The following is a 226377-nucleotide window of genomic DNA, read 5'->3' on the forward strand; positions in this document are numbered from 1 at the left end:
ATAGAAAAGTTAGCTGGGTGCAGTGATGTGTGCCTATAGTCCCAGCAACTCGGGAACCTGAGGCAGGAGGACTGCTTGAGGCCAGGAGTTTGAGTTTGCTGTGAGCTATGATGATGCCACTGCACTCTAGCCGGAGTGACAGAGTCTCTGTCTCAAAAATAAATAAATAAAATGTAAAGAAGTACTCTATATGATTAACACAAAAGACTGCCCACATAACGCATTATTTTTATTTTTTTAGAGATGGGGTCTTGCTGTGTTGCCCAGGTTGGACTATAACTCCTGGGCCCAAGTGATCCTCCCACCTGAGTAGCTTACAGGTGCACACCAACATGCCCGGCTCCCATATAACTCAATATTATAGCTAGATCAAGTGCTCAGCCAGAGCAAGAAATGCTTAAGTATTTCACAGGCTGCTTCCCTGCAGCCTATGAAATGAAAAATCCTTTGTGTACCATGCCATGATGATTCATTTTTACAATCAGGGCCCTACAACTAAGAGAGAGGGAAGAACCCTAAGAATGCTGCCTTGGCTTCTAACAATCACTGTGTGACCATGGAAAAAGTCACCCCTTTTCCACTTGGTCTCTATTTCTACCAGTATAAAAATGAGTCCAAAAGTCAAGTGTTTTCTTTTACAAACCTCTGCTTCTTCCCACCCCAACTAGAACAGCTTCACTTTTATCTACAGCACACACTGTGGTTCAGAATTAAGTTTCATCTGAAGTAAGTTTTGATACTAAAAAGAAAGCTTTAAAGATCCTAAAACTAGATGGCTTCTTTTTTCCAGTATTCTAAGATTTTAGTTTTTTTCAGTCTAATGAGCTATACTCTCCAAAGGTGAATTAGCCATTCCAAGATTAGATTACTATTAATATTAGGTTATTAAGTAAGAAATGTCTGATTTCCTTAAGTACTAAGTTTGACAGTTGATATCTCTGACATTTCACTTTGACATTTCTTGTTTTATTTTTATTATGAAGGTACATCCTCATCCTTTCAAATGCATGGTTTGGCTTGTGATTATCTTCCAAATTTTTTTTTAGAGCAATTTTTGTGAAACCATGGATAAATCAAAACTTCATATTATTTTCGAATATGATTTCTCGTGCAACCAATGCAGCACAGACAGCTCAAAATATCAACAAAGTGTTTGGAAAGGATGTGGCTAATGAATGCACAGTACATTGACAGTTTGAGAAATTCTGTTTTGATGATTTCAATCTTGAAAATAAGCCACGTGGGCGACCAGAGACCAAGGTGGATAATGATGAGCTGAAACTTGTCATGGTAGCAAATCTGTCTCAACCTATGTGTGAATTAACAACAAGGTTTGACGTTACTATTCCAACAATATTGGACCATTTCAAACAAATGGACAAGGCAAAGAAGCTGGATAGATGGGTACCACATGAATTAAACGAGCATCAGAGAAGAAAGAAATCATTTCGAAGCTTGCCTGTCTTTGTTGTCACGACATAAAGGCGAACCATTTCTAAACCATATTGTTATGTGATAAAAAATGGATTCTTTTTGACAATAAGTGTTTGGCACAATGACTAGATAAAGATGAAGTGCCAAAACACAGTCCCAAACCAAATATTCATCAAAAGAATCTAATGGTGTCTGTTTGGTGGTCTAGCACTGGTATTATCCACTACAGCTTCACGAAACCTGGTCAATCAATTACAGTGGCTATCTGCTGCAACTAATTGGACGAAATGATGAGGATGTTGTGATTAAGTAGCTGAGGTTGTTCAACAGAGACAAGCCAATACTCTTTTAACACAGTGCTCGACCACATGTCGCACAAACAACGCTGCTCAAACTACAGAAGCTGTATTTGGAAACTCTCTGTCATCCACCGTATTCACCAGACCTTGCACCAACTGACTACCACTTCCTTTCAGGCTTTGGACCACTTCTTGCAAGGAAAAATATTCCATTCTCAACAAGCTGCCGTTAAGATGGCAAAACTATGTTAGTAGTTTAGGCACATACTTGGATTAATTGTACTGCTTCTTGTTTGAGATATAATAATAAACTTTTGATTAGAAGTCATATATTCATATTTAATGACCTAATAGCTAGTAAATTAGAAAAGTGATTTTTTTTAAAGAGATGAGGTCTTGTTATGTTGCCCAGACTGGACATGAACATCTGGGCTCAAGTGATCCTCCTTTCCTAGCCTCCCAAAGTACTGGAATTACAGGTGTGAGCCACCAGGCCCAACTGTAAGAATTCTTAAAGCATTTGAGTCAGGTATGCACAGAAGACCTTCCCTAGGCTGGTTTCAAATAAAAATTTTCCACAGAACCCAAGAATGAGCAGAGATTGGCAAAATGCCCAATATAGAAACACAATGCCAAAGGTGAAACTATCTTAAACATCCAATTTAGGCTGGGCGTGCTGGCTCAAGCCTGTAATCCCAGCACTTTGGGAGGCCATGAGTTCAAGAGCAGCCTGGGCAACATAGCAGGACTCTGTCTCTACAACAAATAGGAAAAATTAGCCAGGCATGGTGGCACGAGCCTATAGTCCCAGCTATTATGGAGGCTGAGGCGAATGGACTGCTTGAGCCCAAAAGTTTGAGGCTGCAGTGAGCTATGAATTCTGCCACTGCACTTCAGCCTGGGTGACACAGCAAGACCCCGTCTCAAAAAAAGAAAAATAAATAAATGTCCAGCTTACAAAAATCTCCAAAATAAAAACACCCTGAAACACATTGATATTTGTTTGCCTTCCCTTCTACCAATTCTCTAACTTGCCCTAATCAGTTTCTGTTTCATTTATATTCAAAGTTTTCTACTCAGGAAGAATTTCAAGGCCCAAGTACTTACTTCCCATACCATTTAAGGAAGTTCAAATCACTGGCTGGAAATACGGCAAACGAATGCTTTCTACTTTCAGAAATTTTACTTCTTTTTTCAGAAAGGCCCTGTCTGTCAGAATTACATCCTCCACAACCCATAAGGTTTTAGAGTATGTTTAAAGATAAGTAAGTCACGCTGTGAACTAGATTCCAATTAATAAGGATTCTCCGAATTTATAGCTCTACAACCAGTGCAAAGAAAGTGAGCTAATATTTAAGGCATCTTGGCCTCCATCCGTTCACAAAACACTCAATGCAGACTAGTGACTTGAACCTTGGTTTCAACGACACAAAAGACCTAAAACACTTCTTAGAAAGGGCAGGATCTTCCAGCTCATTGAAAAAAAAAAGGTTGTTCATAGTCCAGTTGAATACAGACTGAAAATATGCTTGACTTACAGATGGAAATTTATCTAATATGAGGAAAGTTAATTTACATAGATGACCTAAAAATTGTAGCTATTTGTTTAAATTACTCCTATAACTGTAAAACCTAAACAGGTGGGGCAGAGGAGAGGCAGCATTCATTAGAAACCTTGTTGTATCTGTTCCCTCTGATCAAACCTGAACTAGTCCGTCCTTACGTTATAAATTACTATGTTTCTCTTATAACCTCTCTGTTAATTCTTCTCCCATACATCTACCTTAAATTCCCATTTAGTTCCCCTTTCCAGATTGAAGTGTGGCGTTCATCCTAGCAAAAATGTTTTTCACCAGTACTTCACACACGATGTCATCAGAACCCACGTAATTCTCTGTCCATACCTAAGCCTGCCATCCAAAAAACAAACAAAACCACACATACTAGGTTTGCACAGGCATACAAGAGAATACATCCACCGAGATGGGAAACAAATCAAGAAATCTATCCACTTAGTTCAGGTTAACCATAGTTCTTCACTTTCTAATTTAAAGATCACATTAAAACTGGTCAGTTAATAACACTCATGGGAATAATAACGTTAAAGCAAGAAGAAAAAAACAGGAAAGGTGATATATGATCAGCTCACAGGTCCTTTCCTCCACTCCTACTCCCTAACAAAATCCTCCCCAATGCCCCCTTACTTTTTTTATTTTTTTATAGACCGGGTCTTGCTATGTTGCCCAGGCTGGAGTACAGTGGCTATTCACAGATGCAACCATAGCATAGCTTCACTGTAGCCTCAAACTCCTGGGCTCAACTGATCCTCCTGCCTCAGCTTCCTAAGAAGCTGGGACTACAGGCATGTGCCACTATGCCTGGCTAATTTGTCTAGTTTTGTAGAGACCAGGTCTCACTCTTGCTCAGGCTAGTCTTGAACTCCTGGCCTCAAGCCATCCTCCAATCTCAGCCTCCCAAAGTGCTAGGATTACAGGTGTGAGCCACTATACCCAGCTGGGTCAGCTATTATCCATCCAGAATCCCATAGACAACTGCTGAGTTGTTTGAGTTGATTTTCTGATTTGGATGCCTCGAAGACTACCTTTTAAAAAACAATCCAACCCTAAATGAAAGAAAAAAAAAAAAAGACTGCTAATGGAACTGGTAACTCAGGACTTTTTTTTCTTTTAAAAAAAATTAACCGCTGACTGCCAAAGGTCAAAGGCATCTATTTGTTAGATGGAGCACTCCTTCCCTTATAACGCTGCAGTTGAATTCTTCCTTGAACCCTGAGTCTGACCATGGCTATTAGTGGTCAGGTGGTCCTGAGTATGTAATCATAGTCCCCTGTCCCCTAGGGCGACACTGGGCAGGTTCCCATGCCTTTGCACGGGCTGCAGGCTGGCAGATAGTGAAGGTCATCAGTCTTCTGAAGCCTTAGTTGCGTGTTAGGGAATAGAGGGCAAAGATCTTTTTTTCTGAAATCGTGGTCTGCAGAACAGGATCCTATAAAAGTTGCATGAGTTCGTAGCTACTTAGAACATTATCCCAACTGCAAATATCTCAGCGTTTCCATTCACTCTCATTCAATGAAGGGAAATTACTGTCTGTTATTTTGGAAGGTAACATTTATAATGACTAGTTCTCAAGAATAACTGTTTTATTATCATGATTTGTGAAAAGTAACAAGGTAGACAGTTCAAGGAAGGACACAGACAGTGCCCTGTTTTAGGTTCCAAATTTCTTCTTTTTGATGGGTGGTGGGAGCTGAGCGATGATGTCATCCAGGGGTCGTTCTACTGCTACCAGTGTTCTTTCATCCAAAAGATCCAAGAAAAGCAGAGGCTGCAGAGAGATGATAATGATTACACCAGGAGTTAGGCTCCAGGGCTAGTCTGAAATAGAATAACTAGAGCTAAAAGTTTAGCCTAGTTCATCAGAAGCTGAACTACTCACCAAAAAAGAAAAAAAAAAAAAATTTAGCCTAGTTCAAGGCTGAAGTAGTGATCTAAATATCTGACAATCTTTCCTGCCCTAGAACTCAAAATAGCCAGAAAGGTTGGAGGATGCACAGATGCATTCATTCATTCATTTATTTAGAGATCGGGTCTTGGTATACCGCCCAGGGTGGAGTACAGTGGCCATTCACAGGCCTTAGGGTCGATCAGTGCATACTACAGCCTCAAACTTCTGGGCTCTAGTGATCATCTTGCCCCAGCCTCCTGAGTAGCTGGGACTACAAGTGCACCTGGCTCAAGGTTGGGAGCTTTTAACTGAGTTCATTCATAAAAGTGTTCAAGAAGATTTTTCATATGTTTCTTTGGACAGAAAATCTATCATTATCATTCTCTTATTGTCTAAGGAACTGATGTTAATCGAGGACTTTAAGACCTAAATTCTTGACAACTGTCAGGTTACAAACACATTAAGAAGCTAATCATACTTGAATAATTTACAGATTCTTCTTAAAAAAATTCCTGTAGACCCCTGAGAAAATGTTCCAGGACCCAAAAGGAACTTCAATGTGAGAAGCATGACTATGGAGGCATCTCTGAGTTGGCCCAAACAGTAAAATATCATAAGCTCAATGGATATTTGTTTTATATACAATGAAAAGCCTAGCCCAGAAAGAAGAAAGTCATAATAAATTCAATAACTTCTGTTTGCTGGAAATTTATCCTATGGAATATTCTCCAACTGGAAGTCAAATTTAATGGCCAGTTTTCACACTAACACAGGCCCCACTTGAACTTCATCATTTCTCATTTAGCTAAGTATAATGCACCTGCCTCTAACCTAGTGAGGCCTGAACAATGAAATACACACAAGGGACAGATAGCCTCAGAAAGGTCACTTGTCTCCCCCAAACCAGGTTCTCCGTATGTAAAATCAAGGCGCTCTTGTATTCCTATTATGGAGCTCATTACATTTTCATAATATCACAAAGGAACCAACTGTCCAGAATACAACACAACATGTTTTACCTTATATATCTTAGAAATTTTAAACGCATGGGCCGTGCGCCTCCGGACGACATCTGATTCATTCATGGGAGGAAGTGGATTGTAGAGTAAGGTTTTGTCACTTGGAAGGGGCTAAAAAGACAAAGATATGCTGTTGAAATCGTAACATTTATTGGCCTTATATAGACCAAAGGGCTGTGGTGGTTTTTCAGGCCAACACCATCTTCCAACCATCATAGAGTACATATTCACTACCTTCCTGACTTTCCTTACTTCGGGAAGAGAGCTACTGCAGAGGCCAGGAGTACAAGGCAGGAAGAGAGCTCGGTGCTCCAGGCTGGCAAGATCAAAGGGCCCGGCGGGGGCTTCTGGACAGTCTCATCAGTCACACTTTGTTGGAAAGGAAAAAACGGCATGTGCAGGAGCTCAGCCCATGCAGGCTCTGTGCTTTCTAGACTCTCCCCCAAGCAGCTCGCAGGCTGGCTATGTGACTGAAGTTCTCCCCAGGCGAAACCTCAACACAAACCACCCCCGCTGATGTCACTGACACCTTGAGAAGATGGCCTCTAGCTAAACAAATGATACTTTATCTCTGACTTCCTTGGGAAATAGCTCTGCCCAGTATAAAGAAGTGATGGACTTAAAACCAATGCTTGGGAAAACGATCTGGGCTGAGTTACAAAGAGGCAAGCGAGTGGGAGGGGCCCTTCCTGCATCGCTCGTCACGCAGAAGGCACTTGTCAGCCAGCTCTGCTTCCCACACCCAGGGGACGTAGGGCCCATGAGATGATTCCAATGACACATCCCCATGCACACCTCTTTGGAGCCATCTGCCGCTCTCCCCGTGTTCCTTCCACCCCCACCTTCACAGATACACAGTACGGTGTGCTGGTTGTAATCTAGGCCCAAAGTGCACTCCAGGCATGGCCACAATGCTTTTAGGAAAGAAACTGCCTGCCCAGAAAAGACATAAATTCTCGGTGAATCAAAACAGCGGCTAGCAAAGAGGCTGGGATCTAAAACTGAAGAAAACGCTCACATCCCATCTAAATACCAGCCATGAAGAATGGAATTTTCCTAGCTGCACTTCTGTCAAGACATTAAGACCAACTCCTCAAGCCCACAAACAGTGTTTCAGTACCTTCAGCCAAGAAGCATGGCGGTCAAAACATCAGCCTGTACCTCCTTTAATGAAGCCATGTTATTGAGACATTCCAGAGTTCCAAGATGAAAGTGAGTCAGCCAAATCAATGGTGTTCCCTGACAAGGGTCACCTTCTACATACTGAACGAATCCCTTTCCTACTTAAGCTTATGTACTCATTGGCAAAGTAGAGAAACAGTCAAATCAACAAAAAAACAGTACACAAAGGCCAGCCCCTTCCCCAAGATCCTCTTGAGCTTGGGAACACAAATGAGGAAATCTGTAAAACAAAAGCTCCTCTACTCCAAAGAGTACACTAGGAACCTTTACTCTGATTCTCCTTCCTCAATCTCCTTGTACTTGTTGCTTTTAGAACTTAAAGATTCCAAAGTAGAAAAGATTCAGTGAGGTAGCAGGGAAGAACTCACCAAGGACTTGTCAATGATGCAGAACATGTAGGCGTCGTGGAGGAGGATGTGCATTGGTCTCTTGGGATGAAAACTGATGTGTGTGATGGGCGTGTCCCTTTGGAGCCAAAGGTGGTGGAACCCCTGTTTCTGGACAGTCCGGCTCCACTCTGTATACTGCTTGTCCGGGATGCTATACTCAAATACCTGCGAAGGGATATGATGCAGTAAAAGTGCAGGCTGGTACCCAGAAAGAGGAGTAGTCCTCAACAAACCCTGACTGTATCTTATTCACACTTATGCTTTCCCATTATTTTCTTAAAAAATAAAAAAGTTTTAAATGGAAATTACAGAGCAAGAGAAGAGTCACCCTGCAATCCTGACATCCCTCTTCCCTAAGTTTTTTTCTGTTGTTTTTTTTAGAGACACGGTCTCATTATGTCACCCAGGCTAGAGTGCAGTGGCACAGAGTTCACTTTAGCCTCGAACTCCTGGGCTCAGGCAATCCTCTTGTTTCAGCCTCCCGGGTAAGGGGGACTACAGGTACACGCCACCACACTTGGCAGATTTTTCTTATTTTTGTAGAGACAGGGTCTTGCTATGTTGCTCAGGCTGGTCTCAAACTCCTGGGCTCAAGTGATCTTCCCACCTCTGCCTCCCAAAGTGCTGGGATTAGAGGTGTGAATCACCATGCCTGGCCTGCTCATATCTTTTCAGAAATATTTTATACACACAATACATACTATTCTGTATCTTGCATCTTTTCATTTTGTTATATCACAGAGACTGACCCTTATCAGTAAATATAAATAGCTCAATCACACACCTTTTCAAGAACACATAATAATCCATTCCTTTTATGGATGTATCATACTGCTTAATGCGCATTACACTGTTTCCAATCTTTGGCTACTACAAACAAGGCTGCAATGAATCATCTCTGTATAAATGTCTTTCTGTACAACTGAAAGCATACATGGAGGTGAACTCTTAGAATTGAAACTTCTAAATCAAAGACTATGTGGTTTTAAATTTTTAAATGTATCGTGAAAAAGTCCTCCAAAAGGCTTATACCAATTTACACAATGTGTGGGAGTGCTGCTTCCTTACACCCCCACAACACTGTGTATTATCAACTCTCTCATTTTTGCTAGTGAGGTACAAAAATTTCCCACCAGTTTTAATGACAGAAGCACTTGAGGGACCACCTGACAGCAAAAGATGTCAGGTGCACATTATCATTGTGTGTGATGAGGGCAAGGGGATGGCTTCACTAATCTTTCAGTCTTTGGTGAAGGACTTAAATCTATAAAACCGAAATGAGAGATTTCCTTTTTTGTTTTTTTTTTTTTGAGACAGAGTCTCACTTTGTTGCCCGGGCTAGAGTGAGTGCCGTGGCGTCAGCCTAGCTCACAGCAACCTCAGACTCCTGGGCTTAAGCGATCCTACTGCCTCAGCCTCCCGAGTAGCTGGGACTACAGGCATGAGCCACCATGCCCGGCTAATTTTTTTGTATATATATTTTTAGTTGGCCAGATAATTTCTTTCTATTTTTAGTAGAGACGGGGTCTCACTCTTGCTCAGGCTGGTCTCGAACTCCTGACCTCGAGCGATCCACCCGCCTCGGCCTCCCAGAGCTAGGATTACAGGCGTGAGCCACCGCGCCCGGCCAGAGATTTCCTTTTTTGGATAGAGTGTGTATATGTGTGCACGTCAGTGTAAAAACTGCTCATAAAAGTATCTAGCAGTATCTAGCATTTATCTAGCAGTCAACTTAGAAGTGCTTCCTAGATCACTTAATCTTTTCAGTGGCTCAGTGAGGTAGCTGTTATCATCCTCACTTTACAGATGAAGATATATCACTATTGATAACTTCATAATGTGTCCTGATGCCCAGGTATTTTAAAGATCTTCTTCTTACAACCTGGTGTGGAAAAAAGCTGACGAGGCTCTAATTTTGGCTGAGATTAGGTACCTGCTTTCACTAGGGCCTGATTTCCTCATCTGCAAAAGTGAAAGTGAATTATTTGACCTTTTAGTCACTTTCAACTCTCAAAATCTTATTCCACCCCACATCCAGGCTTAACACCTACACCTGAGCCCAGGTCATCTCTCATCTAAAGCACTCAGTAAAAGGAGTATTTCTCTTCTTTTGTTGTTGTTGTATCCTTTCCTGGCCTTGGTATCAGGCTGATACTGGCTTTGTTGTAGAATGAGTTAGGGAGGATGTTATGGAACAGTTTCAGTAGGAGAGGTACCAGTTCTTCTTGGTAGGTCTGGTAGAATTTGTCTGTGAATTGGTCTGGTACTGGATTTTTTTTGTTGTTGGGAGGTTTTTTTTTTTACAGAATCAATCTTGCTACTTGATATTGGTCTGTTCAGGATTTCTATTTCTTCCTGTTTTAAGCTTGGGAGGTCAAAATTTCTCTACCCTCTTGTGCTTCCTTACTCTAGAACTTCAGTGCTTCCCCCTTCAAACTGTGCCCCATCAAACCAATGGATATTGCTGGCCTACAATGAGCCCACGCTATGTATAAAGCTTTGCTTTACACAGGAGAAAACTATCTTTATATCCTCCAACACCTTCAAAGAAAAGTTCCTCCAAAGTTGTTTGTTATCTCAGGTTACAATCTGGCAGCAAGAAATTAGAAAACACCAGAACCTCTCTTACCTGCTGGTCTGAATGAGCGATGACAAGGTTGTTGGTATCAGGGGCAATGGCCAGAGCAGTCACTGGGAAGTTGTAAGCAGGCACTGTGCAGTGAAGCTGGGAACAAATAACACACACAAGAGGCAACTCTATATGATACCTTTCTTGAAAGACTGAATGGTCTAGGTCAGTTGCTTGCAAATAGCATTTCATGGCCGGGCGTGGTGGCTCACGCCTGTAATACTAGCACTCTGGGAGGCCGAGGTGGGAGGATCCCTTGAGCTCAGGAGCTGGAGAGCAGCCTGAGCAGGAGTGAGACCCCGTCTCTACTAAAAATAGAAAAAAATTTAGCCAGGTGTGGTGATATATGGCTGTAGTCCCATGTATTCGCAAGGCTGAGGCAGGAGGACCGGTTGAGCCCAGGAGTTTGAGGTTGCTGTGAGCTAGGCTGACACCACGGCACTGTAGCCCAGGGAACAGAACGAGACTATATCTCAAAAAAAAAAAAAAAAGAAAAGAAAAAACAGTTCTTGGAACTCAAGAGTGGTATGGACATTATCATAAACTTCAAGCCTTTCTTCAAACAATAAACTTTAATTTCATTTTTAAAAAAATGCATATTTGTTTACAATACTGAAAGCATTTGCAGAAAACTCAGAGTAAAGCCTTTTCCTCAGAACAAATCCATCTCTATGAATTGCTCATAAATATGTCATTGAACAGGGAACCTACAGCTCTACACTGGGTTTAAAAGAAATTAAGGCCTAGGCATGGATATTTATGTACAATTGCAAGGCTTATGCACATTACACACAAATACTCTGTATTTTTTCATCTTATTTTTTGAGACACTCTCACCCTGTCGCCCCAGGTAGAGTGCAGTGGTGTCATTGTAGCTCACTGCAACCTCAAACTCCTGGGCTCAAGTGATCCTCTTGGCTCAGCCTCCTGAGTAGCTGGGACTGCAGGCTGCTGATACGATGCCTGGCTAATTTTTCTATTTTTAGTAGAGATGGGGTCTCACTCTTGCGCAGGCTGGTCTAGAACTCCAAGCTAAAGCCATCCTCCCACCACCTCAAGCCTCCCAGAGTGCTAGGATTACAGGCGTGAGCCACTGTGCCCAGCTACAAACTCTTCAAATGCTAGGCAAGGCTCAAAGACAAGAGCTCAGCACATGCTCCTGCCACAGTGTAATAAAGATTAAGTTAAACAGTAACAGGCAAACCCATTAAGTGTTGTGGTTCGGGATTGTTATGTAAAATGTTAACGCTTACTAAAAGTTTTGGGTAGTTCACATCTTATTTTTATGACGAAGACGAGGAGTTGTAAAAGATCATTAGTGACTCAATGTACGAATGACAGTATCATTACTGATTAGTATAAAGTTCTCCCAGTAGTCCTTTTTCAAATGTCTAGTTCTGTTTAATTTAAAAACACCTTAACTTTAGAAGGCGAGCCATGAAAGAAACACTTATTATCTACAACTATTTATCTGTGTATTTTCCTGCCCAAAATATAAAAATAATCTAGATGAGGATTCATCATCCACAAATCCTTAATTTCAAATTTATAGGCACAATGGTTTCACTGTTTTCACAGACTGATTTTAATGTTACAGACTGTATACCTTTTGGGTTACAAAAATGTAAAACAGGATTCTAAAACTGGAAAAATTCTTGGTCTAAAAAGAAAAAAGTCCATGAAATTTCCAGGTCATGCCAATCTGCCCTGAATCGTGTAACTGCAGGGCAACTGCCTCCTGTACAAACTTCTGTGAAAGCTGAAGCTCACCTTTAGCTGTTTGACATTGTAGACACGGACTCCAGCACTGGTACCTGATGCAGCCAGCCAGTTCCCATCCGGACTCACTGCCAAGAGACACATGGCCTCCACTGTCCCTGTGAGGACAGAACAACAGTCAGGTCTCTCAATTCATTCAGTGTCCATAGCCACCCCTGCCCCGCAGATGATGGCGAAAGCCAGTGAGACTCTCAGAGTTTTAAATCACTGACAGGATAATCTGCTGATACTTTTGCAAGTTAGTTTGAGATGGTCACCTGTCTACCTTTTTCACTTAGTTAGCCACCCCTCATGTAAACAGAATCCAGAGATAAAAGTGAAGGTGTCACTTGCTCAGGCCGGAATAAGATGATGCCTACTATGGTAACAGAGAATCAGAGCAGCAGCCACCACTAAAATCTATACTTTTAATTGTTTCAAACTCCTTTCCTACCAATTTTTTTAAAAATTTTATTTTTATAAATTGACTCATCATAATTGTACATATTCATGGGGTACACAGAGATGCTTGAATACATATAATGTATAGTGATTAGATCAGGGTAATTATTAATAGCGCGGCCATCCCTAAATGGTTTTTAATCAAAGCTATGGACAGACAGTAAGTTCAACAGACTTGAAACGTATCTTTGATTTACTAGGTGCCTGTTGTATACTTAGCACTAAGGGAAGATGGGCACATATGAACCATCTTTGTCATCTAGGGACTTTAAATCAGTCTGGCAACATGAAGACTAGCGTGGGATAAAACTTGGACACTGATGCTATGTGCCAAAATACACACTGCATATAACGCCCCCAAACACCAAAAAGGCTGCTAAAGGCTGGGCGGGGATGGGTAGAAAAAGATGGAAAACAGTGTGAGCTAAGTAAAAAGGACTGGAATATACACGTTTAGAGGCTGTGAAGAAACCACCTTGACTTCAAGGGCAAATAAGATGAGAAAGGAGGAAGAAATAAAGTCAAATCCATAATGCAGAGCCGAATTTTAACAAGTACTAACTGCAAGATAAGCAGTCTTAAATAAAAACATTTACAGGTACTCATTAAATATTGTCAGTTTAATTTATCTGACCCCTAACTTGTGGGTTTCTTCTTTATGCTTTTGGAGCAGCTTATGAACAGTGAGAGTTGAAGTTAAAGAGTTGACTTTCCAGGCTGGGCGTGGTGGCTCACGCCTGTCATCCTAGCACTCTGAGAGGCCAAGGCGGGAGGGTCACTTGAGTTCAGGAGTTCGAGACCAGCCTGAGAGAGAGTGAGACCTGGTCTCTACTAAAACCAGAAAAATTAGCCGGGCATGGTGGTGCATGCCTGTAGTCCCAGCTACTCGGGAGGGTGAGGCAGGAGGATCACTTGAGCCCAGGAGTTTGAGGTTGCTGTGAGCTAGGCTGATGCCACAGCACTCTAGCTCTAGCCCAGACAACAGGGTGAGACTTTGTCTCAAAAACAAAACAAAACAAACAAAAAAAAGCATCGACTTTCCAGGCTGACAGAGTCTAAACGACAGGGAAGCAGATAAAATCCAAGATGAGAAAGAAGGCAAGGGCCATGGGAAGTATCCAAAGAACTACCGGCTTAAGCTGGATACTAAGTCTACGTCCTCATCAATAAGCAAGTCAGCCACACACAGTCACATTCGTTCATGTGCACTCATGTTCTCAAAGAACACTGAGAAAGCATCATGAATACTAAATGAACACAGACAACGAAATTAAATGAACACAGGTGATGAAACTGAACATATGTTACAGAACAGGTAGGCCTATGAAAAAAAAATTTTCTAAATGTAAATGAGAAATTGTTATATGTATAAAGATACTTTCACCTTTATATAAACAAACAACCAAGAAAGTAACAAGCCCACAAAATACCTACAAACACATATTGGAAAATATCAAAATATTAATAGCAGCTATTTCTGGGTGGCAGGATTACAGATCATTTTAACTTTCTTCTTGTTCTGCTAACAAAACTCTAAGAAGGATGATGAAACTTCTCTGGTCCCAAATAAGGAATCAAAAACCCAGTGAGAAAAGAGTAGGTGTGAGGAACATTTCAGATCTCATCTAGTGCCTTCATCTGCCAGATATGTCCTCCTACTTCAAATTGCAAACGTGTGAGTGAATGTATTTGCAGAGTGGGAAGAACATGAGGGAACCCCCGACAGTGAGGTTTAAAGGGGAAAAGTCACATCTTAGATACAGACAACTCTCCCTGGAGCCAGTTACCAAATTCCCACCTGACAGAGGCTGGAAAGCATGCAGGTGCTTGAAGCTTCCTTCCAACAGCTGCATGATATGTAGAGACCCTTGATTTGATGCCACAAACAGCTTTGTTGAATCTTCAGAAAACAAGATCTGAAGGGCAGAGCGAAGGAATGCTGGCATTTTGGAAACCTTTGGGTGCAACAACGGTAGAAGCTAGTGAGGATGAGTCCAAAATAATCCCAACCAGGTTCAAACTACATTAATGCTTCCTGTCCCTAAGCAAGCCAAATGCCCCAGGGCACGGAACACTGGCATGCCCACAGTAACCGATATACCCTCTTTTCATCTCTTCAGTGAATACTAAATTCCCTATCATGGAAATGACTAAGATGCATATGAAACCACTGAGCAGAAAAACCTAAACTTTACTGCCTCTAGGGCATCCCCTGCCCACCCCCCCAAATTGATTATGTTAATCAATTCAAAATAGAAATATAAGATTGTTTTGTAACAACTGTCTCTAAATAGCTTTCCACTGAGTAAGGATTCACATCCAGTCATTTCCACTTTACATACACACACAAAATCACACATGTAGGAAGTTTCTTCTGATGTGACCAGACAATGGGCTATCACTCACCCTTTTGAGGCTTATGTTGTCATGTTCATAATTCAACCGACAGAGAAAAAACCGAGAAGCTGTAGAATAGGCTATCCAACTTCCACATGGGGAGATAGAGCTGCAAATAATGTTCTCAGGACCCTGGCAAGATTAGGAATCACGATGAGTGTTCAAGTAAAACTTCACAGGACGAGGCTCACTGTGACACGACTCCTCAAGCTCTTACCACTCTGGACCTATCCACAAACACCTACACATAACCCCCACTCTCATACGCTGTGTTGCTACGATTATTTCAGAGGCAGAGCACCTAAATGGTGTGGGGCTTTGGAAATCCAAGAACGAAGGTCTACTTTATCTTGGCCCTTTTGGTACTTCATAGATAGCCTCATACCAAACTCCAACTTTAGAAACCTGAGCAGGGAGGCACTTAATGCAGGAAAGCTTGGGAGGCTAGGTGATTTGGAGTGCAGTTTTGCTTATGACAACCTTCTTTAAAGAAATAGCAAGTGACAAACATTTGGAGAATATAAAGGAGGAGAAAAGTTCAATGTAACATTTATGTAATTTAAAAAACTCACAAAATGATGATTTCCCAATATATGTATATATATAACTCTCTCTCTCACAGAGGAAGCTATACAGCTAATTAATTACCATTAGGTAATTTCAGGAGAGGAGACTAGAATTAAAGAGGTGGTCAAGTACATAAACTATGAATATTGTTTAAATTCTTTACAGCAAAGACTGTATTCACAAATATTTGTGTAATTAAAATAAATTTTTTAAAGGAAGATAACTGTAAATAATAAATTGTATAGTATTAATGCAAAAAAGTATATACACATACACACATGGTTGGAAATTTTTTCCTGGAAGTTTCCATACAAGAAACTGCTGGCAGCAATTACATCTGGAGAGAACAGAGGAGGGGGTAAAGGGTGTGGAGGAGACTAATTTTTCATTTATACTCTTTTGTACCATTTGAGTTCTAAAAAATATGCATGTTATCTTCATAATAATATCAAAAGAAGAAAAACCAATTTCCTGTATGCATTCATAACAAATCCTAATAAGCTCTGAATGCCCAATTTATAATCACAGGAAACCCAGTTCTGGTGACACAGCCCTTCATTCAAATAGTTTTAGAATTTATACAGTTTATGATGTGAAGTAACCCTGAAAATTCAGAATGGGAAAAATGTTCTGGATTTCAGAGTCTGAACACACAGTTAAACGTCCTTACCTTTGTCTTGAGGTGCAGTAAATGATCTGCATTTTTAGACAGTGGAAGGGTATCCCCGTTCTTGCCTAAAATAAGAAACTTCCCTTAGTTTTTTCTTATCAAAGAAAGATTATTTGCACATTTTTTTCTTCTAAAAAGTCACTTCTTGGTAGAATGGACATCTACCAATGGGAAATCAGAAAAATGGCTTTACTTAGAAAGCTCACAATTTTTGAGGGGGTATATGAAGAGGAAAGCATTGAGTACTTTCTTTGCTTCTGTCCCACGATACATCATGAATTCTCTGAAGCTTTACCCCACAGCCAGGCATGCAAGTGGGTGGAAATAGAGTTTGTAAGGCCTCAGTTTTATTCCACTACAAACAAGAGGATACAAACATTTCCTTAACAGGTCACATAAAATGCCACTAGGCTGTCATTCAGTAAGATCCATGTGACCACCTTTCTCATGTAGGATCATCACTCCCCATCATTAAATCTTATCACTTTTCAACAGCCTGTCTGCATCTCAGCCAAGCTAGGGCAAACTAGGATTCTTCAACCCTCACCTCAACTACGTCCTGCAGGATACCACATAGAATCTTAAACTTTTACAAGATGATCCAGCATCCTGCTAAAGATTCTAACACTCTAAATAACGTGTTTGTTTTATCTAGTGGGTGGGAAAACCATAAGTTACAATGGACACAGAAAAATCTACTTCAGTTTTTCTGTAAGCAGAACTTTAACTGCAATTCTGATTTTGGGCTTCTCTCTCCAGTCTTCTGATTGGGAAAAAACTTTCTCCCACATTACCTGTTGCAACTGTGGATCCCAATCGCCAAAGTTCCAAGTGATGAGTGAACTGGAAGAGGAGAAGCTGCCTTTTCTTGGAACAGGAAATGAGACGTCGCTGTATCCAAGAATGAAAAGTTGAAAATAAGCCAGTGTCACCTATTGCCTCAGTACTAGGTACGCCAGCAACATCTTAGTACATTTTTTCCTGTTGAAATCTATTTCCTTGATAAATATCTCCTAAGTACTACTATATGCCAGGCACAGCGCTAGGATCTAAGAACACAATGGTAAAGAAAAACATAGCCACTGCTCTCAAGAAGCATCTAGTCTAAAGGTTGACACGGAATCAAACATCAATTACACTTCACTATGCCAAGAATTTTAACATGGCAAAACATTATATGTAATGAAAAAAAGCAGAAAAGACATCTAGCTTTGTGGGGGTCAAGACAGAAGCTCAGATGAGGTTCACTAGTAAAGACTAATCAGGCAAAGAAGGCAGAGCAGGATGTTCCAAGGAGAGAAATGGCATGTGAAATAGCTCAAAGGTCAAAGAGCATTTGAGGTAATAAACAAAGTTTTTCAGAATGGCTAGCCTGGGTGGGGTGCTGCAAGTGTGTGAAAGGAAAGAGGAGAGAAGCAGCTGAAAGACCAGGGACAGAGCGAGACAGGTTCTACAAGCCACATGAAGGAACCAGCGTACGCTGCAGTCAACAGGGATCACCAGAGGCTTTGAAGCACGGAGTGATGAAGAAAGCTGCTTTTTTTGTTTGTTCGTTTGTTTGAGACAGGGTCTTGCTCTGTCTCTGTTGCCCTGGGTAGAATGCAGTGGCATCATCATCAAAGTTCACTGCAACCTCAAACTCCTGTAATCCTCCTGGCTCAGCCTCGTGAGTAGCTGGGACTACAGGCATGCACCACCATGCCCAGCCCCAAAGTTGCTTTTTAAACAGATCAATAGAGAATAGGCTACAATGACACAAACGGAAATAAAAGAAGATCATTAAGAAGCTACTGTAAAGCAATTCAGACGAGAAAAGACACTGATCCAACTGGGACAACAAAGCCAGGCACAATGGTGCACACCTGTAGTCCCAGCTACTTGAGAGGTGAGGTGGAGGATGCCTTGAGCCCAGGAGTTGGAGACCAGATTGGGCAATACAGTGAGATCCCATCCCAAAAAGCAACAACAGCCAGGCATGGTGGCTCATGCCTGTAATCCTAGCACTTTGGGAGGCTGAGGTGGGAGAATTGCTTGAGGCCGGAAGTTCAAGACCAGCCTGAGCAACGTAGCACCTCATCTCTACAAATAAAAATAAATAAAAATTTTAAAAAATTAGCTGGGCATGGTGGCATGCACCTGTAATGCCAGCTACTCAGGAGGCTGAGGCAAGAGGATTGCCTGAGTCCAGCAGTCTGTGGGTGCAGTGAGCTATGATGATGCCACTGCACTCTAGCCTGGGCAACAGGGTGAGACCCTGTCTTGGGAGCAAACGAAACAGAAACAACAAAACAAAATAAAGACAATGGCAGTAGAGATAGAAAAATCACCCAATTCCAGAGATAATGAGGGCTATGTCCAACATTATCAAAGCATAGACATTAAATATATACAGTTTTTATATATCAAATATAACTCAATAAAGCTGTTGAAATATATGTATGTGTATAAATATATATGAGATAATGAGGAGGCAGGCTCAGTAAGGTTTATTGGTTGAATGGAATGTGAAGCAGGTGTAGGGGACAAGGTTTGCTAGCTTAGTAAGATGGTACCACTTACTTAGAATGGAACACTGGAACCCTGGATTTTTCTGCTCCCACCCAGAATAACAGAATTCACCCTTAAAAACAAACAAACTTCCCATAAACCACAACTATGTGGAAAAGGGAATGATTTCCCCAGAGAATGAACTTAGGATGCTGCTGCAGATCTCATGCCCCCAGAAATGTCTCTGCAAGAGGCTTGCCTTGGAAACAGAAGGAAGAAGGTGGCTACGGAAAGTCTCACAAATTTTCCCAGGAAGTGTGAGCTGTGTTCAGTCTCGTGGGACAGAGGGATGCGGAATGGGAGATGAGGGGTTGGCAGGGGGGGCGATACTTACATGGGGAAAGGTGATTTTCCGGAGAGCAGCATCATAATTCTTTACTTCTACCTTCTCCATGAGAGGACGAATGACTAGATGGGTATCGGTGCCTAGGGCGTGGGGAAGGGGAGAAGGCACGCAGAATTACAAGTCCTGCGTGAAAATAACCAGGGACGGGCAGAGCAAAGGGGCAGCCTCGCCGGAAGTGGAACCCACCTCCAGATATCAGAGCTGTCGGGCTGTGGGCCACAGTGCGCACGTCGTGAGTGTGATGCTGGAATGGTTTTGTCCGCACCCACTGCTTCTCGTTGCTGTTAGAAGTCACAGGGAGCAGCTGAAAATGGAATATTGTCCCCTCGGCTGTGCCTACCACGAAACTGTCTTCTTGCTGAGGAAATACATCATAAGGGAGGTACATGTGATCAAAACAGGGTCCAGCTGGAAAAATATTCCCTGAGCTTTTCTGTCTGGGCATCTTAGGGGAAAACCTATGCCCAGGATTAGAAAAGAGGTGACAGGGGTCTTTTCCCTCCACAAGCTAACAATTCCATCAGCCGAGCAAGTTCAGATATAGATGACAAGGCGCCCTCTACTGACAAAATTATTAACAATACATAACTCCCACCGTTAAACTTCATATATACAAACTAGACCTCATTAGAATAGCAACCAAAGAAATAAAATACTAGGAATAAACTTAACAAGAAATGTACTAGACCCAACTGAGAAAAAATTTACATCCTCCTAAAGAATAAAAGAAATGACATAACCAAAGGAATCCACACCACGTTCTTTAACAGGAATATTTAACATGATAAAGATGCAAAAGATTCTTTTCCACAGAAATCCACAGAATTTTGCCTGGTAGAAAGCAAATGACTATTGCCCTATGGACACAGAGTTTTGCAACAATTTGTAAACTCATTTCGGCATTCCTGATGGCCTTACATAAGCATGTTCTTTGAATTCTCTTTTGAACTGCCTGAAACATCTTACTGGTTCCCTCATTAATGAATTATAGAAGATCTCTGAGACATTTTCATTTTATGTTTGTATGAGTCAGCTTTTTAACTTTCTTTCCCCTAATCATCATTTAATAGCTCTTTTCACAGATAAGGAAACTGGAATTACATAGATTTAGAAACATGACAAAGACATAAAGCCATCTGCTTCCAAAGCCTGTGCTCTGGGCACACTACAGTGCCCCAACCTTGTGCCAGCTCTCTTGAGGTCACTTGCAGGTACATGATGATGGAGAATAAAGGTAACCATATCTGAAGGACAGCACATAAGGCGGCCCTGACCAGCCTGTCCCTCAACTAAAGATTCTATTTGAAAACCATTAGCCCAAGATGAAAGTTGGAGATACAAAGAAGCTTAGAAACTCACTCTCCCCCACCTCCAACTGTTAGGTTCATTCAATTTACAAAAAATAATAATAATAAAAAAAAACACGGCAGTTTGTTTAAAGTCCCACCCACAGAGAGGGATTTGGAAGACCTCTATAGGTGCGATCATAAAAGAATTGAAAAGAAAACAAAAGGGCTGTCTTAGGACATAGCAGGAAGGAAACAAAGGAAACATCAAACCTGGAAATGGGGTGGGGAGTTTCCCAAATTAACCAAAGAGTAACCATTTCACACAAAGAAAAAAAGTTATCTCAGGACCGACCTCTAAATGAAAGCAAGTATTTCCTACAACTCCCTGCAGGAGTCTGTACTCACCTCCTAGATGAAGGTGAAAGACATCTAAGAAGATCAAAGGACTGGGTATTTGCCACAATTCACTCTCTAGCCCATGAAAATCCATTAAAAATAAATCTAAAAAATAATCAGCTGTTCTGGCAAGAGAGTATAATGGAGAAAAGCCTTGAAATTAGAATCAGTTTCAAAAAAGATGTGAAAATGATCATGACAATAGCACACTCGCTCTGTGCCAGACACACTTAACACTTGACATGCACTATCCATTTAATCCTGCCCCAAACTCTACAAGGTCTGTATTTTTTTTTTTTTTAAAGAAGAGGAAACTGAGGCTTAGAAATAAGTAACTTAAGCAAGCAAGACATGCAGCTAAGTGGTACCACTAGGACTGGAGCCCAAGCCTGCTTAATTCCAGAATCTGTGATAAGCACTTCTGACGGCTGGTATTTGTACAATTGTATTTTTCAATTAAAAAAAAAATAAGTTCCATAATTCATTGATTCTGAGGCAAACATTTTCCCACGTTTTAACATCTCTGAAATCAGGATATCTTACAATGTCTGTCAGTCTGTGCGTGTGTGACAGCTGCAGATAAACAGCCAACATCAACACTTGCAGAATGGTTGTCAAAAGCCTAAAGAGAATGTGGGTAGGAGAGTACAGCAGAGCTTCACACTACCGATGGCATAGAGGCAATGCGTGGGACAACAAGGACCTTGAGGACTGAGTTGAAAAGTGACTCAGAGAGTCCAATTCTGAACGTAACGAAGTTTTAGGAATATCTTCATCAGTGTATTTTGCTTATATTTTCCTTTTTGTATACGCACAAGAGTGGCATGACAAAATTTCAGTCTCAAAGTACTCTTTCAATAAGTAGAATACAAATTCTATGTTTAAAAAAAACATTGTCAGGCTGGGTGCGGTGGCTCACATCTGTAATCCTAGCACTCTGGGAGGCTGAGGTGGGAGAGGACTGCTTGAGGCCAAGAGTTCAAGATGAGCCTGAGCAAGAGCAAGATCCTGTCTCCACAAAAAAAAACAAAAAACAAAAGAAAAGAAAAATTAGCTGGGCATGGTGGTGGGCACCTGTAGTCCCAGCTGCTTGGGAGGCTGAGGCAGAAGACACACTCGAGCCCAGGAGTTTGAGGCTGCAGACAGCTATGATCACACCACTGCATTCTAGCCTGGGGGACAGAGCAAGACTCTGTCGCAAAACCAAACCAAACCAAACCTGTCTGTCAGTTCATATGTTTACAAAATATAAATTTTATATTTAAAAAAGCACAGTGTCATAGTTTAACTGGCAGTGTTTTTTCTTTCCCATGATGACAAAATAATGTCACTTCTTACAATTATTTGTTTCTAAGATTCAATGCAATACAGTAATGTAGGGACATTGTAGGAAAAAAATCAAACAGCATAAAATGGTACATAGTACAAATTAAGCCTGAACTCCCAAATTCCTTCTCTGGAAATTATCATCATTAGCAATTCTATCTTTTCAAAGATATTCTATAAAAAGAAATTATCTGGCCAACTAAAAATATATATAGAAAAAATTAGCTGGGCATGGTGGCACATGCCTGTAGTCCCAGCTACTCGGGAGGCTGAGGCAGTAGGATCACTTGAGCCCAGGAGTTTGAGGGTTGCTGTGAGCTAGGCTGATGCCACGGCACTTACCCTAGCCCGGGCAACAGAGCGAGACTCTGTCTCAAAAAAAAAAAAAAAAAAAGATATTCTATGTATATACCAGCAAAACTGTTTGTATGAATCTGCCCATCCTTTTCTTATACACTATCATGTGCTGTATTAATACACTATAATACTCTTTTACTTTTTCCCCTTAACAATATATCCCAGAAATTGTTCCATAGCAGTAAACATACATCTTCCATGTTCTCTGAAGCAGCTGCATACATAATATTTCAGTAGGTACACTTTATTAACTAATTAACTAAGTCTTATGTATAATTACACCTGCTCTGGATTAAAACTCTTTTAAAGAGGAATTTCTCCCACTCAGTTCAACTTAGATCACTACATGTGACATCTAAATATTTTTACAGGGCTTTAACATACATCAAATTGTTCTCACAGAAAACCTGTGAAATGGGATAGAAATACTTACAGGCAAGAAAAGCAGGCATGAATGAACTCTGCACTAGAAAATTAATGTCCACACTTAGGATGGCACATAATTCTCAAACTATGTAGGTAAAGAATAAAGGATCTAGTTAACAAATCTCAACGTCACTTTCCATGGCTTATGGCTAAAATACCCAAAGGTTTCTGAATTAGAATTCATGCGACCAAAAGGGAAAAGGCATACTTGTTCAACACAAAGCTACCTGAGCCTTTTTCAAATAAGAGAGCGGGAACATTTTCAAAATCACTATACAGTTATCCTCTAATCTCCCAAGATAGATAGGAAGCAGAAGATTCTTCTAGGCTACTTGTGCCTTATTGACAATCAGACTGGATGAACTCTGGGTGAGAAGCATCTGAAGAAAATCCCTCTGCTAACTAGTCTTTTAGAGAATCCTGTATTCTCTAACCAGTTGGTAGATACCATAGAAATGACATGGGTTTCAGATGCATTTTCCTAAACTCATCTTCCTCCAGTATAACGTAACGACGTGACATCTAAATATTTTTACAGGGCATGTCACTAACCCTGCTTTCTCTACTCACCACCCAGCTGTACACTGACCACTGAAAACAGAGACTGTACTCACATCGGCTACAGCAATGGACTGCACATCAGCATTTGCGATGAGGTGGCTCTTCACAAGCGTCCCTGTGGCTGAGTCCCAGAACTGCACTTTCCCAGCAGAGTCCACACTTATGACGGTGCCATCGGACAAGAAGGCAACACCCCACACGATACACTTCCGCTTAGACACACCCATATACTGCCTATCCACAATCATCTTATGAATAGTGCTCCCTGGAAAATAAGAAAAACACACATTTGGATGGTACCCATTTCTCCTTTAGTCTTTTAAACACTGCCTGTGGTGTGCATGATATGGTAAGTTAGCTGACTGAACACAGCCAGCCAGTAAAAAGGTAGTTCTGGTGAACTCAGATCTCCAAAATGGTTACCTGAATAAAAATGGAGGTAGCGCTGGGCACGCCTGTAATCCTAGCACTCTGGGAGGCTGAGGCAGGATTACTTGAGCCCAGGAGTTTGGGGTTCCAGTGAGCTATTATCACACCACTGCACTCTACCCAGGGCAAAAGAGTGAGACTCTGTCTCAAAAAAAAAAAAAAAAGTGGAGGTGGGGTGACAGCAAGAGGGGGAAGTGGGGAGGAGGGACAGAGAGGGAGGGAGGAAGGGAGAGAAGGAGAGAACGAGAATAGACACCCCTTTGGGGGAGGTGAAATGGAAAGAGACATTTGGGACATTCACTTAAAGTTGGCCAACCACACATACACACTACACTCTGCTCTTTCCCAAAACCCCACAGGAAAGGGAGAGAAGACAATAGTGACAAAATTTTGGGAATTGCAAAGCTGACATGAAGTGGTAACTGACTCAGCAGAGCCCTAAAAACTAAGTCCCAAGTCAGCAGTGAAGAAAGCCAAGAAGCCACCTGATTTATACTATGGAATCCTCAAATGACTCAGGAATTGGGGACGCCAGATACTCTAGCAACAAAGGGAAAAGTGGGGCTTCAAAGGAGGGATCAGTTGAAATAAGTTTAAGAAACCGTTAGAACCCTCAAAGGCCCACACCCTAAGAAACTGGGCAGCTCCCCAAAACCCGCCTCCACAGAAGGCTGGGACTTACTCTGAGTAGGGCGACTAGGCACAACTGAGGGTGGGAATGTGATACGAATAAGAGAATTAAGTGCAACTGTCTAACTGAATGCTGAGAACACCAGTTTTCTTTTCCTTAGAATGCTGGCAGCCAGGCTTATACTCACCAAGCAGGGAAATGAAAAAGCTTTTTGGGGGTATATAACTGGCAAAGAGAAAAGATCTAAATGCCCTGGCTTCAGAGGTTCCCCAGATACGCAGTCTAGCCAGATCACTCTTCAGCGACACCCAAGCTCAATAAGCTCCACTGAGGGAGTCGTCAGTGACCACCAGCCACGTGAGGAAAGCCTTTAACAGGCAAGGTGGAGGCCAAGCAGACGGACAGAAACAAATCAATGAGTAACAGGGAGGAAAGAGGCAGGGTGAGGAACGCTTGAAAAATATTAGTTGCCTCAGAAAGAGAAGAAGACTTTGTGTAAAATGAAACAAAAGATAATGCTATAAAAAAGAATATTCAGGAAACAACAACAAAAATAACCTCTGGAAATGTGAGAATGAAAAACTCAACAGAAGGAAAAACTGAAAGGTAAACATGCAAACTCTCCCAGAGGCATAGTAAAAAGCCAAAGAGACAAAATATGAGAGTGAAAAAAGGAAAGAAAATTAGCAGAGCCAACATCCAAGTAATAAAATTCCAGAAAGAGAAAATGGAGAGAAACTTATCTACAAAATAATTATAGGAACTTGCCTTAGAACTGAAGGATGTGAGTTTTAGATGAAAAGAATCTACCAAGTGTTCGGAACAATTGATCCACAAACCAAGAAACACAATGATTAAATTTCAGAACAGTAAGGATAAAGAGAACATCCCAAAAGCTCCCAGAAAAAACCAAAAACCCCAGGTCCTATACAAAGAATTGACTCTCAGAATGACATCGGACGTCCTAACAATACTAGAACCTACAAGACAGTGAAGGCAGAGCTTCAGAATTCTAAGGGAAATTAATTCCCAACCTAGAATTCTTTCTCATGCACTCTTTCTCAGAATTCACCAAAGGAATGAACTAATAAGGGGAATGACAGAAATGAGGGATCCAACAGAGAAGCAAAGGAGATCCCCAGAATGACTGAAAAATCAGAGTTTCAGATCTCACAGGGGTGCAGCAGGCCAGAGTGGCTAAGCTAGATGGGAACTGAACAGAAGGCTCTGGGAGAGACTTATTCAAGAAGATAAAAGTGGCAGAAAGAAAACCAGATGGATTTGAACCCTATTTATACAACCGGAAGAATCTGGGGACAAATCAGTGAGACAGAGAGAGACAGACATAGAGACAGTTTTAAACGGTAAGTCTAGGCCAGGGGGGCGGTGGCTCACACCTGTAATCCTAGCACTCTGGGAGGCCGAGGCAGGAGGATTGCTTGAGGTCAGGAGTTCGAAACCAGCCTGAGCAAGAGCAAGACCCTGTCTCTACTAAAAATAGAAAAATTAGCCAGGCGTCGTGGCGTGTGCCTGTGGTCCCAGTTACTCGGAAGGCTGAGGCAGGAGGATCGCTCGAGCCCAGGAGTTTAAGGTTGCTGTGAGCTAGGCTGACACCACGGCACTCTACTCAGGGCAACAGAGTGAGACTCTGTCTCAAAACAAACAAACAAACCAACAAAAAAACAAAAAACAGTAAGTCTACAGGAAAGAAAACGTAATTTACTATGTGAGTAGTATTTACACAATCTTAACAATAAAAACATTTACTACTAATCTGAACAGTTACAACATAACCATACTGCGAGAATCAGGAGAAAGTGTGAATAAGAAAGTTAAGTGACAGAAGTTAGTAAATAACGGTCTGAAGCTGAAAAATCAGAATGTACAATTATAACCATGCTAGGTACTATACAGGGTTAAATACCAAAAGAATCAGCTAAGACTCACAAAAGGCTGTCTTTGAGGAGTGGGGGAAGGGACAGAGGGACTCCTGCTTTTCTGTAATAAGGCTTAAGGAATTCTTTCTCTTTGATTATGTGCATATATAACAAATAAAATAAAAATGAAATTAAAAAAAGGAGAGACATGTTAGATTCCTCAAACTCCTTACCTTTGTATCTTAGATGGGAGTAAAGACATATCCACCTAACAAGTTGAGATGAACTTCACCAATGAAGGATTTTATTAGCCAATTTTCCAGGCCAAGAACAGAAAAAGTCATGGTTCTCTATTTTTCTGATCTCATATCTCACCAATTATGTTACCAAGATATTATGTTCCTCAGTGAAAGAAGCTCATTTTTATCAAGGACTAGGACATATAAATAGCTATTCTACTGATCATTCAAAGTAAACACAGAACTGGTCGAGCGCATATTTTATTGTGAATTCTTATCATGAGGAAAAATACCACATCCCAGGGAAGAACCAAAATTCCCCTAAAAGCAGCAGTAGTAATCCAAGAAAGAAGTGAAATTCATCGCAGACATCTCAGAAGGTTAATGAGAGATTAGGCCCTACGGGTCACTGAGAGCAGGACAAGGGCTCAAGCTTTTGAAAACCCAGAAATGAGAATCTGACAAACAAGACCCATACCCCAAATAAACTGAGAAAAACAGTCACCTGATTTGACATCAAACACACTAATGTAGTCTATGGAGCCAGCTGCAATGTGGGTACCAGAGGGATGCCAGCTGAGACTCAGGATGCGACCTTGGGAGTTGTACAAGAAAGAAAGTGACATACACATAAATATACAGCAAAGGGTAACTGAGCCATCCTCCCACCAATTATCCACAGGGCCAGTGTTCTATAGTCTGGGCTCTCTCACCTACTGACTCCTGTGGTGCAATGTTTTTTAACAGATGATCAACTCTACCCTGAGATCCACAATGAAGCATTTGATATTTACTTTCATAACATACAAATATTTGAAGGGAATGTAAATAAATACAACCTTTTGAGGATGATCTGGTAGTAATCTAATCAAAGTTAAATGTCCATATATTTTGGCCCAGTAATTGCACTGGGAATTGATCAAAGAAAAATACTTGCATGAATGCCCAAAAATATGTATACACAAATATTCACTGCAGCACTGGTTATAGTAGTAAAATCAAAATTAATAGCAATAGGAATTAGAATAAGTAAATTATGGAACACCATAAAACGGAATGCCATGCAGACTGGCAATGACACAGAAAGGTGTCTGGAATGGATCAGGTAAAGAAACAAGCTGAAACACAAGGCACAGAATTCCTCTGTATTTGTTTACATGACTATACAAAAAAGCCTAGAAGATTAGTTTCAAAATGTTGCCTATGGAGTAGAAAGACATACTTATTTTCTATTTTCATCTCATTGGCTACATGTATGAAAATTTAAAAGTATCATTATCACCTTTGTCATTAAAAAAGAATATGCAAAAGATACTAAAAACAAACAAGAATCCAATTAGCAAGGTATAAATATTATTTGTGGACACAGGGAGCACACAGGACAGTTACTATTCTCTAGAAGTGAGGTCAGCAAACTATGGCCTACAGGCCAAATCAGGCCCACTACCTGTTTTTGTAAATAGTTTCACTGAAGCACAGCCATGTCCATTAGCTTAAGTATTGTCTATGGTTGCTTTTGCACTACAGTGACAGAACTGGCAGACTCTGTGGCCTGCAAAGCCTAAATTAGTTACTATCTGGTGCTTTACAGAAACAGTTTGCCAACCCCTGCTCCGGAGGGTCAGTGCCAATCCAGTTCAGGTGAAGCCCAGGTATGGACAATTGTTTACAAAACTCCCCCACTCAATCTGAACGCACCTGAAGGATTAAGAATCGTAGCTCCTAATGATGAAATTCTAGTTTCAAGACTTTATGTACACTTGTTAAAACTTCACAAAAATAACTGATAACAAATTGACTTCCACAGAACACTACCTTTCCTATTTTGGATTTTTGGTTTTCTGAATTATTACTTAACTAGGCAGTCACAACTATGCTACATAATGGGTAAAGCCTGGGCTAGGGATGGCTTCTAGCACATACCCTATACTCAGATAAAATTAGCATATAGTTAGAAATATTACCTGGACCCATGGGAAAAATCCCATTCCCAGTGGCACAGAAATATAACTTCTTATTAAATACTGCCCCACCAAAAACAACCCTTACTTTTCTGCCGATCAAAATTTCTTTCAAACTGGATTTTGTCTGGGGTGATTTGAAATAGCTTCACAGATCCATCTTCACAGCCAACCTATTAGTGAAAAAGAGGTAGAAAACAGAGAAGGTAAACAGTAAACACTTTATAAAACTAATAGGACTAAACATACACACACACAGACACACACACGCACGTGCACACACAAATACATTTCTCCCCTAAAGCTACCACTTGCCCTGAAAAGCAAAAATAGTTTGTGAGAGGGAAAAAAGTACTGATATCAACAGCCCTCGTCTTCATATCCTACCCAGAAAACAGGCTGATATTAGGAGTACCAATTAGTGGCCCAGTTCCTGCATATGACATGGAATAGAAGCAGGATTTCACAGCATACCTCTCCCGGATATGGCCTAAATAGAAGACCTATTAACCTTATAACCTAATTGGCGACATCTTAAGATTTATACAAATTAGTGCAAATTTAAAAACAATCATAGACACATCACAGAAAATTAAAACTCTGAAAGCACCCATTCTAATGGAAATTGTAGGGGGGAAAAGTACCAGCCTGTGCTCAAAACGTTTTTTGAGAAACACTCTGCTGAAACAGTTTTAATATACTACTGTGCATGATGAATCTACAGAAGAATTTCATATGCCATATTTCTGAAATGAAATTTATCACAGAACACAAAGAATATCAAAACAAAAAACAGTCTCTACAACTTCCAATTCCAAAGAACATAGTTTGGGCAATGCTGAACTGAACTAACCCTTTCATTTCTTATATGAATAAACAAAGCCCAAACTAGCAGCAAAAAGGATGTAAAAGGACAAGGGATTTTTAAATCCTCAGTATCAATTCCAATCTTGTAGTTGAGGTTGCTACATGCCATAACACAACTCTGTTCTCCTATGAACACAGGGAAGGAAATCTCGGTATGAATTACCAATAGTTGATTACTGACCAAAAGTTGAGAACCACTGGGGCTGGCAGTCATGCTCCAAATAGGTCCTCCAAAGGCATCCACGGCATACTTGACATTTAGCGCCTGTAAGTCATACTCGATAATCTCTCCATTGAGCCCAGCACTGAAGAGTCGCTGTCCTGCTGCCCAACACAAAGCTTCTGTAGCCCGAGATTCATGACCTGGGAAAAACTATAGAAACACCACAACTTCTCAACCTACCATGAATTCATCAGCTGCCAGTACTGAGGCGTCACATGAACACAGTGAAAATTACTTCCCCATAAGTAACTAGCGTAGGATTTGGGGCTATCAGAACATCACATCTACTGATACTTCCTTTTTATTCAGGTTCAAATTTTAGTTACATTTATACAGTTTTTTTGTTTTGTTTTGTTTTTTTAAGGCACGGGGTCTTGCTTTGTTGCCCAGGCTGAAGTGCAGTGGCATGACCACAGCTCACTGTAGCCTCGAACTCCTGGGCTCAAGGGATCCTCCCACTTCAGCCTCCCATGTAGCTGGGACTACAGGCATGCGACATCATGCCCGGCTAATTTTTTTCTATATATTTTTAGTCGTCCAGCTGATTTCTTTCTATTTTTTTAGTAGAGACGTGGGTCTCACTCTTGCTCAGGGTCTCGACCTCCTGAGCTCAAACAATCCACTTGCCTCAGCCTCCCAGAGTGCTAGGATTACAGGCGTGAGCCACTGCGCCCGGCCCATGTGCTTAGCTTTATCATAAAATTTATTATACTGGCTTGAAACTGTATACTTATCTTTCTGCCACTGGTCTTTGAGTTCGGTGAAGGTAGGGCCTCTGACATTTGTTTTAATGCCTAGTATTTGTCACTTATTCATTTAGAAACATTGACAGAATGCCTAAATTCTAGATACCAGGCTGCAAGGCACTAAATTCACTCATTTATCCATCTATACACTTATATCACACTGCCTAGGATGTATCAGGCATTCAATAATCGTGAATTGAATTAGATGGTGCACCTGAAGAAAATCAGTAATCAGTGGCGAGGATAGAAGGTGGGGGGAGTGCTGCCTAAGAGCCCTCTGTGTACACGGAAAGGATATTTTACCAAATTTAAAAATCTCTTTTCCTCCCAAATATAGGCACGTAGGCCTACGTTCCCTCAGACAGATGCACTTAGGAATCCATCCTCCTGCCACATCACCAAAAAGTTTCTGATATTAAAATGTGTCATCATTTTTTCTGAAGTGACAATGAAATGGATACTGATAATCCCTACAAGAAATGCCACCTTATCAAAGCTACAAAGGTGTTGAGACTGATAATATGTATAGCAAATGGTCCTGCTAATTTCCCTTCTTGTTGTGACCGAATGATCCAGCAAACCTCAGTTTCCAAATGACTGGCAATGAGATGCCACAATTCCTATGTAGGATCCTTCTAACCAACATTACACAGATCAAAACTCTGAGCTTCTCTCATCAGTCAGACGAGTGATCTCATATATGCTACAGAAGTTTGGCAGTACCAAACAACTCCATAGAGGATGGGGAGTCATTTCATCACTTTGAATACAAAAGACATAGAAGTTGTTGCAGAATTGAACTTAAGAAGAAATTAACATCAGAAACAGCACAACAGGCTCCCAAAAGACTTACTTTTTCCTGAAAGTAGTTTGCTGACAAGTTATAAATTTCCACAGTCCCATCTGTTCGTGAAACAGCCAATCTGTTTGCCTGGTTATTGTAAGCCACACAGCGGATCCCTGATGGAACGTAATTAAAGAAACGTACTCGGTGGACCTTAAATTCTCCCATTCCTAGGGGAAAAGAAGAGTTTTACCGTTAAACGTCAGAAGTATATCACATGCAGTATTCATTTCCTCATTATCACTGCTCTGGATGGAAGGCTCCAACTATTAACGCACTGAAGTCCACTTCTAAATATCTAACTAATGATACACCATACAAAAATCTATCAATTTCCAGAAGCTCAGGAGGGTTTGAACAGCAAGGAGGCTTCAGTAAAAAATCAAAAAGCGTCCTTCTCCGTAGCTCAAGAATTCCAATCGCAGGGGGCCTAGGAATCTGCATTTTAGCAAGCACCTCTTCCCTGCTCTACTGCATGCTAAGTTTGCAAATCACAGACCTAAACTACGGTTGTGACGGTGGGGCTGATGGGGCAGGCAGAACCGAACTCCTCAGAGGAGGAAGCAACAGGGCTTGGTGGCTTACTCTGGCTGCCTGGTCTGCCGTCTGTCACCTACCCTACCGCCCTCCTCCCCACCCGTCAACACATGCTGAGCGAGGGTAGAGACCAGGTCAGGCTCAAACCCCCCCCCCACTCATTCACCTTCAAGGTTAGGAAACTGCGGGCGTTCGGCCTGACCCGGGCCGGCGCGGCCCCACTAAGAGGGCATACTGCAGCGCGCGCGAGGTCTATGCCACCCCTTCCCTCTCCCGGGGTCTAAGGACTCCCCCACCTGGCCTCGGGACAAGGGGAAGGACGAGCTCCGCGGGTCGCCGACTTTGAGCGGTCCGCACACCTTAGGACACCCCTCCCTCACACGCGCTTCCCACGCCCCTTCCCCGATTCACCCGCCGCCCCACACTCACCTCCCCAGACGCCAGCCTCTCTCCGCCCCGGCCACACGTGCGCGCGCGCTCTCATGCTCTGCCCCGGAAGTGCTCCTGGCGCACGGCCGGAAGTGCGCAGGCAGTGCTCGCGGCGGCGGCGACGGCGGCGGGAGGTTCGGTTGTCGCCCGTTGGCCGCGCGGCGCCGCGTTCGGCGGCCGCCATTGCAGGTCAGGCCGCGGGCGGGGGGCACGGGAGGCCGCGGGGAGCGAGGGGCGAGCAGAGGATGGGGGCGAGGGCGCGAGGGAGCGGGAAGCTAGGGAGCTGGGGCCGGGCGGGGCGCGCGGCTCGCGGAGAAGAATGGCGAGCGAGGGGCGGGGAGCGGCGGGGCGGGGGAGGGGCGGCCGGGAAGGGGGAAGGGGGAAGGAGGCGGAGAGGGCGGCGCAGAGGTGGGGGCGAACCCAGTGGGGGCCCCCGGCGTGGGAGGGCTGGGAATTGTGGGGGAAGGGAGCGGTGTGGAGACGGAAGGCGGAGGGAAGGAAGGGAGCGAGCGGGGCGGAGTGGGAGAAGGGCGGAAAGGGTGGCCGAGCTCGGGCGGAGGACGGAGAAGGGGGCGGCGCGGGCCGAAACCTCGAGGTACGTGTGGGAAGGGGCTCTTCCCCGGGTTCGGAGGGAGCCCGGCCCGCCAGGGTTGCGGGAGCCCAGTAGAACTGGAACCAACGAAGTAGCAGGAATAGCAGAAGAGGACTTTGGTGGGGGTGAGGGCGGGACTAACGTGGTTTGTTCCAGAGAACGTTTTAAATCAAGGGGGGAAGGTTTCTGGGAGAGGTAATTTGGAGGGTGATTAGACATGCCAGGTTCTTTTGTGGGTGAAGCCGAGAGTGAGTAGGGTGGGGTCCTGCAGGAGCGAAGTACTTAGGAACCGGGAACAATTTGGAGAATGAGGGTGGTAGGGAAAGGACGTTTAATCTTTGGGAGGAGGGTGAATGGTTTGGAAAGATCACTTCGGTGGGGGGTGTGGAGGAAGGTAGTTTAAAGGATAGTTTCCTTGGGAGATAGGAGGCGGGGTTAAACAGCTTGTAATCTGGAGGGGGTTGGAGAAGAAGGGGGTAAGAGGATGGAGAAGTCCCAGAAAGTGGGCGGAACTAGAAATAGGAAGTGGCTCTAGCTGAAAGGGTGGGAGGGGGCCAAGGGAGAGGGTGGAGAAGATGGGGGCGGGTGGGAGGAGAATTCCTCGTAGAGGGAGACCCCAAGTTGGGCTAGAAAGGAAGTGGGTTTGGGGAAGATAGAGGGCCATAGCAACGAGAGGAGGAAAGGTTTAGATGGGGCTGCAGAGTAGCAGAAGATGGAGAAAACTGCAGTAATTCAGATCGACTGAAGCCATCTTTTCCACCCATTGTCTACAAATACCAGTAATTGATTCCCTCCGACTTGGGAATCCTAAAATGTGATGGGAAGTACCACGTGTATGCATAGCATCTACATACGTTTTTGAACACACTTCACTAATGAAAAGTTTGGAAGCATTCAGTTCACTGACTCCATAAGCCCCTTTTTGGAGGGGAGCAAGGTTCTCATTTAGAAACAGGATTTTAGACTTAGTGACATAAGACTGTCAAGAGACAAGATCCCCTTTGAAACTAAGACCATCCCTTTCAGTCACAAAACCACAACACTGCAAATAAAAATAATTTGTATTCAGTTGCATATAAAATGTTCTGAGTTGTTTATTTGGTGGAAAGGCACACAGAGAAATAGTCATCATATTTAGAGAAATGACCTTCCAGAACTTAATCCCTGAAGCAGTTTGGTGAACCATGACTGTCATGTTTGAATTCTTCTCCCATTATGTAAACTTGATTTTATTCTGATGACTTGCTGCTTTAGTAGGATGTTTTTGTCCACTATAAGCATTAAAATAATAGTGTAGTATTGAGACATTCCGTTGGAGGTATACTAAGAAAATGCCACGTTCCTCTGGGCAATCAATAGCTTGACCCTGAAGTCTTACCATGTGTCAAATACTGTGCTAAAAGCTTTACATTCATTACTTCATTTTAGAACAACCTTTTGAGATAGGTGTTTTTATGCCTAACTTATCTGTAGGAAAACAAACTTACGAGGTTAAACTACCCACTGTCACACATAGCATAGGTGGGAGAATCACACGGTCCAGGTCTGACGTGAGTGCTTCACTGCATCCCTAAACAAAATATAGACCCTGGCACAAAACAAAAGCTCAATAAATGCCAACTGTTGGCCTAGAATCTTGTGGATGTATTTTGTGTCATGTATTTAATTTTTAAAAATAAAAAATAATTCTTAAACTTTAACATGGTTAATTGTTAAGTGATTTCACCCCAATATAAAAAATAATGAATTTTTTACATTAGGGATTGGTCAATTAAAGCCTTGATTTCTTTAAAGAAAAAAGAAAATAACAAAATGCAAGGAAAGGTTTTAATGAAAACAATTTGTGAAACATTGTTTAGCTTTATTGAAGTTTCATTTTTTTGTAGTGAGGTTAAAGCATTGAGTCAAAAGCTCTTTGTTTTGTTACAAGCTATATGTTCTGTTTAACTGGATATGTATCACACTTCCGGCACTTTTTTTTTTTGTTTGAAGACTGTTACCATTATGAGGATCATTGCTCACTCTGTTCTCCATAAGAGATTAGTAATCTTTTAGCAACTTAATTTTTAATAATTCAGAGACCATAGGATAAGATACTTAAATTTTGTTGAAGATTAAAATGAACCTATGACAAAGAATGTCGTGTATTCGAATAGCTTATTTTTTCTTACACCTAAGGAGCAGAGGTTTAGGGTAAAGTGAATCCTGGAGGTGGCTTTGAGTAGATTTCTAAAAGTTTTTAAAAACCTTAGTATCATCAATTGGATATGATACAAAGTAAGCTTATTTGTTTTTAACTGCCTACCACACACGTGATAGCTACCTTGGTGGCATAAAATCTTAATAGATTACTTATGTGCCATATTATAAGAGATAATGTGAGAATGAGGCAGAGCACAGGGAAGTTCTCATACTGAAATGCTCTGTGACTGGGGGCTGTGTAAGAGAACTGCAAGAGGGGCCATATAGTGGAAGGGTTAGGGTTCACATCCCAGCTCTACCACTTAACTAGTTGTGTGACCAGTTACTTAACGTTTAACCTCTAAGCCTGTTTCCTCACCTGTGAAATGCGAGTGAGAAGACCATGCCTACATACATCATAGGGTGGTTGTCAGGATATAGTGAGAGAATGCAGATAAGTATTCAGAAGAGGTTAGCCCTGAGAAATGAAGCTTTTTGTATTGTAAAGTTAAGGCTCCCTGGACTTGTCTTAAGAAATCAAGTGGTGCTTTGATTTGTCAGGTTTTTTGTAATGATTGTAACAGTTATTAACTTCAAAGTAGAGAGAAGCCAAATGACAGTTAAAGTATATCCCCAGTTGGTCCGATTCCAGCCAAAGCTTTTTGGGTTTTGTTATGGTTCCCCTTATGGGTCTGGATTGGTTCTTTGAACACTGGTTCCTTTGCTGCTCTGTGATTTGTTCAGGGGCCTTGAAATCATCTATACCACTGTCTTGAGAAGCAACTGTCTTGACTTAACTTGGGTCCCCCAAACCAATCCCAGGGCTTAAGACTAGGGATGATCTGTGTAAGCCCCTATAAGTAACATTTCTGGAAAATTACAAGCCAAAAAAAGAAAGCCTTTTTTTTTTTTTTTTTTTTTTCTGAAAAATGGGAGTTAAAAATGTATGAAGTACTTAAAAAAAAAAGTTTACAGATTTCAAGTCATTTGATTAATTATATAATGTAAAATTGTTTAGTACATTTACCTGTGTAAAGGCCCAGAAAGATGGAACTTTTCTTCCCCCTTACGAGATTAGGGACAGGGGACATAATAATTTATTGCAGGGGAAAGAAGTTTGGTTTTCTTACCCCTTCCCATCTCTCCAAGGATACATACTAGTTGTGGCCTATGAGACTGGTACCACTCTGAAATATAACGAATTTAACGTTTTTGAAAGCTACATCACAGAAAGTTCTCTCTCGCTTTATAGTTATATTGTCAACCTGGTATTATTGTTCCTAACTAAAGACATGTTAGTCCCAGCCAAATCTGGGATTGAACTTGGCTCTTAAGAGAGTTGCTAGGAGAGCTCTTCCACTGACTTCCTTTTGGTTTCGTGATTTGATGTATAGTGTATTTATCAAACTGCCTTTAAATGTTGCTCTTGATAGAGCTGCAGTTTGTTTCTAAAGCCAATGTTAGAACAAACAACTAGAAATTGCTTTAGCCGTCTTATAGTGTTGTTGGAATGAGTTGAAACTGAAGACTTAGAAATCTTTTTCTTATACAGAGGATTTTCATTGTAATGTTATTATATTTTTTATGACTTGCGTTGTGCTTCTTCCCCACTTCTATGTTTTTCTGCTCTTTCTGCTTACTCTCAAGGGGATGGGGACAGATTGGGCTGCATGTTTTCATATGCTTTCTAGTCAACTCCACATCAGTGGAAATACACATTCCCTGCAGCCTCCATCAGGTGTGTCCTCTGTGAAGCACCCAGGTGTCCCTACCTACCCTGGCCCTAAGAACAGTTGTTTAGAGTAGAAATCTCAAGGAACAAGAAAAGGAATAATAGAATTCAGGTATTATAGGGCATTTTAAAGTGCTAACGTAGAATTTTTTTTATTTTAAGACAGAGTCTTGCTCTGTTGCCCAGGATAGAGTGCAGTGGCATGATCATAGCGCACTGTAACCTTGATCTGGGCTCAAGTGATAGTCCTGCCTTAGCCTCCTCCCAAGTAGCTGTGACTACAGGTGTGCACCACCACACCTGGCTAATTTTTCTTATTTTTTTGTAGAGATAGGTCTTGCTATGTTATCCAGGCTGGTCTTAAACTCCTGGAATCAGCCCATCCTCCCACCTCAGCCTCCCAAAGTGCTGGAATTACAGGCATGAGCCACCATGCCTGGGCTAAAGTAGAATTTTTAAATTCACCAAAGGGATGCCCTTCTTACTTACTAACCGGTAAATACACCCTCATGTACATAAATTACATAAATGTAGCTAGAGCAGACCATCTAGGGGTGGGGAACCTGCGGTCTTAAGGCCACATGGGGTCTTCTAGGTCCTTAAGTGCGGCCTTTTGACTGAATCCAAATTTTACAGAACAAATCCTTTTATTAAAAGGGATGCCGAAGAGAAAGATGAAGCTTTTCTTGCCTCCTCCAGTGCTTAAAAAAGAACAATCTTGAAATCAGAAGGCCGCAGGTTCCCCACCCCACTGGGTTTGAACTTCATTTGTATATAGGTTTGCAGCATCCCAAAAGGTCTAGCACAAGACAAGCTTTTACCAGCCTGACAGGTGTAGAGCAGGATGGCGAGGCTGTAGGCCACAGAATTATTTTCAGGAGCATGCCTAGATGTCTGCCAGTATCAATAGGCGGGCAGGGTTTCCTGCATCCATGTGTAAAGGTGTGTGTGGTCATTGAAGCTAGTGATTGGTGTGCAAGTGTAGCTACTTTGTCCTAGTAACCAAATATCTGTTTTCCTTTGCCCATGACATAGGCTACTGTTCTGAATTCCTGTTCTAGCAGGAGACTGTCCAAGAAAAGAGGAATACACTGGAAATATTTCTGCATCCTTTTTTCCTAATGGTCCACACACATATCCATTTCAAGCATGTGGTCAGAAAGGCTTAAAGATTGATTTTGGTTGTCAGGAAATAGGCTCTATCTCCTTCTCTGTCCTTATCTTCCTAAAACATACTGCATACCTATGTGAACACCTTATTGCCTTTATAAAGCCACCTGTATTTTACTATGACTTATAGTCATCCAGGAAAATAAACTACATCATCAGTCATCATCAAAAGCTTATTTGCAAGAACTACTTCTCAATCTCTGCAGTACTGAGTTGTTTTAGATTCACGGCTAAAATACACCTCCCATTCTTTAAATTACAGTCAAAATTATGGTGTTGAAATACTGATTTGCTTATCCCACCCTGTAAAAAATTAGCTCTTCATCTCAATAGAACTTAGAGTCTTTAAAGCAATTTTGCATATGTTACATTTGGTCTCCACAATAGTTTACTAAGTCATAGTCTTGGTCTCAGCCCCATAGTCATTAAGTGACTTGTGTGTGAAACACACCTTAAGAGTACACACTTATAGGCAGGAACCTGAATTTAGGCCTTCTGATTTTAAATTATCCTTTCTTCTTCAAGAAACCTTAGAAGGATTTTAAAAGTGCTTTTGGTTCTGTTAATGGTAGTGGTGGGGCCTCTCTATCTATTTGAAGATCTTTGCCCTCTGAACTAGTATATTACCCCTTCTCTGGTGGTACCACAACCTTTGCTGCTCCAGAAAGTCTGGCTTATTCCGGGCTACTTGATTTCCTGTTGCCCTTCTACTCTTGCGTGTACTCAGTGCCTGCCTCATGCCTTGATTCCTTTTTATTCACCTTGGCACTTGGTTTTCTTCTTTGGGAAGGCGGAATTGGGTACTGATTGTGAATGTACATAAAGTCAGGTTGCCTATGTCCCTGTCCTGGCTCTACCACATACTAGCTGTGTGTGTACCACATACAAGCAAGTGACTTAATCTGTGCGTACCTCAGTAACCTCATCTGTGAAATGGGGATAAGTACCTTATCATAGAGTTGTCATGACAGAGCAGTGAGATGCCACCAATACCTCACAGTATCCACGCCATAGTAAAAATTCAAAACATGTTAGCTGCTACTTACATTTGAATTTGAAGTCCAGTTAAGTTGACCAGTCAACATGACGTTCCCAAAGTGTGTTTGGTGCTCTAGGAGTAGAGGTTCTGCCATACCATAAGGCTGCTGGCACTGTACTTCTCCCTGGAGATCTAAGACTAACATACCAATAAAGAAACCTGTTTAATATTTTAATCAGGTGTTTGCTAAGCTTGAGCACAATTATACTTTCCATACTATACAGTTGGTAAACACTGGACTAATAACCTTCCACTAAACTCCATGTATACATTGGAAAGACTTAGCCAGAAATTATAGTTTGGTCTGCCATCCCCTAAACTCCCCTGAATCTATGCTTCCCAGGAAGACACAAGTATAAGGGAGCCAGTTGTCTTCAGGCAAAAATGTCCCACTCTAGTCCCTTCTTGTAAAGTACTCCAAACTTGCCACCAGGTGGTGCTGTTGTACCAAACGAAAGTACTTGAAGTGTTGGGGTATCATTGAAGTAAAAGATCATCAGAACTTTTAATGAGAGTCACATCAAAAGTCAGCTTGCCATTTGCTGAAGTTGTCTGAAGGACTTCTGTAGTTCACTTGGCCTTTTTTTAGGTTAAAGGGAGGCCCTTTGAACCAAGAGATAGATACAAGATAACCAAAGTGGTGGACTTGAAGTCATGAACAAAGAAAAAAGTAAAATCTAAAAGAATTCCTTAGTTTTTTAGTCATATGCAGAACAGAAAATGGGATATCCTTGAGAAAGGCAAGTTAAAGAGTATGCTCTCTGCAGTGTGAGTCTTGGGTTCACATCCTCTTTGACTTAGTAGCTATGTGACTTTGGACAATAATGACACCTGTTACTTTTCTATGCTACAGTTGATCTTAAGCAACTAAGATGATCTTAAGAAACCTTAACCATATAACATCTGTAAAAGAAAACTTCCACCATATGGTGGTGTTAGGGGAATAAAGCACTGAGAAAAGTAGTTAGCACCCAGGAAGTGGTAAATATTAGTTGTCATTATGATTATCCTAAATCGTGTTTTTCTTTTTTCTCTACAGCTTATTTTCAGTTGCTTTTTAAAGACAGAAAGCTCATGGTGCAAATTGTTATTTCTAGGTGAGTACATTTTGAGATTTTTTTAATTTAATGTGAAATAATTAGGGGTATAGGTTTGACATTTTCTTGGAAGCATCAGGGTCCTCAGGTGCATCTTGCACAAATCCTTGCATTTTGATCTCTAGTTCAGTGCCTAGCACTGCCCAGTTTTCCAAGAACTTACATTCAACACAAAGTTCCTTTGGGCCTTGAATGGTGGTGTAGGACACTACTCATCCTTCACCCCTCAAAAATATTGTAACCACCAGCCCTTTGCTTGCAGTGCGGGGGCTGGAGGCCTGGCAGAATGGGTGCTGATGGAGCTACAGGGGGAGATCGAGGCTCGCTACAGCACCGGATTAGCTGGAAACCTCCTGGGAGACCTACATTACACCACTGAGGTGAGGGGGCTTTTCTTTCCCTGCCTAATGCCTCAGAAAAGCAAGCTACACCAAGGTGGTGCTCCCAGGACCCAGAGTGAGGACTGCCCTCAGGTTTGTTATTCAAGGTCTAGCTAATCTGCGAAGCTATCTGCTTGTTCTCCCCCACCTCTGCAATAATAGGGAAATTGAGCTTTGAGAAATCTGGAAAGGTCACATTTCTGAAAGTGGAAATTCTCTTACATGGGGCTAGAAAGAGTAAAAAGGACACATGGGTGGGTTGTCCAGTGTGGCTGCTCAGAAAGGTTAGAGCCAGACCAGGGAGTGGAGGTGCCAGCCAGCTTTATAAGGCACGTGAGTGTTACGGCCTTGCCCTGAACCTCAGGCATCTCGTTCTTGTTCTGCCAAAGGGAATCCCTGTGCTGATCGTGGGGCATCATATCCTGTATGGGAAAATCATCCACCTGGAGAAACCTTTTGCAGTTCTTGTCAAACACACTCCTGGGGAGCAGGACTGTGATGAGCTTGGCCGAGAGACTGGCACCCGGTACCTGGTGACAGCACTCATCAAAAACAAGATCCTTTTCAAAACCCGCCCCAAGCCCATTATCACCAACGTCCCCAAGAAAGTATGAAAGAACCCCGGATTTTCCCTAGAGAGCGGCCTACTCCTTGGACTCGTGCTCCACTGCCACCTCGAGGACGGCTCGACGGTTCCCTGGGACCACAGGGGGGTCCTGTTCTGAACACAGGCCACCCACTGGGTGTGAACTCGGATCCCTTTCTCATGGCAGCCGGTTCTCTTGGTGGAAATCTGGCCCCATTTCCAAGGAACCCATCTCCTTTTCCAACGTCATCAGGCTCATTGGCTTCAAATCCAGCACCTTTCCCTGCTGGTGCTCGTGACCCAGGCATGGCTTCTTTTCCAAGGGGGATGAATCCCTCTGGCACAGGTGCAGTTTCTTTCTCAAGGCCAGGTGGCCTTTTGGGCCCAGGCCCAGGCACAGGCCCAGGCCCAGCTCTAAACCCTAGAACGGGGGCTCTTCCAGGTCCAGGGCCTCTGTCTAACCCCAGGTTAGGAGGTCTCCCAGGCCCAGGCCCAGGTCCTATGCCCAATCCACGGGCAGGTGGTCTCCTGGGAGCAGGTCCTGACCCCAGAAGTGGTGGCCCTATGGGCCCTGGATCTGGACCCAACCTGAGAACAGGTGTCCTACTGACCTCTGGGAATGGTCCTCCCAATCCTAGGCCAGTTGGCCTGGGCCCCGGACCAAGTCCCAATATGAGATCAGGCTTTTTAGGTACAAACCCTGCCCCCAGGTCAGGTATGTTTCCAGGCCCAGGCCTTGGGCCCAACCCAAGGGCGGGTGGCCTAGGTCCAGGTCTTGGGCCCAACCCAAGGGCAGGTGGCCTGGGCCCAGGCCCTAATCTGGATGCCAGAGCAGGTGGCCTCTTGGGTACAGGATCTGGTCTTAATTTAAGAATGGCTGGACCTCAAGGCCTAGATCTTGCCCCCATTCTAAGAGCAGCAGGTCTTTTAGGAGCAAATTCAGCTTCTTTCTCACAGGCTTCTGGAAACATGGGCACAAACCCATCTTCCATGGCAAGAGTACCTGGTCCCATGGGCCCAAACTCGGGTCCAGGCTCTCGGGGAATCAGCCTTCCAGGGCCAAATTCCTCTCCCATGTCAAGGGCCCCTGGCCCTATAGGCCCTAATTCAGGTCATTTCTCAAGGCCACCTGGCCCCATGGGGGTAAATGCCAATCCCTTTCCGAGGGGTGTAGGTTCTGGGGGACTGAACCCAACTGCCTTCTCTCAGTCTTCTGGCACGTTGACATCAAACCCAGCTACCTTCCAAAGGTCTGCTAGCCTCCAGGGCTCAAGTCCAGCAGTTTTCCCCAGAGCCTCTGGGCCACTAGGCCCCAACCCAACTAACTTCCCAAGGGCCACTGGCTTGCAGGGTCCAAGTCCAGCTACTTTCCCAAGGTCTACTGGCCCATTAGGCCCTGGTCAAGTTGCTTTCCCTAGGTCAGCTGGTGGGCACCTGGGCTCTTCTCCAGCGGGCCCTGTGGGTATCAACTCGGCTCCTTTTGCACGGCCGACTGGGACCCTGGGTCTCAACCCATCTTCCTTTCCAAGGATGAATGGCCCTGCAGGCAAGAGTTTGGTCCCATTTCCTAGAGTGGGGAGCCTCCCTGGCACAAATCCAGCTGCTTTCCCCAGACCGGGAGGTCCAATGGCTCCAATGTACCCAAATGGAATGTTACCCCCTTAAACACTGTTTTCCCTCCAGGACCACCTTGGTTTCCAGGCACTGTGGTTCTGGGCAGGGGCTGTCTGTTAGATAAAAGGGTAGATACGGAGCTACAGTCTGAACAACATACCTGGGGCTCAAGTTCAAATGAGCCATCTTTTTCCTCGGCTTTTTTCTTGACTGAAGGTGAAATGTTATTTGTGGGACGTGGACTGCGGCAGGTGGGAATAATCCTAGCCTTGAGAGAAAGGATCTCCAGCCTTCCAGAATGAAGCCTGCTGTGCTTTTGTCCCACAGCTTTCTGCCCCTTGTTTCTTACTAGTTTCTTGAATTGTTCTTGTGGACTTTTCCTCAGGGATACATGGGCCTGCAGGTCCCAGTTCATATGTAGTCCCCTGCTCGGCACTGGAGAATCAGCTCACTGCTCTCTAGAAATGTTGCATTGGTGAACGGACCATGCTTCGGTAGCTCTGACCTGGGCAGCTTGGACCTGGTCATCCTCTACTGCCATACCTTTCCCTGGGGGCTACACACAGAGCAGGGAGGTGGACAACCACTTTAAAGACCCACCAGATGCAGTTTCTGCTTGACTGACTGGGCCTGCAGCTCCCTTCTCCTGGGACTCAAGAGACAGGCAGATTTAAGGCTCCTCTACTCATCCAACTCCCTCTCCACTGGTACTCCCAATCAAAGAACCTCAAAATTTAAACTGATGTGGATGGGAATACGGGAATTGGGGTGGGGGTGGGGGATGAAGGGAAGAAATCACTGTGCTTCGTTCAGCCTGACATAAAAGGATGATTGGTGGTTTTTCCTGCATTGTATCTTTTCTTACTGTTTCTTTAATAAACGGGATGAGAGGGCTGCTGATGTCACTCCAATTTGTTACCTGTTCTGTAGGGAAGGAAGCTTACTCCGCTTTTCATTGTTTCAGCTTGGCCACAGTCTTACGTTACCTGCCAGTTCAAATGCTTTTACTCCAGGAGGAAGCAAGCTTTGGTTTTTAGCCTTAGCAAGGGTGCTTTCATCTGCCAGTTATTTCACCAAAGACTCTGCCTGTATAATAAAAGTTAAACCACCATGAGTATGCAGGTATTGGGGTGGGCCTACTGTATCCCCCAGTCCAGAGGCAGCTGTGACAACTTTTTCTACTCTTGAGTCCCATTGACAAGATTGTTTGTACCTTAAGTCCCTCTTTTGGAACTGGAATAAAGAGCTAGCTTTCATTAAGCGCAAAGGAGTTAGGCTCAGATACCAGTGTTATGTGAGAATCTTTATTTTGACAAATAAGTGCAGTATAAAAAATTTGACCTGAAAAGTAAAAAAAAAAAAAAAAAAAAGGCAGGTAAAAATAAATATGTTTACAAATTGTAGAAACAATACAAAAGAGGATTAAAATCCTCAATGAGGAAAAACCAAAATGCGTCCAATTGTATAAAGGCTCTTCCCTTGCAAGAAACGGGGATAAAGCTGAAGACCCAGTTTGGTTTTGCTGCTGAAAAATGTACAAAATAACTTAGAAAAACCAGTCGAGGTCAAACGTTGTGAGCCCACTACCTGTACCTGTCTGCTTTTGATCCGAGAGGAAAGTTGATGACCACAGTACAAGGCAGAGCTGATGGTAGGACAGCCAGGAGTTCTCCATCCAGAGTCCATAATCCTACATTAACGTTCAAGTAAAAGCTGAAGATAAACAAGCCCTTAGTGAAGTCTGAGCTCTGCAGTTGGCTGACAGGATTTCCTCCATTGTAGTGCTCAAAATAGTTTACTTCTTGGCCAGCAGAACTGCCTTTAGCCAATGCCTGTTGTCTCCCAGCCTTTATGGGTTGGGTCTGACATCAGCCATCAGTCTTAAAAGCAACTCCAGGCCTGTGTGATGTGGCAGCTGCTGGCTACACCTGGAAAACCCTCGAGTTCCCGGGAGATGAAGGAAAGCACCAGGGTTTGCCCATCTGTGGCTCAGAGCACACTTTTTGTTGGAAGCACCTGGGTACACTGGAGGCTTGCCCCCTCCACTGCTCTCCACCTTGGTGCTGGTTCTGAGGGGTTAGCTGGTCCCTCTGAAAATGGACGTTTCAAGAGACTGAGCAAGCAATCCTTAAGTCAGAGGCTTAGTCAAGATCCCAGGTTTTAAACTTGAATGCTGAGAAGTCTGTGGGTTGCCAGTCACTAGAAAATGGCTTTTTCCCTCAATCAAACAGCTTCAACAGACATGAAAAAGCAAGAACCTTAGGTTGTAGGAACCAATTCCATCTCCTAGTTTGGTTTCTGGAAAGAAGCTTGCAAACGGAGTGACTGTCTGCAACCTGGGTATAGAATTCCCTGGAGAAGCCACTGAGGAGAATGGATAGTCTCAAAGATAACTAGCTTGAATTTGAGGGTTCAGTCTGGAAGCACTGAAATGCTTTCCATTGGAGATGATTGTCAAGAACAGTAGCCTGAAAGTCATGCATGCTAACCCAGGTGCCAAGGAATCTGTCCAAACAGCTCCAAGACCATAGCCAATTTGATCAGAAGCTCTTAGCAGTTCCCGTATGCGCTGAGAGCAGAGGGTCTTGTAAGAGCCCAGGCTCTGCTCCAGTTGCCACCTTGAAAAACTTACCCATGACAACAAGGGTGGAAGAGGTGACTGCAGTTAGACCAAAAAAAAAAAAAATGTGCCTTTGAAGAAAGTGAAGTGAGGAAGATCTCTTCGCCTCAAATCAGAGCTGAACTTGAGAGGAATTCAGGAGTATACAGGTTAAAATACTTAAGACCTCACTTCCTTTTTAAACATGTTGGGGTTTAATCTTCCTGATGGATGGCTAAAACAGTTTATCTCCCCAGCAGAGATCACAGACAAGCTAAGAATCCATCTAGAAGTCGAGCCATTTCCAGGTGGAACACCCAAGGCCTCCATATAGCCCATGGCCTTTAGCGCCACCTCTTTGTTCTTCCTGGCAAACTTTCCTTTTTAATACATACTTTGAAAAGCAGTTCAATGCTAACTGCCTGCTGGTTTGGTTCATCCCTGGGATGTTGAGATGTGGAGTGGGGTACATCACGTAAAGCACCATTCCTGGACCCTGTTTCCTGATACCCAAAGATCAGGCTTTGGAGCCTTGTATCTCAGGCGCAGTCTTATTGCATTGATGACTGGGGGGTGGGGGGACACTAGCTGGCCCAGACCTCTCAGGAGAGATTCTCTCACCACCTCTGGTTGCATTCATATTGGTTAGAACCTCTTCCCACAGGCTGCCACTGCTCACACACCTGTGAGAAGTTGACACTGAATTGAACTTATTTGGTTTAGCACACTTCTGAGTTCCCTCTGGATCCCAGGAGAAGTAGGATCTTTTCCAGAGGCCACTGCTTATGTGCAGATGCATGCAGACAGGCAGCCTGAAAATGCACAAGCCCCCTCTGCCCTGAGCCTGAGAATTCAGTGTTGCCTCCTCTAAGTAGAGCTGCCCAGGCCATACTACAGTCACCATTCTTTGCGTTTTTAGATTTGTCCTTTGGACCATTAAGAAATTAAAACACAACACTCCCTCCTCCCTCCCACCCCCATCTTTTCTCTTTCTTTCCCCTTCCCTCCCTTACCCATTGCACTTTTCCCGCTCTGCTTGGGGGCTGTGTCACACCTCAGCAAAAGCCAAGCTATACTGCTCTGGCTTCTTCCCACATCTCCGGGCAATGATGGCCAGATACAACATGAGGAGGGCCACCCAGTAGCAGCCGTACAGGATGGCCCCGGAGACCAGGAAGGCTAGCTCCGTCTCGCTGAACAGGTCCTGGCAGTAAGCTGTATAGGCCAGCCCCCCCAGAAGAACTGCCACCCATATGGACACAGGGATGAGGCCAATGAAGTTCACCACAATGGTTTTTCGGCCAGAGGTACCCCAGCCTGACTTGTTGATAGTAGCAATGGCAAAGATCTTGGCTGGCAGGAGGCTGGACATGTAGAGAAGGGAGTAGAGGGACATGAAGATCATCTCTGCATTGCCTCGGAGGAAGCAGGCATAGGTAGCCTTGATAATGCCCACCAGCTGCACCGTCAGCAGGAAGAGGAGGATGTTCCAGATGCGGCCACGGTAGAAGAGCTGTATGACCGTGGCAATGAGGAAGAAGGGGAAGAAACCTGTGACCACTGATTCGTAGGTCATCCAGAGGTGATGCTTATGGAACCAGAGAGAGTTGTAGAGCCACTCCCGGAAGTAAGACTTGCTCCAACGGGTCTGCTGGTTGAGCCACCGGAGGTACTTAGTGGGGGTCTCTGTGAGGCACTTGGAGCGTGCTGTATACTTAGTTCGGTAGCCAAGGCTCAGGACTCGGTTGGTGAGGTGCCGGTCGTCCCCAAAGCTGCACTTGCTGCCGAGGAACTTCTGATGGTACCAGTCCTCCAGGAATTGCTGGAGGAGGCTGTTGCGGTACATGCCCAAGGGCCCACTAATACATTGCACACAGCCAAAGTAGGACTGGCAGGCCCGCTCCACGTTGAAGGCCATCCAGTACCGCACACTGCTCAGGAAGGAGATCCATGAATCATACTTGTTGAGAATCTGCAAGGGAATAGAGATGCTGGGCCTCCTTACCTGAGGATATAAGCCCCAGAGGAGACACACGCCAGAGACCTTGAGGCCTCCCTGCCCTGGGTTCTGTGGCCCATTGCTCAAATTCCTGACCATCACTGTTAGCCCTGCTGGAGCTGGGAAACCTGAGGCTCAGAGGAGCCAACGACACGTACTCACTGTCCCCAGCACCCATTCCACTTCCCTACTGTGTCATCTGCACTGATTTTCCCAGCTGAGTTTCTCTAGCAGTCAAAGCCTTCTTCAGTTTCAAGAGGCAGTTAATAGTGGTGGCAGAGAAAGGGGCTTGAGAAAGATGGAAAACACTACCCCAGCCACGTGTCCTGACCCCCGTACAGTTGTAAAGCTAATAGGGAAGACATGGTACCTTGTCTGCAGTATCCTCTGGAAGGCCTGGCCCTTTATTCTTACCATACTGCCCACAGCTCTTCGGCCCTTCCCCTAAGAGCAAGGGCTTCCCAAGGGTCTAAGTTTGGAGCTACTGTTGTCTTGTATCTCAGGCACAATCCTGTTGCATTGATGACTAGTTGTGGGGGGTGTGAGGTGGGGAAGAACACTAGTTGGCCCAGACCTGTCAGTAGAACTTCTCTCACCACCTCTGGTTGTGTTCAGATGGAAGACCAACCAGAAAGGAAGTACCCTCTAGGATCTATGGCCTTAAAATGCTCTGCCCCTCCCTGCACTATAGGCTCTCTCCATACCTATTGATCCCCCCACCCCTGCATATGCAAAACATAGGAAGGGGTAGGCTGGCAAATGAGGTGAGCCCTTTGATACCAGTGAAAACTGTCCAAGGGGAACCTTCCCCCAAATACTAGGAAGACAAGATACCCATTTCCCAAGCATATTGCTGTTGGATTAGGAAGCAGGAAGAGTCCAGACCCCTACCCCCAAGGCGTCCCTGGTTACTTCTTACTTGGACATCTCCCCCGACTCCCCCTACTTGGGGATCCTCCTCCAGGACTCGAAGCATCTCGATGGTGCAGGCTGGATCCAGCACAGTGTCGGAGTCGCACACCTGCAGAGGGAATGAATGCACCGTCAGCCCATTCTGACCTCAGGCCTGCACTTCTATGCACACCACCCCACACCACTAGGCTGCGCACTGCCTAAGTGACATAAACCCCTCTTACATGACTCACTTCTAGCCACTAGCAGATCTACGCCAAATAGAAGGGGCCAGAAGAAAAACAGGAAAGTAAGGAAAACAAGAGTTCCAGCGCCAGGCTTGACAGCCACTAGGCTCAGAGAGAGAAACCCAGAAGACAGATGCTGGGCCTGGAAACAGAAAAGTGTTTAGCACTGGGCAAGTGTTTAGCCTCTACAGAGCCAGGCTCCACAAAAATGATCTCAGTATTTCTCTGGGGTCCTGGGGCAGGGGGAATAAGTCACTGAAATCAGATGACAGGCACAGTAGGCTAGACCACGGCCAGCAGACATTCCTCAGAAGGCCGAGAAATGGGTGCTGTCAGAAGCCACTGCCTGAGGCTTTCCTGTAGGGTTGTTAACTACAGGGTCCCCATTTCAGCCCCTGGGCTCTTGGACAATCTGCAGCCCCAGCAGTGAGGCTCTGCCTACTCACAGGCACCTCTATGAGAGCACAGCACGGCTGCCAGGCCGCCTGTGTGCCCTCCACACACACTCCCTTGGCCGACTCTCCAAGGCCAGAGCACGGTGTGCCCAGTGCGACTCTGGCCTGGAATCTACCCTGCACGGCACGGATGCGGGCAGCAGCCGCCTCCAGTCGGCCCCAAGGCTCACAGTTGGATTCTAACAGTGATCCCACCATCAGTTGAACCTGGGCTATGAATGCTTACCCTCGCAGCTGACTTTGTCTTTGTTGATGAACCTTGTCTGTTTTCTAAAAAATTACTTGAAGTAGTACAAAGAATCTAGATAACCATGGGGGGGGGGTGCGGTTTACCGATCCCTGATTGAGCTCTGTGGTCACTATTCTCAGAGCAGAGGACATTATCCAGAGATGAACCAAAACCCTGTTCTGCAAAAGCCTAAAGTCCTTTTACTAAAGTTGCTGAGCAAGAGCCCATCAGCCTGCAGGAAGGAGACTACCTCCAACTCTACTCAGTTTTCTTTCTCCATGTTAGAAGACAGGGTAGTCACAGACAAGCGGCAATAGAAGGCTACGGGGAAGTCAGGCACAGCCATCAGCACCAGGCTGGGTCCCTCATGTGTGCTCCCTATCACCCCACCAGACATGTCTTCATGTCCCGGTCCATGCCTGGGAAGGGCCCAGGGAGCCTCCTCAGCTTACAGACCAAGCTTCCCAGTGCTCTGGTCTCACTGCCACTTCCTGTCCCAACCCTCACCCACTCTTCATATGCAGCTTTGCTTCATTCACTCCGGGGAGGCCTTTCTAGCTGAGGAGGGTTGGGGAAGGGGGAGCTCTGTGTGCTGCCTGGGTCCCCCCACTGGCTAGAGCAAGGTCCTCTCCCACACAGGGAAGGCCACACACCCTCAGCAGGGCTGCTGGAAGACGGGCTGAAATCCATCAAGCGTTCGCTGGCTGTAGCCCAGGGCTGACTCAGGCAGGATCCCAAGGGCCATAAAGAGAAAGGCCTGGCTCAGGTGCGTGAGCCTGTTTGCTGCTCTCCCAGCGCACAGAGGAGGTTACACGGAAAGGGAGATGTGTGGCGGAGCCAGGTTGTGGGGGATCCTGTGCTTCAAGGGAGTAGATGACAAAGTCACATGCTCACTTCAAGGCTTAAGCATGTGCCAGGGCTCAAAGGACTTTTTTTCCTAAGCATTTGGGTCCCCAGGAAAGTTTCACAGCGGCCCCACAACCCCAAGTGAACTGCAGAATCAAACAGCCCTCTAGGCTCTCATCCCTCCCTACATGGCTGAGGAGGTCCTTGGCCTAGGAAGACAGAAAAAGGTAAGGTATCAACTCTCACGCAAATACGACTTTCAAAAAAGCCCGCCACCTCCCAAGTCTACGCAAGCTAATGTTCCGTGGGCACACTGTAGAAACTACGTGGCATAACGTTAGCAAGACTGAGTTGGTGCACAGGTGGGCGACCAGAACAGCCACTGTTTTTTCAAGCATTTATCAAGTGATGGGCAAAAGCCTCCCCTGGCAGGTGTGGAGAAGGGCAAAGACAGAGGCCGTGCAGATGCTGTGAAGAATTCTGGACCAGAAATCTGGGGTCCTGGGTCTTAGTTTCTACTGAAATATGTATTGAATTTTGTAATGAAATGTGTGAGCTTTAATCTTCTCACTTCTAAGTTTCATTATTTGAAAACTGAAGCCGTGTTAACCTAATAAAATGCCCAGCGCATGTCTGTGACCACCTTGACCAGAAGCGGGGCAGGGTTGGTTCAGAATCCAGCCCTGCCAGTGTTGCTGCAAAGTGAAGCTGGTAGGTCATTCATGCCTTGTCCCTCCATCTTCCACCTCACGGACATGATTTTGACACTAGGAAGAGTGGGACTTTTTGGCCCATAACTAAAAACATTTTGAGTGCTTTTGAGCCTGATTTCTTTTGCTATTCACCGTGCTTCTTTATGAAGAGGTTCACCCCATGCTGTCCGTGGTGAGGCAGTATTGCACCACCGACAAGAGCGGACTTGCCGCGGGCTGCCTGGGCTCCATCCCGGCTCTGCACCTCACTAGCAGTGGGACATCAGGCAATTACTTAGCCTGTGCTTCGGTTTCCCCTTTCATGAGTGGAAATAACAATAGTACTTACCCCCTAGGAGTATTACAAGGCTTGAAAGAGCTAATGTTTTAAGAGCCTACGTCTGTGCCTGGTGTGAAGCGAATGCTGTGCACCTGTTTGTTATCACTGGGACAGCAGTTAGAGATCTGCCCAGGGTCACAGAGCCACGGAACAGCAGAACCAGGATTCCAACCCAGGACTGCTGTGCAGAGCCATTGTGCCTTCTTGCCTTCAGTGCAGAGGAAGGGTGTGAACACCACAAGGGACCTCAGATTCCTGGAGGACAGCATGCCCGGCTGGCTGGACATGTCCTCATGTACACACATCCTAGGGAGACACCCTTACCTGGATGTAGTCCACCGAATCGCCAAGGGCCTTGAAGGCCGTGTACATGACCTCGCGCTTGCCTCCCCACTTCTGCATGATGCACGAGAAGGTGCTGGCCCGCACCACGTCCCGCACGCGGTCCATGCCCTCCTGCAGGCTGGCCTCCGTCTCACCCTCACCAGCCTCGTGGAAGTTGCTGCGCCACACAAAGAAGCCAGCTTGCTCAGTGCCACCTAGCACCTCATGGAAGATGTCCAGCATGTAGGCGTCCTCCTGGCGGTTGCCGTCCACCACCATGACCACCTTGAGCTCAGGGAAGGCGATGCGCTGGGCGGAGCGCAGGCACTTGCGCAAGTAGTCAGGGTCCTCCTGGTACGCAGCAATGCAGAGCGCCACCGAGCCCCGCCGCGGAGAGGGCAGCTTCAGGGGCTGGCCGGCCCGCCGCATGCGCCTGTGCTCCAGGAAGGCAAACAGGCTCTGGATGAGCAGGTGCAGGCCCAGGATGGCCCCGTATAGGCCGAAGGACAGGTAGTGCTTTTCTGTGTGGATGAACTGGTAGCCTGTCACGTAGGCTGCCAGGATGCCACCCAGCACTGCCAGGGCAAACAGGCTGGTGCCCACCACACGCAGGGCTGTTGTCAGCTGCACCGGCATCTGGCGGGAGAAGGCAGGAGATGTGGGGTCAGGCAGGAGGCAGCATTTCCAGTCAGTGGGAATATGGGCGCTTGCTCTGTCTGGCCTGGAACAGGGGAAACGACCCACTAATAAAAACCATTACCACTTACTGAGCATGACTAAGACGTGTAGACTCAGAAGCCAGACTATTGGAGTTCAAATCCCAGCTCTGCCACTGGCTATCTCTGTGACCCCTTAGTTATTTCATCCGTAAAATGTGGATTGCAGTACTAACCTCACAGCATCTTTGAGGGTTAAATGGGTGACATGTGTAAAGCACTTACAGTAGACAAGCCAAAGCCCAGAGTGAGTTATGTGACACCTGGTGGCAGGTAGATGGCAGAACTGGCATCTGCCTGATGCGAAGCTTCAAAGAGGCAAGCTTCAGGGGGTGCACCTGAGCTGCCGTGGCCAGGGAGGGGAAGTGGAGGGGGAGGGGCAGGGAGGCAGCCGGGGGCCCAAGAGTGTCTCCCTACCCTGTACAGTCCTGCGACGGGATAGTCACCAGGAAAACACAGCTACATTAAGGCCCAAGAAGCAAGTCTGGGAGAAAAAGAAACAGCAGGAAACAAAGGGAAGGGAGAGGTGAAGGCAAAAATCAGTAAGAGAGACTTTGCCTGCGTTCCCTGCTGCCTCACCTTTTTCTCATTTCCGTGGGAGGCAGGAAAGGGGGAAAGGAAGGGGGGGGAGCAGACAGGAGGAAGAGGAGGCCATGAGAGCTGCTGTGCGGACAGCTCTCCTGGAAGCCCAGCCCTTTAGACCACCAGAGGGAACTGCAACCATCACTGCAGCAGCCTGGAGGGGTGGCAGCCTGGGGAACCCCAGTGCGGCATCTGTGTGTTCATCCCCCTGCCTGGCAACTCCTGTTAACGGCGCCAAGTTTCTGTTCGCAACCAAGTCAGGGCTCCTAACATCTGCCCTGTTGGAACTGGCTGTGTTTCAATGAGAAGAGCCCAAGACTTGGCACCAGAGACTTGGTCTTGAGACATGCTCTGCTACTTCCTGGCTGCCTGACCTTGCCCGTGCTCTGAGACTTAGTCTCCCCATCAGTGCAGTGGGGGCCCTAATGGTTTCTTGCTTCATGTCTCAGGTAAATCATTTCCTGAAAATGGAAACACTTCAGCCCTGAAGAGCGACCCGAGTGGCGAGGCCGACTGTGGTTTCCACCAGGGCCGGGTGGGGAGGGGGATGTGGCACCTTGGGGGGGGGCGTTTGAAGAGGCTGACAGGGACTGCTCCCTGCCCTCCATTCTGACCCAGGCCCCCACCTCCTCTCCTTCTCACTTGCCTGATCTGGAGAACCCACTTCCACCCCAGGTCTACACACAGTAACATCTCGCTTCCAAAGCTTGCTCCAACTCCAGGTCTCAGGAAATCGAGCCCCCAACACAAACGCGCCTTCCTGTCAGGGGACACCTCTCACACAGGAGGAGTGAGGAACACGCAGTCACTGCCTAAATCAGCCCGAGACTCAGGCACCGGCAGCCTTCCAGCAGCGTCGGTCCGGAAAGAGCTGTTGGCAGCCTCGCCTCTCCGGGAAGCACGGCCTCCCGGCGCTCTGCCCCGCCATCCCCGGGAGCCTGCCGCGTGCTTCCTCTGCAGGACTCCCAGCCCTCCCTCATCCTCCCCCCACTGCACGCGCCTGCGACCCGGGCGCCCCCAAGCCCGCGCCCACGGCCCCGGAGCGCCCTGTCCCCCTCTTGAGCTTACGCGCCGAGGGGGCCCTGCGGGGCCCCCGCTGCCCGCCCGCCCGCGCTCCGGGAAGGCGCAGGGGTGCGGGAAGGCGCAGGGGTGCGGAGGCCAGCCCAGCCCCTGCCGGGCGCTGGCGCCCCGCCGCGGTGCAGCGCCGGAGGCCGTGCCCACCAGGTCAAAGCGGCTGGGAAGGCACTCGCCGCGCTTCCCGCCCCCACGTGAGCCTCACCTTTTGGCAAAGGCGGCGCCGGCCACACCCACGTGCCGGTTTCCCACGACCCAGCGGGGAAGGAACGGAAAACCCAAGAAATCACTGTCGGAAAAGGCCTTGCTTATCTTTCCGGGGCCCCAGCTACCTTGGCAAAGTGTGCCTGCAGACAAAGGCAGCATCCCCGGTGTCGCCGGTCCCCTCCTTCCCCGGGCGGGACCCCTCCCCCGCAGAAATTAGAGGCGCTACCCCCGTTCCCCAGCCTCTCCGCTAGAGGACCCAAGAAAGTCCCGCATCGGGATACCCCACGTGCAGTCAGGCGCTGGTTGGGGCTCCGGTTGAGGGTCCCGCTCCCCAGACAGGGGCTGTGTCACCCCAAGCTGGCGGAGGTGGGGGGCTGATCCTAAAACGTGGACTGCCTTTCGTCCCCACGCGCTGTGCTCATCCTGGGGAACGCGGCCCAGGCAGGCTAACACGCAGTCGCGATTCAAGGGCACGAGATTGGGGGCGCTCCTCGAGACCGGCCCCCGGACGACGAAAGGAGAAAACCCGCCAAGGACGCACGCCTCTCCGTCCACACACCCCCAACTTCGAGGGGCCGCCCGGTCTGCAGCGTCTCTAGCTGACAGGTGCGCCCCGCCGCGGGGCCCACACGCGGCGGAATGGAAACTTGTGCGCGAGGCGGGGGCCCCTTCTCTAGCGCCCGGCAGCCCTCCGGTCCCTCCGAGCCGGCAAGGGAGGGAGCCCACGCCCGCAGAACAGCCTGCCGTGGCCCGCTGACCCGCAGGAACCGGGGCGCCAAGTATCACGGCGCCCCGACAGGTGCCAACCCCCGGGCGAGCGTGGGAGGGGGGGAGGGGTGCTCCAGCAGCCTCGTGCCCCGCACCGTCCGCCTCCTAATTCATTCACTAACCGGGAGCTGCAGGGGAGGAGGAGGGGAGAGGCCAGAGGGGCAGAGGATGGAGGAAGAAAGGGAGGAGGGGTCCGTGGGGAGGGGGCTGCAGGAACCGCGCCGGGAAGCCCGAAGCTACCGCAGCCCCCAGCCCGCCTCCCAGCGCCGCACGCGCGCCCGCAGGGCGGGGAACGGGTGGGGGTCCCGGGCTCGGCCAGGGGCACCCCGGAGCCCAGCGCGGCCCCCGTGCGGCCCGCCCCTCCGAGGCGGCGGGCCGGGCCCGCGCTCACCGTGCCGCCGGCCGCCCGCGCTCCGGTGCTCAGCAGGCCCGCGGCGGCTCCATGCCCCTCCTCCCGCCTCGGTCGCCGCCGCCGCCGCCGCGCGCTCAGACTGACGAGCGCCGGCCCCGCCGAGCCGCCTTTAAGTACCGGGCGCGTCCCCGCCGGGAGAGGCGCCCTCCTCCGGCCCTGGGACCGGGAAAGTTGGCAAGAGTGGGAGGGCTCCCCGAGGGCGCATCCCCTAACCAGCTCGGGCCGAGGAGCTCCCAGGACCAGCGCTCGGCGGGGACGCCGGGTCCCGCGTGGACGCGGCTCCTCTGGCTCGCAGGCATTCGCATTCTCTGCGCCCTCTTGGAAACTGGGTTCCGCCAATGGGGCCGAAGGCCGAGCTGCTCAGCGCTCGCCCCGGGGCCAGCTGCCCAGGGGAGGTGGTCATTGTGCCCAACCTAGAACCCGAAGCGTGGTTAACTTTAAAGATAACACGCTGGGACTTCCGAAATTCTTACTCTCCGTCCCCGCCCCCACGCCCCGCTTTCTAAGCCTCAAAACCTACTCACCCTGCAAAGCGGGCGAGCCGACAGAAATCTTCTCCGACTTCTGCACGCGAAGGAGCTGTTCGCTGTATGGGGTTCCCTAAAACCAAGACAGCAGAACCTTCCTGCTGGCAAGGAGCAGAAGAGAATAATTGTCAAATATAAAAAGGCTGGTCAAAGAAGGTGTTAACAATTGTGACAGCTTAGCTTTGAATTCCGCAGTGGGGCGCTGATGACTTTAAGGCTGTTTGCAAAAGCTGCAAATGGCTCGCAGGAACCTTGGCGGTTCCGGTGTCTTAAAGCCAAAACGATTCCTCCTCCCCTTTCTTGCACCTTTATTTCTGACATTCGTGACCCCTAGATTCCCAACTGACCTTATCTCCAGTAGATTCCAGGTACCTAAAACATGGTTCTAGACCGCAGTGAGGTGGGGTGGGGTCGTTGAGACAGGGGAGTTGCTATTAGAGGAAGGAAGGTAGAACCAGCTGAAGACACTGACTTTTTACATCTCAAAAAAACTTTAAGAGAAACTCTAATTAAAGGCTGGTAAAAAATGAATTTACATGTCCTCCAAACACACCTGAGATCATTTCCATTACTTCCCAAGTTGCAATCAATCTACACGCACCTGGGTTGCAACCTCTAAGTTGCTCCTCTCAGACGACTTAGGGACTGCCCACCCTCACTCACTCTGGGCCACTGAGCTCACCCCTCAGTCCCAGGCAAGCAAAGACCCCAGCACACCTACTCCACCCACTTTCATCGTGCATTACAAAAATCAAATTATTTCACACTTTTGCTTGAGAAAATCATTCATGCGCTATAGGATTTAAGTGTGTTTTTTTCAAACTAGTATTGAATTCACAATGGGAATGTGTTTTGACCTTGAGACGGCCTGAGGGGCCCTACCAGAGCCCCTCCTTCATAAAAGTACACAGAGATGGAGAGAGAAGGGCTCTGCAGTCAGCCAGCCAGTTCTGCCACTAGTTGTGTGGCAGTAAGCCTCAGTGTCATCATCCCAGAAATGGAGTTGTTAGGAGGATTGCTACGAGGTTTGAAGAGGCTGGCTGAGAGTGAGTGCTCAGTAAATGTTAGCTGCAGTTAATCTCAACCAGAGAGTGGCATCGTTTGCCCATACTATGGATTCTACATGGCCACCCTTCTAGAGCTGCGGTCCCCAGCTCTGCCTCCCCCTCCCCCCACGAAACCGGTCCCTGGTGCCAAAAAGGTTGGGGACTGGTGCAGAGCACTCAGTGACAGGAAGTTCAGAGATCAGAGTCTGAATGTATGAAAAATGCCTTGTCCCTATTGCATCAGGGACTCCCAAAGCCCTGGACCACTTCCTCCACATCCAGAGGTATCACAGAGCCTAGAGTTGCTGGAGACTTGAGGATCTATCTGATCCTACCTCTCCCCCACATTTGCAATCTGCAAAATTTTAGATTAGGGAAAACAACCAGGGGCTGGGCAGGGGCAAAAATGAGTGCATGTGTCTGGTGGGGAGCAAATGGCCCACCTAGAGGACCATGTCCCTGTGGAGGGAGGGCCCATCATGGCCAGGTGCTCTGTTGTTAAGAGAAGCCAGAAATCCAGATTTTTTACAGGAAATCTCCTAATTTTAAGTGTTGGCAATTAAGTCAAATGTTGAAGGGAAAAAAACTCCCTCCGTAGGCCAGGCAAAATGTGTCTGTGAGTCATATCCAGCCAACTGGCTGCTTATAAGTGACCTGTTTAGAAGCTCAAGGAATGGAGCAGCCAGTGTGGAAAGATCCTTTCTGCCCTCAGCACAAGAGCAACATGACTTCTCTGGGCGCCTGTGTATTTCCCTGGGGCCGGTCCAGGATCATCTCATGCTTAGTTTCTAAGGCTCCAGTGTCCCATAGGCTTATTGCTCGTCCTACTCTGCTGCCTCCAGGAAGTTTCCCAGGCGGGGCTGGTTCAGCACAACCTCACTAGTCAATTAGAACCTCTGAAATGAACAGTAAGTCCAGATGCAACATCAGGACAACAATAAGCGCTCTGCCCATGCCAATTGGCTTTGCTCCCTAAATGGCTTCCCCTGGGGAGCAAACTCTTTCTGATCTGCAGGGCCAGAGACCTGGTGTTATCAGGCAGATAAGAGAGTCTTTACCTTTGCGGCAGTCTATGCCAGGGAGGATTTGCCTGTAATTAGCATCCAGTTTGGTGCCCTATTTGCATTCATCCCTTCAGGGGGAGGGAGGTAGGGGAGTCTTTAAGGGGCTGATACAATAAAGCTCCAGTTTATCTCTGCTTACCACTGGGGATTTATTCCATACCCAATCACTTAAAAATGTGAATTCAGATGTTGCTAAATTGGCTTTTACACAAGTTCCAAAGGATAAGCCTTCCTATTTGGCTCCATAGTAGAAGATTCGCACCGCACTTCAACATTCATTTGCAAATGCTGAAGACCTGCCCTGAGCAGAGAATGGTGCTTTGGTGCCCAGAGATCTCAGGCTCTCCCCTGCCATCTAGAAGCTCATCCATTTTGAAGACAAAGTTGAAAAATTAAGTCCCTATACAAGACAGTTTATGATTAAATGTTGATGAGAGAATCCAACTAGAAGAGTTTGAGAATTTCAAGAAAGAGATCTCTGTGAGCTGGAATGGGCTAGGCAGAGTTTCATGGAGAACTCGGGCTTCTAGGTAGAAAGGTGAGAGCACTGTAGGTAGGAGGCATGGCTTAAGTACAAGAGTAGGTATGGAAACAGGTGAGGGGGGTTTAAAGGACAGCCAAGGGAGGCTTGGATGAAACAAGAAATTTACACTGAAGAACTTCCAACAGGGCCTGCTGTACAGAAAGTGCCTGATAAACTCTGGCTGCTGTGAGGAGGATCTGGGGACAGACCGTGGAGGGCCTTGAGAGCCCAAATAAGGAGCCTGGATTGCACCTGGTAGCTGATGGAGAATTACTGAAGATGTCGGAGCAAGGCAGTAATAGGTTACAAGTACTGTTCGGGGATGGGTGAGCTGGTGGCATTTTGGGGTGAGGGCTAGGAATGGGGTACAGGAGATCTGTTAAGAGGCAGGTACAACAGCAAAAGCCAGATGCTACGATGAGAACTGTGGGTGCAGCCTTCAGGGGGCGAAGGTGGGGAGGGCAGGCAGTGTCAGCTGCCTTGAGCATGACAGAAGGGAGGTGGAGGAATCATGGAGAGAAAGGGACTTCTACAGTTTGGAGAGTTGAAGGGGCCTTTCTCAAAGCTTTGGAGGGTTTGAGGTGACCAAAAGTTGACAGTTCCACAAACAAAAGATTTCACCTTTCAACTAATTTTCCAAATCCAAACTCATGAAATGCTCAATTTGCACCAGTAGGAGTCCACCCTTCAATCTCTCTGTCATCACTGGTGCTTGAAGCTGCAGAGCAACCTTCCCAGTGCCCAGGTGCTCCATCAGTCCCACTGTTCCGCTCTGCTGTCCCCTAGTGAGTGGCTTGAGCAGGGAGGGGGCGGGGGAGGAGGGACACCGAGCTCCACGGCTGGCCCCTCACCCTCCGCCCTCACGCTTCAGTGCTCCTCCCTGGCATCCAGCCCTTGACTTCTAGCAAAGCCAAACAGAATGGGGATGGCAGCCAAGCTCCCCAGGCCTCCCAACCCCTCCAGGCTTCATCCCATCCATTTCTCCCAGGCTGGCCACCGTAAAAACCTCTTGAAGCTAATGAAGGTGACTTTAAAATGGCTTCCCAACAGTAGCAGGTTTATTTCCCCCAGCTGACTAAACAGGGCTTTCTCTTCAAGGCAGCTTAAGCTGCAGTACTAGTTAATACATAATTCAAAGTGGAAAGTGTGAGCCTTGACTACAGCAAGGCAGCTACCACCAAACAAAGTTGCCCTTTCATAACTTTCCCCTCTTACTGACAAGCACTCTGCAATCAGTACCATTTCTGGGTGCTATGTTTGAAGAAGCGGGCTCAAGGACTTCTCTGTGCTGCAGTTACAATGGTTAGATTTTTAACTCCAGTCTCTCTCTCCTTTGATGGAAGAATCGTTTTCATTTCAAATTAAGGGGCCTCTGCTCTGCTGGAGGCAAAGCGGTCAGGTTCTTTTATGCTGGCTTGAAGGTCAGGATTTGGAGGGCACGGCAGACTGATAACCGAATATCAAACCAGACCTGGAGATGCTTTTCTTGGGATCCTAAACAGAAAAAGCTCTTCCCAGCCATGTTTCTTTTCTCTCCGTCTCCTCCGAGAACATAGAAAAAAATCCAGAAGGCAATTTTCAACCATAATCGACCTTCTTGGTGGAATATTGTACAGCTACTAAAAATTCTGTTCATGAAGAAAATGGAAGAATATGCAAAAATGCAGTGTTAGAAATAAACAGGATATGGAAATTGTTACATATGAATAACTACATTTGTTGTTTTCTTTAAAATTCTATAAATTATTAATAAAAAGCATGAGAGAAATTTACCCAAATGATCAGGTTTAATAGTATAATATATTAATAGGTTTGATACTATATTAAGATCAGGTGATAGAACAATGGATTTTTTTTTTCCTCTTTACCTTTTTCTCTGTAGTCTCTGCATTTTCTATTAATAAGTATAATAATTTTGTAATAAAAAAGTATTTTAAGGCCAAATGTCACGGTGTGCTCCTGTAGTCCCAGCTACTTGGGAAACTGAGGAAGGAGGATTGCTTGAGCCCAGGAGTTTGAGGCCAGCTTGGGCAACATGGTGAGAACTCTTGTCTCTTGAAAAAGAAAGAAAGAAAAAGTATTTTCAATGGCATGAATGTTGAGTTCATAGAATTTTCTTTTAAGCTGGGGCTGGGTGAGGTGCGGCCTGTATCGTACGTGGGTTCATGTGAAAAAGGTTTGGCAACGTCCATCTACAATGAAAGCAGTAAATAAAGTTGGGAGGGCCAGGATATAGGATTAGTGGTAGCCAAAACACAAGTGATTTGCTTTATTTAAATCCCTCCCACTGTTCCTTTGAGAGAATTTAGCCTGGAAAGGGGGAGTGTGTAGAACGGTGCCAGCTCCTCCGGCACCTTTGAGTGAATTATAAAAGGCACATGGCTTGGCTGGCATAGCCCAGCCGGCTGCAGCCTCCACTGGCTTCCCCAACCACGGTCATGGTGATCCTGGGCAAGGGAGGGAGGTGCATGCTAAATATGGGGTCGAGGAGCCCCCAAAAGGATGCTTTCCTGAAAAAAGTATTTCCAAGGATGATGATTCCCTTCCTGCCCAGGGAACTCCCAGGGAGAGGTTCTCTCCTTTGGGTGTTGTCAACCTACCCCATGGAAGTACCCATGTGCACGTCTACCCAAAACACGCACACAACTCACTGTGACGTACTTATGTGCGACACAATCCCAGTCCACAGCCAAGTTGCCAAATCAGCAGGAGAGGAACAAACCGCTTAAGGTAATGTTGTTCCAAATTAATTTGGCTCCTGTTACAATAACTTAACCACAGTTCTTAAGTGTGCTGGCACTTCTGCTTTATGTCCTCTTTCTTGATTAAAGGCATCATTTGTCACTGTCACAGAGGAGGCCCAAAGCTGGACCCTCCATAAAAGCAGGCAGAGAAGAGCCGAGGGTAGGGGCAGTTCCCATCAGAGCCTTTGTGGGGAGGGACCCCCAAAGTATGTCCTACTTGCAGAACTTTTTATTTTTTGGCTAGGACACTCCAGTGCGCATACATACATACACACACACACCTTTTCTCATCAGATGAGCCAATGCAGCAGCAAAGTAGTGGTTCTCATGTCTGGCTGTTGCACATTAATTAGACTTTGAGAACCTGGGGAGCTTCTTGAAAAACTCTAATACCTGGAACCCAGCCCGGATCAATTTAATCTGGAATCACCAGGGGCGGGCCCCAGGCTTGAATTTAAAAAACAAGACTCCCCAGGCAATTTTATTGCACATCCAGTTGAGAACACACCCTGAGGGTTGTCCTCAGCAAGTGCATTTCTGGCATGGAGAGGCCAGTGGTGGCCAGCCAGTCGGGCAGTGAGCCCCAGAGCTCCCAAGAAGAGTGTCCGTTTCCCTGTAGCACCAGGCCTGCCACAGTGCCGGCACCTGTTTGAACTAACTGACCTTGAAAGCTTAACAATGAAATAATGAGCTAGCAAGCCAGAAGGAACAAAGGAAAAGGAGAAGGATATGGATTTGAACTGGAAATTAGGAAGGAAAGCCAGGGAGAAACACAAGAGAACAGGACCAGATGGGCAAGGTCAGCATCCAGGTGTCTTCATCGTACCTGGAATTGGATTTCAACAAGGTTTTTCGTTGACAAAGGTGCTGCCTGCTTTTTTCCAGGAGAAACGGGAAAACCCCAGCCCGCCCTTGTCAGTGGGAGGACAGGGCTGTCAGCATGATTAGCTGTCATTATCTTACCCACAGCACTTTCGCACTCTGGGGGCTTTCCCTGCGCAGAGGATGGGGCGAGGTGTTCTCTAGAGACTCGGGAGGGGTCTGAGCTGCTCTCTGTGGGGCACAGAGTCTCCATTACTCTCATACAGCCTTGGTCTTGGCAGCAGAGAAATACCCACATAAGTGATGGCGGAGACTTGGTCTTTGAAATTTCCGAACACCGCCACCCCCCAGCCCTTTGAAACATCAGTATCGCCATTCTCTAATCTCAGGCTGGCCTTTCTCTAGGATTAATACAGTCGCCACAGGTTTTGAAGTTTTGAAAGTGGTGTGTGGTCCAATAAAGGCGTGTGTATGGAGGGGGCGGGGAGCTTGCTCTTGCCACTTCCGAAATGCAGAGCGGGCGGCTTTGTTCTCCCCAGCCCAGGTGGCTACCCTTGTGTGTGACGACTGGGGCTGCACCTTAGGAAGGCCCCACCCAGGCGCTGTTCTGAGCTGGCTTCAGCTGTCCAGGCAGACACTGCAGATGAAATCTGATGTCATTGAATAAACCACTTACAGGCCCGGTAGCTTTCCTAGTTCCCCAGGGGAGAAGTGCTCCTGGGGCTCTCTGCAAAATGCCATCTCCTGAAAGCGACATCTCCTGTCCTCGGCCCTTCTGCAGCTCTGTGCTGGAGACAGGGGCTGGCCACCTGGTTGACAGAGGAAATAGGGAAGGAAGGAAGAAGTTTCTCTGCAATCCTGCGCTTACATCTCCCCTCTTTGCTCTGCTTTCTCTTGGCAAGAATTTACCTCTCTGGGCCTTATTTTTCCCTTCTCCAAAAGAGGGCTCTTTTTCTTCTTGCAGGGATGGTACGGGATAGAGCCTTTTTTTTTTTTTTTTTTGAGACAGGGTCTCACTCTGTCACCCAGGCTAGAGTGCTGTGGCGTCATCATCATAGCTCACAGCAACCTCAAACTCCTGGGCCCAGGCGATCCTCCTGCCTCAGCCTCCTGAGTAGCTGGGATTACAGGCATGCACCACCATGCCTGGCTAATTTTTTAATTTCTTGCAGAGATGGGGGTCTCACTATATTGCCCAGGTTGGTCTTGAACTCCTGACCTCAAGGGATCCTCCCACCGTCGCCTCCCACAGTGCTGGGATTACAGGAGTGAGCCACCATGCTCAGCTGGGAACAGAGCTATTAATGTACATATGCTTTGAGCTTCTTGGAAGAAACAACAGTTAAAATAATACAGTTACTCTGAAAATGAAATCTGAGAACTGAAGCCCTGTTTACAGAAAATGAAAGGGTTAAAACAACAGCCACCTTAACAGAGGATATTTCTGGGCTCTGGAGTTCATGGGGAGACTTGTTAAATTTTCTATGTTGCACACTTGCGACATGGCTCTCTGCCTCCTCTGCTCCCAGGAAGGCAGTCTTAGATGTTTCCGACCTTGGCCACCCTATAAAAGAAGAATAAGCCTTTCAATAAGCAATTTACCAAAGCTGCCAAAGTACAGGAGCAGGTAGACTAGGGAACTTTAACTAACCTCATCTCTAGCTTCTGGGCAAACTATAGCATAAGGTCAAACACAATCTGTGAAACAAGTTCTAGTGTCTGAGATTGGGTTGTGGTGGGTTTTTGTTTTGTTTTTCTCCCCGAGAGACAAGGTCTATGCTATGTTGTCCAGGTTGGTCTTGAACTCCTGGGTTCAAGCGATCCTCCTACCTTAGCCTCCCAACTAGCTAGAGCTACAGGCACGCACCTTAAGCCTGGCTTAAGGTTGGGTTTTGATGCACAAGGACACTATTTTTAGAAAATTAGGGGTGAAGTTTAAATTGATGTAGGGAACCCATTTACACAAGGAGGGAACCACTTTCTTTATACTCACTTACACTAGGAACAGATTTTACAGTTTGGAAACACCGTGTCTATGCTGTAGCAGCAGCACAGTGGTTACAAGCACAGCCTTTGGAACCAGTCTGCCTGGTTTGGCCACTTCTTACTGGCCATGTAATCTGGGGCAAGTAATTAGCCCCTTGTGTGCCTCAGTTTTCCCATCTGTAGAACAGGAATAATAGTACCTATGTCACAGGCCCAGGTCAGGGTCAAGTGGATGAATATGTGCGCAGTGCACATAGTACAAGGTACATAAAGATTACATGTGTTATAAGTCATATAACATATGTCACCTGCACACGTGCACACACACGCACACAGCAGCCAGGGCATCGCACCTGAGGGCTGTGCCGCTCTGCACCCTCAGGAGGAGCAGGGACCAGCGCAGGGGAGCAGCAGGCAGCCCTCAGCATGTGTCGCTGGAGCTCAAATGACTTCTTTGTGGGCCCCACATGCTGGGGTTCATGTGTGTGCAGGAGCACCGAGTCTGCACCTCAAACTGGACTCTCCTGGAAAGGCTTTAACTTCTACGCTCATTTGGGGGGCAGAAGCGCCATTGTATTCAACAGATGTTCAGAATAGTCCGTGGAGGGTCTTCCAATGTGGTAAACAGGATCCTGGCTGGGACCCAGGAGACTTGGATCCAAATCCCACCGAAGGGGGATAACAATAGCTCGCCGCCCTGTTCTGCACGGTTGCTGGGAGACTCGGACAAGCTTAAGGATGGAAAATGACTTTCCAGCCTAAAGGAAACACGGAGCAACTCATCTCGCTACTCTGTGTTCCGCAGGGACCGCAGCGTGTCCTCTGGGGGAGGGGCACAAAACTGAAGCCTCCTGACAGCAGGGAGCTACCGAGCCACTGGGAAGAACTCTGGAAGGGACAACAGGGCAAGACCCCTCAAATGACAAGTTTCAGCCACTCCAGGGCTGCCGGTGGGGGTCGCCTCCCTGTTTCCCCTTGCGGGCTTGTGCAGAGGGCGCTGAGCATGGCCTGAGCCCCGCCAGCAGGGAGGAGGCGGCAGCGGGTGTTGTGGGCCCCGAGACGCAAATCCCCAACCCCCAAGCAGCAACTGGGTTCCAAGCAGAGTGGCGCATGGAAGTGAGAGGTGCTGCAGACTGCAGTGAAGCTGCTGCATGTGACTGCAGCGTGTCTGTGGCTGCAGAACTTGCTGGAGGACACAGCCAGGCCCTCAGAGGTCACGGCTGTTGCTGGGGACAGGGGGGTGGCAGAGAAGATCCTCATAGCTGGGGAAGAATGGCTCTCTGTCACAGCCCACCCTGGAACTCAGCTCCTGTTTCTAACTCTCTCCTCCTGCCATAGAAACGCCAGCTGAGATTTGGATGTCTGTGCAAAGACTGCACAAGCCTGTCTGGTTGTGTACGGGTCAGATGAATCATCCCCCAAATTACTCTTATCGGCTGATCCACTTTCAGAGGTTGTCGCCATCCCCCCAATGCGGCAAACGGGTGGTGAGAGTCACAGGCAGGTGGCAGGCAGTGCTTCGATCGGTCACCTCTCAGACAAAGAGACAGCAGGTGGACGGACGGAGGGCAGATCCACACGGTTGCTTTCCCCTTTCTCTTTTGACCGATGAGGAGGAGGAACTGCTGCCGCCAGAGGAGAGGAGCTGTGACAACGCAGGACGGCCGGGGCCAGGCTGGGGGGTGCTGTGGAAAGGGATGGGGCTGCTGCTTCCTTTTACTGAGGAAGAAAACAGTGGCTGGGTTGGTTATACCCATTTCCTGTGTCACAGCATTTATCACCTTGGCCTTAAAGCACTTTCCAAAAACAAGCTGAAGGGGCTTAAGGTAAAAATAGGTCTGCGGATGCGCCACCTTGCTCAGAGTGGCCCCCAAGGTTTGATGGGATCACCCTCTCACCTCATCCCCTCCCCTTCCTCTCGCTGTGCTCGAGCCACACGGCGCCCCCCAAACCTGCCGGACTCGTGCTGGCCTCTGGGCCTTTGCACTTGCTGCCCCCTCTACATGGGGCACTCTCCCCCCAGGAATCTCTGTGGCCGCTCCGTCACCTCCTTCTGCTCCTCACTGGAGTGTCAGCTTCTCCGTGCGGCAGTCTCTGGACGACCGGTCTCGACTTGCAGCTCGCACCTCACACGATCCTCATCCTCCTTCCTGACTTTATTTTCTTTATAGCATTTGTCACCACCTGACATTCCAGTTTATTTGTCTTGTTTATTGTCTGTCTCCTTCCCCCTGGGGCAAGGGTTCTGTCTGTTGTGCTCACTGCTGTGTTGTCAGGGCCCAGTGCAGCAGATGGCACATAGTAGGTGCTCAATAAGCTCCTGTCGTTGTTGTCTGTGACTTGCTTTCCGACCCTGCAGCCACTGGCCCGCTGGCTCTTACACGTGCATGGGTGGGCAGAGCCATAGGAAAGTAAAGGAACGGAGGAGAGCGGGGGGAACAAACGGAGCAGGGGCTGAGGGGGGCTGTTAGGAAGTGTGGAAAAGTACATGTGTGGAGAGACGATAAGGAGCAAAGTGAAAATTAAGAGATTTCTGATTAATAACAGAGGACTTGGAGAAGGGCAAGTTTGTGCCAAGGAGGAAGAAAAACAAAGCAGAGGGGAAACTCTCCAGAACATTCAGGAAGTCAAACCTGAACAGGCAGTCAGAGCTTGGGCAGAAGCCGGGGGGTTGGCTGTAGCCACTGCTTTGGGCCCCTGCATGTCCCCTGCTATGGACAGCAGGCCTGGGAAGAGGAGGAAGAGACCAGGAAGGGAAAGAAAGGAGATCAGGGGGGCTGGGGCCGAGCAAAAGACCGAGTGAGTGTTACAGGTGAGTCTGGGTGACAGGCACTGGGCAGAGGAGCAGTTGAAGGGGAGGGGCCCGGAGAACGGAGAGCGCAGTGGTGGAGAGGGGACAGAGGGAGAGGCAGAAGGGGGCTCTACGGAGAAGAGATGGGCAAGTAAGACATGACTCTTAGGCCCCGTGGCTCATACGTGTAATCCCAGCAGTTTGGTAGGCTGAGGTAGGAGGATCATTTGAGGCCAGGAGTTCAAGACCAGCCTGGGCAACATAGTGAGATTCCATCTCTACCAAAAAAAAAAAAATTAGCTGGGTGAGGAGGTGCTCGCCTGTAGTCCCAGCTGCTCAGGAGGCCTGGGAAACAGAATGAGACCCTATCTCTAATGAAAAAAAAAAAAAATTGTAATTAACTGGCAAATGGTCATGTTGTATATAGATCTTTAGTCACTTGAGTTTTCAGAAATTGCATTTTGGTTTCCCTGGTCTGGTCACCCCAGAGAGCAGAATAAAATCCTGTAATAGAATTCTGTACTGAGCCCTGAAAAGCTGAACCGATCAAGGAGCCCTGGGTGAGCCTTGTCAAGGTGGTGACAACAGGGAAGGCTTATCTGGAGCAGCCAGCCAGTTTCTCCTTTTTGTTATCTCTTTTAGCTGCAATCAAAATGCAGTGGCCGAACATATATATAAATAAAGTGGAGACCACAGTGCTATATCTGAAACTGTTGCACTACCCCTGGCATCGGGCCACCACTGTGCAACATACTTTCCGTCCTGCATTTAGGACTAACCCATTGTCAGGCAATCATCTTTCTAAAAAGGAGCAGAGGACAGAATGCAGGATATAAACTCTCTGAGATGCGTGTGGGTCTTTTCTCCTGATGATCAGGACAAGTCTATGCAAATACTAGCAGAAAGAGTGAAGGAAAATGGCACGGGAGCACAAGCAGGGCTTACTCTTCTTCTCCGGAACATTCTCTTTTGGGAATCAAAGCCTTTCCCACTCCATAGCTTTCCATCTCAACATGAAAGGGCCAGATTCAGACCTGTTGTCCTTTCCAGCCGAGATAATTTTATTCCATTTTGCATGTGGTAATAACTATTTCCTTCCCCTCCCCACTGCCAACCGAGCCACGGCTGACTAGCGCTGTCTGCTCCTCGTTAACACAAGGAAGAATCATCTCACCACCAGAGCACAGGGAGATACACGACATGTAGGTGGCCAACCTCTTCTACGCAGGTTGCAAGACAATTAATCAAATCCCATTGTCACGTTAAGATATACTTGCATCAGGTGGACGTCCTTCCAAGATTGCTACAGGATCTGATCTTCAATGCAATCAGGAGAAAAACAAAAATGCTATGGGACAGTGAAAATTGTGCAGATTAATGAGATTTGTAATCTTTTTTCTTTTAACTGCACACTCTTTGGACTAGATGCAGGATGGCTAAATAGATGCTTTGGGAAGGTCAGCCTGAAGACCAAAGTGACCAGCATCATAAGGCCACCTCCAGGGTCAGCCATCTTGCCAGCCCCAAAGAGGCAGCGGGGCCACCTGCTGGAAGGCCTGGGCACTGCTTTGGCTGCTTGGTCCCTCCCTGCCTCCTCCATGTCCTTTGAGACGCTGTCTAGGGCAGGACCACGATCTTTTTCTCCAGCTTCTGTGGAGGGAACAGGAAGTTTTTTATTATCTCGTCCAGCTCTTCCAGGGCCAGCTGGGCATGGAGCTTGGCGACATCATCGGGCTCCACACACACCACGTGCTTCAGCAGGTGGTAGAGATCCTTGAGGACGTCCCTCAGCACCTGGAGAGAGAGACAGTCATGACCATCTATCTACTGTCCTGCGCCAACATTTGTTGTGTGACTCAACTGCCTTCTCCCGGCTGAATTCTGTGAGGAAACCCACAGGCTTCCTTAAGAAGACAAGGCGTGGCCTTCTCGGGTTGGAGAAGGAGGCAGGGGTGGCTTGAGCACTTGTACTGAGACAGTTTCCCCCTGTGTTTCTCACTCACCCCGACGCCTCAGCACGTGGCCTTCGGGGCTGCTGCTCCCTTTCACTCTCAGGCCCAATTATAGGTCCCAGACCCCTTCCTGCAGTCCCAAAGCACGGCAGTGACCTCAGGACCACAAACAGGCAAGACTGCCCAGATATGGCTGCACCCAGAACAGCCGATCACCAGCACTTCCTTTCTAGCTCCCCACAAAGCCCTCTGCCGCCACCCACAGAACAGGCAGCTCTCTCACGAAGCCCAGGAGGCCACTTCTTCAGCCATCATGCCTCTCCCTGCCCCTACTTTTAAAAGTTTCCACCCATTTCCATTTCCATGCCCTTCCCCCACTCACTGTATATAGTTTTTGCAATTGCAACTCTGCCATGAGGAGCAGGAGGGGACTCCGGAGACAGACTCACACCCGTTCTTCATGACCAGTGCTGATACAGAATAGGGAGGATGCCCCAAGCACCTGCTCCCAGGCTCTCCTACTCCTCCTGGCTTGGGCTAGAACCTCTAGCAAGAAATAGGTTCCAAAGGAGCAGGGAAACAGAGTAAGGGAACATAGGGACTATCTGGTCAAACTAAGGACAGAAGACAACTGGGTCACATGACTTGTCTGTAGTTCCCTGTGAAGTTACTTCTGGTTTAGGAGTTTTTACCTCAAAAACGACTATCTTTGAGGTCAGGTACTATACTAGGTACTTTCCATATAATATCTAATTTTTATGCCAGTCATATAAAGTCACGTAGAGGAAGGTTATTAGACCCATTTTATAGTTGAGGAAACTGAGGACTAAAGGGTTAAGGTTACTCAGCTTAAAAAAAAAATGGTGGAGCCCAGTTTCTAACATCCAGAAACATCCATGTGTTCTTATTTTTTACTTTTACTGGAAAGATAATACAGTACAACAAAGCACGTATGAAAAAGTAAGGCTCTTCCTACTCCAGGCTCCTAGTTTCCCTTCTCAGAGGACATCATTGTTAATTACAAGATATATTCTCGGATTTTACAAGCATATTTGTATAGATGCCTCTTTTCTCTCTCCTTTTTAAAGCACAAAATTATATTCTACACTCTGTTATGTACCATGATTTTTCCCCCACTTTACATATTTTGGAAATCTTTTGTATAATTGGCACATATGGAAATAACTTGTTTTTTTTTATGGCTGCAGAGGACAAATGTAACACAATTTATTTATCCACTCTCCCAAAGAAAGTCATTCGTTTTTTATCTTTTTCTATTGTGAATATTGCTGCAATAAACATTCTGATACCTAAGTCTTTGCAGACTTGTACTAGTATATCTATAGGACAAGTATCTAGAAATAGAATTTCTGGGCCAAAGGGTAATATACATCTAAAATCTTGATAGATATGGCCATAAAAGTGGCAATAATTTACATTTTTTCTAATACTATGAAAATTATTGTTTCCTCACATTCTCATCAGTGTCATGTATTATAAACTTTATCTTTGCTAATCCAGTAAATGAAAAATAGCATTTTTCTGTTTTTAATTTGCACCCTTCTAATAAATACATAAACTATTTGTATTTTTTTCCTGGTATGTATAATTGAAATTTTCCTTGTTGATTTCTAAGAGCTCCTTGAAGATGAAGAAAAAGGTCTACTGTGTATCGATTATAAATATTTTTCCTAGATTGGCATTTTTTTCTTTGTGAAATATTTTTTCCAGTGAAGAAATTGATATTTTTTCATATAATTAAACTGATCAATTTTTTTACTTTATGGTTTCTAAATTTTGTATTTTGCTTAAAAGAAATAGGGCCTACAATCTTAGCCACTATACTATGCAACGTTCCTTCTATTTTTTAATAGTTCTACCTATATGCATCAAGTTGGGTTATTTTACTACATACAGCATCTCTGACAATAATTGGTTCTAGTGGGCTTTAAAAATTTACTAGGCACAGTGGCTCATGCCTGTAATCCTAGCACTCTGAGAGGCCGAGGTAGGAGGATCGCTTGAGCTCAGGAGTTTGAGACCAGCCTGAACAAGAGTGAGTCCCCATCTCTACTAAAAATAGAAAAATTAGCTGGGTATGGTAGAGCGCACCCTGTAGTCCCAGCTACTCGGGAGGCTGAGGCAGGAAGATGGGTTGAGCCCAGGAGTTTGAGGTTGCTGTGAACTAGGCTGATGCCACGGCACTCTTCTCAGGGCAACAGAGTGAGACTCTTTCTCAAAATAAATAAATAAAATGAAATAAAATAAAAATTTACCTCCTACTATTTTGGAACTTCAAGAGTTGGCTGAATATCAACGCCTGACCCAATGTATAATTTTAAAAAGAAGGAAGATCAGAATAAAAGTAATAGAATATAGACATTAATCCATTATTTTATATAAAAGCCATATAATTATTATATATATTTATTATATAGAATATCATATATAATAATCTGTATACTATAGACATAGACTATCTCCCTCAAAATACATTAAAAAATTAGTTGCTCCAGAGGGGGAAACTGGGGAAGGGGAGGGGGGAATTATATACCCTTTTGTGTCTTTTTAATATTGTATCTTATGAGTGTATTACCTGTTAAAAAATAAATAAGCTTACATTTAACTGAATTGACTACTAGGCAAAGGCCATTTAACAGATAAAACACATGTAGAACCTCCCTTAAAAGGCTTACGGTGTGTCAGAAAATAAGAAGATGTGCAGAGACAGACAATACACTTAGGATAATGGTCTCCAGTTCCATCTGAATTATTGCAAAAGGCATTAATTCATCCTTTTTATGGCTAGATAGTACTCCATGATATACATATACCACATTTTGTTAATCCACTCATGAATTGATGGGCACCGGGGTTGATTCCACATCTATGCAATTGTGAATCATGCTGCAATAAACATTCGAGTGCAGCTGTCTTTTTGATAAAATGGCTTTTTTCCTTTGTAAATACCTAGTAGTGGGATTGCTGGATCAAATGTTAGGTCTACTTTTAGACACAGAGGAATGTAAAACTTAGTGGAAATCAAGCAGAGAGGAGGGAGGTGGAGGGGAGGGAGGAGGAGGGGAGGGACAAAAACCTACCTAATGGGTACAAGAACACTATTTGGGTGATCAGCACATTTATAGCCATGACTCAAGCATTACAAAAGGGATACATGAAACCAAAACAATTAATACTTTGAAATTTACAAAACATTAAAAAGAGAGAGAGTGTGTGATGACAGGTCAGAGGAAAGAAAGGTCACATTTGAGGAACAAGAAGTGAGCTGGCGATGGCAGATGGAAGTGATGGGAACTGCAGTGTGGTGGGTATGCAGCAGGGTGCCCAGTCCACTAAGTGTGTAGCATCACACGTCTCGGAGTTGCTGTAAGAATAAAGAAAGAGCCTTCAACAGACTTAAACATAAAGCATGAAACTGTAAGAATTCTAGAAGAGGTTGGAAAAACTCTTATAGACATCGGCCTAGGCAAAGAATTTATGAAGAAGACCCCCAAGGCAATCACAGCAACAACAAAAATAAATAAATGGGACCTGATTAAATTAAAAAACTTCTGCACAGCCGAGGAGACAATCAATAGAGCGAATAGACAACCTACAGAGTGGGAGAAAATATTTGCGTGCTATCCATCTGATAAAGGGCTGATAACCAGCATCTACAAAGAACTCAAGTGAATCAGTAAGATAACATCAAACAACCAACCCCATTAAAAAGTGGGCAAAAGACACAAACAGAAGCTTTTCAAAAGAAGATAGACTAATGGCCAAGAAGCATATGAAAAAATGCTCAGTGTCTCTAATCATCAGGGAAATGCAAATCAAAACCCCAATGATATATCGCCTAACTCCAGTAACAATGGCTTTTATCAAAAAGTCCTAAAACCACAGATACTGGCATGGATCCAGAGAGAAAGGAACACCTATACACTGCTGGTGGGACAGCAAACTAGTACAATCTCTATGGAAAGTAGTATGGAGATATCTCAAAGAACTGAAAGTAGAACTACCATTTGATCCAGCAATCCCACTACTGGGTATTTGCCCAAAGAGAAAAAAGACATTTTATAAAAAAGACACTTGCACTCGAATGTTTATAGCAGCACAATTCACAATCACAAAGATGTGGAAACAACCCAAGTGCCCATGGATACATGAGTGGATTGATAAAATGTGGTATATGTATACCATGGAGTATTAGCCATAAAAAAAATGGTGAACTAATGCCTTTTGTAACAATCTAGATGGAACTGAAGACCATTCTTTTAAGGGAAGTATCACAAGAATGGAAGAACAAAAACCACATGAACTCATTACTAAATTGGAACTAATAGATCAACACTCATGTGCACATGTGGTAGTAAAATTCAATGGAAATCAAGCAGGTGGGAGGGGGAAGGAGGGGATGGGTAAATTCACACCTAACGGGTACAATGCGCGCTATCTGAGTGATGGATACACTTATAACTTTGACTCAATCTGTACAAAAGCAATTCATGTAATCAAAACGTTTGTATCCTTGTAATATTCTGAAATTAAAAAAAAAAAAAAAGAACGAACCTTTCCATCCTTGGATATTCTTGATCAGTACGGTACTCGGGAGTGGGAGGAGGAAGGCAGGGGAAAGGCGACACAGAACAAGCTTCCCAAGTGTGTGCCTTTCCCACAGCTGCCGCCTCTGGCTGCCATGCTCTAGCGGCCATCTTTCTTTCCCTGTCTCGGGGAAGCTCCTTGCCAGCTCAAGCCTTTGCACATGCTGTTCCCTCAGCCTGGGGGAACTATTTTGCTTCGTCTTTAACCCAGGGCTCCTACCCCCTCAGCCTAAAATGCCACTTCCTTAGGGATCCTTTCCCTGACACCCGACCTAGACAAGTCTTCTTGCTCTTCCTGTAGTTCTGTTTGTAGCACCGTCCAATTGTAATTTAAATAGTTACTCTGTAATTTAAAAAATGTTTTCCTCAGGAGATCACAAGAACTATTGACAACGAGGCCACATCTTGCCTTTGTCACTCTGGTGTAGCCCCAGTGCCTCATAAAGTGACTGGCACGAGGCTGATACAGAAAAAAGTTTATGAATGAATAAAGGCCTGCACGCTACTCCTGCCAGTCTCTCACTTGGTAAAAACCAAAAATTCTAAGAATGACTATTGAAGCAATGCCGGACAACCAGAGCTGGCTTAATGGGTATGCGACCTGTGCAGTCACACAAGGTTACAAGCTTAAGAAGGTCCATGTTTGTTTGGTTTAATGATCTGCTATTCCCATCTTAAAATTATTATTATTATTATTTTTTTTTTGAGAAAGAATCTCCTTCTGTCACCCGGGCTGGAGTGCAGTGGCATCGTCATAGCTCACAGCAACCTCAAACTCCCGGGCTCAAGCGATTCTCCTGCCTCAGCCTCCAGAGTAGCTGGGACTATAGGCATGTGCCACCACGCCCAGCTAATTTTAATAGAGACGAGGTCTTGCTCTTGCTCAGGCTGGTCTCGAACTTCTGACATCGAGCGATCCTCCCGCCTCAGCCTTGCAGAGTGCTAGGATTACAGGCGTGAGCCACCTCGCTCAGCCTGAGATGAGATCTTGCTCTTGCTCAGGCTGGCCATCTTAAAATTCTTAATAATTTTATCTTTGAACTTGTGTTTTTTAAACGAAGTCCAGTGGGACAATGGAGCATGGATGTCAGCAGAGGAGATGCTGCGATTTGTGTCCACCATTCTTCAGCAGCACATTTGCACAGAGCATTCACCTTGCCCCGCAGGCACAGAATTCTGGTGGATTCACAATGTGTGGGAAGCTTCAAGCAAGTACAAGGTAAGCATGTCGTTACATTTACCACGGAGCAAATGGAAGCCATGCCAGCTCCGAGAGGCCACACTTTCCATTCAAACCAGAATTTGCTTTCAACATAGCAAAGGCGGCAGTGACTTCCTAGGAAACACAGATGGCCAGGGAACCCTACTGCATCCTTTCTTCCTCATGTTCTTCCCTGTTTTCACCAACCAGCTACACCAAAGATGGTAACAGAGCAGGGCAACCTACAGTTCTTGTTCCTTTCAGTCCTTTCTTACTCATCAGCAAACCAAAGGTAGAGCGTTGGTAGAATGTGCACGTCTCAAGAAGCGATTAAATAAAAACATTGAGCCCGTGTTGCGTGGAGTGTCTACTGCTAAGCAGGAAATACATATGCATGTACGAGCTTCGGAATACATATTGTGTAATTTCAGTGATGCTGCAAATGTTCTTATATTTGCATTTGAAATTGGCATTGCACAATACAAAGATGAACAGGAAAATTCATGCTAATAATTTAATATTTTAATTTTTCTCTAGCAAATAATGAAGACCAGGGTAAGTCAAGAGAGACACTATGAAAGGAAAAATATATATGTTTTAATACCATTAATGGTACTTTTTTTTTTTTAAACAAAGAACCTTGCATTTTGATTTTGCACTGGGCCCCATGTATTATGCAGTCGGCTCTGCAAACAACCCTCAATGCCCCTTGCCCAGAGTCACCACGTTAGTGTCTGAGTCCTGTGAGCAAACCTCACAGAGATGCTGCCCAGTCTCTGCCGGGCAGTTATCTCGTGGGCCTTCTCGGGAGCTTCTGAGACACACAGGAGTCAGGTGGCCTAGGTCAGCCGTCTGGCTCTCTGACACTGTCCCCACTGCCCTTTCAAAACCTGTCTCTGGGTGACGAAGTCCAATCTTTCCTCGAGGCTGGCAGCATGAAAATGAGATGATTCCGGAAAGATGATGACTCCCCGCAGCGGCTGCCTCATGCTTACTCACCCATCCGATAATCGTTATTAAGGCCTGACAGCGTGCCCAGGCAGCGTGCGGGTGATAAAGAAGATGAATAATGCACGAACCCGCCCCTCTGGCTGCGGCCCGGTGGGGACACGGGCACACAGGCACACACACCCTGTGCAGAGTGAGCTCCACGTGCGTGATTCTGCGGAAGGAAGCGAAGGAAGTCATTTCTGCCTTTGGAGGGGGTGGGGGAAGAGGAACATCTCCCTACATGTGAATGGGCCTTCACGCTGACATTTCTTTGTAGCCAAAGGGGGGCTCCAAGGAATGGCATGAGGACACTTTAGCGAGTCCCCTCAGCCCCAAGCCACCTCCCAGAAAGGCAGCTTCTAACCCAAACCAGCATGCTTGCCAGCTTAAAGACAAGTCTCCTAACACTCTCTCCAGTGGGTTACAGCCCCGAGTGTCTCATATATTACAGAAATTCTAGAGTTTTCACTGTTTATTAAGGTCATCTTTTTTTTTTTTTCTACTAGAGGAATCTTTCTCCTTGTCAGAGACACCTTAGAGATTTTTTTGCTCGAGCCTCCCAACAGTCAAAGTAAGGTTAGCTTTTACTTGTTAAAAAGGGAAGCTCTAAAGTATTCTGTTCTTTCTTGGTGTGGGTAGGAATTTTTCCCTGGGCACTGCTGTGTCCTTAAAATAACAATAGTGCTTGTGCAAACACCACTTCATACTTGAGGGGTGCTGAGCCTCTTGTTATCAGTTACCGGATCTCCTTTTCTGGTAACTGAGTGTTAAGCAAAGGCTCCTTCTTAATTAATGGGTCTATCTTAGCAACCCACCCTGGTGTAGCTTCTCCCCAATCCCTGTAACTCTAGGGATCCCACACATCACAGGACTTCCTCTGGACTCCCGGAGGATCAAAGCTTCCTGCCAGCCAGGGATTCTCACCAAATCCCATGGATCAAGGGCTGAATACAAGGAGAGTTCAGAGGTAAAGTTACTCACAGGAGCCGCTGTGGTGGGCAGGATATAGGCAATCCCACGAGGAAACCTCTCATTAAGAGTTCAACACACCTGCCATTCATCCCCCAACTGCATCAAGGCCCAAGGACTGCAGGGAAAGGTGGAGGGGGTACTGGTGTGAGGGGGTGGGTGTGTCTTACCCAGAGGAGAGCTAGCTTAGCTGATTGCAGCAGGGGGCTGAAATAAACACGTTCTCCATCTGAGAAGCTCTTAGGCCATGGATATCTTAAAGTATAATAGTACGCAGATTCCTAGTCTGAAATTCTTTGGAAGAGGTGGGGTTCAGGTTCTTTATCAGAAGAATTTAGAGAGCACATGTGACACACACAGGTACACACACTCTCCTGTTCTCTCCTCCCCCTACCCCCCTCCAGATGCCACATTCCGGAAACACACAAAGCTGATGCTTTGGGGACAAGGGCAGTCTTTAGGGTTAGATGTGGCTGAGAAAGGGCCAGAAGAGGCATGGCAGACTGAAAAGGCAGCAGGACTGCCTTGGGCACACAGGTGCACGTTCAATGGAAAAGCAGGAAGACAGTGTTTGTCTCTTTCAATGAGCTTGGCCTGGAACATCCCAGAAGGGGTTGTTCTTTGAGTTAAGAACAAAAGAAGAAATAAATGACAAATACCTTTCTTCTTTTTAATTCCTAAATTTATTTGTTTGATTTTAAAAGCCATATAACCACAAGCCAGAATATCTGGAAAATAGAGGAAGAAAAAAAAAAGGCTAGTTGGACCACCTCTTCAACATAAGCTCCATTAGTAAAGACATTTAGGAATGAGTACATTCATTTACACTTTAAAAATTATTTTAGTATTTTAAAAGTCATTTACATTTCAAGGTGATTTTACAAATGGAACTTAGGTGAATGCAATTGCTATTTTTCTATTATTATTACATGGAATCAGCAAGACATAACGCAAATGGTCACGAACATGACATTTAGAGAAATAAGGTCTCCAGAAAGATATGATCTAGGAGAGACTTTTCAAGCTATAATTTCTTAATATTTAAGGGGAAAATGGCTTTCTAAATATAAAAGGATAAAAAAGTTAAATGCTAGCATACACTGATTGTACTTAGAAATTCAATCTTCTACAGAACCAATAGATGAGGCAAAAAAATAAAAAGATCAAAAGGAAAGAAAACTGAATTCTATACAATCCTATCAACCCTCAATTGTGGCTCCCTCTGTGGCTCAGAAATAAATAAGTATGAGGCAGAGAGACAAAAACAGGAATAACAGGGAAGTCAGACATGAAAATAAAAGGCAGCGGAAGACCAGGAAGGACATGAACTGGAGTTAGTGGCTGGAGAGTGTCCTGGCAGACAAAAAGATTCTCCAGACTAGGGCCCTGAGGAGGAGAAGACCCCAGAATCCAACTAGTTCTGTGTAAAAATACGTTGGAATAAGCATTAGGTGTGGTATGAACCTGTCAGAAAGCTACAGTCCAACTTCTAAGCACCCTAATTTTGACCACTAAGCGATTCTGTGGCTCAGGTAAGCAGGAACGAACAGATGAGACCAGTTATGGGGCAGAGAGTCAAGGATCATCAACAGAGACCAGCTCAGCAAACATCTTCCTTACTGTGTGTAGGAGAATAGGCTAAGTGCTCTGGGTGAAGAGGGACAGGGGCTCAGGAGCTCAGGAGCTCACAGTGTGGGGGCAGGGCAGACACACAGTCAAACCTAATGGTCTGGAGGCAGGTGAAGTGGGAGAAGTGAGCCCTGGAGTTCCTAAATCCTAGCAAGGGAACTGTGAGCAATCTACTTCACCTCTGGGAACCCTGATCTCATCTGTCAAATGGGGGATTAACATGGCCTCCTTTTAAGGTTGTTGTAAGAATTAATATCTATAGGCCGGTCGCGTTGGCTCAGGCTTGTAATCCTAGCACTCTGGAAGGTTGAGGTGGGAGGATCACTTGAGGTCAGGCGTTCAAGGCAGGTTGAGCAAGAGCGAGACCCCACCTCTACTAAAAAATAGAAAAAATTAGCCGGGCGTGGTAGTGTGCACCTGTAGTCCCAGCTACTTGGGAGGCTGAGGCAGGAGGATCGCTTGAGCCCAGGAGTTTGAGGTTGCTGTGAGCAAGGCTGACGCCATGGCATTCTAGCCTGAGCAACAGAGTGATTCTGTCTCAAAAAAAAAAAAAAAAAAAAAGAATTAATGTCTATAAAAATCTAAGCACAAAGACTTGCAAATGGTGGGTGCTAAGAAAGTAGTGGTATGACAGCCTGCCCCAGGAAGACTGTGAGCTCCGTGAAGGACAGGACTGTGTCCATCTTGTTACTCTTACATCACTGAGGCCCAGAACAGAGCCTGGCACGTAGTGAATCTTTGAGGAATGAATGAACGATAATGGGAGTTAATCCTTATATAGTACTTGTTATGTGCCAGGTATGGTTCTGGCCATTTTATCTACATTATCTCACTTAATCTTCACAACAACACGAGAAAGGTGCTATTATGACCTCCGGTTTGCCCAGGGTCACACAGCTAGTCACAGGTAGAGCCAAGATCCAAGCCCCAGCAGTCTGATTCTGGAGCCGGGGTTCCTTATTTGTCACTACACTCTACCGCCTCTCAGAGCGCTTATGATTTCCACTGCTGTGACGTGGGGGGCATGAGGCACGTATCCTACCTGCCTTACAAATTTGTTGTGGGGATTAAAAGAGATAATGTAAGTGAGGGTATTTTATGATCATCAGCAAAATGATCTATAATTCAAAGCATTGTTGTTATTATTACCACCACACTGAGAAAACCTGGGTTACCATCAAGGGGCTGAGAACAGTCGAGGAAAGGTACAGCTCTGAAAACAAAGGACAGAGAGCAGAGGCGAAAGAGGAGAGGTCAAGCAGATGAACAGACGAAGGGGAATTACTATAGAAGGAGCGGGAGGCGGTGGACAAGAAGGGGGATGGATTTAATGCACTCTGAGTGCAGTCCCGGGGCCGGCGTGGGTCAGATGACGGTGGCATCTGGAACGCTCTGACCGTGTCACTGCGCAGAACACAGGGCATCAGGGAGAATTCTGCTTGGCCGGCAGAAAGAAGCCAGACTCTTAGGTCTGCGAGGCCAGTGGCCTCTCTAAGATAATGGGCAGGAAACAAATAAATTGAGGAAGCAGAATGGAGGCAGACAATCTAGACCTCATTCACGGAGCTCTGGCCTGAAGAAGAATAATGCTTTACCGATAAAACCCAAACTTTCACTTTCATGGGCCTATGAAAAAGAAATTAGGGCCAATTCAGACCAAAAGACCAGGCTTTTGAGACACTTCACTGAAAGCCTTGGGAAGGTCAGCAAAAAAAGGCAGGATTACGAATGTCAGAGATTCCTACCCATGCCTGACGGATAGAGAATCTCAAACATGCTGAAGTTCAGCGCGGCATTATTATTAACCAGAGGTTATTGAGCTTTTCAAAAACCTTTTATTTTCAAAGTATTTTTCTCGGCTAGACCTGGAGATAAATGGCATTTTTACTTTTTCTGGATTGTGTCTGGCTGTTAAACGCGGACAGCATCTCAAGTACAAATTGGAGATGGGGTGGGAAGGGGATGAGGGGGGAATCACGCGTGATTTTTACTGAAGAATAAGGGAAAAAAAATTAACTGGTCGAGTGCCAAAAATGCTACAGGGACAGAGACCGGCTAGGTAGTTTAGGGACAAAGACCAAGACTGTGGCTAGAGGTTAAGCCCTGGGAGGGATGATAGCTCAGGGGCCCTACACAAAAAGTAGACAGTCAGACTTCCCGACACCTAACTGTGTGTGCTCCTTGTCTAGCATATGCTGAGGCATGCCACCCGGCTTCCAGGAGTCGGTCACCAAGCAGCTGTGTGTCAGGGACTGGAGTGCCGCCCGCCGTGGTGGTAGGAGCAGCAGAGGCAGCATCTTTCAGAAAGCCTTTAAATAGCAAACTGAGGACGGCGGCAGCTTTCCCACACCCCCCCCAGCCCTGAAATAGAACAAAGGCATCAGGGAAAATGGCCAGAGTGTGTGCAAAGGCAGCAGGCTGCTGCTTGTGGGAGAAGAGATGGGGAGCGCCGTCCTAACAAGGTGATTATAACCCCAGCTTTCAAACGTACACAATTACCACACAGTCCTGTTTGCTTTCTGCACCTAAAGCCTCCAGCGCGAGACGAGACAGCACCTGCAAATGGCTCACTACTACCATTTCAGCATCTACTACATTTCAGTCGCTGTGCTAAGCCCTTTACACACATCATCTCATTTAATCCTATGAGGCAGGTATTATTAGCTGCAGTTTATGAATTAGGGAAACGGGGTTTAGAGAGGTTTAGAGATTTGCTCAAGGACAAATAGCCTAGAATTCAAACCCGCATCTGTCAGGTCTGACTCCACAAACCTTGCTTTGAAACATGTGCATTATGAGGAAATCCAATATACCGGGGGATACCGTGCAGAGAATTTGATCTTTCTCTTGCACCATCGAAGCTGTTGGCTGGTGAGGGAGGAGGAAGAGCAGCAGACGGGCTAGTGGCTGACTCCAAGATCTGGGTTTCCTTTCGGGTGCCAGTTTGCTCTGGGGACACCCTAAATCACCCCAGGCTTACCCTGGTTACACACCCGCAAGTCTAGCTTGAGTCGGCCATGCCTCTGTGGATCTCTATGGGCAGGGGGAGTGCAGGACACAGTCCTCAGGGCATTTGTTCAGTGGAACTCAATGCTCTGTGCAAGATGTTTCAGAAACATAAGGTAAACCAAAGGGCAGAAAAACCAGAGTCACGGACTCATTGGAGGTCCTGGCAGGGTTTGCATTATGTGCTGATATATACATGGTGTGGACCAGACTGGAAAATGCAACCCCCCACCCATATCAGAAAAGTACAGTGACACTGCCTAGGGTGCATGCCGTTGCCTCTGAGTGATACCATCGTCCTAGTTAGTGAGTCTCCACCCTCGCTGCTCATTAAAATCCACCAGAGAACTTTAAAAATGCCTGGGTCTCATCTTGCACCTAAGAATCAGAATCGTAGAGGTTAGAGCTCAGGCTTTTAAAAAAATTTCTTTTTATGCTGCCCAGGAAACTCTAATGATCTAATCATAATGATGCAATAGTGCAAGGATGGTAGGAAAAACAATCGATTGGAGACTTAGTAAGAGACATGCCATGGTCTCAAAAGCAGAAGTCAATGTCATGGCTTTGCCTATGAAAAAAATCTAAGCATCAACTGCAAGGGCAAAATGATTTAGACATAACCTATTACATTTGGAATTTTCTTCATTATCAAGAATAAGGTTTTTATTTTCCAAAAGGGGGGTAGTCAGAATAATTTTTAATAAAATTAATCTTATATAATCTTTAATAATCTTAATAAATTAAGATTGCATCTTTTCCCCAAAATATTAAAAAAAAATTTCTTAAACATGTGTATGTGAAACATGATTGTGAAGACAGAGACCATTGTAGGCTACTGACATGCATTATATAGGAAAATGAAAAGATAAGATAAATGCAGCTACCTCTTGCTAGGGTAGCTGCCATTATGGTAGAAACCTCTGCTCAGATGGCAGGAATTAAGGGAAATACATGTGCTAAAATTTTGACAGCTAAATATATCTAAATATATATATATATATATATATATATATATACACACACATACACACACACATATATATATACATGTCTATATATATATATAGTGTGGAAGAAGCCAAATTTTGAAATGCAGACTGATTCTGGCTGCATGTCAATATTCATTCTGTCACTCTGCCTCAGGACTCCTTCTCCCAGCTGATTTTGGGACAGCAGGTCTACAACCCAATTGCAACAACAACAAAAAAAAACGTTACGTGTTTCCAAGTAAGGAAGCAAAATTCCCTCCTTAAGAGAACATGTTTAGACAAGTTTGGCTCTTGGGAAACCTCCTACTGGAGGAGTCTGGAAGTCCCAGAAGTCCCAGTTTAAGATCTAAGAAGTCTATGTACTGCAAAGGTAGGCACAAAGAAATTCAAGAGAAGTGTTCCATGCCTCTCATAGATATGATTTCACGCACTCATAAACGAGGCAATGTGCTAGAGTCGGGGAATGTAGAAGTGAATGGAGTGTTCAGGGACTTATGGTTTCTTGGTGACACCAGACATGTGAACAAATCACTACAGCATCTACTGTAATCCTGGGCCAATATGTGAAGTACTGTGGAGCCTGAGGAGGCGAGGACTAATTTTATCTGAGAAATCAGGAAGCTTTTCACAAGAGTGTAACATTTAAGTCAAGTCCTAAGGGATGAATAAAACTCATCAGATGGGCGGATGGGGAAAAGAAGGCATTTGAGGCATAACAAACAGTCTGGAGCAAGATGAGGGAGCAAGAAACAGCATGGCAGCTTATTCTGGGGCTGCCGTGTGGTTCTCAGGGCATAAGAGGCGAAGTGTGGGAGAGAAAGTCATAGAAGGCAGGTGGGGCCAGATTATGAATGGACTCGTCTTTGTCTTATGGACTGCAAGGAACCATTAAAAAAAATATTAATACCAGCTGGGGACTGGACTTCAGCAGATTTGCATTTCAGAAAGGTCTCTCTGGCCGTAGTTTTCTTACCATCCTGAGTAACCGAATACCTGTCAACCCCGGAGAATCAGAGAGCAGAAGGAAGTCCGGTGGCTAAGGAAGCAGAAGGCCTAGGAGTCCAGCTTTGCCCCAGTACCCCTGTAACGGTTCACCTCTTCCTCAAGTACATCTCAGGCCAGCTCTGCTTAGCTCCTTCGGAAGAGCCACGCTGGCGCTGAAGACAGCCTGGGTGTGCACTCAAGTTCCCCACTTGCTGGCTGTGTGACCCGAGCATCCAGCGTAAACTTTCTGCACCTGAATTTTCTTATCCGTAAACAGAGTTAATAAGTTTATTTATCTCACAGTGTTTTTAGGAGGATTCGGTGAGATAAAAATATAAAGAACTTAGCACTTCACTTGGCATACAATAAGCCCTTAATAAATGTTACCTATATTATTATTAAGGGCCAACCTCAGAGAACACGGAATTTATTTGGCTGCAGATTTGCTATGAGCAAACCAACCGTGGGGTGATGAGCAATGGGCTGGAACAGACCCCAGAGCATCAATCCAGACTGTCATCTCACGTCACCCCAAGGAGGACACACTTAGTCAGAACTCCTCCCTTTCAGATGATGGAGCAGAAATAAATGGGTTTTGCAACCCAGAGGCCCATCTGATTATCAGCAAAATGACTCTCTGAGGAAGAAACAATTCCTGAACCAGGCTGCAGGGCAGGAGGAAAAGTCCCAAGACTTTGGGACTCCCCAGCTTGGCAGCCTTGAAGGTGACTGGTCTCCTTCAGTTCTCTGCTCCCTGCTTTTCCCAGTTCAGTGTACATTATGGGAAGTTTCCGGGCGGTGTAGTCTGTGGCTAGACTGTGCTTTTGGCAAGAGATAGGGAGAACATGAGGAAGGGCAGAAAACGAAGCCAGGGTTGTTTCCTGTCTCTGCTCTCTGAAGAGTTCACGCTGGCAGGTCCTGGGAGGTCAGGGTACCTGGGTCCAAGGTTAGCCCAAACACTCTCCTGTCACTGTGTTGCCATTCTCCTCGGTAGACAGCAAATATGCCGTGAGGATGTAGTCTGGCCTATTTTCCTTTGGGTATCATGGTTTCCAGGATCTGAAGCAGCCTTCTGTTAGCCACGATCTGTGCAGGGAATGCCCAGGTGATTGAGTTTCTGAGTCACCCAGGTAAAAGGGACAGAGAAGATGTGAGTATGGCTGCTCTGCTTAAGCCTGGAACATCCATCTCCTCTTGCCCTCCGTCCCCGCGACACTGGCACTCCTGGTTCTCTGGCCTTTGGACTTGGGCCAGGACTTATGCCATTGCCTTCCCTTGTTCTCAGGGCTTCAGGTTTGGACTGGAACTACACCACAGGCTTTCCTGGGCCTCCAGATGACAAATGGCAGATTGTGGGACTTCTCAGCTTCTTAAGTCACACGAGCCAATCCCTCGTAATCAATCTATCTATCCATCCATTCCCTTGGTTGTGTTTCTCTGGAGAACCCTGACTAACATAGTACCACCAGTGGGGTATACAGAAGCCGTGGTATCACCGGAGCTAACAGAAACATAGAGGCGTCACCATAGCTTGACAAAGCCAGAGAGAAAGCAGCCAGAGGACAACACAGTAGCAAAAGCAAACAGCCTTTTATAGCCACCATCTCAGAAGGCACGAGGGACATCGCCTGGGGGCTCCTAGAACCAGGTGGGGAGAAATTTGAAGGGGCTGAAATTGGTGCAGTGGGGGCAGGTAGGGGCAAATAGGGGAAACAAAGAAATGTTGCTTTTTACTATTTTTTTCCGGTTTTACTTATTTTTTTAATTGAAAAATAAAAATTGTATATATAAAAAAAAGGAGATATGAGTACGAGTCCTGGAGCTGCACTGCCAGGGCTCACCTGCTGCTCTGCCACTCCTGAGCTGTCGGACAAGTCACTGATCTTCTTTGTCCTGGTGGGGACGTTAATCATAACTAAATGGATTACTATGAGGATTAAATGAATTAATTCATGTAAAGCGCTCAGGTATAAATGCTATCATATAGTAAATGCTAAATAAAAGTATTTTTTTGTGTGGTTTTAATTTATACTCTATTTTTCAGGAGTGCCGCTATCACATAAACTAAGAGAGAGAGAATATTTTGATTTGTTTGGCATTTTCAAAGAACAGCTTGCCATTTTGGAAAATTAGACTACTCAAGATCACTCATGGTACCCCTGAGTTATCAACATAAGACATCTGAATCAATTTGTATTTTCTGCTATTATATTCATGGTGATTTCATATATGAGAGCAACTGAATCGTTCATTATGTCTTAGAGGTGGCCTAGACGGTTATACACTAAAATACATGTTATTTTATTATAAACTACTATCCTTTTCATTTCTTCTTTATATTACAATTGGGGCATTATACTGATTTAAAAATATGAATACAGGTTAAGAAGCTATAAAGGGAACACTACAGAATATGTTAGAATAATTTGTTACGGTAAAAGTGCACTGGGTCTGACGCGGGGAAAGGAAGCTGATGGACTAGACTGTCTGAATCCTAGTGCCTACTCTGTGCTCCATTTCACCTTAATGAGGATACCTAAGCTACCCGGGAGAATAAGAGAAACCTTGTTCCAGATGAACAAGATGAATGAGTGAATTAAATAAGAGGAAGAAGAGGGAAGATACTGTATTTCATTAGCACTTAGCCAACATAAGTCACCACTAATGACTGGAAATGGGTGCTAATTCTTCCTGGCATTAGCTTTGGAATATTATAACCACAGTCTCTTCATGAGCTTGAGTTTCCTCATTCATAAAATAAGACAGCTGGATCGTTTCCCAAAGTATCTTCCACGGAACGTTATTACTTGGCATGCTTATGATGACAAAAGGGTTCCTGGGTAAGTGAGCTTAGGACATTGCTACAGGACTTCTCAGACTCCTTAACAGGCTAACATGCCCTGAATCTCTAAGAGGGGAATATAGAGTTGTATGCAGCATAAGGAAATTTTTGTGAAATATAAATTAAATAGTCTGTAAGGCCTCTTCTAGTTCTAACATCCTAAAATTCTGTAACTTTGAATGTTTAAATGAGACAATTGTCTTGGCCATTTTAGGTCAGAATAAGAAGGGTAAGGAGAAAATTATCCTCCAGAAAATAAAATATCTTAAGTCTGATGCAGGAGAGAAAGACAAACCAAGTTCTAACGTATGTAGATCTATGTAAATGATTATGCAGGAGAGGCAGAAAGGGAGCAGTTTTAAATGTTAGGGCTTCCAAACTGTCTCTTATGTTATCACTAGAAAAGGTTGAACGTTTATAGTTTAGCAATCCCAGGAAGGTAGTGAGTCCTAATCTTTATCCGCTTTGCTTCTTAAATTCATCACTAATATCATATGGATGTGGCCAAGTTACTGTTGAGGAAATCTATGGGGTTATTCCCTAGTCCTAGGCACAGACCCCAGCCTGACCTCTCACAAATGGCTACCGTGGAGGCTGAACATGATGTTACACAAACCTTCAACCCCACATGTCCCACCTGGCCCTGCCAAGTTGGTTGAGCTGGAGATGGACATGTGATCTTAGCTGGAACATTAAGTCTCTTCCCTGGAGTTTTTGCATTTGGGGCCAGAGAGGGAATCTGAGTATTGGATATAAGATGCAACCCGGGGCCACTGAGAGTGGTCATGTTGCTGCCATAGAAAGAAAGCTAGACTCCAGGACGGGCGAATAAAGTTGAAATGCAAGAGAAGCAGAGATAAGAGATGGAATATTTGTTGGTGATTGTAAGAGTCACTGACCCCTCAGCTCTATCTCTGGTCTTTCCACAATGTGGTTGTTCAGTCCTTCTTTGGATGACATGCTAACATGTTCCCTTTGCCTAAGCTAGTTCAGACCAGGTTTCTGCTGCTTAAAACCAAAAGAGCTCTGACTATAGTCACATGGGCCTTTCATATCTACTTTCTCCACCAGTAAAGAGGGAAGAATGGAGGCCGCGTCCTGAAAGCTGGCGGACTAAACATAAGCGCACACCACTGCTCTCTCCTGAAACCTCATTAAAATGATAGTAAAGGGATAAAAAATGGCATTAAGTTACCAGAACAAAAGAAAAAAAAAATAGAAACAGTAACCAAAGTTTTGACGCTAGAAAGTAGATGGGTGAATCCTAGAGTCATAGTCTTGATTTGCCCAGAACAGTACATTTTACTCCTAATGCTCTGGTATAATTATTAATAGTATCCTCTTTTACTCTTAGAAGTGTCCTGGTCTGGATGCTAAACTGACTTATTAAACCTAAGAAGCCCAGAAGCAAGCCTAATGTGCCACAGAAACTCAGAAAAGTTCAGGAGTTGATGGCGCTGTGCCTCTTAAAATAGGGGAGACAGAAGCCCTAGTTCAAAGTGTGTTTGCCCAGCAATCAGGTGCCCTGAAGCCTCATCTACTCTCTGCATCCCGGTCACTGCCGCCCCCCCAACCACAGCAGAGCTTGGGGTTTTACCCTTTGGAGGGACTGACCAGAGAGACTTTTTTTTTTTTTTTTTTTGAGGCAGAGTCTCACTCTGTCGCCTGGGCTAGAGTGCCGTGGAGTCAGCTTAGCTCACAGCAACCTCAAACTCCTGGGCTCAAGGGATCCTCTTGCCTCAGCCTCCCAAGTAGCTGGGATTACAGGCATGCATCACCACGCCCAGCTATTTTTTTTCTATTTTTAGTAGAGATGGGGTCTTCCTCTTGCTCAGACTGGTCTTGAACTTCTGAGCTCAAGCGATCCTCCCGCCGCAGCCTACCAGAGTGCTAAGATTACAGGCGAGAGCTGCCACCCCCGGCTCAGAGAGACTCTTGATAGGGAGACATCAGGTACAGCTACAGATGAGAGTGCCACATTAAAAACAGGAGGATTAAGTGAAAGTCTACATACTGAATGGTGACACCTCCATCCTCCTTCCACTCATCTTTCAGAAACCTGCAGCCAGGCTTCTCTACATAGGAAACTAGAAGATTCTTTTATGCCAAGGGCCCCCCAAAAGATAATCATAGTATGGAGTCTCCCAACAAAATGACTTGGCCAGTTCGCCACCCTCTTAAAAAGTCCACCTAGTCCATAAATAAGTACTTGTACACGGAGTGTCATCAGCTTTAAAGTGCTCTGTTCTTAAACCTTGCAGTAGGCTTAGAAAGTAACCAGTCCAGACAAGAGTGGGTGGGCGAAGGGTTGCAGGAGACCTGGCTCCAAGAAGATGAAGCTGTTAGTTTACTTGATGTGTCTGAAACTTTTATGAAATTTATAAACTTGCAGCAGAGACTGGGGATGAATGGATGGTAGTACGTTCATAGAAAGGTAGCAAATGTAAACCTGAGACAATTATAAACTTCAGAGAAAACCAAAATTCATCCAAGACAGGAAGTATAACCATGGTATATTACATAGCTGTAGATAATAGTTATAGTCATAATATAGACACTGAATGCTGACAAAATAAAAACTATAATGTAACTAAGGGAAAGTGGGGAAGGGGAATGTATATATTTGTGAGGGCATGTTAATAATATTATTAATAATAACTACCACATATTGAGCTTTTAGAACCTATATATTCTAAATGCTTTACATAGATAACCTCATTTAATTCTTACAACAAGCCTATAAAGTGGTACTTTTATTATTCCCATTTTATAGACAGGAAGTTGAGGCACAGAGAGGTCAACCTATTTGTGTAGCGTCTGACTGCCAGCAAGTTGCAAGGCTGGGTGGGATTCGATCACAGACGTGCTGGCTCTAGAGTCCATGCTCGAAGCCTGAGCTACTGGGTTCGGCTGCCGCAGTCCTCTCATGAAGGCCGGTTCTCCCACTTTAGGAACAGAACCACTGAGGGGGCGACTTTTACACATTGGATCTAGTAGGAAGTTATTAAATGAACTGAAAAATCGAATAAAAGGAAGGACACATCCCATTCATGCTGTCCCTTTACCTCTAACTTGCCGTTTGTGCTGTATCCCACCCTGCTCTGGTCCTAGTCCTCATCTGGCCTGGACTGACAGGCACAAGGTGAACCAGGACACAGGCATTAAGTCTTCTGTATTTGGAAAGGCACCGTGTCATGTACAAACCGTTTCCCTTTTTCAGCCACACTTTGCATTCTCTTGCATAAGGAAGCAGCAGAGTAATCTCCGACTGTAGAAATGTCAGTGAGACCAGCATTCATAATGTCACTAGCACGAGGCTTCTGCCGTCAGAGTCGAATACTGAACTCAAAAGAATAAATTAAAAATCAGTCCTGGGTGGAGGCCTGCCTTTGGCTCAGAAACTGACTCGGACATCAATTAATAATGAATCTCAAACTCCTCCCCTGAAGGTGCTTCCAGGTTTTGCTTATGTTTGAAGATACATCTGAAGTTAAGACTTTTTGTCATCTTGAAGCAATGAATTCTAAAGCCTACTACTGCCCTTTTGTTACGACAGAGGGGTCTGTTTGTCGTTCTAACATATCTTGCTCTCGCTCTGCAAACCTGTGTCTCGCTCTTGCTCTGTAAACCTATCTCATCCTTCCTCAATGAACTTCGTTTCACGTTTGCCATACTTTTGGTGTGTCTGGTCATTCTTCGGCCAAGAGCACACCAGGAATTGAGAACAAACAAACTACAACCCCACAGCTTAAGTCCAGGAGTTAGAGGAGATGGCTCAATGTAATTGTCTAGACAAGGGTCACAAGATTTTCCTTACTGGAGATAAGGTGGACTAAAACCACCAATTATTGTTAAATGACAATAGCCCGCAGCCAAGACATGTGACACACTGGTCACGTAGACCCGAACTCAACCAACCCCTTTCCCTTTAAAAAGCCCTGTTTTTCTGCTTAAAGAAAGGATGATGGTCTTTTGAGACACTTGTCTGCCCCCCTCCTTATTTGCCAGCAAATTAATAAATTTCTTTTTCCTTTGCCTCTAAAAAAAAAAGCCTATTACTGATCTCCCACTAGACAGAGTAGAAAATAGCTTATTCTTTTGTCATCTAAAATTAAGGATTAGAAGGAAGAAAAACTGCTCTGGTAATTATCTTTTAACATTAAAAAGGGAGAGAGTTTCAATATATAAAATGCCGCCATATTTAGTCACTTTAAACCCATATGCAAAGTTTTCAAGTACTTCACAGTTCTTCTAAGAAGTCAACCTTTAATAATGTTTTTTTTTTTTGAGACAGGGTCTTGCTCTGTCACCTGGGCTAGAGTGCACTGGTGTCATCATAGCTGGCTGCAACCTCAGACTCCTTGGCCCCGGGCGATCCTCCTGCCTCAGCCTCCTGAGTGGGGGTTCTGGCTTCTACTAGGCTTCAGGTTATGTAACAAACAGATACGGTCACAGGCCAACATGAGGCTAAGCAGACAAAGTAAGTTTTTCAACAAGAAAGTCATCACAGCATTTCCCTCCAATGTGGATATTGTGTTGACTGCACCAAACTCTGGCTACTTTCAAATGGGAAAGAGGTAAAAACTACCTCATGAGTTAAGGGTGTTGATATTTTCCCTCTCTGATCCCAATTTATCTCCTGATCTTCTGAACCTCTACCTCCTTTTCAAGCTGCCATAACCACAGAGGTCCTTGGCAGGCACATCTACAAGCAACAGAGAATTCGCTGCAACCTGGTATTATCTTTTGGCGCTCTATAGTCTGAGAGATGGTGATTAGTAGGAAAAAAAATACATAAAACTTCATCAACAAAGTGGCATTTTCATTTCAGCTGTTCCTGGGGGCAAAACAGAGCCATAAAGAGAAATCCCAGATTGGAAGCTTTGTGGTTATCTCCGCTTCTCATTAACATGCCCCTGATTATAATCACACCTACGATTACAAGATTTAACACACCTGGTCTCAAGGATGCACCGGGAAGAGGAAATCATACATTCATCCCATCTCATTTCCTTTTCTTTATTCCCTGAGTAAGCACAATTTACAAGTTTAAGTGAGTGCAGACTAGGGGTGGATTGGAGAATAGCGGGCTTTTCATTTACATGGCTTTTTGGAAAATGACAAAAATCTTCCATGGCCACAAATTATTTTAGTACTGGTGACACAGACGAGCAATGTTGCTTTCATTGGCTACACACAGATGTGAGAAATCTGGATACAGTTTCTATTTATTTCTTCTCTGACTTTACTAATGACATTTTCCTCTGCTTTACATACACACTCACTCTCCCTCTCTCTCTCAGTTAGGGTTTGTGCACTCACACAGTTTTGTAGATTTCTTTTAATAGCGTTGTAATTTATATTTTAAATAAATTTTTAGTTTGAAATAATCTTAGATTTACAGAAAAGTTGCAAAGATAGTACAGAGTTCCTGTTTACCCCTCATCTAGTTTCCCTTTTGTTAACAACTTATGTGACAATGATATATTTGCCAAGAGTTTTGCAGATCTTAACAATGGATGAAAAACACTGATCCTTCTTAACTCCCTCTTGTATAAGAGCATCTCAACAAGAGCAATGTGTACCCTGTAGCGATTTAATTATACAAATTATACATGGTTGCTCATCCCCATCAAGGTCCTAGGACCTGGATAATAACCTGAACCTCCAACCCCTCCAGGTGAGTGCTCCCAGTTCCTGAGCAATCCCATCTCTACAGAAGATTTTATGAGTCAGCCAGGTCATTCTTCCCTATTCCCCTTTGCGTCACTATTAGTTGCCTAGCCAATGTCCATTTCCTGCCATCTTCGTTGCTGACTAAAATTCAATTTTGTTCAGAGTAGCAATATAAATTTCCTGTCGGGCTCCCTTGTAGCTAGTAATTATGAATGAAATTATGTGAGACAGTTCTGGCCAATAAAATAAAGTAGAAGTCTTGGGGGAGGGTAGTTGTGAGAAACTTTTCTAGTTCCCCCAAAAAGGATACAAAAACATCTAGGGCTGCTCTTCTCTCGTCTTCTTTCTTACTCATTTAAATCAGTCCCAATGGCCAGAGCTGCAGTAGCTATTTTGTAGTCAAGCTACAAAAAGGCCATGAGGATTATAGAAATACCGGCCTTGTTGACACTGAGCTGCTAAACAAACGCCATCTACCTACATATTTCTTGTGATATAAGAAAAACAGATCCTTATTTGTTTAGGCTGTTGTAGTTGGATTTTTTATAACTTGTAGTTAAACATGTTCCGATAAACTGGTTCAATCCAAACCTTAACCTACACAAGGCAGAGGAGAAGGGAAAGAGATGTAGCTGAGCGTAAAACACTGGAAAGTGGCCATTTCGAAATTCAATGGCCTAGCCACTGAGCTGCAACAACAGCAGGGAGGTGTTCAAAGAGAAAATGTGGCTGTGTCAGGAAGGAAGGGGATAACTAACGAGTCCATGCTTGTACAAAAATGGTGTCAGAAACTTGATATGGTGAAATTCTAACACAAATAAAGCCTGTGTGTATGACAAAACAATCACTCTCATAAAGGCTTCACTGACACTTGGTTAAATACCAATGTGCCAGCCACAGACAAGCATTGTGGATGCCGGAAAGTGAATTATTAATGCAAACTCTCTGCATGAAGTCAACTGGGAATGAGATTCCATTAAAATCAAGAAGAAAATTAATTTAGAGGTCATTCACTCTTAGCACACATATGGATATATACACTTTCTTCCTGTACTGGCCATACACTGGGGAGAAATCCAGCCAAACCTACTTGAAGGAGGAAGAAGGTTTAATTTATGCAGCAACTAAAATCTCATGGATTGAACTCAGCTAGAAAGGAAACATCTTATATGAGACCCTTTATTAATTCAGTATGAAAACTTAAATGAGTCAGGAAGATAAGTCACTAAAGTTCAGGCTACAGAGGCAGGGCTAATGTGTTCCAGCCTGCTCACCTTGGAGCCTGCCCGTATGAGGAAAATGCCAGGATCAGGGCCTCAGTCTATAACCTCGTGCTCTGGCTTTTCTGCAGAAAAACTAGCGTGTAGTTTGTGCAATATGTTAACAGAGGAAATAGAGATTCTTATTGAAGATGCAAACAATACCATTTCCTGCTACAAAATCCCTATTGACTGATTCATTCGCATGAGCACATTTAGGGAAAAGGTTTGAAGCTTTCCCAGGTAAAAAAAACTTATAAACAGACCAAAAAAAAAAATAAAGAGGTAGAGAAGTTGCAAGTGGTGAGAGACTGACTTACCTCAGTAGCTTTCTGGCTGAGTCCCCGAAACAGTAGCACGACCACATGGACGGCAGCTCTGCGTACTTGAACTTCACGGTCTGTTTTAGCCACAGCGATCAGGCAAGCTGTTACCTAGGAAAGTGAGGGAAGAAGAAGTCAGTAAGAATCAGGGTTGCACAATTACCTATAGCCTTTCCAGTGTGTTCCACTTACTACACATTCATCAAGAGCAATGTGGCTTAGAGGGGGGTGGATAGTTTCCTCATCCTCAATAAAGAGGGTGAGATCTAGTGGTAGAGATCTTGATGCAGTCTGGCTTTTCTGGAAAAGGACAGAATCTCGTTTGGAATTCAGGAGGGAGGTTAGGGAGTGGAAAGGAATATGTGTCCTGTACAGAATATCTATTTTTAAAAAGGTAAGGTCAAATGCAAATATTTCCGCAAAAGTGGTAAGAATTGTTACTTGTCCTCCTTTGAGAACACTGAGTGAAGGAAAAAAGATGGTCCAAAACAAAGCTGCTTCTAGAGACTGAGGACCACGGGGACTTAGCAGGAGGCTTCAGAGTTCAAGGCCTGGCATGAAGATGAATGCACCATCAATGAAAGTTTCAGCCCAGGGATACAGAAACACGAAAATATTCAATGTGATCTTCTTCAGCATGTCCAGACGTCCCAGTCCTACAAATCTAGGGTACACCCCATGTGAGTCAGCAGGGGCCAATTTCAGAGACTCCCTGCCTGGGCTTCTTCATTTGTGGAATAGGTCTTTCTGTGCTCAATTACTTTAAAAGACAGTTCTATGACAGAAAATAAAGACTGGAAATGACTTGCAAAACACGGTGCCAGATATATAGCCAATAATTATATGTCATAAAGTGATACAGGCTGGGTGTGGTGATTCACACCTGTAATCCTAGCACTATGGGAGGCCGAGGTGGGAGGATCACTTGAAGTCAGCTGTTCGAGACCAGCCTGAGCGAAAGCGAGACCCCGTCTCTACTAATAATAGAAAAAATCAGCTGGACATAGTGGCATGTGCCTGTAGTCCCAGCTACTCTGGAGGCTGAGGCAGGAGGATTGCTTAAGCCTAGGAGTTTGAGGTTGCTGTGAGCTAGGCTGACACCACTGCACTCTAGCCTAGGTGACAGAGCAAGACTCAGTCTCAAAAAAAAAAAAAAAAAAAAAAAATATATATATATATATATATATATATACAGTTTCTATACCCTATATCAATCACTCTGCCCCTGCTTGGCTCCTGGTAGGCATAAAAATATTCTAAAATCCTTTCATCCCATCTAGATCATGAAAAAAATAAATCAAATCTTAATAAAGAGATACAATTAAAACCAGTAACAACCAGAATACACCTTTCTGAGATACTCATGCAAGATTTAAAAAGAAAATATAAATTTTGGAAGTGTGACCAATGGCAGCAACAATGTAAAGGTATGTCTAAATTACTCAATTGGTCTATCACAAACTTTTGTTATTGGATTTACTATGTGAGTGTATTTCTTGGCCAACAGTGCAGGAATTTCTAACCACGATAAGAAAATAGCCAGATTGTGTGTTTGGAAACATGTATAAATACGTATTATGTTTAAAGAATGGTGAATACAGGCACAAATGAGGAAACAGGCTTGTGCAGAAATATTAACTACGCAGGTTGTATTTTTCACAGCTTTCAAACAGTTGGGCATAGTTCAAAGTGTCTAATTAATCAGTGATGGCAGAGAGATTAGAAGTAGCTTGTTCTTAAATATAATTGCATCTGTGATACACTGGCATTTAATCAAGTTGTGCATCTATTAGACAAACTTGCAGCTTGCAAGTGAAGGGAAATCCCAGAAAAGCTCAATTTTGGGGGACTGTTTTCAAAAAGACTTAGAAAGCTGTGTTCTGCCTTTGACCTGAGACCCCCCTGACCCCAAGGGCCAGCAGTGGCTTCTAAGCCTCTGGCATTAACGGTAAAAGCAATTCAGTCCTAAGAGGAATTCCTTGGGCGACCTCCAGACAGGTAACAATATAATAGCTACCTGCACTTTCAGGCTTAGTATTTATAAGGTAAGAGCTGAAACCTAAGAAACAAGTTAGAGCTAGGTCTGAGTCCTTGACACAGGGAAGTTGAGTTTATGCAGTCTGATAACTCATGTATGGAAGCCAGCCCAGGGCCATGTAACGAGCAGGGGCTCTCCTGTAGGTTTAGTTTTGAGCTCATGCTTCCATGTTTGGCAGACCAAGCCTTCCTGGCCTCGAACTCTGTTGGAGTCTGCCTTTGCCACCTCTGTTTGGCCTTGTTATGTTGTGTGGGCCATGCTTGCACCTCAGCTTATACCAAGGACAGGTGGGCATTAATTCCACCATTGGGATATCCAGGCAGAAGCATCCTGGCTGGAAAAGGGATTTCCTTTCATGGCGAATTCTTGAATCCCTGTGCCACCTTGAAGGTATGACTGAGAGAGGAGCTGGTTGTGACAAGCCCTGCTGAGATCAGCTGGAATAACCTCCTGCTTGCTACAGGCTGTTAGTGACTTATGTGGCAGACGTACCAAGCTCATGGGCAGTTAGCCATCCAGGGCAATCAGGAAGAGTGTTGGTGAACCTTCCTCAACACCTCTGTCCCAGGACCAAACCCTGTGACATGTACAGTGGTTAGTCATGCAACATGCTTTTTGAGCATCAGAATTTTAATACAGTCTTGCCGATACCATCTAGAGATAAGAGCAGCCTTCTTCAGTTCAGGACAAGCTCCCATAGCCGGCTCACAATGCTGCCCTCCTGCAGGCCAGAGGGACAGACCTCTCATCCAACACTAGAAGCAGGGAGGACACATGGCCACTCTCTTCTATCTAACCAGCCTGGAGAAGTCACTCCATGGATGGTCTCTCACCTCCAATCCTAAGGACATACTCAACATTGTGTTCTACCTCTGAAAGGCTTGGTGCATGACAGATAGATGATGTAAGGTCTTTACTAATGTATGAGTTGGTGTAATATTTCCATCTCTGTGTCTAAGTCCTCCCAGAGGGCAGATATCCATTCGGTGTGATCTTCGTGTCATCTGCCCTGAGGGTCAGTGTACCTATTCTGATAAACTCTCCTATAGAAGGCTTTCTCTTCACTGGCTAAATCACGTGAATCACATCCACTTCTGAAATCCATACAGGAGAAACATGATGATTGCTTTGGAAACATTAAAGGTCAGTTTAAGCAATTTAACACTTGATGGGAGCCAACAGAAATAAGGAAAAACATCACTCTCCAAACAGCTGGCACACACCAAGCATAACCAGCACTATGTCAATAAAGATAATACAAATGGCGAGATTACCAAAAACTGACTTTGGAAAATTCCAGGCGAGAAGGTAACTCGGGTTGAGGTACGTATCCAGGAAGCATGACTTCAATTTTCCAACTGTAGCTGTATCCCTTTTCCTAAAGCTTCATTTGTTAAAGTTCAGCCAGTCTGCTAATTGGTTTGAAACTAGACCATCTGTAAACTAAGAAACCTTCCCAGCAAAGGCAGTGCGAACGGTAATTATTATGAGCTGCGCTTACTCGCCGGTAATTATTATGAGCTGGGCTTACTCGCTCAGCCTGCCATGAAAGAAGCCATGGCAGCTACTTTAGCTTCCTTGGGGTTTCCCAGAACATCTACTCATGTCCTCATCTCAGGGGTTTACAAATCCTGAAACTGCACGAGCCCTGTCCCTTAGAAAACTATACTGATCATGACAAACCTGGTAATAAATTCAGATCATTCAGTGGGATCAGAAGCAGTAGCTTGTACCAGGCCTCAAAGCTCAGGTGTGTGGAATTCTGGGCACCACGTTAAAAGGACACTGCTCCGTGGTCTTGTCACCTGAGGTGCAGCTTATCTGCTGTACTGAGGACAGGCCTCTCGCTGTGGTTCACTTAAATCATATTTACTCCTCAAAGAGAATGATAAAGATGAAAGAACCAATCAAGATTTGGTTTTGAGCCACGCAGCTCTTGACAAGAACAAGGAGAAATTGGGGAAAAAATAATAATGCTCTTTACATAGGCTAAATCTTGACATCAACAGAGGGGGAAAACCTGAATTCCCAGTATGAAGACTGGAAGGGCTGAGCCTGCCCTTCGTGTTCCTGCCCCCAGCCGGCACCATCACGGCACAGACGGCGCCCGAATCTGGGCGTCACTTTCTCCAGGTGCCCAGGAGCTGCAGCCAGAGAGGAAGGCCACTGGTCCCCAGATCAGATCATGTTAGAAGGGACTACAGTGGCTACTTTGTTTAATTTTATATCAAAATAGATTACGCTTCTCCTCTGCCTGGCTAACACTCGATCAATGTGCTCTTCCTGATGCCCTTGTCGAGTCTGGGTTCCCGTAGCACCTGGCATTTCCTCTATCACATCACTGGTCCCCTATTTGCTCCTTTGTGTTTCACCTTCTATGGAAATTTCCTTCGGGGAAGAGATTGGGTCCTTTATCTGTGTCTTCTAGCATACCTGGCACATGACAAATGCTCATGAAGGAGAATTCCTTCAGTTTGCAAAGACAAGCGTCCTCAAAGTCAAAGTTCCTACTCCACCTGTACACACTGGCACTAAGCAATTTCGAGACTACGAAAGAGTTCAAGAGCTTTCATGAAACACTGAAAGAACTGTCACAGAAGAAGCCACCGTAATCTTTTAAAAGAAGTTAGATCATTTCATTCCTTTGCTCTGGCCTCCCATCTTACGCGTAGGCAAAGCCAAAGTCTGTACAAGGGCCCACGTGGCCACCACCTTTCTCATGCCAACTCCTATGATTCTTTCTCTTACCCTCTTCTCTCAGGCCACACTGGCCTTGCTGTTCCCTGGCGTATCAAGCCTACACCTGCTTCCGGGTCTCTGTACTTGCAGCTCCCTCCACCTGGAATGCTCTCCCCTGGGTATCTGGATCAGCCACTTGCTTCCTCAGGTCTTTGCTCAAATGTCACTTGCCATCCGAGTCATGTACAATAACATGCACCCTTCTCTAGTCCCAACTGACACAGAGTAAGTATTTAGTAAATATTTGTTGAATTAATTAACAAATGAACGAAGAACTACTGAAGAGCCATGCCAAGTACCCCACTCTTTCCATGTGAGGGGACTGGAGCTGTTGGGCTATAGGAGGACTCAGTGGCTGGAGTACTAAGACTGGCAGGTTCAGACTCGCAGGGCACCCAGGGTGGCTGGTTTGGCACTGATGACAAGGCAAGCGTGGGACGCTGCATAAGAAGGAACATCTAAAAAGCAGAGACAGAAATTATATGGGATGAGAACCCTTGGTGTTTCAAATCAGAGGGACTATATTGCCTACTGAAGTCTCACTGCTGAAAGCAAGCTCTATTGAGACAGAGCTGTGTAGCTTCCTGTGAGTAGCTTTCCTCGTGTGGCATTTCTCTTCAGTTTCAAGGGCACAAAAGCAATCTTATAAATGAACTGAAAACAGTAATTGAGAGATAAGATAGAGGAGTGGTTAAGAGCAGAAATTCTGGAACCAGCTGTCTGCATTCAAAGCCTGGTCCTGCCATCTGCATGACCTTGGCAACTTATTTAATTTAATTTCTGTGCCTCAGTACCCTCTGGGAGGACTAGATCAGTTGATATATCTAAGGCACTCAGAAGAGTATTAACGCTGGGTGCGGAGGCTCATGCCTGTAATCCCTGCACTTTTTGGGAGGCTGAGGTGGGAGAACTGCTTGAGGCCAGTAGTTCAAGACTAGCCCTGGCATTACAGTGAGACCCTGTCTCTATAAAAATAAGAAAAAAATTAGCCGGGCACAGCGCTTCCCTATAGTCCCAGCTACTCAGGAGGCTGAGGCAGCAGGATCCCGTGAGCCCAGGAGTTCAAGGCTGCAGTGAGCTATGATTGTGCCACTGCACTCTAGCCTGGGCAATAGAGCCAGACCCCTGTCTCAGGAAAAATAAAAAAAGAGAAGAGTATTAAGTGCTTGCTGTGCTGTTATGACTATTTTTTAAACGTGTAGGAACTAGCCTTCCCAACCAATCTTACCCTCTTCATTCAATGCTGTATTAATCACTTAGCCAACACTTTGCACCCACTATCTGCCAAGCACTGGGATAGGCACTAGGGAGTATGAAAAGGTGAATCAAGATTGGTTCTGGGCCAGGTGGGGTGGCTCACCCCTGTAATCCTAGCACTCCTGGATGCTGAGGTGGGAGGGTCACTTGAGCTCAGGAGTTTGAGACCAGTCTGAACAAGAGCGAGACCCCGTCTCTACTAAAAATAGAAAAATTAGGCGTGGTGGCTCGAGCCTGTTGTCCCAGCTACTCGGGAGACTTAAGCAGGAGGATCACTTGAGCCTAGGAGTTTGAGGTTGCGGAGAACTATGATGACACCACTGCACTTTACCTGGGGTGATAGAGCGAGATTCTGTCTCAAAAAAAAAAAAAATTGGTTCTGCCCTCGTTGTGCTCATAATTTATTAATGACCATGAACACTGCTGGGATTGACGCTGCTGACACAGCCCAGGTCTCTAGAAGTGGGGCAGGGTCACTGGACAAGAGGTTCACCAGGCGGGTCCCCCATAGCAGCACCTTCTAGTCTCTATTTTTACGGCTGAAACATAAAGGAGGTCCCAGGGTCACAGACGGTGCTTCTCTCTCTGTCGGCACCCATGGGCGGCAAACAGCCTCCTCCCTATTTGCACTTCGTTCCCAAAGGCTAAATTAACAATGCTCGACTCTTGCTGTGAACCCGGAAGTCATAAAGCAACCAGGCCCTTCCTAACGTGGCCACTGCCTGCCTCTCTTGCCTCAGCTCTCGCCACCAACTCATGCCCCACCAGACCCTTCACTCCAGCCGTCGGGATCTTCCTGTATTCCTCAAACGCATCGGGCTGTCCCACAGCCTTTGCACAAGCTGCTCCCTCTGCTACCTTGCTCCCCTCTGACTTCTTGGCCCACCTAATTGCTACTTGTTCTCCAGATTCAGGTCCAAGGGTCTCTTCCTCCAGGACATCTTTGTCAACACCCAAATATGCGCCCCCAGCACCTATCCCAATGGACTGTAATTGTAATTATTAATTTCTGTGTCTTCCACTACATTACCCAGGCCCGGAAGGCAAGGTGTATCTGATAGGGTTTTGTATTCCCAGCCCCTAACAAAGGGCCTGATGTATTGCAGGTGCCAGAAAAATGACACTTTTTGAATGTTACAAAAATTGTTTTAGCTCAATCTTCTTAATCAACCAAACCAAAAAATGTCTCTAATACTTTGGATAGTACATCAGACGCTGCCACCATGCTACAGTGTCCTTAAGAGAGAGAAAATGAAGAGTCTGGGGATTTAAAAAGAAATACAATCTCAGTGTTTGGTTTCAGAGATCATGCTATTTAGGTACCGTTCAGGTTCATTAGTTTTAGAAAATGTATGGGTCCCATCAGTCTGAGCTGATCCACTTGGAGATCTGGGGGAAATTTTTCTGCAGTTCATGGCTATGTTTAAGAAATGTTTTTGTGATGCTGGCATAATTCTGAACATACTAAAAACCACTGAGTTGTATCCTTTAAGTGGGATTATAGGCGTGAGCTATAATAATTGTGTAGTATGTGAATTATATCTTAGTAAAGCCATTAACAAAAATAATCATACTTGGGTTTGGTTCGGATCATGGTCCAGCAGTGTGTTTTAACTCATGGTTTATGGTTCAGTTTGGTTTGAGACATGTGAAGAGACCAAGAAAATAAAGAAAAATAAAATGTGGGAACCATTTTAGTATTTGGCCCAGAGGAGTTATACTGAGGCCAGGCTGGTTGTTCACGCCTATAATCCCTGAACTCTGATAGGCTTGAGGCCAGGAGTTTGGGACCAGCCTGGGCAACATAGCGAGACACCATCTCTACAAAAAATTTAAAAATTAGCTGGTGTGGTGGTACCCGCCTGTAGTCCCAGCTACTCGGGACCCTGAGGTAGGAGGGTCGCTGTAAGGTTACAGTAAGCTGTGATCAGATCACTCCACTCCAGTCTGGGTGACAGAGTGAGACCCTGTCTCTTAAAAAAAAAAAAAGATATATACTGATATATTGATGGTGAAATAAATACAAGGCTACAAGACAAAGGTAAATTTTAAGAGGCTAGAGGAAGATACTCAGAGAGGACAACAGCAAGATGCACGTTTCATTAAATCATAAACTTTGAAGCCAGGAGAAGCTTCCAGCCCACCACCTCGTACGGCTGATACTTTGGCTGCCCATGCATCCTTTTGACTATCATTTACGGAGTACCTACTGTATACAAGGCACTGGGTCTAGAGTGGCGACCAAAATCTTTTCTGGTAAACAGCATCACGCCCTGAACACAGGGCGCCAGGGACCAAAGAGGGCCAATTAGAGTCTCTGCCTTAGAGTTTTCTGTGAACAGAGAGATAAGACTCACACATGGCCCAGAGACCCAGGGTAAAGTTCTGTTTACCCTTCCTCAAGGTTTCTCCAATTCTGTTAATTACGTCAGCATCTTTGTAATACATCATCTTTTATTGCTTAAGGTAGGTCAAAATGACTTCCCATCATTTGCGGCTATGAAATTCTTACTACTATAACTTTCAGAACACAGATGAGACCAATGAAGCCCAGAGAAGTCAAATGACTCCCTTGCCCTGTCTCACGGGGAGGCAGTAGCAGATCTGGAAAAGGAACACAGGTCTCCCGACTCCCAGTCCCAAGCTGTGTCATAGGTCTAAGTGCAAACAAGCTTTAGAGAAAGGAATCAATACATGGTACCTCGTGAACCACGGAGCCCAGCAGGAAGTCCAGCCTCTGACACAGTTCCCCCAGGTTGGCCAAGCTGCTGGCCCTGTGGGCACTATCTGGATCTCTCACTCCCCGCAGGAAGGTGTGGACCAAAGGATCTCGGTACTTTGAGACCATGTCTCCTATAGAAAGAAGGAAGAAATACAAATCTTTTAAAACAAATTTTTAACTTCTTAAAGAGGAAATAATGATACTTCCATGGTACATTGCATGATGTCTTATTCTTTTCAAAGTACTTACATAACCATGCTCTGGAAAAATATCTCATATCATGGAAAATATTCATGATGTATGGTTTGTGAAAAAGTAAGTAGAATCCCAGTTTCACACTAAAAATCTACATATAGAGCTAAAAGATATGAAGAATATATTTCCCTTAATGTTGCTAGCAGTTATCTTCAGAGAGTCAGATTATAGAAAACTTAAAAAAACCTTACATATACATATAAGAAAATGTATATCTCATAAATACATGGCTGGATAAACTTCCACAGACCCAGCTCAACTGTCTAATGATAGCCCATGGTCACACAAATAGCAAGTGTGGCCCCAGGCTAGACCCCAATCATCAGCCCAGTACTTTCCCCACACAATCACACTGCCTGCTTGGATCAGCAAATTGAGTGAAAGATAATCCAAGGCATTTGGGGTCCTTGTCAAAGAAAGAACTATGATTCATTCACTCATTTGGCCAATATTTACTGAAAGGCCTAGTATGTGTTAAGCCCTATTCTAGATGTTTAGGATATGACAGCAGATGAGAGACAGTGATTCCTGCCCCTGTGGAGCTTACGTTCTAGTATAAATTACATAAAATGTTAGAGGGTAATACATGCTATGGAGGGAAAAAACAAAGATGTAAGGGGAATAAGTAATAATAGGAATGGTAGCAGACTTCAATTTTTAATATGGTGGTCAAGGTAGGTGTCATGGAGCTGCTAATAGGTCAGGGAGAAAGAAGACTAAAAGTTGATCATGAGATTGAGTAACAATCTCACTGCTGACCTTGAGAAGAAAGGTTCTGATGGATATGTGGGGGTGAAACATGATAGAAGTGGATCTAAGTCACAATGGGAGAAGAAGAATAGCACACAGAAAGATTGCTTGAGGCGTTCTTCTGGAGTGTGGATCAAAGAAATGAGGTGAAAGCTGGTCAAGGAAGTGGGGTCAAGAGATGGTTTGGTTTTGTTTTTAAAGAGGGGAAAAATAGCCACATGCTAAGACATTCGGAATTGGATTTCTTTTACATATGTATTTCTGTATATGGAAGCAACTTCTCCCTCCATCGGTGTATCAAGAGCTAAAGCTGTTTTTTGGCTTGATCTTGGTTCTGAGGCCCTAGTTTCAGAGCCCACCTGTAGAGCACTCCACCTGTAGCCTTTTTGTGGCCCTAAGGATACAGGATGTCTATATGGTGACAAAATGGTTTCCAAAGAATTTGTTTAGTCACCTATTATTATTATTCTTATTTTGAGGCAGGGTCCAGCTCTGTCACCCAGGCTGGAGTGCAGTGGCTTCATCATAGCTCACTGCGGCCTCCAACTCCTGGGCTCAAGCGATCCTCCCGCCTCAGCCTCCTGAGTAGCTGGGACTACAGGCGTGCACCATCATGCTCCAGTAATTTTTCTATTTTTTGTAGAGACAGGGTCTCACTCTTGCTCAGGCTGGTCTTGAACTCCTGGCCTCAAGCAATCCTCCCACCTTGGCCTCCCAGAATGCTAGGATTACAGGCGTGAGCCACCATGCCTGGCCTAGTCATCTATTATTAATAGCCAAAATGACAGCCTGTACTGAACAGTCACCAACCTGTCCAATCAGGCCCAGTTCAAACAACACTCCCTTTGTGGAACCTTCTTCACCCTCTCAGTCAGCTTCAATCAGTCCTCCCTGAAAGTCCCACAGTACTTTGTACTTAAGTCACTTTGGCTTAAATCACATTTGTCATTAATGCCTTGATTCCTAGATGTTTTAAGCCTATATTCCTCCCACAAGACTATAAATTCCTTGAGGGTAGAACTTAGACTGCTTCATCTTTGATGCCATCAGTTCTTAGCAGTCTTTGCACATATACAGTCCTGTGTTGCATGGCGATGTTTCGGTCAATGGTGGACTGCTTATACAACAGTGGTCCCATAGGATTGTAATCGTGCCCATATAGAAACCTGACATGTGGCACTGCATTGGCACTTGATATTGGCACTGCAGATCAAGTAGGGAAAATAACTGATACTCAGTAATGATGCTGGGACATTTAGCTTTCCATATGAAAAATATATATAAATAAAAATATATATAGCATCTAGGTTTGTGTAAGTACACTCTAGGATGTTCACTCAATGATGAAATTGCCAAATGACACATTTCTCAGAATGTATCCCTGTTGTTAAGCAACACATGACTGTACTAGGTACACAACAAATGGTAATGTTGAATTGAATTCATTAATTTTTTCAGCAAAACATAATTATATGCTAGGTATCACGTTAATTTTGTAGGTATACAAAAATTGATAAAACATCATCTTTATACCCTTTAAGAAGCCCAAAGTTTAGGTGGTGTGCATAAACAAGAGACACACTGACAGTGACAGTGCTGGGTGGTAAATGCTGTCATAGGGTCAGGCAGAGCTTGCTGAGACAGCATCACTTCACTAATCCCAGTTCCTTGGAAGGAAGAGGGGAAGGAAGGTTGGTTTTTTGTTTTTGTTTTCCCCTCAAGGTCAGGAACACAATGTACCTTCCATACAGTACAAGAAAAAGATGAAGGAGTAATTTCTCCAAAATGCCCCTAGTTCCTAATACACTACGTGCAGTCATAAGCCTCACCCTCTGCCCTGTTAATATCAACACATGCTGCCAAGATTGAAGCAGGGGTGACTCAGCCACAGCCCATTTTCAGAGAGGAAAAGAGGGGATTTGTGCATACTCTAACCCACTCTTCACATTCCTGGTTTTTTTTTTTTGAAACAGAGTCTTGCTCTGTTGCCCAGGCTAGAGTGCAGTGGCATCATCATAGCTCACAGCAACCTCAAACTCTTGGGCTCAAGCGATCCTCCTGCCTCAGCCTCCTCAGTAGCTGGGACTACAAGTGTGTACCACTATGCCCAGCTAACTTTTCTATTTTCAGTAGAGATGGGGTCTTGCTCTTGCTCAGGCTGGTCTGGAACTTCCAAGCTCAAGTGATCCTCCCACCTAGACTTCCAAGAGTGCTAAGATTACAGGCATGAGCCCACATTTGTGGTTATTTATCCTAGAGAGGTAATTACACATATGCACAAGGGTATCTGCATAAAGACTTTACTGCAGAACTGTAACAGTGAAAAATGAGAAGAAATAAACTAAACATAATATGGAAGTGGTTAGATAGCCATGGTTTGTCCATATTATGGAACACTATGCAGTCAGTCGTTACAGGGACCAGGACAGAAGTAGATACACTGACATGGAAAGTTCTCCTAAAGACATTGTTAAGTGAAAGAAACTAATAGAACCGTTATATTCCATTTACATACGTAAAAATGCACACGCACTTCTCCCACTATTAACAAACCAAACTTACAGATTTAAATAGGTACATTAAATACACAAATGCAAAGAAAAAAAGATAGAAAGGATATATGCTAACACAGCGGACTTAAACAACTTGTCTGAAGAGTAAACAGAGCTGAGCTCAAACAAATCGTCTGACAATTAACACCTACAATATACTGCATTTAAGATACTTTCAACTAAGAGTAAAACGTACTTTTCTACTTCTGTTGTAGTACGTTCTCTTTCTGGAATTAGGAAGAGGCTTGCTTGCTCTGCAGTGGGAGAGGTGGGTCCCGAGTTAAGAGATCTGTGCTCTGGCTTTGGCCCTGCTGCCCAGGGGCAGTGTGACCTTGGGCAACCCACTCCACTTCTCTGGACCAAGTGGGAGGAGCCAGTTAGGCAAGATGAGTTCTCAGGCCCCTTCCAGTGGGAAGTCTGAGTCGATGAGTCACTTTTGGTTTGGTCATGGGGAAAATCAGACTTAGGAGACTAAGGAAGGAAGAAAAAGCACACATTCAAGAGCCCTGGAGTGGGAGGCTGTTGTGGTAAAAGGAAGAAGGTTCCTTGTCAGGAAAGAAGTTTGGAAATCCAAGGGGTGGGGGGAATTGCAGGTTGAAAAGGGTAAGAGCACACGAGAAACAAGTTCACATTACTAATGTAGGTATTTAAAGTTAAACATAAATGGAAAGAAAAAACATATTACATTAATTTATCAAATATTGATTAACTACGTACTATGTGCCAGGTGCTATGCTAGGCCCTGGGGTGCCAATCATAAAAAAGAAAGACACAGTCCCTGTCCCCACGACATCCACAGCCTGATGGAGAAGAGGAAAAAAACTGACCACACAGTAACAATGGAGTGGGATTTGCCAAAACGAGAGAGGTTTTTACGAGTAACATTTGACCTGGTTCCTATTTAACAACAGCTCCAGTATTATCTTGTTCACTCAGACCCAAAAGCATGCTGTTCTTTTTGATGCCTCCCTCTGTTACCCTTGAATGAGCCAGTTCACTTATTATTATTCAATCCTCATTTACTTCCGTATAGGATTTGAGGTAATTTATAACAAATAATATTGAAACCATGCATCATTAAAATAAAATATTTTAAAAGCTCTATAGTAAGTGAGAGGAGGGACGTAAGAATGGTTATTGCAAATGAATCCAAAATTTAGTTTAGCAATTCCTGGTAGCTAAGGCAAAAAAGGAATCGGAAAACACAGCTTTCGTTATCCAATAAAAGGAGGAATATCAATTCATTAGGAGAGAGAAACTTTAGGTAGAACATGAACAGGTATCTCATTCATTCATCCAGCAAATCTCGAGCGCCCAACAATATTCCAGGGTTCCACTGTTCCCAGTACTGGACACAATCAATACAGCAGGAAGAAGAAAGCAAACTTCCCATCATCATGGAGCCTCCTTCTAGTGGGTGAGAAAGACAATAATCAAGAAATAAAATTTCCAGCAGCAATTAAGGCTATGAAGAAACATAAGGAAGGTGGGGGGTTGAGAGCTGGGGGTGAGGGCTCAGGGAAAAGCTCTCAGGAGAAGACCTCAAGGAACAAGTCATGTGAAGGGAAAAGGGGAAAGAACGAAAAGGGGGAAAAGCAAAGAACAGAATGGACAACAGAAGTTTTATATTCAATATAGAAGTCACTGGGCTGTTTCTTACACTGACCCAGCATATAAGTCAAGAGCGTACCATGACATTAACAAAATCACAACTTAACATTCCATTTATGTAAATTCCTGCCCTAACTGAGGTCCACTACTTATTTCACAGTGAACATCCATTAAACCACATGCTCTACCAACCCACCCCCGACTGTACCCGAGGAGCCAGCAGGAGGGTCAGCATCTCTAGACCCTGCACTGTGCCCAGGCAGCTGGCTGTGGGCCCACTGGCTACTAGACTGGAAGAGCTGGAACACTCACTGCATCCACTCAGCATTTCTCAAAGTGCCCTGCCATCGTCTTCTCTGCAGTCTGGATCTCCAGTAGGCCTCACATACATAGCCTACATTTGTCAACCCTGGTCTTCTTTGGGTATTTATAGCTTTGCCCCCATTTCCTGGGGCTCTGCTAGCCTCTGACTGATCTTCCCTCCCCTTGTTCCTATCGTGCCATGTGACTTAGGTCTCAAGACTGTACTGTATCTCAGTCTTCTCTAGGTGGGAGTCAGCCTGACCAGCTTTCTATGGAGAAAAAAATGAATGCATGTAGTCAAAGGATATAGCTTCCAGGGTTGCAATTTGACTTAGGCATTGAATTTAAAGATCCTGTATAAGGGGTTCTTAATTTGAGCTTTAGGAATCTGTATGTGTCAAATTTTGTTGTGTGCATCTCGTTGGCATTCTCCCATTCTTCTTTGCAAACAGCACTCTAATGCTGTTCAAATACCCACCTTTTGCCACCCTTCCCCATAAGATTCAGGCCATGGTCTTCACTGGTCTAAGTGAATCACGGTGGACACATCCCTTGGATTGGTCTAGGCATGGGCATGTGACCCAGGTCTGGACAATGAGGTGTGAAGGAAAGTCTGCTGGGAGACTTTGAGAAAACGCTTTGCCTTTGGCTATCATAAGGATACATGCGTTAGGGTTCCCTTGAGTTGTTGCAGCCAACTGGAAACCATGAGGGACTACAGGGTAAGGCCTATAAGCTGAGGCTGGCAGAGCAGAAAGATACAAGAATATAAGTCTTGAGTGATATCATTGTGTTGAAGAATTACCAATCCTGGTCTTTTCTGCTATGTGTGATAATGCATTCCTTATTAAGCCACTTGAGTTGGGAATTTCTGTTACCTGCAGCCAAAAGCATTCTAACTGATATAATATGAAAACTAGAATGCTCTTTAAAGTCGTAGAACACTTCTATGTCAGTTCTATGCCTATCAATATGAAACACCAGAAAAGTCAGATTTGCCAAAACAAAAGAATTTAAGACAGTACATATTTTTAAAATGACTGAAAAGTCAGTTTTATAACCGAGGTATAACAAAAGCAAGAATTAAACCCAATACTTTTCTTTCTTCTAATACAATTTTAATTGGGACCATAGTCTGTTGTACAGTATGACTCTTGTATCAGCATATATACATATGACTTTCCCAAAGAGCTAAGTCATCTTTATACAACCTATTTTTAAAAAAGGTGAGTAACTATTTACAGTAGTAGCTTATGTGAAGGGGTTATATGCTGAGTATATTTCCTAACTATTGACTAATCCATTTAATTATGAATTAAAACCCGGGCTCTGGGATGCCTACTACTATTCTTTAGTTTCTGATTAAGCAATAAAACCACAATTATCTCATGCAGGAGGGGTTTTTTTGCTTTTTTTTTTTTTCCCTTTGTATTTTTCTTTATCCAAATGATACGCTCTTATTGCTTCAGTAGAAATTTATTTGAAACACAAGACTCCAAGATCCTAATTCACTTTTTGTCTGGAAGTTGGCATACATTTGCCCCCTGACAAGGGCAAAAATTCATTACTATCCTGTTGTTTCCTTAAAAATATGCATATTATATGGCTTTTACAAAAAATGGTATTAATTGCCAAATTCCCCCACCCCCATTTTCAGAAAGTATTCATCACAGACTACAGTATTTAGACTAAAAGGTACCCACGAAACTGAAGTTGGAGCGTTTACCACCTTTTCCTCAGGCATTTCCAAACAGCTTCAGGGAAACAAACACAGTAAATCCAAGCCCACTTATACACGCTTGTTCAAGTATTCTAGTCAGTGGGGTTTGTCTTAGTCTCACTCTAACGGCTTTTACTCTGTGCAGCAGTAATGACAACACCTGGCTCTTTGCATCTCTGTATTCTTTTCAGGAAATCAGAGATAATCAACCTTATTGACAAGCAAACAGCTGTGTGTTCAAGAAAGCCAGTGAAGGATCTAGATTCGTTAGAACAAACGTGATAAAAAGGAGTTGCTTTAGAGGGTGAAAAATCGAACGCATATGAAAAGAGAGAGCTGAAAAAATTTTAACCTGTCTGTGATTTGCCTGTATTAATTATGGCATTGTGGAAAAAAAGATTCTTTTAACAAATTAGGATTTGGAAGATTTTTCATCAAGTTTTTCAAGGGTACCTTGAAGCCTAGATTTCATTTATGTATATCAGATCCCTTCTTCATCCATAAAGGATCTGAGGTACTTGCAACCAGAGACATTTACGTAGTGGAGGGGTGCTAGCAAATCTGAATAAACACAGTAAACTTTTGGAGTCAGGGGATCTGCTGATTTGAAGGGCTCAACCATACCCCTACCTCACTGAAACCATTCATATAAGTAAAATTGAGAAATATTGAGTGAGAAAAAAATTCCACCTTTGGCCAAATTCTTACACTATCCTTTTAACACTCCATTAATGTATGGGGACCCTCTTCCTTTTGTCCTATCTCCTCAACCCTTTTTTTTTTTTGGAGATGCAGAAGTGAACACAGATAAAACCATCCCTAACCACTCTCTTCTGTCTACCAAGAGGAAGTAACAGGAATATCCTACGCTGTCGGTAAAGGGGCTGCTGGGTAAAAGCAATTATATTTTCCAAAAATTGAAGGATCACTTACAGCCAGCACTGCTCTGTAATCAGAAGTTTACATATATTCTGAGTGATGTTTTAGTCCAATGTTTCTCAAACACAAACATGGGCACTGAAATTGTGCAGTGCAACTTGATTATAATGTGGATCCAGGCGATTCAGAATTATCATTAAAATAAAAACAGAAAAATTTTAAAATGCTTTTAGAGAATTCACAGACCCCTGAAAACGTATCAGAATTTAACCCCTAAACCCCAGTTTTCAGTGAAAACATTTAACGTATATGCACTATGTACAAGGGACTCCATGGGGCGCTGGAGATTTAGAGATGAAGGAGCTGTTTTGTTTTTTTTTTTTAAAGTAAGTTTTGAGAGTCGGAGGGGCAGAAGGAGGACTGAAGAATCTATTTTTCAATGAAGCTGAAAAAAAAGAAGCCATATATAAAAATATTCACATACTAGAAAAGAACAGGTCTATCTGCATAAGCAGAATCTGCCATGAAAACACACCTTTACCTTCCAAAATCACAGAGACTAATTAGGCTTGGGGTTAATCTCATAGACGATTCACAATAGTTGCTACTCTAAAACACAAAGAGGCAGGAGATCTGGATTCTTTGGTGATGTGGCCACTACAGGAACCAAGTCCTGCCTCCACCATCAGCCAAGCATAACTCAGAGCTTTCCCACTGCTCTGAGAATGGCATTGCTCCTACCGGCTCTTCACTTCCTTATTTGTCTGTAAAAGATGATGCTGGGAGGCTGAGGAGGGAGGATCTCTTGAGCCTCAGAGTTTGAGGTCAGCCTGGGCAACACAGCAAGATCCTGTCTCTTAAAAACAAACAAACAAAAAAACCTTCTAAATCTTCATTTCTTCTGTTTTGTTTTTAAATATAAGTATAATTTAAGTCTCTTACCAGAGGCAAGAAAAATATTGCAGATTTAGACTCCTGGAGGTCCTACGTATAGTGAGCCATTTGGTCCACTATCCCATCTCTGGGTACGGTTCTGTCAAACCACATTTGACAAACATTAACCTAGGGATAGTTAAGACTTGTGCCAGAATGTAAGAACATTTGTGCTCCAGCCTTTTAGTTTTGTCCGATCCAAATCTCTTTTGCTCTTTATTTCATTTCCTCTTATGGACCAGTGGAGATAGATATCTGCAAATCTGTGACCCTTAATCTTATCTTTCCGGACTCCAGGATCTCAATTACGGTGTTTGTATCCCCCCTGTAATCTAACTAGTTCGAGTATGTTCTTCCTTTCTCCAGGACTGCACTTTCTGTACTTTCAGTTTGATATTAGATATTTTGAGGGGAACAAAAGGTAAAGGTGTAAAATGGTCAAAGGATACAACATGTATTTTTAACCTTTTAACTGGTTCCATGAATCTCCTGTTTTGTAATCCTCTCCCTTACGTAGCTACTTGACTCTTTGAGTTGTTTCCTAGAAATGATGGACTGGACTCCTGGCCTTAAGTGATCCTCCCGCTTTGGCCTCCCAAAGTGCTGACCTTATAGGCAGGAGCTACCACACCGGCCTGAAATGATGAGTTTTCTGTAAGGCAAAGGAGTTGAGATTCTGAAGGCCCCAGGGCAGATTTCCTGATGCCAGCACTCACCATCTCCCTCCACCTGCCCCAAGGCACGTGGCCGCTCCTTAAAAAGCCTGTGATTTCCCTTAGTCGAAGAGACTGGATTTGAGGCAGCTTCTTCCCGTTCTCCTGACAAGATGTCTGTCTGTCGCAATCCTGGTTGTCTCAATAATTGGATCTGTGTGGCGACATGTTTGACTTCACTACATCAGTTATTGAAGAAAGGGATCCATGGGCTGGGGGGAGGGGTGAGGGATAAGAATCTACCTATTGGTACAATGTACGCTATTCTGGTGATGGGTACAACCAAAAGCCCTGACTTCAGCACTGTACAATTCATCCGTGTAACAAAAAACACTTGTATCCCCTAAATCTATTGAAATTTAAAAAAAAAAAAAAAAAAGGGAGAGAGAGAGAGAGAGATCCAGATGAACTACTTTTCCTGCCATCTTAGCTTCCCATCCATTTGGGAACTAGAGTACACAGATCTCTAGAGGAGACACCCTGGAGGACCACAGGCCCTGGCAGAAATACGCTTGCTGATCCAGGCCATGCAGAAACAGGAGACACGATATAGATCTGACTCTCTTCATCTTCATGTGTCTTTTTTTTTTTTTTCTTTAAAGTCAGGAATAGGAATCTGAGATGTGCCCTTTCTTGCTAACATCAACTCATTTGTCCCGCATTTCAGGGCCTAGAACTCTCTCCCTCACACTACTGAAGGAAATACAGTAGAAGAATTGACTGGTTTCTTGTAACAGCTCACAAATACTGCTTATTGCCACGTGTGGGCCAGAGTCCACAGAGATTACAGTTTCTGTCAAGGTCAGAAGGAAATTAGATTGACACAGCAGATCCTGACAGGCAGGATTTCCTTTCCAAAAGTCGTTTAGAGAATTAAGTAACTTAAAAGCAATTAATTTTTGATGACAACATTAAAAAATTCACAGGTAAATTTTGACCTATTAACAACGGTTACTTTTCCAGCCTTGAATTCTCCCGCAAGCTTGGAGGAATCATCTCTTCTCTAACTTCAGTTTCTCTCCTTCTCCACATAGCCCTTTGTGAACAGGAGGGAGATCTTAGCTAATATAAAATAGGCAGCTCCAGTGGAGCCCAGAAATAAAATGCTGTAGAATAAAACAACGCTGTGTGCGTTTCTAAGCCTCTTTATCTGCAAAGTACTTTTGTGCCTATTATCTTGCTTGAGCCTCACAAGAATTTGAGGTAGGTGAGAAAAATATAATTAACCCTGTATCACACACACAAAGAAAGGAGAATTTGAAAGAGGCCCATCCCAGGTCACCAAGTTTCTGAGAGGCGGGCAAGTTCTCAAAACCAGACTCCTGTTTCCCAGGCAGAGGGCTCTTTCTACAGCCACCAGGACTTTTACTTGGCTCTCCATTAAGAACAGCAGGAACTTCCGCTCTAAAACAAAGGACATAAATGTGGCCAACAGATTGCCCCACATCTCTGACATTTCAAGGTCTTGGCAATTTTCATCTTTCTTTGTTTAACTGTATAAGGCATGCATAGAAGAGAAGCCAGTGACTTAAGTCTTAAAATGGTACATAAACAATAGGGTACAATGGGAATAAGTGCCTTTAGTCTACGGGCAAACAGCAGAATTGTCACTTAATAGTTTTGGTTAAGGGCTGGAATTCTATTCATTCTAGCCTGAAGAGAAGGAAAAATTCCCCTCTTCTTTCCCGTTTTCAAAAGTGGAAAGAACGGAACACTTCCGATTTCCTAACCATAAAAGATGACTGATAAATGGCCTTGTGAAAGTTGCTAAACCCCTATATTGATGCACATATTAGAGCACTGAAGAGTGTTGGAGCCAGAGCCATCTTCTGGTCTTGATGGGGCTTGCCGGGCAGGCAGGTCACAGCAGTCACTGGGCAGGAATGCTGAGTAGTCCCCACACAGATTTGCCCCTACTGGTGTCTACATGTCAGGACCCATTTTCTGCCCTGAGGCTAATTGTTGATCTGCTGCTTTTGTTTTTTCATTCATACTGTTTTCCTCTTTAAGGTAATGTAACCAAGAGGTGACCCTGAACTAGCAATAGGTCAGCAAAGATTTCAGGGGCTCTTAGCCTTCCCTTTCATGGTCACACACAGACCACACAAGCAGCAAAGACTTGGATGCAAATTGTATGTAGATACTTTGATAGGCTTAGATGCGAGCATGGGAAGATCCCCAAGGGATGAATTATTAAACAATAACAAAAAACTTGTTAGTGGGACTATTGTTGGTGCGAGTAACCTACCAAGAATATTTTAAAGAGTGAGACCTTCTTGCCTCCAAATATTTCTTCTATTAGCTAACTGTATGGCCTCAGATTTTATTTAACCATTCGAAATTCATACCTTTGGATTAAATAGCCTCGTTATTAAAAATGCAAAATAATCCCAGGAAAGGCAACACAATAGGAGGCTGTCATCTATCCCTTAGTAAATATTAATATACCTGCTACCTACTGTTTGTAGGCAGGGAAAGTGTGAGAAAGATTTGAAGGTCGGGCAATTTCTGAAATTTGATTACTTTCTAGTGATGGTCAAACTTGGGTAAGGACCTGTAGAGGGAAGTTTTAAATGGCGGGAGAAGTGCGAAAGAGACAAGCGCTACTTTACACTTCAACTTGCAAAAGGATGTTTTCTTTCTTTCCATTTCTTCAGAAAACAGGGTGATATGCAAATAAGAACCACAGATAAAAATACCTTTTAGAGTAAAACAATATACAGGAAATGCTTTGTATCAGTGGATTTTTGGCAACTCAATGAACTAAAGTAATACAGAAACAAAGACAGTTTGAAACAGGAGATGCCAAGACTTCTACAGTTACGTATTAACTAAGGTTACTCATTCCATCTAAATAGCTCATTGGAACTGCAAGGTTGGTTTAATTGGTGAATAAGCTTTCAGTTTATACAGTCACTCTACCAGGAAAACCTGCAATAACTGACTCTACCCTCCTGTGTTACTGATAAAACAGATTAAGTTCTCTGGAAAAGGGTGCTCCAGACAGTAACAGTCTCCAGAAACTTTCTTGAAGGGTGAAATTAACAAAGTCAAGTCTAGAAATGTGATCTCAAGGAAGGAAAAGTTCCAGGTTTGTGGGAAGTTATTTTAAAAGATGAAAGAAGAGAAAATTTAGATATTCTTAATGAAGGAGACTCTCTTTACAATTCTGTAATCATTAAAGTATTAAAACCATTCCAGTGATTTAATTAATTTAATTTGCTACATGAATGTTCAAACTCGTTAAAGCATGCCCAAGAGTTAGCTAGCCTCATAATATTGACAAACATAAATCAGGAAGCCTGGGTCTGAGACTGTAACTTCATGTTTAAATTATTAGCAGATCATCCCTCAAGTGCTGTAAGTCAATTCCTACTACATCAAATCCAACAAGAGGGAAATTAAGTTACATTTGTTTCCTAAAGGGAATACTATATTTCAATTAAACTGTCGGTTTACTCTCTTGCAAGTCCATAAGTCGAAATGAATGCAAAAATCTATTTCAAAACTTGTAAAGAAAAGAGAAAACCAGGTGCTTTACTATCCGGTGTTCTTTCTCATACATACTGAAGTAGAATCCAAATGAATGCTTTAATTTATTCTTAATTGGAATAGAGGAGTGAGATGAGAAGAAAAAAGTATGAAGACACTGAAAATAAAAATAACAGCCAAATAAAATGCTGAAACATCTCAGTATAATTATGTTGTTATCTTTAAAGAAAGGACCCCTTGCCAATGGCATCTTGTATCTCCTGAGCCAGGGATTCTTGCAGCTGGTGATTTTTAGAAAAGAACTGCAATATCTACGCGAATCTATTTAAAGAGATCTAATTATAAAAGGTAAAGATTTCTGCTTTTTAAAGTACGATACAAAGCTTGATTTTTTGGGGGGAAAAAGGACATAAGAATGATTTGGAAAGATGAGTAACTTTTAAAGTAAACAACGAAGGGCTGTCAAAGAAACATATGTACATACTTGGATCTTTGTCCTAGAGTAGGACAGGATGATCACACTTTTTTTTTTTTTTTTGAGACAAAGTCTCACTCTGTTGCCTGGGCTAGAGTGAGTGCCATGGCGTCAGCCTAGCTCACAGCAACCTCAAACTCCTGGGCTTAAGCGATCCTACTGCCTCAGCCTCCCGAGTAGCTGGGACTACAGACATGCGCCACCATGCCCGGCTAATTTTTTGTATATAGATTTTTAGTTGGCCATATAATTTCTTTCTATTTTTAGTAGAGACGGGAATCTCACTCTTGCTCAGGCTGGTCTCGAACTCTTGACCTCGAGCGATCCACCCGCCTTGGCCTCCCAGAGTGCTGGGATTACAGGTGTGAGCCACCGCGCCCGGCCTATGATCACACTTTTTACTGGACAGAAAGGCTACTTACTAAGGTTGGCTTTTGTCTTGGGAAAATGAAAGAATATGATGTACTCACTCAAAAATAACAAGAAAATAACAGCAACCAACATTTATTCACTCCTTACCATGAAAGATACTGGTTCTAAATCTTTACCTATATTATCTTATTTCATTTCATAACCACTCTATCAGGTAGTTACTATAATTATCCCCACTTGGAACAGAGAGGTTATTAACTTGTCCACGCTGTTAAATGTTAAGAATCAAGATCGAAACTTAGGAAGTTATGACAATAGGGTCACAGTGCACACCTCTGAGAGGTAAAATGCACTCTAAGGTTAAGTCCATATGTCAAATTCTTATTTATCTGCCCAATGGCTGCCACTGTAGATGGTCCCACCTCTCTACTTTGGGATCTGGCAAACCCACCACAGCAGTTAATAGAGTGGTAAATATATCTCTTTAATGATACTCACATATTTATAAGTGACTTCATTTATATTATTTCATTTGAGCCTCTCAATAGCTCTATGAAAATAACAGTTGCTGGGTGGATTATAACTCCATCTCCACTAAATGTTAAAAAAAAAATGACAGTCTCTCATTTCTTCCTCTGAATTAATTGCCCGTAATATCTACCTTTTCTCACCATTCTCACAAACAATCCTCTAATCAAAGTGCTCCTCTCTTTGTGCCAAGGAGTACCACAACCACTCCCTAGCTATCTCCCTGGCTCCAGGCTCTCTTTTCTTCAGTATCTTTCATGCCTCTGCCAACCACACCCTACACATCTTCAACACGCTACTTCCCGTAGGAATCTATGGTGATTCCCGAATGCCCATCATGTCAGTCTAGACTGTCTGTGGTACTTCCCAAGGTAGTAGCCAACACAGCCTCTTCAGGGAGACAGGTTAAGTCTCAGTTCTCCTTCCTCATCACATGCATCCCACTTCTGTTCTGTTCTCCCGCTTCCTTTCTTTTCTGGGGACATCTTTTTTCCTTCTTTCTCACATGTAACCCTTCATTTGAGATCCACTATCATCTATTAGCCCAACAACATCCTAATAGGTCTCTCTGCTTCAAGATTTGTCCCATTCTAAGTTATCCTTCATGGAGTGACCAAAGAGATTTTGCTAAATTATGATTAATTCTTCCCTCCTTAAACTCTTTCAATGGTTCCCATTTAAAGTCAACATAGGCCAGACGTGGTGGCTTACGCTGGTAATCCCAGCAATTTGGGAGGCTGAGGCAGGAGGATCACTTGAGGCCAGGAGTTTGAGACCAGCCTGGGCAACATAGTGAGACCCCTGCCTCCAAAAAGATAAAAAAATTAATCTGGGTGCGGTGGCATGCACCTCTAGTCCCAGCTACTTGGAAGGCTAAGGTGAGAGGATCACTCGAGCCCAGGAGTTCAAGGCCAGTCCAGGCAACATAGGCAGCTTCTAAAATGGCACCCATTGATCCCCTTCTCCTGGTATTCATGCCCCGTGTAATTTCCTCCCCTTGAGTGGAAGCTGAATTTAGTGACTCACTTTTAACAAACAGAGTATGACAAAAGTAATAGGAAGTCAATTTTGAAATTAGTTTACAAAGTTACATCTTGCTTGCCCTTCCTTTCTCTCTTGATTGATTGCTCTCATGGAAGGTAGAGGTCATGTTGTGAGCTGCCCCATCGAGAAGCCCAAGTGGCAAGGAATAAAGGGTGGTCACTGGTCAACAGTTAGCAAGGAGCTGAGGCCTTCAGTCAGGCAGCCTGCAAACAACAGAATCCTGCCAACCAAGACAGTGAGAGCTTGAAAATGGCTCTGTCCTTCGCTGATTCTTCCATGCGACCACACCCCAGCCAACACCTTGACTGCAGCCTTGTGAGAGACCCTCGGGCAGAGGAACCCAGCTAAGCCTGTCTGGGTCCCTGATCTGTAAAGACTGCGATATAGATGTTTGTTGTTTTAATCTACTACATTTCGAGGTAATTTGTTCTGCAGCTACAGATAACTAATAGAGAATGAAGTATTAAAGATAAGGAGGGAAAATCAATGAAACAGAAAATTAAAAACAATACAGAAAATTAATTAAACTAAAAGCTGGTTCTTTGAAAAAGAAAGTTAATACACTTGATAAACCCCTAACTAGATCACTCAGGTAAAAAATAAAAGAGAAGACACAAATTACTAATATCAGGAATGAAGGAGGGGATAGACAACACAATAAATCCTATAAACATTAAAATGATAATAAAGGAATATTATGAATAATTTTATGCTAATAAATTCAACAACTTAGATGAAATGGACAAATTCCCTGAAAAACACAGATTAACAAAAATGACTCCAAAAGAAACAGAAAATCTGAATAACCTTATATCTTCTAAAGAAATTGAATTTAAAAAGTTTCACATATAGAGAACTACCCGATGGCTTAACAGGAGAATTCAATACAATTTTAGAAATAAACATTACCAATCCTATATAAACTCTTCCAGAAAATAGGTGACAAGCCACTTTTCAAATTGTTTTATGAAGCCAGCACTACCCTAATACCAAAAGCAAAGATATTATAAGGAAAACATATACCAAAAAAAAACAAAAAACAAAACCCAAAACAAACAAAAAAACTACACACCAATAGCCCTCATACAAAAAGATGCAAAAATTTTTAACAAAGTATTATCAAACAAATCAGCAATATATAAAAATAACAGTACACTAGGACCAAATGGGGTTTAGCTAAGAATGCAAGGTTAGTGTAACATGAGAAAATCAATCAATGTAATTCACCACGTTAACAGAAAAAAGGTTTGAAAAATCATAGGATCATCTAAATAGATGTATCTGATTAATCTCAATACATATTTATGGTTTAAAAAAAGCTCTCTGCAAAATTGGAATAGATAGGAGCCTCCTCAATTTGGTAAGGGATAGCAACAGAAAAATTACAGCTAACATCATATTTAACAGTGAAAGACTAAAGGCTTTGCCCCTAAGATCAGAAACGATGCAAGGATACCCATTCTTACCGCTTCTATTCATCATTATATGGGAGGGCCTAGACAATAAAATAAGGCGAGAGAAAGAAATAAAAACATGCAGATCGGAAAGGAAGGAGTAAAACAGTCTTTACTTGAAGAATAAAGAAGACAAGGTCACTTATATTAAAAAAATCCCAAGTAATCTACAAAAAAGTTTCTAGAATGAGTTTAGCAAAAGTTATAGGATACAAGGCCAATATGGGAAAATCTATATTTTTTAATATACCAGTAATGAACACAATGGTACACTGAAATTTTAAGAAATATCTTCAATCATAGTATCAAAAAAGATGAAATAGAGATAAATTTAATAAAATATGTGCAAGACTACAAAATGAAAGCTATAAAACACTGCTAAGAAAAATTAAAGAAGATTTGTTACAGACTGTTTATGTTCCCCTAAAATTCATATGCTGAGATCCTAACCCTCAATGTGATAGTATTAGGAGGCAGAGCCTTTAGGAAGTAATTAGGTCACGATGTTGGAGCCACCATGAATGGAATTTGTCCCCTCATAAAAGGAACCCCAGAGAGCTCTCTTGTCCTTATTTCACCACATGAGGCTACAACAAGGAGACAGCAGTCTGCGACCCAGAAGAGGGACCTCACCAGAACCCGATCATGCTGGCACCCTGATCTTGGAATTCAGCTGCCAAAACTGTGAAAAATACATTTCTATAGAATGGTGGCTACTAGAGATTGGTAAGGGTGGTGGGATAGGGTAATGAAGAGATGTTGGTGAAGGGGTAATTCTTTTTAATAGAAGGAAGAAGTTCTGATGTTCAGTGGTACAATGGGGCAACTATAGTTGACAATAGTTTATTGTATTTCAGAATAGCTAGAAGTTTTCAAATGCTCCCAACATATTAAGTTACTTAATAGAAAAATATTTGTATTTCTTAAGACTTTCTTTTCCCCCATTGCAATCAGGACAAACGACAAAAGAACACAAAAAGAGGACTTTCTTAGTCTATTCAATTTGAAAGAACATAATTTTCAAGATATTTCTCTCTATTTGACAACAGACATAGCAGATGGCTTAAAAAGCCCTGTGTCACTCATAATTTTAGGAAATAATCTACCAGTATATAAATAATTTAAAATATACGTAGCCTTTGGCCTAGTAATTCTACTTTGATAAATAATAATCCAACAGAAATAAAGAGCTTTAAAATGTGTGTATATATACAAAAGACATATGTATACATTTATATAAAATATATTTTTATTAGCACACATATATGAGAATTTATACTGTAGTGCTGCATATTGCAGGAAAAAAATAGAAAAAAGTGAATGCTCATCCATAGAGGAATGGTTGTATAAATGGTGTAAATTGTGGTATATCCATACTATAAAATATTATGCAGCTGTTTAAAAATTCCTCCCCTCATTTTAATTCCTAGGCCAAGCCAATTGGAACTCACAGTAGCTTACTAGACAAATCCAATTATTCAACTTTTCCTTTGTCTTCTACAACTGGCTGGAAGAAGGTGGTTGTCAGGGCAGAATTTGGGACTGAATTTGCTCCTTTCTGGACAGACGACAGGATTTCTAAAGTCAAATATGGGCTTCATCCTGGAGTTAGATGGGCTGTTAGAGACCTGGGGTCATGGGTCGCTTACTGCTTGGATGAACTCTGAGTGGGGCAGAGTTGCATACTGTATAACTCCAGGGCGTGCCATTCACACAAGGATGCTCCATGGGGTCTGTACAACTGTGAACAAACTGCATAGCTGTATGTTGCAGCCCTGGATTTACCGAACACATCTGAGTGATATTATAAAGCAGAAATAGGCCAGGCGCGGTGGCTCACGCCTGTAATTCTAGCACTTTGGGAGGCTGAGGTGGGAAGATTAGCTTGAGGCCAGGAGTTTGAGACCACCCTGAGCAAGAGCGAGACCCCGTCTCTACAAAAATAGAAAAATTAGCCGGGTGTGGTAGTGTGCGCCTGTAGTCCCAGCTACTCAGGAGGCTGAGGCAGGAGGATCGCTTGAGCGCAGGAGTTTGAGGCTGCAGTGAGCTATGATGATACCACTGCACTCTAGCCTGGGTGACAGAGAGAGATTCTGTCTCAAATAAATAAATAAATAGATAGATAGATAAAATTAAAAAAAAATTTTTTTTAAGTAAAAAAATAAAAAGCAGAAACAGAATGGCCCACATGGCTCTAGAACAGTGTCTCAACAGGGCCCTTATTGACATTTTGAACAACATCATTCTTCATTGTGGGGAGCTGTCATGTGCATTGTAGCATGTTCAGCAGCACCCTGGGCCTGTTCAGACTAGATGCCAGTAATAAGCCCCTCCACCCAGTTGTAACAACCAAAAATGTCTGCAGATATTGCCAAATGTCCCCTGGGGTGCATTTCTGAGGGGTATTTCTCCCCTCACCTCCCATTTGAGAACCACTGGTCTAAAGGAACAAAGAAGAACGAGGTAGTGTTTATCTAGCTTTGCCAAAGAAAAAGAGACAGGTTGAGTCTCCCCTCTGCAAAACACTTGAGATAGAAATGGGTTTTTTTTTTGCATTTTGGAATATTTGCTGAATACTTACCAGTTGAGCATCCCTAATCCTCAAACCCAAAATCTGAGATGCTCCAATGAGCATTTCCTTTGAGTGTTACATGCTGGTGCTCAAAAAGTTTTAGATTTTGGAGCATTTCAAATTTCAGATTTTTGGATCAGGGGTACTCAACCTTTATTGCATACGTGAGAAAGGAGCGTAGTCTACTGCAGATTAGATTAATTCCCTAGGCAATCTTACAAGGAAATATTCCCACAGATTTATGTATTCTCCTTTGCTTTAATTCCATTCGCCAAGTAATATCCCAATTGCCAATTCAATACCTTGGGCACAGTACTATCAGGAAAGTATTATTAACAAGTAAATATGTCGTTTTTAAAGAAGTTTTAAAAAATATAATACATATAACAGTCCAGAGGTTATTGTCAACATTGACATTGGACCATGTGAGGAAACAGATGGAAAAACATTTGGAATGATTGGTAATTTAACAATGTGTTAAGATTAAATTTCTAGAAGTACAAAAAAAAAAAAAACCTGAATCACTCCTTAAATAAAAGAGACTAAACCAAAACCCTTCCACAATATTTTGAACATTGAAAAGTAGAGATAAAAATATATAAAGCTGGGGGCAGTGGTATGCACCTGTAGTTCCAGCTATTTGGAAGGCTGAGGTGGGAGAATTGCCTGAGCCCAGGAGTTCAAGTCCAGCCTGGGCAACATAGCAAGACCTCGTCTCAAAAGATATATGTATATAGATAGATACATACATACATACTTATATAATCATGGTTGGGAAAGCCTTTTTACGTAAGAGAGAAACCATACAGGAAAAGATAGAATTACCTACATCAAAATAAAAAATTATTTCAAAACCAAAATGAAACAGAAAATATGAATAAAACTAAAAGATAAGCAACAAACTGAACAAAGCATTTACAACATAAATGTCGATGGTTCAAGATATTTAAATACATAAAGCTTTTATAAATCAAATAATAAAATCAATACCCCAATGAAAAAATGAATAAAGGACTAGAACAGGTAATTCCACACACATGCACACCCTCCACATACACAAAACGCTTAGATAGTAAATAAATACATAAAAAATATTTAACCTTATCAACTGAGTAAATGGAAATAAAAACAAGATAATATCACTTTATATATCTGCTTAAGATTTACGAGAATGGCAATAGGATATACAGTGCTTACGAGGGTACAGACAAATATTTTCAAACATTTGATGACATAAATTGGCACAACCTTTCTGGAAGTTAGCAATAAATATCTTTAAAAATATGCATATGCTTTTAACAAACAAGGTTTACTTTTAGAAATGTTTCATAGGAAATTATCACAGTTCTGCACAAAGATTAAGTTATTAGACAGAGTGAGACCCTGCCTCAAAAAAAAAAAAAGCGCCATAAAGCTATACTCCTAAAATTAGTGTATATACCTTACCGTATATATGTAATACCTCAATTTTTTAAAATGGAAAGGAAAAAAGCTCCTGTTGATTTTCCACCATTATCTAGTGGCAGGAAGACAGGTAGGTGTGGCTAGGGAACTAGAAGTGATGCCAAGAGGAAGCAGTAGTGTATTGCACCCGGCTCCCACCAAACTCCCACCACTGCAAAGAAGAGATGGGAGTAGGGAGAGGGCAAGGCCTGGGCGGGTGGAACTAGGGGACTTCCTAGAGAAGCCTCACACAGTGGCTGTTCACAAGGATTTCCAGGATTACAACACTAGCAGACTAAGAATACATTGACTATGTTGTAAAAATGGGCTTTCATTTCACCTACAGGATTTCAAGAAGCCGCCTCAAATATGCACCTGGACAAGTAGGTGATGTGAATCAGAAACTAGCAATTAAAGTTAAGGTTGTGTTTACAGGTGGATTTTGAAGAGACGGCTACAGAAAGATGAAAACTTTGAGAATCGACAGAATTTGCCTTGAAATGCCAGAAGACCATTCTGGACATTGGGCTAACTATTAGAGTATGGAAGGAGGAGTAAGTCTTCTCTCCCATGCAACCCAGACCTTCATCCTGCCTCCACTTTCACCCCAAGAAATGAGAGGACTGGCCAGTGGAGACTGTGAAATGTGCGCTTTCAGCATTCATCGTCCCAACGGCAGAGGTCTGCCAGGCGGTGCAGAGAAAATAGGTGCCATATTGTTGTTGTCTATGTAAGGTTGACATTGCTTCTCAGCTATGACAACCCCAGTGGCACACACACATGGAAATCAGACGTTGCACTCGATCTTGTGATCCTTTAAGCTTAACATTCACACCTACTTTGAGAGAACGATTTCTGATAATGGTTGTCTAGTATGCTGGAGACCCAAATTCAAGACTAAGGCAAATTTAGAAGGTTCATCTTTCTTCAAAAGTAGAAAAAAATGGTTTTTAATTTCACCCTCATGAAATTCTCCTTTCACTGATAAAAGGACTTAAGCAGATGGAGATCTATGTTCTATCATCTTTAGCCAGAACAGTCACCCAAAAATTAGGAAAACTGAGGGCTATGTCCACAGAAACAGTACATGGTTATATAGACTATAAATCCTTTGAAATACTGGTGAAGAAAGAATTCAACGTGATCTCTTGATACAAGTGACAAAAAGCTAGTTTATTCTCCAAAATCTTCCCCTAGTGAGTAAAGAGTAAAATTTACAAATCTTGCTATAGCTCACGGACAAATTAGCCAAACTGAAGTTGAGATTGCTTCTTCTTTTTCTGTCTTAGGTAATATGCTAGTGGATATATCTTGGAATTACTAAAAGGCCAAGGACAGGTATCAGTACCTGAGAAATGCTGATCTAACTTAAAGAAGGAAGTAAGTCCAATTCAGTGTACCATTGTTATTAAGCTAAATGTTAACCACTGACAGCTATATTTCATATATCACAATCTGTAGATCACAATCTGATACAGGACATGCATGGTGAGAACACAGCCCCCAAACAGAAGCTAATTCTCAAAATTCAACAGGGCAGCTGGCTGGTTCAAATGGATACTATACGTCACTGGCCCTCACCTGAACGCCTGGTTAACCTTATTTTAAGGCTTCTAGTGATGTTTAGTAGCGTAGTCAATGGTTAAGTCTATGGAACACAAGTTAACGAAACTAATCTCTTAATTCTATGTTATACGGCCAAGGATAAAAATATCTAAAGGCTACTTACTGGCTTACAGAGAAATTCATTAGTTCATCTTAATTTAACCTCTTTCTTTTAGAAGGAACAATTATTTCCTTTGTCCTTGTTCCCTAGTATCCAACCTCCTAGATCCATGTGGGCACTCAATAAATAGCAAATAATAAAGTATTTATTTCAATTTTAATCTTTAAAATTTTTTTAATCTTTCTTTTTCACTTAGGCAAAAATAAAAATTTATTGAGCCTTCATTGTGTGCCAAACACTATTCTAAGTATTACCTTACTTAATCCTTACAATAGCCCTACAAATAGTGCTATTAATATCCTCATTTTATACATGAGGACACTGAGGCACCCAGAGGTTAAGAAACATTCTTATGATCACACAGCCAATAAGAAGCAGTTCAGGATTTGAACTCAGGCAGCGCAAGTCTAGGGCCTATCTCTTAACTACTATTCTTAGTTTATACACCCTAGAGTAACTTCCTTCAAGTTGTTGGTTTAATTCTTAGCGCTACCACTTACTACTTAGACAAACTGCTGAGGCACAGTTTGCTCATCTATAAAGTGGGTATAACAACAGCCTCTTTATAGGATTTGTTGGGAAGATTAGATGAGATATATGTTGACAACCCGGCACACAGTAGACATTCAACGAGAGTCAGGACACTTCCTTCTCTGCTTGACTTTCCTCTGCTTTTTGTGCTTGCTGTGGTGCCAGTATGAAACTTCTCATTCCAGCTCCACTGACAATGGAGGCCCCACATGGCTCCAGGGGAAGGAGACTAAGCAGTGGTAGAAAAAAGGTCACTGTTGCTGCCAGTCTCTTAGTGGGCGTCTGGATATTTGCTAAATTTCTAAACAGGGACTAACTAGTTCATCTCAGCCCCTCAACTTCCCTCATCATGCTCGTATAACAAACCTCCAGGTGCACACACACACTTTGGTTTCAAAGTCACACTGCTCCCCACCCCGTTCCAGATAGATGGAATAGGAAAACTCACCTAACGCCCTGACAATTCGCATCAGGACTTCCCCAACTTTCATTCTGGTCTCTGGCGTGTGCTTGTCTTTGCCACTGTCATATTGAGCCAACAGGTCCGGCAAGATTTTCTCAGGGTACACATCTGAGAGCAGGGCAACCCCTGGGGTTAAAAACAAAAAGAAAGGATTCATTACTGTTTAGGACTGAAAGGTAAATAAACCCAGACATCCTGTGATGGGATGAACACTGAGACATTGAGACCCACTTCTGTAATCTTACCAGCAAGGGCTGCCCTTTATTTGTAGAGACAACACATGGAGTGGAAAGAACATGGCCCTGGGAGTTCGGGCTCCTGGTTTTCTCCAGTCCAGTCTGATATGATCTCTAAGGTCACTCCCAGCACTGACATTCTATGATCTATGGATTATACACTCTTGAAGCAGAGGCTAGATGATTACAAATCATGGCAGGGATTCATTCAACAGCAAGAGAAGACTGTATGGAAGGCCCTCTAGGGACCTTCCAGATTCTGGGACTGTCAATTTGTCCCTGTCAACAGGGACAATACTAGTCAGCAACCAACACAACTGAAGCGCAGCAGTGCCTACTGCCTTTGCAGCAGCTCTCTGTGCCAGCATCATTTCTCTCCGTGAAACTGCCAACGATGAGAGCCATTTCCACAAGGAAACATATTCAGAGCATTCTGGGCATGATCAACACTAGACCTAAGCTTATGGCTGAGTTTCCTGATCAACAGAACTAGGCAAGATCCTGCCCTCAAATCCCCTTCCTAGGACTCGCTGATCCCTGGTCCCGTCCATGCCAGCACCTCCTAAATGTGTAAACTGCAACAGTGTTGTCGTGAAATGAGCCAAATCCTGTATCGAGGAAGCTTTAAATATGACCCAAGACAGAACCATAACAAAGCCCCTGGTCTCAAAACTATATAAATACAAATTTTATTATTCAGGGGTGGGGGAAGGGGTTATATACTTTAAAGAGAACACAACAAAACAAAATAAAGAAGGAAATGGGGGTTCCGGAACATATCCAGGACGAGAATGCTTCTCACCACCTCCATCTCGACTGCTCAGGTCCACATCTCTGGTCTGGACTTTCCCAGTAATTCCCTAACTGATTTCCCTGCTTCTACCCTTTTCCCTTATTGCAGCTGGAACGATCTGGTTTAAATCATAAGTCAGGCCCCTTCATTCTTCTGCCTCACTGTTCTTTAAAATATGTAACCCCTTTTTCGCCCCCTCACTGGTTTCTCTTCTCCCCTGAATATGAGCGGTCCCCATCCCCCGTCTGCCTTTGTTCTCTCCCTCACTCACTGTCTCCAGCAACTCTGTGGCTTCGTTATTCTGCAGGAGACAACGAGCTGCTCCTGGCCCATGTCACTGCCTCCCTGCCCCTCTGCCTGGCTGCTGCTCCTGCCCTGGGTAGGTTTGTTCCCAAACCCCCATAATGTCTCCATTCACAGGTCACATCTGTCACACATAAAAGGGCAGCCTCCCTCCCTGCCACTCTTTATCCCTGTCCCCCTGCTACAATTTTCTTCTTAGCACTTCATATTATGTGACATGCTATGTATGTCCCTATTTATTGTCTGCTTTCCTCCTTGGAATGAACGTGAGCTCTACAAAGTCAAGGATTTCGTTCCGTTCCCTGCTGTATGCCCAATGCCTAGAGGAGAGCCAGCACACGGCAGGTGCTCAATAATTACTCGTTAAATGAATGAATGCCTGAATAAAAGGGGTGAAGATACAGTCTTGATATAAATTTCAGGAATTAAGAAACAGAAGCAGGGGGGGAGTAATATAAATGCTTGAGAAATCTCTAATTATTTTTCATCAGAGTTTACCATTCTCCTGTTTAAACTGATAGCCTTGCAGGCGAAGTCTACATACTGTTTTCTATGTCACAGCTTGTGATTCCATTCTCTTATAAATCATACACACGTTCTCTCCTCAGCCGGCTCCTTCTCCGCCACATCTGGTGAGCTGTGAAGGCAGCGTGCCTGCTGAGGGCTGCACCTGTCCGCCCATCTTCTTTCCTGCCCTCCCCACCCCCACCTTTTCTTTGCTTCCAAAGAGCCTGGCATGTGGCCCTAAGCCACGCCCTCCTGTTTTATACAAGCAGAAGCTCTGCTCTTAAGGGAGTTTTTGTGGCAGAACCTTGTTGGCAAAATGTGACATCATGTTGTAGTTTGATCTAGCATGAAATGATGGAGAAATCCTGGGAAGTTCAAGGTGGAATAGGTGGCTTGACAAAAGGGTAAATGAATTGTCTACTAACGGAGAGAAAGGAAACAGATTCCACATTCTAAAAGAGCCCCAAAAGAAAAGTGAATTGGTAGACGGTAACTGCAATTCTGGCAGGTGTTGTATCACCGATATGTTACAAGGCCTGGTATATATTATAGATCTGCAGCTATCATAACCACTTTTTCATCAGAAGTTCAGAAATCTAATGGATTTGCTTCCTTTTGGGAATGTAGTTGTGACTTTATAATGGAAAACAGGATTTGCTTTATAAATCCCATTTAGCTTTTCTTGTTTCTCCTTTTTTTTTTTTGAGATAGGGTCTCGCTCTGTCACCCAGGCTGGAGTGCAGTGGGTGTGATCACAGCTCACTGTAACCTCGAACTCCCAGGCTCAAGGAATCCTCCCACCTCAGTCCCCCAAGTAGCTGGGACTATAGGCATGTACCACCAAGCCCAGCCAATTTTTTAAATATTTTGAATAGATGCGGTCTTGCTATGTTGCCCAGGCTGGTCTTTAACTCCTGGCCTCAAGTGATCTCCTACCTCATCCTTCCAAAGTGCTGGGATTACAGGTGTGAGCCACCATACCCAGCCTATACCTAGCTTTTCTGAAATCCATCTATTACCTAAGTCCCTGCTACTGTTGTTTGTTCCTATCTTCTCTCATTAATCCTTAGCAGAGGACAGTTATTTAGTTATATCAACATATTTGGCCAAATTAGCTCTTGACTTCCTCTCTGCAGTGGACAGAAGTGTGGATGCACACAGCATCTACTCTTCTGATAACACCACCCTCGTGTTCCTTTGGAGAAATATCTCTTCCCCGCTCTCAGTCTCTGTGGTTTGAGTAGGCTAACTAACCACTTTCTCTCCCTCCAGGTATCAAATTATATCCTAGGCTGGCCAATAGGATATTCCATCCCATCTCCACCACAATGGTTGGGTAAGGAACAGGGAATGAGATTGGATCCTGGAACCCATATTGAAACTACTAGGAAAGATAAGCTTTCTGCGTTCCCCCTGCCCCACGTTGAAGATATTAACCTGGAACTTCCAGTGGCCAACATGTGGAAAACCCCACCCAAGGATGGCACCAACGTAGGAGAGTCAAGCCGAAAGAGAGAGGGGGAAAAAGAAAGAGATCTGACGGCATCCTTTAAGCCCCTGGATCCAGCTGCACTTCTACCCACTAGACTTTCAGGATACATAAACCAATAAATACCCTTTAATGCTTATGCCAGTTTGAATTTTTTTCAACCAAAGGAATCAGATTAAACAATTTTTTTTCAGATTTTTTTTGTTTGGCTTTTCCTATAATGCCAAACTTTAAACTCTACCAGGGAGCTTAAAGTTCTCCCAATCTTCCAGAAAAATGTTGCCAATACAAAGTACAGTTTCCTTGCTTCCCACAGTCCCAGGTATAACAGCAATTGTTTATCTTCCTGCTGGGCTGCTCCACATTCTGCTGCCAAATGCGCCCCCCCCCCCACCGCCGCCGACTGTTTGAGTTTTACCTTCTAGGATACAGTCGCCACCTAAGAGTTCATAAACCCCTGCAGGATAATGGCAGTTCCTTCCACCCACCAAGGAGTGAGGAGAATCATATCTAATGCTTAATACCATGCAAAAACTAAAGGGATGAGATTTTGTGGGGCTGTTTTAGTGTCTTATTTGAAAAGTTTTCTAAACTTCGACACACTGGGGAAACATGGCCATCATCTTCATGTGACCCTTGGCCCCTCACACTGGATAATTCCTCTGTAATGTGAAAATAGGGTAATTTCTGGGCCCGAACAGGCTCCAAGGAAACATGACACATCAATCTGGCAATAAGAACGAAACGATGGTATGAGAGAGAACTCCTCCTGCTCTGATCGTAGGAAGATAACTACGCATCTCAGGATATGATGCAACAGATGAGATATACAGAAAGTAAAAGTGAACCCAAGCTGGCAAGAGTTCACAAAAGCATTCTAACCTGTGTTTGGGGGCAAAGCATAGGATATAGGAAAGTCAACTCAACTGAAAAATTAATATTAAAAGAACTTCATGTAACAAAGCAGAGACAATCAACTTTCTAAAATAACTGGTTTTCTCCCCAAAGACTTTCATTATAAACCCAGAAACATATTTTGATCAAAACAGTGCTGACTCCAAGATGGTCCTCAGCATGCCGCTCAGTGATTTTGCAGACCTGCAGCAGTAAAAGTAGTTCAGGTGTCACCTCCCTTTACACAGTGCTCTTGCATTACAGGAAAGATAGTCCGATTCTAAATGTCTTTGCTGACTGGTTCTATCCTAGGAACCTGCTAAGCCATCCCCACTTCAGAACTAATCCGCCTCATTCTTCCTGGGCAGATAACAACCTCCCAAAATACCTACATCAACCTGGGAAACCACCTACTTGCTCAAACCTCATAGGTATTGAGGTTTAAAACTATAAGAAACACAAAAACCCACATATTGTACAATTCCATTTACACGAAATATCCAGAATAGGCAAATCTATAAAGAGAAAAAGTAGATTTAGTGGTTACCTAGGGCTGTGGGAGTTGGGAGAAATAAATAGGGAGGGACCAATGATGGATATGGAGTTTTTTTCTAGGGTGATAAAAACAACCTAAAATTGATGGTGGTAATAGTTATACACTATGAAAATAGAGTCAAAACCACTGAATTGTTCAATTTAAATGGATGAATTGTATAGTATGTGAATTACATCTCAAAAGTTGTTATAAAAATATATGAAAATATTTACTATCTACCTTTTTAGGTTTTTAGAATAGAAGAAAATGGCAGAAAATAGAGTAATATAGCACATCTTAAATGTGAAGGGAAATCTATGGCCAAGAGGAAAGTATAATATCAGCTTTCTCTTGTATCCAAATTTGTTTTGGTTGTCCCTGCAGGGTGAGAGTACAAGGAAGGGGAAAAATGACTTGTTATTTGTGATTTGAGTGAGGAAAAAAAAATCAAGCATTTCACATTTCATAGAAGGTCTTGCATTTGTACAAACATGTTGTATTACATTTAAAAATCTAAATTCTGTAGTGAGCCAGAAATTCAACTCTAGAAATTTATCCTAGTAGATATGCTAGCACATGCAGAAAATGACTTATGTACAAAATCATGACTGTAGCACTATTTGTCATGGAAAAGACTGGAAACAAAGTACACGTTCATCAACAGAGAATTGATTAAATCATGGTCCTTCATACAATGGAATATAGCGTATCCATTGAAAAAATGAATTTTTAAAGAACTCTTATGGAATGAATTCTAAGATCTATTGTTAAGTGAGAAGCAAGATCCAGAACAGTGTATACAGAATTCAACTATTTGTGTGCAAAGGGGAAATACTCATCAAATATTTCTGAAAGGATACACAAGAAACCAGTGACAGTGGTAGTTTCTGGGGAGGGAAACTGGGTGGCCAGGGACAGATATGAGAGAGACTTTTTATTCTGTATCTTTTAAGTATGTTTTGAACTTTTTTACTTTTAATTTTGTTTTTTTAGTTGACAAATAATAATTGTACATATTCATGGGGTAAACAGTGATGTTTCAATACATATAAATGTACAGTGATCAGATCAGTGTGATTAGCATATCCATCACCTCAAACATTTATCATTTCTTTGTGTTGGGAACCCGTTTTGAATTTTGAACCTTGTAAATGTATTACCTATCAAATATAAACAAATAAAATATAAGTTTTCAAAACATCTGTGATAAAGGCCATGGTCATTTAAAATAGAACAGCCTCTTCTAGAGGTGAAAATGTAAAAAAAAAAATTTGCAACCAAACATGGCAAAATGACCAGTGACGTTTGTATCCTCTTCTTCCTAAAATCCCACTAAAGTGACAGTTAAGGTACCAAAAAGGTATAAACCCACAAGCAAGGAAAAAGAGAATGGAATAGGTTTCAAAGGCTGAAGTCTGGGTAAACAGAAGAAACCTGGAACAAAATAATGTGTTTAATAGAGCTGTTGGATCATTTGGAAAAATTTAGCAATAAGTACATAGAAAACTAAGCAAATGTACAAGAGAGACTGATCACGGCGCTAGGCTCAGCAACAAATAACATCCCGTAGTCAGCAGTCAACGCTGCCCAATGATGTAGCCAAAAATTGTTATGGGAAATGGCAGGAGAAGGAGTTTGAGCGCGTGTGTACCTGTGCATGTGTACTAAATCCACATCTAACATACAGAAAATGAGTACATCATGTCCAAAGTTTTTTAAATCAAGAGAAATCTGTGTAAGCATTTTATTTAGAAATGGGGAAGTAATTATCAGAAGAAACTACATTAAAAAGGCGTGTATGTGCATGTGTATGAGACAGGAAAAAAATGGTAATCTCTGGGGATTGGAACTGGGGGGTAAGAAGTCGGGCAAAGGACAAGCTTTTCGACTCTTTAAAAACTGTGTTCAAATAACTAATAAAAATAAGTTTGTTTAAAAAACTATAACGAAGAAAATATATATTAATCTGTAGTGGAGGCTCTAGTTCCAAAGAACAATGAGTGATGGTTAAGAGAAGCAGTCAGGCACAAAGAAATTTTCTTTCTGATTGAGAAAAGATCATCACCAGTCTGTGATTGTCCTCTCTTGCTAAGTCACAAAGATCAGAAAGGAAGAACTCTGAAGAGAAGGAAATACCACCTTTTAGCGGGATACTTCAGCTGTTACATTTGAGACCTCTTATTATGATGGAAACTAACAATAATTTCAGCTCTAAGAATCCAGGAAGTTACACAAACTGGGGAAGTTGGTTATTAAATCAAGGAAGTGTGGGGAACTCAACTGAATAGCTGGGCTGTCTTTGTAATTAGAATAAATGATAACGTCTAGCATGTCAATTTGATGTTTAGTTTCTCTAAAGTTCCAAAGCTGAGTTAACTATGGACAAGCCCCAACACATTTATAAAGATTCAGAATGAGTAAATGTTACTCAGGCCTGAGGAAAAAACAGGGTTAGACTAATGAGCTGGGATGGCTAACAGCGGAGGATTTGTAAGAACCGCACCTAGTGTTTATGTCTTTAAATCAGGATCCAAATAACATTTGAATACTAAGATAATGCAAACATATTTGTTTAAATTGTTTTCTAATTCCCATTTTGGAGGGGAAAAAAATAAAAATCTGTAAATAATCTATATTTACTGATAGCCATATTTATTGAAAGCTACTTGGGTCATGAAATATTATTAATAAATAAAAACGTGACAGCAAAGACACTGAGTGTTTTCAATATGCCACGCACTGTCCTAAATACTTTACATCAATTCATCCATTAAATGCTCCCGAGAATCCTTTGAAGTAGGTACTTTTAATATTCCTTGAGGGAGAAATTGAAGAACAGAGAAGTGAAAAACATGGCCCAAGATCACAGAGCTGCCACGGGGCAGAGCAGGATGGCAAATCTGCCTGCCCAACCACTCTGCTACACCACAGCCCACCTGCCAGCAGTGCCTAGCAGAAAGTAACTACCAGAACAGTACTAGCTTTGCAAAACCTACCCCTAAAGATAGCAAACCTTACATGTTCAAGGACATAACATCAGCCTCCCTCCATACAACTTCCTTTCTGATGGACCCCGAGGTCGGCATATGGAGAGGCACTGGGCACTCTGCATCCCACAGGAACAGCCAGGCATCCTCCTCTGGGTCTGGCTGGGCTTCACAGGGATTGCTTTGCTCCTAGCTGGTATCTTTATTTAGCGTGTGAAAAAGGTAGGTAGTAATGTTGATGAAATTCAGGAATGATTCTAACTTGAGGTGCTACCTGCCAACATCAGTGATGACAGTAAAGTCATAGAAAAGGAAATGGGGCTGGGCTTTTAGTGGCTCATGCCTGTAATCCTAGCACTCTTGGAGGCCCAGGCAGGAGGACTGCATGAGGCTAGGAGTTCAAGACCAGCCTGAGCAAGAGCGAGATCCCATCTCTTCAAAAAATAGAAAAGGCCGGGCGCAGTGGCTCACGCCTGTAATCCTAGCTCTGGGAGGCCGAGGCGGGTGGATCGCTCGAGGTCAGGAGTTCGAGACCAGCCTGAGCAAGAGTGAGACCCCGTCTCTACTAAAAATAGAAAGAAATTATCTGGCCAACTAAAAATATATATACAAAAAAATTAGCCGGGCATGGTGGCTCATGCCTGTAGTCCCAGCTACTCGGGAGGCTGAGGCAGTAGGATCGCTTAAGCCCAGGAGTTTGAGGTTGCTGTGAGCTAGGCTGATGCCATGGCACTCACTCTAGCCCGGGTAACAAAGTGAGACTCTGTCTCAAAAAAAAAAAAAATAGAAAAAAATTAGCCAGCTGTGGTGGTGTGCACCTGTAGTCCCAGATACTCAGGAGGCTGAGGCGGGAGGATCGCTTGAGCTCAGGAGTTCAAGGCTGCAGTGAGCTATGATGACGCCACTGCACTCTAGCCTGGGCGACAGAATGAGACCCTATCTCAACAACAACAACAAGGAAAACTTGTATTTTAATGAGTTTCAGCTTTTTAACCGGTGACTCTCAAACACTTCCTCTGTACAACATCTTTATGGGTTACTGCAAGCCCCCTAAATTTCTTATTCCACTCCCTTCCCAAACAAATCAAATCAAATCAAATCCAAAACAGCAGTGAAAAGCTTACAGTCAGCCTCATCAGGGCTGCCTCTATCAAATACCTCTGGATGATTCCAGAGGGGAAAGAGGTAGAGAGCAGAGGTCAGGAAAACTGTGCCTCCAGAACACCACGATGATGGAGGTTTCTGTTATATGCACGAAAATAAAAACAAAGCTGCCCTAATACTCACTGCAGGCATAAGGAAGGAAGGAAAAGAAAACAGCAATTAGCGCAGCTTTGAAAGTAATCACTGCCCTAGGATTCAGAGAAACTTATATTTCAGCTAATCTTGAGTGAGAAATAAAGAGGCAAGATGTCATTCATTGAATTCACTTTACAGAGCTTTCAAAGAGTGAAAAACACATCAACATTCTCTTCATGCTATCAAAAGAAACATTTACCAGTAAAAAGAAAAAGGGGGGCTTCCTTGAAACCCTGGGATGGGGAGTCCTAGTAGAAGGAGTAGTACCGCCTGAACTTCAGGCTCATTTTTTTCCGTAAGTTTTCTATTGACATTTCACCTCAAGCCTACACAAAGAGAAGCTGCAGAATCAGCAAAGCTGACTGAGGCGTCAAGTTCTCACTAGTTTAGAAACAGCCAAAGACTCCAGAGGGGAGTTGTCACCTGGCCAAAAGCTCTGGCAAGACAGGCTGATATGGCTGGGCGCAGTGGCTCACACCTGTAATCCTAGCACTCTGGGAGGCCGAGGCGGGAGGATCGCTCGAGGTCAAGAGTTCGAGACCAGCCTGAACAAGAGCAAGACCCCCTTCTCTACTAAAAACAGAAAGAAATTAGCTGTCAACTAAAAATATATAGAAAAAAATTAGCCGGGCATGGTGGTGCATGCCTGTAGTCCCAGCTACTCGGGAGGCTGAGGCAGGAGGATCACTTGAGCCCAGGAGTTTGAGGTTGCTGTGAGCTAGGCTGATGCCATGGCACTCACTCTAGCCCGGACAACAGAGCGAGACTCTGTCTCAAAAAAAAAAAAAAATGACAGGCTGATCTTTCATATCCTCCAGTGTCCTGAGAAAAGTGTGGTGGGTTAGGAGACCTGCCCTGAGCCTGGGGCACCTGGGGCACCAGCCAGTGACAGAGGCAAGGGAGAACTCTTTCTAAATTTTCCTTTTTTGGTTAATTAAGCCTAGAAGATGTCCTGATGAGATGATTAGGCAAGTCTTTGTGATAGGTGCTCCCGGCTAGCACTGGCTTAGAAAAAGTGATCGTTGTGAAATCAGCAACCATGACGTGTGGGACTTAAAACTGTAGCGTCATATGGAAATCAAACAGAACTACTATAAAAAGAACCCCAAAAGGTCCCTTCTCTCCTAAAAAACATACATACACACATAAACACTCTGCCTATAATTTCAGGGGCTTACTAGACCTAGTCAGGGACCCTCTAGGGGTCCACACAAGGGTTAACTTGAATTTAACCCCTCAGGTTAAAATCCTGTGCTAAGCAGTGAATATAGGACACCTATACATAGAGGGGAAAGGAAAGCCTTTAAACAATTTGCTTCCACGATCGAAAGAACTTGATTGGTTTATCCTCTGATGATATAAATCATACGTGGTCACCATAAGAGATTCAAATACAACAGAACAGTAAAAAGAAGAAAGTCAAATAAAAATCACTTATGGGGGATATGGGAGGATAGAGGAGTGAAAACTAAGGAGAGTAGGTTTCTTTTTAGGGTAATGAAAATATTCTAAAATTGATAGTGGTGATGGATGCACAGCTCTGTGAATATACTAAAAACCACTGTATTACATACATTAGAAGAGTAAATTATATGGTATGTGAATTATATCTCAATAAAGTTTTTTTTTTTAAATCACCTGAAATCTGCACCTGTAGTCCCAGCTACTCAGGAGGCTGAGGCAGGAGGATCACTTGAGCCCAGGAGCTCAAGGCTGCAGTGAGCTATAATCCCACCTGTGAACAGCCCCTGGACAACAGAGCAAGATCCTGTCTCACCATAAAAAAAAAATCACCTGAAATCTGAAATCAATACAAACATTTTGATGTACTCTCTTTGATAGACCACACTTTGAATAAATATACACACACCCACTGTTCTTACTGTGGACTACTTTGTTTTATTTTAGCAGTCTTCTTTTTTACGGAGGAATAAGGGAGGCTTATTCTCCCAGTTGGCTTGGCTTTTACACTAGATAACCTGAGGGAGTCTAACGATGACACTTAAAACCTTATGGTAATATTATTACTTGGAATGGCAAGATACATAAAGGCTTTCTTTTAAAATTTACTTCAGTTAAAAAGAGAGGGAAAAGGGGTCAATTTTTAAAAAGCCAAACAGTTATATAAGAGCATACAGAAGTAATCTGCAGCTATGGCATAAATCATAAAGTTTGGAAAACAGCTTTAAAATGAAGGCAACGGAAAGAATTCTTTCATGCATTCATGTATTTACTGGGTGCCTACCATGTGCCAGGTTCTGTTACTAGGTGACACAAATGTAACAGGATAGTGCCCGTCTGGGGAGAGGAGACGAATTAGCCAGTGATTACAAGAGAGTGTGGTTAATACTGCATGTTCTGGCACAATGAAGGCTGAGGGATAGGGGAGTAGAAAGGGTGTGGGATGGGGTGGGGCTACCTGGAGACAGACAAGAAGCTGTGTTGCAAAAAGCACTAAAGTACCTCAACTGAGAGCTGCCCCTGGGACCAAGAGCCATTTGCATAATTATTCAGTGTGGAAAAGATCTCATAGGCTTTCTTAGACAGAACTACTATAGGCATCCACCTCCCATGTATACCCTTTAGGTAATTCCCCAAAGAGAAATAACTGGCCCTAAAGGTACAAACATTTCCAAAGCTACATTCCAAAAATCTTCCAATTAATTTTCTCCCCAAGAGTGCTCAAGAGTACCTGTTTCACTACACTTGGCCAGCACTGGCTATTCCCATTAAAAAAAAAATAAAACAACTTTGTTTTTTGAAATGGCACCCAAAATTGTATTAATAAAATAACAATATGTTATTTTAATCTGTATTTCTCTGCTATTGGAAAAGCTGAATATTTTCTTAAAATTTTATTACTTGTATGAATTCCTCTACCATAAATTGCCTATTTGTGGTTTTTATCCATTTAGCTACCAGATATTTTTCTTGTCAATCTCTATGAGCTCCAACAAGCCATGATTCTTGGGTGTAAAAAAAGAGAAAAAAAAAAAAATCTCTATGAGCTCTTATGCAGTAAAGACATTAACTGTTGTTGGCTTGTCCTTTTAAAACAAACCAAAAAAAGGTTTATTGAGATATAATTCACATACCATAAAATTCACCCTTTTAATGTGTATGATTCAGTGAGTTTTAGTACAGCATATTCACAACACGAAGTTGGGCAACCGTCACCACTAACTAATTCCAGAACATCTTCATCACTCCATAAAGAAAACTTCCAGCCATCAGTAGCACTTTCCCTTTTTTGTTCAAACCCCGTAGCCCTAGGCAACCACAAATCTGTCTCTATAAATTTATGCTTGTCTTTTTTTGCTTTGTTGCCCAGGCTGGAGTACAGTGGCCCAATCATAGCTCACTGCAGCCCTGAATTCCTGGGCCCAAGCAATCCTTCCACTTCAGCCTCCATAGTACCAAGGACTACAGGAGTCCGCCACCACACCTGGCTAATTTTTATTTATTTATCTATCTATCTATCTATCTATCTATCGTAGAGATGGGAGTCTTCAACTCTTGACCTCAAGTGATCCTCCTGCCTCGGCCTCCCAAAATGCTGGTATTATAGGTATGAGCCACTGTGTGCCCAGCCCTGTGTTTGTCCTTTTTGTTGCAAATCTTTCTTCTTCAATTATATTTGCATTTTAATTAAGGTTGTTTTTGACGTAAATGAGCTTTAAAATTTTAGATAAAATCTATTAATCTTTCTTTTCTGACTTCTCCATCCAGAGACTAAATATTGTCTCTCTGTGCTGCATTCTCCATAATTTCTTCCTTTGTACTTTCTGGTCCATTAAGTCTCTCTTCAGCTGTGTCTGCTGCAAAACTCATCCACTGAATTTTTATTTAAAGTTATTTTACCTTTTTTTAGATGTTCCATTTGGTTTTTCAAATCTGTTAGATCATTTTTTGTTGTTTCCTATTCCCTGAAGATACTGTCAAGCTTACCTTATATTTCTTTAAATAGAGTAAGCATGGTTACTTCATAATTTGTATGTGACAATTCCAACATCTAAAGTCTTCTGGGACTTTGTTTTCTTGTGCTTGGTTATTTTGTGACTATGTACTAGGTATTAGCCTTAAATAATATTATAGGGAAAGGACAAAATGGGAAGTTATTGCTTAATGGCTACAGAGTTTCTGTTTGGGGTAAGGAAAAAGTTTTAGAAATAGTGGTAATGGTTGTACAACATCATGGATATAGGCCAAGCATGGTGGTGCACACCTATAATCCCAGCTACTCAGGAGGCTGAGGCAGAAGGACTGCTTGAGCCCAGGAGTTCAAATCCACCATGTGTAACATAGTGAGATCCCCATCTCTTAACAAAAAAACAAAAACAAAAAAACTATGGATATAAATAATGACACTGAATTATGCATTTAAAAATGGCTAAGATGGCATATACACATATATAAAAAACCATAATACAAATATTTTTAATTATTAAAAAATTAAAATTAAAATAGAAAATGATAATGAGGATTCTTTGGAACCTAGGATGAAGGTGCCTTCTTCCATAAGAAATATGCTTTTGTTTCTACAAGACTCCTATAGCCACTACCAGTATAGAAACATTTAAAACTCTAATTCTCTCCTTGAGATTTCCTGAACCCCAATAATGCAAATCTGCAGGAGAGGTGGTTGGTTTAGTGATTACAGCCTCCCAGGGAAAGGTTTTCTTTCTTCATTCCCTCCGGCTCTGCTCAATGCCAAGACAGCTCTACTCCCAGTGCCCTGGGATGAGGTGAAAGTACCTTGGATTAACCTGAAGGTTATTCCTTTGGGGTCTAAGCTTAATTTGGGAGGATTTTCTATGTTAAAGTGTTTTAAATATGTCACTCTGTAAGACAGTTGTTTTCAGCTGAGCTATCTCCTCATTACTATAAGGGGAAGACAGAGATCCATTTTCTTATAGAATACGTACAGTTTGAATTTAAGATTTAATGTTTTAATTCACCTGACAAATATGGTACATGTTCAGGTTTCTGTGTTCTTAGTAGCAGTTAACATCAGATTTTCCATTTACAAATTGTCTTCCTAAACAAGTATTTTCACTCCTGAGTCCTTCCTTTACACTGCTGTTTCACTGACTTCAATTTGAATTGATTTTCACATTTTCATGTACAATTTTTTGACCCAGTGACCCAACTGATCCTCTCAGCAAGCTAATAAGTGTTACATGCAACAGCTTCTAATACATGCTAGTGAAAGATCAAACACCACCGTGCCACTGCAGAATCAGAGTTAAGAGGACAGCAGGGTCGCTCCATGAGCTGTCCTTTCCCTTGTATGTCCCCTGTTATGAACAGCATCTGGATAGACACAACCTGGAGGAAATTTTGCTGTTCATTTAACCATTTGGTTCCTGAATTACAAGACAAGAAAACAATAGATATGTTCAATTTTATCTAATTAGTATTCTCTGACTTAATAATTTTGCAAACTGAATCACTTCACAAACTAAATATAGAAAAGTTGTTATTATGGTCTGGTTTCTAAGCAACTATTTCATTAAGAAAAGCTCCACTTGGGAAAAACATCTGTTTGTCAGCAAGGTTTCTGCTGTCATCATATATTTCATGGTGAAAAAGCCATGGTCACTCTGTGCTGTAGTAATCCCCAGTTGTGAAAAGGTCAACGGGGGGTACTACAACAGAGGGAGCCATCTGTTTCAATCTGTACCTTGTTATCATGAAACACTTCAGTTTCCCTAAACAGCCATATAATTTAAAAAACATGCTCTTCTTATTATAAAAGCAATACATGTTCATGCTAGAAAATGTAAAAAAAATCTAAGAGAAAAGGCACAAAGGAAAATAAAAATCACCTGAGTTTTTTGATGCCTTCATGTTAGATCTCATCTGAAGATGGATTCCACAGCTAAAAAATTACCTGAAGACCACTGGCCTAAAATAACTCCGTATGTTTTTATCATTTTCATTGGCAATTAGGAGGATGTTTTTCATAATGGCTAAGGGGTGTGTGTTGGAAAACCAGGTTCAGAGATTGGTACAGATATCCAAACATTCTCATTGCATTTCATGAAGATAGGCTTAACGAGAGACTGCATTCTCTGCCAGTGGTGAGGTGAGGAAGCATGTGTATGTTGCAGGGCACATGACATTGTATAAAACCTCCTCAGAAGGCAGTAGATGGCCTAAGACAGTGAGTTTTTAAATCCCTTTTTTTTTTTTTAAGCAGCAGAACCTTGTGTTTACATGAAATCTTTAGAGGGGACTTAATGAAAGAGAGAAAAGCAGAGCCATTTGGTTAGAGTGGGCTTACATGGTGCTCAAGACCACTCGCCCGTTTCCTTCCTCACTGATCCCAAGGGTCTGGAGGGCGCAGGCATTCCCACAGGCATTCCTGTCCGCTGGCTCCCCACTGCCACAGTCCTGCTGCTTTGGTGTCTGGAATACTCTTCCTTCCCTGCTTAACTAGGTTAATTCTTCATCATCCACCAGATCTCAGCTAAAGGGTCACTTCCTCCTTCCCCTCTCTGTCAGGTAAAATGTCCCTAACACAGGCTCTGTAGCACCACATACCTTTTCTTCAGAGCACCTGTCAAAGCCACACTTTACATTTGTCTGTGTGGTTATTTGATTACTAATTGTTCTCTTCCAATTGTAATCTCCATGAAAGTGGGACATGACTGTTTTTTTCCACGATAACACCTAACACAGTGTCCTTGAACACAGTAGTGCTCAGTAAATATCTGTGGAGTGAATGAATAAAAAATTTAAACCATTGAGAAAAAAACTCAATAGCCAAAGATAATATTTTACAATTCTCTTTTTGTCCCTATCTAAAGTCATGTTATCAATAATGGAAAACAAAAGTTGGACACACTGGCCAGGCCCAGTGCCTCATGCCTGTAATCCTAGCACTCTGGGAGGCCAAGGCAGGAGGATTGCTTGAGCTCAGGAGTTCAAGACCAGCCTGAGCAAGAGCGAGACCTGGTTTCTACTAAAAATAGAAAAATTAGCTGGGCGTGCTTTAGTCCTAGCTGCTTGGGAGGCTGGGGCAGGAGGATTGCTTGAGCCCAGGAGTTTGAGGTTGCAGTAAGCTATCATGATGCCATTGCACTCTACCTGGGGTGACAGAGCGAGACACTGTCTCAAAAAAAAAAAAAAAAAAGTTGAACACAAACTACAAAAGTACTTCTAAAACAAACAGTCTTCTCTTAAGAAAGAAAACTTCAGCAGTCATGCCCTGGCAGGTGGACAGGAAAGATGACCTAATCAGGTCTTTGGTAGCTCAACGTCTGTGATTCATTCCCTGAGGGTCAGTTCATTCCCAAATTTCAAGCCTCTTCAGGGACAGCAGATATACTTAAAGGTCAGGAAGCAAAACCAACTATAAGAATCTAAAAATGAATTGCCAAAACTGTACAGACACCATTTAAGTGTACTTTCCCACCACTGTCCAAGATCTCAGCGTGACAAGAGAAGGGGAGATTGATGCTCAGTAAGAAATGTTAAACATACGATTCAGCAACAAAAGGAACTCTGTCAGGGTTAATAAAAAATATAATTGGGCTTATTATGTGTGTGAATATCTTTGGTGATCGTCTTAATCACTTCTGGCGAGATTAAGAATTTTAATTTGTATTTGCAATGAAGGGTAATGTAGGCTGCTTGCTCTTTAGTTTGGGAGGGCAAAGCAAAAGCATGGTACCCTGTAACAGAGGTAAAGGTCTGAAAAAGGGGAACAAAATGTATTACAAGTTGTCTCTTTAAAAGCCCCCACCCTTTCTGGGAATTAAAACCTGCTTTCCTTTCTGAGGTCAGTAATCAAAGGGGCAAAAAATGTTCTTTGCTGTTGGTTTTCTGGTATCTTAAACCATAGGAGATGGCTCAACAGAATTGTCCAAGGGTCACAAGATCATCCTCATCAGAGATAAGGTCCACGGAAACCACCAATTACAGTGAAACAACAATATCCCGAAGCCAATACATGTGACACAGGTCACACAGCCCCCAGCCCAACCTCCAGAAAACCCCCTTTTAAAAAGCCCTGTTTTTCTGCCTCAAGACAGGATGGAGGTCTTTTGAGAGGTTAGTCTACTGCCCTCCTCATCTGCCGGCAAATTAATAAACTTCTCTTTTCTTTTCCTCAAACCACTTGTCCTCTTTCTCCATTCTTACTGATTCAGCCTTGGGGACAAGTACTGAACTCTGGGTAACAACCCCCCTCCTCTCGGAAACAATCCCTCCAGCTGAACCCTCAATGTAGCTCCAGTGAACTGGATGGATTCCTTGGAGAGTACGCGATGCTGTGCTTGAAGATAAGTCTAAAGAATAACTTGCTATTTTACTTCAGAGCTCTCTCTATCCTAACCTGTGTTCAGATTCCAACTTTACTAAAGCAAGGGTGGCTCCAGGGCAAAATTTTTTTTTTTTTTTTTTTTGAGACAGAGTCTCACTTTGTTACCCGGGCTAGAGTGAGTGCCGTGGCATCAGCCTAGCTCACAGCAACCTCAAACTCCTGGGCTTAAGTGATCCTACTGCCTCAGCCTCCCGAGTAGCTGGGACTACAGGCATGAGCCACCATGCCCGGCTAATTTTTTTGTATATATATTTTTAGTTGGCCAGATAATTTCTTTCTATTTTTAGTAGAGACGAGGTCTCACTCTTGCTCAGGCTGGTCTCGAACTCCTGATCTCGAGCGATCCACTCGCCTCGGCCTCCCAGAGCTAGGATTACAGGCGTGAGTAGGGCAAAATTTAAATAGCTGTTCTGTAGGGAAGGCACTTAGACCTTTTTAATATCTTGTAAAGTAGACATTTAAGCAACCAACTCTTTACTCCAAGGTATCTCACAGTTGCCTTCTTGCTCACGAATCCTGCCTTTGTGACAGCTAGTCTACCCAAATAGGAGGTGAAGGATTTGAAACGAGCCCTAGAAACCATGAAATTAAGAAGTATTTAATTGCTTCCTGGAAAATGTCAAGATCTGCCAGTTCTGTGGCTTAACTCCACTGTCTGCAAGAGCAGAGGCCATGGAGTTTTGAGAAAGGTGAGAAAATGAAATGGAGAGAGGAGGGAAGTACAGAGTGGTGTAAGGGCCTTGGCCGTGGAGTTGAATCCAGACTCCATCACTTATTGGTTGGCCACGTAACAGCCTCTGAACCTTGGTTTCTGTGTCTGAAAAATGGGAGATGAAGATACTGACTCTTATGGGGTTGGGGTGAAGACTAAATTAAATAAAGTTATATCTGATATATAGGTGGTGCTTAATAAATCATGAGTGAAAATAAGAGCCAAGGAAATATAAGTAATAACCATCCATAAATAAGCATGACACTTTGAAATCTAGCAGGCCCATCACCAAGACATTACTGGTGGGCTGGCAACAACAAAGGCTCCCTAGAGCCCACGCAGAAGAGCCCAGATGCCTTGACCTGGCATTCCAGCAGCTTCCACCTTCCAGCCCAATCACAATCCTCACCTTCATGCCCAGTTTGCTCCGCTAACAACTTGAGCTGCTGACCCTCCTTTATACCTGACCTGCTCTTGAACAGCTTCCTCCCTTTGCTTTTCCTTCAGCCTCAGTCCTCTCACCCAACCTCCAATGTCTAAATCCTACTCATCCATCCTTTCACAGTCCTGAGAGCTCCAAGAAAAACTACATTCTGAATTTTTTAAGTTCACTTTTTTATTTTATGAAGTGTATAATTCAGTTACTTTTAGTGTATTTAAAAGGTTGTACAATGATCACCACTATCTAATTTCCAAACATTTTCATCTCCTTAAAAGGAAACCTCATATCCATTAGCAGTCACTCCCCATTCCTCTGTGTCCCCATCCTCTAGCAACTCTTACTCTATTTACTGTATCTACAAATTTGACTATTCTGGACATTTCTTATAAATGGAATCATACGATATGTAGCCTTTTGTGTCTGGTTGCTTTCACTAATCATGTTTTCAAGGTTCATCCATGCTATAGTATGAATCAGTACTGCATTCCTTTTTATTGCCAAATAACATTCCATTGCGTAGATATAAGAAATTTTATTTATCCGTTCATCAGGTGATAGATATTTAGGTTGTTCTTACTTTTTGGCTATTATGAAAAATGCTTATATATAAGCTTTTGTGTGGACATATGTTTCCACTTCTTTTGGGAATATACCTAGAAGTGGAACTGGTGGTTCACATGATAACTATGATTAACCTTTTGAGTACAGCCAGACTATTTTTCAAAGTAATGGCACAATTTTATGTTTCCACCAGCAATGTATGAGGGTTCTGATTTCTCTACAGCCTCATCATTTGTATTATTAAGTAAGTTATTTTTAAATGTCATTTATTGGCATCAGAAACACAAATCTCAGAATTTAAAAAAAGACAAAAAACAAAAATAAAAACAAAAAACAAAAAAATAAAAGAAATACAAGTCTCAAAAGTTCTATCCAGAAAGCTACATGTTTACCTAACTCACAGTTTCAGGAAATTGCATAAATCCCAGGACTGGTTTCCGAAGCCTCTTTCCAATGCTCCTAAAACGATGCTGATATACTCAGTGCCGAAACATTAATGACCACCAGCAGGAAGAGTGGGCAGTGTGTGAGATAACACATACTCATAGTCCACAGTGAAACACGAGCTTCAAAGATACACACAGAAATTGCTTAAAAATTAACACTTGACACATTGCCAAATGAGCAAAACAAAACAAAAATCAAGGAAGTATGAGATCAGCATATTATTAAGTCATACAAAGGATTGATTTGTAGTGAAACCACTTTCCATAGGCAGGCCTGGTTCTCCTATACCGAAGACTATTAGGAAACTCAGCTCTTATACCTTGGGAACAGGAACAATGTGGGCACTGTAATTCATTGTTCTTCCCTGTGGCAAGAGCATAGTCTTCAGAGGCAGAGAGAATTAAACTCAAATCCTGATACTGTCACTTAGTATCTGTGCCACTTTGTGTCAGTTATCCTCTATGAGCCTCAGTTCCCTCATCTGTAAAATGGGGATAATAATTCCTAACTTGCAGGGTTGCTGTCACTGGCACATAATAGACACTCAATACATGCTAATTTCTATATTACTTACTACCATTTCTCTTACATCCAGGAAAATCTTGGGAAGTGAAAATAACTAACCATGAAGTAGTCAGTTCATCTTTTTCTTACACGTAAAAGTACTAATTTGCTAAATATTCTGATGCAATTTGAATATATCAATCTTTGATTGAGGAAACCACTGGACAGATATTCCAAAAATGAAGCTAGTGTAAAACTCATATGTTTTGTACTGTGAAATGCAATCTCTGACTTGGGACAGGGAAAGGAGGCATCATGTATCACCTGGACTGTAGAAAGATAAGGTATGAGAAACTGGGAATCCCTGAGAAACAGGGTGGTCCCAGCTCCATCACTCTCCAAATTTTTGTGACTGTGGGCAAGTCAATTCCTCATTTATAAAAGAAGGATTATAATACTATCTATTCTTATTATATTTCAGGCTTGTTGACAGAATAAATGATTTCTAGATGATGAAGCATTATTCAATTTTAATAATTATTGATAATCAGAATCATGTCTTTTTATTTTTAAAAACAACAGTAGGGCCAATTTCTAATATTATGTGAAAAGTTCAAGAAAAATAATATAGTATACTAGAGGGAAAAAATAAGATTTAGTGGCCAAGAACAAGGCTCAAATTACTTGCTATGTAATCTTGGAAAAATGACTTAACCTAAGTCTCAGAATCTTTTGCTAGAAAATGGAGATATCTCACATCATACCCAAAAATTGACTCAAAATGGATCACAGACCTAAATGTAAGAGTTAAACCTATAAAACTCTTGGAAGAAAACACAGAAATAAATCTTCATTATCTTGGGATAGGTAATGATTTCTTAGAAATGCCACCAAAAGTGTAAGCAATGAAAGAGAAATTAGACACCATCAAAAGTAAAACCTTTTGTGCTTCAAATGATACCATTATGTAAAAGAAAAGACAATACATAGGATGGCAGAAAATATCTGCAAATCATATATTTGATAAAAGACTTGTCTCCAGAATATATTTAAAAACTGTTATGACTCAATGATAAAAAGAGAAATAATCCAATCAAAATATAGGCAAAAAATCTGAATAGACATTTCTTTAAAGACGATTTACAAATGGACAATAAGCTCATAAAAACATGCTCAACGTTATCAGTCATTAGTGAAATACAAATCAAAATCACGATGTGACACCACTTCACACCCATTAGGATGGCTCTGTGAAAGTTGATCATATGAATCAGGTCATTCTTGCTATACTCAACTAAAATAGATTCAAGAGGCTAGGGGGAAAAAAAGCACTCAGAACACATGACATGACTCCCAAAATATAATTCTCTACAAGCCTGGCTGCTGAAACTGCCTGCGGTAACCTAAAACCAGTTTTATCTAATAGCTACTGAAACAAGCCGCTGTGACTCTAAGACCAGTTTTATGCACCAGCTACCCTCACTCACCAATCAGAGCTTGCCAGCTTCCCAAAACTTTACTAGTGTCAATGAACTTTCTTTCAGAACAATACGGAACATTTCTCCTTTTTGTAACACCTCCAACTTTCTCTTTGTTCTTCAGATATACCAAAGACCACTCCTTCTGGGTGTATGCCCCACATTGCAATTCTTGCTTCCCAAGTAAAACATTTTAAACGTAGACATTTGTCTCTATATTTTATTTGACTTTGACATACTTGGTGTCAGAAGTGGGATTCCAAAGCTGATTCATCTCAGAGAAAAATCACCAGCCATTAGAACTATGGCATGATGTACGCACACTGGGGCCCTCCGAGCCCCCTACTTCTGTGAGTTGCTTTTTTTCCCCCTGGTGAGTCTCTCTTGGACTAAACTCCGACTTTTGGTCATGTTCTGCCTTATTTGGGATTTGTTTAGGGGGGTCTTCCCTGTCCTGAGAGGGATCTTTCTCCCTCTGGTTGGGAGATCTCCTGCTGGGGGAGGACTCTACCTCCTGGCAGATCTCAGCCGGGAGGTGTGGGTGAAGAATTTTTTTTTCCCTTTGGGTTGAGGCATTGGCGAAGAGATTTTTCTCTTTCCCTTCAGCTGGAAAAGGTGGTTTATGGTTCTTCCTGGGTAAGTACGTACTTTATTTTCTGTTAGCACTTGTGTTTATTTGGCTTTTGTATGTTCAACACTTGTGGTTACTTAATTGACTTTTATATATTCAACATTAAGACAAATCACCTAGATAAATTTAAATTTAATTACAAATGGGCTCTCAAAGTTCATAGACATGCTGTCTTAGTGTGGTTTGTGTTGCTATAAAGGTATACCCAAGGCTGGGTAATTTATAAAGAAAAAAGGTTTATTTGGCTCATGATTCTGATATCTGGAAAAGGTCAACACTGGGCATCTGGTGAGGGCCTCAGGCTGCTTCCACTCATGGCGGAAAGCGAAGGGAGCTGGCACGTATGGAGGTCACACAGCCAGAGAGCAAGCAAGAGAGCAAGGGGGGAGGTACCAGGCTTTTTAAAATAACTAGCTCTTGAGGGAACTAATAGAGTGAGAACTCAACCCCTTCCCAGAGAGGGCATTAATCGATTCAAGAGGAATCTGCTTCTGCAGAGGCCCCACCTCCAGCACTGGGGATCGAATTTCAACATGAGATTTGGTGGTGACAAACCAACCATATCCAAACTATAGCACATGCCAAGATATTTTCTGGGACTCCAGCTGGTAACATGTTCAAACATTACAGGGATCATTCAAACAGTCTGTTGTTCTTAAAACTAAACTAAAAGACTGTGGCTATAAAATCACACGCTCCAAATAAGACTCATGTCTCAATTAAAGAAAAAAAAAACTAACATTCAGGACTCAAAGATTGCCTAGCTACACAATACTGTCCCAAAGTTACCTGAGACTCTTTCTTCTCTGGAGCTTTCCCCTCCCCTTCTTACAATTCCTCCTTTTTATCCTTCTCTAAGCTAAACTCTCTTTTTCCAAAACTCCTCAGCTATTCTGCTATACTGACTATTTAAGTAAAAACCACTTAAAAACCAGCAGATATTGAAAAACCTCACTTTGACCTTTATGCTGTTTCTTCAAAGCAAAAAAATTGAATTTCCATATAAAAGATACTCTCTCTTTACTAAAAGGAATGGCAACACTCTTTTATTTATTTGTTTGTTTGTTTATTTTTGAGACAGAGTCTCACTCTGTTGCCTGGGCTAGGGTACAGTGGTGTCATCATAGCTCAGTGCAACCTCAAACTCCTGGGCTCAAGTGATCCTCCTGCCTCAGCTTCCCGAGTAGCCGGGAATACAGGTGTGCGCCACCCCACGCCTAGCTAATTTTTCTATTTTTTGTAGAGATGGGGTCTCACTATGTTGCTCAGGCTGGTTTTGAACTCCTGACTTCAAGTGATCCTCCCACCTTGGCCTCCCAAAGTGCTAGAATTACAAGCATAAGCCACCGCTCCTGGCCAAGAATGATAACATTCTTATTTTCATGGACAAAAAGTCAAGACCAAGAAAATACTGTACGGACCTTATTAAAATAACTCTTATATTTTGGGGCTCTTCAGATATTAAGTCACATTTTTACAGTCATCTATTCTTTTCAAATCCAATATATTGGTAAGTGACTCAAACTGCTTTACCCCAAATTTGGTTCACAGCCTTTATAAGATTGCTTATTAAAAAGATTTTTTTTTTTTTTTTTTTTTTTTGAGACAGAGTGTCACTTTGTTGCCCTGGATAGAGTGAGTGCCGTGGCGTCAGCCTAGCTCACAGCAACCTCAAACTCCTGGGCTCAAGCAATCCTACTGCCTCAGCCTCCCGAGTAGCTGGGACTACAGGCATGCGCCACCATGCCCGGCTAATTTTTTCTATATATATTTTAGTTGGCCAGATAATTTCTTTCTATTTTTAGTAGAGACGGGGTCTCACTCTTGCTCAGGCTGGTCTTGAACTCCTGACCTCGAGCGATCCACCTGCCTCGGCCTCCCAGAGTGCTAGGATTACAGGCGTGAGCCACCTCGCCCGGCCAAGATTTTTTTTAAGTTTAGCCTTATCCTAATTTGTCAAAAAACATTTATATCCAACTATTCTTTGGGAGTTCATGTTTTACTATCTCATGACTAGAATTATAAAATAAAAGCTATAAGATCTTTATATAAATTTATGTTTATAAATGTTTTTACACATATTACACATGTAACAGTATATGTTACCTGTTATATCTACATAATAATATCTGATATAGCTGGCCAAAAATCACTTAAAAATTTTTATTTAAATAAATGGGAGCTCATAGAAAATAGATAATAATTAACTCCCACATTTTTTAGTCTATGTGACATAAATAAATTTTGAATAAATTAATTGGTTTTAAAATTGTTAATAAAATAAAATTAAAGTCAGACACAGTGGCTCATGCCTGTAATCCCAACACTTTGGGAGGCCAAGGTGGGAGGACCTTTTGAGGCCAGGAGTCGGAGACCAGCCTGGATAACACAGTGAGACCCTGTTTCTAAAAATAAAATTTTAAAAAATTAGCCAGGCCTGGTGGCATGTACCTGTAGCTACTCGTGATCCCTTGAGTCCAGGACTTTAAGGTTACAGTGTGCTATAATTAAGCCACTGCACTCCAGCCTGGATGACAGAGTGAGACCTTGTCTCTAAAAATAAAATAAAATTAAATTAAAATTAAAAATGTCTTCAACATTGTCAATATACATTTTTACCTGGTTTATTGGTCAGACAGTTTTATATTTGCCTCTGCTAGATGTTTTAATGTCATAAAGGTAAAAACCTAGGCTATACCAAAATGATCTTTATGCAATTCTTTGATAAATAAGATGAATTTGATATTGTTAATTTAATAAAAATAGCTATATCTTCTGAGTTAGCAACAAAATATCCATGTATTTAATTTGTAATCACCTGATATCTAATAGGCTACAAAATTAGTTTTAAAAAATTATAAGACTAAGACTGTAGCTTTTAAAAAGTGATGAAAAATCCAAACCAGTCCAAAAGATTTATAAAAAATGGGCCTTGTAAAAAAAGTTTTATGTGTGATTAGGCTGGCTGAGATTTTTAAGAATTGTTTATGTGTTTTTCTAAAAATTAAACCTTAGTGTCAGGGGTTTGCTGATATAGGAACAGAATCTGGCCCTCTGTATTAAAAACAAGGCTTTCTTAAAACATTAATCTGCTCTTAATAAGATTACAAGAGGTTTTAATTTTTAATTCTAAAATCTGTCTCTTTAATACCTATCTTCTAAACTACAGAGAATTTCTGTTTCTGCCATTTCTTCCTGAAATTGATTTAATTCCCTAGTTTCAGGTTAAAAATGCTGTCCTCTTCATTTAAAATAGTAATTTCATTTCTTGAGGTACAGTTTTCCTTTCAAAATTTCTCAGATTCATATCTCAGAGGTTCAACTTTTTCTGTATCTCACTACATGTGATTTTCAGGTAATAACATCACTGCCTTCAGCTTTTTCTACCCATAAAAAGGCCTGAGATAATAACCCTCTCCTTCAACTTTGTCACTAGCTCCTGCGAATTTTTTCTGTGGTTCTAACTCTGCTCTTATGGCCTGACACTAAAATGTTTACCTTAAAGGTCTAAAAAACCAATGTTTTCCTCCAATACAATTTGGTTCTGTATTCTTGACTTTCTTTCATGCATGTAAATTGTTACACTAGTAACCTCAGACACAGTCTTCCTGTGTCTGATTAAATTCAAGTAACCTCTTCATCAAGTTCAACTCTCAGGTTATTTAAATGTGCTTCCTGTAACAAAAAACATTTTACATTTTTATCAAGATAATTTTCTGCATTACCTCTATTAGGTTTTTGACTACTTAAAAAAAACTGAGCTTTAGAAGGGTTAAGGTTTTTACATACACATAACTTTCTATATTGCTTTTAAAGTCCTTTGATTATCACTCTGGTTAAACAAATAACTATTATTTGACACTGACCTATAATTCTATTTTGATCAAGTTTTTCGAGGCTTTTAACATCTTTGATGAATTTTTCCCCAAAATCAAACCAAGTCTTTTTGACCTAAAATTAACTACTGAGATTTTCCAGTTGGTTCCCCAAATAGCCTCAAAAAATATATCTTTCATCTTAGAAAAATGTTAAATGATTAGATTTCTTTGGAAAATTATATAAAAAAGTATTATCAAATAATAAATGATACTAGATCTTCTTTTAATTATATGTATAGATATGTTGTTGATAAAAATGTTTCAAAAATTACAAAAATTCATAAAAATCTGTTATCAGTCAAAATTCTAGCGGTTACCTTAAAATGCTACATATAATAAAAATAACTAAATTTCCTTGTCAATTATAAACTTTTGTCAATTTTTTAACCCTGGCTATTCTAAGTTTTTGTCATCCACATTTATTGTTTTGTTTCATTTTATTTTTTAGAGAGAGAGAGAGAGTGTATGGCTCTGTCACCCACACTGGAGCCAATCATAGCTCACGGCAGCCTTGAACTTAGGGGCTCAAGCAATCCTCCCACCTCAACCTTCCAAGTAGCTAGGGCTACAAGTGTGCACCACCACACTCAGCTAATTTTTTAAAAAAAAATTTTGTAGAGACAGAATGTCTGGGCTGGTCTCAAATTCTTGGCCTCAAGCAATCCTTCCACCTTGGCCTCCCAAAGTGCTGGGATTACAGGTGTGACCCACCACACCTAGCCACACAGTTACTATTTTAAATTCTTCTCTAAAAATATTTACAATGAAATTCATTAAAAAGTTAATTACATGAGATTAAATAATAATGGTTTAATAACTTTTATTAAAACATTGTTAGTCCTTTACTCAAATGTTTTGTCTCCCAGAATTAAAAAAATATTTCTCTTTTAAGCAATCTATAATTTCCGACAATTTGATAAAGTGTACCTTAGTAAACAAAGATAAAAACACTTAATTCCTCCAAAATTCAAACACTATTTCTAAATATGCTTATGACAATATGGTTATTTACATAAGTCCAATAAAATTCTGCTCTCTTTATAGAAAAATGCAATTAAAAAAACATTGGTTATATTACCAAGGCTTTGACTAAAATGTCATATTTAAAAATATACATAAAATGCCTGACTTCAAGGGTTCCCAGCCTTACAGTTAGTAAATAAAAACTGTTACTTCCTGGCAAGCCCAGAAACTTTAAGACTATAAATAAAACCTAAAGTCTGCCTTGGTCTGGCTTCCTAGACTCAAGAGGTTTTTAAATTTAATATTCCTATATGATTAATGTAAAAAAAAAAACACTTTTGTTTCTAAAAAAAAAAAGCTATAATACACCTTTATTAGATTATAACTCTGTACATTTTGTTTTGAGTTCTTGTTATCTGCCTATAGACTAAAGTCCTAAATTCTTCTAAGTTCCCACAATCCAATTTTCTTCCATAAAATTACTAAAATAGGAACTACTGTTTCTAAAGCCCTATAAGTTAAAACTAGATAAATTAAAAAAAAAACAAGTCTTATGCCTGATGCACAGGCCACTCAGAAAGTTCACCAAACTACCTGATACCATAAGCAGAGACATTCACACTACAAACCAAGATGAAAAGTTGATGGTTTTCCATGCTGCAAACAGCTTATTTTGTCAAAATAAGACCCCATATCATAATGAGACTCTTACCCCTCCTTAATGGTACTTTTTTCATTTGGTAATAAAAGATAATGCTATAATCAAAATTTCATAATCAATACCTGCCATAAGTAACGTGACAAAACCTGACCTAAAAATCCTTTTAATCCATCTAGTGAACAACTTAGACAATATCCCTAACACAACTTTTTGTTCAAATTGTACTGGTGGTCCCTTACAATGCTGGCATTCTCTGCTTTCCTTCCACCCAGTCACAGGATGCTACTCAATGGCTCGCTACAACAGGTCTCACCGGTATCCCCCATGGGCTTTTAATTTGCTTAGTTTGTTGCCCTTAGGCTTGGGGTCTTAGTTCAAAACCATTGTACAAACTAAATTTATTATCCTGTTGTCAATTTTTTAATATTATAATTTTTAAGCTTTGTTCTTATTGCCTATCTAATCTTTATAAAGCCAGCTCTCCCAAAAAATAATGTCAGCCCAACACTTCAAGGTGATTGCAAATGCCTACAGAACTTATAAGATATAACTTGGTAATAGACTCCAGATGAACCTACCCTGAGAAAATTTTCCCTTCTGGCCTCTTTATTACTCAAATGAGGCCTGGGTCCCTAACATGGGCCCCTATAGTTTCTCCATGATGTGAGACAGAGACAACTAGGACAGGTCCATCCCAACAGAGAGGGACAGTTAAGCCTAAGTTTAAAACCATTAATCAGCAATACTTTCAAAAAAGATCTTAATCAAAGCGGGAAACGTGTAATGAAACTACCTGCTGTGACCCTAAAACTAGTTTTACCTGCTGCTGGCACTCACCAGAGTTTGCCAGATCCCCAAAACTTTCCTAGTGCCAATGAACTTTCTTTCTAAACAATAAAATATATAACATTTCTTCTTTTTATAAAACCTCCAACCTTTTATTTGCTCTTCAGATATACCAAAGGCCACCCATTCTGTCTGTATGCCCCCAACTGCAATTCTTGCTTCCCAATTAAAACCTTTTAAATTTAGAGATTTGCCTTTGTATTTCATTTGACTTTGACAGCTATAATAAAAAAAGACAGAATAACAAGTATTGGCAAGGATGTGGAGAAACTGGAACTCTCACATGTTGCTGGTAGGAATGTAAAATGGTATAGACGCTTCAGATTATAGTCTGACAGTTCCTCAAAAGGATAAACACAGATTTACTAAATGACCCAGCAATTCCATTCCTAGGTGTATACCCAGAAGAAATGAAAATGTGTCCACACAAAAGTTGTACCAAATGTTCATAGCAATATTATTTACAATAGCCAAAAAGTGGAAATAACTCAATGGTCCACCAACTGATGAATGGATAAACAAAATGTCATTAAGCAATACAATGGAATATTATTCTGTCATAAAAAGGAAAGAAGTACTGACCCATGCTACAACATAAATAAACCTCAAAAACACTATGCTACTGTGAAAGGAGCCAGACAGAAGAGACCACATACATTATATGATTTCATTCATATGAAATGTCTAAAATAGGCAAATCCATAGAAACAAAAAATAGATCAGTGTTTGCCAAGGGCTGGGGGAATAAGGAATGGGAAGTGACTGATAATGGATATGAGATGATAAAAATGTTCCAAAATTAGATAGTGGTGATGGTTGCACAACTCTTTAAATATACTAACAACCATTGACTTGCACATTTGAATTGGGTAGATTTCAGGTATGTAAATTATATATCGAATAAGAAGTTTAAAAAATAGGGATAATGTCTACTTCCCAGAACTACGTCAAGAATTTACTGAGATAGCACATATGAGATACATTCACTAAATGCTCATTTGTTAATTACGTAGTATGGAAACCAGGTCAGGACGTAAAAGAAATCGTCCTATTTCCAGGACATAAATGGAGACGATGAATTTCACAGGACTGCATTCCAAATTTCCATGCCAGATGCAATTAGATGATCCTTCGAGACAGAATTATTTTCAGTTAATGGTTTCTCAATCTTATTTGAGGGAGAAATCTGAGAATAAGATAGAGAGTTCAGTCCCTGACAAGTTAAGACTTGTAGTCCTGCTCAGTTTGAAACTCTGTAAAAACAATTTCGTCTTGTATCTACCTTCCCCCTTCCGGGCCTTTTGCCTTCCCTCCCTTGGCTTTTTTGCCAGAAATGAAAACTCTTTTCTGAAAGGAAGAGGGTGGAAGAACTAGTGTGATTTGTTTGGGCATGTCAAGATGTCTAGATTCTCTTCCCTCTACACACACTGGCGTACTTTCACCTCCCATGCTTGGCTCAGAGCCCTAGTGGGTTTTTTTTTGTTTTTGTTTTTTTAAGGAGCCTGGTAGTCTTATCCAAAGATCCTTTTGACACTCAGAGGGATCATATGGATCCCCCAAATGCAACTGTTGCTTTCAAAATATCCTTTAAATAGCTGAAAGTGACTGAGAGGACACTACAGATAAAAAAGTCTGGCTATAATAACTTATTAAAGGATAGCATTTATTTATCACATTTATTACTGAACATCTCTTTGAAAACTGAAATGTGAAAAATACCCCAAACATATAATATACATTATGGGACTCTCAAGGACATATTTTAATTCCCAAAAAGAAGGACTTCCACCTTTTACCTTATATACTTGTCATTGAAATTTTTAAAAAAACAATGAGAATGCATTACTTGTATAATGATAAAAACAATGAAAAAAGAATATACAAGGACTTAAAAAAAAGGGGGAGACACTTAATCTTTGTCTGTTTAAGACTAAGTCCTCTATCTGTAAACTCTGTATGGTAACTGGAACTCTAACTTTGTATCTAATCCTCTAACTGAAGAAGTTGCTACTAAGTACCAGGGAGCACCTGCTAGAACAACTAAATCAATCACCACATTCTCAGAAGGAAGAAACAGAGATACACAGTTTTTCATAAAATTAACATTTAATTCACGGGGCATTTACTTCTTAGATTGTTGTGATGAACAGGTAATATATGCATCAGAAATTCCTAAGTTAGGCATCAATAAATATCTGTTTATTTAATTCCCCTCTAGTCTCTGCCTAGACTGCAGTGGGTGAAAATTTATAAAAGAAATCCAAAATATCAATTAATTAAGCAAAATATACACTGCAACTTCCACACGGAGCCATTTAGTCAGCCTAGAAAAGGAAAACTTGAAACACACACAGTCCCCACAACTACACGCTACTCAAACCACAACCAGGCATCCCTTGTACTGCAGGACAAGTGGCTGGTCTTGTCTGACCGGGAGTCCAGAATGGCTTTGTTCCTGGAGTGCTTTCGGCCTGGGCAAACTACACTGGTGATGCAGGTGGGAAAATGAATTTCTTTTCTTTCTTAATGGGAAATTCACCTAAGGCCTTGGCTTTTAAGTGCATGTTATGAACACCAAAAACATCAATTAGTTCAAACTTGTCTATCTGGGGGAGCTAAGAACAGAAATTATACCTCTACCTCCCATGTTCTTCATTGCCAAATTAGCTACTAACTGATTTGCACACCAATTAAAATTACTAAAAACAAACACAACACCAACAGTTGCGATTTTATAGCAGACCCTAGAGGCTAATGAGCTCAATGGGTAAATCAGCTAAGATGCTTATTCCAAACAGCAATGTTGCCAAATGAGAATGACATGCCACCACTTCCCGAAAACCCAGTCCTAAAAAAAAAATCAATGAGAAACATCTCCTTGATAGTATTATAGTTTCTTGGGAAAAGTGCAGGATGACTTATTTTCTGAGACTTACTAATTATAGGCATAGTAGGTTCTTGCTTCATTGATTTTATCTGAGTATCACTCAAGGCCATGTGGCCCCCTGGGTCCTACTGAGCCCCAAGGCCTATCTCAATTCCTGACCTCTTTGACCTCTCAGCTGCAGGTAGTTACTTTCTCTCTTGAAACCCTCCACTCTTAGGGAGTCTGGTCTTACCTAGTTGCCCTTTTACCTCTTTTGGGTGGTCATGTTGTCTCCTCTAAAGAATTCTCTTTTTGCTTTTTAACCTAATCACAACAGTTAAGCTAAAGTGTTTTGTATACAGTAGGTATACAATAGATGCTTGTTGAATAAAGAAAGAATCCCAAGGCCCAGGCATTCATCACTGTATGTTTTCCCCTCTGTCTGCTCTCTGAAGCTTCAAATACTAAGTCTGTATAGAGCATACCCAAATTAAATCCAGAAAGAACTAGCCAGTAAGAACTGCACGTGCCTCTGTGCCCAGTGAGAACCTTGCCTTTGGAAGGTAAACAGAACACACCAGTGTGAAGAACTGTATTAATGGTGTGAATTCTTTACCCCTCCCTACATCCATGCTCTTTGCTAAGTGACTTGGCAGTTTGTCCCACTGAAGCAAGAAAGTGTATTTCTCCACCTGTCTCCTTGGGCTCTGACAGTTTCAGCCCTCTCCTTTCTTATTAAATTTTATTATTTTTTTTTAGTAAGAGCTTTATTTAGCTATAATTCATATATCATACAGTTCACCCACTTAAAGTATATAACTCAATGGTTCCTAGCAGACTCACGAACTTGTACAACCATCACAATCAATTTCAGAACATTTTTATCACCCCAAAAGAAATCCCATATCCTGTAGCTATCACCCCCAACACTTACCCCCTTACCCCCAGCCCTAGGCAATCACTAATTTACTTTCTGTCTCTATAATTTTGCCTATTCTAGACATTCCGTATAAATGGAATCATACAGAATGTAGTATTTTGTGACCAGTGTCTTTCACTTAATATAATGTTTCCAGCATTCATCCATGTTATAGCATGTATCAGTTCTTAATTAATTTTTAAAGCTGAATAATATTCCACTGTACATATACCACATTTTGTTTATCCACTCATCAACCGATGGTTGTATGGGTGGTTTCCACCTTTTGGCTATTGTGAATAATGGCTATACCATTTTACATGCCCATTTTCTCCCCTTTTCAGAGATAAGAAATTAAAGCCCACAGGGCTTATAATTTGCCAAAGTCCATACAGCTGAGAATTGGGGGAGTGGGGAGATGCACCCATGTGGTCTGCCTCCAGAACCCCAGCTCTTAGCCACTATACCACACTGACAGAACCAGGGAAACTGAGTTAATTCTGACTTCTCATCACATCTAGGGAGAGCACCTAATTCTCTGCACCCTCTCTAGATTTGGAATCCACAAATTAATAGAGATGTGGAGAACAACAAAGAATCGTAAAAAGAGAAATAAAATTACTGCAAAAAAATTTTGATGAAAAAATATTATTAAATACCCTGAAACTCTTTTAACGTAAAGTGAGAACAAAGGTACAGACAGTAGTCAAGTAACATAAATGGTTAATGTAATAAGAGCTCATGTGTGAGCCATTCTTTACCTCCTTGAATTAGAAGAAATGGAATTTGATCTACAGAATAAGTAAACATTAATAAAAACTTCCTCATCACTATGAGACACTGAAACTCTAATAGGAACCATTTGGGAACCCTCCAGAATATTATTATTATGACTTAAAGTGTCCTAGTGAGCAGGCAGAAAGATGGATAAACTGACCAGCAGTGTTGTGGCTCTATGACTGTAGAGATTTTGTGCAAACATGACATAATCTTTGGTTCACAGACTCAAAGTCCTTTACCAGGACTAACTTACCCTGAATTGCAGACAGATATACAAAAGTGTCTTCATGTTCCAAGTTCTCCAAGAATATCTGGAACGACAAAATACAGCAATGATAAGATTCACAAAGAGCAAGGAAGACTTAAGAGACCCTCTTATCGGCAGCCTCAAAGAGTAAAATGCTTTTCTTCTTGTTTGTCTTAGCTAGAAGCCAGTCTGACTTAGAGTCTTATGGGGAAAATGGTATATATGCTTGAAGTCCCAGTTTTATAATAGTTACAAAAAGGGTAGGAATTGAGGGAGATACTTATATTCTTGAGGTAGTCAAGTATATATACCAGCAGTAGTTATGAAAACCAATGGAAGAACAATCCTCGACATTTTTCCACTACAGCCAAGGTGAACAACATTCCTACATATGGCATGAAAGCTACAGGCTGTGATAACACACAAGAGGCAAGGTTTGGGGTTATGTGCAAATGATGGCACATTTGCTGCAATCGGATCCTTCTTTCTTGCATTCACAAAGCATATGGAAACGCAAGTGAAACCGAGATGTTGTTACTGAGATAACTTTGAATCTCTTGTAATTTATTGTTTAAAGTCTTGCAAATTCCAGCACTTCAATTGACATTAGCAACAAATTACTCTCAATATCTCTCACAGTTTAGTAACCCACCAGGGGGTGTCAACTGCAGTGGGTTATTTAGTGCTTATCGAGAAGATACTACAGTGACATGTTAGGCTTAGGCCCCAACATGAGAGCCAAGAAAGACAGTGGCCCTGTGCCCATGTTCCTCTTGCTTGGTGTGTAGGGGAAGAAGGTGGTGTCTGCACCATATATAATGTCATGCCTTTTGCTGGCACAGAGATTCCTTTTTTTTTTTTTTTTTTTTGAGACAGAGTCTCACTCCGTTGCCCAGACTAGAGTGCCATGGTGTCAGCCTAGCTCACAGCAACCTCAAACTCCTGGGCTCAAGCAATCCTTCTGCGTCAGCCTCCCGAGTAGCTGGGACTACAGGTATGCGACACCATGCCTGGCTAATTTTTTTTTTCTATATATTTTTAGTTGTCCAGATAATTTCTTTCTATTTTTTTTTTTTTTTTTGTAGAAACAGGGTCTCACTTTTGCTCAGGCTGGTCTCGAACTCCTGAGTTCAAACAATCCACCCGCCTCGGCCTCCCAGAGTGCTAGGATTACAGGTATGAGCAGCCATGCCCGGCCTTCAGCAATATTTTAATGACAGCAAATTCTTGGCACATTTCTGTGCCTCAATTTTCTCATCTATAAAATGGGGGTAATACCAATATTGCAGTTGTTGTGAGGATTAGAGACAGTATCTGTAAGGTCTATGGCCTGGCTCAATAAACAGCAGTTATTACACAATCGGTTCCAATACTTTAGTGATTAAAAATAAATGTTTTTGATCAGAATGTAATTCTTAGTCTAATGGCTAAGGCATATAGAAGAGGTTGTTATCATTACCATCATCATCATAATTGAGGCCCAGAAAGTTGAAGTGACTTGTCCAAGAAACTGATCTGGGATGTGATCCCAGGCAGTACTCTCTAGAACCTTTGCTCTTTCTTTCTTTCTTTTTTTTTTAGAGACAAGATCTCACTCTGTTGCCCAGGCTGGTGTGCAGTGTTGCAATCATAGCTCATTGCAGCCTCAAATTCCTGGGCTTAAATGATCTTCCTGCCTTGGCCTCCTGAGTAGCTGGGACTGCAGGTGTGTGCAACCAAGCAGGGCTAATTATTATTATTTTTTTTTTCCAGAAATGGGGTCTTACAGGCCAGGCATGGTGGCTCATGCCTGTAATCCTAGCACTCTGGGAGGCTGAAGCAGGTGGATTATTTGAGCTCAGGAGTTCGAGACCAGCCTGAGTAAGAGCAAGACCCGTCTCTACTAAAAATAGAAAGAAATTAGCTGGACAACTAAAAATATATAGAAAAAATTAGCCAGGCATGGTAGTGCATGCCTGTAGTCCTAGCTACTAGCTAGGGAGGCTGAGGCAGAAGGATCGCTTGAGCCCAGGATTTTGAGGTTGCTGTGAACTAAGCTGACACCACAGCACTCTAGGCTGGGCAACAGAGTGAGACTTTGTCTTGGAAAAAAAAAAAAGAAATGGGGTCTTACTATGTTGCCCAGGCTTATCTCTAACTCCTAACTCCAAATGATCCTCCTGCTGTGGCCTCCCAAAGTGCTGGGATTACAGGTGTGAGCCACTGTGCCCGGCTTCCCCTTGCTCTTAATCTCTAACCCATACTGAAGTCAGAACAATTTCCACAAAAGGGAAGAGATCCCCAACTAAGCATATATTAATATATTACCCCAGAATTCTACAATTTAAAGAATGGCTTTTTCACTGTGATGAAGGGAGAAGGGGAGAGACCTAGTTCTGCCCAATGCCCCTCTCAAAAGGGACCCAGAGAAAACAGGTAGCTTACCTGGGCAAGGTCACATGCTCAACATAGACTTATTTATCACAAAAGGCATCTCCCATCTCTGGGAATTCGCTCATGCTGTCCCACCCACTCTCTTTCATCTGCTCAAACCCTACCAATTTGTTAGGCCATGTTAAGATCTAAATCCTCCAAAAGGTTTCAACTCTCTCTTTTTCTTAACTGCGCATAGCATTTCTTCCATGTGAAAACTTTGGCAGTTTGTTCATATCAATTGAGTAGTCTCATGTGGTCATCTAATCTTTCCTGTGTCTAAGTGTTACCTCCTCAGAACAATTGTAAGTTCCTGGAGGATGGTCCAGGACAGTGCTTGACACATAGTCAAGGTTCCAAAAATATTTGAGTTGAATTAATGGCTCCTGGACAGCTGCCCCTCTCCTAGCCCATGTGTCTTTGTAGTGTGTTCTACTTACCTTCAGAAGCTTCTCTTGCATCTCAAGGGCTTTTGCTTCTCTCTGTTCTATCCAGCGGGAAAGAGTACGCAGGGCAGCAGCCCGTGTTGGAATCTGAGGATCATAAGCTGATAAAAGAACCTCTTGGAGCTGCTCTGTGCTTATGCTCGCAGGTTTCTGGTTTGTCGTAGTGCTGGGCTGACTGACCCCCTTAGGAATGAATGGAGCACTTGACTGCAGGCCCATTTGGGCGGATTTCTCATGGCTTTGCTGTTGTTTGAGGTGGCTCTGAGCTACATCGGTGTAGCTTTCATGACTGGTTTGCTGCTGCTGTTCTATTCTCCCTTCTGGATCTTTTTTGTTCAGGGTACTGTGGGCGGCCATGCTGACAGCCTCACTGGCGAAGGCTCCGTGGGTAGAGATGGTGATACGGAGATCCACAGCGAGCTCCTGGATGACGGGGTCAGGGTACGTGTTGGATACATTTTCCAACAGAGGCAGCAACTGCTTTAGGACAGCAAAATCACTTGATTTCAACTACAAAATGAAATAAAAAACTCAAAATTAATATAGCAAATGTTAATATGACCTAAGTACCAGGGAACACATTCTGAGAAAAAGGGAGCAGGGATCAAATCTTGCTCATGGTGTAATCAGTGTATTGCCTTGGTCTTGTACTCAATAACTCTACTGAATAATTATAACTCATATTTACTGAACACTTACCATGTACAGGTTCTTTTCTAAGTTAAAGCACACATATATACACATTCATAGCCCTATAATATGATTACTTTTTTTTTTTGAGACAGTCTCACTCTGTTGCCCAGATTAGAGTGCCATCAGCCTAGCTCACAGTAACCTCAAACTCCTGGGCTCAAGCGATCCTCCTGCCTCAGCCTCCCAAGTAGCTGTGACTACAGGCATGTGCCACCATGCCCAGTTAATTTTTTTTTTTCTATTTTTAGTTGCTCAGCTATTTTTTTCTATTTTTAGTAGAGACGGGGTCTCACTCTTGCTCACGCTGGTCTCGAACTCCTAACCTCAAGCAATCCTCCCACCCTGGCCTCCCAGAGTGCTAGGATTACAGGGGTGAGCCACCACGCCTGGCCTGATTACTATTAATAACTGCATTTTAAACATGGGCAAATTGAGGCACAAACCAGTTAAGTAATATGCCCAAGTTCACAAACTGGAAGATAGTAAGATGTGAACTCAAGAAATCAGGATCAGGCTGGGTGTGGTGGCTCATGCCTGTAATCCTAGCATTCTAGGAGGCTGAGGCACGCGAATCATTTGAGCTCAGGAGTTCCGGACCAGCCTGAGCAAGAGCAAGACCCCGTCTCTACTTTAAAAAAAAAAAAAAAAAAAAAAAAGAAAAGAAAAGAAAGAAAGAAAGAAAGAAAGAAAGAGAGAGAGAGAGAGAGAAAGAGAGAGAGAGAGAGAGAGAGAGAGAGAGAGAGAGAAAGAGAGAAAGAGAGAAAGAGAGAAAGAGAGAAAGAGAGAAAGAAAGAAAGAAATTAGCTGGACAACTAAAATATATATATATCTATATATAAAAATTAGCCGGGCATGATGGTGCATGCCTATAGTCCCAGCTACTCGGGAGGCTGAGGCAGAAGGATTGCTTGAGTCCAGGAGTTTGAGGTTGCTGTGGGCTAGGCTGACGCCACGGCACTCTAGTCTGGGCAACAGAGTGAGAGTCTGTCTCAAAAAAAAAAAAGAAATCAGGATCAAAGCCCACACTCTTACTCAATACCCTACATAATCTCACTTGAAAGAATAAAGCGGTTCTTAATTACATGATCTAACCATGGCCGGTCAGTGTCCAAGCACCATAGAACTCGAAAGGATTGGGATGCCAATTGGAGAAGGGGATTTCTCTAAAAAAGTAGGAGTTGAAATTAGGCAAGATTTTATTCTTTACAGAAGCTTTGTTTGAATAATGTCATATGCCTTACTAGAAAAGTACATATGTAGTTAATGACAAATAAGAATCAACAGTAATACTTTTCTGTTTGAAAATACTAGAGAAATTATCACATGAGGCTTCATTAGGCCCTGAAAATTTGAAAACCTCAAATTTACTACTTAATGATTTACTTACTTCATTATCCAACCAACCAATTAACCAATTAATACAACCATTATTAATTAACCAATTAACCATTTTCATAGGACCTATTTAATGTTTTCGTTTTACTCTATAAATCTAAAGAATTGTTATTGTTCATTGTCCTCACCACTACCTTCCAAGTAAATGCAAATTTGAGGTATACGTCAGGTTTGTACCTGTAGAATTTCACCACATATTCGGATTTTTTTTTTTTTTACACATTTAGAAACCAATGAGAAATCAAGATAAGATAGAATTTCTAGCTCTGTAACATGTTAGTTTATCTTCATGTGTAAAGTGATTGACTTTGTGATGTTACCACATCTTAAGAGAAGAAGAGGGTATGTATGTACACAGTAAAGGTATATGTTATCTAAGAAAAGGGTCAATTTTTTCTGGAATCTATGTGGCACAGAAAAATACATTTTAGAACAGTTTTACTAGTGTTATCATTATGCTAAACTTTATTCACTGCCTCTGTTGTATCATGGACTTTTTTCTTTTTAAGCATCTGAAATGAGAATATCTGTTTCTATCTACAGTCTATTTGGCCTATTTTTCATTTCTATTGTATGTAACAATTTCTTCTAAAAAAACTACCAAGACAAATAGATCAATGGAACAGGACTGAAAGCCCAGAAATAGACCCACACAAATACAGTCAACTGAACTTTGACAAAGGAGCAAAGGCATTCCAATAGAAAAAAGACAGTCTTTTCAACAAATGGTGTTGGAACAACTGGCATCCACATACACAAAGACGAATCTAGACACAGACCTTACACCTTTCACAAACATTAACTCAAAATGGATCATAGGCCTAAGTGAAAGATACAAAACTATAAAACTCCTACGAGTTAACATAGTAGAAAATCTCGACGGCCTTGGGTATAGTGATGATTTTTTAAATACCGCACCAAAGGCACGATCTATGAAAGAAATAATTGATAAGCTGGACTTCATTATAATTAAAAACTTCTGCTCTGCAAAAGACACTGTCAAGGGAATGAGAAGACAAGCCACAGGATGGGAGAAAATATTTATGAAAGACATATCTGGAAAAGGATTGTTTAAGAGCTCTTAAAACTCAACAATCAGAAAATGAACAACCTGATTAAAAAATGGGCAAAAGACCTGAACAGATACTTCACCAAAGAAGATATACAGATGGAAAAAAAAGCACACGAAGACACACTCAATGTCACATGTCATTAGGGAACTAAAATTAAAGCAACAATGAATATCACTATACACCTATAAGAATGGCCCAAATCCCAAACACTGACCACACCACATGCTAGTGAGGCAACAGGAACTCTCATTCATTGCTGCTAAGAATGCAGAATGGTACAGCCACTTTGGCAGCCAGTTTGGCAGTTTCTTACAAAAACTAAACTCACTGTTACCATATGATCCAGCAATTGTGCTCCTTGGTATTTACCCAAAGGATTTGAAAACTTATGTGCACACAAAAACCTGCACTTGGCTATTTATAGCAGCTCTAGTCATGGCTGCCAAAACTCAGCAGTAACCAAGATGTCCTTTAGTAGGGGAATGGATAAGTAAACTGTGGTACATCCAGACAACAGAATATTACTCAACACTAATAATAAATGAGCTATCAAGCCATGAAAAGACACAGAGGAACTTTAAATGCATACTACTAAGTGAAAGAAGCCAGTATGAAAAGGCTACTTACTGTATGATTCCAACTATGTGACATTTTGGAAAAGGCAAAACTATGGAGACAGTAAAAAGATCAGTGGTTGCTAGGGGTTGGGGGAAGGGAGGGATGAATAGGAAGACGCAGAAGATTTTCTTAGGGCAGTTATTTTATGTAGCATAATGGTGGATACACGTCATTATACATTTGTCCAAACTCCTAGAATGTAGACCAACTTCTAATGTAACTGTGGACTTTAGGTGATAATTATGTGTCAATGTTGGTTCATTGATTATAACAGATGTACCATTCTGGTGTGGGATATTGACAGCGGGGGAGGCTGTGCATGTGTGGGGGCAGTGGGTATATGAGAACCCTCTGTACTTTCTGCTCAATTTTCCTGTGAACCTAAAACTGTTCTAAAAAATAAAGCCAATTAAAAAAAATCTTTTCTCCCTTAGTCATTTTGAGAGTCATCTTATTCAATGGGCAGCTTCTCTTATTCAATGGGCAGCTCCAGAGTCCAGGTAGGTGGACTCTGAATCAAACAGTTTATAAGGCAATTAAAGTTACACATTCTTTCACCTTGATAAACCTATAGATTTCCTACTATCAAAATAATAAGGGAAATCTAAGACTAGAGGTGCCAACTATTTGCTGGCTATGATATGAGCTATGATAGTGTCACCACACTCCAGCCTGGGCCTATCTCTAAAAAAAACAAAAGATATGGAAATGTGGATCTGTTTAAAAAAATGATGAATTCATCAAATTAATCACAGCCAACATAAGGTAAGGTCCATGAGGGCAAAAAGGCACTTGGTATATATTCATTGAATGAGTTAATTCTAAGACACTCTCAAACAATGTGGTATGATAGATGCAAGCACTGGGCTCTCGCTCTCAGATTTGGAATCAAGTCCCAGCCCTACTACCTGAGCCTCAAAGGCCTCACCTGTAGTAAAATGGGACTAACACTTGCCCACCTTGATTGGCTAACTCATTTCCCCTCTCCTTTGCCATCTCCCACTGGAAAGCTGGGTGCTCACTGTACAAGCCTTCCTTGCAGGTAAGAGTGGTCCCTATTTTGACCAATGAATATATAGGCAAATCTGTTGGGGAGTTTCTCAGAACACTTCTGTTTGAAGAGGACAGTTGTAACTAGCACCATCCTTTCTTCCTGCTTGCCCTGACCTCAAATGTAATTGCCTGGAACTATGCAGCCATCTCACAAACAGAACGCAATTAAGTAGGATCAAGAATAGCCGACATGCCAAAGTTGAAAAGACAGAAAAATTGATGACGAAGTAAAAAGACAAATATCTCAAGTCCTTGATGATACAGGAACAGTTGAGTTGCTAGACCAATAAATACCAGCAATTGCTTAACTGCAGGGTTCTTGTTAAGTGAGATTATTAAACCATATTTGTTTAAGCCACTGTTAATTGAGTTTTTGATTACTCGTAATAAATACATTCCTGATAATACCCACCTAGTAAAAGATTAACTGTGAGAATCAAATGAAAGAAGAATTTTTTAAGCTGTAAAATCTTACACAGATGCAAGAAAACCAAATGGCAATCACAGTATACAAAGTTCTTTCACAGACTTTATGCACATGGTGGTTAAGTAAAAATTTATTGTCCCTGTATTACGTTAAGAACACTAGAAAGGTCTCAAAGAAATAAATCAATCTTTGTACTTATAATAGCAATGTACTTAGCTCCTCCCTAGTCTCAAGTCCTAGAATGTACCTAAAAAAGAAGTTGTGTGAAACCTAGAGTAAAGCCTAAGATCATAGGAAAAAATACAATGAAAAAATAATAAATTATCATAAAAGTTATATTTTGGAATGTAATGATTAAATCTTTATTTAAAATTCATCCTTTAATATTGATGCCTGCCATTGATGCCATAGTTGTCTTCTGGTGGTCCTGGAGGATTCTGGACCTTTGGAAGCATTAGAATCAATGCTTCTAGTGATTTAAAAGAGATGAAAACCTTTTTCACAGGCCACTGGTGTCAATCGTAATCACTTTGTAGAAATTATATAAAGCTCTGAAAATCTTTAATAATGTGTACAAATGAACACAATGAAGACAACTCCAGAAAGAGATGGTTTAATCTCAAAAGCAAAAAGAGGCTGAGCATGGTGGCTCACACCTGCAATCTTAGCATCCTGGAAGGCCAAGGTGGGAGGATCACCTGAGCTCAGGAGTTCAAGACCAGCCTGAGCAAGAGCGAGACCCCCGTCTTTACTAAAAATAGAAAAATTAATAGTGGCACATGCCTGTAGTCCCAGCTACTTGGGAGACTGAGGCCGGAGGATCGTGTGAGCCCTGGAGTTTGAGTTTGAGGTTGCAGTGAGCTAAGATGACTACCTAGGGCGACAGATCAAGACTCTGTCTCCAAAAATAAAAATAAAAAAGGCAAAAAAGAATTAGAGGGGTCTTTAGTTAACTGGAAGGTCAAAAGGTCATTTTTAAAAAGTAAAATTAGAGGCACTGTACTTTCCACCTGAGGGCTTTTTTAGCCAGTTTAATCACCTACATATAAGTGATTGAACCTTCCCTCCACCTTAGGGAAATTCTGAGAAAAGTCTAGATTACCTAGTGGATAAGCAAGCAAATTCCTGTGGAAACAAGAAGTGTGGCTTTCTTCTTCCCCTTGCCACACATGACTAACATTTACAGCACTCCCTTGGGTGTACCCGGAGCTGAGGGTTGCTCACTATGGGTGAGGACAGTGTTTCTACACTTTTCAAAGCCCATGCCCTTTGGATAAACAAAAAATTCCAAGCCTTCTTAGTTAGAAATTCACCTTTCTTTTCTTCCTTTTATTCTTTCTTCCTTCCATTTATCCATCAATCCAAAAACTGTTTATTAAATTTGTACCGTGGTAGATTTATTAAATATGGCAGAAAGTGAGACATCTCTGAAGTAGGCTGCTTGAAAACAACAGTAATTAAGAATCATTGTCTGCTCTTTGAAGTTCTATAGAGTAGTCTGAAATACGGAAATTTTCCCACCCTGTTCTGTAGAACATCCATCTCTAGCTCAGTGGAGGAGAGAAAGGGCAGCATTCCAACAGGAACTGAGTCAACCACTGCACCTCGGTCAGCATGCAAAAGGTTTCCGTGGCTCTTCCCTCTCTCGCTTTCTTCCACTCTGCAGCAGACATCTAGTTTGCTTACCACTACTTCCATCCCAATCTCTAAGCATTTGGGAGGATTCTGATACACAAGCCAACAACACCTAAAACACACCTATGCTCAGGGTAACGTTTTTACCAAAGAGTCTGAGCAATGGCCTTTGGTCAAAAACACAACCTAAGCAGTGTAGAGTAACACCAAGCTAAAGACCCCTGGCCCTTTAGAGGAGAGATGTACCTTTTGTCTCCCAATAATGGACCCCCAGCCCAACAGAATCTAGATTTAAAGAATCAGAGCCCAGCTTTGAACTGGTAGGCTCTGCTGCCTCCCTGGAACAGTATGGTTTTGTTTTTTTCCTAAAGAAGTGTCTAGAATGGTCTGCTCAGCTTTGTGTAGCAGTGCTTTAGAGTTGCGGACCCCAACCTCCCCTCCATGGCCTGTTAGGAACTGGGCCGCACAGCAGGAGGTGAGCAGCTGCGGGAAGCTTCATCTGTATTTATAGCCATTACCCATCACTCGCATCACTGCTTGAGCTCCACCTCTTGTCGGATCAGCTGCAGCATTAGATTCTCATAGGAACTTGAACCCTACTATAAAGTGCGCACACAAGGTTGCACGCTCCTAATGAGAATCCAATGCCCGATGATCTGAGGTGGAGCTGAGGCAGTGATGCTAGTGCTGGGGAGCGGCTGCAAATACAGATTATCATTAGCAGAGAGGTGTGACTGCACAGAGACCATAATAAATCAATTGCTTGCAGACTCATATCAAACCCCTATCAGTGAGCGGCAAGTGACAATTAAGCTGCATCTGGTGGCAGGCTTTATAGTGGCAAGAGAGTTGATGTACTTCAATTGTACAGCTGCATCTGGTGGCAGGCTTTAAGTGAGAATCTGACACTTACTTTAGTCCGCATGTGGCCTGCCCATTACTTTATTTACCACTTCCATCCGTGCCTCTTTCCCAGACTGCACACTTGTCTCAGTCACGGTGTTGGTACGCCCACAGGCTAACTCAAGCAGAAATGAGTAAAAAACAAATGTCACTGGAGAGTTCTTTGAAGAGGACTAAAGACCCAATGATGAGACAGCAGAAGACTCTAAGACTGCCAACAAAATGAAAGCTGCATTTAAAGAAAATACCAAGAGTTCTACTTAAATTACAGGTTCATTGCAACAGGTGATTCACATTCACCAAGCCCGCTTTGTATGATATGTGGCGACCAGCTAGCCAGCAAAGCTATGAAATCTTCAAAACTGCTTTGCCACATGCAGACCAAGCACCCTGTATTAAAAGACAAGCCTCTGGAGTTTTTTGAAAGAAAATAACATGAACACTAACAGAAGCAATTATTAAAGGCCACCACTTCATCAAATGTGTCTGCAATGACTGCATCACTCCTAGTGGCTAATGCACTGCCAAAGCTAAGAAGCCCTGTTCTATCGATGAAGAGTTGATCCTGCCTGCTGCTAAGGACATTTGCTGTGAACTTTTAGGAGAGGTTGCAGTTCAAAAGGTGGCACGTGTTCCTCTTTTGGTTAGCACCGTAAGTAGATGAATTGATGAAATAGCAGAAGATACTGAGGTACAATTGTTAGGATTAATGAGTCACCATGATACGAAATCCAGGTTGATGAGTCTACCAACATTGACTACAAGGCAATGATGTCTGTTTTTGTATGATATATTTTTCAGGAGGATGTGTATGAGGATATGTTATGTGCACTTTTGTTGCCAACCAGCACCACAGCTGCAGAACTATTCAAGTCTTTGAATGATTACATATCAGGAAAACTGAACTGGCCATTTTGTGTCGGTGTATGCATGGACGGAGCAGCCATGACTGCACAGCTTTCTGGTTTCACTACTCGGGTCAAGGAGGTCGCTTCTGAATGTGCGTCTACGCACCATGTCAAACATAGAGAAATGCTGGCTAGCCAAATGTCACCTGAACTAAACAATGTTTTGCAGGATGTGATTAAAATCATCAACCACATTCAAGTATATGCCCATAATGCAAGTCTGTTCGTGCAGCTCTGTGAGGAGATGGATGCAGAGTACACATGTCTTCTCTTACACACAGGAAATGGCTTTCTAAACGTAGATCACTGGCCAGCGTCTTTGAGTTATGAGAGCCACTCCAGAGACTTCTTTTAGAAAAACAGTCACCACTGGCAGCACATTTCAGTGACATAGAATGGGTTGCAAAAATTGTTTATATGTGTGATGAACTCAATCTGTCATTTCAGGGGAGAACGACAATTGTGTTCAAGTCGGCAGATAAAGTAGCTGCATTCAAAGCCAAACTGGAATTATTGGGGCAACGAGTGAACATTGGGATTTTTGACATGTTTCAAACATTAGCAGAGATTTTGAGAGACTGAGCCAGGGCCTTCTTTCTCCCAGCTGGCGCATGACCACCTATCTCAGCTTTCAAAAGAGTTTGAGCATTACTTCCCAACCTCAAAAGACCCCTGATCTGGGAAGGAATGGATCCACAACCCGTCTGTGAATAGGCCAGGTGAATTCTTTGTCCATGCTAGAAGAGGACCAACTGATTGAGATCACAAATGATGATGGCCTTAAAAGTATGTTTGAGACAACTTCAAAGCTCCATACGTTCTGGATTAAAGTCAAGGCAGAATATCCTGAGATTGCCACAAAAGCACTGAAAAAAGCCTGCTTCCATTTCCAACATTCTATCTTTGTGAAGCAGGGTTTTCTGCAGTGACAGCAACCAAAACGAGATTATGGAGTAGGCTAGACATAAGCAACACACTTTGGGTGTTACCGTTTCCCATCACCCCCAGATGGGACAGTCTAGTTGCAGGAAAACAAGCTCAGGGCTCCCACTGATTCTGCTTCATGGTGAGTTGTATAATTGTTTCATTATATATTACAATGTAATAATAATAGAAACAAAATGCACAATAAATGCACTTAAATCATCCCGAGACCATCAACGCCCCACCCAACCCCCCACAGTCCCATGGAAAAACTGTCTTCCATGAAACTGGTCCCTGGTGCCAAAACGGTTGGGGACTGCTCTTTAAAGGACCCAGTGGACCCTGCAGCATCATGCAGAAATTGTTTTTTTTTTTTTTTTTTTTGAGACAGCATCTCACTCTGTTGCTTGGGCTAGAGTACCGTGGCATCAGTCTAGCTCACAGCAACCTCAAACTCCTGGGCTCAAGCGATCCTCCTGCCTCAGCCTCCCAAGTAGCTGGGACTATAGGCATGTGCCACCATGCCTGGCTAATTTTTTCTATATATATTTTCAGTTGTCCAGCTAATTTCTTTCTATTTTTTTTTTTTTTAGTAGAGATGGGGTCTCCCTTTTGCTCAGGCTGGTCTCAAATTCCTGACCTTGAGCAATCCTCCTGCCTCAGCCTCCCAGAGTGCTAGGATTATAGGCATGAGCCACTGTGCCTGGCCCAGAAATTGCTTCTTGAGGGAACAGGGAAAAGTTACTAATACTTTTACTGATGACTAGCCCTGAAATTTAGAAAATTAATTTGGAATTACGGTTGCCTTGGTAGCAGTCTTAACCCTATGCTTTTTCTAAATTAATTCCTCTTCCCAGATATAATGTTATAATAATCATCTTAATTACATAAATTACAAAGAAAAGGAAAAAAATGTTCAGATGCTGTTGGATTCTGTTTCATTAGCCAAAACAAGTCCTGATAGAGGTTATGTACAGTATAATGTTCTAGCCTAAAGCAAAGACCTTAGCCTGACAATGATCAACTGAAAACAAAATTGAGAATCATGACTTTCTTTTTTAATACAAAGACAAAAAAAAGCCAGCATTATAGAAGCCACTTATAAATCCATGAATCAAACAGGAAAAAAAAATTAATAGATCTAGGGCAAAAGTATAGGGGGTGACGTGTTTATGTTCACTTAACTAACTGCAAAGTCAGAGGAATCCAGGGTGTAATCAGTGAGTCAGGATGGCTCACAGAAAGGCAGGGACGGGCAAGGGATCCACATTTATATCAGTCAGATGAGTCTCTCTTAGAACACGACTAATGTACACAGCCGGCCCCGTACCAACAAGTTTCTAGAAAGGGAGATGGAGATTTCTGTAATCTATTTTCCATTTGGGATTTGGTGTGAAATGATAAGTGTTAAATAAAGAGAAGCAAACAAACAAACAAAAAAAAGCACTCTATACTAATGGAAACAAAGACTATTCAAATTAATACTTAACCAGAAAAATGAAAATCAATCTAGCCAACTAAATCCAATAACAATACATCTTAAGAAAAACTATTCCATTGGTGGCCAGGTGTGGTGGCTCATGCCTGTAATCTCAGCACTTTGGGAGGCCAAGGTGGGAGGATCCCTGGAGGCCAAGAGTTTGAGGCCAGCAAGACCTCATTTCTAAAAAAAAAACGAAAAAATTATTCCATTGGTGAACCCCTCCTTGCTAGTTCTAACAGCAGGGATATAATACGGCTCTAGAAACTGAACCAAAAACTTTTTTTAAAAATTACATGGGGAATATAAAATTAATCTACCAGGAGATGGGCTTCACATTAACAACAGGCTCAGATAAAATTCCTTTTCCTCTTAAGGACAGCTAGAGAGAGGCATATTCTTATATATTAAGAATCAGATCAGGCCGGGCGCGGTGGCTCACGCCTGTAATCCTAGCCCTCTGGGAGGCCGAGGCGGGTGGATCGCTCGAGGTCAGGAGTTCGAGACCAGCCTGAGCGAGACCCCGTCTCTACTAAAAATAGAAATAAAAATTATCTGGACAACTAAAAATATATATAGAAAAAATTAGCCGGGCATGGTGGTGCATGCCTGTAGTCCCAGCTACTCGGGAGGCTGAGGCAGTAGGATCGCTTAAGCCCAGGAGTTTGAGGTTGCTGTGAGCTAGGCTGACGCCACGGCACTCACTCTAGCCCGGGCAACAAAGTGAGACTGTCTCAAAAAAAAAAAAAAAAAAAAAAGAATCAGATCAGATTTGAATCCTCAAACTCTAAAATCCATTCCCAGAGGGTTCTCTACTCATTGCTAAGGGTTATGAGCAGGCTGATTTCAAGTTGGATTTCATAATACTTGCACTAAGCCTCTTCTGCTCTCTTGCAGTCTCCTAACCTAACATGGTATGTAATTAATAAGTCATGCACACATGTATGACCTAGCCCTTGCCTATCTTTTTCCCTTGCTGCCACTACTCTTCCCTTTGGTCTCTACAATTCAGCTATATCAGCCTTCTATCAGGATCTCAAGTATACCAAGCACTTTCCTGCTTCCGAGCCTCTGAAACATGATGTTTTCTTTAATAGGGAGAGCTTCCTCCATCTGCACTATACACACACTCAAATTCCTATTAATCCTTCAAGTCTTAGCTTAACCTTACACTTACTCAGTGAAATCTTCCCAGCCTAGGTTAGTTATTATATTCTCTTGGTACTTTCACTTCTCTTCAAGGCACTTCATTCAATTTTAAGTATATTTAGCGTCTCACTCCCTTACTGGACTATAAGCTTCATGAAGGTAGGGACTCTGTCTGCCTTGCCCATTGCTGTAATCTCTGCACCTTAGCTCCATAACTGGCATGCAACAAGTAGTCAATAAATACTGTTTAAAGGAATAAACTTAAAAATTACAAATTAAGTATGTAAAAGACATATACACTTCAAAGTGGCTGGAAGCAAATTTTAACATGCTATGTGATATGGTTGAACAATGGATCCTCTGCTACAATGGAGCTATTCAAAACAGATGGATCTTAGGCAACCAGCAGGTTACTAAGGATTTCCCCCTGACTACAGTAGTAGAAACAAGGGCTGCACTTTGGGACAATCAGGCCAGAGAATCAAGTATTATTTGCCTCAGATAGAATATGCCATGCTATATGTTTCCAAATCAAGCTTGTATCAGGTAGGAAAGGGCCCTGCCCTTTTGACAGTGAAGTCTATTCAGTTGACAGAGTGGAAATGGTATAACTGTCTTGTCCTCTACTTTGGAGAGAATTCTTAGTGTTCTATGTACAATATCCATTCTTATTTCTCCCAAGGGTATGGAAGAGAAGAAACATGCTTTTCTTTTCCCTCCATTCAAGTTTGGCTCAAGTCTACAACTCACCTGGACGGCTCCTCCTAGCATGACGGCCACCAGCCCCATGGACATGCTCAGTGTCTGTGATTCCACGGTACTCTCTGCCTGATGGGTCAAGCTCGCACATGCTCTCTGCAGTGTTGCTGCTACAAAGTCCACCACCTACCAAAGAAGGGAATTTAGAATCAGTGAGAAGAACAAAAAAAATTTCAAAATTCTCCTTACATCTTATTTCTATATGCTTATCTTCTTCCTCATCAACATGATGATAGTAAGAACCATCAAGAACAACTGCTACTGTGTACCAGGCATAATGTTGGTTTTTTTCCCCACGTTTATTGCTTCATTACAAAGAATACCGATGAACAGCCAGATGGAGAGATGGATAAGACCAGGTATGGGAGCCGGGGTGCAGAGCTTCCATGCCCTCTCTGGGCTAGCCACCCACCCAGCGCCTCCACATGTTCAGCAACCTGGACGCTCTTAAGTGTTTTACAAGCACGATCTCACTTAATTTTCATACCAACTCTGTGAAGTCGGTACTATTATCCTCATCATGAAATGAAGAATCTGAGACTTAAAAAAAAGGTTATTTGTTCAAGACCATTCAGTTAATAAATGAGAAGGCCTACTTATACTTTCCCACATGTTTTAATGTACTAATCTAATTTCCTTTACTTTTCATGAATTTTGCCAGGAAATTAAAGATGAAAATGATTTGTAAATCAACTCTAAATGGATCACAGACTTCGATGTAAAATGCAAAACTATAAAACTCCTAGAAGATAACAGTAGAAAATCTAAATGACGTTGAGTATGGTGATAATTCTTTGGATACAACACCAACACCAAAGGCACAGTCCATGAAACAAAGAAATGATAAGCTGGACTTCATTGAAATAAAAATTTTTTGCTCTGCAAAAGACACTATGAAGAGAATACAAAGAGAAGCCACAGACTGGGAGAAAATATTTGCAAAGGACATATATGACAAGGGACTGTTATCCAAAATACACAAAGAATTCTTAAAACCTAACAAAAAGAAAACAAACAGTCTGATTAAAAATGAGCAAAAGATCTGAACAGACACACCTCCACAAAGAAGATATACAGATGGCAAATAAACATATGAAAAGATGCTCCATATCAAACCTCATTAGGGAACTGCAAATTAAAACATCATGAGATAGGGACTGACTGACTTGATGAGGTAAAAAGAAAAAAAAAAACAAACATCATGAGATACCACTGCACACCTGTTAGAACGTCTGAAATCCAGAACACTGACATCACTAGGAATAGGAATGCTGGTGAGCATGTGGAGCAACAGGAACTCTCATTCATTGCTGGTGAGAATGCAAAATGGTACAGCCACTTTGGCAGATAGTTTAACAGTTTCTTACAAAACTAAACACACTCTTACCATACAATCCAGCCATTGCACTCCTTGATATCTACCCAGAGAAGCTGAAAACTTAAATCCATATAAAACCTGCACATGGTTGTTTATAGCAGCTCTAGTCATTATTGCTAAAACTTGGAAGTAACCAATATGTCCTTCAGTAGGTGAATGGATATATAAACTGTAGTACATCCAGACAGTGGAAGATTATTTAGCACTAAAAAATGAGCAGTCAAGCATGAAAAGACATAGAGAAGCCCCAAATGCATATTACTAAGTGCAAGAAGCCAATCTGAAAAGGTACATACTATATTATCTCAGCTACATGACATTTTGGAAAAGGCAAAACTATGGAGCCAGTAAAAAGATCAAGGAATGATTGCCAAGGTAGGGGAGAGGGAGAGAAGAACAGGTGGAGCACAGAGGATTTTTAGGGTGGTGAAAATATTCTGTATAATACTATAATGGTGGATATATGTCATCATAAATTTGTTCAATCCCATGGACTGTACAACACCAAGAGTGAAGCCTAACATAAACTAGGGACTTTGGGTGACAATGTGTCAATGTATTATAGGATCATCAGCTATAACAAATGTACCACTCTGGTGGAAGATGCTGCTAATGGGGGACATTATGTATGTGTGGGTGTGGGGGGTAAAAGGGAAATCTCTGTAGTTTCTTCTCAGTTTTATTGTGAACCTAAAACTGCCTTAAAAAAGTAAACTCTATTTATAAAAAACGATTTGTTGCTTTCTGGCCATCTCAGAGAGTCCTAGATCTGCTTCTCAAAAGGTTTCTTCCTCAGGGATTTATTTTCCTCTACATTTTAACAATCTAATTGTAGTAAGCAAAGAATAGGGTAGGAGGTGTTCAATTTTATCTAGAAGCCAGTGTCCTCAAACCATTTCAAATAAATGATCCAGAGTCATTTTTTAAAGTATAAAATATTTTACAGTATAAGATTATTTATATTCAAGATGTTACATAGCATTTGGCTAACAACTAAGCTTTCAATGGAATTCATTTGGTCAGCATCATTTTAACTGCGCTTGGATTAATCACCTTAAGAAGAAACACCTTTGAATAAATGACTACACACACACACATACACAAGTACGCACACACACATGAATATTTAGGATTAATGACTCAAAAGAGAGAAGTCATCTTGGAAATGGGAAGGCTGAGATAGGTCATAATAAGCCTCTAAATGCCATGCAAGCTTGCCTGTTTAACTCTCCGGACAAATCACATGCTGTGCTAGAATCTTTATTGCAAGCTTAAAGTCAGGAGAATGGCTTGTTAACACTTGTCCTTGGAGCAAGGCAGGAAACTAGAAAGGTTATTAAAAGTTCCATTTACTGAAATGAACAGTTCTGGTTATGGCAATTTTTACCACCCTCTCCAGGCCCAAGACTTCGCTGATACTAGAAGTTAAGGACATTGGACATTTCTAGGTAGAAACTGTTTCCATCTCCCAAGAGTTTTCTGAAACACTCCTTGTTTATATTTAGTTTCTACTTCAGCACAAGTATTGTCAAATTACTAGAATTAGTACTATCTAGCCTTCCAAATTTTTCTAAGTTCCTCTCCACTATATATATGTCTATATATTTTTAAATGTTGCAAAGTAGGTAGAATAATATTTTTTTTAAAAGAAACTTTGTATGTTTGCATGTATGTAAAAAACAATTGGGACTTGCTAACTGTAAAGTGAGAGCCAGCTGTGGCTCTTGTCTATGAAGTACCCTTTCCCTAAACATTCTTGTAACACCAAAACCACCCTACCCTACCCATTTGGACAGCAGCTTCCCACTACTACTCACTTCCTGTAATTTTGGTGGGGCTGCTAGCCATAAGAACAGGTACGTGACTAAAGCCTGTTCTAGAATTTATGCATGTTGCAGAGAGTGGGGAGAGACTTTCACTTTTTACTTAAAACTTTTTATAAAGGTACATAATTTAAAAAGCCAAATAGTCCTGAAAGTTTACCGTGAAAAACAGCAGTGCCCCTCCCGCATTTCTTCCCACCCGATTCTGGCTCTACCGAGGTAACCACTTTTAATTATTTAGCTGTTTAATTTAGTAATAACATTAAGCATTAACTCTTACCAGGCACCATTCTGAATACATTACAGGTATTAACTCATTTAATCCTCACAATAATCCTATGGGGATGTATAAACCTGCTGCCAAAATACTGACACCTGAGTGGAAGGGGGCTGGTGGCCTCACTGTGGTCAATGAGGATAATAGACTTCAACTTGAGCCTCTTATTTTTCAGTTTGCTTCTCTCACTCATGTTCTGAGTCCCTTGGGTTCAGTGTCTCTCAGGAATAAACCTCCTGTCTTTCGATGGGAAGAGGAGGTAGCTGTACAAAGTGGAGGTAGGAATGAAGGGGTCTACTGAACCCTACCCATGCTTTCCCGCTGTTTTAAGCTCTAAATGCAGCTCCATCTTTAGAGCTTATCTGATGCCTCCTGTCCTTCCAGGGTCCTGCAGTGTGAAGTAGCTTGCTCCTTTTTTCCTTTTCGTTTTGTTTTGTTTTGTTTTGAGACAGTCTCACTCTATTGCCCTGGGTAGAGTGCAGTGGCATCATTTTAGCTCATTGCAACTTCAAACTCCTGGGCTCAGCCTCCCGAGTAGCTGGGACTACAGGCACGCGCCACAACACCTGGCTACTTTTTCTATTTGGAGTAGAGACGAGGTCTCGCTCTTGCTCAGGCTGGTCTCAAACTCCTGGCTTCCAGCAATCCTTCTGCCTCTCCAAGAGAGCTAGGATTATAGGTGTGAGCCACCGCGCCTGGCCCTTTTCCTTTTTTTTAAAAAAATATTTTAACAGCTTTATTGAGGAATAGTGGTTTGCTTCTTGACGTGTTGCCATGCAGACACCAAGCTTTCCAATTTCTCAAGTTGCTAGATCAGCTACTGTTTCCCAGTTTCCATATTTTGCTATTCCCTTTTATCTACTGTCTCTTTTCTCCTGCTCTGTTGGTCCCTGTGGTTTCCAGAGGGCTCAATATTCTGTCTTTAATCAGAAGTACCTACTTTTTACATTATGTACCTCTGCGTCGTTTAAGTGTTTTTACAATGAGCATGTGTCACTTATGTTAAAAAATTTTAACATCTGAAAAAAGAATTGCAGTGACCCAATTATAGAAGGGAGCAGAGGGTGGCAGTTTTCTGAAAGGGCAGAGAAAAGAGAATCTAACTCCATTGCATTGACACTGGCCTCCCTGCCGAACCTACCACATTCCAGGCATGTTCTATCTGGAACATTCTTCCACTAGGCACCTCAATGGCTCCCTCCTTCCCTGCCTTCAGATCTTGGCTCAAAAGTCACATTCTCAGTGAGGCTCTCCACGACCATACTCCTGTTACCATCCCCTTTCCTTGTTCTATTTCTCTGTCTAGAAATTATCACCATCTAATACACTATACGTTTTTGCTTTCTTGTTTCTCTCTTTCCCCCTCTATGAATACAAACTCCATGAGAGCATAGATATGTGTCTGTTTTGTTCACTGCTGTGTCCCTGGTGCCTAGAAGAGTATGTGGCACAAGTCGATACAGACTTGGGAAATGAAGTTGGTGCAGGGCCCTGATCAACACACAGACCACCGCATGCCTCACTCCTCTCTGCACCATCACACGTACTAATGTGCCATCTCCCAACCCACCTCACTGAATATTTAATCTTTTACCCATAAATACTTCAACATGTATTTCTAACAGATAAGGAGATTTATTTTTTATATAACTAACATACCATGATTACAGCCAATAAGAATTCCTCAATATTTTCTACTCAGTGGTTCATGACCATTGCAAAAATGTCTTCATATAATTGGTTTGTGTGAATCAGGATCCAGCTTCTTTATTATGCCATTTATTTGATGAAGCTGGGTCACTTGTACTGCAGAATTTCCCACATTCTGGATTTAGCCGATTGCTTCCTCATGGCACTGTTTAACTTTCTCCTCTATCCCCTGAATTTCCTTGATTAGGTTCAGGTTCAAGTTTTTTGTTTTTTCTCTGTAAGAATCTTTCCCAAATGGTGCTGCATACTTCCTACTGCATTACATCAGAGAGCATTTAATATCTGCTTGTCCACTTACGATGATGATGACATAAGATCACTCCATGCTGAAATATTTAGGGAGACATATACTGATATCTACATTGACACTGAAATGTTCTAAAAATGAGATGGATAGAAGAATGAAAACATGGATAAATATGTCATAAAGCAAGTATAATAAAAGATTGATGGAAATATCTAGGTGGTAGGTATACAGGTATTCACCATAAAATTCTTTCAAATTTGAAATTTTTCATAATAAAATATTGGGGGGGAAAGTATCAATCAGTTGGCTTTGGCATTTTGGCCCTAATACCTTCACTATAAAGTACTCCATCAAAGTCCATCCTATGGTTTGGGCAGAAATTATGATGTTACCAGATCCGTTATTTCATTAGAGGGTTGCAAAATGTAATTTTCTAGTATTCTTTTTGAATTTTTTTTTACCTGTGATTCTCCTGTAAAGAAAAATTTTCTTTCATTGACTATTTGGTTGCACTGAAATACAGTTCCCATAGGAAAGACAAGACAAATGCTCTATTCTTCCCCTTTATTTATCAATTTACAAATAGTGAACTGATCCCCTAGCAATCTCCAAAGATGTCCAATGAGGGTTGTTTTTTTTTTTATTATTTTGACTCAGATTTTGATATCTGTGTTTCAATCCATTGCAGACATTATTCTTTCTAATGATCTATTCTTTCTAATGACTATGGCCAATAGGAGCCGCTTCACGATGGCTCCTGAGTGGTACTGACATGACCCCACTAATCTCAGTAGCTTCCTTGCATTAAGGCATCACAAGATACCTAGAGGCTTATGATGTTTGACTCTTGCCCCAGACCTCACATCAACCTTTACTCCAAAGAGCTTTGAATTCTTTTAGTAGAAAATGGTATTTAGAAACTATAATCTGGCACTAAGGATGCTTATTGCTACTGGGTTGTCTTTGACCTAGGAAATATCTATAATATGTCTTAAAAAGAGAAAAATAAATCTTAACTTCATACTAATACTTCCAACTGAAGTATTCAATATTATGGAGTTTTAAGCCAGGCATGATAACATGCGCCTGTAATCCCAGCTACTCAGGAGGCTGAGGCAAGAGGATTGCTTCCGCCCAAGAGTCCAAGTACAACCTAGGCAACACAGAGAGACCCCATCTCTTAAAAAAAAAAAATTATAGAGTTTTTACTCTAGTTCTCTATTTTATAACTCTTTTTTATGCTCAAAATATTGACTCCTAATATTAACAAAATTACTGATAACTTATTTTTTTATCCATATGTGTGTGTGTTTCAAAATAATACACCAATATTACCACTAGGAGCAAGATTACGAAATGCAATTTAATATTTCCTTGTGGCTCTGTGGCTCTTTTTGTCCTGCTACATTTTAACCTTAGCTGAAGGATAATTTTAATGGGACAAATCATTTTTGTAGCAGCCTGAACCATTGTTCCTTAATTAGGAGTAAAGGGAGATAATTGCACAAGCTCAAGTCATATCAGTTTTTAGACCATTTCCCCTTCCAACTAGCATCCTCAGACAAAGACATAAGGTCTGGATGAAAGTCTTCAGGGAACAGATATAAATGTAGGAGAAACAAATCACCCTACTGAGTAACACAGGGTCAGTGAACTGAAGGAATAAGAGGCCAGGAAAGAAATCATGAACATAATTCTCATTAAACAGGCACGATAAGTCAGAGCTGACAGGCAGCTGCAAATTTTCTCAGCAGGAGCTATAGTGAAATGCTGCTTAGCAACACCCGAAGGCTGATGACAATGACGACGATACAAAGAGCTGGAGAATCGGATTTAAGCGTGACAATCATACCATCTTACAACTGACTATTCACCAGCCGAGCAACATTAAATTCTGGTAAAGTGGTAAAATATGGTGACCACACTGCCTTTGCTTTATTACTTTTATTTCTGATGTTTTTAAAAGGTGGTAAAAATAATGTCTGAGCCAATACAATTCAGGGACTGATTCACAGAGTTATACCACCCTGAAAGCATTTCTTTAAAACATCTTAAAACTTCACAGGATATTGTAGGGATACGCTGTGAGTTAGAACACCTATAAAATTCAAAGTGCTCTTACTATCATTAGTGATTTTTTTCCCAAATTTGAGTTTCTAATTAGTCTCAACTTTTCATACACATTAGAATCATCCATGGAGCTTTAAAAAGAGAAAGATGCCCAGGCTCTAATGCAGACATGCTGAATCAGAATCTCTAAAAGTGGGCTGGGTATCAATATTTTGAAAAAGATCCCAGATAATTTTATTTACATCCAAAATTAAAAACCACTGTGATAGAAAATAAAAATATTTAAAACAGTTCTTAAAGTGTTATGTGCAGGACAACCACCTTAGGAGCTTGTTGAACACGCAGATTGCCAGGACCTAAGAAAGTTTTGGATTCAGTTGGCCTGGGGTAGGCTCAGTTACTTCCATGTTTAACCTGCATTCCAGGAAATACTAATGCTGTTTTCATCAAACCATACTCTGAGCAACATTTTTGAACATTTTTTGGAAAGAATGTACAGAAACCAAAATAGAAAAATACCACCAGGCTGGGGTCCAGGATGTGGCAACCACTGACCTGAGTGATATTTGTGAATATCTGCTCGGACATTCTCTCGCACAGAAGAGCCACCAGCTGCAGGACAAGCAACTTCCGCTCCTGGCCTTCCACAAGAAGAGTCTGGTGTTGCTCTAATTCCAAGAGGCTTTTGTTGGAGAAAGGCTTAGTTTTTAACTCTGCTTCATTTTCCATGGCCACATGAGTCAACTCCTACAAGCATGGCAAGAAAGAAAAAAATAAAGGAAAAGCCAGCAGTACTAAGGCCTTCACAAACATAGCTAGAAAACTCTATTTGAAATGCATATTTAAAGAAATAGCCTGTTTTTGTTGCAGCATTACTTATATTAGCTCAAAATTGGAGACAAGCTAAATGCCCAGCAATAACAAAATAAATTGTGATATATTTGTTATATCACAGCAGTTAAAATAAATGAACTAGATCTATATGGATATCAATATAGATAGATCTCAAAAATACTGTTCAGTGAAAAATGTAAATTGCAGAATAGTATATACAGTATGATACCATGTACTTGAAATTTTAAAATTTCATAATAAGGCTGGTCACAGTGGCTCATGCCTATAACACTAGCACTTTGGGAGGCTGAGGCGGAAGATTACTTGAGGTTAGGAGTTTGAGACCAGCCTGAGCAAGAGCAAGACCTGTCTCTGCAAAAAACAGAAAAATTACCCAGGCGTAGTAGCGCATGCCTGCGGTCCCAGCTCCTCGGGAGGCTGAGGCAGGAGGATCGCTTGAGCCCAGCAGTTTGAGGTTGCAGTGAGCTATAACGATGCCACTGCACTCTGGCCAGGGCAACAGAGTAAGACTCTGTCTCGAAATAAATAAAATTAAAAAAATAAAATTTCACAATAAAAAACATACACACAAAGAACTAGTTTGACAGACTTCTTACTTTATCAATATTTTTATGATCTCTATCAATAGCTTTCCTTGAACTGAGACCTCAGACTACCTCACATTCTCAAACTCCTATTAGAGGCCATATGATGCCTTTGGTACTACAACACTTTTCCTCTAAGATATTTAGAACTAAACTTCTACTAATCGATAATTTATTACCGTGGGTTTGGTAGGCTTTTCATCTCCACTTCAATGTTGTAAATTTCCTTGGGAAATGAAAACCTTAAGTTTCCAAACAAATAATTAGGGCTTTACCAAAGTAACTGACGGTTTGGAGCAGTGGTGCTCGACTGTACCTGGGCAATTTTGCTCCCAGAGGACATTTCACAATGTCTGGGGACATTTTTGGTTGTCATAATTGGAGAGTAATCTAGTTAGCAGAGGTCAGGGATGCTGCTACAGTGAACAAGGCAGCCTCCCCACGAGAAAAAATTTATCTAGTCCAAAATGTCAACAGTGCCAAGGTAGAGATACCCTCTTTCAGAACAAAGCCCTTTGATTTATTAGTTTTTTAAACATTTTTTTTTTTAAAAAGTATGAAATTAAGAGCACATCCCCTTGAAATGTCATTTAGAATGCGTGGCTGGGCATGGGGATGGATGTGAACAAGGAAGAAAGAAAGCATCAGAAGTGTCCCCTGCTTTAAGTTCTAGAAGTGTTAGCCCTGTTTCCTTCCTTGCATTCTCCGATACCCATACAACCTTAATCTCCACAGTCTCCTAGAGCAGACACTTTATTTAGGGGAAAGAGTGGAGAATGCAGAGCTGGAGGTCACCACCATATGATACCAGACAGTGCAAATAAGGAGTAACATTATTGGGTACAAGTTATACAAGTTACCATTGGAGATGAGGGCAAAAGGAAGCACAACCACTCTGCTCTAAGAAACAAACCCAGAAAAGGTTTCAAAGTGGCTACAAAATGAAATGAGGGAGGCAGAATTGCTAAATCTCCTTTCCAAATACCTGACAGAACAACAGTCAGAAAGGATAAGGGATTACTCTATAGCTGTAAAACCTGCTATTAACTTCAAAAGAGTTCTTACTGTCAACATGCAGCAAAGATTAACCCTTTCATAGGACAACAGTTCTCCATTGTTCATCTCTACTTCAGTGCCGGTCACCTTGGAAAGTAGTTAGACCACATGAATACTACTGAAGATAAATTTCTTCTTTTTACCAACCCGAGGCTACTAAAAAATAAATTCCTGCATGTCCTCTGATTGTTTTCCCTGATTTAGGACCTAAATTTTAGGACCAAAAATTATGAATGCCATGAAAATTTGAAGGGTCTCCTGGAACTACCCCTGAATAAAGCTGATCAGGAACTATATGTAGTTCTCACCTTCAAACAGAAGATGAAGAAGTCTCCTGCCAAACCACATTCCTGGCAGTGGGACAACAAGTCCCCAAGATGTTCCACCTGGCCCTGCTCTGAGGACACTTTCTGGTATAGGGCTTCATCTTCATCTTCATCACTGCAATGCAGGGTAAGATTTATCTTGGCAGTGTCACCCAGAGATATGTATTTTTCAAACCCCACAACAATCTTCTAAATTAACTTGTAATTTCCATACAGTTAATCATTAGAAAGATCTCAAAAAATCTGTTTAACTTATTTTTCTCTTTCTCCATGCTGAAAAAGTATTTATTCTAAGAAACTAAGCTATTATGTCCTACATGGTTAGTTGCTCAAACAGGGAAAGATTCATGAAGACAGTGACTTTTAAGATGGATGTTAGCCAGCTACAGTGGTGCATGCCTATAATCCCAGCTACTCAGGAGGTTAGGAGAGGAGGATCACTTAAGCCCAGGAGTTTGAGGTTGCAGTGAGCTATGATGACACCACTGCAGTCTAGCCAGGGCAACAGAGTAAGACTCTGTCTCAAAATAAAAATAAAATAAAATAAATTTTAAAAAGATGGTTGTTGAAAAATTACTATTATTTCATTAGTTGCAAAAGGAAGGAGAAGTTACAGTATAAATTGTATACAGATATTCTGGTTCCTGAGGAATAACAGAAAAAGAGAAGGCTGCAAAATGAGGTCAGATCATGCAGGACCTTGGATGTCATTCAAAGGAACTTCGACTTTTTTCTGATGAGCCCCTGAAGGGTTATGGGCAGTGGAAAAAGACACAATCATCATGGGCGGAGATACTGTCAATTTCAACTAATATGAATCAATTAGTTGAGATAAGAAAATGCATGAAAGTTCAGAAAAATGAGTAGGTCGAATGTGATTGCCAAGTAATAAAATTTGGCTGAAACAGTGCTATGATTACTGCAAAAAAAACAAGAAACTTCTCAAGATGTGCTATGGCTTTTAGTGTTAACTGCATCTGGTAAGTGAAGAGACAAAGACACAATATTATTATACCATATCATGTAAACAAATACAAAGGCATAGAAGGTGTACTAAAAAGCAAGACACTAAAACAATATAAACAGTGAACAGGATAGTGGTTGATTTTTTTGTTTTCCTCTTTATGTGTTTTTGTATTATACAAAGAACATACATGGCTTTTGTGATCACAGAAATAAATTTTTTTCAGACTAAATTGAAAAATGACAGATGTTGTTTCATCTCATTGAAAAGTACAATTATTAAAGTCAATTTGGCAGACCGTCTCACTGGGCAGGATGTCTCAATTTGTCAGTTCACTAGTAACATGGCCTTCATACTCCTCTAGTAGAATGAATAACCTATACATTTAGCTTAGGATTATTTCCTATATTATCCCAGAATCTACCAGAGTCCTTCAGATCAGTCATGTTTTCTCCACCACATTATGTGTTAGAAGAAAAGTTGAAATGTATAAACAACACTTCTAAGTTACTGTGAACCATCCTGATCATCAAAATGAAGTATTAATACTATGTTCAAATACTCCTAAAAAGACATGGCAACAATTATCTTAAGAAGCACCATTTTATTAATATTCACTCTTAAAATTTCACTGATAAAGAGTCAATTCCAAATAGTTATATTTAGTTCCAGAAAAGTAAAAACTCTGGATGATCTAAATCTAAGCTGTTCCTATGGAGTTTCTTTAATCAAACTTTTAATGGATAACTGGCACTGGGCAGAAGGGTAGAATGAAAGGTAAGTGGTGATACAGACCTTGACCCTGGCCTTGGGGGACTATCAGGACATTTAGAACAAATGGTAAAATCACACACACACAGACACACACACACTCTTCTCTGGTGAAGTGGTTGTCAACTTTTTGGAAACAAGCTATGTACCCTATTTTCAGAAAAATCCATGTGTGCATAAAAAACATTTTTGTGTATATAATTTCAAGAGGATTTTAGACCCTTAGAAGTCCATGCAGAGACCCCAGGTTAAAGACCCATTGCTTCTGGCAGTGGACAGAGATTCATTGAATCATGGCCTATTCATTTCTTTTCCTACTATGAAGAGAAATTATAGTTTCAATAAGAAGTGTGGATTTTGACATATATGCACTAAGAAGCGTACTAGAGATTTATTAAGATAGCAGTAAGTTATAATTATTAAGTTAGATACTGTAAAATTATATAGTCACTAAATTGGTCCCAGGTAAAACCCATTCCAAAGTGGTTTTTTTTTTTTTTTTTTTTTTTTTGAGTCAGGGTCTAGCTCTGATAATTCTGTTTGTAGCTATGTGTTTTTCTATTTTCTTCAAGTCCATCATCTTGAGAGGGTGTGTGAAAACTTTGCCAAAGTTAACCATGAACATAAAATTAAATTTGAACACTTCAACAAACAGCAACACTTTGAACGTGATGTGAAATCCAAATAGAGCAGCTGCCACCAGTTAAGTACTGTGTGGGCTATGATCAACAGGAATTTACGTTCTCAGGTGAAACATCCTACACGGATCACCCAGAAAGTGGAAATCATTTAACACATTGACTGCCACATCAGAAAAAAAATTTTTTTCCCTGGGACCTCAGTGTTTTATTAAAACAAAATGATCCTTTCTAATTTTTTTTTTTTTTTGAGACAGTCTTGCTCTGTTGCCTGGGCTAAAGTGGGTGGCGTCAGCCTAGCTCACAGCAACCTCCAACTCCTGGGCTCAAGCCATCCTCCTGCCTCAGCCTCCTGAGTAGCTGGGACTATAAGCACGTGCCACCACACCCAGCTAATTTTTTCTATTTTTAGTAGAGATGGGTCTCGCTCTTGCTCAGGCTGGTCTGGAACTCCTGACCTCAAGCAATCCTGCCTTGGCCTCCCAGCGTGCTAAGATTACAGGCGTGAGCCACTCTGCCTGGCCTAATTCATTTTTTATTATTTTCTGTGCGTGAGTTATACGCAATGCAATCCACATTTTTAGAATTAAACTGTCAATACTAATTGTAACAATAAGAACAGCAACAAGTAAGATTTTCACGAACCACCTGCAGAGTTTTGCTTCATGAGGCCCCGGACTCAAAACTAGCCTGAGTTAAACACAACTCCTATGGCAGTCAACGTGTTAAAATATACACCTATGAGATGTCGGAGAAATAAATTACCCACTCCACTAACATTTATTAAGCACTTTCTAATCGATCCCTGTGAGAAACAAATCCCCATCATAAAATATAACTGTCAGAAAATTTCCCTTGGGAATAAGTCTGACTATGAACACACATATACCATTTTGAGAGTCAGAAGGAGAACTGGATTATTATGGTGTTAAGGGGGAACACGGGTCTGCCTTTTACTCTGATTCCCTGGTAAAGACCTGTTGTGATGCAAAGCTCTGAGGCTCCAGTAAATTGTACCTACTATTAGCTGGCATCTTGGAAAAAAACCTGGAGGATTATTTAAGGCTCACATTTCATTTAGAGATTATAAATAGCAAGTGCCTGGGCTGCTTAAGTTTCTGGTTTCTTTTCTATCAGCGCCCCTTAGTGGTTGAGTTGCAGAATGGCCTTTCGAGTAGAAAATAGAAGAGACAGACAGTAACGGATGGGTGGACTCACCTAATGGCCTCTTTGACCGTAACCATAATGCCACCATGAGTGGCGGCTCTAAATTGACACAGAGAATGGAGAGAGGGCACAGCTTTGTCCAACCCTGCAAATCCTTTCAGGCTGGCAATTGCCTTCTTCCTTTCCAGCTTTCCCAGAATCCATAATAAGATCTCTTGGCAAAGTGACCTGGCAGAAAAAGCAGTTATGAATGAGCCTGTCATCTCACTCTACGTATCTAACAAGCTAACACAAAAAAAGAGACTGTCAGGTTCCACTGCATTCTAAATGCTGGCACGATCCCCTACTACTGAGACGCAGGAGTGGAAAGTATGCTTCTTGTGAATTTCAGAATGCAAATATCCTGAAATTCAATGAGTGACTGACTAATCCTTGGCTCAGAAGCAACCCTGATATGCCGCATGAGCCCCATGTGATTTTTTTTTAATTCCAAGTGTACTGCTGCCTTTGGTAAAGCACGGTGAAAGAAAGTGTACATAGAGACCAATCATCTACTATCAGTGGAACCAATAGCTGGTGACCAAAAAACAGTGTACCAAGAAAATGCTGCTGATTCCTCACCACTCCTCTCTCTGTGCCCATCAACTAGGAGAGGAACAGAATCAGTGTTCACATCTTCCCTGTCAGTCTCTGATGAGGATATGACAGCACTATGAGGACTTGGGCTTTAAAACTAAAATAAGCGTTATTACATGGACTGTCCTTTGTATCCAAAGTCACATATGCATAGCCTCCACCTCCCACTGCATTCTCTCCTGTCACTGCCATTGTGGCTGTGGGCTACATGAGGTGCTACCCCAAAGGTGAAGAGCCAAAGGGAATACAAAAGCTTTAAATAACATGCAAGACTGAATGTTCTCCTTTACCACTTAGCAATGATAGCTACCACTTAGTGAGCCTTCTATTTGGCAAGGACTGTGCTAAACACTGTAATGCTATGGTCCCCAACCCCCAGGCCACAGACCGGTACCCACACATGGTCTGTTAGGAACCGGGCCGCACAGCAGGAGGTGAGCGGCGGACAAGCGAGCAAAGCTTCATCCCTATTTAAGCCGCTTCCCATCACTTGTGTCACCACCTGAGCTCAGCCTCACACCCCCTGCCATCGGTGGAAAAGTGTCTTCCAGGGAACCCATCCCTGGTGCCAGAAAGGCTGGAGACCACTCCTTTCATGCATATTTAGCCTTCACAATAACCCTGCAAAGAAGGCACTATTATTGTATATCAGATTACATGTGGGGATTTCCAAACGTCAAAAATCGGAATTCTGTAGGACCTTAGATAGGATATAAACTCTTACCTGGAAGAAGAAACAAAATAAATTACTGCGAAAATAGAGCTAATACAAAATGAGTCCTACTTAAATTCTATTATAAAAGAGTACTTTCTGGATGACTAAGAAATCTCTTCTTTCTAAACAACACCCTTCATCACTAACACCAAATCCCAGGCTAAATTACAATGTGCTGCATTCAGATCCAGATTTCTCAAACCTGTTTTATAACTCCTCACAAGGTCATTATGATCCCTCCCCTATTTCCTCCTTTCTAGACACGTAATTGCAGTATTTCTCACTGATCAAACAGTGGCATGCTTACACATGTCAACAGAGATTTCGTCTCTGATGTCTAGGACACAGGTTGAGGAGTCATTCTAAAAACCATATCCAATCCCCTGCTATCTACAGACTTCTGTTTCTTTTCAAGATGAACAGAATAAGAAGATTCCAGTGGTTTCCTGATTTTGAAAGGAAATAATTTTAAAGTGGCATAAGTCTTATATTCAAAATAAGAACAAAAACAACAAGCAAGACTTCACAATTTATAAACAAATAAGATTCTATTTATAAATGAATAAGGTTCCTTTGATGGTTTACCTTATGTGAGACACACTCTGCTTGGTAAAACAGTAGAGAAGAAAGAGCACTCCCAGGACTGGAAGCAGGGAATCCACCAGAACTGTCAAAGGTTCATTCCCCACCACGTACACCTAGGGAAAAGGGAACGGTGAGAAATACCATGACTGTAAGGCCAGAGCAATGGCAATCACACACTAGACACTTAGCAGGGCTAAGCATCTTATCATAAGCAATATCCTCCTACTAAAGTGCACACTTTTATTAATAGCTCTAAGGATGTATTCGGATATGGCGATGAAACCATTTGAGTTTGGCAGTTAGGCTGAAACAGAGGGGCTGTACTGGAGCAGCAGCCTTTCGTGTGTGCAGCCGGAAGAACTGCCTACAATGGGTAAATTAACCCATTTTCTGACTTCTTCTTTCCCTACTTTTGGCTATCTGAGTCCCCTCATCTGCCTATTATTTGTCTATGCATTAACCATACTACTGCTGAAGGCCCTGCTATTAAAAACTAAGAGACCATTAGTACCAAATAAAAAAACTTAAAACTAGATTTGAAACAAAACAAAACCCAAAACATAGCACTCTTAAGATGCGACTGCCAGGCAGGTATGTCCTATTCCCTTCAATTCAATAAGTCTTCAAAGAAATTACACTGTGCACCTAGATCTGTGCTGGCTTTTACATGGTTAAATGTGTGAGGATGCTGACTTTTATTAACAATAACTATGTTACATATTTTATTTGTACCTTTCAATAAGGCTAGCACAAATGCATTCAATTCAGCAATCTGTTACTGAACACTCACTGGATTCAAAGCACTGTTCTAGGTATTGCAGTGAATATAAAAATGAGTAAGAATCATTAACCCTTGTATTGCTTGTGATGTACAGGAAGAATAAAACAAGTAAACCAATTATAATAATGAAAATAATAATTTAAAGCAGATAAAGTATCTTAAGAAGGGCAAAGTGTTATTCAAAACTCCAATCAAACCCAACAGGAATTCAAAATGTAATTCTGTTGTAATAATCTAATTAAAATCTGATAGTATGGACAGTAATAATGATAAAAGGAAAAAGAAGGGGCACTGACAGTGATTATGCCCTTAGTACATGTTTCAAGAACTATGCGAGATTTTTTACCTTCCAGGTACTATGTGAGATTCTTTAAAGAGCTCATTAAAATTATAACATTTTCACCAAGTTGGTATTAGCAGCCCTATTTTAAAGATGAGGGAAGGGAAGCTTTAAGAGGCTCTTTCTTGTAAAAAGAATTTTGAGGTAGAAATCAGTGCTGTTTATGGGAAACTAAATGTTATGGAGGCACTTTTACAAGCTGGAAAAATCTCTTTGCTTTTCCAGAGAACCTTGTCCCTTTAAATTAACTCTAATTTTTCACACCCCTTAAGCCTCCTGACTCCTGTGTGGAACCAGCTTCCTGTGCATGATCTAATCTCCATAAGCTCGGCTGAGTGAAGTGCCTTGTACAGCGGTGTTCAGAAGTAATACGCAGGCCTAATTACGATATCACCAATTGCAGGAGGTAAAAGAATAGATTCCCCCAGATAACGTAAGGGCCTATTGTTTGGCTCTGGAACTTGTGTTCTCAGAGGTAATCCCTGCAGAGCCATCCTTCCTTACCGGCATCTTTTGTAAAACAAAACAAAAACCCTCAAAAATAAAAAACAACAAAACATAAATGGAACTAAAGTTCCATTACTTATTGGCTTGATAGGGCCACAGCACTTCAAACTCTAACAAAAACTCAATCGAGCACGTTGCTCAGGGGTATATGTTGCTGTTGATAAATTCCTCCAATTTTTTTTCTCTTCTTCCTTACACTTTTCTATATTTGCTTACAAGAAACAAGCACTATTTTTATATTAAAAAAATTGTAAAGCTATTGATACATACGTATTATTTATTTTTATATAAAGGCTCAGCACATGTTTATTGAGTGCCAGTTATGTGCTCCTACGTGTGTGGGTGTGTGGCGCTGCGGTGAACAAAGTATCTGCTTCAAAGGAGCTTGCATTCTAGTCAGGGAGACAGGCAACAAACAGTAACTATATGATCTCAGGTAGCAACAAGTGCTAAGAAGAAAAATAAAACAGGTTAAAGGGATAGTGATGAAGGTGAGAGCATGTAGAAAGAGAAAGAGAAAAATTAAGAATAACCCCTATCAATTCACCAACTAATAAGTTCACAGATAGGAACACAGACACAGGAGGGTTTTTTTTCCCCCCAAAGTGGAAAGATTTAGAGATAAGGTCTCCTTTTGGTTCAATTTGATAAATGATTTTTTTCTATGATATCCCAAACAATTTCAATGTCTTCTCCTCGATACATACACGACTGTCACCTCCCTTCCAACACTAAGAGTAAATTCTTCCTTGTACTGAGCCCAAATCTACCTCCCTTTAAACACAATCCAGTATTTCATGTATTATTTCTACCTATAGGAAAAATGTATCTAAGAAGCATATCACTGAAAGTTTCCTTTTTAAACAGTATAACTGTTGGGTATGCCTCACATAGGATTATTTGTAAATATTTCCACTGACCAGTTGTGTGACTTAACACAAGTCAATTGACTTCTCTGAGGGTCAGTTTCCTGTAAAACAAGGAAGTCAGATTGACTGCAAGTTTGCTCATTTTCCTTAGACCCTCTTGGTACCTCAGTCATTAAGATATAAGACTAGTTGGAAAAAATTAACCACTCCTGCAAAAAAGTTTGAGACAACTGAACTTTCAACTTGACCAAGATGTAACAAATTTCTAACCCTTTGTCACATGCTTTCTGTTCATCTGTCCAGTCCTGAAGTTAGTGCTTTAAAGATGAAATCCTGTTTAGCTGAAAGGTTTTCTGGTTACTTGCGACAGCTGTACAACTAACGATCACCAAACAAAGTACTGAGAGCGGGGAAAGCTGAAGCAGGGAAGGGAGAGACAGACTCTGAAGGTATCCTTTCAACTGTCTGGCATGAGGGTAAGTGAAAGGGTGCTTTGAGGAGAAGTTGAACTTCCTTATCTACCTGTGGTTTTTCTAATATAAACACAAAGGAAGAGCTGAGGGGCAAAATAAGAGGCCACTATGGATCCGTGATAACCACAGTGGCTCAGAACAATCAGACAAGGCTACAGACTGGTACCAGCGACCCAGTCTGGGGATTTCCTCATTCCTTTGCAAGGATTTCCTTGTTCCTTTCTGACTGCATGTTGGCTTTCTCTCACAGATCCAGCACGATATGAGGCGTCTGTGGTTAAGCTTCACAATCCTTCATCTAAGCTTGGAGGACTGCTCTACAACAAAAAATAGATTCATGTTTCTGGATGTTCTTAACTAGGAATCACACACTGCTGGAACTCTTTGTCTTGACTGGGAGCTCCTTGAAGGCATCAGTTGGCTCTTAAACACTTCTGTATGTGTAAACCTGGCAAAGTATCTGCATTCAGTAGGTACTTTTTAAATGCTTTTATGACTGACTGAATCAAAGAATAAATGAACAAAGTAGACTGCTGTTTGTTTTCCCAAAAGCTCTATTATTGTGAGGAAGTTACAATGCCTTGTGCATTTACATTTTTTTTTAAAGCTGTAGCTAGAGACTATTCGATCAGTGCTAATTAACAGAACAGAATCACAGAACTTCAGCCACGGAAGGGAAAGCAGGCGGAACAAAAGAAGGCTGGATTTTATATTGGCTTGTACGGCAACTATCTTTAATATCTGGAGGATGGAATTTCTCTGGAAGGATTAACTAGAAATTTAAAAGAGAAAGAAAAAAAACTCAGAGGAATAAAAATGGACAAAAGCACTAGGAATAAACATAGGTTTCTGTTTCAAAGCAAACAAAACAAAACAAAAAGGGGTCCTCACATGCTCCATTTCTCATCTCATAGATTTTCACTCTGTTGTTAAGCACGCCCCTTAGAGACCACTGCAGAGGAGATGAAAGAGCACCAGGAAGTCAGGAGGCAGGAAACTGGGGTGGGAATTTTGTCTCTGCCACCTTTGTGATTGCCCAAAAATCACATTATGTGAGTTAACACAGATAAGACATTTAAACCTCTCTCGATCTCAGTTTTCTCATTTATAATATAGGGCATTAAGCTATTAGCATAAGGACCAATTAAGATAATTCATGTTATGTATTCTGTAAAATACATAGCCTCATGCAAATGTTAAATTTACTCCTAAATGTTTTGTTATTTTTTTGATGCTATTGTAAATGAAATTATTTTCTTAATTTATGGCTTTATCTTTTATAGCTGTGGTCCCCAGCCCCTGGGCTGTGGACTGGTCCCGGTCTGTGGCCTGCTAGGAACAGGGCTGCACAGCAGGAGGTGAGTGAGCAAAGCTTCGTCTGTATTTACAGCCCCTCCCCATCACTCACATCACCACCTGAGCTCCGCCTCCTGCCAGATCAGTGGTGGCACGAACCCCCCTGTAAACTGTGCATGTAAGGCACCTAGGTTGTACACTCCTTATGAGAATCTAAAGCCTGATAATTTGAGGTGGAGCTGAGGCGGTGATGCCCCTCCCATCCCCACCCCACCCCTGCCCTAGTCTGTGAAAAAATTGTCTTCTATGAAACTGGTGCCAAGAAGGTTGGGGACCAATGTTTTACAGGGACGTATTAATACATTTGTGGAAATAGAACATGACAGTCCTATTTGGAATCAAGGTGACTGAATCCTAACACTGAAATTCAGTACAGGCTGGAACTTGATTTTACCCCTATTAAAGATTAAACTAGTCAATTACTCCCTTCTAAAACATTACAGTGATCCTTTTGATAGTAGTGTTCCAGAACTTCTAGTGTACTTGCTGAGTGTAATTAAGACTTGTGAGAAGAAAAAGAACAAGGCAAGTTACCTAATATAGCAAGTATTTTGCACTATGCATGTTTTCAGAACATATTGCATAAAAACAATCTTTTTAAAAACGAGTTTCCGTGAACCAAAAGGGAATTGACAGTTTTTTGAGCACTTATGTGCTACAGTATGCTATGAACCTACCAAAAGTTACCTTACTTCATCCCCACAACTCAAGTGTTAAATAAGTTACCTAAAGTCACATGGAGGCTGGGCACGGTGGCTCACACCTGTAATCCTAGCACTCTGGCGGGCCCAGGCGGGAGGATCGCTTGAGGTCAGGAGTTCGAGACTAGCCTCAGCAAGCATGAGACCTGTCTCTACTAAAAATAGAAGTTAGCCGGGCAACTAAAAAATAGAAAAAATTAGCTAGGCAACTAAAAATAGAAGCCAAAAATTAGCCAGGGGTGGTGGCGAGTACCTGTAGTCCCAGCTACTCGGGAGGCTGAGGCAGAAGGATCACTTTGAGTCCAGGAGTTTGAGGTTGCTGTGAGCTAGGCTGACGCCACGGCACTCTAGCCCGGGCAACAGAGCAAGACTCTGTCTCAAAAAAATAAATAAATAAATCCACAGGGACAGTCAACTTAGGAGCCAGATTCCAACATAGGTCTGCCTGGCTCTTAGGTCCAGGCGCTTTCTACTGCACTATACCACAGTCTGAGCCCTGCTAGCAAGCTAACAACTGCAACTCCCACGGCTTTGAAGGATACTTCTTTTGGTCCTTTGCTTGCATTATAATTCAGGGTCACAGTTCAATTATACATGGAAATTTCCAGAAAAAAATGATTGCCTTTAAGGAGAGGCCAAGGTGAGAAAGAGACTAACTTTTCACTATAAAGCCTTTGTGCTTCTTAAATTTGCACCATGTGCAAATATCTTTTCTTAACACAGAAAAGGAGAGTGAGAGAGAGAAGGAGAGACTAGACTAGCTCTGCCAGTCACTGGCTGTATAATTTGGAACAAGTCACTTCACACAATCTTTTGGATTTAGTTTGCTTTACTATAAAATGAGGGGTTAATCTGTCAAAAGCCATAAAACGTATAACACCGAGAGTGAACCCTAATATAAACCATGGACTTTGGATCATATTGATGTGTATGTCGGTCATCAACTGAAACAAACGTGCCACTCTGGCGTGGGATGTGGGGAGTCAGGGAGGCTGTCTGGGGACAGGGCGTACTTGGGAACCCTCTATACTTTACACTCAATCTTCCCGTGAACCTAAAACTGCTCTTAAAAAATAAAGTTTATTTTTAGAAAAAGGAGGGGTTACCCTAAATTGTTTCTAAAGTTCCTTCCAGTTCCAAGATTTGAATTTACTCTGCAAATCTAATTTAAAATTCAGAAAGAGGAGTCAAACGGCCAATCTGACAGTCACTGTAATTAGAAATTCATTAAGATTAGATGGGGAAAAAGACTTGGATAATTAAAGTCGAGATTCCCTGAATCTGGAAACAGAGAGATAAAATGGAAATGAGAATGTAGAAAATAAACTAATTAAGTATCTTCTACTCTTTCCCATGCTAACATTGCTTCTGCTTTTAGGAGGAGTCTTGGGCAAGTGTTGTGAAGAATACTAAAGGGGAACGTTTTCTCCCCATTTCAGAATTTGGCCAGTCCCCTTAAGAGCAAGAAAATGTCCAAATAAAAGAGAATTTCAGGCTGGACGCAGTGGCTCACACCTGTAATCTAGCACTCTGAGAGGCTGAGGTGGGAGGATCACTTGAGCTCAGGAGTTCCAGACCAGCCTGATCAAGAGGAAAACCCCGTCTCTGCTAAAAACAGAAAAAATTAGCCAGGTGTGGTGGCACATGCCTATAGTCCCAGCTACTTGGGAGCCTGAGGCAGGAGGATTGTGTGAGCCTGGGAGTATGAGGCTGCAGTGAGCTGTGATGACGCCACTGCACTCTAGTGGGGTGACAGAGGAAGACTCTGTCTCAAAAAACAAACAAAAAAAGAATTGCACTTGTCTTGCCCTGTCCTACCCAGAACTGATCTCTGTAGAGTCTAGGCCTCTGTTCACCTCTGTAGACAAAGAAACACCTTATTAATCCCTCTCATACCAGGGAGGACAAAAGAATTTACACATTCTAGGGATTGGCCCCCGGCAGAGTCAGAGGGGAGAGAAGGGAACCTCTGGACTCAGAGCTATCTGAGCTGCATATTCCCTTTTTGATTTAGATAATTTACCAGGTGTAGGGTACATATTTAATACATAGAAATGAGAATTATTTATGCAGATGAAGAAAAAGTGGCTATGCCAAGTTTTCAATTCAATTCAACTGTACCTACATATACACCTGTATATGGAGAACTTTCCCCCCGGCCCACCAGAGCTATCAATAAGCACCTGCTCTACTCCCTGTTGGCATGAGGGATACGGCTGTAGGAGGCCTTCCCTTGTCATAGTTCCTTGTCATAAAATTTTCCTTCATAGAGTTGAGGGTTTACTCCTTTAAATGCCAAGATGTATTTATATTTTAATGCTTTCAGAAGGAAGTATTTCTAATATGCAATCCCTCCTTTTTAAACAAAGTATACGGAATATACCAGCTCCAACATATTTTGCTTTTCAAATTAGGATGCCCTTTTTGGGTAGTTTTTCGGTGTCCTTTCTTGTTCCTCTCTGCTGGCATTCTCTTGCAATGGTGCCTAACTTCTAATTTGTTACTTCTAACTCTGCTGTGGTTTTAAAAATCAGATAACTATTAACAGTTTGATTGAGGTGGTGTATAAGATAAAGATGACACTGGCTACTCCACCTGGTAGGCAGTAGGGATAATGAATGTGACACAGGATGTAAAATTGGAAATGTCAAGTGAGGTGCCAAGATAAAATAGACCCAAAACTCCAAAGTAAGACACCAGACTAAGATGACAACTAGCTGGAGACTATAAAAACTCCTCTTCTAGAAAGAGTAGAGAGAAGAAGCAAAGTATGGAGATTAGGCTGACCAAGAACGAGACTCTGTCTCTACAAAAAATTTAAAAATCAGCCAGGGGTGGTGGTGCGCACCTGTAGTCCCAGCTACTTGGGAGGCCGAGGTGGGAGGATTGCTTGAGCCCAGGAGTTTGAGGCTACAGTGAGCTATGATCAAGCCACTGCACTCTAGCCTGGGCAACAGATTAAGACTCTGTCTCTTAAAAAAATTACGTTAAGTGAAAGAAGCCAATCACAGAAGACCACATATTGTTTGATTATATTTATATGAAATGTCCAGAATAGGCAAATCTATAGAGATGGAAAATAGGTTAGTTGCCTAAACATTTGTACCCCCATAATATTCTGAAATAAAAAGAAAGAAAAAGAAAATAGATTAGTGGTTGCCTAGGGCTGGGGGAAGGGTGGAGAGAATAGGGAATGATAGCTAATAGATATGAAGTTTCTTTTAGGAGGGACAAAAATATTCTAAACTTAGATTATGATGATGGTTATACAATCCTACGAATATACTAAAAAACACTGAACTGTACACTTTAAATGGGTGAACTATATGCCATATGAATTTTATCTCAATAAATCTGTTAACAAAAAGAAAAAGAGAGAGAGCAAAAACAGCTGGAAATGTTCCCAAATGCTTCTCTAAGTTTAAGTACTCTCTTGTTACCCAGTGAGCTGCTGGATCAATTCACCCATCCCAGATATTTTCCTTATTTCCTGCCTTTGAGCTGTACTCTATAATTTAGCATTAGCAGAAAGCTAATAAAGACAACACATCCTTTGTTGCTAAATTTCACAGTGTTTACCATTTTCCTCCAACATACACATTTCCATTTCCCAACTGCAGCTGGGCTGCCAAAGCCTCGTGGAGAATAATTACCCTTCTCGTACATCCCTCCTGGTTCCACGACAGCCCCAATCCGTGGTGCACGATCAGCGGCTGCAGCAAACTGACATTTTGCTTGCCTCTCCAGAAGGTCTTAAACTCACCAAACTATTCACTGAACTATGAGGAGTTTCTCCTCTACTTTTTGGGGGCAAGAATAGCAGAAACGGCAGGATTCACTATTTCCAGATCTCTGTCTCTATTTTTCAATGGATATCTCCCCTAACAGAAAGAAATTCTCTGTTTTGTGCTTTTTTTCCCCTCTAAGGAAGTTTATTGACTTCCAAGGAATCCTATGATAGTTTTGTACCAAAGTTTAGTCACAATTAGTCCCACCCCTGCCATGACAGTACTTTCAAATCTTTCTAACATTCCACACCCAACCATTTAACAGTTTCTCATCGTGCCGTTCCTTAGATGGGACATGATCTTTCTGATAGTTACTGGGGCACTGTTCTCTAATTCAGAACATTTGCTTTCTAGACTGCTCTTTGTCATTTCTTATCTTTCCATAATCTGAACAGTTCTTGCCTACAAATATTCAGAACAGGATATAAGACCCATCTTTTCAGGAGTCTATAAATGAGGCATTAAACAATAAAAACAGCATGATATTCACACAGCTACCATGTCATATTTTATATGTGAGCAATTTAGATTCATATTTGTGTGTCAGATCAACCTCGTAAAGGGTATACTTCAGTTTTTTTAAAATAGTGAAATTAAGGCCAGGCGTGGTAGCTCACGCCTATAATCCTAGCACTCTGGGAGGCCAAGGCGGGTGGATAGTTTGAGCTCAGGAGTTCGAGACCAGCCTGAGCAAGAGCGAGACCCCGTTTCTACTAAAAAAAAAAAAAAGAAAGAAAGAAATTAGCTGGACAACTAAAAATATATATATATAAAATTAGCCGGGCATGGTGGCACATGTCTGTAGTCCCAGCTACTCAGGAGGCTGAGGCAGCAGGATTGCTTGAGCCCCAGAGTTTGAGGTTGCTGTGAGCTAGGCTGACGTCATGGCACTCTAGCCCGGGCAACAGAGTGAGACTCTGTCTCAAAAAAAAAAAAAAAGGTGAAATTAAAACAAAAGCATCTGCCTTCTTATCGGAAAGAGCATGACTTTAAGATTCACTATATATCCTCATACACTACTGGTGGGATGTGAAATGGTGCAGCCACTTTGGAAAACAGTCCAGCAATACCTCAAACAGTTAAACATAGAGTTACCATATGATCTAGCAATTCCATTCCTAGGTATATACCCAAGAGAAATGAAAACATAAGTACACACAATAACTTGGACATGAATGTCCACAACAGCATTATTAATAATAACCAAAATATGGAAACAACCCAAATGTCCATCAACTGATAAATGGATAAACAAAATGTGTTACGTTAATATAATGGAATAATATTTGGCAATGAAAAGGAATGAAGTACTGCTTCATGCTCCAACATGGATGAACCTTAAAAACATCATGCTAAGTGAAGCCAATCACAAAAGACCACCTACAGTACGATTGTATTTACATGAAATGTCCAGACTAAGCAAATCTACAGAGACAGAAAGTATTATAGATCAATGGTTCCCCAGGGATAGCAGCTGGGGGAAAGTGGTGGAGGGATCCCGGAGTGACAGCTACATGGTGTGTGAGTTTTATTTTGAGTATGAAATGTTCAAAAATTGATTGTGATGATGGTTGTACAAACCTATAAATATACATAAAGCCAACAATTTGTACACTTTAAATGGGTAAACTCTATGGTGTGTGAATTGTATCTCAAGAAAGCAGTTAAAAAATCTACTTTATATACAAATTTCCATCAACTAGGCTGGGCGTGGTGGCTCACGCCTGTAATCCTAGCACTCTGGGAGGCCGAAGCGGGAGAATTGCTCGAGGTCAGGAGTTCAAGACCAGCCTGAGCAAGAGCGAGACCCCGTCTCTACTAAAAATAGAAAGAAATGATCTGGACAGCTAAAAATATATATAGAAAAAATTAGCTGGGCATGGTGGAGCATGCCTGTAGTCCCAGCTACTCGGGAGGCTAAGGCAGGAGGATCGCTTGAGCCCAGGAGTTTGAGGTTGCTGTGAGCTAGGCTGACACCACGGCACTCTAGCCCGGGCAACAAAGTGAGACTCTGTCTCAAGAAGAACAAATCAGTAAGTGGTGGTATAGTCATACAATAACATCGAGCAGTGAAGATGAATGAATGAGAGTTACAGGTTATGATACCATTTAAATAAAATTTAGGCCGAGTGCGGTGGCTCACACCTATAATCCTAGCATTCTGGGAGGCCAAGGTGGCACGATTGCTTGAGCTCAGGAGTTCAAGACCAAAACCATGTCTCTACTAAAAATAGAAAACTTAGCCAGGCATAGTGGGGCACACCTATAGTCCCAGCTACCTGGAAGGATAAGGCAGGATGATCGCTTGAGCCCAGGAATTCGGTGTTGCAGTGAGCTATGATGACACCACTGTACTCTAGTCAGGGTGACAGAGCAAGACTCTGTCTCAAAAAAAAAAAAAAATGGAAAGCTGTTTACTAACATAAATAGTTTCAATAGTAAAATATTATTATAAATTTATTGAAATAAACTTTAAATAAGAATATTTAGCCCAACTTCCTCTGGCCCTAACATAATGAATTTTATTTTTTTCTAAAAATATATATCACATATATTTATAAGATTGTAATCATGGAGAACATACAATTTACATTCTTATGTTTCATTTTCATTATATATTTAGGTATTCATTTGCTGGATTCATTTATTGAGATTTCTTTATGATGGTGATTACTATTAAAAGTTATAAAGTAGATTCAATATTATCTTATACTTTTAGGAAGCCTACAGTACTGAAAATGCTTCTGTCAGTTTCTTCAAATGACATGCTGCATCAGTGCTATGTACCAGCTGGACAACATAAACTGTGTCAACATTCAGAGTAAATGATGAAATGAATAGGGTTTCAAAATATGTCTGTTTTTTCACTTAAAAAGGTCAGCTTATAGTTTCCAGTTTTCAAAGTGAAAAGATTTTGACAGTATGGAGCTTAAGATTAGTCATTGCAAGTCTTGAAATACCAGTCAAAAGACAAAATTATCTTAAAAGACTAAGTACAAATATTAGCTAAAAACATTAGTTACTCGAATTACCAACCTTAAACACATCCTCAATACATCTACTAAGTTCTTCCTCTGTCACCAAAATGGTCCCTGGTACCATGTCACTCTCTGGAATCTCTAGAGAAGAAAAAATAAAATTACTCATATTTAGCATCTCATTGAATAGAAGAGACCAAGCCTAAGGAAGAAAGTTTTACTAGAAAGATGGTTTAGTAAGTAACAGCTAAGATCAGAAAACATCACACAATATACCATTCATATACAACATTTCATAGAATCTATGATGCCACTGATTATAAATATGCATTGCTATTTTAATGTATCACTAAGAAAGAAAAACACCATTGCCAATTAACCTATGATACATCATCACTTAGAATTCTAATTTTAAATTTATTGAATGAAAAACTGGGGATCAGATGAAATGAAAATGGCAGAGAGTTCAAGGTTATGTCTAGGTGATAGGTACACAGGAGTTCATTATACAATCTCAGTAGGCAAGTGTTTGAAAATTTCCCTTTAAAAAGTTTTAAAATAAAGTTTTTTTAAAAAGTATTAAAAGTGCTCTCTATGCTTATTTAGACATAGCTTTTTATGGATTGATTGATTGATTGAGACAGAGTCCCACTCTGTCACCCCAGCTAGAGGGCAGTGGCATCATGATAGCTCACTGCAACCTCAAACTCCTGGGCTTAAACAATCCTCCTGCCTCAGCCTCCCAGGTATCTGGAACTATAGGTGCATACCCACTATGCCCGGCTAAGTTTTCTATTTTTAGTAGAGACATGGTTTCACTCTTGCACAGGATGGTCTTGAACTCCTGAGTTCAAGCTATCCTCCCACCTTGGCTTCCCAGAGTACTAGGATTATAGGCATGAGCCACCGTGCCTGGCTTATTAGACATACAGTTTTATTATGTATCATCCTTTATATAAGCTAAATAATTGGGATAAATGAGACAAAGGATTCTTAAAACTTCACATTAAGTGTCCAACTTTTCTAAAACATTTCAACATCATTATTGATATCCATATTTTCCATATGTATTTTCGACTGTGCCACCAAGAGCCCAAGAGATGTAACATTTCTTAAAAGAGTCCTCCCTTCTATTGTCATCACAATTTTCTTCCAAGTCACTGACATTCACTTTGCAAGTTCTGATGTTCATTTGTAGGCCCAGACAACTTCATGACTGCTACCTTGCCAAAAGTGATTGTGAAATCCATCTTGATACCAGAGTTGTTAAAATGTGAAACAGATTTTCAAGATGAACCTTTTATGTGCTAAAAATGTGCATCGTCAAATTGATAAAATATAGTAATTCATCATAATTGATAAATGTGATAACAACATGAAAAACAAAATAATAAAGTTTATTCTTTAGATTGTTTTTCCAGTGACAATGATGGGACTATGTAAGATCAGTCACATTCCTACCTGGTCCGTTTTGTTACTAATAGGCTGTATGTGCAAAATATGTAGCTGGTGTTGCAAATGTAATCTAACCCATGAAGAATGTCTGGCAAATAGATGTTCAATAAATGAATGAACAAGGTCTAAGACAAATATAATTGACCCATAACTGGACTAAATCAAGGCCTCTCAAGCACAGTGCTCTAGACCAGTGTTTAAACTTGAATGTGCATTCGAACCACCCAGAGGGCCTGTTAAAACACAGAGCACCGGGCCGCACCCCAGAGTTCCTGATTCAGTGGGTCTGGGGTGGAGCCCAAGAGTTTGCATTTTTAATAAATTCCCAGCTGATGGAGATGCTGCTAGTCCTGGGACTATACTTTGAGAACCATTGCTCCAGAGTAAAGGAAATACTTAATCAGTATAAACAAGAAAATAAATAGATTGGTAATGAAGTAGTCTTTGTTTTGAGATGGGGGTCTCACTATGTTGCCCAGGCTAGTATTGAACTCCTAGGGTTCAAGTGATCCTACTGCTTCAGCTTCCCAAGTAGCTGAGATTACAGGTATATACCACCATGCCCACTTAGTATAGTCTTAATAGATGAAATTGGACATATAAGAATTGCTAGACTTGGCTGGGCATGGTGGCACATGTCTGTAATCCCAGCACTTTGGGAGGCTGAGGCGGGAGGATCACTTAAGCAGAAGTTTGGAGCTGCTGTGAGTTATGATCACACCACTGCACTCCAGCTTAGGTGACAAAGAGAGACCCTGTCTCAAAAAAAAAAAAAAAAAAAGAGTTGCTAGACTCTTAACACTGAAGACCAACAGAAATCATACTTTATGTTTTGAAGAATATACTGATTCTAGGCTAGATTTCCATCAAATGTATAAGGAATTTTAATCATTTACTCAAATATGACACTTATCGTGTCTGAATAATCACAAATTTCACTTTACCAAGGTTCAAGCTGGTGAAGTTTTACCACACACAAGAGCTAGACTTTCTGCAACCCCACCCACCTTACCCATCCCACCCTATACACACCTAAGAAAAATTTATACTACAAATGACTTCTATACAATGTCTATACAGAACTAAATTTGGTTTAACCATAATATAAATTTTATTTCTTCCTTTTTAATCTTACACAACTACTATCTAGAAAGGTTTTCTTACTCACTAAAAATATTGAAATGGTAGTCTGTATCCCAGTATTAAATTCAATGAAGCATGAAAACATACTGAGGGAAGTAGTAAAAATGTCAATCTCTTAAGAAATTAAAACCCAGCTAAACCCGCTGGCCAAATCTGGGAAAATCTGAGCATCGAAATGAATGACAGGAATATTTGGGAATATACTAAATAAAAATATATGCTGACGCTGGTTTTTTAAAACGGATGAGGCAGGGAGAAAGAAAAGGTCTTCTTTACAGAGAATACCAACTAACCAATTAGAAAGAATAAAAGAAACAGAAAGTCACCATTTTTAGGCAAGAACCATCAACAGATACTAAACCACAGTACAAAAGACTACTGGGAAACAGGATATTCACATAGTCTCAGACTATCATCCCACAGATTACTTATTAATTTGCTTTAATTAATTAATAATTAAGGAGGGAAGATATTTTCAAAATGAAAACATCTGGCTGCTACCACCTTAATCAAATGATCAAATTTAACATCACTAATAATGGGATTAATTGATAACATGTGACCCTGATGTGATGCACTGAAGAAAAAAACATCATGTATATAGTATTCCTTCCAAAATGTTTAACCTGGATCTAATCATGAGGAAACAAACAAAAACAAACTGAGGAACATTCTACAACCTGGGCTCTTCAAAAATGTCCTTGTAAAAGACAAACAAAAGACTAGGGAAATGTTCTACATTAAAGGAGACTAAAAAGACATACCAAGAAAAATGCAATGCATGATTCTTGATTGGATTCCAGATTTTAAAAAGAAATAGCTATAAAAGAAATTATTGAAACAAGTATAAAAATTTGAATAAAATTTATATATTAGATGACAGTATACTGTATCGTTGTTAAATTTCCTGAGTGTGATAATTAGGTTGTGGTTATGCAGGAGACTGACAGCTTTCTTTGGAGATGCATGCTGAAGTATTTAAGCATAAAGTGTCACGATGTCTGCAACTAACTCTCAAATGCTTAAGAAAAAATACGTTTGGGCGGGGCATCGTAGTTCATGCCTGTAATCCCAGCACTTTGGGAAGCTGAGGCAGGAGGATCACTTGAGGCCAGGAGTTTGAGACCAGCCTGAGCAACATGGTAAGGCTCCATCTCTACCAAAAACAGAAAAAATTAGCCAGAGATGGTGGTGTGTGCCTGTAGTTCCAGCTATTCAGGAGGCTGAGGTGGGAGGATCACTTGAGCCCAGGAGTTTGAGGTTGCTGTGAGGTATGATGACGCCACTGCACTCTAGCCAGGGCAACAAAGTGAGACCCTGTCTCAAAAAAAAAAAGAGAAGAAAAAATATGTTTATGTGTGTAAAAAGAGAGAAGGATAAAACTCATGTGACCAAAATGTGAACAGTTGGTCAATCTATGAGGAATGTATATGGATAGTTCAATGTACTCTCCTGTGAACTTCTCAAAAATTTGGCAGAAAAAAGGAAAACTAAAGACATTGAAATGCCACAGATTTAAATTATGTAAATCAAAATACTGAAGAAGGTCCTTTACAGGAACACCCAACCCCAGACCTGCCCCTTTACCTGCTGTACTCAAACACCGATGAAGAGGAGCCAGCACTGGCTGAAGCAAATACTTTGCTGCCAATTGTGGACGTTCTCTTGACATAGTTAAAAAGGTGGTGGTGGCAACTCTCTGAAACTGACGTGCTGTCAATTTATCTTGAAAGTGAAATAAATCCAGAATCTACAAGAAAAACTACATGACGTAAATACCATGCTCTTTGCAAGGAACATGACATTAGCTAAAAAGAAAAAGCATTAATTTTTTTAGCCAAGAAATAAACTCACTGCAATAACACTGATTCGACAGAATTGTTTTTTAAATTTAACAACCCAGTATCAAAGGGTAGAAGAGCTAAAGAGGTGGTATTTTTATTAAATAATTTTATCAAATTTATAATATACATGCTCATTATAGATAATTGGAAAACAAAGGTTTAAGAAGAAAACTAAAATCTTCCCAAATCACTATAAACATTTTTGGTGTATTTTTTCTAATATATATATTTTCTGTATAATTCTTTTTTCTTTTTTAATTCAGACGATGCAATTCTCAGTTTTGTGTATTGTTGAAGCTTTCTCATTTGGCTATAAATTCCTCAAAAAATATTATATTCAACTTGTAAAAATTTATTAAATTATTCCCTAATTTCCAGACATTGTTTTCCCCCCAAATTTTGCTATTAGAAATGGCACTGCCAAATGAAATTACTGGCTCAAGGCATATAAATATACTTAGGATCTGAGGAGTCTGCTGTGTCTGAAATATCTCAGACAAGAGGCTATTTTATTCTCAAAAATAAACATTTATCCTCAGTGCTTGTGAGTGGGCAACCCCAGTATTATTATAGCAACTAGTAGAAGAGTTCATTTCTGATTGCTGACTTAAAAGTGAATCTTGCACTTTTTGCGGACAAGAGAATCTTCTGCCTAAAAACAGCATATGACCTCAGACACTGCCAAAGATTCAGCAAGCCTGAAACCTGTGACTTAATTTTATCATTTCGTTAAGTACAGAAATTATACTTAACATGATGAGTAAATAATACTCATCAATGCAAGTGATAAATATATTTAGCATTTTTCAGTATAAGATCTTTGCATTGTGATATTTTGTTCCCATCCATTCTTCAGACTGTACTCCAAGAGATATATCTTCCATCTAAATTGATAGGGAGTAATGATTAAAAAACTCCTTCCACATTTTTCATCTATCAGATTAGTAAAAATCAAAAAGTTTTATAATAGACTGTGTAGGCAAAAGTGTGGGAAAACAGGTATATAAACCATATCAATAAAAAATGTAAATGCATGTCCCCCTTGAACCAGTAATTTCAACTTTAGGAATCTTTCCTATCATAATACTTGCACGTGTGCACAAAGATTTGTGGATATTAAACTGTAGTATAATTTGTAACAGCAAAAAAATGGAAACAACTGAAATGTCCATCAACAGCAGGTTGATTAAATAAATTATGGTACTCATTAATATGATGAAATACTATGTACCCATGAAAATGAATGAGTAACCCTACATGAAATGGCTCTATATGAAGTGATCTCCAAGGTACACTGTTAAGTGAAAAAAGCAAAATGAAAAACAGTGTGTGCAGTGTTTTATCATTTGGATAAAAATTAGCATATATTACACATGCATTCTCATATACACATACAATAGCATATGCATAATGTAAGAATATGTCTGGAAAATAAACAAAACATTGATACCAGTGACTGCCTGTGAGGGCCCAGAGAACAGGGATAGGAGGGAGACTTACTTTTCAGTTTACTCTTTTGTGCTTTTTAAATGGTGTGCCATGTTAATATACCTTGCTTATTTTACTTTACTTTTTTTAGAGATGGGTCTCGCTCTGTTGCGCAGGCTGGAGCGCGGTGGTGCAATCATAGCTCACTGCAACCTTGTGCTCCTGGCCTCAAGCGATCCTCTTGCCTCAGCCTCCCGAGTAGCTGGGACTACAGGTGCACACCACCACGCCCCGCTAATTTTTTACCTTGTTTATTTAATATCTACTTTAAAAAAACTAATTAAAAACACACAGAGAGAAAAGACAATGAACAAGATGAAACTTTAGTTTCACATTCCATCTCTGAGAGCAAGCTGGGCTACACATTTAATGAGGGTGAGGCATTTCTAAAATGTTAGGTCAGTCTCTTCCACAGGTTTTTATTCACTTATTAAGAATGTTCTTCACTGAACAACAAACATTATACTGCTTTTACCTCAATATTAGAGGAACATTAAAAGTCCTCTTTCAGTAAATAAGCAGAAAATCCTCAAATGGTCAAAAGAAACAAACAATTTACCTGGGGGCAGATGTCCCTGTAGTAACTTTCTGGTGAGAGGGACTGTTGGGGACAAGAGGCCAAAATCTTTGCGATCTGGTCACACTTCTTCCAGTCGGCAGCCGTTGCCTCAGCATCACGCCCGCCAGCTGCCCCCGCTGGCACAATGGAGAGAGATTCAGAAAGTCATGGCAGTTCCCCACAGACAGATTTGCCTTAAAATTTAGGGTCAAGAGCATTTCTTTTCTCTGTTTAAAATAGTTTATTTTTTCTATAAGATAATCTACCCCTCCATACTTTCCTTTTGATGCTGGTTTCTAGGAAGTTCAGAGAAAAACTAGCATTTAATCATTGTAATGATGTTATTCATATGACTTGAATACTAGCTTCTCAGTGTTTCTTATTATTACTATTATTATTCTGTCTCCTTATATGTTTCATTTCATTTATTTTTTTATTTTTTATTTTTTGAGACAGAGTCTCGCTCTGTTGCCCGGACTAGAGTGCTGTGGCATCAAGCTCACAGCAACCTCAAACTCCTGGGCTTAAGCAATCCTTCTGCCTCAGCCTCCCGAGTAGGTGGGACTACAGGCATGTGCCACCATGCCCAGCTAATTTTTTTCTATATATATTTTTCGCTGTTCAGATCATTTCCTTCTATTTTTAGTAGAGGCGGGGTCTCGCTCTTGCTCAGGCTGGTCTCGAACTCCTGACCTCGAGCGATCTTCCCAGCTCGGCCTCCCAGAGTGCTAGGATTACAGGCGTGAGCCACCGTACCCAGACTGGTTCTAATTTTCCTATCACAGCTCTCTGATCTACTGGATTGGGTGAAGTCTTTTTGACTTTCTTCTTTGGAAAAGGAAGATGCAAAGCCCAATTTGTATGTGACAGCTTCTCACAGATAACTGATAATTTCTCATTTCACTGGTCCAAGAAGCCACTGCAGGCAGAACTGTGGGGAGGCCACATTGCAGCCACTCTGGACCAAATCTGCCAACATCTACCAACCACACTGACAGGACCAAGGTACATCAACTATGCCAGAAATGAAGTCAAGATTGATTCTTCTCTCTCCATTCCTCTTTCCCACATATCTAGCCCTTCATTAGGTTCTGGCAACTCTCCCCCTTAAATATCTTTCAAGTCCATTCATTTCTCTCCATTTCCACAGCTACCGCACTGATCCACGCCACTGTGATCCCAGACAACTGCTTCCTAACTGATCTCCCTGCTTCTGCTCATACCCAACCCAGTCTTCGCGATATATCCAGATAGATATTTCTAAAATTTGATTTGATCAAGTCTCTCTCCTTCTTAAAGCCTTTCATTGGGTTCTCATTTCCCTCAGAGTCAAGTTTGAAATCCTGAAATGGGCCCACAAGGCCTCCCTGATGTGGCCCCTGCCCATCCCTTCCCTCAGCACACACCACTCCCCCTCCACTCCACCCTCAGTGCTCTACCCCTGCAGAAACGTCCTCGGAAGCACTAAGCTCACTCCTACTGCAGCTCCTCACACGTGCTACTCTCCCTGCCTGTGATCGTCTTCCCTCACTCTTCAGCTGGCAAACTGCAACTTAGCCTTTAGGGCTCATTGAATGTCATTTTCATCAAAAAATTTTGTGGTAAGTTGTTACAGCAGCAAGAGGAAACTAACAGGCATGGGATATGGGAGATAAGGGACTGACCACAGAAGAAAAGCAAACGGGTCACCAAGATAAAGGTGAAGGGGACCCTAGGATGACAGCTGCGTAGAAAGCAACTAGTGTAGACTAGAGCAGTTCAGAAGACCCAGACAGAAATGTCTCCAAAAAGATAAAGCTGATAGAATATCTGATGTATCTGAATGTGTTAAGAGGAGATTTAAACAAAAGAGGAAGAGTTTGAGAATAGATTAGTGATAAGTACATAGAAAACTAAGCACACAAACTAAAAAAGATTAACTCCAGGAAGTACAAAAGATGGTGTGAAAAAAGAAAAGTAATCATAGTATACTACATAGCTCAGCTTTAAATAATAATTGAACAAACTAATATAAACAGTGCATATTGATCTAACCAAAGTTAAGATACAACTATATTAAGAGGATGGGAGGATGGGAAGTATGTGAGGGGGAATGATGGCAAGGTTGTGAAAAAGAACAAAATCCTCTTCCACACACAGTGAAAATTAATATATGACGCTTAAAACTGAAAAATTAAGAAGTTGCTATATACTATAGTTAGAAACACAGAGGTAAATATAATATCATTCTTGCTTGATGTCTGTTAAAAGGATATATAAACTAAAAGAAAAATATATATAGTATCAGAAGAAACCTGCTAAAAGAGTTGAAAGTGCTTGCTTCTGGAAATGGGAAATGGATTGGAATGCTGCCAAGGACTGCTATTTTTCACTAGAAGCTTTGTAGAGCTATTTGACTCTTGAAACTATGTGCATGTCTAATTTTGTTTTAAAAATCAAACAAAAAACATAAATTAAAAACTACCTCCATGCTTAGCATAATTAATGTTTTTCTATTAATAAGGATATTATTAATAATTGGAGAAATGACTCTAAAGCTTTATCTCAAAGTTTGCGTCTCAAAGGTATCTCCAGCTTCAAGAAAACTATTTTTTTTTTTTTTGAGACAGAGTCTCACTTTGTTGCCCGGGCTAGGGTGCCGTGGCATCAGCCTAGCTCACAGCAACCTCAAACTCCTGGGCTTAAGCGATCCTCCTGCCTCAGCCTCCCGGGTAGCTGGGACTACAGGCATGCGCCACCATGCCTGGCTAATTTTTTCTATATATGTTTTAGTTGGCCAGATAATTTCTTTCTATTTTTAGTAGAGATGGGGTCTCGCTCTTGCTCAGGCTGGTCTCGAACTCCTGAGCTCAAATGATCCTCCCACCTCGGCCTCCCAGAGTGCTAGGATTACAGGCGTGAGCCACTGCACCCAGCCAAGAAAACTATTTTATATTTCACATTTTCTTTAGGGTTTTTACTTCAACTTTCTGTGCGATGTTTTCCTCTGATAGTATAAATTATTTGAAATGCCTTACAGTATCGCTCAACAAGATGAGCAGCGTATCACAACTATTTTAGAAAAATAGCAAGAGAATGAGTTTCTTTGGAAAGGAAGCTCCTTGCGGGCCTGGAAGATTAACCTCCTCAATCTCTGCAAAGACATAGTTTAGTTTGAGTCAGGTAGATACTAAAGACCAATAATTCATCTCAGACTCTGACTCAAAGGAAAACGGATACCAAAGTAACAGAAACATCTTATTTCTTACCTCCTGCTCCTTCCAAAATACCCTGGACCACTGCCTGAACACCATTGGGTCTCATTAACCTTTCAGAGAGCAGCTGCCCACACAGACGCCGAAGCCAAGCTGGGGACCGACACTTGACCTGTGTCTTCCCATCCGTGCAGGACTGAAAAAAGGAAGAAGAAGGTGTGAATTCTGAATGTCAATGAAATACATATGATACATAGATGTTATTTTAACTACTGAATCATACTGACAACTAACACTGTGCTATTCAGACTCCAGAAGAGCAACATTTTTTCCTTTAAAAAAAAAAAATCCTCCTTTACAAAATGTTCCTTAGCATTACTTTTAAGAAAGTAGAAATACATTGAAGAATCAATGAAGTTTCAAACTCAGACCATCCTGAGCAAGAGCGAGACCCTGTCTCTACAAAAAATAGAAAAAACTAGCCAAGCGTAGTGGTGCACGCCTGTAGTCCCAGCTAGTCGGGAGGCTGAGGCAGGAGAATTGCTTAAGTCTAGGAGTTTGAGGTTGCAGTGAACTGTGATGATGTCACTACACTTTAGGTGGGGCAACAAAGCGAGACTCTGTCTCAAAAAAACAAAACAAAAAACAAGAAAAAGAAAGAAAGAAAGAGACAAACACATCAGTGAATAAAATGTAGATCTTGAGAACACAGACTTAATGCAACCAATCTCTGAATGCAGTCCTGCCAATCAAATCCAGCTTCCAAAGAAGATTCTTATGAATGGGCAATTCACAATAATGAGGGAGCCCTCCAGCCCTTGCCTCTGTGAGTCAGATGCCTTCAAGGGCTCCTATTTGAAAGATCTGCGGAGCCACCACGAACAAAACAGACTTGTGGTTCCTTTTTTTGGGCTAGAACATTGACCGTGCTGCTGTCAACGACTGTACTTAACTACATAAGCATCAAAATTAGCGACAGAAATATTTAATCCTAACTTGCCTGTCGTCTTTCTCTCTTTCACTTGAGGATTAATAATTACCACTTATTGAGGGGGTTATCATGTGCAGGCACTGTGCCAAGTACCTCCCACATAATCTCAAAAGGGACTGACAAGGGGCACTGTCATTATCCCCATTTTATATATAAGGAACCTGAGGAATGGAAAGGTTTACAGACTCATACGTCTGCATCCTGGGCTTGAATCCTGCTGTGCTGAACCCTAGGACCTCTAATTTTCACCAGCCTCTTAGAATACATTCAGTTTAATCTGGCAAACTGTGGACTCATTCATAGAAGCAGAATGTGAGGCCAGAGAGGTCTAATGGAAGGTTCCAGTAAGATTCCAGGAATTAGGTGAAAATGACTCAACTAGATGTCTTTGTAGCCAGCTTCAGCTGGTCCTTGTTCCTGACCTACAGCAATTCCTCTGGCTCCCTACTCTTTACACACCTAGACTCATGACTAAAATTTAGGTACTAAAAGCAAATAGACCATTCCATCTAAATCATCAAATTAAATCACTTTAGATAATTATTTTTCAGGAAGAAAAGAAACTATTGTATGCCTAGCAGAGTATATACTATTATGTTTTCCAAACAAAGGAGCAAAGAATAGAACCAATAATAGTTCTAGTTCTAATTTCTTGACTCTGAATACACACTCTATTCTAAGAATAAGGTGCCCAAATACTTCTGCCAAAAGAACATATTGCCAAACAGCCAAACTTTAGTTTAAGAAAATACTCAGTTTCAGAATGCATAATATATATCATATATAAAATTGCCGTAAGCCTTAAAAAAAGTGATCACAATATTTCTGGGAGAGGTATCCATTATTCTATTAAAGAAAAGGTCTTTTAAATTATCCTAAGCATCAGTGTCACTTAGTTTTATAAATACCATTGAATGATCTAAAAGATGAAATAAGGCTCAGCTATTAATAGATTATTAAATTGGGAACTAAAGCTACCTAATCTTCCAGGAGAAGAAGACAGCGCAGGACATGTTATCATTAATGATCCACCCACAAGAGTCCCCGGGCCTGAATACCTGGGGTGGTCCTCCCTGGAGGATAAGTAATTCTCGGACTGCTAAGGGCTGATACACTTGATCCAACATGTCTCTCAAGGCCTCCATGGATAGGGTTCTTTCCTCTTCAGTTAAAACCTAAAAGACACATGCACTTGGCTTTAGTAGAATACAAACCAGGCAGGCAATAGAAGGTAATGTTTTCCAACAGTGTACCAAGATGCTTGTGAGGGGAGAGGAAGGCAGGCTTCTATCCATTCATGATTTCCTTTCACATGGAGAAAGCTGGGCTACCATAATAAAACAGCCCTGGCTCTCTCTCCATCCCTCACTCACTCCACTTCTAGGCAGGTTATGTGACTCATCTTATTGGTGAGCATGGAATAAACTCGCTTATTGAACAGTTTTGGCACGCACTGCTCAGCTCGTTCCTCTTCGTTGGGGAGTCAGTACACATTCTGTTCTGCTCTTCCTTGCTGTGTATTTGACAGAGGCCTATCCCCTGCTAGCGGGCAGAAGGTGCTGCAGTTTTCCAGCACTCCTTAAACTGGGTGAGTAGTGAGAGTGTCTAATTCCGGAGAGCTCTGCTTCCATCCATAAGGTGCAGCCTCCAACTTGCGTTTATGAGCAATAGAGGTAACATTTCGACTTTTCGTCTCTCTCACTCTGTTAACTGTCTTTTAATGCATTCAGAACTTGAGCAACAAAAAAGCAGTGCTATTTGGGAGGCACCCTGGAGCCCCAACAGTGCTGTCCCCTTTGGTGATTACTACTCATAGTCAAACAGTCAGGGTCCTGCCCATTACCCCACTTCACACACTGAGGTAAGGGTGCTACTCAGAGCAGCAGTTATTGGTGGCACTTTGTCCAGCTTCATAACACACACTCATCATGTTTCCCCTTCTCTCAACTCTTTCTCCCACTTCCCTACTTGATTCTTTCTGTGTGTTTCCCTTTTCTTTTCTCTCTCCTGCCTAAGACCCCCAGAGCCCTGCTCAGCCTCAGTAACAGTACTATGACCTGTCAACCCAGATCCCCCTACCTTAGGGAAGTGGCATTGCTAGAACTGTCAAGACACACAGCCTTGTAGGAGAGGGGAGGTGTTCTGCTGCCATAACATAAAGGCACTGCGGGACCTCATAATTTCGTGCCCCTGCTTGGGTGGTCTTGGCTTTCAGGAAATTGTTTATGAACACAGGCAGGAGAGTGAATAGAAAAGGAGAACAAACAGAAAAGGTACAAGTATGAGGGTGACAGAGAAATGAGGGCATTGTGAGACCTGGCTGTGGTGGCTAAGAAATCACCCTGCATAGGAACCACACTTGCCCTTGATGCATTTATGTCCTAACCCCTTCTTCTGGCTAGTTCCTGTGCTGATGCCAGTGGTCCTCCTATGCGGGGGGTAGGTGTGGGTTCCTGCTGTGTCATACTTGTAAGTCCTAGCACCCCAGTCAGTGTGCGAGTTATTTGAAGAAAAGGACCATGTCTTATGTCTCTGTAACCTCCACAGCAACTTCTGTAGTCCAGGAACTCAACTGCTTACTGAGTGACAGCAAAAAAACAGGCATATGACACCTAACACCTAAAAATAACAATGCACACTGTGTTATGCAGTGTCCCCGGTACTCTACATACGTTATCTCACTTTAATCCTCCCAAGAAATTAATGAAGGAGATATGGATGGTTTGATACTAATATTAGTGGTAATTACTTTTTGATAAGCACTACTAGAGATTGGGTTAGATACTTTATACACGTTATCCTTAATCCTCAACAACCACTTTCCAAGGCAGGTATTAATGTACACATCTTATGAAAGAAGAAACAGAGGCTCAAAGAAATAGCCTACAGTAGCTGTTCTACAACATGATAAGGAACAGGTGAAATGGACTCTCCAGGTGTGCAGAGGACTAGCACCCAACAAATGAAACCTGCAACCCTCCCCCAAAAAAGATTCATCTACCCATTGGATATACTTTGGCATTCAACAGACATTCTAGATCTTTCAATCAGCCCTTTTCCAAAGAACTAAGAATTGTCTTTTATAACAACTGTGCACAACTATATACACATACTCACACACGCATACACACACAGTCTCTTTCTCACTCAATGTATATGTACCTCTTCCGCAGGTGTTAGTGCTTTTCTTTTGGTTGGGCAGAATCCCAGTTGGCACAGACCTGCTGCAATGTCCCCGAAATGGCGGCAGAAAATCAAGCTCCCCAGAGACGCGTGCTGAGCAACATTCAGAAGGACCCTGCAGCTGGTGTACAATCTCCGAGTTGCATGAGGAGCAGCACTGAGACATACCACATCTTGAACAACGGCACCGAACTCAGTCCTGAATCTCAAAGGGACTCCCACACCAGGCATGAGATAGGGACAGACACCTAAGGTGACTACGAACTGCAAAACGGACTGGACAGTCTTCTGCTGTGAGATGCTAAGTGCATCAGGGCTCAGGGCAGGAGCGACTTCTGGAGTCCTAGGGTTGGGTTTACCTGGAGTGAAATCAGCTGCAAGGCGGATCATGGTTTCCTTCAAGCACAGCAGCAACAACAAGGTTTGAGAAGTAAAATTCCAAGTGACATCCTCAGAGTTTTGTGTCCACTCTGCCTCACTGGCAATTTCATCTCTTAGAAGTTTCAATTTCTTCCACTGAGGGTCCTTCAGAAACTTGTCCTCCAAAGCAGACAGGTTCGATTTTAAACTAGCCAACAAGACATCATGTTTTGGGATCTGTAGTGAACTTGAGCCTGATCCTTTTAAAGGAAAAAAAGGAGATTACACACATGGAACACAAACCGTACTTCCCTCTGAGTGGAATGCCTTGCCCACTCATTCATCCCCGGAGGCCTGGCTCAGCTGTCACTGGCTATGGAAAGCCTCCCTCAGTCGTGCCAACGCAGCCCAGGCAGAATTCAAGACCACATTTCCTGCTTTCCTATAGTGCTTTGGATGTAATTGGAAGAATGTCCTCACATGTTACAGTTTATCTAGTCTGTTTCTATTCCCCACACATTTTGAGACCAGAGACTCCCAAAATATGTATTTTCAACAGATACCTATTTTCCTACAGAGTATGTTCTCTGATCACAATGGCATTAAAACAGCATTTACAACAAAATATCCAAAAAGCCTCAAATGTTTAGAAATTAAACAGCATACTTCTAAATAATCTACAGATGAAAAAAGAAATTGCAAGAGGAACAGAAAGGATTTCAAACTAAATGCTAACGAAAAACATCAAAATTTATGAGATACAACTAAAGCAGTGCTTACAGAGAAATTTATAGCTGTAAAACTTACATTTGAAAAGAAAAAAGGTTTAAAGCATAACTAGCGAAATTTATGAACATTATGCTAAAAATTCAACAATGTAGATGAAATGAAAAAAATTCCTTGAAAAATACAATTTACCAAAGCTGTCATAAGACAGAAGAGAATATCTAAATAGCCCTATATCTATTAGAGAAATTAAATTTGTTATCTAACTATCTTCCAAGAAATAAAACTTCAGGCCTAGATGGTTTCACTAGTAAACCATTTAAGGAAGAAATAACATCAACGTTACACAAACTCTTTCAGAAAATAAAGAACAAGGAAATGCTTCTCTATTTTAAGAAGTCAACCAAACACTGATACCAAAACCTGACCCCTAAAAAAAATCACAAAAAAGAATATTACTTATTAATATCCCTCATGAACCTAAACTTAAAAATCCTTAACAGTACAGATGGCAAATAATCATATGAAAAGATGCCTAATATCATATGTCATTAGGGAATTGCAAATTAAAACAACAATGAGGATAGGCGTGATGGTGCACGCCTGTAATTCTAGCCCTCTGGGAGGCCAAGGCAGGAGGATGACTTGAGCTCAGGAATTCGAGACTAGCCTGAGCCAAGAGATCCCATCTCTACCAAAAATAGAAAAAATTAGCCAGCATGATGGCACACACCTGTAATCCCAGCTATCAGAAGGCTGAGGCAGGAGGATTGCTTGAACCCACGAGTTTGAGTTTGCTGTGAGCTAGGCTGATGCCAGTATACTCTAGCCCAGGCAACAGAGTGAGACTCTGTCTCAAACAAACAAACAAAAAAATGAGATACCACTACACACCTATTAGGATAGCCAAAATCCAGGACACCAGGACACTGACAACACCATATGCTGGCAAGGATATGGAGCAACAGGAACTCTCATTCACTGCTGGTGGGAATGCAGAATGATACAGCCACTTTGGAAGACAGCCTGGCAGTTTCTTAAAAAGCTAAACATATGATCCAGCAATTGTACTCCTAGGTATTTATCCAAATGAGTTGAAAACTTATGGTCACACAAAAAACTGCATATGTATGTTTACAGCAGCTTTATTCATAATCGCCAAAAACTGGAAGCAACCAAGATGTCCTTCAAAAGGTGAATAAATTTTTAAAAAAGAAAACATAGTGAATGGATAAACTGTGCTACATCCAGATAACAGAATATTATTCAGTGATAAAAAGAAATGAACTGTCAAGCCACAAAAAGATATGGAGGAATTTTTTTTCTATTTTTAGTAGACATAGAGTCTCACTCTTGCTCAGGATGGTCTCGAACTCCTGACCTCAAGCAATCTTCCTGCCTCAGCCTCAAAAAGTGCTACAATTACATGCATGAGCCACTGAGCCTGGCCAACAAAGATTTTTTATAACATAAAAAGCATAAAACATAAGGGAAAAAAATTAGACTTCATCAAAATTTAAAACTTCCCTTCAAAAGATACAATTCAAGAGCCAGGCATGGTGATGCACACCTATTGTCCCAGCTACTCAGGAGACTGAGGCAGAAGGATCGCTTGAGCCCAGGAATTCAAGTCCAGCCTGGACAACATAGCAAAAGTAGTAAGATCCTGTCTCTAAAGAAAAGAGAGAAAAAAGATACAATCCTAAAAATGAAAAGGCAAGCCACAGATTGGGAGATATATATGACAAACAAATTGATTCAGAATATACAAAGAATGCTGGCCGGGCACAGTGGCTGACGCCTGTAATCCTAGCACTCTGGGAGGCCAAGGTGGGAGGATTGCTTGAGCTCAGGAATTCAAGACCAGCCTGAGCAAGAGTGAGACGCCATGTCAACTAAAAATAGAAAAAATTAGCCAGGTGTGGTGGCGTGCGCCTACTGTAGTACCAGCTACTCCAGAGGCTGAGGCAGGAGGATCGCTTGAGCCCAGGAGTTTGAGGTTGTTGTGAGCTAGGCTGACACCAGGCCACTCTAGTCCAGGTGACAGAGTGAGACTCTGTCTCAAAAAAAAAAAAAAAAAAAGCATGCTTATAGCTCAATAAGACAAGCCAATAAAAAATGGACAAATTATTTGAACAGACCCTTCAGAAAGGAAGGTATTTAAATGACCAACTACATATGAAAAGATGCTCAATATCATTAATTATCAGAGAAATACAAATTAAAACCACAATGAGATACTGCTATACACACACACACACACACACACACACACACACCAGAAAGGCTAAAATTTAAAAAGACTGATAACACCAAATGATGTGAAGCAACTAGAACTCTCATACATTGTTGGTGGAAGTATGGCATGATCAAGGCACAGTTGGTCTGGCAGTTTCTTATAAAACCACACATACACAGACCCTGTAATCTGGCAATTCTACTCCAACATACTTACCTAAGTAATACTTATGTTCACAACAAAGACTTGAACAGGCAATACTAATCTATGGGGTAAAAAACCCAGGACCAGTTCCCTTTAGGGGAGCAAGAGTGGAGAATGATTGGGAAAGGGCAGGAGGGAACTTTCTGGGGTGATAGTAATGATCTGTATCTTGGCAAAGGTTTGAATTACACAGGCATAGGTATTTTTAAAACCCACCAAATGGTACACTTATTATTTGTGCATTTCACTCTATGTAAATTTTACCTAAAACAAATGAGTAAACCACAAAAAAAATCCAAATAAATGTTGAACTCTAGCTAATGTTATAATGCTGTAGTGTTTATGGGTAAGGCATACTGATATCTGCAACTCACTTTGAATGCATCAAGGAAAAAAAGAACAAAGAAGAGGAATTGATGGATAAATGGATAGAAATGTGATAAAGCAAATATGATAAAATGTGAATTGTGGAATCTAAATGGTATGCTTAAGGGTCTTCACTATACAATTCTTTCAACTTTTGTATTTGTTTATAAAACCATAAGAAAAATGTTGAAAATATAAATAGGTATAAGAAGCAACAGACCTTAGAACTAAAGTTAATATACCTTTTAAGAAACAAATTAGGACTCAAAATGTAATTGATGAAAACTATGTTCAACATTGCATTATTTATGCTAGTATAAAATTAGAAACGTATATCCAATAACAGGGTTGGCTGAGTAAATTATGGTCTACTTGTATCCAACATACCGTAGGTGTGAGGTACTTATTTTGTTTATTGTCTTTCCACCGACAAGAATAAAAACACCTTGAGAACAGGGATGTTGATCTATTTTGTTCACTGCTGTATTCTTTGCCTGGAACAAGGCCTGACACAGAGAGGCTGTTCAATAAATTGTTGTCAAATGAATGAATAATGGGTTATTTTGCAGCCATTAAATGATGTTGAACATTATTTAATGACATGTTCATAATATATTCTAATATGAACAAAGAGTGTGAAACACTATATGAGCAAAAGATACGAACGGTTTATAGAAAAAGAAATGCAAATGGCCCTTAAACATGAACATATGATCAATCTTGCTCATAACAAGAGAAAAGTAAATTAAAACTATACTGAAATATCACTTCCCATCTACCAAACTGGCTAAAATCCAAAAGTTTTATAACACATTCTTTGGCAAGTCTGTGGGGAAACACACACTCTCAATACATTGTTGGTAGGAACTAAAATGGTACATCCCGAAGGAGAGAAATTTGGCACTATCTAGCAAAATTACATAAGCATTTCTCTTTGGTCCAGTAATCCCACTTTTAGGAATCTGATAGAGACACAGGCAAAATGCAAAATGACATAGTCACAAGCGAGACTCTGTCTCAATAAATAAATAAATAAATAAATAAAATAGAAGCGATGATCTTTGGGTGATAGGGTTACGGGTCATTTTTCTTTTTTTGCTAAATTATATATATTTTTTCTACATTAAACAAGTATTTTTTCTATTCTAAAAGTTATTTTAAAGTTATAAAACAACATGTAATATGTGAGTCCAATTTTTAAAAAAAGAAAAATAATATTTTGTAGATTGCCAGTAGTGGTAATCTCTGAGTAGTAAGATTAAGGTAATTTTAATTTTCTTCTTTAGTTTCTGGGTTTTTTTTTTTGCTTTTACTATAGTAAACATTAACTACTTCTACTTTTAAAAAGGAACAATAATATTGTTCTTTAAAAATAATGAGAATCAAAAGAGTAAGAATTTTGCACTACTTCTCTAGGACTTTCCAGGACAAGTGTTCTGACCCACTGGCATGAATATGTGGTTCCTTTGGCTAATATATACCTCAGAAGGAAATGAGTGCTCTTATAGCTCGTTGCTACTAACCATTAAGATCACTAACCAACCCCTGACTTCCTGTTGACTTTATAATATCTTTGAACCCAAACTTGGAACACAAAGAAAGTGACTTAAAACAAAAGCTCTCAGTGGAAGTTTTTCAAGAGCCCATTTAATGAAGTAGTCTTCTCTGCCCTCTACTGGTGATGAAATAATATCTACCTGAAAATAAATGGAGTCATTGCCTGAAAGCAGCAGCTCTCAAAGTGTAGTAATATAGGGGCCTGGGTTGCCAGGGGGTTCCCAAGATCCTCTCAGGGGGTCTGCAAGGTCAAAACTATTTCATAATAATACAAAGTCAGGGCCAGGCGCAGTGGCTCACACCTGTAATCCTAACGCTTTGGGAGGCCAAGACAGGAGGATCACTTGAGCCCAGGAGTTGGAGACCAGCCTGAGCAAAAGCAAGACCTGTCTCTACAAAAAAAATAGAAAAAGTTAACCGGGCATGGTGGCTCACACCTGTAGTCCCAGGTACTCAGAAGGCTGATCCAGGAGTATTGCTTGAGCCTAGGAGTTTGAGGTTGCTGTGAGCTAGGCTGACACCACAGCACTCTAGCCCAGGCAACAGAGTAAGACTGTCTCAAAAAAAAAAAGAAAAGAAAAGAAAAAACAAAATCGGCAGTCTGGCTCCAGTACCTGAGTCCTAGATCACTACACTATACTACAGTATCCAACCTCAGAAAGTACCATCTAAAACCATCTGCATCACACTTTGGGAAATATTGCCCACATGAAAAATATTATCTATTCTTCCCAATCACCAATTTAAATGTCTAGTCTTTGTGACATTTAAAAGCAGACTTCACAACTTATGTGGTACTCTTTATTAAGTTTAGGGGGTACTTTTTATGAAGTTTTTATTGCTTGCAAAGCAATATGGCGTGCAAATATAAGTGTGACACAGCTTCATTATTTACATGTTATTGGGATTTTCAGCTCCTTCTCCCCCACGTAATTCAAATTTCATAACAAAGTTCAGTGAATCTATATTTGGCATGGAAAGCTATTTTTTTTAGCAAAACTATTGCCGAGATGGCCTGCATTTTTAATAAATAAAACTTCACTTTTTTTGGAGACAAAAGTCTCCTTCTGTCACCCCAGGTAGAGTGCAGTGGCCTCATCATAGCTGATTGTAACCTCAAACTCCTGGGCTCAAGTGATCCTCCCACCTCAACCTCCCGAGTAGCTGGGACTACAGGTGTGGGCCACCACACCTGGCTAATTTTTCTATTTTTAGTAGAGACAGTGTCTCACTCTTGCTCAGGCTGGTCTCGAACACCTGAGCTCAAGCATTCCTCCCACCTCGGCCTCCCAGAGTGCTAGGATTACAGGGGCCACCGAGCCTCTGTCCACCATGGACATCTGAGTACTCATTACGTACAGGTATTTTTCAAATTCTCTCAGTAGTTAACACAATAAAAGAAAACAGCAGGCAGACTCATACAATATATAATAGACATGTACAAAATAGTATAATTTTACCACACTAAATTATTCTTTTTCAAATAGGAATGCTCGAATTCCCATAAATTCAGTGAGTACATGTATATAAGTCCATCACATATTCTTGGAGATTAGAGAGTCTTCTATAAATGAAGTACATTATATGTGCTTTGTGATAGATGATTACTTCCAGGCTTTTGTTAAAAATTTAATCTTGTTCTCGGTTGTGTTGTAGATAGTTGTAGTTGTTAAACAAGTGACCTCTTGATTAGCAGGTTAAAACTGTATTTTGCAGTTTGACTCTTAATTGGGGCAATGTATATTTGCCATACTTTTAGTGGAAGAAACCTAAGTTCAAATTCTGCCATTTACTAGTCTGACATCTAGCAATTTCCAATGTACCGGAGCCTTGGTTCCTTCATCAGTAAAAATGGAATACAAGTAATACCTATCTCATGGGATTGTTATGAGGATTAAATGATATATACTTAAACAGCATACAATGGGGACTGATACTTAGTAGGCACTCATTTACCTTTTTTTTTTCTTAAAAAAAAGAGACAGTCTCCCTATGTAGTCCAAGCTGGCCTCAAACTCCTGGCCTCAGGTGATCCTCCTGCCTCAGCCTCCTGAGTAGCTGGGAGTACAGATGCAAGCCACCCTGCCTGGCTCATTTACTATTATTAATAATTTCTTTTCACTTCCTACTGGTGTGGTGTAAAGTTTGCAGGAGTTTTCACAGTTTTGGGTATATCTCAAAATTTGAGACTGGTCACATCACCTCATGGCCTTTCATGTTTCCTTACCTTGCTAATCCTACAGATCTCTTCCCCCAAAATACACACTCCAATCTGAAGCAGAACTCCATTTCTTGTGTCCTTTCCCAAAGCTCCAGATAACATCAGAGACTCGGGTTCACTAGATCTCGGTCCTAGGTAGGTGTTCTTCCCCTAATTTGACCACATGATTTTGGGCAGGTTACTTAATCTCTTCAATGAGCCTCAGGTGTCCTCAATTGTACAAGGAGAGTGATAGCCTCATCCACTCTCAATGTCCCTTCAGATTCTAAATCCCTAAACACTCTCCTTAAACCCAGCTTAAACGTCACTGCTTCCGATTTCTGGACTCCTTGCAATTTTGTACAAACCTCAAGCGTCCACATTAACCCCCGCGCTTGGGAAGCGTCTGGGACCTCACTTTATACACATGACGGGCGCCTAAATACACATGACGGGCGCCTAACCCTTTCTGAAAGGGTTTTCGCAGTCTCTTCCTAAGAGAGTTGCAGTAGGGACTGAATGAAATAATGACCCCAAGGCGCTTAACACAAGGCAAGCGCTCAAGAGATGGTGGCTACATCAGTGTCCCGTGCCCTCCTTGAGCCTCGGTTTCCTCAAGGATGAAATGAGGCTGAACAGACAATGCCCAAAGCCCCCCAGCAGCGGGGTAGGGGTCCCAGAGAGGGCCCGAGGTGCGCACGCTGCGGGAGGCAGGACAGCCCTGGAAGCCTGGTGGCCCTGAGAGTCCCGGATCCAGCCCGGCGTGGAGATGCGTCTGTAAAAGCCCACTCGCTAGGTGTCCTATGTTCGCTTGACCTATGTCTGTAATTGGGAAAAAGTACCCTGCAGAGATAAATTAAAGCAATTAACTTGTAACTGATTGTTTAAACTTCCCAGCTGCCTGTCGTAAAATTTGTTGTGCTTGCTTAACGCCTGAAAGAATGCTCCTTAATTGATACTATCTGTTTCTGTAAACCTGCTCGCTTAAACATTGTAACCGAAACGAGGGTCCGAGGCTGGTCCCAGACCCCACATCTGTGGAAAAGATGATATAATGTTGTTTCTACCACCGTGCCCAAAGTCACAGTAGCTCTAACTTAGGATAGTATAAAACCTCCATGCTTTTTCAGCTCAGCACCATTCTCTGTACCTGTACCCTAACAGGGCAGGGGGTGGTCGCTGGCCAGCTAATAAAGACTCATAATTTGGCTCAATTCTGTTTCAAGGTGGTCATTTCTCGCACTCAGCACTATAACAGCGTCCTCTCACCTCCCGGGTTCAGTAGCAGCTTCAACGCCTCCAATATCTGATCCAGACTGCACGTCTCCAGAGCCCCGCTACCCACAGCTTCTCCCGGGGCCGCCATGACTGGAGTGGAACGCGTCGCCTGCGACCAGCTCAGGCGCCTCGGCGGGCGGGCGGTGCCGCCATGTTGAGTGTGGCAAGAGGAGCCCGCGCACACTTGGGCGGGGCCTGCGGCGTGGGGCGGGGCTTACTCGATTGAAAACGCCGCCTAAACATCACAAATATTTTTTTCCGACCCCCTTTACTCCCCTGGTGGGGGGAGCCCCCAAAATAGCTAACACAAGCTGCCTACACGAACAATTTCAGAAACTCAATGTGATTAACTGCTATGTAAAGGAGAAGGAAGGGAGAAGTAGTTTATCATAAAATAATATGTATTTCAGTATGAAAATACTCAGGTACCAAACACTGGCAGACATAATGAAGTAGATAGATGTTTGCACCTACTTATAGTGAGGTATGACTAAGTAAAACAACAGTCAACGGAATATTGTTGAATTTCTTTATAAGTGACATTTAAAAATAAATACTAAATATAGACATATACACACATACATATCCATTGTGACTGTAATAGCTACAAATGTTTACTATTGGTGATGCGATTCTTTTTGAAATGGACTTAGTAAAATTCCCAGTAAAAGTCTGGTCTTTATTCTATTTACATGGTTGTTGCATTCCTGGAAATTCAGTGTTTATTAAACCTGCGTCTTGGCATCTAAGGAACCAGCCAGAGAGGGAGCAGCCTTCTGTCCCCCTGGCCTCCCAGGCTCCTCGGCCCCCACTGGGTGCGACTTCCTTCTCCACGGTCCTTTTCAGAAGTTAACGTCTTGCTGGTACAGTTCCTTGCACATTATAGGTGCTCTAAACAGTTTAATTTTTTTTTTTTTTTTTGAGACAGAGTCTCGCTGTGTTGCCGGGGCTAGAGTGAGTGCCGTGGCGTCAGCCTAGCTCACAGCAACCTCAGACTCCTGGGCTCAAGCGATCCTCCTGCCTCAGCCTCCCGAGTAGCTGGGACTACAGGCATGTGCCACCATGCCTGGCTCATTTTTTCTACATATATATTTTTAGTTGACCAGATAATTTCTTTCTATTTTTAGTAGAGACGGGGGTCTCGCTCTTGCTGAGGCTGGTCTCGAACTCCTGACCTCGAGCAATCCACCCGCCTCAGCCTCCCAGAGTGCTAGGATTACAGGCGTGAGCCACAGC

At 42.1% G+C, this 226377-nt stretch overlaps 6 protein-coding genes across 8 annotated transcripts; 2 read left to right on the top strand and 4 right to left on the bottom strand.

Moving 5' to 3' along the window:
* Positions 1-4878: 4878 nt before the first annotated feature.
* On the bottom strand, positions 4879-32412 carry UTP4 (UTP4 small subunit processome component). Its single transcript, XM_045533390.1, has 17 exons — positions 32303-32412; positions 31346-31506; positions 29705-29896; positions 28745-28829; positions 27201-27290; positions 23573-23784; positions 19351-19522; positions 19153-19244; positions 17066-17162; positions 16272-16336; positions 15044-15166; positions 14436-14592; positions 12188-12294; positions 10418-10513; positions 7768-7953; positions 6218-6328; positions 4879-5078 (listed from the first exon to the last, which is right to left on the bottom strand). The coding sequence occupies exons 1-17, from the start codon at positions 32355-32357 to the stop codon at positions 4962-4964; spliced, it is 2118 nt and encodes a 705-aa protein (XP_045389346.1). The 5' UTR covers positions 32358-32412; the 3' UTR covers positions 4879-4961.
* On the top strand, positions 32390-41180 carry CHTF8 (chromosome transmission fidelity factor 8). Its single transcript, XM_045533394.1, has 4 exons — positions 32390-32491; positions 40056-40113; positions 40376-40493; positions 40883-41180. The coding sequence occupies exons 2-4, from the start codon at positions 40091-40093 to the stop codon at positions 41105-41107; spliced, it is 366 nt and encodes a 121-aa protein (XP_045389350.1). The 5' UTR covers positions 32390-32491; positions 40056-40090; the 3' UTR covers positions 41108-41180.
* DERPC (DERPC proline and glycine rich nuclear protein) lies at positions 41104-43587 on the top strand. Its single transcript, XM_045533393.1, has one exon. It carries the CDS (start codon positions 41104-41106, stop codon positions 42742-42744), a length of 1641 nt encoding a protein of 546 aa, XP_045389349.1. The 3' UTR covers positions 42745-43587.
* Positions 43588-43972: 385 nt separating this feature from the next.
* HAS3 (hyaluronan synthase 3) lies at positions 43973-56027 on the bottom strand. The gene is made up of 4 exons (XM_045533391.1): positions 55600-56027; positions 51317-51952; positions 48211-48312; positions 43973-47264 (listed from the first exon to the last, which is right to left on the bottom strand). Exons 2-4 carry the CDS (start codon positions 51950-51952, stop codon positions 46341-46343), a joined length of 1662 nt encoding a protein of 553 aa, XP_045389347.1. The 5' UTR covers positions 55600-56027; the 3' UTR covers positions 43973-46340.
* Positions 56028-62330: 6303 nt separating this feature from the next.
* On the bottom strand, positions 62331-66490 carry LOC123625091. Its single transcript, XM_045533303.1, has 5 exons — positions 66421-66490; positions 65835-65913; positions 65215-65506; positions 63229-63365; positions 62331-62610 (listed from the first exon to the last, which is right to left on the bottom strand). Exons 1-5 carry the CDS (start codon positions 66488-66490, stop codon positions 62382-62384), a joined length of 807 nt encoding a protein of 268 aa, XP_045389259.1. The 3' UTR covers positions 62331-62381.
* A 1125-nt stretch (positions 66491-67615) lies between these two features.
* TANGO6 (transport and golgi organization 6 homolog) lies at positions 67616-225294 on the bottom strand. Of its 3 annotated transcripts, none has more exons than XM_045533395.1 (18): positions 225133-225294; positions 216191-216831; positions 214087-214203; positions 212092-212233; positions 208844-208980; positions 206540-206702; positions 202413-202495; positions 190562-190674; positions 188677-188853; positions 185068-185200; positions 182820-183011; positions 174751-174885; positions 161737-162252; positions 158891-158948; positions 125563-125703; positions 101741-101892; positions 93003-93116; positions 67616-68372 (listed from the first exon to the last, which is right to left on the bottom strand). In XM_045533395.1, exons 1-18 carry the CDS (start codon positions 225227-225229, stop codon positions 68196-68198), a joined length of 3288 nt encoding a protein of 1095 aa, XP_045389351.1. In that variant the 5' UTR covers positions 225230-225294; the 3' UTR covers positions 67616-68195. The 3 variants fall into 3 exon arrangements, with proteins under 3 accessions (XP_045389351.1, XP_045389353.1, XP_045389352.1); XM_045533396.1 differs by lacking the exon at positions 67616-68372 and adding an exon at positions 71892-71915; XM_045533397.1 differs by lacking the exon at positions 225133-225294 and having other exon boundaries at positions 216571-216630.
* Between the last annotated feature and the right edge of the window lie 1083 nt (positions 225295-226377).

The sequence above is a fragment of the Lemur catta genome, chromosome 20 (genome assembly GCF_020740605.2).
Source record: "Lemur catta isolate mLemCat1 chromosome 20, mLemCat1.pri, whole genome shotgun sequence".
NCBI lineage: Eukaryota > Metazoa > Chordata > Mammalia > Primates > Lemuridae > Lemur > Lemur catta.

Excerpts from the sequence above, each read along its gene's own strand:
- LOC123625091 (XM_045533303.1), bottom strand. The coding sequence starts at position 66,490 with ATGCAGGGGCCCAAAGCAGTGGCTACAGCCAACCCCCCGGCTTCTGCC. Across the intron at positions 65,914-66,420 it reads AGCTCTGACTGCCTGTTCAG|GTGCGAGCTGCAAGTCGAGA; the intron begins GTTTGACTTCCT and ends GGATCGTGTGAG. Across the intron at positions 63,366-65,214 it reads AAGTGGATCAGCCGATAAGA|GGTGGCCAAGGTCGGAAACA; the intron begins GTAATTTGGGGG and ends CTTCTTTTATAG.
- UTP4 (XM_045533390.1), bottom strand. The coding sequence starts at position 32,357 with ATGAGAGCGCGCGCGCACGTGTGGCCGGGGCGGAGAGAGGCTGGCGTC. Across the intron at positions 28,830-29,704 it reads CCAGTGGTTCTCAACTTTTG|GTTGGCTGTGAAGATGGATC; the intron begins GTCAGTAATCAA and ends TTTCACTAATAG. Across the intron at positions 23,785-27,200 it reads TGTGTTTGATGTCAAATCAG|GGAGCACTATTCATAAGATG; the intron begins GTGACTGTTTTT and ends CTTATTTTCCAG.
- TANGO6 (XM_045533395.1), bottom strand. The coding sequence starts at position 225,229 with ATGGCGGCCCCGGGAGAAGCTGTGGGTAGCGGGGCTCTGGAGACGTGC. Across the intron at positions 216,832-225,132 it reads GCTGCTACTGAACCCGGGAG|GATCAGGCTCAAGTTCACTA; the intron begins GTGAGAGGACGC and ends TTCCTTTAAAAG. Across the intron at positions 125,704-158,890 it reads ATATCTGTCTGCAATTCAGG|GGGTTGCCCTGCTCTCAGAT; the intron begins GTAAGTTAGTCC and ends TTTTAACCCCAG.
- CHTF8 (XM_045533394.1), top strand. The coding sequence starts at position 40,091 with ATGGTGCAAATTGTTATTTCTAG. Across the intron at positions 40,114-40,375 it reads GTGCAAATTGTTATTTCTAG|TGCGGGGGCTGGAGGCCTGG; the intron begins GTGAGTACATTT and ends CTTTGCTTGCAG. Across the intron at positions 40,494-40,882 it reads ACCTACATTACACCACTGAG|GGAATCCCTGTGCTGATCGT; the intron begins GTGAGGGGGCTT and ends GTTCTGCCAAAG.
- DERPC (XM_045533393.1), top strand. The coding sequence starts at position 41,104 with ATGAAAGAACCCCGGATTTTCCCTAGAGAGCGGCCTACTCCTTGGACT.
- HAS3 (XM_045533391.1), bottom strand. The coding sequence starts at position 51,952 with ATGCCGGTGCAGCTGACAACAGCCCTGCGTGTGGTGGGCACCAGCCTG. Across the intron at positions 48,313-51,316 it reads ATTCGGTGGACTACATCCAG|GTGTGCGACTCCGACACTGT; the intron begins GTAAGGGTGTCT and ends TTCCCTCTGCAG. Across the intron at positions 47,265-48,210 it reads GAGTCGGGGGAGATGTCCAA|ATTCTCAACAAGTATGATTC; the intron begins GTAAGAAGTAAC and ends ATTCCCTTGCAG.